Raw genomic sequence first — 241,782 nt, 5'->3', positions numbered from 1 at the left:
AATAATCTTGTAAAATAGACAGAATACAAGTAACATAGTTAGTAACATTAATGAGGTAATAAGTAAACATTTAAGCTAAGAAATTCCATTAGGTATCTCCCCAGGTCATCTGACCTAGTCTGTTCTGCAAGCAATCGCTGTCATTAAGGGCAATGATATATTGGTATTGTACATAAAGTTTACCAAAGATACCTGCACGTACAAGGTGAGTGGTGGGTCATCCTGACGCCTTACAGGATTGAGAAAGGAATGTTATCTTCTAAGGAGTTACATGGTTGGCGTCAGAAGAAGAAAAATTTATCTTTATGGTTGAGCTGGTATTTCTGACATTGGAGAGATCTGGTTAACGAATAATGCAGACGCACACTGCACACTAGAGGGAAGAAAAGAGGCCCAAACAGGGAGAACTTTTTTTTTTTTTTTACTAGACCAGCAGGGAATTCCCAAGCAGAGAACATTTTCACGTTTAAATTTTTCTTGTTTGCCTTAAAATAGGAACTTTATTTCATCAAAGCTCAAGGCTGAACATTCTGGTGCCCATTTATTGTGTATCACTGGAACACATTAGGGCTTAAAGGACAGAGGGCTGTGCCTCTTGTTGAGAATTCAACAAGAGATGTAAACTCTCTGGAAAGCCATGAAAAACAAAAGAAAAGTAGGGAAACTTTTTGAGGGTAGATAAAATAAAAATATGGAAACATGCAGGTTAAGAACAATTTTTTTTACGGGCAAAATCTATATAACATAAAATTTACCACTTTAACCATTTTTAAGTGTATGGTTCAGTGGCATTAAGTAAACTCACATTATGTAACTATCACCACTACTAGTCTCTAGAACTTTTAAAGCATCCCATACTGAAACTCTGTATCCATTAAGCAACAAGTCCCCATTCCCCCTTCCCCCCAGCCGCTGGCAACACTGTTCTGATCAGGAGATAAAACTACATTTTATCCCCATGAATTTGACTGCTCTACGCACCTCATACAAGCAGAATGATTAAATATTTTTCCTTCTGTGTCTGGCTTATTTCACTCAGCATAATGTCGTCACGTTTAACGCATAGCATGTACCAGAATTTCGTTCCTTCTTAAGGCTGAATAGTATTCAGATGCAGTTTTGCACATATTTTAGTGCCATTAAAAAATACACTTAAATTTAGAAATATACTATACTATGACTATCATCTGGCTTTCCCACAAAATTAACATGGGAAAGCTATGGACAACTGGGGACATAGGCATTTGTTTTTCACCTTTGGAGAAAACAAAACGTACGCATCCCCAAAATGGTTCCTTCTAGCTCTTGAAGTCCGGAGACTTTCAAAACCCGCCGCTTCATGGCCTACAAAGAACTACAACTCCCGGTAGCTCTAGGGCCCGGCCCTTCGCCCCGCCCTGCTGGCTCCAGAGACTGCGTTTCCCAGAAATCCGAGGCCGGGGTCGGAGCTGGCACTCCCCGGGCGCTCCCTGGCGGCGCACTTCGGCGGGGTTTCAGTTCCCGGCGGCCCTCGCGGCAGGTTCCGGCCGTAAGGGCAGTTCGTGATGGCGGGAGCTGGTTCCGCCGCTGTGTCCGGGGCAGGAACCCCCGTGGCGGGGCCTGCAGGCCGCGACCTCTTCGCCGAGGGGCTCCTCGAGTTCCTGCGACCGGCTGTGCAGCAGCTTGACTCTCACGTCCACGCCGTCAGGTGCCCTAGAGGGAAGGTTGGGGCGGGGCCTCTCCTCGATTTGGTTTTGTAGGGGCGGGGCCAAGAAAGGGCGGAGACAAGACGAGTTCGGCGTTCGGATGGGACTAAGAATTTGGGGAAACTGATTGGAGGCGGGGCAGACCGGCGGAGGGCCTGCCGGTGGGGGCAGAGGCTGGCTTTTCTGAGCACTTAGGAAACACATAGGGGAGTAGGTTTTTGAGTTCCATTAACTGTCTGACCGTGTAGGCCTTGTACCTCTTTGCAGAGAGAGCCAAGTAGAGCTCCGGGAACAAATTGACAACCTAGCTACCGGTGAGTAAGCATCCCTGTATACCCGGGATCCTACAACTCACTACAGGACCTTATGTTTTGCCAACCTCTGGGGCTGGGTTTCTGTCAGTTGCTTCCAGGGCTGCCGATGGACTCCTCTTTTCTTAAGTTTCTAGTGACTGCCCATGTGGCACAAGAGTGCTTTCCATAGCATTTACTAACTTACTTGTTCCAAGAATGAGAAGGCCATTAGGTGTTTAGTTGCATCTTCCTTCCATTTTCCAGAACTGTGCCGTATCAATGAGGATCAGAAAGTGGCCCTGGATCTCGACCCCTATGTGAAGAAGCTCCTTAATGCCCGGCGACGAGTCGTCTTGGTTAATAACATCCTACAGAATGCCCAGGTAAAGGAATTTCCTACCAACAGTAACTCTTTGTTCTTCTAAGTCCTTAAGGTATTCTCCGATTTTCAAGGGGTGTCATGAAGTCCCCAACACAACGAAAGTCACCGTAATTTTTAGTCTTTTGGGGGAAAAGGAGTTGTCAACTATTGCCAGCCAGAATAGAACTTACTGTTCTTATTCTTAACCCCCAGTTGCTCTCATTTATGTTCTTACATACCTTAGAAGACTTAACGTTGAGATGAAGCAAGCCTAAGATATTTTCCAGCCTAGTTGACAGCAAGCTGTAAATCCTTTTCACAGGGCAGTTAATTTGATTCCAAATCTTGTTTTGTAGGAACGGCTGAGGCGGCTAAACCACAGTGTTGCCAAGGAAACAGCCCGAAGGAGGGCAATGCTGGATTCAGGAGTTTACCCCCCTGGTTCCCCAAGCAAGTAACAGGCCAGAAGATGGGCCCATGGCCACAGAATAGCACAAATACCATTCCCCGGCTGCCTGTTTCCTCCAGGACTCCCTGTAGGTGTTGGGACATCAAAAGGGCAGCCCTGTGGTTTGTTTGAAGCACTTCAGTCTTACCCATTTATGTGGGGCCCAAAGAAACCTGTGTAGAGTAGGACTCAGGATCCCAAAGGATTTATTATGGCTTTTGCTTCCAAGAATGAGCTGAGGCCTCTACATTTTTTTTTTTTAAGCTCCATACTCAAGGCCCACCTCCTCTATCATCTCCTCATTAACCTCATTAACAAGGGAGGGGCTTCCTCTTTTACATGCGAGGTTGTTGGACCTGGGCAGAATGTCCTCTACCTGTGACTTCCAATATTCCTTTGTTTACACTAGAAAGGGCAGAGTCAAGGTGAATGACCCACCTACCCTCTTTTGTTGACTGCACTGGCTTGACTACTGTAGCAGTGTTACTAGAACCATTTAATTCAATAAATGCTTAAATGCTATTCCAGTTTACTCTGGTATATGGAAAGGTTCCAAGAGTCTTCTGCATTAATTCAAATATAGCTTCAAATTGAGATCTAGTGTTCACAATGAAAAGACTCAAGTATCATTTTCAATGAAGAGTACAGAAAGCAAAAGGAAGCAAAACAGCTTGCCAGATGCCAAGGAAAAACAAGACCAAGAGCCCTACTAGGAAGTACTTTAATCTTTTTTCTTAGTAAAAAAAAAATTGCAAACACTAACAGTTCACAACATTTCAACAACAAAGTACTGGTTGAGAGAGGTTTCCAGGAGTTCGGGATTCTAGAGTATTAGGAATAAAAGTTGGTATCCTGCTTCACTATAGATGGATGGCACAGGTCATAAATGGGAGACTTCTGGCTACTAAGCCAGTTTCAGAACGCAGTGGAATGACAATTCCTTCTATAGTGTCTTTTTAGTCTTCCTTCCTGTCTCCCCTATCCCTCAGAAATGCCACCACATAAAGCCCAGCAGCAGTTAGCTTAGGCTCCAGTCTTCTCCTTGGGTAAGAAAGGGGGTGAAGAGATAGGGAGGTCATTCCTGAGTCTCCATGCTTTCCTCTTCCTCTCCTTGAGGTGGCTCTTCTGTATTCTCTTCCTCTTCCTCTCCTTCCTTCTTCTCTGGTGGCTTCTCATAAGCCTTTTCTGAAGGTGTCACTATCACTCCATCCCAGGTAGATATTTCAGAAGCAAGATCTAGAAGAGAAAAAAGGCGACTTCAGACAAGTAGCCCAACATACAAGTCATGATCCACACAGTGGAAACAGTAAGACATGAGTAGTGTAGATCTTTCTTTGTAGATCACAGAGTACTGTAAAGAACCCCTGTCCCACAGTGGTCACTCACAGCTGGCATCACCCTCCTGGCCAAGGATCTTCCTAAAGCCACCATGTGAGAGGATTCGGACCAGAGTCTGAGCTGTGTAGCAGACCATATCCTGAGGGAGAGCAAAGTAAGGGTAAATTAGCAATGAAAATCAAAATACCTTATTTGACTAACATTCTCATGAAAAGTGAGATAAAAACAAGTTTTAATTTCAAGACCAAAGTCTGTGAGAACCCCCAAATCCCTGACCACTAAAAACCACATTCCCTTTGCCTTCTGACCAGATATTCAAGAGTGGGGCACAACAGACCATTTCAGAGCTGTCCCAATACCTGCTGTTCCAGAGTCATGACTGTGTGTACTCTGAAGTTGCCACTCTCACAGGGGTCAGTGATACCCACCGACCCTGGCAGGAAGAGTCCTGCAGCCAGAATCTGCAAGCATCGTCTGAAACATGGAGAGGTATTAGAAGAACACACAAGACAGCTTACATCCAGCCCCAAACCCAAAGCAGCATGCTATACCTGTATGCCACATTTAGGGCCAAAGGCTGTCTGGTGGGGTTGTTCATCACAGCATAGTGCCCCTAGAAGAAAATGAATCTGGTAGGTGCCCCATAAAGTGGCAATTCTATCTTCAAACAAATTAAAACTTTAAACCATCATGAAGAAAACTGGTTAATGTCTAGCTAAAATTTTAACGTTGAGAAGCAGTTCTGAAATGACTGCTCATTCAGTAATTTCTCTCCATTACCACATTAATGAAATGACAGCAGTAATGAGAAAAACAAAGGTGCAGTAATAACTACTCATTTAACTGAATACTCCAAAAGCCCAAAGAAATAATAAACATTGAATCTTTATTGGATTACTTGTCCACTAATGAGATTTCTTTTTTTTCCTTTCCCTTCTCCGCCCCTCCCCCCCATTTCTTTTTAATCTGTACCAAATTTCATATTCTGGTAGGTTTCAGAGTAACTACTGTAACATAGGGAGGATCAGGAATTCCAATTGCCCTTCATTACTTACAAGTAGGTCAAGTATCCAGGGAGTGAGGGGCTCAAAGCCAGGAAAACGAATCCTCAGGTCCTTCAGCAGTCTGATGAGAACTTTAACTCTGAAGGTAAGAGGGACCAAGGATTGAAAGTAATAACAGATCATGAAACAAACTAGTGAATATAACAAAAAGGAAAGAGACTCACAGATATAGAGAACAAACTAGTGGTTACCAGTGGGGAGAGGGAAGGGGGGAGGGGCAAAATAGGAATAGGGGATTAAGAGGTACAAACTATTATGTATAAAATAAGCTACAAGAATATACTGTACAACATGGGGGATATAGCCAATATTTTATAATAACTATAGATGGAGTATAACCTTTAAAAATTGTGAATTACTATGTCGTATACCTGTAACATAATACTGTACATCAACTATAGCTAAAAAAAAAAATAAAGTAATAAGATTATTTACTTCCACGCCTAAGGTACAGAGATGAAGCTATTTCCAGAACTATACATTCCCTTCTTTCCCTCAACCTAAGTTTGCTTACTTAAGGTAAAAATCAAAACCCAGACAGAAGATCACAGCCAAAAATGTTCTGTGAGAGGAAGTATTGGTGTGGGGGGGGTGGTGGTATCCTGCTGTTCAATGTAGTTAGAAGGATTAGGATATATCTTCACTCAAACAGGGAGGGACTCACGTGGACTGAGAAGCATTTTCCTCAAACCAGCGGGCATGTCGGATGGCTGCTAAGGCACTCTGCAACACCTTGATATCCACTAGAAGACAAGCATGACATCCACCAAGATGAAACATTCCCATTATTGAGCAAGCAATTCAATCCCACTGCCATAGTCCAAGAACGTGGAAGGACGACAGGATAACATAGTAATTCCTTAAACCACCCCCGTGTTCCCCAGATCAGCAAGTCATCTGTCCAAAAATCACTATTCCTCCCCCAAACCAAATCTGGAAGCATGCAAGAGCCCCAATTTTCTCCGAAAGCCTACCCCCCTCCATAAATATTTCCTCAGTCCTTTTTCTTAAATCCTCAAACTGCTTTCTTGGCCATGCTGGCTCTGACAATTTCACTAGCAAGCTGGTAAAACTGTTTCCAAATTACAGAGAAAGACAGCAAAGTTTGGGGGTAAACTTAGTTTGTTGCTATTCCACATGTGACCTTTGGGGACCTAAATAAACTCAATAGCACTTTATACCATATTTTGAATTTCTCCAAATTTAACAGCAACGGAATAAAAGAACTAACAGTGGAGTTCTGGGTCCAGTTTTCGGAGATTGGGTGGCACTGTTGTAATGAGAATCTTCACTGTAGCATCAGAAGAACTGATTTCAAAGCCAGTTTCATTGGTCAGCATGGTCAAAACTGCAAACAGAAAAATCAAAAGCTGTAACTCATATCTCCATTAAATGACCAAAGGTAAATCCAGGATGAGGGTGGGGGAACAGATAAGAGTTTTTTAAATTTATTTACTTATTTATCTTTTTGGCCGCACTGTGCGGCATGTGGGATCTTAGTTCCCCAACCAAGGATGGAACCCATTCCCCCTTGCATTGGGAGCTCAGTGTCTTAACCATTAGACCACCAGGGAAGTCCCCTAGATAGATTTTTAAAAACAGCAACAGTCCAGAATCAGAACTGAGAATACAGAGTTTAAAAGTAAGGGACATCAACTGGATTTTGAACGCTGGCGAACTCTGCTCAAAACTTCCCCAACCTAAAACTCTGCATTCGCTCTTCCTTCTAGCCTGACCTGACTTTGTTAAAATGAACTTATAATCATAGACCTGGCTCCTGTGACCATTAAATTACATGTTCAGCAACAAACTCAAACCTTCAGAAGGATCCTGTGCCCTTAGGCTCTCCACGACCTTGTTCCCTAGTGCAGCAACGGCTTCCACTAGATTGAGACAACAGGAGATAATGAAGATTACAATTATTTATGTAGATTTTCTATACATCTGTGCACTCTGATTTCTGCTGGAGCAAGGACAAGCAGCTGAATGAACACTTTTACAAGGGGAAGCTAACACCTGGACAGAGAAATCGGAAGGCTCAGGGAACAGGACACCTCCTCCTATATACACACACCTTTTTCCACAGCAGGGTTTCTTGTCAGTGGGACTAATGCCATATTGGCCTGGATAATTCTTTGTTTGGGGTTGGGAGGTAGGGTCTGTCTTGTGTACTGTAGAATGCTTAGCAGCAACCCTGGCCTCTACCCAAAAACGTTAGCCCCAGAACATCTCCAGACACTGCCAAATATCCCCTGGGGAGCAAAATCACCCCCAGTTGAGAAACACTGCCCTATAGTAACTGGCCATATTTTTTCAGATACAACACACATTAAAAAACTAAATTTCCCATTTGTCTTCCAAACAGCCTTTCTCACAAGAAATTTGGGCTTTAAAGATCCCTATGCCTCAAATCCAACTGCTATGTTCTGCTCCTAAGGCCAGAGAGAGGCACACTCACATGTTGGCAAAATCTTTAGGATCACCACCAGGTCAGCCACATTGTGTCCTGTAGTCATCGTTCCCTTTTTATACGATCCGACTTGTCGGACTTCTTCAATTTGCTGTTGGAAAAGGGATTTCAAAAAGAAAACTCAGAAGTGAGAAGACTGCCTAGTATCCCTTAGAACTCAGTTACAACACAGCTTATTACCCGGATTTGGAAGTAGCAGAGTTCAAATCATATCCCAAAATAAGCACATGAAAAGCCTGGTTCATCATGGTTAGCTGACAGTAACGATATAAGTCTGGTCCCCAAGATCAGCACTACAAAGGAATTCCACTGTACTTTCCTATTTTAAGAGTGGCTTTGAATAGGCACCTGAAGAATTAAGAGACAGGAGCCAAGGAAAGTTCCACAAGGCTCCCCTTTCCTAGGACTAAATCATCAAAAACTCACCACTTCAAATGTCCCTGGAGCCACAATCAAATTGTCAATCACATTGTTAATTTTTGTCACCAGAGAAAGGATAGAGGCCTGAAAGACAGCAGAAACAAAAATACCCTCAGGTGAAACACTGTAAGCAACTTCTCATCAAGCTTGACTATTTCCCCCTAATCCCTTCAATAGGAGATGAAGCAATACCTGCACGGGCTCTGAGAACATCCTGACCCTTCCAGCCTTGAATACTTTTTGATCCCAAAGATAGATTCCCCAGTAAAAATATGAATGCACATGTAATTTGTTTATATATTCACCTGGCTCTCTCCCTCTACCCATAAAGAGAAATAAGGAGAACGATTAAACTTTCTGTGGAGTTTAGGCTGTGATAACTGTAACCTCACCAGTAGTTATTTACTTCTGTAGCTTCCTTTGAGGAATCTCAGGAAGGAAGCCAAAATATACCTGTTCAGCAGAGTTAGGAGCAAGGTCCTGATTCCTCTTCAGCAAGGCCTCACTGAAGGAAGTTTCATCAGGCGCTGGCTTGACCCGGGGAAAGGCCATTTCACACTAAACCAGAAATAAACAACTACATACTACTTACCAAAAATAATATACAATAGAGATTTTCTTTCTGTTGCCACAACACAAAAAAATTGAAAACAGAAAATTCTACAACACTTATTTTTACTCCTTAAGATGTTCAAACAAGGCTAGAAGCTGGAGGGAATATCCATAATTTAAGCTCTTACTGCCGTTACACTAACAGATAAGCCAGAGATACCATTAACTGTTCAGAACAAAGATTATAACCATGTTACTGCCCACTGTGGCCGAGGAACTGTCTTCCCCATCCAGCTTACACTGTTTATGTATGTAAAGCAACACACGGCTGACTCAAACCCACCCCCAACTCCACTCACTGATCCCTTTTTCTGCTCCAACTACCACCTGACTTCATTAATAGGGAGATGCTGGGCTCAACTACAAGTGAACAGTGGCCAAGGTACTCACCAAATAGAAATCAAATGGGATATGTGGCACAAAGGGCCTGAACCTAAAATACGGAAAACAATTCAAATTACTCACCACAGAAATCAAACTGACTTCGCATAATGGGGCCAAACTCATTTACCAGGAGAGCATGCAAAGAATGCTTCTAACCCACAGCTGGATCTCACAAAGGCAGGTAAGATTAGTCCACTCCAAACTCCTATTTAGATGACTGAAATGGAAACTAACGGCTGCAGAGATGCTAAAAACTGGCACTCACCCTCCTCCTGGGCCTCCTCTGGAACCAAAGCGCCCGCCACGACCGCGGCCTCTGTCACCCCTAGAAATGCATGAATAGATTTTAACTTTGTTTTGACCTCGTTGAAGCAATCTCCACCATACCGGCCACAGGATTTCGAGTTAGCCTACCTCCATCGCTCTGCACTTCCCTTTGGAAGCCAAGCGATCCCATTCCCACTTACACTTCTCCCCCCCCCATTCCAAGTGCCCAGCCTCACCCCCCATGACCTCCGCCTTCTGGATAAATTAATCACATCAAACCTCACATTAAATACTGACAGGGCTCAGTGAACCCTACAAGAAATGCCCCATAATTGCTGAGACACTCCAACCCTAAGACTTCAGAGACTAACGTGACTGCTCATTTATTCGTTCACGTGGTAAAAGCATCAGGCATATCCGATATGTCAAGCACTTGGCACTGAGGATGCATGAGGCACGTTCCAGCCTTCTCAGTCTAGATGGCGGGGTGGGGGGGAGTGCTCCTCCTGGGACCTGAGGACACCCCCTCATCTGAACACCCCAGAGACCGAAGTGTCGAACCTGCCTACCCACTCCTGGGCCCCACCCCCATCCCCGGCCCGAGTTTCCCCGCCTCCTCGGCCCCCGACCTCCGCCACTCTCCCAGCCCCGGAGCTCTCAGGTTTCCGTGCAGCCCCTAGAAACATGGCCCTTTCAAGTCCTCCGACTCCTTTCAGCCCAACTTCCCACAGTTTTCGGTCGAATACCCGAAACCTCTCTAGAGTAGCCCACAGCCCTTACCTCATGGCGTCCTAGAGCCCGAACAATGGAGGCCACACCAACCACCCCTTTCCTCCGAGGGGCAGACAACTGGAGAGGCACCCTGCCGGCGTGTCCTAACAAACTCCGGCGCGATTGGCTCCCGCCGTACTCCGCCGCTTGTGCCTATTGGTTTACTTTGGTAAACCGGTTTATGAACCAATGAAAAGCGCCTACTGTGTCAGGAACTAGCCAATAAGAACGGACTTGACAGTAACGACTTTTGCAGACACTAAGGGGCGCTGTGTAAGGAAATCAGGATGGGTAGCGTTCAGAGAACTTTCTGTACACTTCATGGAAAAGCATTTTCCGAATCAGCAGAGTGGCGCAGCGGAAGCGTGCTGGGCCCATAACCCAGAGGTCGATGGATCGAAACCATCCTCTGCTATTTTTTTATCCCTAGGAGTTTAAATTTCTTCAATAAATGTAACCGCCATACTCCTACATTTTCCTCTCTCAAAAATGCAGGCTTTGGAAGCTGTTTTTGCCGTCAGCAAGCGAAATGGAACAGGAAGGGACTTTAGGTGACTGTGAACACTACACGTCTGGATGTGGTTCACAGAGGCTAGAAACTTGAGACAGGAGAAGCGGATTTGAGTATGTATATTGATTGAATCAGAGGGGGAAAATCCTGATAGTGAGGGACTAGCAGGGAAACTGAGACAGCCTTTGGAAGGAGAGCTCAGAAAAAGAGCGCAAGGGAAGTGACAGGAGAGAAGGACCAGACCCCCTGCCATTTGCCCAGTTTCCCCTCATTTCTCTTTTCCTCACTCTACAACCTCCCTGGCGGCTTTCACCCTTATACGAAGTTTCACAGCCACAAATATGGATATACTATGGTTGCATTTACATCAAGCATATTACTATGTGCTTTTCGTCCTTCTATAATCCTGTTTCTCCCCCTTCTTGCCTTGTTTTGCATTGATTACTATTTATTATTCCTTCCCTGCCTCTGTCAATTGGAAGTTACACACTCTTTTTCTACTCTTTTAGTGGTTACCCTAAAAATTACGACGTGCCTCCTTGAACTGGCAAGCTCTAATTTTATGTAATACTTTCACCCTCCTTGTGAAAAATGAAGGAATAATTTAATTCCATTTACCACCGTCACTCCCTCCAGAACTATATATATTGTTGTGTAACTTTTTTAAGTACTATATTGATACTAATATACTAATTGTAGTATTATTTACTACAGCAAAATGCACAGATCTTAAGTCTACAGATCGATTAATTTTGAGTAATGTATTCTGCCCATAACACAGATTAACATAAAGAACATTTTTATCACCTCAAAAAATTCACTCATACCCCTTTGCCCTTCCCTTAGAGACAATCACTATTCCAATTTCTATTATCATAGATTAGTTTCGTCTGTTCTTCCCATAAATGGACTCACATCCTATGTACTCTTTTTTGTCTAGCTTCTTTTGCTTGACACATTTCAAGATTCTTCCATGTTTTTGCATTTATCAGCAATTTGTTCCTTTTTATTTATGAGTAGCATGCCATTGCATAAATATTCCACAGTTTGTTTACCCACTCTCCTGTTGATGAATTCAGGACCTCCAACTGGCTGAGACACAGGTGAGCACATCTGGGCTGTTTCCAGTTTGGAGCCATTATGTATAAAGCAGCTATGACCATTTTTGTACAAGGTTCTTGGGGTGAGATGCAATTGTTCCTCTTGGGTAAGTGTAGGTGTATACGTTTACAGAATTTAAATTCCGTATATATGTTCAATCCCACAAGACATTAATGCTTATTAATTAAAGCAGTGGTCATTGAGATTTGCCATTTTTAATGCTCTTTATTCCTTCCTGTATCCCCAACACTCATCTGGAATAATATTCCTTCCGCTTGAGAATTAGTGCCCTTCTGCTGGTGGCTAACTTTCTTGGTTTTGGTTTTTCTGAATACATCTTTATTTCACCTTTGTCTTTGAAGGACATTTTCTCTAGCTATGTAATTCTAAATTGGAAGTCATTTTCTTTCAGCACATTTACGATATTATTTTATTATTTTATGGTTTCCATTTTTGCTGTGAAAAAAAGTTGTTAATCAAATGGTTGCTCCTCTGAAGGTAACCAACCCTCTTTTTTCTGCCTATTTTTAAGATTTTATATTTGGTTTAATTTCCTGCAGTTTCACTCTGATGGCTCCAGGTATGGACTTTTTTTTTTTTTTTTTTTTTTAATCTTGAGATTTGTTGAACTTCTTGAATCTGTGGCTTGATGTATTTCATTTATTTTTTAAGTTTCTCAGCCATTATCTCTTTAAATATTGCTTCTACCCTATTATTTCCCCCCCTCCTGGGCTCCAAATAAAGGTATGTCAGACTTTCTCATGGTATCCTTTATATCTCCAACCCCCTCTTTTATATTTTTCATTCCTTTGTATCCATGCTTCATTCTGAGTGGTTTCTTCTGTCCTTTCTTCCAATTCATTACTTACTCCTCAGTTGAGTCTAACTTGCTCTTAAACCCATGAATTGGTTCTTAATTTTGGCTTTTGACTACTTCAGGTCTGGATTTTCTGTTTACTTCTGGTTTATCCTACTCCTAGGTTTCCCCTAGGAGTGCAGCCTTTCAGGATCCTAACCCTAAATATGAAGGTGGTTTACCTAAGTAATCACCTTTGGGGACATTTGGACTCCAAATTTTGTCTCACTTGCCCCACACAGCCTATTTTCTGCCACCAATTTTGGATCAGCAAATGACTCTAGGGTAAAAGCTCTCCTACTGCTGGTCTCCTGCTTTCCTGTCCTTCCATGCTCTCACTGTCTTCTTAGTTCGTTTATTTTAAAAAGCATTTCATCTAACATTTTTAGTTGTCTGCAGCTCAGCTTGAGGATTGGACAAATTATTTAAGCCACCATTGTTGAAAGAGAAGCTCAATTACTAAGTTGGATTTCTAGTCTAGTTCTCCTGAGCTCCAGTTCCACTAATCCAATGGCCTATTGGACACCTCCACTTGGATATCTACAGGCACTTCAAAAGCAATAAACTAAAATTGTTATCTTCCCCCTGAAACCTTTCAGCTTCTTTTAGCTTCTCAACTAATGAGTCAATGTCACCTAGACTTCAGTTATTTGTATGCTTTTCCTGAATTCCAGTTGATTCTACTTAAAAAGCATCTCCCTATAGTGAACAAGACCGTATTATACATTTAAAAATTTGTTAAGAGGGTAGATCTCATGTTAGGTGTTCTTAACACACACACACACACACACACACACACAAAAGGACACAAGGAAATGTTTGGAGGTGATGGAAATGTTTATTACCTTGGTGTTGTGGTGATGTGTTTCACGGGCATATGCATATGTCCAAACTCATCAAATTGTATACATTAAATATGTACAGCTTACGGTATATCAGTCATACCTCAATAAAACTTTAAAAAATTTTTTCCAATCTCCTATCTACCTCTACAGCCTCTGGAGGCCTCGTTATAGAACAAAGACATTATGCCTGTCCCACAAAAGCTTGCATGATCTGCCCTCTGCTACCTTTTCTTGCCTCTCCTCCTCAGTCATTCTTACACCCATAAACCTTACATCCTAGATCAGGGTTGAAAACATGCACTGCTAATGCAGCCAGTAACACAAATGAGTGAACAGGGTGAATAGGAACCGTGATGAGCTAGACTCATCTCAAAGAAGTAATGGATACTTGGTTCCAGATTATTGTTCATGGAGAGATGCAGGACCTAGATTACCAGCTCTCCAATATTTCAAGACAAGTCAGAATTCCAAATATTCATGTGCCATCTGCTGATTTTAAAATGTGGGCAATTAAATTATATATATATATATAATATACATATATAATATATAACGTATATATATTTGAGAGAGAGAATACATGCTAGACAAAACATGCCTGCCGTCTGAAGTTGGTCCATGGGCTACTGTTTGCTCTAGACCATAAGAATATTCAAAATTCTCCTAAATATGTAGGAAACAGACTTCAGTATTCTGCCATCTCTGCACAGAATACCTTTCTCATCCTCCTACCCTTGTTGAATTATTTCTCGTTGGAGATTTTCCTGGCCCTAATGCAAGCAAAATAGCCCTTATCTGGGCCTCTTAGCAATTTACCTATCTCTCTGTTGTAGTATTTAACTATATTACATTATGGCTATTTGTCCCAAATAGAGCTCCTCAAAGGTATGGACCATATATATATATGATATATATGAGATACATATATATATACACACACACACAAATATATATAGTCTTTATCTTTATGCCTTCAGCGGGTGCTTAACACGTACTAGGTCCTCTGGAAATCTGCAGTACGGAAGAAGTTTCCTGATCTTTGGTCTTGCCTAGGTACAGGCTTGCAGAGGTTGGCAGCGCAATACGGTCAACGACTTCTGCTGGCCATTAGAGGGCAGACTGATTCCACAGCTCTGCGGCCCCCAGCCCAGCCGTCAAGGGCCCCAAAATACTCTCCCCAATTTACCCCTCCGCTTGTCATTTCCAACACTGTCTCCCACCGCCCCGACAAATCCCATTTTAATCATCCTCCTCAAGACAAACACACACTCACACGCCGGCAGGGACCCTGAGAACACACCTCTTCGCTCCTCCAGCCACTCGCAAGCTCTCCTTCCCCGTTCCTACAGCCTTAGGGGGACTAAAGAGTTAACTCCGCCCTTCTACCTGGTCCTTTTTCTCCGCTAATCCGCTCAATCTGGAAACTGGGGGGGGCGGGGGGGGCGGGGGGGGAGTCCTAGATGGACTGGTTACGGGGACCCTGGATTCGCCTACTTTAACGGCTTTTCCAGAAACCGTCACCCTCCCGCACCACCCCGACACACATCCAAACACTCACACTTTTTCCTGCCAAGATCCCAAACCAGCACCTCTTTCTCTCTTCCCCAGACGGAACCAGGTAGGAGGGGAGGGAAAGGTGGGGCGCAAGAGGCCCCCTGTTGCTCCCACACACTTCTCTATTCAGTTCTCCTTCCCGACCCCGCAACGGAGCCCCTTCTACCGGTGCCGCTTCTCGGAGGAGGAAGAAGTTTGGCCGCCGAGAAGCGCGAAGAGGGTCTAAAGGAAAGTGCGCGAGCTGAGGGGCTCGGAAGAGCCCGCGACTTCGGGGCGGGGAGGAAGGAGTTAAAGATCCAGGATTGGTTCTACGGTCACGGAGTCTGGGAGGGGAAGCGGCCGGGAGGGAGGGTTCGGAGCTTGGCTTGGGTCCTCCCCAGTCCCCCCCGGACTGCCGGAGACTTGGGCCGGCCGGACGCCCCTTCTGGCACACTCCCTGGGCCAGGCGCTCACGCACACATACAAACACTCACACTCCCCTTTCCCTCCCTGGCGCCCTCTCCCATCCTTCTCCACGGAGCGCTCGCTCGCGCTCTCGTTTTCTCTCTCCTAACACACACACACACACACACACACACACACACACGCTCTCGCTCACACTCGCGTCCTCTCGGCCCCCGCGCTCTCCTCGCACCCACCTGCTCTGCAGCGCCCTGGGCGCACCCCTCGGTCGCGCGCCCCTGGCGCTCCTGGCGCAGACTGTCACAGCTAGAGGGGGCAGCGTGCCCCGGGGTGAGCGCCCCCGCCCCGCTCGTCCTCCCTCCCACAGGGGCGCTCCTGGTGCCCAGGACGGGCCACTGAGCCGGAGGGGACGCAGGAGGCCATGGTGGGAGCGCTTGTCCGCCTCGGTGCCCGCTGAGGCCATGCCGCGCCCCGGCTGCCCCTCCGGCGCCCGCCTGCGCCTGCTTCTCCTCCTGCCGCCGCTGCTGCTGCTCCCGGGCGGCTACGCGGGCGACCTGACGGTGGCCGTGGTGCTGCCTCTGGCCAACACCTCGTACCCGTGGTCGTGGGCGCGCGTGGGACCGGCGGTGGAGCTGGCCCTGGCCCGGGTGAAGGCGCGGCCGGACCTGCTGCCGGGCTGGACAGTCCGCACGGTGCTGGGCAGCAGCGAGAGCGCGCTGGGCGTCTGCTCCGACACCGCCGCGCCCCTGGCCGCCGTGGACCTCAAGTGGGAGCACAACCCCGCGGTGTTCCTGGGCCCCGGCTGCGTGTACGCCGCCGCCCCCGTGGGCCGCTTCACTGCGCACTGGCGGGTGCCGCTGCTGACCGCCGGCGCCCCGGCGGTGGGGTTCGGGGCCAAGGACGAGTACGCGCTGACCACCCGCGCCGGGCCCAGCCATGCCAAGCTGGGCGACTTCGTGGCGGCTCTGCACCGACGGCTGGGCTGGGAGCGCCAGGCGCTAGTGCTCTACGCCTACCAGCCCCGCGACGACCAGCCCTGCTTCTTCGTGGTGGAGGGGCTGTACATGCAGGTCCGCGACCGCCTCAACATCACGGTGGACCACCTGGAGTTCGCCGAGGGCGACCGCGACCACTACACCATGCTGCTGCGCACCGTGCGACGCAAAGGCCGAGGTGAGACGGGCACACCCGTCCGGCCGCTTTGCCTCCGGGCCTTCCCCGGCACATCCTCTCTCTTCTCCGGGCCAGACTTCTCCTCCCCGCGGCTCCTCATTCCTGTCTCAGCCTCCTCCGCCCTTTCCACCTCCGAGTTTCTATTTCCCTCTTTTTCTCCATTACCACCCCCCCCTCCAGTTCCTAGGCTCTCCTCTCTTCTCACCTCCCCACTCCCTCACCTCCTTCCCACCGGTTCCTCCGGAGTTAACCGGAGGGAGAAAATGCCTCCGGCCACCATGACACTTAGTAGGGCCCCAGCTTAGTTCCTATCTCTCATCTCTCCCCCATTTTCCTTCTCTTCCCAACAGGTTTCTCCCTTCCTCCAGCTTCTCCTCTCGGTGCTCCCACACGCCCTCTCCTCTTCCAGTCTCCTCTCCAGCTGGCCCTTCTCTGCTCTCACCCCCTCCTGACCTCACCTTGCCCACCTTTGGCTCCACTATTCCCTCTCTCCCTATCTGGGCTCCTTCCTCCTCCCCCTCCCACTGCCTCCTCCCTCCCTTCATCTTCCTCAGGCCACAGCCCAGACTGAGCCAGGAGTTCCACTTAACTACCTCGGGGTCTCTGAATTTCCTCCCCTGGGTGCCCCAGCTTCAGTTCCCCCTCCACTCCCTGACACTTAGGCTTTTCTCTCTCTCTCTGACCCCCCTTCCTCCCCAGTTGTCTACATCTGCAGCTCCCCAGATACCTTCAGAACCCTGATGCTTCTGGCCCTGGAAGCTGGCCTGAGCGGGGAGGACTATGTTTTCTTCCATCTGGACCTCTTTGGGCAAAGCCTGCAGGGAGCACACGGCCTTGCTCCCCACAGGCCCTGGGAGAGAGGGGATGGGCAGGATGTCAGCGCCCACCAGGCCTTTCAGGTGAGTGTTCAGCTTGGAAGCCCAGGCTGTGGGGCTCTGGGCTGGTGGCACATTGTTTCTGGGTCCTGGGTCCCTCAGGGTCTGAAAGGATTCCAGAAAAGAGGTTCTTGATGCTCAGAGGGAGTTAGGTGACAAAGGGCAGGGGGCTGGGGCAAGGGGTATATAGAGGGCCAGGGGACTTCAGAACCACGAGGCTAAAAAGATGAGAGAATGCCCTTGAGGTGGGATAATGTTCACATCTCACAGACCATCTGGACTTGGAAAAGCCATCCCAGTTCATCCCCTGCTTTGAAGCAGGCAGCACCTCACGCAGGACATAGGGTCCAATTTGACCTTGAGCAAGCAGAGATGCAGCTCTGGGAGGTGGGCACCCAGGGTACTGGGAGGACTGGAGTCAGCACCCAGCTCTCCCCTCTCCACTGACCCCTTCCTCAGGCTGCCAAAATCATTACATATAAAGAGCCGGATAATCCTGAGTACTTGGAATTCCTACAGAAGCTAAAACACTTGGCCCATGAGCAGTTCAACTTCACCATGGAGGATGGCCTGGTAGGAGGGGTTCCTGGGACCCTGCAGCGTGGACCTCCAGCCCCCAGTTCACGGCCCTCTGCCAGTCGCCGCCCTGCTCTCTCAGCCATCCCTGTATTCCCAGGTCTCCCCTTCTTTCCCTTCCCACTGTTCCCGTATCTCTCCTGATGATGGAGGGGGGCATTGACAAGTTGTTCAACCTCTGAAACTCAAATCCTTATCAGTAAAATGAGGATGCTACGTCCTGCCCTATCTGCCTAGCAGGATTCAGAAGCAGTGATATACGCGGAGGCGTCTTACAAGTAGTAAAATCTCTGTGCTGTGAGCGTGTTTTCTCCCATCCTCTTCCAAGCTCCCAGTGCCTCCCATTCCCCACCCCACAGCGCCCCACTCTGTGCCCTTCACACGTCCCACCCCAGCCCAGCTCTGCCTGCCCCTGCAGGTGAACACCATCCCAGCGTCCTTCCACGACGGGCTCCTGCTGTATGTCCAGGCAGTGTCGGAGACTCTAGCACATGGGGGAACTGTCACCGATGGGGAGGGCATCACTCAGCGGATGTGGAACCGAAGCTTCCAAGGTCAGGCACTGGAGGTGGCAGGAATGGGCTACCTTGGGGTGCCCCAGGCAGGAAGCAGTGAGAAGCCCCTAGCCCTGCAGTGCAGGTAGTCACTTGCCCGCACCAGTCTCTTCCTCTCTTCTACCTCTCTTCTTCTTTAGGCTCTTTTCCCCGTGTCCTTAGTGCCATCAAGAAGTCTTCTTAAGTGCCCAACCCCAACCATTCCTGCTGCTGAAATGTCTGTCTGTCTCTTTTATTCCATATATATATATACACATATTTGGAAGGCAAGACAGAGAAGATCAAAAGATCAACAGACAGAGATGAGGTGTGGGACCAATGAATTTCCACCCTGTCAAAACACAACCATCTTCCTCCATACCCCCAGGTGTGACAGGATACCTGAAAATGGACAGCAATGGAGATCGGGAGACCGACTTCTCCCTCTGGGATATGGATCCTGACACTGGCGCCTTCAGGGTAAGGCTGTGCCCCAGAAGACAGTGCCAACTGGGAATGACATTTCACCCTCCCACCGCCCTGGATAAAAGAGATCCAGCCAATCTGGAGGAGCAACCAGAATGATAGGGACTCACAGGTGTTATCCTTGGGGAACCCCATGTCTGAGGAGGGAGCACAGTCCTGCCCTCAGGAAACTCCATGTCTCCAAAGGTAGGCAGGATCCCCTCCCAGCAGAGACAGACTGACTCAGGGCCAAGATGAATGCACATCATACTGCTCTATAAGTGCAACAGGAACAGGAAGGGATTGAGACCACAGGCACCAAGGAGCAGATCATCCAGGGAAGGCTTCCTGGAGGAGGGGGTACCTGGATTAGGCCTGGGAATGTGGACTGAGAACACTGCATTTTCCTATTTCCTGTGTGCTTCAATCCAAGATTATAAACTCCCTGAGTGTAGGGCTGTGATTCCATACAGTTTTCTTTATAAAGCCCTTAAGTCATTTTCAAATTTGTCCACTCTGATAACATGGGGCATAGGTATGAGGCTCTCTGTATCCAGTCACGGCAGGGACTCGTTGAATAGTTGACAGTGCAGACACAGTCCCTGGCAGCAGAGATGGGGTAGGTGGGGGGCAGGATTTCTCCCTTGGACAGGAGGCCTCACCAAGGGCCCTTGCCCACCCACCACTCCTGCCCTCCCATAGGTTGTTCTGAACTTCAATGGAACCTCCCAAGAGCTGGTGACCGTGTCAGGGTGCAAACTGAACTGGCCTCTGGGGTATCCACCTCCTGATGTCCCCAAATGTGGTTTTGACAATGAGGACCCAGCCTGCAACCAAGGTGACTGCCCCTTGCCTTCCAAGCCTCCATTATGGAGATGTTGCATCCTTCCTGCTCAGGGAGTCAAATACGTGCTCCTCTCCCACACTGAGGGGTTCCTGGAGAGACTCCTCCTGCCTTTTTCTTCCCTTCATCCATCATCCCAGTTCACTGATTGAATATTTTTTTTAAACTTTTTACTTTATTTCATTATTATATTAATTTTATTTATTTATTTATTGGCTGTGTTGGGTCTTCATTGCTGTGCACGGGCTTTGTCTAGTTGTGGCGAGCGGGGGCTACTCTTTGTTGCGGTGCGCGGACTTCTCATTGCGGTGGCTTCTCTTGTTGCGGAGCACGGGCTCTAGAGCGCAGGCTCAGTAGTTGTGGCACACGGGCTTAATTGCTCCACTGCACGTGGGATCTTCCTGGACAGGGATCAAACCCGTGTCCCCCGCATTGGCAGGCGGATTCTTAACCACTGTGCCACCAGGGAAGTCCCTGATTGAATATTAAAAGCTTCTTCAGGGAATTCCCTGGTGGTCCAGTGGTTCGGACTCCACGCTTCCACTTCAGGGGGCCTGGGTTCAATCCCTGGTCAGGGAACTAAGATCCCACATGCCTGTGTGGTACAGCCAAAAAAATTTAAAAATAAAAAAAATAAAGGTTCTTCCTCCTGCTGTCCAATGTCTAACCCAAATCTCTCTTGCTGCAACTTGGACTCTCCCGTACAGACCACTTTTCCACCCTGGAGGTGCTGGCTTTGGTGGGCAGCCTCTCCCTGCTCAGCATTCTGATCGTCTCCTTCTTCATATACAGGTAAGCCTTGGAATGAGGGTGGTGATTGAGGCTGGGAGGCTTAAAGAACCAATAGCAGAGGAGGTGGCAGGGACCCAGAGGGAAGAGGGAGGGGTAAAGGGACAGCACAGCAAGGCCCAGGGAGATGGGGGAGAAAAGAGACTAAAAAGCCTCAGGACACCTGGAAGAGAGAAGGAGGAGGGGACAGAGGTGGAGTGTCCAGGGAGGATCTGGGAGATCCAAGAAGGAGCAGATCTGTTGGGGGCATCATAGGGTGTGGATTCCGGCCTGAGGCTCGTTTATCCTCCCTTCCTGCTTGTACAGACCAGATGGGAAGCAGTGGTCCAACACCTGTGGGGTTGGGCCTATATTAGTTGAGCAGGGATGAAGGCTCTGCTGTGTACCAAGTGCTGAACCCAGAGTGGAGGAGAGAGAGAAGGAAGCCCCACTCCTGCCTTCCAGTGGGAGGCTGACAGGAAAATGCAGGAAAAGTTAAAGACAGAGGGAAGCAAGGAGGGAGAGAAGGAAATCAATGCTGGCCAAGCATATACTATGTGCCAGGCACTTCCACACACAGTTTTTCTTTTCATTCTTATAACAATGCTTTGAAATAAATGTCGAGGTCCCCAATTTCCAAATGAGGACATTTAGACATGAACCTGAGACTCAGAGAAGTGGAGTGACTACCCCAAGGTCCCCAGTGAGGCAGAATTTCACCCAAGCCTCCTGACTCTCAGCCAAGAGGATGTAATTGCCCCACCCATCTCTTAGCAACTGCAGTGGTCCCAGGGCTCTGAGGAGAGGCTGCTGAGCGCCCCCCAACCCTGGGTCAGGGGCTCAGACATGGACTTAGGTGCACATTTCATGCCTCAGGAAGATGCAGCTGGAGAAGGAACTGGCCTCAGAGCTGTGGCGGGTGCGTTGGGAGGACCTGCAGCCCAGTAGCCTAGAGAGGCACCTCCGGAGTGCAGGCAGCCGGCTGACCCTGAGTGGGGTAAGAACTCCGGTACTGGGGGAAGGGGGCAGAGTTGGGAATGGGCGTGTGGGTAGTGCCTGATGGGTAGGGTAGAGAGCAGGCTTCTAGTCCCAGCCCTGCCTTCACTTGCTGTATGACCTTGGGCAAGTCACATTCCCTCTCTGAGACTACCACAGGTAATGATTACATCTACAGAGCTCCCTCACAGGGCTCTTTCAAAAGTCAGAGATAGCATATGTGAAAATAAATTTTACTTTATTTTTTTATTTGTTTGTTTTTTTGTATAATCATCTGAAAGTTTCTGCATACTTATTTTTTTAAATTGGGGTATAGTTGTTTTACAACGTTGTGTTAGTTTCTACTGTACAGAGAAGTAGTAGAGTTCCCTGTGCTATACAGCAGGTTCTTATTAGTTACCTATTTTATACATATTAGTGTATATATGTCAATCCCAATCTCCCAGTTCATCTCACCCCCCATGCCCCACCCCCCTGAAAATACATTTTAAAAAAGTAAATAAATGAGGAAAGGATTTTATGATGTGGAATGAGAGGCAGGGCAACACAAAGATAAGGCAGGGTAGTGAAGACCAGAGCTCAAGCAACCAGGATGGAGAGCCGGGTCCATGGGCTGACCACCCCTCCTGCACTCCGTCCCTTCAGAGAGGCTCCAATTACGGCTCCCTGCTGACCACAGAGGGCCAGTTCCAAATCTTTGCCAAGACAGCGTATTATAAGGTGGGTCTGGGGAAAGACCACTGGTCCTCAGGACTGGGGCAGGGCTTTCCTGTGATGGAGGACTGGAGACGGTCTTAGCACAGGGGTGGGCTGTCAGGGCTGGGCCATCTCCTTACAGTGACAATCTCCATTCCTCACTCAGGGCAACCTCGTGGCTGTGAAACGTGTGAACCGTAAACGCATTGAGCTGACGCGGGAAGTCCTGTTTGAGCTGAAGCATGTAATGTGGGGAGGGAGGCAATGGCCTGGGGAAGAATCTAGGGACACAGGGGAGGTTGGCCAACAGAATGGGTATGGAGGGACTGCAGGGTATCCTAGGAAGGGATGGGCACTGTAGCCCTGGGATGGGCCCCTGCGTGTTGTGGGTAGGAGTAGGGGAATCATAGATGGGAGAAGGGCTGGAGATTTTGTAGGGGCTCCATTGGATGGGCTTAGGAAGCAGAGGGAGTAGGGAGCAGGTTCTGGGGAAGGGTTCTTTAGAACAGGAGTAGGAATCACCAGGGAAGGTCCTAGAATGTCTGCAGAGAATGCATAGGGACTTAAGGAGAGTGAGGGGTCCCCAAGGGTGGGGGCAACTTGGCAAGGAGTGAGGTCTCTGTCAGGCTCTGATGCTGGCTCTCACCTGCAGATGCGGGATGTGCAGAATGAACACCTGACCAGGTTTGTGGGGGCCTGCACTGACCCCCCCAACATCTGTATCCTCACAGAGTACTGTCCCCGTGGGAGCTTGCAGGTGAGGCGACAAGGGAGTGTCAGGACAACTAGGTCTAGCCCTGGGTCTGCCCCTGACTCAACATAAGGCCCTGGGCAAGCCTCTCCTTCTTTCTGACCTTTATTTTCCCCATCTGCAAAATGGGAGTGGGGGGAGGGTGGTGGCACGAGAGTAGATCCAAAGCTTTGTCCCGTTCTGCCAGTTTATGTCAGCGGAACCCCTGCACTCCTCCTCCTGGGGGCATGTGCAGGGTACAGGGCTGACTCTCACTGCCCAGCAGGACATCCTGGAGAATGAGAGCATCACCCTGGACTGGATGTTCCGGTACTCGCTCACCCATGACATCGTCAAGGTAGGCCCAAAAGGGCCCACTGGTGTGGGGGGAGGGGCCAGGCAGTCTTCTCCCCTGGCTGTGGTTGGTTGGAGGTCTCACTCATGCCCAAGACCCCTGCCTCCCCAAATGTCCCAGGGTATGCTGTTCCTGCACAATGGGGCCATTTGCTCCCATGGGAACCTCAAGTCATCCAACTGCGTGGTAGACGGGCGCTTCGTGCTCAAGATCACTGACTACGGGCTGGAGAGCTTCAGGGACCCGGAGCCCGAGCAAGGATACACCCTCTATGCCAGTGAGCCCCGACCTGACTCTGACCCCTAACACCACCCCCAGCACAGCCCAGTGGGGAGGCTGATGCCTGGCCTGTGATGGGCTCGGGCCCACCTTTCCTGACTCCCTGCTCAATTCATCATCAGTAGAAAGCGGAGTCAGGGCTTCCCTGGTGGCGCAGTGGTTAAGAATCTGCCTGCCAATGCAGGGGACACGGGTTCGAGCCTTGGTCTGGGAAGATCCCACATGCCACGGAGCAACTAAGCCCGTGAGCCACAACTACTGAGCAGCCTGCGCGTCTGGAGCCTGTGCTCCGCAACAGGAGAGGCCGCAACAGTGAGAGGCCTGCGCACCGCGATGAAGAGTGGCCCCCGCTCGCCGCAACTGGAGAAAGCCCTCGCACAGAAACGAAGACCCAGCACAGCCAAAAATAAATAAATTAATTAATTAATTAAAAAAAAAAAAAAGAAAGTGGAGTCAGACAAAATGGTCTCAAGGCCCCTTCTAGCCCTAGCACCCCCTGTGATGTCTCCAGATCAGTCCCAGTCACATCCTCTGGGACCTTGTTTCCCCTCATCCCTTAGCTTTGGGGCCCTTCACCCTGTGACTCCTGACCTCTGACCTGCAGAAAAGTTGTGGACAGCCCCTGAGCTCCTGCGAATGGCCTCACCCCCTGCCCGGGGCTCCCAGGCTGGTGACGTGTACAGCTTTGGGATCATCCTTCAGGAGATTGCCCTGAGGAGTGGTGTCTTCCATGTGGAAGGTTTGGACCTCAGTCCCAAAGGTGAGAGGACCATGCTTTCCCCTAATGCTGCCACACTCAACTAACCCCAGCTCCAGAGAGAGGGAACCCTGGACATGCCACCGCCCTTTGCTCCACTGCTGCCAGTCACCCTGAGCATGACTAGCCCAGTTCCCTGCAGGACTCCCCTGCCCCGTGCCTTGGTCCTGGACCTCCCCACCCCGTTTCTCAACAGGCCCCGGGCTGAACCTACCCCTCGGCCTCTCTTCCTCCACCACACAGAGATCATCGAACGTGTGACTCGGGGCGAGCAGCCCCCCTTCCGGCCCTCCCTGGCCCTGCAGAGTCACCTGGAGGAACTGGGGCAGCTGATGCAGCGCTGCTGGGCCGAGGACCCGCAGGAGCGGCCACCCTTCCAACAGATCCGCCTGATGCTGCGCAAATTTAACAGGTCGCTGGCATTAGTCCTGGATCCTCCCAGCCTCCTCTACCCCCCACAGCGACTGCGTGCCTCACACTTAAGTCTTATCCCTGTGGTGGCAGAGCCCACGCACAGCCCCCTATACACAGGCTGCTCCAGCCCGCCACAGCCTCGCAGCCCCCTCTGTGAATACTGTAGGACCCAGCTGGTCCCACAGTCCCCTACCTCTCATACCCTGCTCCTCCACTGGCCCCTACTCCATCAGCCTTCAGTGGCCGCAGAGTAAATGGCCTCCCACCTCCTCCCTACACCTCTCTGTCCTCCGTGGGAGCTCCCACCCGGCCCTTTGATCCCCTTTCCCAGTGTGCCCCTGGGGGCCGGTTCCTCCAGGCACACCCCTCTGCCAGCCTGTGTGCCCTCACTCTGTTCTCAACTGGTCCCTGTCCCTTTCTGCCTCTTCTACCTCCTTCTAAGCCCCTTGTGTTCAACAAAGATGTTCAAAATAGCCAATACGTCTGAAGCTTGATACTTGACCCTGGGGTCTCAGGGATGAATTGTACTTTCCTCCGACCCTTTTCCCCTGCCACCCCCATCCTGCTGTGCCCCCCAACCCTGACTCTCGCCAGGGACCCCACTGCAGTGGGCTGACATTAAGCCTGGGTAGGGTGAGAGCCTGGGGGAGGCGCTTCAGGGTAGGGCATGCTGCTCCTCTCTCACCGCCACCCCGTCCGCCACCCCTGTCCCCAGAGAGAACAGCAGCAACATCCTGGATAACCTGCTGTCGCGCATGGAACAGTACGCCAACAACCTGGAAGAGCTGGTGGAGGAGCGGACCCAGGCCTACCTGGAGGAGAAGCGCAAGGCGGAGGCCCTGCTCTACCAGATTCTGCCTCAGTGAGTGCCCGTGCTTGGTGCTCCCACCACCCCTGTCCCAGCCCCACCTCCCCTTCTGATCCTGCACCTGTCCCTGACCCCCCAGCTCAGTGGCTGAGCAGCTGAAGCGCGGGGAGACGGTCCAGGCCGAAGCCTTTGACAGCGTCACTATCTACTTCAGCGACATTGTGGGTTTCACGGCCCTGTCGGCGGAGAGCACGCCCATGCAGGTAAGTCAGGCACAGCCCCAGGTGGCAGAGCAGCCGGGTGTGCTTGGCTTGGCACCTCCATCCCATAGGCCTGCCTTCTGGTTCCGCTTTTCCCACCCGAGCCCAGGTGGGGTCCCTTACTCCCCACCCCTTTTGGCTTCTCTTTTCTTCCAGGTGGTGACCCTGCTCAACGACCTGTACACTTGCTTTGATGCTGTCATAGACAACTTTGATGTCTACAAGGTGAGTAAAGATGGGAGGGGACAGACAGATGGATGTGGAGGGCAGAATGACAGTCTTAAGCGAGAAGACCAAGAGACGTGGACAAAGACAGTGTCAGAGGGAGACCCAGGAACAGGCAGAAAAACCGCACGGGGGACGGGGGATGAACGAACACAGTGGCTGGTAGATGGAGGGTGGGGACAGGAAGGCGGTGCCCACAGTGTGGGGGCCGCACCAGGAGGAGAAAGTTCCAGTCCTCAGGTCCGGCACCCTCTCGCGGCCCGCACAGGTGGAGACCATTGGTGACGCCTACATGGTGGTGTCCGGGCTCCCAGTGCGGAACGGGAGGCTGCACGCCCGCGAGGTGGCCCGCATGGCCCTGGCGCTGCTGGACGCGGTGCGCTCCTTCCGCATCCGCCACCGGCCCCAGGAGCAGCTGCGCTTGCGCATCGGCATCCACACAGGTGAGGCCGCCGGAGGGGCGGGGAGGGGGTTCCCAAAGGCTGGAGCTGCAGGTGAGAGACGAGCCGGCCGCGTCGCCACCGCTCCCCGTGCACGCGTACACCCACACCTCTGGGCTCCCACCGACCGCAGATCCCACCTGCTGCCTCTCCTGGAGCGCCCTAGCCCCGTCCTATGGCCACCCTCCGTTCCTCCCACCTACTTCCCTAAACTGATGGGCTTCCCTCACTGATGGGCTTCCGCTTCCTCCAGGACCCGTGTGTGCAGGTGTGGTAGGGCTGAAGATGCCCCGTTACTGTCTTTTTGGGGACACAGTCAACACGGCCTCAAGAATGGAGTCTAATGGGGAAGGTATGCTGGGTCCCCGAGGCGGGACAGGGAGGGCAGGGTGGCTGTGGCTGAGAAAGGCTCTCCTGGCAGCGGGTGCCTATCCAATCCATGTTCTCTCTCCTCCCAGGCTCCCTTTTCATAAGGGTTCAACCTGGCCAGATCACCTTGAATCTAATCGGAGACTCAGGTCCCAGCTGCGCCCTCTTGGCAAATGATTGAAAAGTCTTTCCAGGCCAATGTCCAGAAGTTCCCAGCTGGGAACTACCATTAGGGCCCTCTTGGGTGTGGTAAAGAGGGCTCCAGAGCAGCCCACTTGGGTGTGAATCTCAGCTCTACAACTGACTCAGCTGTGTCAGTTTGCTACACCTCCCTGAGCCTCTGTTTTCCTCACCTGGAAAACGAGAATTAAATATCTAAGCACACCTCAGAAGAGTTACATGAGAAAGTCATATAACACGACTAGCAGATAATTGTCATTCAACTTTTCTGAGCCTTAGCTGTTTATCTTTTTTTTTTAATTAATTAATTAATTTATTTATGGCTGCGTTGGGTCTTCGTTGCTGTGCACAGGCTTTGTCTAGTTGTGGCGAGTGGAGGCTAGTCTTCGTTGCGGTGCGCGGGCTTCTCATTCTGGTGGCTTCTCTTGTTGCAGAGCAGGGACTCTAGGTGTGTGGGCTTCAGTAGTTGTGGCACACGGGCTCAGTAGTTGTGGTTCGCGGCCTTTAGAGGGCAGGCTCAGTAGTTGTGGCGCACAGGCTTCGTTGCTCCGCGGCATGTGGGATCTTCCCAGACCAGGGCTCGAACCCGTGACCCCTGCACTGGCGGGCAGATTCTTAATCACTGAGCCACCAGGGAAGTCCCTGTTTATCTTTAAAATGATGCCTGTCTCAGTGTTCTAAAAAACATAGCCCAACCCCTGGAACACAGTAGGTACCTGATAAATGCTTGCTCCCACCTCTTCCCTTGGGCTTGCTTCCTGTTGATCTTCTGCCTCCTGCTGTAGTCAACACAATTCAATTCAGTAAATATTTATTGAGCAACTACTGAGTACCAGGCCCTGGAATACTAAGACGACCCAGACCAAAGTTTGCTAGGGAGTCCACGTGGACCCCAGCTAAGCCTCGTGGTGGGCAAAGGGCTACGTGGGAGCCCAGAGGGGTTCTGGTTCAGCAGATATTCCCTGGGCACTGTGTTGAGGCCGTCGAAGTGGGAGAAAGCTTCCCACTGAGGTTCAGTCCTCAAGGAGCACATTCTCAGAAATCGTTTAACAGCAGAAAAGGGCCTCTGCGATGCAGACCCCAGGAGTCGTAGGGGCGAGTTCAGAGGGAGGTCAAAGAAGGGCTGTGAGGAACAGCAGTCAGGAGTCAGGAGTCTGGGCAGACCTCAGCAGATTTGGGCAGGTCTCCTCCCCGAGGCCTGGGCTCCCTCAGCCCTGAAATAAGGGTGTTGAGTTAAGAAACGATGATAGCAAACACTTGTATAGTGCCTCCTAAGTGCCAGACTCTTTTAAAATACGTAATGAATAATGTTAAATTTAATCCTCACTAGAAGGCTTTGAGATGGGTCCTGTTGCTATCAGCATTTTGTAGACTAGGAAACTGAGGCACAGATAGTTTATACTACTTCCCCAAGCAAGTGTCCAAGCTGGGATTCATACTAGGCAGAGCAGGCTCCAATGTCTGACCTCCTGACCACTACACTGTACTGTCTGTCTAGAGCCTGGTGATGCTCTGGCGTGCTGTCCGATAGAACTTTCTGCAGTAATGGAAATGTTCTATAAGCTGTGCTGTCCAATATGGTAGCCTCTGAGGCATTGCATTTTTCACTATATTTCAATTACAGTTTAAATAGCCACATGTGACTAGTGGCTTTCATGGTGGACAACACAGTTCTAGAGTTCTTAGGGAGAGGCCCGTGTGGTCAGACACTACATGGAGGGGGTGGGACTTTGAATTAGGAGGCTTTCTGGGCCAAAGGAAGCAGGGAGAGCATCTTTCTAGCTCCACAGTCCCTGATCTCCTGCTCCCATCTCTTGCATCTCTCATCTCCCTTCTCCTACCCAGCCCTGAAGATCCACTTGTCTTCTGAGACCACGGCTGTCCTGGAGGAGTTTGGTGGTTTCGAGCTGGAGCTTCGAGGGGATGTAGAAATGAAGGTAGAAAAGGAAGTCCCTACCCTTACCACCCCTTAGGGTCCCCGAAGGGCTTACCCTCCCCCAGGCCCCTTCTCAAGCAGCCAACCCCACTCCCAACATTTGGGAAAGTGGATGAGTCACTCCCCACCCCAAACTCCTCTTTTTCCCTCCAGGGCAAAGGCAAAGTTCGGACCTACTGGCTACTGGGGGAGCGGGGGAGTAGCACCCGAGGCTGACCTGGCTCTCCTCCTGGCCTTCCACACCTCCCTTCCCTGTGCCAGAGGTGAGAGAGAGGTGCCAGGCCTCAGCCTCGCCTGCAGTATCCCCACCATTGCCAAAGAAGTAGTTTGAACAGCTCAGATGTGCAGACACCAGTGGAGACACCAGACATTACCTCTGAAAGTGGACTGGTATTGAGGGAGAACTTGGAGCTCACAGGACCAGACCAGAACTCACAGCCATGCCCAGGGACACACACACACACACACACACACACACACACGTAGGCACACGCACCTGCTCTCCACCCTGACTCAGGCCAGGCCAGGCTGGGATATGGATTCCTGGATCCTCCTGCCCCTCCCTGTGCCCTCTTCCCTCAACCTTGCTACACTGTGACTTTTATGGGGAGGAGGAAAAGGAAAAGGGATTATAGGTGAATCTAGGGGCTGGGGGGAGTCCACATCTGGGCCTAGCCCAGATGGGCCACAAACACCCCCCCTGTCCCCCACCACCCAACCTAGGATGCAATGCACAGGGGAGAAAGGGAAGGACAGAGGGCTGTGGGCTTGTATGCCTTGCTTCTCCTGTGAGTGGAGACCATTAAAATCTTTATTCCAGTGACAGTGTCTTTTCTTGAGGGAGAGCGGGTTGCCAGAAAACACAGCCATATTCTCCATCCTGTGCTTCAAATAAAGTGTTTCTCAAGTCGGACTGCAGTATCTGAAAAAGGCTGCAGTGCCCCTTCCGTTTTGAGGAGCCAGTGTAACAGCCTACGAATTACCCCAGCAGTGCTGATGCTGTTGGTTTCAGGACCCATTTACTCCCTTAAAAGCTACTGAGGGCCCCAAAGAGCTTTTGTTTATGTGGGTCATATCTATCAGTATATTCTGTATTAGCAATTAAAACAAGTCTTTGTTAACTCATTTAAAATAACTATAATAAACCCATCACATGTTCATTTTTTACAGCTTTATCAAAGACAGTCTTAAGAGAAACTGGCTTTTTTTGAAGACTACAGTGAGTAGTTTGGTGCTACTGCCTTGATTTATGCTAAGACACCAGCAGTTTTAACCCCACTGTTTTTGCACCATCAGTGCAAATATCAACACAGTCAATAAGGCAAATAATATAATTAGTAGGAGTGTGAAAATCTTGCGTGTGTGTGTGCGTGTGTGTGTGCGTGTGTGTGTGTGGCTTGAGGGATCTTAGTTCCCCGACCAGGGATTGAACCCGGGGCCCCTGGCAGTGAAAGCACCGAGTCCTAACCACTGGGAATGCCCATGAACGTCATTTTGACCTCATCCATCCCCTGAAAGGATCTTGGAGACCCACAGACTCTGTGGACTACACTTTGAGAACTGCTCTATTACCCAATGCCCAGCATACAGTAGGAATATAAGGAGTGTGGACTGAATGGCGAGTCCTGGCATCTGCCCCAGGAGGCCTGGGAGCCAAGAAGGAGGGGTGAGGTGGGAACATATGGATCCCTTTTTACCTCAGTTGAAATGTGGGAATTGTCCACCTGCCCATCCATCCCCATACCAGTGTAGACAAATGTGAGTGATAGTTTACAACATGACTCTCAGCTGGGCTAAGGGCCCTCCTTTCCCTGCTCTAGCCACCCACCCCACCCCCTTCCTGATCAGGCAGGCAGGAATGTGAATGCGGGGGAGAGGTGGCTGCAGCTTCACCTCCCCCATGGGGAAAGAAAGTGCCAGACATTTCTTCAGTACCATCCATCAAGTGCAGACAGGCCCCTCCTCCGACCTCCCCAAGCCTCTTACTGGAGTCCACGCCCAGCGCCCAGCGGGACTGGAGGTCGGTGTGGGCTATGGAGAGCTTGGACGTCTGCCTTCAGGACAGTGCGCCCTGATACACAAATGGTGGTCTGGAGGTGAAGAAAGGATAAATTGTTCTCCCTTTGTCTAATGACCCTTCTTGATGTCCTGTGCTCCCTGCCCACCCTTTTTGGCCTCAGTCAGATTTGATTTATTGGGAGAAGGAGCTAACACAGTCAAGTCCGCACCCTCCTCAGCTGGGGATGAATAGCTCTGGGAAGGCCTAACAGAAGGGTGGTTGCCTTGGTAACCACAGCACATCCACCTTCCTGGTGGGCCCTGGTGGCCATGTTGACTCCCAAGCCCCCATTCCTCCTCGCAGGTAGTGGCAGTCCCAGAAGAGAGTAGAAATACTAGAGAACTGTGGGACCTAAGAAGTCAGATCAGGGACTTCCCTGGTGGCGCAATGGTTAAGAATCCGCCTGCCAATGCAGGGGACATGGGTTCCAGCCCTGGTCCAGGAAGATCCCACATGCCGCAGAGCAACTAAGCCCGTGCGCCACAAATACTGAGCCTGCGCTCTAGAGCCCACAAGCCACAACTACTGAGCCCGCGTGCCACAACTACTGAAGCCTGTGCACCTAAAGTCCGTGCTCCACAACAAGAGAAGCCACCGCAATGAGAAGCCCACGCACCGCAACAAAGAGTAGCCCCCCCTCGCCTCAAGTAGAGAAAGCCCGCGCACAGCAATGAAGACCCAATGCAGCCAAAAATAAATTTTAAAATAATAATTTAAAAAAAAAAGAAGTCAGATCAGGCTGGAGGCTGGGATATCTAGAGAGACTGGGGTTTGGGGAGGGGAGACTGTAAGAGATGAGGTGGGGAAGGAGGGGCGGGGAGCTGATTGACTGAGGAGCCCCAGTAAGACAATTGTAGGAAATTGCCGGTCAGATCCTTCCGGGGCAGCCTGGCTCCACTGCGAGCACTTGGAGGGGAGGGGGCTGGGGGAGTGGGCGTGAGGAGAAGCCCAAGGAGTCGATGACTTCAGCAGCTCAAGAACTTTCACTGGAACTGAGGAGATTTCCTTCCGGAGGAAGGCCCCCGAAGCCAGGAAGGACTGGGAAAGCCATTACTGAGGGGAGGTGCGGGGGGCCGGAGTGGGGGGCGGCGTTCTGAGGGTAGCAGTAGCGCCCCTCCTGCTAGCCAGGGAGACGGATTTGCGCCAGAACCTCCGCCCACGTGGGAGGGGCTGTCTAGCCTCACTGAGTGTCCCAGGCTGTCCTGCTGCGTAGGTCTGGGAGGGTGGGGGGCAACAGGGTTTCCCTGGAGCATGATAAGAATAATAACAACAGTAATCATTGGCATTCGATTGTGCCTTGCAGTTGACAAAGGCTTTCACATATATTATCTCATCAGCCCACATGACACCCTTGGAAGGGAAGGGCAGGGAGTGCAGCTGAGGTAGGAGGGCCCAGCTGTGGTCCAGCTGTGGGTAGGAGGGCCCACTGTAGAGAGTGTGCAGAGGGAACCAGCCCTGTGCAAGGCTGGGACCCAGAAAAAAAAAAAAAAAAAAAAAGCTGATAGAAGAAGACAAATATCCTCCCCCTACACCCTCTTTTCTCTATATCAAAGAGCTTGGGTAATTTATTTATCATAATAGTACATTTAGTGATAATATTTTTTAATGATTTATACCTTTCAGGACAGATCCATGGAATCTAATTAGCAGTGGAGGCCAGTTTTGCAGCCTGAAAGTCATTTTTTCATTAATTGCAAGAGCTGTAAAAATACAAAAATAAGTAAATTAACCATAAAAAAAACCCCTAATGCTGTCCAGGGAGATTTAATCTCATTGAGCTGGAACGCAAGAAAAATTCCAGGTGAGGTGTTTACCATCAAGATGCTGATGAATTTGGATACTGGTGAGGAGGATGAGGCCATAGGAAGAGAGGAGATGCGGGGGCAGGAACCCTGGTAGTGCTAACCCCAGGTTTAGTGAGAGGGACCAGATAGGGAAAAAACCCACCCACCCAGTTCCCTATCACACATATTGTACCAGTGAGTGGGTGGGTGGGTTGGTTGCCCTTTAAGAACCTTTCCATAGCGAAGATTCCATAACCAAATACATCTGTTAATCACTGTGGTACCCCTTCTGGACTTGATGCAGCCATCCCACTGTTACTCTCTGCCTTTGGCTTTGAAATGTGGACTGTATATGGCATACCTTGGCTGTTGATAATGTCCTATGATCAGGTTGGCTTATGTTGTCTCAGCCCACCAAACTCCCAGCAGGCCAGAACCAGGCCAAAATACCACATAGATCTCAGTATTCAGAACTGGAGTAATTTCAAACGTCTATCAAGTGAGAGGCAGTGTGATGCTGGGTAAGAGGCTAACTCTGGATTCAAACCCAGCTCTGCCACCTATAATCCGTGTAGCTTTGGGCAAATTTCTCAACTTCTCTAAGCCTCAGTTTTCTGCTCTAACACGGGAATGGTCATAATAAGACCTACCCCACAGGATTGCCTGGAGGATTATAAGAGGTTTTTCTCATTACATCCTTAGAACACTGAAGGGCAGGTAGTAAGAACTAGTAGTTTACTAGTGTTATTAAGAGTCTACATTATGCAAACCATAATGCTAGATGTAAGGAGTTCCTGATGTCCAGGGAACAGTTGGAAGCAAAATGCAGCCCATGATTAGACCCCTCAATGAGAGGTAAGATCTAAAAATCTTAGAAGAAAAACTAGAGATTATGCACTCCAACCGCTTATCCAGGGCTGAAATCCTTTTAAAAACATCTGTGTAACTTCCATGTTCTATTGGAAAACTTTCAGGGACTTGGAACTAAGACCATTCTATTTTTGAACAGCTGTAATTAGAATGTTCTTCCTGATATAAGAAGATGGAGATATTTCTATCATCAGAATTGCTTTTGAGGAAATCATCTTTGTTTATGGACAAGGAAGCATGCTCATGCTCCTTCAACAGCCACCTAAGGAAGGGACATCTTGTTGGATGAAGGGTCCTTTGTTTTGCTGAGCCTGGAGCTGAGTTTTTATATAAATTGTGAAGCTCAGGACGAGCTTGTCTGATAAATCCACTTGTGTGACGGTTGAAAGAAGAAGCAAGGGTAGAGGTATTCCAGTAGCTGAATTGAGACTTTGCAGACCACCTATAGCTAATAGAGACTTTAAAAAAAAAGACTAGTGTGATGGGAATTCCCTGACAGTCCAGTGGTTAGGACTTGGCTTCCCTGGTCGGTCGGAGAACTAGGATCCCACAAGCACCACCAAAAATACCCCAAAAAATGTGACTTTATTGTTTTCTAGAAAGGACACACACTTCTATAAAGAGGTACAGAGAAGAAATTTAAATTCTGCCATTGAAATAGTTACTGTTAACATTTGATGAACATCATTCCAATGTGAATTAAAAATTGTTTGATATTGGGTATTTAGTACAAATTCCCTTTATGTTTATGGAAAGGCCAATCTGCCTCTTATTACCTCTTCCACTGGCCCTACCACTGCCATTCCTAGCTGTGTAAAAGTCTCCTCTCTCTTCCAACAACAGCCAACCCCTCCACCGCTTCCCCCCATCTCCCCGACCCCCACCCCCGCCCCATATTGGAGCCTTAGCCATATAACATCACTAGTTTCTTTAGAGATTCCTCTAAGATCTGACTGCAAACTCTGTACCATTCTGGGTGAGCTCCTGTGGGTTCACCCTGGTCCGTCAACCTCCCTTTGACAGCCTGCCTCCCTGTCAGGAGCAGAATCATCCAGGTGCAGTCTGAGGAGTGCAGAGATCAGGCAGCTCTCACCTCCTTGCCTCTGTCACACAATGGGCTATTATGGAACTTGTGGTCACACATACCTCTCCCTTCCCCCACCTCCACAGTTTTTCTCACATTGCTGCTGTTAATCCAAGTCTCTCCCACCTTGTACTCTGTTAAATTTTAAAGTGAAAAATACCTATTTTACTAAAGATTTCATATAAGAGATGAAGAAGAGGAGGGTTATGTCACTGAGAGCACAGTGTTTCTACCTAGATACTCATTAGACAGGCTTACTGTCTCCTCAGACCCCCTCTCCAGCTGGCCCCCAGCCAGGATGGATCCAGCTTTTGTGGGGCTTGAAGTTTATGCAATCTGGTGGGTCCTCTTTAAGAAAGAGAATACAGGGCTTCCCTGGTGGTGCAGTGGTTAAGAATCTGCCTGCCAATGCAGGGGACACGGGTTCGAGCCCTGGTCTGGGAAGATCCCACGTGCCGCGGAGCAACTAAACCCGTGCGCCACAACTACTGAGCCTGCTCTCTAGAGCCTGTGAGCCACAACTACCGAGTCTGTGTGCTGCAACTACTGAAGCCCGCGCGCCTAGAGCCCTGCAACAAGAGAAGCCACCGCAATAAGCCCGTGCACCGCAACGAAGAGTAGCCCCGACTCACCGCAACTAGAGAAAGCCCGCGCACAGCAACGAAGACCCAACGCAGCCAAAAAAATAAATCAATAAAATAAATAAATTAAAAATAAAAAAGAGACAATACAAAATTAGGTATGAAATATTTAATTAGAATGTGAAGATAAATTACAACAAATTACAAATTTAAAATTTCGAAAAGCTGACAAACATCCAAACATACCAAAACCTAGAAAAATAACAATATCTTTTTTTTCCATTATGCTTTATTACAAGATATTGAATATAGTTCCCTGTGCTATACAGTAGAACCTTGTTGTTTATCTATTTTATATATAGTAGTTTGCATCTGCTAATCCCAAACTCCTAATTTATCCCTCCCCCACTCCCTTTTCCCTTTGGTAACCATAAGTTTGTTTTCTATGTCTGTGAGTCTGTTTCTGTTTCATAAATATGTTCATTTGTGTCATATTTTATTTATTTACTTGTAATAAATTTATTTATTTTTTGGCTGTGGTGGGTCTTCATTGCTGCACGCGGGCTTCTCATTGCAGTGGCTTCTCTTTGTTGCGGAGCACGGGGTCTAGGCACGCGGACTTCAGAAGTTGTGGCTCGCGGGCTCTAGAGCACAGGCTCATAGTTGTGGCGCATGGGCTTATTTGCCCTGCAGCATGTGGGATCTTCCCAGACCAGGGCTCGAACCCATGTTCCCTGCATTGGCAGGTGGATTCTTAACAACTGCACCACCAGGGAAGTCCATGTGTCATATTTTAGATCCACATATAAGAGATATCATATGGTATTTGTCTTTTTCTGACTTTCTTCACTTAATATGATAATCTCTAGGTCCATCATGTTGCTACAAATGGCATTATTTCATTCTTTTTTATGGCTGGGTAGTATTCCATTGCATATACGTACCACATCTTCTTTATCCATTCATCTGTCAATGGACATTTAGGTTGCTGCCATGTCTTGGCTATTGTAAATAGTGCTGCTATGAACATTGGGGTGCATGTATCTTTTTGAATTATAGTTTCCTCTGGATATATGCCCAGAAGTGGGATTGCTGGATCATGTGGCAACCCTGTTTTTAGTCTTTTAAGGAAACTCCATACTGTTTTTCATAGTGGCTGCCCCTATTTACATTCCTACCCACAGTGTAGGAGGGTTCCCTTTTCTCCACACCCTCTCTAGCATTTGTTATTTGTAGACTTTTTAATGATGGCCATTCTGACCAGTATGAGGTGGTACCTCACTGTAGTTTTGATTTGCATTTCTCTAATAATTAGTGATGTCGAGCATCTTTTCATGTGCCTATTGGCTATCTGTATGTCTTCTTTGGAGAAATGTCTGTTTAGGTCTTCTGCCCATTTTTTGATTGGGTTGTTTGTTTTTCTTGGAAAAATAACAATATCTTTATTAACTGCCTGACACGTCTATAATATTATTTCCTTCTTTTCTTGTTGCATATTCTTTGATTGGCTTTTCATATGACAATTTTTTTTTTTTTTTTTGGCTGTGTTGGGTCTTCGTTTCTGTGCGTGGGCTTCCTCTAGTGGCAGCAAGCGGGGGCCACTCTTCATCGTGGTGCGCGGGCCTCTCACTGTCGCGGCCTCTCTTGTTGTGGAGCACAGGCTCCAGACGCACAGGCTCAGTAGTTGTGGCTCACGGGCCCAGTTGCTCCACGGCATGTGGGATCTTCCCAGACCAGGGCTCGAACCCGTGTCCCCTGCATTGGCAGGCGGATTCTCAACCACTGCACCACCAGGGAAGCCCGACAATGATTTTTGTGATATCATTCTCTATGGAGGGAATAGAAAGATAATTCAGTCCTTCCTCTCTCAAAGTTAAGTGAAATTTTTTTTTATTATCAATAAGTGGGATACAGAAAGCATGTAACTTCATATACAAACTTGCTGTTTATAATACTGCTGCAGGTTTATGCCCTACATCAGAAGTTCTGATGAAAAATTATATTTTGCACAATTTTCATCAAAAAGTGAAAAAAATATGTTTATAATTATATACTAGATAACTGAGTATATTCCTGATGGGAGAGAACTTCTGTTTTGACTAGGTATCAAGGAAAGTTGAATTCTCCCTTTACAATTTTACACATCTGGTGACTAGAAGAATTTTCCATAGACTAGTTTCTGGCTTTCTGTGTATTTCAAATCTTGTTTCTTCTCTACTAGCCATGTGCTTCCAGAGCTCAGCATAAAGGATATGTTCACATCCTATGTTCATATAGTCTCTGGCCCTGTACCTGTCATAATGCTGGATGAGCCTGCTTAGTCCATGGTAGAGTACTCCCGAAAGCTATTCCTACGTGGAAATGGTTAGCAATAACTGTGTATGAAAGTGACTGCAAACTATGGAAATATATCCCACTGAACTCGAACGCAATGTATTTCCAACTAAACCTCACCTTAGCCAGATCACCAAAACGCCTCTCATACTACACAACAGAAGGCGAAGCTTGCAGAGGTGCCAGAGTGGAAAAAGAGTGGTGTTAGCAAATTATGGCTAAAATATCTCCCTTTTGCAAATTTTACAAACGCACGTGAGCCCATTGCTAGACACTCTCCCAGGGTCTTGGAAGCAGTCAGTGCAAGTGAGTAGCTCAGAAGCCTAAGCTTCATTAGTCCATATTAAATCTGCCTCTTCTATCTCCAGCCGTTCCCTATACCACCTCTAAAATTCCCCAGGATCCAGTCCCCAGGGGATCACCAACCCCCCCCCCCCAAATGAGATATAATCAACATATTATATTAGTTTCAGGTGTACAACATAATGTTTCAGTATGTGTATAGATTGCAAAATAATCACCACAGTAAGTCTAGTTAACATCCAACACCACACAGAGTTACAATTTTTTTTTCTTGTGATGAGAACTTTTAAGAAATGCTCTCTTAACAACTTTCAGATATACAATACAGTATCATTTACTGTAGTCACCCTGCTGTGCATTACATCCCCATGAGTTATTTATTTTTGTAACTGGAAGTTCGTACTTTGTGGCCATTTCGCCACCCCACCCCCGACCACCAATCTGTTCTCTGTATCTATGAGTTCAATTTTTGTTATTGTTGTTGTTTGTTTGTTTTAGAGCCCACATATAAGTGAGGCTGTACAGTATTTGTCTTTCTCTGATTTATTTCACTTAGCATAATGCCCTTGAGGTCCATCCATGTTATCCTAAATGGCAAGATTTCCTTCTTTTACGGCTGAATAATATTCCATTGAATATACATACCACATTTTCTTTATCCATTCATCTAATGGAAACTTGGGTTGCTTCCATCTTGGCTATTGTAAATGATGCTGCAATGCACTTGGGGGTGCATATGTCTTTTCGAGTTGTTTTCCTTTCGTTCAGGTCAATATCCAGAAGTAGAATTGCTGGCATACATGGTAGTTTCTTTTCTTTTTTTTTTTTTTATTATTTATTTTTCGCTGCGTTGGGTCTTCATTGCTGCAGGCGGGCTTTCTCTAGTTGCGGCGAGTGGGGGCTACTCTTAGTTGCTGTGCACAGACTTCTCATTGCGGTGGCTTCTCTTGTTGTGGACCAGTTGCGGTGCGTGAGCTCAGTAGTTGCAGCATGCAGGCTTCAGTAGTTGTGGCACGCAGGCTCAGTAGTTGTGGCTCGCGTGCTCTAGAGCGCAGGCGCAGTAGTAGAGCACATGGGTTTAGTTGCTCCGCGGCATGTGAGATCTTCCCGGACCAGGGATCGAACCCGTGTCCCCCTGCATTGGCAGGCGGATGCTTAACCACTGCACCACCAGGGAAGTCCTATGGTAGTTTCTTTTAAATTAAACTAGTTGAATTTTAAAATCAGCAATTACACAGTTGAAAAATAAAATATGTATATAAAGATACACAATGAAAAGTTTCTCTTGCATCTGCCCCATTGTCATCTATATCCACGTAAATATAAGTAAGCACTTTTATTAATTTCTTTTTGTCCTTACCAAGTTTCTTTACATGAGCGTGAGCACACATAAGTATATATTATGTTTTCCTCTTTCTTACACAAATGGTAGCATCTTGCTTAGCTCACTTAATGACATATTTTTGAACTCTTTCCATATCAGCTTGGAAAGAGCTTCCTTCTTCTTTTTGAGCTGCATAGTATTAATTTTGTGGATATGTCATAATCTATTAACCTAGTTGATGGACATTGACATGTTTTCAATCTTTTGCTATTATATATAATGTTGTTATGTTTAATCAGATACCTATGCCTAATGTGTAATCTCATATCTTTGTCGTGTTCCATGCAGTATATCTGCAAGATAAACTCCTGGAAGTGGGATTGCTGAGTCAAAGAGTATATGTGTTTGTAGTTCTTATATCTATTTCAAATTGTCCCCATATAGGGTTTACCAATATGTACACCCACCAACAAAACATGAGTGTGACTAATTCCCTAAAACTTTGACAACTGTTTTCAAACTTTTGGGATTTTTGCCAACCTGACAGATGAAAATTAGTGTCTCAATTTCATTTCATTTGCTCTGTTTTTAAAAATTGAGGTAAAACGTATATATAGTAAAATGTACAGCTCAATAAATTTTTACATATGTATGCCATCACCCAAATAAACCACATAACCATCACCCAAATGAAGATCTGATTGTTCCTAGTACCTCAGAAGTCGCCTTCATTACCTTTCCCGATCAGTACCTCCTCCAACCCTCACCTCCTCAGAGTCAGTCATTATTCTTATTAATATTGGCATAGATAACTTTAAGTATTCTTGAACTTCATATGCGTGAAATGACACAATATATACTTAGTGTACCTAGTGTGTCTGGGTTCTTTTTTTTTTTTCTTTAAGACTTTTTTTTTAGTTAATTAATTAATTTATTAATTTATTTATTTTTGGCTGCGTTGGGTCTTCGTTGCTGCGCGCAGGCTTTCTCTAGTTGCGGTGAGCGGGGGCTATTCTTCGCTGCGGTGCGCGGGCTTCTCATTGCGGTGGCTTCTCTTGTTGCGGAGGACGGGCTCTAGGCGCACGGGCTTCAGTAGTTGGCGGCACGCAGGCTCAGACTTTTTAAAGAACAGTCTAATGTCCCAGCAAAACTGAGGGGAAGGTACAGAGGTTACCCATACACCCCCTGCCCCACACGTGTATAGCCTCCCCCTTTATCAACATCCCACACCAGATTGGTACATTTCTTACAACTGATGAACCTACATTGACACATTATTACCATCCAAAGTCGACAGTTTACCTCAGGGTTCACTCTTGGTGTTGTACATTCTATGGGTTTGAACAAATGTATAATGACATGTATCCATCACTATATCATACAGAGTATTTTCACTGCCCTAAAAATTCTCAGTGCTCTCCTTATTCATCCCTCCACCCACCACCCACCCCCTGGCAACCAGATCTTTTTATTGTCTGCACAGTTTTGCCTTTTCCAGAACGTCATAAAGTTGGAGTCATACAGTATGCAGCCTTTTCAGATTGACTTCTTTCACTTAGTAATGTGCATTTAAGGCTCCTCCATGTCCTTTCATGGCTTGATACATGACTTCTTTTTGGTGCTGTGTCTGGATTCTTTCAGTCAACATTATGTCTGTGAGATGAATCCAGTGTTATGAGAGTAATGGAGTTTGTTCTTTTTTACCACTATATATTATTCCACTGTATTAATATATCTATAATTATTTATCCTTTTTATTGTTTTTCTTTTTTTTAATTTTAAAAAAATTTCTGTTTTTTGGCTGCATTGGGTCTTAGTTGTGGCATGCGGGATCTTCACTGAGGCATGTGGGATCTTTCATTGTAGAGTGTGGGCTCTGTAGTTTGTGGCACACCGGCTTAGCTGCCCCACGGCATGTGGGATCTTAGTTCCCTGACCAGGGATGGAACCTGCGCCCCCTGCGTTGGAAGGCAGATTCTTTACCACTGGACCACCAGTGAAGTCCTTATTTTTTCTTTTTTTTTTTTTTTGATTGAAGCATAGTTGATTTACAATGTTGTGTTACTTAAGGTGTGATTTCAGCAAAGTGATTCATGTATCTATGAATATATATTATATATATATATATTATTCCTTTCTGTATCCTTTCTATTGTTGATGGACTTTTGGATTGTTTCTAGTTTTTTTTAAAAAGACTATTTTTTAAGAGTAGTTTTAGGTTCACAATTGTTTCTAGTTTTTTACTGTAATAAATAATGCTACTGGCCACACCACTTGGCATGTGGAACTTCCCTGATCAGGGATCTAACCCGCGCCCCCCTGCAGTGGAAGCGGGGAGTCTTAACCACTGGACCACCAGGGAAGTCCTATGAACTTTCTTATACATGCCTTTTAGTGGACACATACACTAATTTCTCTTGGCTGTAAACTTAGAGTGGAACTACTATGTCCTGGGACAGGCAACTGTTTAACTTTGGTAGATACTGTTCAACGGTTTACTAAAGTAATTAGACTAATTTCCACACCATCCAGCAGTGTATGATAGTGCCAATCACTGGACATCCTCACCAACACTTGGTATTGTCAGTCTTTTCATTCTCGTAAGTGTTTAGTGGTATTTCATAAGTTTCTTTTTGAAATTTTAAAAAATTGAAGTAATTTTTAATTTACAGAACTGTTGCAAGAAGGGTACAAAGAACTTCTGTACACCCTTCAACTAGATTTACCCATTAACATTTTACCACATTTTCTTTATCATTCTCTGTCTCTCCCTTTCTATCTACCTATCTGTATACATCTATATATCTATATCTATAACATAAAGGGTTAGGATTTTATATATATAAGTATAAATATACATATTAATATATTATTTTATGTATGTATAAATTATATATGACATTCTCTTACATAACCAGTATTTATTTGTCGAAATCAGGAAATGTACTTCTATCTAGTCTATAGCATGTATTCAAATTTTTCCAATTGTTCCAATAATGTACATTATAGAAAACATTTTTTTTTTCAGTCCAAGATCCAGTCCAGGATCACACATTACATATAGTTGTCATGTCTTGGTATTTTTTAATCTAGAAGAGTCCTTCAGTCTTAGGTCTAAATGACCTTAACATTTTGGACAGACCAGTTATGTTTTAGAATGTCTCTCAATTTGGGTTTCTCTGATTCTTGCTTAAATCATTATTACTATAATTTTTGTCAAATGGTGATTTTTTTCATTGTAGTTTTTTAAAATTATTTTTTACTGTGGTAAAATACATGCAACACAAAATTTGCCATTTTAACCATTTTTAAGTGTGTAAGTCAGTGACATTAATTACATTCACAATGTTGTATAACCATCAACATTATTCCCAAAATGTATTCATCACCTCAAAAAGAAAGTCTATAACCACTAAACAATGATTTCCCATTCCCACCTCCCCTAACCCCTGGTAACCTCTAATCTACTTTCTATTTTTATGAATTTGTCTATTGTAGACATTTCATATAAGTGGAATCATGCAATAGTTATCCTTTCCTGTCTGGATTATTTCACTTAGCATATTGTTTTTAAGGTTCATCCATGTTGTAACATGCATTTGATTTGTATTTCCCTTATTACTAATGATGTTGACCATCTTTGCATGTGCTTATTGGCCAATTGTATATCTTCTTTGGGCAAACATCTATTCAAGTCCTCTGCCCATTTTCTAATTGGGTGGTTTGTGTTTTTGTTTTTGAGTTTTAGGAGTTCTTTATATATTCTGGATATTAAACCCTCATATGACATGAAAATATTTTCTCCCTTTCTATGGGTTGTCTTTTAACTTTCTCGATAATATCCTTTGATGTACAAAAGTTTTAAATTTTAATGAAGTCCAGTTTATTTCTTTTTACTTTTGTTGTTCACACTTTTGGTATTATATCTAAGAATCCATTGCCAAATCCAATGTCATAATGCTTTTATCCTATGTTTTCTTCTAAGAGATTTATAGTTTTAGCTCTTATATTTAAGTTGCTGATCCATTTTTAGTTAATTTTTGTATTTGGTGTGAGGTGGGTATCCAATTTCATTCTTTTGCATGTGGAAATCCAGTTGTCCCATCACTATCTGTTGAAGAGACTGTTCTTTCCCCATTGTATGAACTTGGCACCCTTGTCAAAAATTGACTAGCTATAAATTTATTATCTTATTTCTGGACTCTCAATTCTATTCTATTGATCTATAAGTCTATATTCATACCAATATAACACTGTTTTCATTACTGTAGCTTATTGTAGTAAATTTTAAAATTGGGAAGTGTGAGTCCCTTGACTTTGCTCTTTCTTTTTCAAGATTATTTTGGCTATTCAGAGCCCCTTGCAATTCCTTGTGAATTTATAGATTGGCTTTCCATTTCTGCAAAAAAGGTTGTTGGAATTTTGATAGAGATTGCATTAAATCTGTAGATCAGTTGCTTTGTATAGCACTGACAGCTTAATATTATCTTCTTACCCACGAACATGGGATGCCTTCCATTCGTTTAGGTCTTCCTTAATTTCTTTCAGCAGTAGTTTGAAGTTTTCAGTGTACAACTCTTTTACACCCTTGTTTAAATTTATTCCTAAGTAATTTATTCTTTTGAAGCTATTATAAATATTATATAAATATTATAGATATTATAAATGGAATTGCCTTTTTTTTTTTTTTGCCACACCGTGTGGCTTGGAGGACCCAGCAGTGAAAACTCAGAGTCCTAACCACTGGACCACCAGGGAATTCCCATAATTGCCTTTTTTTTTTTTTTTTCCTTTCTTAAAGCCTTTACTTTTCAGACATGACAGAAAAATCTTACAGGTACACATGGAAAAGTAATACATGATCACAGTTGAAAGTGAAGACAATCTAGTCAGAAAGCTTTACTCCTGTCAGCTAATGTTGAAGCTGAAGTTCCGAGTATGACATGCTGCAGGGCTGAAAGGAATGGTAATTAGTATTCTTCTCCTTCTTCCTCTCCCTCTCCTTCAACAGCACCCACACCAACCTCCTCATAATCCTTCTCAAGGGCAGCCATATCCTCACGGACCTCAGAAAACTCTCCTTCTTCCATGCCCTCACCCACGTACCAGTGAACAAAGGCACGCTTGGCATACATCAGGTCAAACTTGTGGTCCAGGCGAGCGCAGGCCTCAGCGATGGCTGTGGTGTTGCTCAGCATGCACACAGCTCACTGTACTTTGGCCAGGTCTCCACCAGGTACCACAGTGGGAGACTGGTAATTAATGCCAACTTTGAAGCCAGTGGGGCACCAGTCCACAAACTGGATGCTGCACTTGGTCTTGATGGTGGCAATGGCAGCATTGACATCTTTGGGAACCATGTCACCACGGTACAACAGGCAGCAAGCCATGTATTTACCATGGTGAGGGTTGCATTTCACCATCTGGTTGGCTGATTCAAAGCAAACACTGGTGATCTCTGCTACAGAAAGCTGTTCATGGTAGGCTTTCTCAGCAGAGATGACAGGGGCATATGTGGCCAGAGGGAAGTGGATGCAGGGATAGGGCACCTGGTTGGTCTGGAATTCTGTCAGATCAACATTCAGGGCTCCATCAAATCTCAGGGAAGCAGTGATGGAGGACACCATCTGGCTAATAAGGCGGTTAAGATTCGTGTAGGTTGGGCACTCAGTATCGAGGTTTCTCCGACAGATGTCATAGATGGCCTCATTGTCTACCATGAAGGCACAGTCAGAGTGCTCCAGGGTGGTGTGGGTGGTGAGGATGGAGTTGTAGGGCTCAACTACAGCTGTGGAAACCTGGAGGGCTGGGTAAATGGAGAACTCCAGTTTGGACTTCTTGCCATAATCGACAGAGAGACGTTCCATCAGCAGGGAGGTGAACCCAGAACCAGTTCCCCCACCAAAGCTGTGGAAAACCAAGAAGCCCTGAAGACCTGTGCACTGGTCAGCCAGTTTCCGAATTCGGTCCAAGATGAGGTCAATGATCTCCTGGCCAATGGTGTAGTGACCTCGGGCATTGTTATTGGCAGCATCTTCCTTGCCTGTGATGAGCTGCTCAGGGTGGAAGAGCTGGCGGCAGGTGCCAGTGCGAACTTCATCAATGACCATGGGTTTCAGGTCTACAAACACTGCCCTGGGCACATGCTTGCCAGCGCCTGTCTCACTGAAGAAGGTGTTGAAGGAGTCATCTCCTCCCCCAGTAGTCTTGTCACTTGGCATCTGGCCATCGGGCTGAATGCCGTGTTCCAGGCAGTAGAGCTCCCAGCAGGCATTGCCGATCTGGACACCAGCCTGGCCAACGTGGATGGAGATGCACTCATGCATGGTGGCTACGGGTCAGCAGGTGCAGGCCACAGGAGTAGACACCGGGTCCCGGTTACCCTCCTCGACAAGCTAAGAGGCGAGGTAAGTAACGCACTGAGGCGGGGGCGGTGCGGGAGCCACTTAAGTAGCGGTCCGGGGAGGGGAGGGGCTGGCGGGCACAGTTGGTGCCATGGCCGCAGGCCCCTTCCCCCGGCCCAGCGCACCCTCCATAATTGCCTTTTTAATTTCCTTTTCGGACTGTTCACTGCTGTTGCACAGAAACACAGCTGGTTTTTGTGTGCTGATCTTGTACCCTACAACTTTGCTGAATTCATTTATTAGCTCTAGGGTCTCTCTTATGGATTCTTTGGGGGTTTTCTCTATATAGGATTGTCATCTGTGCATAGATATTTAACATTACTTCTTCCTTTTCAATTTGGATGTCTTTTATTTCTTTTCCTTTTCTATTTGCTCTGGCTAGAATTTCCAGTATCACATTGTAGTTTTAATTAGTATTATTGCCCTAATGACTGTTGATGTTGACAACCTTTTCATATGTCTGTTAACCATTTGGATGTCCTTCTTTGTGAAATGCCAGCTTACGTCTTTTGTCCATTTTTCAAATGAGTTGTCTGTCTTTTATATATCTATATCTATCTGTCTGTCTACCTATCTATCTATCATCTATCTATCTATCATCTATCTATCTATCATCTATCTATCTCTCATCTTGTGATACCAGTCTTTTGTCAGATATGTGCATTACATATATTTTCTCCCAGTCCATGGCTTGTCTTTTATTCTTTTAATGATGTCTTTTAATGGACAGTTCTTAATTTTAATGAAGTACAATTCATCCATCCTTCCATTATGATTTCTGTGTCTATTAAGAAATCTTTGCCTGTCCCACTTCACTAATTTTTTAATATTAATTTCAGGAACTCACATTTATCCCTGTTTGTTTTAAATCCTTTCTATTGGGTTGGCCAAAAGGCTCATTCCATTTTTTCTGTAAGATGGCTCTAGTAGCACTTAGTTGTCTTTAACTTCATTCGAAACAATTTTGTTAGATTGTATGTGACAGCTGTCATATCAGTGTGCATTTAAAAAAAGACTTATCAAAATTGGTGAATTTTTAGGTAGCCATTTTAATATTGAAGATGGAAGAAAAAAAGCAACATTTTCGGCATATTATGCTTTATTATTTCAAGAAAGGTAGAAACTCAACTGAAACGCAAAAAGATTTGTGCAGTGTATGGAGAAGGTGCTGTGACTGATTGAACGTGTCAAAAGTGGTTTGCAAAGTTTCGTGCTGGAGATTTCTCGCTGGACGATGCTCCACGATCGGGTAGACCAGTTGAAGTTGATAGCGATCAGATGGAGACATTAATTGACAACAGTCAACGTTATACCATGCGGGAGATAGCCGACATACTCAAAATATCCAAGTCAAGCCTTGAAAATCATTTGCACCATCTTGGTTATATTCATCACTTTGATGTTTGGGTTCAACATAAGTTAAGCGAAAAAAACCTTCTTGACCATATTTCCACATGCGATTCTCTACTTAAACGTAATGAAAACGTTCCGTTTTTAAAACAAATTGTGACAGGCGATGAAAAGTGGATACTGTACAAGAATGTGGAACAGAAAAGATCGTGGGGCAAGTGAAAGGAACCACCACCAACCACACCAAAGGCTGGTCTTCATCCAAAGAAGGTGATGGTGTGTATATGGTGGGATTGGAAGGGAGTCCTCCGTTATGAGCTCCTTCTGGAAGACCAAACGATTAATTCCAACAAGTACTGCTCCCAATTAGACCAACTGAAAGCAGGACTCGACAAAAAGTGTCCGGAATTAGCCAACAGAAAACGCATACTCTTCCATCAGGATAACACAAGACCGCATGTTTCTTTGATGACCAGGCAAAAACCGTTACAGCTTGGCTGGGAAGTTCTGATTCATCCACCGTATTCACCAGACATTGCACCTTCGGATTTCCATTTATTTCGGTCTTTACAAAATTCTCTTAGTGGAAAAAATTTCAATTCCCTGGAAGACTGTAAAAGGCACTTGGAACAGTTCTTTGCTCAAAAAGATAAAAAGTTTTGGGAAGATGGGATTATGAAGCTGCCTGAAAAATGGCAGAAGGTAGTGGAACAAAACGGGGAATACATTGTTCAATAAAGTTCTTGATGAAAAATGAAAAATGTGTCTTTTATTTTTACTTAAAAACCAAAAGCACTTTTTGGCTTTTAACCCAATAGAATAAGGCCTAGGCATGTAAATAAGCACATTTTTCACTATTAAATATCTTATGTTCAGTTCATTCTCTGATCTCATTAACAACTTTTCAGTGCAATCTGGCAATCCAGTCTATTAGCTAGTAGTCTCAACTTTATGTTTTTCTGTATATTTTATAAGCATGCCTTTTTAGTCTTTACCCAGATCCTTTCTTTAATTCATCATTCTGTCTGAGGTAGGGAGAAATCCTCCATTGTCACAACCCAAAAGCCTCTCAGGATTATTAGGCATTGGGTTGTTTTTCTCCCTGATGGAGGAACTTTTTGCAGCACTGTCTTTTTATTTTTATTTTTTCTTGATTCTAGGGCCTTATTATTTGATTCTTATTAATGATAACTATAGTTTCCCCTGCCTCCAAAAAAAACTTTCTATTTGCAATCTCAATTACCTTCAACACAGGTAATGCAATCTCAATTACCTTCAACACAGGTTTGGATTTTGACAAATGGAAGGTCTTTTGTTCTAGAAATCAACTAGGTAGGGGCAGGATCAGGGAAGAGCTCAGTTTCTTCAGAGGAGAGGAGGAGAATATTTTGAGGTTGTTAAATAGAATAAAGTAGATTTCCATGTCTTGATTTGGGGAAAAAAATTGCCAGGATATAAATGTTAATTGCGCAAGAAGCAAGAAATTGTAAAACATGATTTTATTTTTGTTAAAAACCAAATGAAAACAACCAAAGAAATAAACTGTGGATACGTGTTTATGCATGTTTGAAAAAGTAGGGAAAGATATACAACAAATTAGTGACACTGATGACTCAAGAGAAGTAAGACTGGAGGGGTGAAAAGGAAAAAAGAGAGTTCACTTCAACTTTAATGTTTGAATTGTTATGAGTTTTTATTACTGACAGTTTTTTTTTTAATTATAGGAATTTAAAGTCTTGGGAGACTATATTGATTAGGTAGGGATGAGTCAGATAGGTTTACTAAGGATTTGGGAAATTTAGAAAGTGGCTGAGAGGGTAGTTTAGTAAGATTAGAGAAGTGGCAGGATGTTGAATGGATTAGAATCCATTGTAACCTCTAAAGATATACCATATATATATATATATATATATATATATATATATATATAGGCTAGAGAGGAACAAATTCCAGAGATATTTCTCTTTTTTTTTTAATTTTTGGCTGCGTTAGGTCTTTGTTGCTGCATGCGGGCTTTATCTAGTTGCGTGGAGCCGGGGCTACTCTTCACTGAGGTGCGCGGGCTTATTGCGGTGGCTTCTCTTGGTGCAGAGCATGGGCTGTAGGCATGCGGGCTTCAGTAGTTGTGGCACGCAGGTTCAGTAGTTGTGCCTTGTGGGCTCTAGAGCGCAGGCTGGGTAGTTTTGGTGCACTGAGCTGCTCCGCGGGATGCGGGGTCTTCCCAGACCAGGGCTCGAACCCGCGTCCCCTGCATTGGCAGACAGATTCTTAACCACTGCACCACCAGGGAAGCCCCCAGAGGCATTTCTAAGAAAAAAAATCAAACAGCCTTTAGCGACTGAATATGGGAAGAAAATAATCAATGTCAAAAACAAGCTTCCAGACTGGGCTGCTGGGGGCAAATGCTGACACGAACACAGATAAGGCAGGAGGACAATATAGGGCTTCCAGAAGCCTTTCTAATAATGAATCCATGCACGATTCTAATGAATCAGTACACGATTCTAGTGCACAAGTGGGCCCATGAACTTTTTTTTTTTTTTTTTTTTTGTCAACGTCCGGCTGATAACTGCATTTGCATGAACGCATACACTGGCTTGTGTGACGTACTCTTAGCTCCGGGAGCTGGCTCCACACCATCCGATGACACTTGCTCTGGGACTGCTTAAGGGTTAGGGCTCCACTTCCTATGAATTGATAGTGAATGCACTATCAATTCGTAGCTACCCTTCGGGTTTCCCAAAGCTACCTAGGAACAGCGCCGGGTTCCCATACCCACCCTAATTTCCGAATAAGGGAGGAAAAGAGGGCGGAGACCAGCGCCGCGCACGCGCTTTAATACACGCAAGCGCAGCCTCTCTCCTTCCTGATAATCTCTCGCACCCACCCCACCTCCGGGTAGTCGTTCCGCCCCGCCCTCCGAGAGCAAACGAGGGATGCGATTGGGCACGCGGTTGTCCATCAGGCCGGTGTCTCTTCTGCTCAATACCATTGGCAGCCCGGGAAAAGGCGAGCGGGCTGACGTCGGCCTACTCCTTCGAGACTTTGCGCCACCGCGGAAGCCGCTATTGGCGGAGGCGAGGGACCGCGACTGCTCACTTCCGGCGCGGGCCTCCACGATTCCTCCCCCTCCCCCGCCGTCGCCTTTGGTCTTCCCACCCCCCGCCCTTCCACCATGGCCGCCTCTGTGTGGTGTAGGGAGAAGCTGGTCCTCCGTGTCCTCCTATAGCGCTTACTGCCTCACCCTCACTCCTGGGGGGCCGGAACCAAAGGAACCTCGCTCCCCAACCCTTGGGGCACCAGCCAGGAAGGTTTCCTACCCCATGCTTCAGGGGCAGGACTCCTCTTTCCCCCACCTCCTGAGACAGAAACTTAGGGTTTTCTCTGCTTCTCTTAGGATCAGAAGGCAGAAAGGGCTGCTCTTCCACTTCTTCAGGGACAGAAGCCTCTCCTACCCTTCCCGTAGGGGTGCAGACCCTTACCCCAGCATACTTAAGAGCTAACGGTGTTTCCTCAGCACTGCCACTCCAGAGGCAGGACCTGGAGGCCCGTCTGCCTTGCCTCCTGCACAGGAGCGGCCCTTCGGAGAGGAGGGAGGAGTGGAGAGGCCAGGGGACCTTTCCTTCCCCTCCCCCACTTGTCCCTCTTGCCCCCCAGTCCCTGGCAATCCCCAATTCCCCCTTTCTAGGACTTCCCATCCATCCACTCCCTGGCCTTTTCCCGTCTCCCGGCTGCAGCCATGGAGTTACAGAAGGGAAAGGGGGCGGCAGCAGCAGCAGCAGCAGCAGCAGCTGCTTCGGGAGCAGCGGGAGGTGGAGGAGGAGCGGGAGCAGGAGCCCCAGGAGGGGGGAGGCTGCTACTTTCAACCAGTTTGGATGCCAAGGATGAGTTAGAGGAGGTAGGTGTGGGGGGGTGGGGAAGGGAGTTAAGAAATGGGGTTGAGGAGGGAAACTGGAGCGAATACGGGGTGGGGGTGGGGGAGGAGGCCTTCACGTGTTTTCTAAGACAGCACAAACACTGCTGCAGACTTCCTGCTCGTGAAGGAGGAAGTGTGGGCCAACTTCCTGGACAGGTCGAAACAGCAACAGCAGCTACTAGTGTGAAAATGGGGGGGGGGGGGGGGCGCGGGTGTTGATCAGGAAGGGATACAGCATCCAGATCAACTGAATTTATTTTTGACATTCCTTTCCCATTACAGGCCACAGCTATTATTAATAGTTACCCTGTTTCATCTTAGGTCATATATTGAGTTGAGAAGTAATGTATGTGTGTGTAGGTATCTGGGGGGCTGATAGGAGCTTGCAGTAGACCGTGGACCCTCCTGTTAGATAGTATTGACTTCATGTAGACACCGTCAATTGCCAGTGATGTTAACTGGGCATTTAGAATGAGTGAGGACTTAAGGAAAAGGGAGTTGTGTTTTGTTAGGTAGTGGGGTGAGGTGCGGGGTGAATGGGACCTAGGGGACTCTCCTTCAGAACCAGATAGCACACACACAAAGGAGAGAACACATAGATGCTGAGAAAGAGGGTAGGGTGAGGCGATGCAGTGGGCCTGAATGGGGATTTTAGACTACTGAATAATTGACCTGACCCTCCCCGACTTGTTCCTCTTGCCCTGTCCCTGACAATCCGGAGTTGATCATTTATCCCTTTCCACTGCTATACATGAAAAGACATACTTAGGAATATGAGACCCAGAAGTGGGACATGATTACTGGACTGTTTGTAAGACCTAATGCATTCAACCTAGTGGTTATCCAGGGACAGGATGAGTAAATTATTAGGCTCTGGCTCTTCACTGGCCATTTCCCTGCTTCTAACTTTGTCACTGCTCTTTATCAGATGTTAGAGGGTGGTCAAGCAGCTAGGTGGAGTTCATAGTTTAAATTTGAAAAAAATGTTGGTGCAGGTACAAGATGGTGGAACATACATGCAAAAATGAGCTTTGTGAATCAAGGAGCGGCTGGATAGCAACTTTGTGAATTATCCATCGCAAGTGTCTGTTCACAGACTAGCTGGCTTCCCATCATGCTTCTCCCCCATAATTCTATGTGCATTTAGATGAATCAAAGTTTGTTTTCTGCTGTTGTTTTTTTTGTTTTCTGCTGTTGTTTTTATCAGCTAAGGTAGATATAATTAGGAACATAAACAATACTTCTAAAAGTAGTGTATTCCCAAAATAAATACAAGTGACTTTGCCAGGATTGCCTGGCAATTTAAATTATCTGCTTTTTTAGAAATGGCCACTGTAATTGTCAAAGTATTTATTGAGCCCTGTGTTCTAGCACTGAAACTCTAGAATTGTAGCAAGAAAGTCATTGACTACCTTTGATCCCTACACCAGTTGGGTGGAGGGGAAGAGACCCCAAGGGTGGTGGAACTCTGTTTATTCCCCACCCTGATTGCTGGAAAGGTCGTCCTGCTCTAATTTGTACCACAGCATCCTGTTCTTCTGAGTAGTGACATGTTTGCTAGTAAGCGAAATGATATGGCAGAAGGGGACCACAAAAATCAGGAAGCATTTATTTTCTTGCTTTTTTGGACTGTCTTGAGAGTGAACTTTCAACTGTTTCCAGAGAGAAGGGAGAGGGAGGGTCTCCTTTTTTTCCTGATATCCTTTGTGGTGTAGGTGTTTCCCAGAATGTGTCGGCCTCCCCTCTTTCCTTCTTTGCCCTTTGTTCTTTGCATTTGAATTTTCCAACAAGCCTTGCCACTGCTTTTAACCCCATGTATGTGGTTCCCACTAGACCAGAGTGTCTCTAAGGTCAAGACTTATTGGTTTCTTCCTCTGGGTCTCCGCACAGATCTCTGCACACAGAAGTTATCAAAACCTGGTGTCAACTGATCTCTGCTTGTTCTGGCTTGGTTATTTTCCAGCATAGGCCCACCTATTGCCCAGGAACACAGAGGCAGTAGCTTCCTGACCAGATATATACTTACTCTGTGCTGAGTCTGATAGGAAAATAGAATGAGGAAGACCCAAGGCCTGCCTTCCAGAGCTTATCGTCTAAAGACTGAGTTAACACACTCACAAGAAAGGTAAAAACAAAAACCCCGCGAGGGTAGTGAAGAGACTGGAGTCATTACAGCTGGGTGTGATGAGGAAAGGCCCTTAGAGGCCTGGAGTATAAAGCACTGGTGAAGAGCATCCCAGGCAGGGACTGTGCCTCTTCTACCCAAGGGAGCATTTGTTGTATCCTTTCTTCTCTTTGGCCCTGTTCTTCTCTTTGAATGGGGAATTCTTGCCCATCTCCATCCAGATTTGAGGAATGAGATGAAAATAGTGCCAAAGATTGGAGGTGTTTAGAACATGTAGCTCCTAGTTTCACAAGGCTTCAAAGCTCCCGGTTACTCCTCTGTGGCGAATGACCCTGTCCACTTTGAAATCAGGCTAAAAGCAGGAGCTGTGGCCCAAACAAGTTAGAACTTCCTCTTAAGCTATGGACAGGTCTCAGGGTTGCATTTGGTTAGAGGTATGTCCCTTCCAGGTTTTCTCCAAGGAGTAATTCACGTCCGGTCTGTGAAGATTCTCCAGGGAATGGGCTTTGAGTCACCTCTAATTTTTTTCCCCTTAAATCCTCATTTCATATAAAAGTGACTCTTGGTTGTAGAATACTTGGAACCCAGTTCGTTCAGTAGTTCTTTACTAATGTGGGTCCTTGGGGATTTTGTAGGTCAGATCATATCTTCTTTTCCTTAAGCCTTTGGATTTTAGTCCCTCAAGGCCACTGACTTCCCATAAAGGGGCAGTATTTAATATACAGTTTTTTTTTTTAATTAATTAGTTTATTTTTAGCTGCATGGGTCTTCTTTGCTGCGTGCGGGCTTTCTCTAGTTGCGGCGAGCGGGGGCTACTCTTCGTTGCGGTGCGCGGGCTTCTCATTGCAGTGGCTTCTCTTGTTGTGGAGCATGGGCTCTAGACGTGCGGGCTTCAGTAGTTGTGGCTCGTGGGCTCTAGAGCGCAGGCTCAGTAGTTGTGGCTCGAGGGCTTAGTTGCTCCGCGGCATGTGGGATCTTCCTAGACCAGGGCTCGAACCTGTGTCCCCTGCATTGGTAGGCAGATTCTTAACCACTGCGCCACCAGGGAAGCCCAATATACAGTTTTTAACAAACTGTGTATTCACCTGGCCGAGGGAGGGGAAACTGAGAGGTTAGAACAATCCTCAGACTTCAGTCTCCAGCTTCAGGTGTATACTTGCAAACTAGAAGACCTCCCCGCTTTCCACCCCCACTCCATCTACTGCTGCTGTCATGGAAACCATGGTCAGGTAGTTTTAGTACTAGAAAAATTATTTTAGAAGCTCCTAGAGATGGTAAATATTTACTCAGCTCTCTGAGGTGCTGTTGTGAAGGGCTTACTCTGAACAGAGTCATTCTGCCAGCAATTGTTGGCAGCTGCGTGTGTGATTCCATCTTTACTAAGGGCCTCTGGAGACTGGGGGGAAGAGGGGTACTGCTACTTGATTGTAGGGATCTGGCTTCCTGCAGCCCTCTTTGAGGGCATGTGGTCCTTCAATCATTCTGAATGATTTGTAATTAGTTCTCCCATCTCTGTTTGGAAAAGTAGTTTCTGTAGTTCAGGAAGAGCAGCATCTTTTATATACTTCTATTGCCTAGGAAGGACTGACCCTCACATTTCTTTCCTCATTGCTTTTATCCACGCCTCCAAATTCTGGACTCTCCCACTTTCTACATCCTTAGCTGGGCCTCCCTGTTCCAAGAGGCCACTTTTATTTCTTGACTGGGCAATGACCCATAGAATTGACTCAGGCCTCTGAGTGGAGCTTAGAATATCGAGGAGAGGCCTAGAGAAACCTGGTTTAGTCCAAGGTCTCTGTGTTACATCATAGCTAGAAACTAGGCCACCCCATTGGGCTGTGTATCCAGCTTTGTGTGAGGACCTTGGTGCAGGGTCCATCCGTCAGACCTCCTCCCCTCTCCCGTTACTCTTCTCTCATAGAAGGCAAAAGTAGGAGAGGAAGCTTTGCAGCCTGGTCAGGGACTTACCCATGTCCTGTAGTAGGAGGGCTCGGTTTTCAGGGATCTTTGAGGACGTGCCATTAGAAGTAGTGGCAGGGGGCGTTGGGGGGGGTGGTCTGGTCCTCATGGACTTAGTTGTGTGATCGCTGAGCTTTTTCACAGATGGAATAGTCTAATTCAACTGAGGCTACCTGCTAGGTGCTTTCACGTATGTTATCTTGTTTAATCCTCAGAGCAACCTTGTGATATAGGCTTTGTCTCCATTTTTCAGGTAAGAAAACCAGGGTATTATAAGTAAAGGATTAAATAAGTCTTGGTAAGTTAAGTAACTCACCTAAGATTAGCCTAAGGCTTGCCAGTGGTGGAGGAATCCTTCTCTTCCTTGCTTGTCAGTTGGCTCCTCAGCCAGCTGCTCTTTTGACTTCCCTTGCATCTCTGTTGATTCAACAGATATTTCTTCCTTTTAGTAGGAAGTAATATCTAGGGTTTTAGGATGCTGTGCTGCTGCTTGCTCACCGTCTTCCTCCACTCTGAAACTGTTTGTTAAGCCAGGCCGGATAAGCAAGGCCTCCCAGAGCTCCCAGCAAGAACACCCTGGATTTAGCAACTGGAGGAACTGGTCCTCCAGTCATTGATAACTATCTTAGGAGGAGAGGGATAAGATTTAAAAAGAGAAAATACAACCTGAGGTTTTTTTCTTCCCTCCCCCTATCTTATAGGAGCTGGGCTAGGTAATGATGGATCTCAGAGTTTGTGGGAGAGGTGGGTTGTGAGATTTACAACTCAGTTTTCCTGTGATCTCACAGCTCCTTGTCACAAGTACGCAGGTGCTGTTGATTAAGGCTAAGCACGCTTATCTGACCTAATTTGGAGGATAGTCAGACCTGATGCTGGGTAGTGACGTTGTCAAACCTGGGTGGCTTTGGGCCTAATTTAGGTTGAATTTTTGTGGCTATGGGAGCTCCTTGTCTTAACACTCAGTTCTACTTTGCTCTTGGGTAGGGACGGACGTAGGCAAACTCAGGATGATGGTCAAAGGAGAAACGTGGTGGTCTTTCATTCCTAGACCTCTTTCCTGTTGTCCTTATTTGTCGGTTCTTGACAATGTGGTAGTTCTCAACAAGATGTTTTGTGATGACCTTTAGGATTGGGGGAGGTAAATTGTCTGCCTTTGTCCCTGTTTTGCTAGCATCATTATCACTGGGAATTGGGAAGTGGTTTTCTTAAACAGTTTTGGGGTTAATCCTCAAGATAAAATTTTAAAAGACTCAGGAAGTAGTTTAGGTGGTAATAATGGAGAGGCTCACTGACTTAAATGAGATACATTTTGTCAATATTTTCTCAATGTTTAGTATTAAATGCTTTGAAACAGGATCAGTGACTTAAGATCTCCTTGGAAGGTTGAGCACATGCTGTCTTAGAGTTAGCCTTTGTAATTAAGAATGGTCCTTGGATGGACTTTAATGCAGCTCTCCCCACCTTTGTTTGACTAGAGACCCAGGAAGGTTTTAGTTTGGCCTTTTGTTCTTCATTAGTCCTTTTCTTTCCTACACTCATTTTTTTTTTACAAGTTTGTTTTTATCTTTTTGGAGCGACATTTCAAACATAAAAAAATAGAATAGTATAATTGCCCTGGAGCCATCACTCTGCTTCAGTACTTATCACTACATGGCAATCTTGTTTTATCTCCCTTTAGTCGCCTCTGGATTATTTTGAAGCAAATCCAAGCTGTATCATTTCATCTGTAGGTATTTCATATATATGTCTATGAGAGATGGACTTTTTTCTTTTTAACATAGCCACAATATCATACCTAAAAATATTGACAGTAATTCCTCAATGTAATAATATACTCATTGTTCAAACTGACTCTCTCATAAATTCTTTTTTTTTTTTTAAAGGTTTTTTCCTTAAGTTCCTCAGGTGCTTTATTGGGTTTTTTTGGGGTTTTTTTGCCCTGTGGCATGGCTTGCGGGATCTTAGTTCCCCAACCAGGGATTGAACCTGGGCCCACAACAGTGAAAATACAGAGTCCTAACCACTGGACCACCAGGGAATTCCCATAAATTCTTTTTATAATTGGTTTTTCAGATCAGTAATCAAACAAGGATCACCCATTTGTTACATTCAGTTGATATATCCCTTTAATTTTTTAATAACTAAAATAATTTCAAGTGTAGAGAAAAATTGTAAGACATAGAACTCTCATATACTCTTCACCCAGATTCACCAATTGTTAACATTTGCTGCATTTGGTTTTTCATTATCTCTCTATATACATATTATTATTTTAACGTTTTGAGAGTAAGTTGCAGCTGCAATGCCACTTAAGATATAAATATTTCCGGGAGTATTTCCTAAGAACAAGGATCCTCTGTTACATAATCCCTGTTTTATTATCTAAGTCGGAACATTTAACATCGATACATTACTCTTATAGTACATATTCATATTTTACCAGTTGTCCCAATAATGTCCATTATAGCAGTCCAGGATCACACATTGCATTTACTATCTCTTTAATTCTTAGTCCTATCTCTGTCCTTCACCTTAAACACTTTGACAGGCCAGTTATTTTATAAATCTCTCTCAATTTGGGTTGTCGAAATTTCTTCATGATTAGACTGAGATTATTCATTTTGGGCAAGAAAACCATAGAAGTGATGTTTAGCCTTTTCAGCGCACCATATCAGAGGCACGTATGTCAGCTGTCAGTTTGTCTTGTTATTTGGGATATTAACCCTGATCACTTGGTTAAGGTGGTATCCTTCAGGATTTCCTACAGTTATTTTCCCTTTGTAATTAGTAAGTATTTCGAACCTATGTAAATATTCTCTTGTGAAAGTTTTGCCTCTGATTTAGCATTAATTGATGATATTTGCCTGAATCAATTATTATTCCTGTCATTCCTTCTGCATTTTTAGTTGGCATTCCACTGTAAGGAAGAGCTTTCCCTTCTTTATTTATCATGTATGTACATATCTATCTATCAGCACGGACTCATGGATTCTTATTTTATTCAAGGGGTTGAAATCTTAAGGCTCTTTTTTTTTTTTTGACCACGCCTCGTGGTTTGTGGGATCTTAGTTCCCCTACCAGGGATCGAACCCAGGCCCCGGCAGTGAAAGCACAGAATCCTAACCACTGGACTGCCAGGGAATTCCCTTAAGCTTCTTTTAATACATGGGGTTCTCCCTCCCTGCTTTTTTCCTTGCAATTTAAATGTTAAAGAAATCAGGAAGCCTGTCATGATTTATACATTCTGGACTTTGCTGATTATATCCTCATGGTGACTTGACTTGTAAACTGGTAGTTAGGTCTAGAGACGTGATGAGATTTAAATTTTTAAAAAACTTTATTGGGGGCCAGAAATACATCACAGGTGGTGGTATGGAGCACTCTGAATTTTTTCTCACCCCTTCACAGAGGTTGGAAAGATGTATGAGCATTGTGACATCGATGACTACTGGTGTCTCAGAGAGAGAGGCCAATGACGCCCTCAATGCCTACGTGAGTATAATACTCTCCCCGTACCCATTTCTGCTTCTTTGAAAGCTTTCAGACATGATCAAAAAGATGGAAAGAAAAAAAAAAAAGATGGAAAGACTTCAGTGGTTAAGAACTAGGGGGTTGAAGTTAATGTCTTGGTTTCCTGAACCAGGCTTCCCAACTCCTCTCTTTCTTTCTTTTATTTATTTATTTACTTTTTATACAGCAGGTTCTTATTAGTTATCTATTTTATACATATTAGTGTATATATGTCAATCCCAATCTCCCAGTTCATCCCACCACCACCCCCCTCTCCTCTCTTTCTTAATGTGGGAACCCCATCTGTTGGAGTGTTAGGTGTCTTTGAATAACAACTTTAAAAAATAACTCATAGTTCTGTGGTGGCTTTTTTCTTTGTAAATCTCACATATTTGATCTTTTACATTTCTTAATGAGTCTGTGAGGTTGAAAGGATTTAAAGTAATACATGTAAAGGATTTAGAGTAGTTTCTGGCACATAGTGAATGTTCAGTAAATATTTCTTACTTATTAGTAGTAATTATTCTTATTATGTCTTCACCTTACAAATATCAGAGGTTCAATGATTTGCCCAAGGTCTTGACTTGGTAGGTGCACTTGTTAATCCATGAATGACTGTTTGCAGCTCCCTCTCTACTAAAGGCTGTTAAGGTCTGGTAAAGGTGTGGAGTAGGGTTTTTTTATTTTCTCATTTTAAACACTCTTTTTATTTTCTGCCTCTATCCTTCATCAAGCCTTGGAGAAAGCAGTATAGGTCCATCCTTTCCCTCCACCTCTCTCCTAAAACAGATGCCCCATCACTTTTAGGAGAAGGAAATCATCAGATTTAAGAGTTGATGATTCTCCTTTGCAGGTCACTCAAGAGTCCCAAATTTTCTGGGAGCAGCTGTGCTCAAGAACTTTCCTCCTGTGAGTGACAACTAGTTTTTTCTTTCCTCATATCCCAGGTATGCAAAGGCCCCCCCCAGCACGAGGAAATCTGCCTGGGCCTCTTCACGCTTGTCCTCACCGAACCTGCCCAAGCCCAGAAGGTAAGACTCCCTTCTCTGGACCCACACTCCCTTCTCAGATATGATCTGAGAATATGGTGGAACTTATGGTTTAACTGGAATAGTACCACACCCTTTGACCAGGGCTAGATCATCTTGTTCTCCAAATATAGTTGCAACTCCCTTTTCACTCAGTAAATTGGTCACTCTGACTAAAGTCCTTTCTCTTTTTCCAGATTCTGAAGCTAAAAGGCAAGAAAAGGCAGTTGTGAGAGTGAAAAAGCATTTAAAGAGTTTTAAATTGTAGACTTAGGGACTTCCCCGGCGGTCCAGTGGTTGAGACTGCGCCTTCCAATGCAGGGGTTGTGGGTTCAATCCCTGGGCGGGGAGCTGAGATTCCACATGCCTGACAGCCATAAAACCAAAACATAAAACAGAAGCAATATTGTAACAAATTCAATAAAGACTTAAAAAAAAAAAATTGTAGATTTATGAGTCAAGGCTAAAAGAGTTGGGATTTAATCCAGAGAAGAGCACAAATATAAGCAAGTCCGTTGAGAGTTCTTATCCAGAAGAGCGTGACTTGTAGTTTGCAGGTTTTATCAGTGCAGGTGAACAGAAACCAGGTTTAACATTGCAGCAAGTAGGATTTAAATTATACAGCTTGGGAGTTCCCTAGTGGCCTAGTGGTTAGGATTCCGGGCTTTCACTGCCGTGGCCCAGGTTCCTGAAAGCCACGCAGCGCAGCCAATAGATAAAAGATAGGTAGATAGATAGATAAATAAATAAATAAATAAGACAGCTTAATGTTAGGTGAGGCAGTAATAATGTAGTGATTAAGAGTACACTGGAGTCAGACTTCGTGAGGAATACTATATGAAAATTAGTCTGGGATTCTTCACAAATAGAGGAGTCTCCTTTATGTAGAATGGTTTAAGAGAAGTCCTTCCTTGAGGCGCGGGACTGAGCAGGATGATCTCTTTGGATTCCATTCTTTCTATAATAAAGGAGTAAAATCCTGTCTTTTGCCTCTCTAGATTTCCACTTTCTTTGTCCTTGAGTCTTTTTAATGTATTTTTATTTATTTATTTATTTATTTAATTTATTTTGGCTGTGTTGGGTCTTCGTTGCTGTGCGAGGGCTTTCTCTAGTTGCGGCAAGCGGGGACCACTCTTCATCGCGATGCGCGGGCCTCTCGCTATCGCGGCCTCTCTTGTTGCGGAGCACAGGCTCCAGATGCGCAGGCTCAGTAGTTGTGGCTCACGGGCCTAGTTGCTCTGTGGCATGTGGGATCTTCCCAGACCAGGGCTCAAACCCGTGTCCCCTGCATTGGCAGGCAGATTCTCAACCGCTGCGCCACCAGGGAAGCCCTGTCCTTGAGTCTTGCATGATGGTTTAGAAACATATGTCTGGTATCTGGCGTTAACTGCATGACACTAACAGAGAAGAGCTTGGAGAGGGGGAATTCACTGTTCTCCTTGCCCCTTCCGTGAACAAAACGAGTGTGGAAGGAAACAAACATGCTCTGTGTTCAGCATTGTGTTCGGCTCTATCCAGACACATTTCATTTATTTATTTGTTTTTTCTTGGCGCTGTCTGGTCTTCGTTGCGGCACACGGGATCTTCGTTGTGGTGCGCGGGCTTCTCTCTAGTTGTGGCATGCGGGTTTTCTCTTCTCTAGTTGAGGCGCGCCAGCTCAGTACTTGTGGCGCGCAGGCTTAGTTGCCCTGCGGCATGTGGGATCTTAGCTCCCCGACCGGGGATCGAACCTGCGTCCCCTGCATTGGAAGGCGGATTCTTTTTTTTTAATATCTTTATTGGAGTATAATTGCTTTACAATGTTGTGTTAGTTTCTGCTGCACAACAAAGTGAATCAGCTATATGTATACATATATCCCCATATCCCCTACCTCTTGCGCCTCCGTCCCACCCTCCCTATCCCACCCTCTAGGTTGTCACAAAGCATCGAGCTGATCTCCCTGTGATATGCAGCAGCTTCCCACTAGCCATCCATTTTACATTTGGTAGTGTATATATGTCAGTGCTACTCTCTCACTTTGCCCCACCTTCCCCTTCCCTCCTGGAAGGTGGATTCTTTTTTTTTTTAATTAATTTATTTTATTTATTTATTTTGGCTGCATTGGGTCTTGGTTGCTGCGTGCGGGCTTTCTCTAGTTGCGGCGAGCGGGGGCTACTCTTTGTTGCGGTGCGTGGACTTCTCATTGCGGTTGCTTCTCTTGTTGTGGAGCACGGGCTCTAGGCGCGTGGGCTTCAGAAGTTGTGGCACGTGGGCTCAGTAGTTGTGGCTCGCAGGCTCTAGAGCACAGGCTCAGTAGTTGTGGCGCACGGGCTTAGTTGCTCCGCAACATGTGGGATCTTCCCGGACCAGGGCTCGAACCCGTGTTCCCTGCCCTGGCAGGCGGATTCTTAACCACTGCGCCACCAGGGAAATCCCGGAAGGTGGATTCTTTATCACTGGACCACCAGAGAAGTCCCAGACACATTTCATTTAATCCTCTCAAAAAGCCATGTGAAACTGGTGGCTTTGTTCTCTTCCCCCAAACCACTCCCAGTGTACCTGTAAGAAACCTGGAGGTCAGACACGTTGTTTGTTCAAGGAAAACCAAGGGAAAATCATTCCCGGGACAAGGACAGATGCCCATGGTCCCCTGGCCTAGCTGTTTGAATTAACCTCAGGGGAAGGACTTACGGGCATGGCAACCTGATGTATTTGTACTCCTGATGCCAACTGGAGCAGGATCTGGAGTGAGGGTGGGTGGTAGGGCAGCAAGTATTCACAAGTTGGTGAATGGCCTTGGTTTCCCAGGCCATTTCTGGGCTGGGACATTGTTGAGTTAAATTGGCATTTCAGGGACTTCCCTGGTGGTTCAGTGGTTAAGACTTCGCCTTCCAATGCAGGGGGTGCAGGTTCGATCCCTGGTCGGGGAGTGGAGAGCCCTCATGCCTCGTGGAAGCAATATTGTAACAAATTCAATAAAGACTTTAAAAATGGTTCACATCAAAAACATCTTTAAAAAAAAAATTTGGCATTTCATTTTCATACTGAATTTATCATCGAGATCCTTGAAGACAAATGAATGTCTCCAATCTGGTGTTGTTAACCAGTAATGTGATCCAGCCCAGCCCCTCTATTTTAAAGAAAGTGTTGGCAAAGATGGGGGTGAAGGGTTGGGGTTAAGGTTTAGTTCTCTCTCATGTGGGTTTTTATACATACAATTAAAATCTTATTTAGTCATCTCAATGCAAATTCATCTTGCCCGCTGGTTTTATTTGTGTTTCGAGTGAGATCTGAATCAGCTAGGGTACATCAGTAAACTTCAGTGAAGGGGGCAGGGCCCTGGGGTATTTCTAGCTCTTTGCCTGACCTGGCAGTGAGAGGCCACAGGGCTATGCGTTATAAATGCTTATTATGTCATGAATTTGGCCATCCACACATGACAAGGGACTAGAGCACCTTGTCTTCTTTTTGCTCTATGACAGCCCCATGAGGGTGGCCCAGGCCCTCACATTGGTTCTCATAGTTGGTTGATAGCTGCACCAGGATTATGTGCACATGCTGGAGGTTTCCAAGTACATCCGCTACCTGGGAGCCTCCTAGGCTGACAGGCCCCCAGGTCAGGCCTTTTCAGACAAAGGGGGTGGAGATGGGAATTAGGAGGATACAGTTTTAGGCAAGTGAGGAACTATCAGGTAGTGACTCATTCAGAGGCCTTGAGCCAGGTCAGAGTATGGTGGAAGAATCTGTGACCTCTTACTGCTTTAATCCTTCTCCCTAAAAGGGTGATTATCTTACAAAATGATTTCTGTACTGCAGAAGTTTTAGGTAGGAGTTACTGATGAGGACTGATCCTAATGCACTGTTTTAGGCTTCAGCTTAAAACAAGGGGAGTGTTTCCTAAGGGTTTATTTGGAGTTAATTCTGTCACTGGAACAGAAACCTCAGGGTGGGTTGGAGATTCTGCTGTTCCTACATCTCCATGGGCTGAGAGGTGGGAGGTGGGGATGCCGGAGAAGGTGGTGGTGGAAACTGAGTCTTGAACACATCAGAAACCTGCTCTGGGAAGGCATGAGCTGAGCAGCCTCTGTCAGTGCTGGCAGGCAGGTTCGAAGAGTTAGGACCAGCTCTCTGGGACTTCTTAGTAGGTGGAGCTAACACAAGAACTTAGTTAAGGAGAGAGCAGTCAGGTATTGGTGGAGAGTGGAACATGCATGGCGTGGATTTTGTTCCAGTTCTACCTTCTTAACTTGCGTTGGCAGCTCTTGGTTTATATTCTTTGAGTTTATTTCCTATTTGATGTCTGAACTGAATAGCTGGGAGCAGGCCTGGCTGGGGGACTGCAGTGTGGTGGGAGGCTAAGTTGGAGGCCTTAGCTTCTATGCAGCCTCTCGCAGTCAGTAGATACAGGTGATAGGAAAGGATTTAACATCGATGCCAAGTTCCCTCTTCATCAAAGGTCAAGTCCAGGCCCTGGCAGTTCTTGGTTCAGGTGCTTCTCTCAGCAGGCAGCTCCAGAAAGAAAGCTGGGGGCTATGAGGGCCTAGGCTGGAATATCACTACTCCCAAGACAGGACAGATACGCTACCTCAGCACCATTCTGTCACCTCTCCTTTCTTTTGAGACCCTCTGTTTCCCACTGAGTTTTTTTCCCCATCTGCTTATCTTCCAAGCCAGGCAGCAAACTGGCATTGGAAAGACAACTGCAGCATCAGGAACATGATACTCCTGGTACCCAGCTGCCATGTGTTACCAGCAGGTGTGGTTGATAAGGTCCCAGATGGAGCATGGAATTAGGCAGACAGAATCTGCTTGCTTCATCTGACCCTGTGTCTCCTGAGGGGCTGTCCTCCTTCCCTGTCCTGGGTCTCTTCTGCATTTCTGGGATTTCTGCTTTTGTTTTGAACAGACAGGGCTCCTCTCTGTTCTCCTCTCTGCTCCTCCACTACTAATTAGTAGTGTCTCTATCTTTGGCCTGACATAGGTTTCCCATTTGCCTCTGCTTCCCTCAATCCTCTGCCCATTCTGTGACTCACTCCTCCAGGGGAGGCTCCAGGGCTGAACCACATTTACTGACCAGCACACTGGCAGTAGGTCACTGGGTTCTCTTACCTCTTTCTTGTTCCCTTGCTTGTACTTTTGATCTCCCAGCCCTCACTCTGCAGATGCATTCAGAGGATAATCAAATTCTCCTTTGGATATGAAAAGTTTATGGCACATGGGGGAATCTCTAAGTGTTCTTATTTTTATCAGATAGATTGTTTTGACTTAAGGGCAATAGAGGAAGTGGAAGTAGCAATAGCTAATCTCTTAGGAGTCCCTAGACACACCAAGGCCAGGGAGCAGGGGTCTTGAGGAGTATCAGTACTTCTCTTTTGAATGCTTAGGATGAACGAGTTTAGAAATGTAGTAGTCACAAAGCCACTCTAAACACTTACCTCCATCCCCAGCAGCCTCGTTTCCTTTTAGTTATTTCTGACGGTGGTATGGGGTGGTTAAGAGCATGGAGTCTAGAGTTGCAGTGCTGGGACTTGAATCTTCCTTTTATCTCTAATGTGACCTAGGGCAAATTACTTTAACCTCTCTGTGCCTGTTTCCTCATCTGTAAAAACAGAGATGATAATAAATAGGGTGATTATGTGATTCAAATGCAATAAATAGACTATAAAGTTTGTGCACAACGCCAATGCATGTTCCCTATTATAATTGCTATTATTGTTGATGCTGTCCTTGCTACTGGCCTTCTGAGGTTGTGGGATACTGCCTATCTAAATTTTACCCTTTGTGCTGAGACCCTGACAGCATAGAACTCAGCAGGCTAAGGAGATTGCTAATGAGGTCCCCTAAGATGGTCCTCCAGGAGTCTGGTCTCTTTAGAGAGACAGACTGAGAAAAGCTCTAGCGGGAAGAGAAACAAGAGCTCTCAGAGGAAATTGGCATGTCTTCCCTCACCTCCCCCAGAGTTGGGTGTGCTTAAGGACCCCTCCTTTTTCAATACTTGGCAGAAGCAAAGGGCAGCCCAGAGAAAAGAAGAAAGGTGTTTAGTTAAGGAAGTTCAGTTTGGTTCTGCCCTTTCTTTCCGGGGTCCTGGTCCCTGGAGCCTCTTTCCTTAATATTCCTAGCCTTTTGCTTCATCTGGCTGTGTCAATACAAGTCTAAAAATCTCTTTAAGATCCTTTCCAAGCTATTCAACCAAACCCATTCTGCAGTGACCTTTTACTGGCAGATGAAAAGCAGATGGCTTCCACCTGGTTTTGCTCAGCTGGTGGCATCAAACAGTGTGATGCTTCCTAAGAAGGGAGGTAGGGGACAGGGAGCCTTTCTTAGCAGGCTTTTCTGCCTTATTAGAGTAGGTCAGTCCTTTTTCCCCACCCTGTGTGACGGAGCAAGGGGTAGGCTTGGGGTGGAAGGATGGCATCCAGAGTGGAAAGTCTTTGCGTTGGTGGTATAGTGGTGAACATAGCTGCCTTCCAGAGTGGAAAGTCTTTCATTGCCACTCATATCTCATTGGTGGTATTTAAGTTGGAGAGGGCAGGGGGCCCACTATGAGTGGGATCAGGAGCCTATCCTCAGCTTGCTGGCTGCTCACAAACCTCACTTCTCACAGTGTTACCGGGACTTGGCTCTGGTGAGTCGTGACGGCATGAATATTGTCCTGAATAAAATCAACCAGATACTTATGGAGAAGTACTTGAAGTTGCAGGATACCTGCCGTACTCAGGTAAGGCCAGAAAGAAAAGAGAGATCCAGCTCAGAGACATAACAGAATGGATCCTCTCCTAAGGGGAAGGGAAGGAGGAATCGGGGGTAACATACTACTACCTTTGTACACCTAAATTCTAATGTGATTGGATTAGCCCCTTTCTCAAATTCACAGGCCTTTCTCTTCATCTGTCTTTTCCTCTCTCCTTTAGTTGGTGTGGTTGGTACGGGAACTAGTGAAGAGTGGGGTTCTGGGAGCCGATGGTGTTTGCATGACATTCATGAAGCAGATTGCCGGTGAGTTGGATGGCAAGAACGTAAAGAAGAAAGGAGAGCAGCCCGGAGCATAAATCCAGGCAATGGAGAATGATTAAGTACCTAAGGGACTTGATTCCTGGATTGCTTAGACTCTTTCCTTTTGACCCAGGCATCTTCTGGCCACGTATGTTGCAGAAAGAAATTGAAAAATTACTGGGGGCCTTTTGAAGCAATAAGTCTTGCCTCCTTTTCCTTCCTGCCAAACTCGAGTCCTGGTATAAAATAGGTGGCCTATTGTAACCAGTCCTCACTCTGGGGTTTCACGGCATATTGGATCAGAAAGAATCTGGAAAGAATGGGGAGAGAAGTAAGGGCAAAATAATTGGTTCTCATCACACTGTACTTTCAGAAACCCAGGCATCTTCTCTGGCACCACCTCAATGTTCTGAACACTTGGGGCCAGTTTGAGGGACGAACTGTGTCACAGAACAGACCCTGACATTTAGGTTTTGTTATCTTCTTGGCATCAGTGACATCTGTCTGAGCCACTGAATATCCAAGAGGCCTGCCCCTGCTACTTCTATTCCCAAAATTACATGTGTTTGTTTAAAAATGACCCTGCCTCTCTATCTCACCATTGCCCCTTGGTTCTTTGCTTCCTCTTCAGGATTTTGTACAACACCGATGCTCCTGTTGTGATGTGTATAAACCTTAATCTATGTGATGTGTGACTCTGTGAACATGGAATTTTTAAATTAGGACCTGGGGCAAGGCATAGCATTGTTGTGCTGGCTGTTTTTATCCACTCTCCTGGTACTTTCTTCCCTGTTTGGCTTCTCCCAAATAGGGAGTCCCCACTTCTCATCCTAAGACTTTGGTCTGGCATTACTGAATGTTTAATTCAGCCCCAGGAAGTTTCATAGCAAGCACTCAAGACTGTGATACCTGGAAGCAAGAAACCCTTGGCCTGTCATGAGCCTGACACAGGATTGGGGACATCCAGTGGCTGGACTGCAGCTCTTGCTAGCCACCTGCACTTCTCAGGCCCTGTCTGAAATGCCATCCTTTCTTTCCAAGCATGGGCTTTTCATATCTCCTTCCCAGACATTCCCTTTCAGGGGTCAAACTATTCCCATTCCAACCCCCTGTCTATGGAAAAGTAGCAGTTCTGGTTTCTGGAAAAATCCCAAACCTTCCCTTCCCTTCTCTCTGGAGTCAAAGGGGGAAACTTTAAAGCGTGACAGAACAGAAGACAGTTTTTCCAGCACTCAGAACATCAGTGATGGGATAACAGTTAGGGATGGACCAGTAGGATGGTGAAGAAGTGTACTGGATTAGCTGAGTCACTAATCAGAGCCATTCTGATTCTCTGTTTTCTCCCCCTTTGATCAGGTGGGGATGTTACGGCAAAAAATATCTGGTTGGCAGAGAGTGTTCTGGATATCCTGATGGAGCAGAGGTAGAGTCTATTGTGAAGGGTGGGGCAAGAGCCAGATATGGCCTCAGTGGGTGTGAGTGTGGGAAATGGGGATGCAAGGGTTGTGTGAGGACTGTTAGTGGCCCAAGAACACCTTAGGTTAGAGGGGATGAGGTGGGGGAGGGAGAGACCAGTGTATTGGTGGCAAGTGAAGGAATTAATGCCATGGTATGGCCCAGGGATGAAGGAGTGGGAAAGAAGGTCTTTGCTAAAATCTCTCGGAGCCCAGGAAAAACTCGTTTCATCTGATAAGGGTTTATTTTTGATCCAGACCTCCATGGAATGTTTATCTTTGGGGGGAGGTGGGGGAGAATGAGCTCAGCAGAGTAGGGCCAGCCAGCCACCGAGGCCTGGCAGGTACCCTTTTCTCCCTTCCAAGACTATCCATCCTACCCATGCCCCCCTTTTGTTGAAGTGGCACAGGAGTGAGGAGGTCACTGAGACCAGTGGTACAGAGGGCACGAGGGGGCATGTTGGGCTTTCCAGCTGATTCTTTCCCTTCCCCGTCAAAGTAAAGGACCAGAAAATATGAGGGCTGTTCCATATATGAACTTGTTTGGGGGTGAGGCCTACCTCTGAGTCCTGTGGCCTCAGTCTTCCTGTTGCTTGATTTCAGAGTCTATTTCTGGGAGAGGACAGCAGAGTAGTCACGTGATTGAGAGGGCTGATAGCCTCCATATTTCCGATGGTTTAGAAGAATGGACCTCCTCCCTTATTCACACTTGTGAAAGAGGTGGCTGTGTTCTGTGCTCTGCCGGAGCTTGAAAGCTGTGCCAGGTCTGCCGTGCAGTGCCACCTAGTGCCCTGGGCCTGGATGCGCAGCTGCAGGTGCGGCTGGCGGCACTTCTTCCGTCTTTGGTACCAGCACACAGCACATGAGATCCTAGTGGTTTCTTACCAGGTCTCCGCTTCTCTTAGGTCGCTGTGCCTTCCTAACATCCTGGGTCAGAGGGTTTCACTTTCATCTCTCTTTCTGTTCATTACCCCATCCCAGGATTCAGATACATTCATCACCTCTACTAGCAAATCTTCCTAAAAAGTGATTTTTCTCATTTTGTCCCTGGTGCCAGATACCTCCTGTTCCCATACCTTAAAGCAGAATTCCGCTCATTTGGGCAATTAGAGTGCAGTCTTAGTGTACAGGTGTCAGATAACTGCCCTACCTTTTCTCCTGCCCTCCAAAAAACTCACATCCTTTGATGCAAGTGAGTCCCTAGAAGTTTAAAACTGTCCTCTTCCACACCTTCCCTCTCACTCCTTCCCAAGTGTTTCTAGGGCTGTGGAATTAAAAGATAGCAGGTGCGGGAGGGAGACCCATCCCTGTGTCCTTGGCTGCTGCTTTCATTCTGTGAAAGGAAAAGGCCAGAGTCTCTTAATTAGGTGGCTTGAGCACTTTTCCGGAATCAGGATGTTGCCTGCTTGGATTAATTAAACTCCCTGTCTTCTTCCTCTGGTTGCCTGCCTTCCAGCAGGGGTGCCAAAGCCTTACAAACTACTTGCTTGGGGGAGACAGCTCCCCAGTTTTGGTGCTTTGAGCCAGCATTGGAGTCTTTGGAATCTCCCCACTGTGTCTTAACACCCCTTTTCAAGCAGCAGGGAATGCACAATTCTTTCATTCCCCCCTTTCCTCAGGGAACGTCTAAAACTCCCGGGAAAATAGGTTTGCTATCCAAAATCTCGTTCGTCTTTTCAGATTATGATTTAAGGCAGGTGACTCATTGACTGGGAGTGGGATCAGTGGCCAGAGAGCAAGCCAGGGAAGGTTTGTGACCTGGTGGGCTGCTAATGACAAGCTGACACAGTGTGTTCTGAAATCTTCAGGGTCCTGAAAGGGTCTTGGTAATCCCCAGAGTCCTTGGGCCACACTTTACGAACTACTGACTGAGGGACACTTCCAAACCTTTTTCTTCGTGGTCTGAGCCAGGTAGAAGCTCTGGCTTATCTCTGTCCCTTGTACCTCGACAGTGCTTGGCACACAATAGGCACTCAGTTAATGTTTGAGTGACGGAGTCAACAAACAAAATTATTTTATTGGAAGCTAAGTTCTTATGTGGTAAAGAGAGATTGCTTTTATTTAGCACTTACCTTTATTGGGCACTTGGTAGAGTGGGAGGAAGTTGTCCCTACCTTAGCCAGTTAATAGTCCAAGATAGATAATGACAGCAGGAGCGGGCAATTAAGGAACCAAAAACTTACTCCCAGTGCTAATCATCACACATCTGTGAGGCACTGCAGCCAAGTGTGGGGGTGAATTGGGAGGGTCTAGACGGAGTACAGGTGCCAGTGTCTTCCCTCCCTGCAGGGAATGGGTATTGAAGAGCAGCATCCTCATTGCCATGGCTGTTTACACATACCTTCGCCTCATCGTCGACCACCATGGGACCGCCCAGCTGCAGGCCCTGCGGCAGAAGGAGGTGGACTTCTGCATCTCACTGCTTCGGGAGCGGGTGAGGACAAAAACAGTGTGGGGAAGTGAAACCCTGGATGGGACACCTCTTTCTGTTCTTTGTGGTGACCTGGGGCCAGAGATGTTGTGTTGGAGAGATGGAGGTGGTTCAAGGTCGGTTGTTTTTTCATCACTGTAAGACAGATGAGGATAGAAGGGTGGAGAAATTAGTGTGGAGTAACCCTGGTTCCTAGAATGCTGCCGGTTACGCTGGCATCCTAGGGATTTTCCTGGTCAGCTTCATGAACACTGTTGCACAGCACACCACAGACAGAAGCTATCTTGTGTTCCCACTGTTATGTTGTCTCCCCCACCTACCCACCTGGGTAATTGCCATGATCATGTGGGATTGTGAATTGTCCACTGTCAGATCTCCCAAGAGAGACAGATGCTAGAGTTAAGCTGTCTAATGCAGTAGCTGCTAGCCACATGTGGCAATATAAATTAAAATGAATTGAAATTAGGGCCTTCCCTGGCGGTCCAGTGGTTAAGACTTTGTTCTCCCAATGCAGGGGGCGTAGTTCAATCCCTGGTCAGGGAACTAAGATCCCGCATGCCACACAGCGTGGCCTAAAAAAAAAAATTAATTGAAATAAGATAATAATTTTAAATTCAGTTCCTTAGTTGAATTAGCCACATTTCAAGTGCTCATTAGCCACCTGTGGCTAATGGGTATCCTTTTGGACAGCACAGATAGAGATCATTTCCGTTACCATAGAATGTTCTGTTGGACCAGGCAAGTTCTGGGGTAAGATGTCTGGGGCTCAACTTGCCAGCCCTAGCCTTTTTGAGTCTTAGTATCCCTTGACCTGGAGTGAAACAATTCTCGGAGGACAGGGCAACGGATTAATGTGAAAACCAGCAGGGCTTCCGCAGTTTCCAGTAACCTCTCATCCTTGATATCAGTCCCCCACTTCAGCTGTCTTCCCCTGAACAGCTTGGAGCCAACCCTTGGTTCCAGAAAAAATCGTATAACCCCTTCGACCCTCTTTCCTCCCCTCCCTAGAACATGTTGTTCCTTCCTCCCTGCAACAGGTAAACAATCCATGTTTCTATTCTCTTTCCTGTTTCCTGCCATCCACCCCATCTAGTTCATGGAATGTTTGATGATTGGCCGAGACCTCGTAAGACTACTTCAGAATGTTGCCAGGATACCAGAATTTGAACTGCTTTGGAAAGATATTATCCATAACCCTCAGGCCTTGAGTCCTCAGTTCACAGGTAAGCAAGGGTTGGGGCAGCCTGTCCTTGAGAGGTGGCGTCAAGAGGGCAGAGGTTGGTGGACAGGAGAACGTTGGCAGTCAGATTGAGGAAGCTTGGGACTGGGCAGTCTCTGCCAAGCACAGCTGGGTGTAGGAACGGCAGGACACACAGAACAGTTCAGGTGCTTCCCTCCCAGACAGCCCCTACTTGGCAGGCTCCAGCTGTCATTTAAGAGAAAGTGAGACACAGAACTGTGATCCTCCTCCTCCTCCTGTCCCGACAGCTCTTTGGCTCAAGAGGGGAGCTGATGACCAGTTGCCAGCTTTGCTGAGTCTGTCAGGGGTGTCAGAGGTCAGCTTGTGAGACTGAGTCAGCAGAGGGGCTGGAATTTGTCCTGTAAGCGAAGGCTCCTCCCCAGGAGCAGTCATGCCTCTGAATTCCAAGGATCCAGCTTGGCCAAAATCCTCTTTGGGGGAGGAAAAGAGTCTCTGTGTGCCTCTGCCAGCAAGGCCCTTTACATTTCCCTTCCCCTTCCCAGGGTCCTCATGGTCTAAACAGTGACTGTGCAGCTTTGCTCCCCACCCCGCGTCCAACACGCACGTGTGTGCGCGTACATGTGCACACATGACATGAGTGCAGTAGTCAGGAAAGGAGAAGAAAGCCCTGGTTTTACCTTACGTTGTACTGCTCTTATATTGAACATGTATTGAGTTGTTTTGAGTGCCTACTGTGTGCTAGGCTCATGTATGTTAACTCATTTAATCCTCAGGACACCCCTGTAAGATGGATATTTTACTTTCCATGTTTACAGGTAAAGAAAATGAGGTTCAAGGAGATTAAGTAATTTGCCCAAGGCCACACAGCTAGTAAGTGTCAGAGGCAGGATTTGGATCCAGGTCTGTCTGACTCCAGAGCTCGTGCTTATGCCACAACCCACATTGATCCCAGGACCCAGTGATGGGACCGTCAGGAGCAGGAAGAGAGGCTAGGGTTCCCCATATTTTCCCCTAACTTTCCCACATGTTGCCAACTGGAATAATATGAGTAGGGGGCTCTGGATGGCCAGTAGAAGAAAAGAATGAATAGATCTTGGTCCTGGGGATGGTGGTTGGTTAGAGCAGATCATTCAGGTGCTGGTTAGAACCCCAACTTATACCTGTGCTCGACCTCTTGGTCATGTCTTAGAATTTCCCCATGAGCAAGACCACTAGCCGTCAGTACCTGGCTCAGGTTGCCCACCTGCTTTCTATTCCTTCTGGTCCTCAGTCTTCTCTTTTCTCTTCCCTTGCACACTTGGTTCAGGTATCCTACAGCTTCTTCAGTCAAGAACATCTCGAAAATTCCTAGCATGTCGTTTAACCCCAGACATGGAGACTAAGCTCCTCTTCATGACATCCCGGGTAAGCTAACCTACTGCAGCAGGAAGAGAAGCTGCAGGTGCTGGCCTAGGCTTCTTCCTTCAGGCTGTAGATGTCTTACCATTGGTTACTGCCGGGTGGAGGGGTGGTCAAGTGTGTGATTGGGCATGGAGCTAAGAACTGGGGATATAGTGTTGAGTAAGACGTACAATTCCAGTTCTTGTGAAGCTTTCAGTCTATCTAAAGCGGTCATTAAACCAATACTTGTATACAAATAATGTAATTTACAAGTGTGAAATGTGCTATAAAAGGGTAGAGTGAGAGTGCTCATTCTGGGAAATTAAACTCACAGTTCCTCTGGGTGAACCATGACCTCTCAGGAAGAGAGCTACGGCCTTTTGGTTTCCAAACATGGCTGAATTATGGCAGCATTGCTTGAGGAGCATGTTAAGAATACATCTTCCTGGATCTTACTCTCCCAGAGAATCTACTTGTGGAATCTGTATTTGTAACAGACTTTCCAGGCAGCAGTGCCTCTGCAGCCAGTCTGGTGTTAGGGAACCACTGCTCTAGCCAACTTGCGGTTTCCCAAGTCATCCAGGAGAACTGTCTAGATCTGGGCTGTCGCATGTGGTAGCCACTAGCCACATGTTGCAATTTAAATTAGTTAAAATTAAATAAAATTTAAAATTCAATACCTCAGTTGGAGTAGCTACATTTTAAGTGCTCAATCGCCACCATCTAGAAAGTTGTATTGCAGAAAGTTCTATTGGACGGTGTTGGTTTAGTGTTTTTTTGCTTTTTTTTTTTTTAAACTTTCTGCCCTCTATTTTGGTTGAATTGGGAATAGAAGAGGAAATCTAGATCTTTCCCCTTAGGGTTGCTATTTGTATCCACTTAGAGTCTGTTTAGGGGAAGGACTTGATGCAAGAAGGTTTGGAGAGTCTGTATGCTTTGGATAATGATCCTGTTAGGTCATTCAGCCTCAGGAAGCTTTCAGTCAGTGCTGAGGAGACAACATTTTTTTTTTAAATCAAGGAAGATTTAAATCAGGATGTCTTCCCAAAGGCAGGGAGACTTGAGAGACAATACGAATTAATGAATAAGTTGTGGGAAGAAATTGAGGTCTAGGTCAAGCCTAGAGTTGAATGGTGCTCATTTCCCTCTGTCCAGAGACCCCACCCTCCCTTCCCAGTTTTTCTTTCTAACGTCCCCTTCCCCCAGGTGCGGTTTGGTCAACAAAAGCGATACCAGGATTGGTTCCAGCGCCAGTACCTGTCAACCCCAGACAGTCAGTCTCTGCGCTGTGACCTCATTCGCTACATCTGTGGGGTTGTCCACCCTTCTAATGAAGTGCTGAGTTCAGATATCTTGCCCCGATGGGCCATCATTGGCTGGCTCCTGACAACATGCACGGTGAGGGGCTGGGCGTGGGGTGGAGGCTGTTGGATGGTGAAGGGCCCCTCTTTTCCCTTGTGTCTCACACTTCCATGCTTCTTCCTGACCCTCTGGGCCACCCGACCGCTAAGGACCCTTCTTTCGCTCTCTTCCTCCTGAGTGTCTCAGCCGTTGCCCCGCCTCCCTTAGTGTCTCTAGAAGTTTACTTACACTTTTTATTTCCCATGTGGGTTTAGGGTTGAACAGGTTCATCTACACCTTTACTGCCAATCTCCAAGCCTGGGTTTCTGAGGCAGCCCTGTCTTTCCTATCAGCTTCCAGAAACCACATGTGATTATTCCTCTGAATTGTTCCTGACTCAGATTCAGGTCCTGTGTTCCTTAGACCCTCACTTCCATGCCTTTTGGCATCAGCTCTGGATACTTCCCTTCTCCAAACATAGTGAATCCGCAGTGGAGCCATTTCCTTCCCAGCGTTTCCTCCCTGTGCCCGGGGTGGGAAACTTGTTCTCTGGCATCTAGCTGCCCTCTGACCTCTTCTGACAGAGTTCCCCCTCCCCCGTCTGACCGGGTCCTTGGAATGTGCTGATTCAGATATAACAACAAGCTATGCCTAAGGGTCTTTCCTTCAGGAATGTGCCTGGGGAGCTCAGCACAGGCAGCCGAGGGGCTAGTCTGAGTGTCTCAGCTCAGGGGTGATCAGGGGACCGCCCCCCCAGGCCCAGCTGTTCTCCCTGTGGGATCAAGGATGTGTTCCCCTGAATGCGTGAGAACCCAGGCCGTTGGTTGGTGAGACCACAGGGTACTCATACTCATTTACAGATTTGGGTGCCTTCAATCCTGCGGGAGTTCCACCCTGTCTCACTAGAAACTGAATTTCATGGATGGAGCAGTCACGTGGGCCCTGGAATCTGCCTTGGGCTTCTGCAGGAAAGGGAGCTGGTTGATGAAACTAGCCCTCTTTTTTCCTCTTTTTTTTCCAGTCAAATGTCGCTGCCTCTAATGCCAAGCTGGCTTTGTTTTATGACTGGCTGTTCTTTAGCCCAGACAAGGACAGCATTATGAACATAGGTATGTGACCGGGACCAGGCAGCGCCACTCCCCATCCCCCAGGCCCTGCTGCCTTGTCTCAGTGATAGCGGCCATAAATCTCAGGGCGGCGTGGTATGGAGGCAGCTTATCTGGGAGCAGTTCCGTTGTTCCTCATCACTGCTCCCTTGACCTAAAAGGAAAATTGCTTTGATGAGGCTAAGCGATCATTCCACCCCCTTCGCCCCATAGCCTTAGGCTTGGGCTTGAGTGGGGAGGGCCCAGGCCGAGGAAAAGGCTGTGCTATCTCCTGCTCCTCTTCTCCTACTGCCTCCCTCCTCCAAGCTGAATGCTAGGGACAAGAAGGGAGATGAGGGCTATGAGCTGTTTTGGGGGTTGTCTGCTTTGGGGTCTGCTCAGCAGGACGAGGGGGGCGGGGATAGACATAGCTTTCTCTGGAGCCATTCATATATATTGATACCTCATTTTATGGAGCTGGAAATAGACTGTCTGATGTGGGGGGACCCTTTAATTCCACATTCTCCAGAGCCAGCCATCCTGGTCATGCATCACTCTATGAAGCCCCACCCAGCCATCACTGCCACACTCCTGGACTTTATGTGCCGTGTAAGTGCCATAGCCCTTTTTTTCTCCCCACGCTGCCTGAGCAGAGTTAAGTGTGTGTCCCTTCTAACCTTGTTGGTCAGTGCATAGGTCTTCCCAGTGCCCCTTGACTGTGGGAGCAGAAGTGGGTCATGGCCGTGGGTCCTATCTCCCAAGTTAGTGAATGCTGCTTTTCCTCATTCCCACTGTCTCCAGTTGAATCTTTCCATGTCTCCACTGGGTTTCTCAGCTTCAAGGATCATGACTTAAGGTAAAATCTGGTCTCCTTGAGGAGCAGCCAGGTTGAGTAAGAGTTTCCCATTTTAGCAGCACAGGACAGTCAGGAACATTCCAGTCCTTTCTGCAGCCATACTTCCCAGTGTCTCCTGATTAAAACCAAAGCAGCTTTTTAGATCTAGTTCAGCAGAACACTCTGGATGGAAAGTCCTGTGCTCATTCGCTGCTCCTCTTCTTCCCTTCCAGATCATTCCCAACTTCTATCCACCATTGGAGGGCCATGTGCGGCAGGGTGTCTTTTCCTCCCTCAATCACATTGTGGAGAAACGGGTCCTGGCGTAAGGACTTTATGTGTCTGTGGGGCAGGGAAATGGGTTGTTCTCTCATTTTTCACTAGGTCGGGCACATCCAGATATTGCTGTACCACTGCTGACCCTTTCCCTCAAGAGGTATAAAAAGTACTGGCTCCACCGCAGACTGCTAGACATATGTCCTCTTGACTCTTAGAGGAATTTCTCTCTTGCAGAGGGCTTCAAATGCCTTCCCTGTGCCCTGGTGACCCTTCCCAAGGATCTGAGTACGGCCCAATTGTACCAGTTGGGCTTAAACCTATTTGCTTAACTCCATGTTGCGTTAGAAGTGAGGAGCTCTGATATTGACCTTCATTCATGTTCCCCATTAGGCATTTGGCTCCCCTATTTGACAACCCTAAATTGGATAAGGAGCTGCGGGCCATGCTGAGGGAGAAGTTTCCTGAGTTCTGCAGTTCTCCCAGCCCACCTGTGGAAGGTACAGACCCATCCATTCCATCACCTGTTTCAAAAGAGGGATGGAGACATCCAGGGTGCTCAGACTAGAACCCTTGTTTAGGATGTCATCCCTGTGCAGTGCTCTACCCTGTGACACTGTCCCATTCAATTTTTCTTTCCCTAGTTTTTTCTTTTATTCATTTTTGTGTCATCTTCCTTGGTTCTCCCTCTCCATCTAATCTTATCTGCTTTTCACTGAGCTCTCTTAACTCCTATTTTTTTCTCTTTCTAACCTCTCCTCAGTAGGTAGAAGGCCTTCATGGAATGTGCATTTATCTCACTTAAGCTTTGCCCATCTCTTCTCTCTTCCCAGCCCCAGGTCCTGGCCTCTGATGAGAGGTTGTCATATTGGGTCTCACATCTTGCTTCCAGTTCCACACACACACACACACACACACACACACACACACACACACACACACCCTCCCCCCCCCCTTCCTTTTTTGTTTTGGGGTAAGGGCTTAAGCCAGGCAGAGCTTCCCAACTTAGTTTTAAATTAAAGAGCACTTGGGACTGTGCCTGGTCTTATCTACTCGCTGATCCTCAGCTGAGCATAGAGGAGGCAGGTTCTATGCTGCTCTCATTCCTAGCAAAATCCCCACCAAAAGCCCTGGAGGGTTGAGGACAAGACGCCTGTCCTTCCGGAATTCATATTCCATTTAGGTTATGAACTCCTTATCCTCCCACTTGTCCTTTAGTCTCCCTTTCCCAGGAGCATGGGACAGAGGAGGCCATCAAATGCCTTGTCTTTCTTTACTCCCAAGTCAAAATTGAGGAGCCAGTTTCCATGGAGATGGACAACCACATGTCAGACAAGGATGAGAGTTGCTATGACAACGCAGAGGCAGCCTTTAGTGACGATGAGGAGGATCTCAACAGCAAAGGTGAGGCTGGCAGCAAAGGTAGTTCAGGCTTGTGTCACTCCCGAGAGGACTAGTTGGCAGGAGCAGCCTCTCTGCGGTCTCTCTGTCATCTTTGCCTCTCTGAGTTAGTTTTGTTAACAGGATTCCTGGATGAGACTCCAAGGTGCAGAACCCTGCACTTGGCACTGCAGCAGGAGGGTAAAAAGGAGAAGTGGTCCCTGCCCTCTCTTGCTTCCTGAGGCTAGAACACACATACGCTCAGGGAAGTGCTTCAGGCACTCACAGCTCTGAGTGAACGGTGCACACGAGGCGCATGTCAGGAGGGCCACACTGTTCAGGGGGCTGTCTCTGCTTCATGTCTGGGCCAAGTGACTTCTTTCCTAAATCACTCTCTTCAGGAAAGAAGAGAGAGTTTCGCTTCCACCCGATCAAGGAGACAGTGGTGGAAGAGCCAGTCGATATCACCCCTTACCTTGACCAGCTGGATGAGTCCCTGAGGGACAAAGTGCTCCAGCTTCAGAAGGGCAGGTGGGTGCCAGCCCTGCTCTCAACCTCCGGAGGTCCAGCCCTGGGCTTCTTCCTGGAGCTTAGTGGGGTGGCAGAGCGGTGGGTTTGGAGGGGACGTGGTGCGGGTGTGTGGAGAGGTGGTTGAAGCTGCATGGGAGATGCCTTCTGCAGTTTTGGTTGGGGGGTGTGGGCTGGGAGGGGGCAGCCATGTTCCCCAGCATCCCGGGCTCTCACTCCAAGGTTCTGAGTAGAAGAGCCTCTGGGACCCGAAGCAGGACTCTGGGGATTTCCCTTGTCTTTGGCCTCTGCCTAGAGAGCAGCAGATTCTGCCCTGAGGCCTCCTCAGCCACAGCCCTGATTCCCACAGAGCTCCTTTGTTTTGTCTCTGTGCACGGGAGTGTGCTTGAGCACGCTGTTCTGGGTGTGTGTCCTGCCCTCTGCTATCATTTACGTCCCTGAGATTTCCTCTCCCTTCTGCACTGCAGTGATACAGAGGCCCAGTGTGAGGTCATGCAGGAAATCGTGGACCAGGTCCTGGAGGTGAGGAGGAACCCACCCCCTTAGGGAGGAAGCAGCCCAGCCTGCCCAGCTGAAAGCCCCGCAGGCATCTGACTGCCTCCTTCCCCTGCTCTAGATGGATCCCCCTCTGATAGGGGAGGGGCCGGCTGATCCTGGAGGGAGAAAGCTCTGGGTAGTGGGGGCAGTGAGGCTTGGGCCTGGGTGGTGATAGTCCCTCCTTGTCTTACCACCCAGGAAGACTTTGACTCGGAGCAGCTGTCTGTCCTCGCTTCCTGCCTACAGGAGCTCTTCAAGGGCCACTTCCGAGGGGAGGTGCTGCCCGAGGAGATCACTGAGGAGTAAGGCTCATCTTTCCTGACTACTCCCCCACCCCACCCCCACCCCCCGGCCTCAGGGAGCTAGAAGGATGACCCAAGTCCTAGAGGCACCTTGCTGAGGACTTGGGAAAAATAATCTCTTCACTTGTTTTTATTCTCACACATACTGATTCATTTAAACGAGGATTTATTTTTGCCTGCCGAACAGCGAGCGTACTGGGGCAGTGGACTGGCACCCCTCGTGTGCGTCCTGCCCCTGCGGCTGCACCCAGCAGCCCCAGCCTTTGCTGCTTCAGGTGGGATCGGACCCTTGCCTGCAACCTCCCTGAAGGGCAAGAATCTCACTTGCAAAGACAACAACCAGATTGTGGCTCAGTGTTAGGAACCTGACTTCTCTGTGAGCAAAGCCTCTGGGGCAGCGGGAAGTTTAACGTTGGTTAGGAAAGGAGCAGGCTGGCATCTAGCCTCAAGCTGGTTCTCCATAATATCTGCCTGCAAGCCACCCTTCCTCCCCTCACATGGACTCTCATATATCACCCTCCTCTTGTAGGTCCCTGGAGGAATCTGTGGGGAAGCCTCTCTACCTAATATTTAGGTAAGCCTCTCTACCTCATGTTTAGGTCCAGCTGTAGGAGATGCTGCTCTGCCATCCATCCTCCCTATCAGCACGCTTATGCTTCTGTCCTGGGGTAATGGGACTCCCTCTCCAGGAGGAGGGGTATGCAGTGGGCACAGATAGCCATGCCCCCTGAAGTGCCATAGGAGAGTCTCCCCTAGGTAAAGCTGTCCTCTGTACTCCCATCTCCCACTCCAGGAACCTATGCCAGATGCAGGAAGACAACAGCAGCTTCTCTCTGCTTCTGGACCTTCTCTCTGAGCTGTATCAGAAGCAGCCCAAGATTGGCTACCACCTGCTTTACTACCTAAGGGCCAGGTGGGTGTGGTCCCCACGTTTAAGAAGGTGCCGGGAAGCATCCTGGAGAGCCTCTGTCCTACCATACCTGATTCCCCGTCCCCCTTTGCTGTCATCACCAGGGCCTTCTGTGTGTGTGTGTTAATGACAGCTTTAACGTGTATAATTCAGTGGTTTTTAGTATATTGATAAAGATGCACAACTGTTACTACTGTCTAATTTAGAACGTTGTCATCACCACAAGAAGAAACCCCATACCCATTAGCAGTCACTTTCCCATTCTCCCTTTCACCCAGCCCATGCAACACTGATCTGCTTTTCTGTCTCTATAGATTTACTTATTCTGGATAGTTCATATAAATAGAATCATACAGTGTTTGATTTTTCATGACTGGCTTTTTTCGCTTAGCCTAACGTTTTCAAGGTTTATCCCTGTTGTAGCGTGTATCCGTACTTCATTCCTTCTTACGGCTAAATAATCCACTGTATGGATATACCACAATTTATTTACCCATTCAGTTGTTGATGGACATTTGGGTTGTTTCCACTTTTTTGTCTGTTGTGAATAGAGCTGCTGTGAACATTCATGTACAACTTTTTGCATGGACAGATGTCTTCACTTTTCCTGAGTATATAGAATTGCTGAGTCCAATGGTAACTCTATTTTTAAATTTGTGAGAAACTGCCAAACTGTCTTCCAAAGTGACACAACCGTTTTATGTTCCCACCAGCAGTGTGTGAGAGTTCTAATTTCTCCACATGCACCCCAACACTTGTTGGCTTTTGACTATAGCCAGCCTAATGGGTGTGAAGTGGTATCTCACCATTGTTTTGATTTGCATTTCCCTGATGGCTAATGATGTTGAGTATCTTTTCATGTGCTTATTGGCCATTTGCATATTTTCTTTGGAAAAATTTCTGTTTGAATCTCTATTTTTTAATTGGGTATTTGTCTTTTTCTTGTGGATTTTTAAGAGTTCTTCAAATATTCTGGATACATGTCCCTTATCAGATATATGGTTTGCAAATATTTTCTCCCATTCCATGGGTTGTCTGTTCAGTTCCTTGATGGTATCCTTTGAAACAGAAAAGTTTTAAATGTTGATCAAGTCCACTTTATTTTTTCTTTTGTCACTTGTGCTTTACTCCTATGTTTTTTTCTAAGAGTTGTGTAGTTTCAGTTCTTACATTTAGGCCTGTGACCCATTTTGAGTTAAGTTTTTTGTATATGGTGTGAGGTAGGGGTCTCGGGGTCTCTATGTGTTATTGCCCTCATTGCTCAGAGTCCGAAGAGCAGGAGAGAAAGCTTTCTCTAACCTGACTTGAGCCCTCTCTCTCTTGTTCTTTACTCTCACCAGATAGTAGCTTCTTCACTAATTGTGGTCTGGGCCCTGTCTGGAACACTGGGGAAAGATGGGGAGAAAGAACAGTGTCTCCTAATTCCCATAAGTCATCAAGTCCTTGGGGGGAAGGCAGGGGGGCGCCATGAGACAGATTAGCCTAGGGCATCTTGGGCAGCCAAGGGATTCTAGAGTGAGGGTCTACTTAGGAGATGTTTGAGACTGGGGGCTGGGGTCAGGCTGCTGGCTGAGGCCCAACTGGTCTTGCAGCAAAGCTGCCGCAGGGAAGATGAACCTGTACGAGTCATTTGCCCAGGCCACCCAGCTGGGCGACCTGCACACCTGCTTAATGATGGACATGAAGGCCTGCCAGGAGGACGACGTGCGACTGCTGTGCCACCTCACACCCTCCATCTACACAGAGGTCAGCACCTCTATCCGTATCCATGGGGATGGGGCAGCAGTGCCGGCGGGCTCTCGGGAGACTGCATTATCTCATGGCACACAACCCTGACCCTCCTCTCCCCATCCCTGCTGGCCTCAGTAGGCCCTTTCCTCCCACACCACAGCCGTCCCCTCCTTCTACCTCTCTCTATCAACTTGAAAAATGTCTAAAACCCCTAGAATTCTTGTGGTGTGAGTTGGGGTCTGGAATTATACACTTGTCTCCTCTGCTTTGGCCCCATCCTCTGGACCCAGGACAGGGCCCCCGACCAGATCCATGTTCACGTATCCAAAGCCCTCTCGCCGTCTGATGGCTCACCCTCCGATCTCTCTAATGGTTCTCAAAGACCGGGGCCTCTGTAGTGGAGACTCACCTTTCATTTCCCTGGTTCACGAAGAGTCTCCTCTAGGAATTGGGACATAGGAGGAGGTATCAGCTCTTCCTCCTCTTGGTGAAAGTTACCAGGAACAGGGAAATCAGGGCATAACAGGAGGAAGAGTGAGTCAGCCAAAAACTGGAGGGAGGAGGGGTGCAGATGCCCAGCTCCCCCCCTGGTGAACTGGCCTCTCCAGAAGGGACCCTGCCTACCCCATACCCTGCACACTCCCCAAATATACACACTCTCTACACCTTCTTGTCTTTGGCAAGGGTCAGTATAGACTGGATTTCTTTGCTGCCAGAGATGCAAATGCTATTTCTGTCACCACTCCACACAGAGCTAACTAACCACCATGTCCAGTCCCTTTCAGCTCTAGCTTTGTCTCTAGATGGCTCCCCATTCCTTTCCTTACACACACACACACACACACACACGCACTGTGTGCACACACAGATTTAAAAACTTGGGTTCTTTAAGGATTAAATTCCCAGCTTCATAACTATTGGATCTTTGTTTAGGGATTTATATTAGGACCCCATGTCTGGCTAGCCCAGCATCCCCTGAGCATGTGGTAGGGAGAGGCGAAGAATTATGAGGTGAAAGCTGAGGGGTGCATTTTGGACTTTTGCCCTACTTTCCCTCTTTTTCCTTCAGTTTCCAGATGAGACCTTGCGGAGTGGGGAGCTGCTGAACATGATTGTGGCTGTTATTGACTCAGCACAGGTGAACATAGAGCTGTCATCCCGAGAGGCCTGGGGGCAGGCCTGGGGAAACGGGGTTCTGCCTCCCCCTAGGCCTGCAGACAGGGAGCCTGTGTTCTCAGGCACCCTGCTCCTGGCTGCAGCTGTGTGCACCTTAGGCCCTGGGGGCTGGGAAGGAAAGCGGAGCCCCTGGGAGGCGAGCTGGGGCCATGCCAGTCCTGCTGGAGTTCCCCTTATTCTCCATATTTTTGGGCACTCCCGTTCTTCAGGGATGCCGAGGGGATTGCGTTTTTAAGCTCTCAGTCGGTCTTCCCCTTGGCTCAGAATGAAAATGGTCAGACGATCTCTATTTGACCTTTCTATCATGCATAGGTCCCTACGAGGCTGTAGCTTGGCCTGTGTCCCTTCTCAGGCCTCAACTGGGGTCCCGTTTCTGCTCCTTCTCTCCACTCATTTGCCCCCTTCATAAAAGGGGAAGCGTAGCACTCAAGAGCCTTTCCTCCTTTGCTTTTCTCCTACCCACACCTGTAATCCCGCCCCCCATGGCCCTTCCCTCAGCACAGGCTGGGATGGCTCAGAGGCCCAGACTACATCCAAGTAGAGGAGCTGCCTGTTCTCCCTCTGCCATCAGGACACAAGGGGTAGTTTTTCTTAACTATTTTTGCTCCGAATAGGCCTGTGTTTATCACTGAAGCCAGTTGCTCCTTTGCCAGTCCCCTTCATCCTTCAAAGCCCCTGGCATCCGTCATGTGCCATTTCCTCCCCATTCCTTTAAGACTAGGTTTTCACTTCCTCTGGTTTTTTCCCTGAATGAGCTCTCCTGCTTCTGCTTCCATACTAGCTTCCTGGCCTCTTTTAGAACCAATGGGTTCTGCTTTCTTCCTCCTCCCCCTTAGCTCCAGGAGCTGGTCTGCCATGTGATGATGGGGAACCTGGTCATGTTTCGAAAAGACTCTGTCCTCAATATACTCAGTAAGTGAGCACGCAAAGCCCTGAGGTGCCCAGGGAGAAGAGAGAGGGGTGGCAGCCCTGTGTATTTTCTAGTAACAGGAAAGCTGGTTCTGGGGTTGAGAATGAGATAGAACGTCATTCCACCCTGCCGTGTGGCCTCAGACAATGTCTGTCTGGATCTGTTTTTTGCTCCGTAAAAGTCCCTTGGCCCTCCAGCCTCAAGGCTGATGGGAATACAGAAGCTGTATGAAGACTTTGGAACTATGCTTTGTGTGAAAGGGAGAGTTTCTGTAGTCTTAGGATCACTGTCTCCACCCCTATACCATCCCTGCTAGCCCTGTCTCTGTGTGTGTGTGTGTGTGTGTGTGTGTGTGTGTGTGTGTGTGTGTGTGTGTGTGTGTGTGTGTGTGTGTGTGTGAGAGAGAGAGAGAGAGAGAGAGAGAGAGAGATTGAGAATATGAATGAGGGTATCTCTTCTCTGTCTCCTCAGTCCAGAGCCTGGACTGGGAAACCTTTGAGCAGTACTGTGCCTGGCAGCTCTTCCTGGCCCACAACATCCCCCTGGAGACCATAATCCCCATCCTGCAGCACCTCAAGTACAAAGGTGAGTCGGGTTGTGGGTGTGGAACACGGCAGGGAGAGGGCACTCCCAGTCCAGCTGCTGCAAGGCTTAGGCCTCTGGGCTTCTTTCTAGATGAGCCCAGATCCACCGTTCCCCTTCCCACCAAAGTGCCAAGTGCGAAAAGGCAGGCTCCCTGTCAGTCACGTCTGCTCTTTAGCTGTATCCTGCAGGCCTCCTCTGAGCCAGGTGCTAGACTGGGGCTTAGGTGGCTCGGGATTTTAGAGGAGTGGGTTAAGGGATTGTTCTTCCTGGTTTCTTGTTGAAGATTATCTTTGCTCCTTGCAGTGGCTGTTGGTTGGGGGTGGGAGAGGTGCCAGGATTTCTTGCTGGAATTTTGCATTCCTCTGAACAGCCTCTACCCTCCCCCACAGAGCACCCAGAGGCCCTGTCCTGCCTACTGCTTCAACTCCGAAGAGAGAAGTGAGTTACACCCTCGGGGGCTCTTTAGTCCTCAATCTCAACATACCAAGAGATGCTGCCATGTAAAGGGCTCCTGTCCTGCTCCTTTGGCTGTGTTTTTTCCTATTGTTGACATCTGCTTATTCTACCCTTCCCCCAAAGTGATTTACAAATAAGCAGCTCCCTTGGGATCTGGGCTTCCTCTCGACTTTACCCCCCTGCCCACCAGGAGCTGCCCTCAGAGGTGGGGACCGGACATCCCTGTTTCCTGCTGCCACAGCAGTTCTAATCCCCGGTGGCTCCTGACCCCCTCCCCCATGCTCCTGAGGCCACCATACGGCTAATCCAAGAGGAGGAAGGGTCAGAGTATAGGGGTCAGACACCATCCTCTCGCTCAACCTGCGGAGAGCAGAGCCAGCTGGACCCCCGTGCTCCCTGCCAGGGGTGCGGCGGAGAGGGCGAGAAGGCAGAGGCCCCTCCCTCCATCACAGGCACTTTTCCAAAAGCCCCAGATAAATGGGGCCACAGCTGTATATCTTTTCCTTCCTACCTTCTTGCCTTCCTTCCACCTTTTCTCCTCTCTTGGCTGGGAGAGTAGAAATGGTCCAGTGCTTCCTAAAGGAGGCAGGAAGGTTGGAGGGCTGCGTGGGGGCTGTGGCTTCCCGCCGCCTCCCCTGTACCTTCCTCGGGCTAGACACCAGTGTGGCCCACCCACCTAGTGGGGCAGGGGTTGAGGAGCACGCACACACCACACGCTTGTCCTCCTGCCTCCCTGGCCCACTTCCTGAGTGTCCTGGGCAAAGTGCGGGAGACTTAGTGGGCCTCCCTGCCAACACATGCACACGCACACACTCACCTTCTACTGTCACAGAAACTGAAGAGTCTCACTTCTTGTCTCCTGGCTTCCGCAGAGGATGAAACTAGGCATTCCTTGGCCCAAAGAGAAGAAGGAGAGGGATGTGAGAGTAGGAAGCTACTGCAAGTTGGGGGTGGCGCAGGGATGGGGAGGCCGAGGTTTGGGGGAAAAGCCGGTGGGAGAGCCTCAGGGGTTCCTGTGGCCAGCTGTGTCAGCAGGGCGCTCCGCTCCCCTTGCCCCCCAGGCCCAGCGAGGAGATGGTGAAGATGGTGCTGAGCCGGCCCTGCCACCCCGACGACCAGTTCACCACCAGCATCCTGAGGCACTGGTGCATGAAGCACGACGAGCTGCTGGCTGAGCACATCAAGTCCCTGCTCATCAAGAACAACAGCCTCCCGCGCAAGAGGCAGAGGTGGGACCCTCCATGCCAGGGCTGCCCGCTGTCCACAGGCCGGCACCAGGGCCGTCCAGTTTGGTCCCTGCCTGGCTTGTGGGCGACATCTAGTGGTGTGAAGCTACCTGGCGTGCAGGACCACTGTGGCCCCTTCCCCTCCTTTCCTAGTGCCCTGTCTTTGGTCCCTGTTCCAGGCACACCTCCCTTACCCTGCCCGGCCCTCCCAGCCCTCCTATCCCCTTCTCTGTATAGGCTGCTTCTGCCTTAAGGAGGGACCTCAGCGGGGGAGGGTGTCTCATTCACCTGGAGCCATCACCCCAAGCTCAGACTCTGGCTCTTGTGACTTCCCTGCAGCCTGAGGAGTTCCAGCAGCAAGCTGGCCCAGCTGACTCTGGAGCAGATCCTAGAGCACTTGGACAACCTGCGTCTCAACCTGACCAACACCAAGCAGAACTGTATGCTTTCCTGCCCTCTCCGAGTGCATGGCACTGCCCTGGCTCACACCACCCGTGGATCCGAGTGGGGCAGCTCTCAGACACCTCACTGTTCCTCCTTCCCTGTTCTCCCTCTAGTTTTCAGCCAGACCCCCATTCTGCAGGCTCTGCAGCACGTCCAGGCCAGCTGTGACGAAGCACACAAGATGAAGTGAGGCTCCTTGCACTTTGGGCCTTGGGAAGTAGTGGGAGAAGGCCTGGGTGAGGGTGGCCTGCTGGGGACACAAACTTAGTGACCAGCAAGACCATGGAGTTGAGAACAAATGGAGACCCTGGCATGGGGGCAGAGAAAAGGGTGGGAGGATGGCCATGGGGCCAGGACCCCCACCCTCTGAGAGCCTGTTCTCTCCCTCAGGTTCAGCGATCTCTTCTCCCTGGCCGAGGAATATGAGGACTCTTCCACCAAGCCACCCAAGAGCCGGCGAAAAGCAGCTCTGTCCAGCCCCCGAAGTCGAAAGAATGCCACACAGCCCCCCAATGCTGAGGAAGAGTCAGGCTCCAGCAGTGCCTCGGTGAGACCCCTGGCCGTGCAAGCCATGCACAGGAGGAAAAGGAGAGTTGGGGTACAGGTAGAGTTGGGGCCAGCCGCTGCCCAGGCTAGTGATTCCCTCCCCTCCATCTCTTCCAGGAGGAAGAAGACACAAAACCAAAGCCCACCAAGCGGAAACGGAAGGGGTCCTCTGCAGTGGGGTCTGACAGTGACTGAGGCCCTGTGTTCCCCATTCCACCCCCAGTTGGACTGCCCTCCCCTCCTTGGTGAATCAGGTTAATAGGGGCTGGGGAGATCGTAGGGGAAACACCCTGTCCCCATCCCAGAGCTCACCCTGGGAGAAGGACGAGCTGCCTCCTTCAGCACAGCCTGAGAAGCTGCCGTGCAGCCCCCAGTCCCTCCTCCCTCCTCTCTGGGGCCTCCAGCCGCATCACACTGCTGCTCTCACTGATACTGGGGTTCCCACTGAAACCAGAGGCTGTACAAAACCTGGACTGTGGTGGAAGTCTTCAGCCTCCTGCCCCCTCCCCCAGCTTCCCCCAAAACTATTTCAGTAGAGAAGAGAAATGGCAGAGGGGCAGCTGGCCAGAGAGGCTAGGATGAGAGTGAAAACTATGTGGGTGCCCCTTCCAACTTCCCCCTTCAGGTCTTGATTTGCTCTGAACAGGCATTTTATAGTTGCCCTCCATACACTAGTATGAAGTGGGCATTTAATCTGTGACATGGTCAAGTCGCCTTTTCCTCTCCATGGGCCAGATGCCACAAGTGTTCGGGAAGGAACCTGAGAGGGAGGCCACAGCCCCACCTGGAGGCTTGTGCTGGCCTGAAGCTGGCACCTCAAGTCGGGCCAGAGCCCAGGGAGTCCCAGAGACATGTTCCACAGAACTGTCAAATGGTCACATTTCCTTGATTCTGTCTGTCTTTTCTTTCTTTCTTTTTTTTTGGCAGAGATAATCGCATTTTAAAAGTTGTTTTTAAATGACAATAAAACAAGCCAGAACCTCTTTTGTGCCGGAGTTGCTGCCCCCACTTACCCTGTGCACGTACAGGTGGTCTTGATTTAATGGGCACCCCCCCCCCTTCACAGCTTCCCCTTCTCTCTTCCTGCCCACCCCCTTCTTTGTCTGGAGCAGAAGGCTTGGCTTTACCCCCCCATCCTTCTTGCTGCTACGCCCCCATCCTTGCTGCCACTGGCTGTGCAGGCCAGGCACTGACCTGTCCAGGCAGAAATTGATGCTGGCACCACCTCCCAAAAGGCTGTTTGTCTTTACCCATCTCTCAAGAAACCAGAGGCTTCCAAAAGCTGGTATTTGTCATACTCTGGTGCTTACCAACTACTGGAGGACTAAATGCTTGGGGGTGAGGGAGAGAGTTCAGATACCTGGGGAAAAAGAACTCTCTTCCACAGTCTGGCCACTTGCCCATCCATGTGTACCAGCAGAAAAGAGCTCCTTGGCTATGCTTTTGTTCCCCTGCTGCCCTGGGAGGTTGTGAGGGGCAGGCTGAGGAGAGAGGAGTGAAGTTTGGCCGACTGCAGACAGCTCCTCCTGTTCAGCCTGCAAATTTGTCTTTTACAGAATCCAGGTTCTCCCTTCCCTCAAAGCTGCTACTTCTTCCTTTAAACTGCTGGAGGCCTCCTTTTTTCCTTCCTCGCTCGTTCCCCAGTTTTCTCTGCCCCAATTAAAACTAGGATGGAAAGCATTAGCTGGCTGACCCCAGTTATTGTACCTTTGCCCAAAGGGAGGGGCTTCCGCCGTGGCCCCTCCAGAAATCTGGCTGTCTGGGCCTCCACCTTTCCCCTACTTCACTCTCGGCTCCCAACCCTCTGGGGTGGCTGCTGCTGGCGGCTGGAGGGAGGGCATGGCTCCGGCTTTCGTGCCGGGACGTGCAGCACCATGTGGGCAAGGGGCCGAGTTCTTCAGTCTCTTTTGGGAGAGCAGTGCCACCCTCCTGTCACGGGTGAAAATGGGAAGAAAGGGAAAGATGGACTTGGATCCTAGTGCCCTGGCTCTCTGGCCGGGGGTCCAAAGTCCAGCCAGATGTCTAGACCTCCCTTGAGGAGAAAACCTAAAACGGACCCGATCCTGGGATTGAGGGAAGGCGTGAGCACCGCCCAGGACCTGGTAGGGTGCGGGCTGCGAGTCGTCCGGGAGGGAGCGCGCCTAGGGCGGAGCGTAGCTGTGGGGAGGGCCGGGCGTGCGGGGCCGCCCCCGAGTAGCACTCCTCCCGGGCCTCTGCTCTCCGCTCGTGGGGAGGCGGGGCGGGGGGGGGCGCTGGGTGGGAAGAGGCGTGTGCCAGCGCGCGCGCTCCCGGGAAGGAGAGGTCTAAGCACTAGAACCAGCGGCCCCAGGTTTTCAGAAGGGAGTATCTGGGCAGTCTGCGAGCGGCTGGGGCCAGACGGGGCCGAATCGAGGAAGCGGGCACGATGGCCGCCCTCCTGCTGCTACCCCTGCTGCTGCTGCTGCCGCTGCTGCTACTGCCGCTGCTGCTGCTGAAGCTGCGCCTATGGCCGCAGTTGCGCTGGCTCGCGGCAGACTTGGCCTTCACGGTGCGCGCCCTACGCTGCAAACGGGCCCTTCGAGCGCGCGCCCTGGCCGCGGCTGCCGCCGACCCGGAAGGTCCCGAGGGGGGCTGCAGCCTGGCCTGGCGCCTGGCGCAGCTGGCCCGGCAGCGCCCCGCGCACACCTTTCTCATTCACGGCGCGCAGCGCTTTAGCTACGCGGAGGCCGAGCGCCAGAGCAACCGAGCTGCGCGCGCCTTTTTGCGCGCGCGAGGCTGGGACTGGGGACCCGGCGGCGGCGACAGCGGCGCGGGGGGCGCCGGGGAAGGCGAGCGGGCGGTGCACGGCATACGAGACGCGGCGGCCGGAAGCGGAGCGGCGCGGCCCGTGCGTGAAGGGGATGGCGCGACCCCTCTGGCACCTGGGGCCACCGTGGCGCTGTTGCTCCCCGCCTGCCCAGAGTTCCTGTGGCTCTGGTTCGGGCTGGCCAAGGCCGGCCTGCGTGCGGCCTTTGTGCCCACCGCTCTGCGCCGGGGTCCCCTACTGCACTGTCTCCGCAGCTGCGGCGCCCGCGCGCTCGTGCTGGCGCCAGGTAAGGCTGGACCGCTCGACCGACGGGGGCGGGGCCAGCCACAGAAAGGGGCGTGTCGGAGGGGCGCAAAGAAGGAGTGGGCTGGGAAGGAGGCCGCACTGTCTCCCTGGGGTTCGGAAAGGGTGAGGAGCCGAGTCTCTGGGTTCGCGAAGGGATAAAGCTGGGTCTCTGGTTTCCCAAGGATTTCCAAAGACTTGGGCTACAGGTCCCAGACCCATGATGGCACGTCCGTACCGTACTCTTCAGCCTCACTCGGGAGCTCTGCGAGGTGGGGGTGGGGGAACAAATGGGGTGAAGTGTGGGGAAGGCTTCTGGTAGCGGTAGAGCGGTGGAGCTATGCTTTCCCGCCCCATCCAGAGTTCCTGGAGTCCCTGGAGCCTGACCTGCCGGCCGTGAGAGCCATGGGGCTCCACCTGTGGGCTGCGGGCTCTGAAACCCATCCTGCTGGAATCACCGATTTTCTGGCTGAGGCCTCGGCTGAAGTGGATGGGCCAGTGCCCGGGTACCTGTCTGCCCCCCAGAACATAATGGACACGTGCCTGTATATCTTCACCTCTGGCACCACAGGTGAGGGCTGGACACGATATTTACCTCCCAGAAACTAAGGACAAGGAAGGCAGGGGCCTGAGAACAGGAACTGTGACCTCCTCAGCTCATAGGCCACTCCTCCAAAGCCCCCAGAGAGGAGGCTGATCCCAGCGGCCGTATTTCCTGTCTCGCCAACCCTTCCACCCCTCTTCATTCTCCACCTCCCCGAACTTACCACATTTCTAGGACGGCCTGGCCTGCCTTCTTCTTAGTTTCAGCCTTGCCTCTGCCGCTTTCTGTGGGAAACCCAACAGGGGCAAAGGGGGAGACAAGGCTTGGAGCTCAGACCCTTCCCCTGATCTCCCCCTCCCCCATCCCCCAGGCCTCCCCAAGGCTGCTCGGATCAGTCATCTGAAGGTCCTGCAATGCCAAGGATTCTACCAGCTGTGTGGCGCCCACCAGCAGGATGTGATCTACCTCGCCCTCCCACTCTACCACATGTCTGGCTCCCTGTTGGGCATCGTGGGATGCTTGGGCATTGGTCAGTCTCCCCCACCCCAACCCCCATTCAGCCCTCTGGCAGATGTTTATGCCAGCAAACATTTATTAAGTACCTACTGTGGTGTGCTCACCTGGGGATGCTTCCTGAGTCCTTCAGGGTAGAGAATCTAGAGGAAGGAGGCAGGGCCTCCTCTCCAGGAACTCCTGGTTCAATGGAGAAGCGTCACCTGCACAGACCTACAGGCTGAGCAACTAGGGCGGCCATGCAGTTCACAGAACTCCGGGCGCCAGGGGAGGGGAGGGCCGTGAGTGTCAGCCCAGGAAGAGGCAAATGGAGAAGAGGGTTGGGACTTGGGGGCAGGGTTCGGACGATGGACTGCTTGGGGATGGGAAGTAGGGAGAGGGCATTAACCTCTCCAAATCACAGGTGGGAAAGGATGAGGGCCAACTTGGCCTTTGGAAAGTGTGAATGTCACAGCCTGGCCTTTCCGGGGAACTACAGTACAGTGAAGGCTGATGCCTGAGAAGGAGGGGGTCACGACTCCTCACCCCCCACCCCCCAGCTCTTAACCTCACCTCCTTCCTTCCTCCTCGCCCTTTCTGATTCTGGCAGGGGCCACAGTGGTGCTGAAGTCCAAGTTCTCAGCTGGTCAGTTCTGGGAGGACTGCCAGCAGCACGGGGTGACGGTGTTCCAGTACATCGGGGAATTATGCCGATACCTCGTCAACCAGCCCCTGGTGCGTGGGCACAGATCCTGGGCAGAGCCACGAAGGCAGGGAGATGGGCAGTTGGCAGGGGACACTGAAACGGTTGTCTGGGAGTTGGAGGGAGAGGAAGCAAGAAGAATGGAAGGGGAGGGTAAGGAGCCTGGGCTGGTAGGATTCTGGTGCTTAGGGCACCTCAAGGAGGTCACAGTGGAAGTGGTACAAGGAGAGAGGGAAACAGGGCTGCACCTGGGGGAGCTGGCATCTTGGTGTTGAAGCTCCTGCCCCTCTCCCCACTTGTCTCAGAACAAGGCAGAACATGGACATAAGGTCCGGCTGGTGGTGGGCAGCGGGCTGCGGCCAGACACCTGGGAGCGCTTTGTGCGGCGCTTCGGGCCCCTGCAGGTGCTGGAGACATATGGACTGACAGAGGGCAACGTGGCCACTTTCAACTACACAGGACAGCGGGGTGCTGTGGGGCGCGCCTCCTGGCTTTACAAGGTGAGTTACAGGAGGAAACTGGAGAACCTGTGGAACGTCGGGGGGCTGCTGGGGAGGGGGCTCGTGCAACTGAAATGACCCAGTGCCTGGGTCTCCCTTCCCCCAGCATTTCTTCCCCTTCTCTTTGATTCGCTATGATGTCACCACAGGGGAGCCGATTCGGAACACCCAGGGGCTCTGTGTGGCCACATCTCCAGGTTTGTGTCCAGGCAGGGTGGGTAGGGGTGGTGGAGCTGGCTGGCAGAGGAGGATTGGACTTGGAGAGTGTGGTGGGCGGCAGCCCCCCCTGACCCCAGTGACTCTACCAGGTGAGCCAGGGCTGCTGGTGGCCCCCGTGAACCAGCAGTCACCATTCCTGGGCTATGCTGGGGGGCCAGAGCTGGCCCAGGGAAAGCTGCTGAAGGATGTCTTCCAGCCTGGGGATGTTTTCTTCAACACTGGGGACCTGTTGGTTTGCGATGACCAAGGCTTTCTTCGCTTCCACGATCGTACTGGAGACACCTTCAGGTATCTGCCCCTAACTTTCTGATTTCTCTCCGGGGCATCCCATCTCTGTGACCCAGACCCTCTAAACCTCCACTCCCTAATCTGCCCCAACCCAGCTTCTCACCTAACCTCTCATCTCCAACCTCCTAAACACGTCTTCCCCAAGACCTTCTGGCACCTCGCCCTCATCCCTGACCTCTTTCTCTCCCCACCAAGCTCATTAGGCCCTGACCCCTGACTCCCAGTTTCCAATTTCTGCTCTCTGGCAGGTGGAAGGGGGAGAATGTGGCCACGACCGAGGTGGCTGAGGCCTTGGAGGCCCTGGATTTTCTTCAGGAGGTGAACGTCTACGGAGTCACTGTGCCAGGTGCCCAGCCATGGGGCGGGGGGGACCCGGCCCACCACCCTGAAGTGGTATTACTTGGGCGCAGGGAGCATGCGGCCTCATGGTGGTCAGCTACCACGGCTGACCCTGCCCCCCATACCCACCAGGGCACGAAGGCAGGGCTGGGATGGCAGCCCTGGTTCTGCGTCCCCCCCACTCTTTGGACCTTGTGCAGCTCTACGTCCATGTTTCTGAGAACTTGCCACCTTATGCCCGGCCTCGATTCCTAAGGCTTCAGGTAACCAGCCGCTCCTGCCCTGACCCTTTACCTCACCCCGTATATCTGCAGCAGTCAGTGGCTCCCAAACCCCACAAAGGGACCCCCACGTAATACATTCTGTGAAGAGAAAGAACAGTTCCATCCCAGACACATGCTTTTCACCCCCTTCATCCTCCAGGCCTGGCCCCTTCTCTTCCATTTCACCCCCTCCCCTAAACCCTGACCTCATCCCCCTTTCCCCCAGACCTGCCCCTTAACGAAACTCAGGAGATTCCCCCGAGCCACTGGGGCAGAATACCCCTTCCTTCAGCCCCCTTTGACCCCTCCCCCTCCCCAGGAGTCACTGGCCACCACAGAGACCTTCAAGCAGCAGAAGGTTCGGATGGCAAAGGAGGGCTTTGACCCAAGCGCGTTGTCCGACCCCCTCTACATTCTGGACCAGGCTGGGGGCGCCTACCTGCCGCTCACACCTGCCCGGTACAGTGCCCTCCTGGCCGGGGACCTTCGCATCTGAGAGCCTCCACACCAGTGCGCCTGAGGGAGGGACTTTGTGGGGTGGGGTTATTGCAGGTGTATCAGCCGCTGTCAGGGATCTCTTCTATACCAGGTTTGTAATCTTTATTTTGTAATAAATGTGGCCAGAGCCCATTTGGCTCTGTCTTTCTCATCTACAATATTCGCTTCCCTGTCTGTCTGTGGAACTGCTTTCCCCTCAGACATTTTCTCCTGCCCGGAGCCACAGGCGCTCCTGCCCTGACCATGTGGCCTGAGCTCAGTGTCTGGACCTCAGTGTTTTTCCTCTCAGGTGACCCCGTGTGATCCTTGTCCTTGGAAAACCCCTGATGACTGATGTCTGTCTGTGCTTGTGGATATCCTGTCCCAGTTTCACTCCCTGAGTGCAGGGCCCCCACTGCTCTCTCTGGGGAGCCGGAGGACCCAAGGGATTGGTTCAAATGGCCGAAGTGGACAGAGGCACAAATGCTACCCCTGTGGGCAGCCAAAACATCTCCACAGACTCACGTGTGGTTGGGGCCTGGGGAAGGGTCTCAACCGGGCAAAACAGAGGTTTGATTTTGGGTTAAAGGAACCTCCCTCTCCCCTCACTGGCTGGCTTTGATAAGCCAGCCAGTGAGGGGGAAGGGTGCGGCCACTCAGCCCCCCAACTCAAATGTTCCCGATTTTACCCACGCTTAGTCCTATATTCCCAGAAGTAGCAGCCCAGGGTGGGGCCCCTCAGGTTCTGGGGAGACTTTGACTGAGGCCCCTCTTGGAGCAGGGCTCAGAGTGCATGTATGCACGTGGTGGCGAGGGATGGGGGAATCAAAAGGAAAAAGGCCTATCCTTGGCCCCTAAATGAGGCGTCAAAAAAGTTAATCATCAGGGAGTTCCCTGGTGGTCTAGTGGTTAGGATTTGCGCTTTCACTGCTGTGGCCTGGGTTCAATCCCTGGTTGGGGAACTGAGATCCCGAAAGCTGCGTGGCCAAAAAGAAAAAGAAAAAAATTTTTTAAATAAATAAATAAAACTATGATTCAAGATAGGTAAAAAAAAAAAAAAGTTAATCATCTGAAAGCTTTCAATGCTGAAACTGCTGCTTGTCTTAGAACTAAAACCCCCTCCCCCTGTTTTAAGCTGTGGGTCCTCAAAAAATTCTACTATGTTCCCTTGGGTTATCTTTCCCCTTCCAACCCCTCTCCCCAACCTGAGAAGTCTAGGGACGCACCCCATCACCAATTTTGGGTCCTTATGGCTAACCCTCCTGTTTCAAAACATACACCTTGTCCCACCCTCCACCAACAAACGCAGTTCAGAGTCACCAACAGACTAGAGGCACACACAATCCCTGTTTCATTTGGTCGAAATCGGTGCTGTACAATATGGTAGCCGCCAGCTGCATGTGCCCAGTGAGCGCTTGAAATGTGGCTGGTCTGCAGCGAGATGTGCCGTGAGTGTGAAATGCACATCGGGTTTTAAAGACTTAGCACCAAAAATAAAATAAATTTCAGGGAATTCCCTGGCGGTCCAGTGGTTAGGACTCGGCACTTTCACTGCTGGGGCCCAGGTTCTCAATCCCTGGTTGGGGAACTAAGTTCCCGCAAGCCACTCAGCCAAGAAATAAAAGATAAAATATTTCATTAATAATTGTTTATATTGCTTACATGTTGAAATACTATTTTGGACGTATTGGGTTAAATAAAATATATTAAGATGAATATCACTTGTTTATTATTACTTTTGTAAATTTGGCTACTAGAAAATGTAGAATTACATATCAGCCACATTATATTTCTACTGAATAGCACTGGCCTAAATCCTGTCCCCATGTCTCCCTCTGCAAACACACAAATACTGAGTGTAATATATCAGCTGTCCCTGTATGATGCCTGCTTTTGTGCAGCTGCACTTTAGCAAGGACAGTGAGAGGAGGGGCTTCTGTTCCAATGGGCCGATCCAGGTGGCTGGGCCTGGCACGCTGCCCTCCAGACAGAGTCGCAGCTCTTTGAACCAGCTTTGTCACAGAGGCTATACAACTAGTGCTAGAAATTGAGAGCTGCAAGAACACACAGTCTGGATCCAAAAGAATTAGGTTTTCTGTTTACCACAATTAAAAATAAAGTAAAATGCACTTTAAAAGAATTAAGTTTTCCTACCCCCCCCAAAAAAAAGTCCAGTGAAATAAAATAAAATGGAATTATGAGAAATTTGCCAAGATCAAATAGGTTGGTCCTCAGGTGGTGAGTTCCCTTTCTGATGAGTCTTGTCCCTGAGACGTTGGACGCTGGAGTGGGAGGGTGGTGGAATCAGAGAACTGACTCACCCCATCCTCAGACCAAGGCAATGGTCTCGGCTTTGCGTCTGTGGATTCCCCGGGCTACTTAGGCCACGTGTCCTTGACAAATACCGGGAACCTGTAAAAGGGCACTGACGTAGGCAAACCACGCTGTCTTTTTTACAGCCGGTGGCTAAGAATGGTTTTTATATTTTTACATGGCTGAAGAAATCAAGACTATTTCATGACATGTATGGGATTCAGACTTCAGAGTCCATGAGTAGTTCTATTGGAACAGGCCACGGGCATTCCTTTATATACTGTCTATGGCTGCTTCTGTACTACAGAAACAGAGTTGAGTAGTTGTGACAGAGACCATATGGCCTGAAAAGCATAAAATATTTACCATGTGGCCCTTGACAGAAAGACTGCCCACCCCTGTTCTAGGGCCTCGTCCCTACCCCGCCACTGGGCTGCAGTTTTCCCCGCGCGCAGGGACAGGGAGTGTCAGGAGGGGCCGCCCGGCGATGCTTGGTGACCGCTCCTTGTAGGGCTTGGCGGAAAGCTCCCAAGACTGGGCGCTGCCTGAACCGATTATGCGGGGAAAGGCAGTAACGCGCCCCCACTCCTGCTCATTCCCGAGCGCCCACGCGCTGGCAGGCTCCAGGTGGCGGCTAAGCACACTCGCGGAAACCGAACCTGGGCAGCAAGCAGGGATTGGCGCCGGCGGACTCGCCGCAGCCCACGTCCCCGCGCGAGAGGGAGGCGGGGCAGGCCGGGGAATGGGAGGAGTCATCCTGCATGGGCGGGGCGAGCCCCTCCGCGCCTTCCGACGCAGAAAGGCGCCTGCGCACTGCCGCCGCTCCGAGCTCCCGGTAAAATTAAGACTAGAGGGGCAGGGTCAAGGGAACTAAAGTTCTCCTCTTCGGGCCTCTAGGGAATAAATGCGGAAACTTTTTTTTTTTAATTGAGCTATAATGCAAGTGCCATAAAATTCACCCTTTTAAAGAGTAAAGTTGTATTCATAGGTTTGTGCAACCATAGCCACTGTCTAATTTAGAACATTTTCATCACCCCCAAAGAAATCCCTACCCATTAGCATTCCTCCGTCACCCAGTTCCTGGCAACCACCAGTCTGCATTCTGTCTCTATGGATTTATCTATTCTGAACATTTCATATAAACGGAGTCATATATGCGACCTTTTGTGTACCTAGTGGCTTTCACTTAGCGTAATATTTTCGAGGTAGGGTCATCCCCGTTGTGGCGTGTATCAGTACTTCTTTCCTTCTTATGGCCTAATAATATTCTCTTGGATGTATATACCACAATTTGTTTATCCATTCATCAGTTGATGAAATTTGGGCTGTTTCCACTTTTTGGCTATTTGAACAGTACTGCTATAAACATTTGTGTACAAGTCTTTGTGTGGACAAAATATTTTCAATTCTTTTGTGTGTATACCTAGAAATGGAATTGCTGGGTCTTATAGAAACTCTGTGTTTGACTTTGAGAGGAACTACCAAACTATTTTCCACAGTGGCTGCACAATTTTACATTCCCACCAGCAATGTATGAGGGTTCCAATTTTTCTACATTTTTAAAAAAAATATTTATTTACTTATTTATTTTGGCTGTGCCGGGTCTCAGCTGCGGCATGCGGACTCTCAGTTGCGGCATGCATGTGGGATCCAGTTCCCCGACCAGGGATGGAACCCGGGCCCCCTGCATTGGGAGCGCGGAGTCCCACTCACTGGACCACCAGGGAAGTCCCTCTACATCTTCACTAACACTTTTTATTGTCTTTTGACTGTAGCAGTCACGGTGGGTGTGATATGGTATCTTATTGTGGTTTTGATTTGCATTTCCCTGACGACTAATAATGTTGAACATCTTTTCATGTGCTTATTGGCCATTTGAATATTTTCTTTGGAGAAATGTCTTTCCAAATTATTTCTTTGTTTTTTAATTGTGTTATTTGCCTTTTTACTGTTGAGTTGTGAGAGGGTTTTGTTTTGTTTTGGTTTTTGGTTTTGTTTTGTTTTTTTAATATACTGGACTCAAATTCCCTATCTGATATATGGTTTGCAAATATTTTCTCTCATTCTGTGGTTTGTTTTTTTGCTTCCTTGATGGTGTCCTTTGAAACACAAAGATTTTAAATTTTGATGAAGTACAGTTTGTCTATTTTTTAATACAGGGAGAATATTGCAAGAGTTAGTTTTTCCCTAAGGACAAAAAAAGATGCAAAGATATGTTACATTTCATTTGGTAGCGTACATGTTAGTAGAATTGGTGTTATTTGAAACTAAGGCATATTGTATAATAATAAACGTTAGGAGTCACTGTTTCCAGAGAAAGAGAAAAGAAGATATAAGTATAAAATAAAATAAGTGAAGTAAAAATCTTATAATGTCACTGAAAAAGCCTAGAAGCAACGGACAGTTTGACAACAGTGAGATCTCCCAGCATCCAGGTCCTTGGAGGAAAGGTTGGTTCCAGGTCGGCAGGAAATACTCAGGATGAGCATTGGGGCATCTTGTGCTGGAAAGCAAAGATATCAAGAAATGGGGTAACAGCAAAAGGACACCGAGCTCCCATTGCCTAAGATAGGGCAATCTGAACTGTCAAAAAGATTAATGAAGGCCCTTGAAACATTGAACATACAAAATGTAGCCATTCAGAGTGATACTAAAAGGGGCTAGGAGGATAAAGGGCTAGAGGGGGAGAGAAACACGTTGGGTAGAGCACCAACTCCTTACTCTGAATACTGGCAATTAAAGGAAAGAACTAAGCATTTGTCCCTCCTTTCCTGCATGAATTGTACTTCAGGGTTACCAAATTGTCCTAGTTGTTGAGGGAAAGTTCTTTACAAAAGAACTCCAGTTAATGAGTGAGAAAGGTATTATAGAACTGGAAACTTACCATTTTGCAACCCCTAATGAAATTGAGGCAGGAAATTATCATCAATGAATAAAACTATCAGATGAAAGGCTGATGGGGAATTTTACAAGGGAGCGATCAGGATGTCACCACCTGAAGCCACCACTCAATCTTATTTATTTATTTATTCATTCATTCATTCTTGGCTGCGTTGGGTCTTCGCTGCTGCGTGTGGGCTCTCTCCAGTTGTGGCGAGCGGGGGGCCACTCCTCGTTGCAGTGCACGTGCTTCTCATTGCGGTGGCTTCTCTCATTGCAGAGCATGGGCTCCAGGCACGTGGGCTTCAGTAGTTGTGGCTCGCAGGCTCTAGAGCACAGGCTCAGTAGTTGTGGCGCACAGGCTTAGTTGCTCTGCGGCATGTGGGATCTTCCCGGACCAGGGCTCAAACCTGTGTTCCCTGCACTGGCAGGCAGATTCCCATCCACTGCGCCACCAGGGAAGTCCCACCACCACTCAATCTTAGAATCACTAAAAGTGGAACCACGAGGCATTGCTTGCCTCCTGAAGAGATGCAGTATGCAGCACACAGCACCGCCTATAAGGTTTTCTTTCTTAAAAGTGGAGCCTGAAGCTAACCAAGCCTCTAGGGCCAACATCCATTTACAGAGGAACATATATAATAACACCAAAGAAATCAAACAGATCCAGAATACAGGTACTTCTACTGGAAATTTTAAACAGTCTCTTCAACAACTCAAGGATATATGAGAGAGGCGGAGTGGGGGCAGGGCTTGCCTCAATTAGATCCTTAAGACATAACCAAATGTAGCGTAGCGTATGGACCTTGTTCCGACTGAAAAAAAAAGAGTAAAAAGACATTTTTGAAACAATTGGGGAAATTTTATTATGGACTAGTTATTAGGTGATATTAAGAAATTATTGTTACTATAATAGGGAAGAAACTGTATTCTATTACAAGTTAACCACTAAAGGGATGTTGCCTATAAGCTTAGATTATACATAATGGCCCATCTCTGGGCACCCTGCCTTCCAGGAAAAGAGAATTAAGCTAAAATACCTTTGATTAGCTCACAGAAAACATCCTGACCAGGCCCACCTGGGAATGGCTTCAAGAAGAGAGAAATTAACACATCCTGGAACCAGGACCTTACTCCCTCCCCTATTAGTATAAAAGAATCCTGAATTCTAATTCGGGGAAGGTGGTTTTTTGGGAAGTTAACCCGCCATCTGCTCGGTCTGCCGGCTTTCCGAATAAAGTCGCTGTTACTTGTCCCAGCAACACATCTCTCAATTGATTGGCCTGTCATTCGGCAAGCAGTATGAGCTTGGACTTGGTAAAAAATTTTGGTGAAACCATCTAGGACCCTTGCTGCTAGTGGCCAGCCAACCCAGTTGGGGAATTTTCGGGTAAGGCCCTAGCAGCTACCAGGACCACTTGTCCTGAGGATCTTCCCCACAAAGTTCCCCAAAATGGCACTGGCTGCCCCAGCACTTGGCAGTTGGAGCAAAGAATCAACATCTGGGAGACGACGGGCTCAATAAAGTAGGGTAAGTCGCTTGCTCTGGTGTGCAGCTGGAACTTGATTACCTCTGTTTGGGGCTTCTTTTCTCTGGAATAAGCCAGTTTGTTTTGTATTCGAGTGGGGTACCCTGTTAGAGGAAATAATTGCTGGTTTTTTTACCCAATTTGGAACCGGTTCGTTTGTTTCTTTGGATGCTAGCACGTGTGTGTGCCATTTGGTTTTTTTTGTTTTTTGGTTTTTGGCTGCATTGGGTCTTCGTTGCTGAGCACAGGCTTTCTCTAGTTGTGGCACACGGGCTTAGTTGCTCCGTGGCATGTGGGATCTTCCTGGAACAGGGCTTGAACCCGTGTCCCCTGCATTGGCAGGCGGATTCTTAACAACTGCGCCACCACGGAAGTCCTGCCACTTGGGTTTTGTTTGTCTTGTATTTCTGTCTTTAAAAATTGGGGAATGTTTCAACTATCTGTAAAGAAAGTCCTCTGGGGCGCATTTTGGATAAGTGACCTGATGACAGCTATGAAGCCATGACTGAGAGGAAGATGATATTTTATTGCAACAATGTAGCCGTAGTACCTGTTAGCATCTCCACAAGGGGTTTAGGCAGGTTTACCTTGGGACCCTGTGCACCATGTACCGTCACCTTTGCTGTGTTAATTACGTTGTTTGTGGTCTCCTGTGTTGTTGGTCTGGATCGGACAGCTCTCCGAGGCATCACATTACATGGGGGTTGAGTTGATGGTTCTTGTGATATGTAAAACCCCAAGACCAAACTTGAGGGTTTATTTAGGGTTTTCTGTTCTTTGGGGTTTTCATTTCATTTTGTTTTGGTACCATTTCTCCACTTACAGACTGATGTCAGTGGAGGAAAGGACATTCCCAAGGAGAAGAGAAAGGTTCCACTTGGTTTCTAAAATCACCAAAAGCCCCACCCCAGAACCCAGTCCGGCTGGTGGATGCCAAGGCAAAAGGTATCCTTCTAATGGTTAGAGATGATCGATTGCTATTTATGGTTTTACGGTGGCCTTTGAATGGCTCTATACCTATTCTGTGACGAAGTGGGGAAGAATAATGAAATCTTCTTTGTGCAAGCATTTGTGCTGTTATATCAGGGTGAGAAAAAGTTAGACAGTTGTCACTTTATGGTAAAAGAAACCCAAGGGAAAATCTGTCATACAGGAAGAAAAGAAAGGGAATGAGGGTGAGGGTATGTTGCTCCAACCTCCGGCCAAGCTGGCTGTCCCAGTGGCTCCAGCTGTTATGCCAATATGTCCACCCCTTCCACCACCTCCCATTCCTATCCAGCCCCAATTCCCAACGCTGGGGCTCAGGAAGCGGTCAGACTGTCTCCCCCTCCTTACAGGGTTCAATTAGAAAATCCTGTGTTTAGTTCCTGGGGCACAGGGACCTGGTTTGGTATCGCCATCTAAGACCCGACCGGGCACCCAATTTGGGCCAAGAGCCACTCCCAGGGCTTCCCTGGTGGCGCAGTGGTTGAGAATCTGCCTGCCAATGCAGAGGACACGGGTTCGAGCCCTGGTCTGGGAAGATCCCACATGCCACGGAGCAACTGGGCCCGTGAGCCACAATTACTGAGCCTGCGCGTCTGGAGCCTGTGCGTCTGGAGCCTGTGCTCCGCAACAAGACAGGCGGCGATAATGAGAGGCCCGCGCACCGCGATGAAGAGTGGCCCCCACTTGCCGCAACTAGAGAAAGCCCTCGCACAGAAACGAAGACCCAACACAGCCAAAAATAAATAAATAAATAAACAAAAATGCGTTTGAACTTAAAAAAAAAAAAAAAGAGCCACTCCCAGAGCAGGACAATTTCCCTTACGCAGTTATTTAGGGGATCTAAATGCAAATGGCCAGCCGGCTATGTTTCTATGGGCTTTCTCCACCTCAGACTTGTCTAATTGGTGACCCTTCTTATAGGGAGGATCCTCTAGATGAAAGGAGAATGGTCACTGGTATGGCCAGGAAAGAAGCGTACCAGCTCCACCTAACAGACCCAAATGGTACACCTGAAGCCCACTCGGCAGTACCCACAGGTGAACCAAATTGGGACCCCAATGAGGGAGGAATGCCCTTATTATAGCACTACCATAAATGCATCTTGGCAGGACTTTGAAAGGGGAACCAAAGCAAAGGAGTTTGAACAAAATTCAAGAAATTCAGCAAAAAACAAATGAATAGTTACCAGCTCTACAGACGTTACACTGTTGCAGATCCTGAGGCCCCTGAAAATACTAGAATGGTAAATTTATCCCTTTCTGGGCAAAGCACCTCAGATATCAGGAGAAAGTTGCAAAAGTTAGGTGGTGCATTTTTTTTTTTCTATTTTTTGGCGGTGTGGCCATGTGGGATCTTAGTTCCCTGACCGGGGATCAAACCCATGCCCCCTGCAGTGGAAGCGCAGTGTCTTAACCACTAGACCACTAGGGAAGTCCCTAGATGGGTTCATTCCCAATGTACCTTCTCAGTCGGTAGCATCAACAGGGAACAATGACAGAAGAAAGAAGATGCAAAATGTAACACCACTTTTCTGACAGCAGCATTGGATTCCTGGAAGGCGAGTAACCCAAAGAGAGGTGAGCCACCACTGGGGAAGGAACAATATGCTTACTGTAAGGAGGAAGGACATTGGAAAAAAGATTGCCCTAGGCTAAAACATAAGAAAAACAATAAAAAAACTGGAGCCTCTCATATTGTTAGGGAATCATTGACCAAAGCTGCCTGCCTTGGTCAGGCACGATGGATGATAACAACTTGTATCAGTTGTTATTATACATGAGATGTATGATAACAACTTGTCTCACAATAGGAGGTTCCGATAAGGAACATGATGCTGCCCCCAAAAACTAACTGGGAGAATTCGGTAGGGGCCAAAAGTAGGGGAGAGATGCCAGTCCATAATATTGTCCTACCAACGTCCCAGGATCCTTCTCGCTGGAATCCATCTTGACTGAGAGATGCGTGCCGCACGAGGAAGGACCCTGAGTCAGGCCAAATATGGGCCAAGCAAGATGAATGGCCAGAGACAACCTGGAGACTAACCCCATCACCATAACACCCGAGACTGCAAGCCACGTGGCAGAGCAGTCCTCCTGGGTTCCCTTGCCCTGCTGCTCTCCGCCCCAGCGCCCCTTCCCAATAAAGTCTCTTGCTTTGTCAGCACATGTGTCTCCTCGGACAATTCATTTCCGAGTGTTAGACAAGCACCCACTCTCAGACCGTGGAAGGGGGTCCCCCTTCCTGCAGCAATAAGGTGGAAAGAGAGGAACATCCTGATTTAATGAAGTGGCCCAGGGGCTCCCTTGGACTTGAGGCACCGTTGAACTTGAGGCACCCAATTCCAATTTCACCACAGGAACCCCAGGTAAAATTGACAGTGGGGAATGAGCTGATTGACTTTTATCAGAAAGTACAAGTACAACATACTCTGTGGTGAGTGCCAAAGCGGCACAGAAAACCTCTCAATCCATCCCAGTCACTGGAGTCTCCTGAGAAGTACAAAATCGTTTGTTCTTACAACCTCTAGAAGGCCACCGAGGGGACCTCACCTTGATGTCCCTCACCATGTAAAAGGCAACTGGTTAGCTGGCCAAGCTGCAAAGAAGGCAGCAAAGTAAGGTGGTTATCGAGCCATGATAGGATCACTTCTCCCACAGATTGACTTGTCATAATACCAGCTGGTGTATTCAGAAAAGGACAAAGAGAGGACCAAAGAGTAGGGTTTCATTCTGATCACACCTCACCTGGCTGGAAATGTAGCGCACAAGGAACTGTTTTGATCCCTCAGGCACTCTTGGACACTGTGCTGCAGCACGTTCCTAATGGTACCCATTATGGGAGAGATGCCACCTTACAGTGGAGTCAAAACTACGCAATGGGGCCTAACCTACAAAAGACCATTCAGCGAGTCACTCAGAATTGCATGATTCGTGCTAAAAATAACCCAAAGACTGCTGTTAGACCTCCCCAGACAGGGACCCAACACAGACAAACCTGCCCCACCAAGGACTGGCCAGTAGACTTGACTGCTTTGAGCTGCAGAAAACGTCAGATACCTGCTAGTGTTTAGACCCTGTCTCAGGATGGGTGGAAGCATATCCCATCTGGACAAAAAAAAAAAAAAAAAAAGCCTCCAAAGTGGTTAAAGCTCTCCTTAAGGAAATTATCTCCTGATTTGGATTAAATCATTACCATTAACTGGAAACTACATTCTTCCTGGAGACCACAATCAATAAGAAAAACCGAGAAAATGAATCCTGCCTTAAAAAGGAGCATTGCTAAAATATGTCAAGAGACTAATTTAACTTGGGATAAGGTCTTGCCAGTTGCCCTGCTACAGATCAGAGTGGCTCCCAGAAGCAAGCTTAAATTAAGCCCCTTTGAAATATTGTATGGTAGGCCATTCCAGGTGTCTGCTTGGGCAGAAGAATGTATAAATGCTCTGAAAGACCTAGCAGCTGTCAATTATGTTAAAGCTTCGGGCACTATACTAACCTCTGATCATGAGTTTACCTCCAACAGCTCTGCCTGTCCAACTGAAGCAGCCTTACATCCTTTCCAACCCAGAGGAGACTTGAGTCCTGCTTAAAACTTGGAGAGAACAAGGGCCTGAACATCAGCTGCTTGCAAGGTGGACAGGACCACATGTTGTATTACTTACCATGCACTCGTCTGTGGGATTAACTGGGGTAAAGCCATGGATTCATCACTCTCGGATTAAAGCAGCACCACTGTCATCAAAAAACAACCCAGCTCCTAAGAGGCCTGGAGAGCAATGGGTCTGTGAACTCTTAGAAGGCTTAAGGTTGCTCTTTAAAAAAAAAAAAAAAAAAAAGTATTGAGACTGTAACTTCATTGTAGCTGGAGAAGGGTCAACCTACTTGTTTAATCTTGCCCAAATGAATAGCACAGGAATCTTGTATAATTATGGCACAGTCAGAAAGTTAAAATTAATAGATATGTACGGGCAACTGGAACCAAAACTCCAAGTCCGACTACAAATTAGACAACAAAGGGCTAAGGGGTTTCATCAGGTTCATATAGTTGTCGATAAAAGAAGGAAAGAGGAATGTACTACTGACTAAACGATTCTAATTTCCATTCCATAATCACCTCTTTGTAGGCACAGTTCAGCAGGACTAGAGCGGTCTTCATCCCTTTTCACACAGGACTGTGGAATGGGTCATTGACAGTGGGGCATTATAATAGGAAAGGACCTTATAATATCAATAGAATACAAAGTTAATCACTAAAGGGATGTTGCCTATAAACTTAAATTATACATAATGGGAACCCTGCATCCCAGGTAATGAACCTTAAGGTAAAATACCTTTGTTTAGCTCACATTCCCACCTGGGAATGGCTGCAGGAAGAAATTGACATATCCCCTCCGGGGTCTGGCTGGAACTAGGACTTTCCCCCTCCCCTTTTAGTATAGAACTCTAACTAGGAAGATGGTTCTTTGGGGTGCTAGTCTGCCACCTTCTCAGTCGGCGGCCTTCCTGAATGAAGTCGCTACTCCTTGTCCCAACATCTCATCCACTTGCTGCGGGGCAGGCCAATCAATCCAGAGCAGGAGCTTGAACTTGGTAACATTGCTTTTATTAGATATGATAATGACATTACAGCTACGGAAAAAAATGTGTTTTTAAAAAGATGCACATAAGTATGTATATAGGTGTGGAATGAGATGATGTCCAGGATTTATTTGAAAATGCTTCAGCAAAGAAAGGGAAGACTGAGGGAAGATGCACCCAGCAGAAGGAACAGAGTGCGAAGTGCCAGAGACTGGCAAGGACCAAGGCGAGGTGGGGGTGGGTGGGTAGCGGAGGGATTGCCAGGGATCAGGTCCTGCGGGGCTTCGGAAGAAACATCCCAGGGTGAGGACAGTACCCCCGAGGGCGTGGGGAGCTTAGTAGGAGAGGGACCGTTCGGGACGGGGCGGTGTCAGGGTACAGGCGCGGGCCATGGGCGGGAGCAGCCTCCCCAGGCTTTCCGCCCAGCTCTGCGCGGGAGAGAGAAGGATGTGGACCAGAGCCGAGGGAGGTCAGGCATGGCCTTGCAAGGCTGGCTGGCTCTCCTTTCATCTTCCCTTTACCCCGTGCTGACAGGGAGTGCCACCTGCTCTGGCTTTGGGCACCCAGCAGGGATCATGTGAAGTCCCTGTCCTGGTGGAGCTTACTCTCCAGCTGGCGAGATGCACAAGAAACCCACACAGAGGTGAAATGAGGAGTTGGGGTGACAGTGTTGGTGATAGAATATACAGGGATCCTGTAGAGTTCTCTATTTGCTGTATCAAATTACCACAGAAGTAATGGCTTCAAACAACACAAAGTTACTATCTTAGGGTTCTGTAGTTGGACTTCAGACTTGGGTCCCACCAGGCTAAGAGCAAGGTGTTCCCAGGGCTGCATTCCTACCTGGAGGCTCCAGGGGAGAGTCCTTTCCTGCCTTTTCCAGTTTCTAGCGGTCACCCACATTCTTTGCCTCTCTGTTCTCTTCCTCTCCAAAATGGGCGACAGCAGCTTGGCTCCCTCTCCCATCACATCACTCTGACCTTTCTCCCTCTGACTTCTGCCAGCCTCTTCCACTTCTAAGGACCCTTGTGATTACATGCACCCACCTGGCTCATCCAGGATAATCTCCTTCTTTGAAAGTCAGGTGACTAGTCACCTTAATTTCATCTTCAACCTTAACTCCCCTTTGGCATGTAATCAAACATATTCATAGGTTCAGGGATGAGGACATGGATCTCTTCAGGGCCATTATTCTGCCTGCCACAGACGGGGAGACAGATGGAGATAGAGAAAGATGGAGGAAGAAAAAAGGGTATGAAAAGAGATACAGATCCTGGGTGAGAGGATGGTTGTGGAGAGAGAGAGAAAAGAGACACCGTCCCAGGTGTGCTAGAGGAGCCCTCAGAAGGATTTCATCTGCTAGGCGCACCTTCCAGGGAAGTTGTTCCAGAAGAGCCTGCGGCTGTTCAGGGTTAGGCCAATTTTTAATTGTTAGGGAGGGAGGAAAAGAGGGCAGCTCTCAGCAATTCAATCCTGCCAGCATTTGCTGAGCATCAAGGCTATTCGGGAGACTTCCCTGGTGGTCCAGTGGTTAAGACTCTGGGCTCCCACTGCAGGGGGTGCCGGTTCGATCCCTGGTCGGGGAACTAAGATCCCGCATGCCACACAGTGTGGCCAAAAAGAAAAAGGCTATTCGGAGCCATATTCCTGGGATAGCACCTCTCAACCTGGGGCTCAGGGGGTGTATGCAAATGTAAGTCTCCTTGGCTGGGGGTTGGGGAAGCTTTCACCAAATTCTCAAAGGGTCCTGGGACCAATAAAGTTAACTCCTGTCTTGAGGAGTGCTTAGAATGTACCTTGCTGCAGCCACTTTGGAAAACAGCTTGACAGTTCCTCAAAGTGCAGAGTTACCATATGACCCAGAAATTCCATTCCTAGGTATGTACCTGAGAGAACTGAAAACACGTCTCCACACAAACTGTACATGAATGTTCACAGCAGCATTATTCATAATAACCAAAAAGTGGAAACGACCCAAATGTCCATCATCTGGTGAATGGATAAACAAAATGTGGTATATAGCCATACAATGGAATAGTGTTCAGCCATAAAAAGGAATGAAGTACTGATATGTGTTCACTACGTGGACAAACCTTGAAAACATCATGCTAAGTGAAAGAAGCCAGACACAAAAGACCATATGTAGTATGAGTGCACTTACAAGAGGTGTCCAGAATAGGCAAAGACAAAAAATAGCAGAAAGTAGACTGGTTGCCTGGCAGGCGCAGGGGTGAAGGAGGGGGCAGATGGGTAGTGAATGTTAATGGATACAGTGTTTCTTTTGGAGGTGATGAAAATGTTCTAAAATATAGATTGTGGTGATGGTTGTGCAACTCGGTAAATACCCTAAAGCCATTGAATTGTACAGATTAAATGGGTGATCTTTAAGGTATGTAAATTATCCCTCAAACTGTTCTTTTTTTTTTTTTAGGCAAACTCCTAAGGCCACCCCACTGCCTCTTTCTTTCTTTTTTTTAAAAATAAATTTATTTTATTTATTTATTTTTTTAGCTGTGTTGGGTCTTCGCTTCTGTGCGAGGGCTTCCTCTAGCTGTGGCGAGCGGGGGCCACTCCTCTTCGCGGTGCGTGGGCTTCTCACTGTCGCGGCCTCTCTTGTTGCGGAGCACAGGCTCCAGACGCGCAGGCTCAGCAGTTGTGGCTCACGGGCCCAGTTGCTCCGCGGCACATGGGATCTTCCCAGACCAGGGTTCGAACCCGTGTCTCCCGCATTGGCAGGCAGATTCTCAACCACTGCGCCACCAGGGAAGCCCCCTCAAACTGTTCTTAAAAAGGAGGAGGAGAAGGAGTGGCACTTGGCCCTTAAAGTATCAATACAAAGCATTTCACCTGATCATCACAACCCTGAAAGGCAGGTCTTGCCCTTCCTCCCATCTTACAGGGGGGCATATCTCAGAGGTGAGGGATACCAGTCCAAGGCAAGATGACTGGTTAATGACAGAGCTTGGACTTGAACCAAGTCCAAGTCCAAGAAGAACCAGGTCTTCTGTATTGGTCGTACTTTGTCCTGTGGGCCACTCTGGAGTGTGAATTAGGAGGTGACAGCGTAAGTGCAGCAGATAAGGAGACATCTTCTTAGTAGGTGCTGGAGAGGGGTTTTGACAGGAGGAAAACCAGATGGGGGGCAAGACCAAGCACTGCAAATGCTCACCTGAGCCACACTCTATCCTAAGCCTTTGCCTCACTTAATCCTCCCAGTCATGGGGGGGAGGTTGTTTCTATCACATCTACCCCCATTTTATCAATGAAGCTGACTCAGGTGAAGTTGCCTACAAAGGACACAGCTTGTAAGTGATTTGAACCACATCTTCCTGACCTCAGGGCCTGTGATCCTTTCCCTCTCCAGGCTGCACTGATTCAGGAGGCCACCCCAGGGAAGGGGTGAGAACCTGCATTGGAGGCTCCAGGACAGAGAGATGCAGGGCTGGGTGAGGAAGGCCCAGTGGGGAGGCTGCAGGCTCTCTTCCCACAAGGCAATCTCTTTTAGGGGTAGCCCAGGCTCAGTCACCCCCCAGGACTGCCGGTCTAGGAGGAGGGGCCTGAGCTGGGAGAGGCAGCGTTGGATGAGTTGATTCTGAATGCCTGTGCAAGAGGTGGGGAGCCAGAGAGGAGGCTGAACCTGTCGGGGATAAGGCTGAGGATGGGGGTTTGTTATGAAGAGATGAGGGGCACAGCCTGAACGGGCAAAGCCAAGGAGAAAGAGAGAGGGGAAGGGGACTCAGGGAGACTGGGTCAGGGGCCAGACTGGCTGGAGCTTCTGGGGGCAGAGGCCTGGATGCTTGTGTCCTTGTGTTCTGCCCCAACTAGATTGCCTACCTTGCTTTTTCTCCTCATCCTTTCTCACAGACAACCCCCCCCATCTTTCCAGAAACTTTGCTTTTGCGGGGGGAGGCTGCAGTTTAGAGGAGGGAGGTCCTACAGACATAGTTAGGTCTGAATGTCAGCACCTTCCTGAGTCCCAGGCTCCTCTGGAGAAAGGGCAGCCCCCCACTTTTCGCATGTTTAGATGGTCAGCCCGGCGAGGGGAGGGGCCCGGGTTTCTTTCTTCTCTTTAGGATGGGGCAGTGGAGGCTGGATCCCCACCTCCTGCCTTCTGGCCGCCTCCCCGGCCCGGACGGCCCCACTCCATTGTCCCAACAAGAATAGAGAGAACAGCTTTGGAAAGTGACACTGTGAATGGTGAGGGGGCTGCTGGGGCCCCAAACTAATAGGATGAGCTCCGTCATGCTGGGCCCGGCTCAGCGCCTGGGACGGCGACTCCTCTAGGAGAGTGGGGCTCTGCGCCCCTCCCTGGGACCCCCAAATCAGACCCCAGGCCTCCCCGTTCTGGCCCTGGATCCCCAGAGTCGGTCTTAGGGGAGCAGATGCCTCTCCCCACCCCCAGAACCTCACTCATTCATCAGTGTTTGAGAGGGAGTAAGGGGTGGGTCTAAGGCTGGGAGAAGATTCTAGAGGCTGGGAAAGGGGCGGGCTCGACCCCCCAGCTTTGCCCTCCTCTCACCGGCCCCCAGCCCTCCCCTGTCCCCGCCCCAGTTGTCTCAGTGTCTGGGTCCTGGCCCTGAGAGGAGGGGCAGTGGGGATGGGGGTGGGGAGGGGCTCAGGCTGAAGGCAGAGAGGGACCCGGCTCCGGGGGGAGACGGAGCAGGGACAGCAGCCTCCAGCCCGGCCCCTGCAGACCCAAGGCTCGCCGCAGCAGGGCCAGAGCCCCAACACTGTGCCCCCTGAATGTGTGGGGGGGATGCCCGCTGCCCGGGGCCCCCAGGCTGAAGACGGAAGGCCAGAGCTGCCTGGGGGGCAGCCAGGGCTGAGGGGGTCAGGCCTGTGGAGACACGGGGCCAGGGCTGCTGCTGCTCCAAGACTGGGGTACGGGGTTGGGGCCTGCCGGACATGCGGGGGAAGGAGCCTGAGGGCAGTGGGGGGCAGTGGGCGAAGGCCAGGGGGACAGGTGAACAGAAGGATAAGGCAGAAGACACGGGGGTGTGAGAGTTGGGGGGCAAAATGGGGGAGGGAGGCGCGGGGTGCCGAGCTGATAAGAGCAGAGGCGCTGGAACCTTGTAGGCAAGCAGGGAGGACAGGTATGTACCTGGGGGCAAGAGCTGTGTAGAGGGAGAGCCTGGGGGAGCAGACTTTGGCTACCGTCCTGGGGCTTCGCCAGGAAGGAAAGCGGGGGCTGTGCAGTTAGGAGGGGCTGTCGGGCAGAGGGTCTTGGAGAGGCAGGGATCAAGAGGTCTCCCCGCAGGTGTCCCGAGGCTGCCTGAGCCCTGGGCCTGGGGGCTCTGGCCCCTCCAAGGCTGCTGTCCGCCTCCGCCCTCCGCTGGGCAGGTCCCTGCTCAGCCTCGTAGGCTGAGTTACCATATCCACGCGTGTGCGTGTAGTCGGGGTCTATGCACGGGTTCGCAGCTCTGCTCATGCATTTCTGGGCCCGGGACATTGGTGTCTGTTGCGTATTTGCGACTTTGAGTCTGTAGGGACATCTCTGTGTGACCTGTGTTTGTATCCTCTGTGAGAGTGTCTGGGATGGAGACTGTGTCTGGGTTATGGGGTGGCCTGTGAGGTGGGGCTTTGCAGTCCAAGTGTGTGTGTCTGTGAGTGAGTATGTGAGCGTGCTCCTTCCCTCATTCAGCGGCGGGGGTCGCGGCGGTGGGAGGGGAGAGCCCAGGAGTCCTGGGAAGCTGACCCTGTGGGCAGACACGCAGATGGGCCGGCGGGGGAGAGAGGGGACGACCTCATTGTCCCCCGGGGAGCACAATGCCCACGCCTGGGCCCCTGACCTCGCCATTGTGCCCGCGCCGCCCCCTCCCCGTTGCCAGGGCCCAGCTGAAAGAGGCCATGGATCATGGCGGCCCTGCTCCTCAGACTGCAAGGCCTTCCTCCCCCTCCTCCCTTGCTGCCCCAAGGTGCTCCCAAACTAAAGTCCTGCCTCCTCACCCCTCGCCCAGGCCGAGAGGGGCTCAAAACTGAGGGGAGGTGGTGGGCCCCAGGAGGCCGCCGCGTCCTGGCCTCGCTGGCTGTCCCCGCAGGTCGCGCTGCAGGCTCTGAGCTGGCCTTCCTGCGGGAGCCGGGGGACGTGGTGGCCACGCGGGAGCGCCCACTGGTGCTGCCGTGCCGGGTGGAGGGTGAGCCGCCCGTGTCCATTTCCTGGCAGCGGGATGGGCTGGCCCTGGCCAACAACAGCAGTGCCATCCTGATGCCCGACGGCTCCCTGCATCTGGCCACCCTGCCCTCCGGCTGGAGCCTCCCCTCCCGCGCCCACGAGTACCACTGCGTGGCCCAGAACCACTTTGGGCGCCTGGTGAGCCGGCGGGCCCAGGTGCAGCTGGCAAGTAAGTGACTGGGCTGCTCCTGTGTGGGCAGGGGGGACGAGAATGCACAGGGGTACCCACAGACGGCACCCACAGGGCACAGAATTGCCCAGGGTGGGCCGGGGCAGTGCCGACTTGGCCATTAGACGCAGTATGCACAGTGCCTGGGGCACCAGAAGAAAAAATGAATATAATAATATATAATAATGCGTTGTTATTTTATAGTGCTGGATTATATTTGTCTTGATACCAGTGCAAATGTAAAACAGAATTTTAAATGTTATAGAGGAAGGCAAAGTGCTTATGGCCCAAAGAAATCACAGACATGAGACTGCAGGGGTGCAAGCGAGGCGGTCAGCAGGGAGTGGCAGCCGTGGGCACAGAAGGGGAGCTGGGGCTCTGGGACAGAGCTGCTGGCTGCAGAGCCGGGGGCCAGCTCCCTATGCTCAGGTGGTCCCCGTGCCCTAGGTCTGTCGCGCTTCCATCAACATCCAGAGTCCGTCGAGGCTGAGCCGGGTGGAGTCGCCCGCTTCCAGTGCCTGATCCGGGGAGTGCTGGAGCCTTCCGTTTCCTGGGAGCACAACGGCACGACCTTGAGTACTGCCAACCACCGGTGAGCAGCAGCGGGAAGTGGCGGAGTGGCAGGCTATGGGCCACTGCACAGCCACGGACCCCCGACTCCTGCATCCTCAGGGTGACGCTGCTGCCTCGTGGCATCCTCCACATCACCAGCGTGAGCCGGGCTGACGTGGGCACCTACCGCTGCGTGGCACACAATGTGGCCAATACCCGCCACAGCCAGGATGCCTGGCTGACCCTGAAGGGTAAGCAAGGACCAGGGGAATCAGAGTGGGCACTGGGCAGAGAGGAGGGTGTGGGAGCTGGCACCACTGGGAGTGGGTGTGGCTGATTTGGTTGTATGTGGCACAAATACTCTTGAGCGCCGGCTGTGTATGAGGACTGTGCCGGGTGTGGGAATATAGCAGTAAGCAGGCGGAACGGGCTCGGTTCATCACTGGCTTCCCAGAGCTGGCAACTGAGTAGAGAGGGAGGTGCTGTGGGAACCCAGGGCAGGGGCCTCTAACCCAGCCTTGGGCTGTGGGCAAGGGCTGCTCAGGGCCTCAAGAGAAAGCTATACCAAGCTGGCTGTTGAAGGGTGAGCGGAGAGAGGCAGTCCGAGGTCAGGAAGGTGGAGAGGGTGGCATTCCTGGCATTGCTTTGTGAAAAAGCACAAGGGTGAGAATAGCACAGTTCATGCAGACAGTTCCATGTTGCTGGACCAGAGAATGGGCAGAATTCAGGGTAACAAAAAATTGATGTAGGAAAGGTAGGTGAGGCCCATCATGAAAAGGAGTTTGGACTTGATCCAGAGAGCAGTGGGAGCCCTTTATGGGTTGAGTGTGGGCTCCTGTGTCTCGGCTGGGAGTGAATGGCTGCGTGCGCTTGTGTTTGTGAGTGGTGTGCTTAGATGTACATATGCGTGTGTGTGTGCACATTTGCATGTTTCCTCCTTGGGGTGAGGATGAAAATAGCTTTGTACCTGAGATGAAACACCCAGAACGACCCCAAATGCAGGCCATGTGGGGGTGGGAGAGTTTTGTGCCCAAAGTGAGGGTCACAGCAGAGCCCCTGAAGAGTTGGCACCTAACAGGAAACTGAGGTAAGACTGACGCCACAGCCTGAAGCCGAGATGCCACCGGGGATGTGAAGGGAAGGTGTGCGTGAATCATCCACTAGGGGGCCCCATAGTATAGCTAACCAGTGAACCTTGGGCAAGCATCAAGGCAAAATTTCACCAAAGGGTGCTTAGTTTTTAAACTGAAGACTGAAAGGGGAAGAGGGGGATCTGTTGTGTCTCTGCTCTGGAGCTGACTTAGAAACTGAAAGCAAAGGGTGGGGATCAGGGGCTCCTCCCTGAGAGCAGAGGGAAGCCCGGGTGAAGTTCTTCTGACTTCCCACTTCCTGTTCCCATCAAGCATCCGGGGCAGGAGGGCAGGGCGGGATGCCAGGCTTCCATGATGATCAGTACTCCTGGCCAAATGCCGGGCTACGGGCAGGCACGGGTCCTCCATCCTGCTGCATGTAGAGGCGGGGAAATGAATGTCCAAGAGAGCTTCAGGCAGCTGAGAAGAAGCTGGTGCCTGTTGGGCGCAGAGGATCAACCAGTAACTGAGGGTTCATGGGTTGCCTAAATATCAGGAAAGGAGCTGGGGTCAGTGTAGACTCTTCCCCAGGGACAGGAGCTGGGTACCGAAGCCCCAGCCATTCACTCCTAAAACACTTCCCTGGGGCAGGCCTTACCCTGGGCAGGCCTTACCCTGGGCAGGCGCCAGGGACACAGAATTTCCCTGGCTCTCGAGGAGCTCACAGCGGCAAGAGGGTTATGCTGTCAGCTGTCCAGTGCTTCCAAGATCCAGGTTTGTGTTCCGCCTCTGCCGGTCCCCCTGATGTTGAACAAGCTACTTAACCTCTCTGACGCTTGCTTTTCTCATCTGTAAACTTGGAGAAATAAAAAGCACTTCCCTCACAGGCTTGTAGTGAGGATTAAAGGGGACAATGCATTTGGGGCTCACAGTATAATGCCTGGCACGCGGAGAGGTTCAGCCAGGGATGTGTGAAGTGTCATTACATGGACCAGCTCTACCTCACTGAACGGTCTGACCAGGTGGAACATGGCCTCCTTGGCCAAGGCCAGGACATTCCAAGACAGTCCACAGCCTGAACTAGAGCTCATGGAAGGCAAACTGAGGAGTGCCTGGTACAAAGTAGACCCTCAGTATATGATGGTGGGATGAATGGATGAATGAATGGAGAATGGGTGAAATACTATTCTAGGCCTTGAGGCAGATTTGAAGATGTGGAAGAAGACTTTACACCAGTCCCTGAGAAACTTTCATTTTAGAGACAAAATTTTGTATGAGAAGTTTTATGTTTTTTGTTTTTTTCCGTGCGGCTTGTGGGATCCTAGTTCCCCAACCAGGGACCAAATCCAGGCCCCCTGCAGTGGAAGCACAGAGTCCCAACCATTGGACCACCAGGGAATTCCCGAGGAGTTCTTTTTTTTTTAATATTTACTTATTTATTTATTTGGTTGCTCCAGGTCTTAGCTGCAGCAGGCAGGCTCATGTGCGGCTCGTGGGCTCCTTTAGTTGTGGCATGCGAACTCTTGGTTGCGGCATGCATGTGGGATCTAGTTCCCTGACCAGGGATTGAACCCGGGCCCCCGGCATTGGGAGTGCAGAGTCTTAACCACAGCGCCACCAGGGAAGTCCCCAGAGGAGTTCTTAATAAGGGACATTTATGAAAAGGTTAAAGATATGTTGCAAAGTCTCATAAAATACAAAGTGGTAAAACAAGAATGGGGGTGACTGGATAAAGGAAAACAAAGGCCTGTTTCCCCTGTTGTTCACAGCTATTTGTTCCCAGTGTGAGAATAGCGCCTGGCATACGGCAGCCCCCCGGTGATGATTGGTTGAATAACCTAATAAAATGGGAGAGGGTGGCATAAAATGAAGACCCAAAGAGCAGTGTATTTCAAAAAACATTTGCATCCCTTCTGAGCAGTTGAGACCTGCTGACTTCTCAGGGGGGCCTGGCTTTCTTTCTGAGGGAGGGGTCTCCTGCCAGTTTTGTGGGTGACTTAGGGAAGGGGACTAGGCCCCTGGGTATCCCCCCAGGGTACCCCTCTACCTGGCCAGTTCATGTTCTGACACTGCTGCAGGCCCTCCAGGGGCACCCTGTAGCGGGGCATGCTTACACCCTCTCCTCTTTCCGCCCCTCCAGTTTAACTTGGGGCCTGCTTAGTACACCAGAGCTGCTTAGCCCTGATACAGGCAGACCTCAGAAGTATTGCAGGTTCCGTGCCAGACCACAGCGACTATCACAATAAAGTGAGTCACATGAATTTTTTGGTTTCCCAGTTCATATAAAAATCATGTTTACACTATACTGTATCCTATTAAATAGCACTGTCTAAATAAACAATGTACATACCTCATTTAAAAAATAGTTGATTGCTGAAATTGCTAACCATCATCTGATAATGCAGGATTGCCACAAACCTTCAATTTGTAAAACAAACCAAAAAAACGCACTATCTGTGAAGCGCAATAAAACGAGGTATACCTGTACTTACTGCCATAGGACCCTGGGCAAGTAATTTTCTTTATCTGTAAACCAGGAGTAAAATAGCAGCCGCTCTGGGGTCTGGTCACTTGAGGACTAGAAGGGTCCTCCGGGAGCAGAAGTGTGTCCTGGGCGCAGGGGGAGAGTGCTGCTGCCTGATCCCTCGATTTGCTATTTCCACCTCACAGTGGGATCCCCACGGCTGCTGCAGGAGCCCGAGATTCTGTCTGGGCCTCAGAACCTGACGCTCACGGTGCACCAAACGGCAGTGCTGGAATGCATCGCCACAGGCCACCCACGGCCACTGGTCTCCTAGAGCCACCTGGGTGTGAAGCCGCCCCGTCCCACCCCGCCTCCTGGAGCCCCCAGCACTTGGCACTTCCGCAGCTCTGACCCCTCGTCTCCCTGTAGATGGCCGCTCCATCGGCGTAGAGGGCATCCAAGTCCTGGGCACCGGGAACCTCATGATCTCCAATGTGTCGGTCCAGCACTCGGGCATCTACGTCTGTGCGGCCAATCGGCTGGGAACCCGGGTCCGACGCACAGCACAGGGCGTCCTGCTCGTGCAGGGTGAGCCCCAAGGGCCGGCCAGGGAGGGTCCTGGGGCGCCCCATCCCCCCATGGGAACCTGAATGGGGAGAGGGGCAGGGGCAGGAGGAAGGTGAGAGGCCGGGCCTCATGGCGCCCTCCACCTGCCATTGCCTGCCCAGCTCCGCCCGAGTTTGTCCAGTGGCCACAATCCTTGTCCAGGTCTCCAGGCAGCAGCGCCGTCTTCACCTGCGTGGCCCAGGGCGTCCCTGAGCCCCGGCTGGCCTGGTTGAAGAATGGGAAGGGGCTGAGTCCTGGGGATAACATTCGGCTCACCCACAACAACAGGTAGCTGAGATACCCCTGTCCCGCCCCCTCCACCCTGCCTGACTGCCAATGTATCCTCACCTGCCCCAGGCGTCCAGCCCCACCTCCTCACAACACTCTCTACCACCCACACAAACCCCCTGCATCCACCCCCACCCACAGGAGGCTCTGCCCTGCCTGCTCCATACAAGCAATGCCCACACACAGGTGGTGTGTCCTTCTGCTTCTGGGTAGGTCTGTGGGTCTCACCACCCAACCAGGGCAGGGGACTTGGCGGGAAGGAACCCCCCCGTGGCTACGTCTGTTTTTTCCTTAGCACACTGATGCTGGCGGGGATCTCAGCAGAGGACGAGGCCATCTACCAATGCGTGGCAGAGAACAGCACGGGCTCCAACCAGGCCAGTGCCCGCCTGGCTGTGACGGGGGACCCAGAGCCACCCCCTGCCCCCAGGTGTCTGCAGGCAACGGCTCTCTCCACCTCTGCCATTCTAGTGTCCTGGGAACCACCGCCCTCCAATGGGGACATCACTGGCTATGTGCTGCACCTCCGGCCCGTTGGAGGTGGGTGTGGGTGGGTGGATGGGAGTCCCTGACCCCAGCCCACTTCTCCCCTGACTGGGGGTGTCCCTGGGCAAGTTTCTTTCACTCTTAGTTACCCCCAGACCTGTCTGGACACTGGCCGGGCCTCTGGACCTGTGGTCCTCTGGTACTTCCTTCTGCTCGTCAGCCCCTTTCTCATCCTGGCTCTGACTTCTGCAGCCCCCTTCCCTGCTCTCCTTGGAGACCCAGCTGAGGCTTTGTGCCCACTTTGTGGGGGTGGGGGATGTTTGTAGTGAGGGAGAGGGATGCTGGTTGCCAAGCTGCTCTGCTTCTCAGAACCAGCTGGCCCGGAGCTCCAAGAGGCCGTGGGCAAAGGCACCTTTGAGCATGTCTTCTCCAGTCTGGAGCCTGACACGGTCTACTCTATCCACTTGCGGGCCTACTCAGCAGAGGGTGCCAGCCAGGACCCTGCCTCCATCCATGCTTCCACCATGGGCAGCAGTGAGTGACACCCTCTCCAGCCTTGTAGAGCCCCTGGCCTCAGGCGGACAGGGCTGCCAACCAGCTCATCTCATTTCTCTGCAGCCCCTGCTGCCCTTGGCTTCTCCACCAAAGTGCTCAACGCCACCTCTGTTCAGGCCTCCTGGGAGCTGCCATCCCAGCTGGGGCCCATCCAGGGCTTCAAAGTCTTTCACCGCAAGCTGCCCGCTGCCCATTTTGAGGGGCCCCTGCTCCTAGCTAGCACTGTCAGTTCCTTTCTCTACACAGATCTGGGTGAGGCCCTGAACCTTCTTGTGCCCCCTCCTCAGTGTGGTCTTGCCCCAGGCACTGAGCTTCCTGGCCCAGCCAGGCCCGTTCCCTTCACCATCTCCTGCTTCTTGCAGAGCCAGCCGCCATTAGACCAAGCTCCAGGCATTCAGTGGCAACGGGGATGGTAACAGCAGTGCCCGTGTTGTCTCTTTGCATGATGTGCCCCTAGCCGCCCCTGGTGAGTGGGGTCCAGTAGGAGGGTAGCAGGCCCGGGGTCAGAGCAGGCTCTTCCCATAGGACCTACGGCTGTCAGTCTTCAGGGAGGAGGAGGGGCCTGAGCTTTGCCTCCATCCTGGTCCTCTGACAGATGGCACTGTGTCCACAGAGTCCAAGGCTGGGTGCTCCTGCAGCCAGGATGAGAACAGCTCGCTGCCTGGGGTTGTGGTGGGCATCCACGTGGGTGGGCCTGGCTGCCCTCATCGTTTGCCTCCTTTGTCTCCTGCTGGGCTGGAGACATAGGTAAGGGCCAGGATGGCTATATGTGGAAAACTGCTAGGAAGACAGTCTGCACTATGGTGGCACAGGCCCAAAGAGCAAGAAAGGGCTTTTATCCATGACTAATCCGTCTTACAAATGAGGACACTGAGGCAGAGAGCGAGGGCCAGTTCTTCTCACAGCTGTGTGGTATCAGGAGTGGGAGGAGGCCTGGTGGGCTGCAGGAAGCAGGGCAGAGAGCCACTGGGGCTCCCGAGGCAGAGGACAGGTGGCAGAAGTGGGCCAGAGCCAGATCCCTGCCATCCTGTGCACGAGGAAGGGGCCCAGCCTCTCCCGCTGTGGAGTATGGAAAAGGCTGAAAGGCTGGGGCTGATGGATGCTAAGCCAGAGAGAAGCCCCAGACAGGTCAGGGTGCTGATCCTCCCTATCCGGGCAGCCTCTTCTGCAGACAGGGGTCCCAAGAGTGCTGGGCAGTGCCTCAGACTGCCTCAGACAGAGCTGGGGGCTGCAGAGGCCAGGCTCCGAGTGGAGGGAAGCCGGGGGAGAAGACTGAACTCATCACCCAGGTGAGGGGCATTCAGGTGAGGGGGACTGGGAAGGAGAAAGTAGTGTGCTTTGAGGCTCTGGGGCCGAAGCCTGATCACCGCCTTCCCTCTCAGGTGACCGTGGAGCAGCCGCCCTTACCCTAGGGCCCTCCAAGTTGGCTCCCTCCCAGATGCCACTAACTCCGGCCCCACCAAAGAATCTATGTCACCTTTCCCTGTCACCCCGGAGTCAAGAAAGAACCAAAGGTCCCTAGGCCCCTCTCCAGGGAGGGTCAGGTCTGACCATAGGGCGAGAGAAGAGGTTGTGAATTCTGTTTCTCCCTTCTCCTCAAGAAATGGGGAAATCTGTGTCTTCCCCAACACACCGAATAACTCAAACTAAACCATGCTCAGGTGGGAGTTCTCTCCAACCCATTAGTCCTCCCTCATAACACCATCGAATATATCCTCTTGATCCAAAAATGAACTACCCAAAGATATATAGCTTTAAAGCCCGCCCCCCCAAGAGGGGGACTCAGGGCAAGGGGCTCTGTCAGCAACTCCATCATCTTCCAACCCAAACCCCCAGTCTGAAATCTGTTTGTCTCCTCATGCCTAAGCTGGAGTCTGACCAGGGACAGGCAACCTGCATTCCTGCTGGTCTAAATAGGCAGGTGGGCAAAGGGGCTGCCAAGTTCCTTGCCCCCTTGTCCCAACAACAGAAGAGTTCTGAACATCTAAGCTCACACACGCTGCTTCTCTGAGCAACCAAATGCCCATCTCCCCCTTTCCAGATCCAAAGCATTGACCCCTTTTCAGGAGGCATGCCTCCTCATTTTTCTATTTTTGAAAGGAGATACTAGTTTGCGTTGAGGTTCTGTTGGCCTCGAGTCCCTTGTAGAATGAGCACAGACGCTGTGGAGCACCCCACACATCTATTCCCCTCAATTCTAGGTATCCAAAGAGCACCTCTTTCCCACTCCTCCCTCTGACCTATGGCCCTCCTGGCCCCCTTGTCCCTCCTCGTCCAGCTCTACCACAAACCTAAAACCAAACCCCAGGCTCTCCCTCAATCTGCCGCCCTCCAAGGCTGTCCAGTATTGTGCCAAAAAGGGGGTAGGGTCTTGGAGGAAGTAAAACCCAGGTCTTAGGGGGACCCCAAACACTGTCTCCTCTGTGCTCTTGTAGGATGATGCTCATACCAGTGACAAGACCTCCAGCAAGGCTGGGCCCTGCCCCTCCCCAACTGCACAAGGGGCATAAGCAGCTTTAACTAATAAATGTGGCAGGGGACCAAGAGGTTAAGAACAGCCCCAAACTTCAGGTCCCTGAGGAAGTAACATCCTCTCCTCTGGGTGGGCCTGGTCTAAGAGCTTTGTTGGAAATAAACCAAAATGGAAAAAATAAATCAGGATCTGGTTAATGTTCTGGATTGAAAGGAAAACCTGGGGAAGCGGGGGTGATGACATGGTAAAACAGAGCAGTTCCAGATCTTTCAGGGGATGTTGCACGGAGGCTGAGGAACTACGTATTCTGCAGTTTGCTAAGGAAAGAACAGTGTGAGCTGTTTTAAGGTCCCCACCTGGAGAAACCAGCATGCTACAAAGGATTGTTTTACTGGAGCCTAGAGCAGTGTGATGAGAAGGGCCAAGGACAGCTAGGGTACATCTCTCCTTAGGACAGGATGGAGGTCCAGCCTCTGGGTTAAATGCAGCCTCCTTACGGATACCTTTAGACCTTAAGTCATCAGGTAATTAAAGTGGGGTCAGTGGCTTCCAGAACACTAGATCTACACAAAGGTGAGGGGAAGAAGAAAACAGAAGTAAGTAGGGGCTTTAAATAATCAACACAATTGAAGAAAAGGCACAAACTAAAGGTACCCCATTGACTGGAGGGAGTATAAGTCATAGCTAATCTCCAGATTGCCCCTAAAATTCTCCCACCAAACTGCCCCCCCTGCCACCCCCATGACTAAAGCACAAGCCACAGGAAAGTTTAGAAACCATTCCTTTCTTTATTAAACATAGCTTGCAAGTGATAAATATTACAAAGTTTTTTTTCTTTTAATCCTTTCTCCAAAAATTAGCTTATTATTTGAATCTGTCACTGCTGAAATGCTCAGCAGCATCTGAAACAGACGGGAGTGTATTTGCCTTTTTGAAAACCAGTTTCTATTGGTCTTAGTTTTTTCATTTTAATTCCCAAACACAATGCAGAAAATTAGAATGAGTTTGTTTTTTGTTTTTTGTTTTTTTTTAAAAAAAGGAAACTTAAAGAGTTGTGCAAAAGGGTCTTGTTCCCCTCCCACCCACCCCATTCAGAGAAGGCCATTCCCCATCCCACCTCCCTGCTCCCCACCCCACCACCAATCTATCCTTCCACCTTCACCAGGGCTTCACCCACCATCCTATACCCTCTCCAGGCTTTACCAGCCAAGACCTAGAGTGTGGGAGTACTCAGCCCAGGCTGTGGGGAAATTGGGCCCCTGAAGGAGACAGCTGTTGAGACAGCTGCCTTTAGGGGGTTCAGATGAGATCTGAGGGAAGGAGACAAGATGTAGACTGTATCTGAGCTCTCCTACCAAGAAGTGAGTAAAGTTCTGCATCCTGTAGCTCAATAAGGGTGTGAGTGACCACCAACCTGGGGTATTCAATGGTCAACCACCCTTGAGGGCAGCTGCTTGTGAGGTGGGGCTTGGGGCCTGGTCCCTGCCCTTGGATGACTAGAGACATGAGGGCAAAGATGTCACAGGTTTAACTGATGTCCTAAACATCACTCTGCTGCCTTTCCTAAACCAAAAGGAACAGCAGGGGCCTGACAGCTCTCCAAGGGCACTGTCACACATTTACCCACTTCAACACTAGTAACTTTGGTTTCCTCCATGGGTTTTCAGCCCAACACTTTCCTCACCTCAAGTTTTGTAGGTGGGGAAGGAACCATTTTAAACTTGGTGGCCAGATGATCTCCCCCTGTCTGCCATCACTTCACAAATAAGAAAACTGAGACCCAGAAAATTAACTCTACCAAAGGTCACATAGCAAGTTAGTAGGAAAGCTTGGGACTAAACCCCAGGTCTCCAGACTGTGCCACCACCCACCTCCCTTTGTGTTGTGGTTCTCTTTACTCTCCACAGTCCGGACTAAGAGCCTTATTAGCTTTTGCAGTAACCCAGCCTCACCCCAATTTACAATGATGGATATGGCTCTCCCTAGGGGAGACTTGCTTAGGATGACTTGTTAAAATCATTTCTATCATCCCATGACAATCCACCCTCAAAGGCCCATGAAACTAGGTTCTTTTTTGGGGTTGGAGGAAATCCCTTGCATAAGAAAGCTTGACACTGAATTTTGTTATATAGGTATATTGTATATATGCTGATGCAGAGGAAAAAAAACAGTGCAAATACAATTACAATTCATAATAATACTTGGTTTCAATGCCCCCGGGAACTGCCCCATTCCTCGGCTACCTCCCAACCCCCAGCACTTCCCCACAGTATCAACCTAATGCTGGGGGGTAGGGAGGGTGGGCAGGTTAGGGTAGGGAGTGGGCTCTGCCAAGGCAGTGCTGGTGACCCGGAGGGACTACTCCAGGGTGGGGAGGCAAGGCACAAATTAGGGGTGGGTGGTGGGGGAGGTGGCATCTCTAAGGAGGGATGGGGTTGGAGCAGCTGCCAGTCTCAGTGTGCTGGGCCCGGCCCACTCCCCTACCCACCCTCCACAGCCCTGCCTCCCTACCCCCTCCCCTTCCCCAGAAACCCTTTTGCACGGATCATACACAAACGGGCACATTACAAAATGACATAACACAGTTTCACAATATCCATGGCTAGGGCTTTTTTTTCTCTTTTTCAGTTTTTTTTTTTTTTTCTACACAATGTACAATTCCTTTTAAATGGGTCAAGAAATAGCTTATATACACGAATGAGTCCTTGTTATAACATCTCGGCAGCAAATATCATAAGCTAATGAAGGTCTTGTTGGAGGGGAAGGGAGCCTAGGACTGGGGTGTGGGGTGTGGGGTGTGGAGAGAAGGTTATGCCTTCTGGAGAAGTGGGGAGAAAAGGGAGTGGCTGGGGAAAAGGAACAAAAGTAAAATATCAAGAAGCATCTTTACAAAGCAGTTCTATAGCTAATTCCTTTTAAAGGGGAAAGGAAAGGTAACCAAAGCAGGAAAACATTTATCTCTGTGTCTTAAAAAAAAAATTGTCTACCATACATACATCCAAAAAATGTGGAAAAAGTACTTATTCCAGGGATGAAAGAAGTCCAGATGCTGTGGTCAAATGACAAAAAAAAAAAAAAAAAAAAAAAGACAAATAAGGACCTCTGTCCCTCAGTTTTACCCAAGCCTTACTGCTTATCCACCCATATCAGGCTTCTAGAGAGTAAGCCACTGTCCATAAACTACTACTACTTTTAAAGCCTCTGGGGATGGAGGAAGCCAGGCAAAACTGGTGGGATCCTCACTCTAGTATCACCCTGAGCTTCAATGCTCCAGGGGTAAAATAACTCTGAACAGAGGGTCTTTCCTCCTATCTTTAGGGCATGAGGTTTAGTGTCTATGGAGCCCAAGGCCTGGGGATGGACAGCAACAACAGACTTGGAGGGACACAAGGCAATCAGTGATGAAAAAGTAGAGAAATGAGGAAAACAGAAGGATGGGGGAGAGGGAGGAAAGGGAGGAGGTGGAAGGCTAATACTTTACCATGATTAGGGGAACCTCACCCCTGTCACTAATCCCTGGGAAGGGTATGAAAATGGGGAGAAGAGAGGGTAAGAAATCAAACCTCAGCGATTGAGCAAAGGGTCACGGAGCTATACTAGTCAACAAGCAGCCTCTGTGTAACTGACCCTGAGGGGATAAAAACAGGGAAGACTCCATCCTCTCCCCTATCGCCTCAGCACCTTGGCAGGCACTCGACTACAGGCTTTCCTTCCCCATCATCCCCCATTCTCGACACATATTACTTCCAAACCCCATTCAAAGGTGGCCTGGCTCCCAGGGAAGGGACTCAGCTCAGGGCAGGGACACCCCCCAGCCAGACGGTATTGCACATTCTCTGTTCCTTACTTTTAATCTCAATTGACAAACTTGGGTACCTCGTACCTCTGAGCACCTCTGAGCACCTCTGAGCTGGGGGAGGGGAGACATAACAGAAATGGCACTTCATCATGGGGGGTGCGGGGTGGGGGGGAAGAAGCTAGACAGACATGCCACAAGGCAAGATGACTTGCAGGGAAAGTATTTTTTAAAGAGCTTCCAATTTCGTGGAAGAGGGAAAAGCAAAACCAAACGATTTATCCAGTGCTTTCAAAGCACAGAGGGCAAAAGAGAGATGTAAGAATATATCTTTATATATATATATATATAATTTTAAAATAATCCCAGACCCAGTTCCACTAACCCCCCTCCCTCTCCCACCACTTACAGTCAGGGGTTCCACATTCCCCAGAAAAATACTCGAAACGACCCCATCACTACCTGTTACTAGCGTCTAGCTTCCAGATCATTTCACCACTGGGGGAGCCCAGACACAGGCTGCATCTCTGCTCCTTTATTAAGTGCTCAATGAATTTGGGGGAAGGGAGGAAAGAAAAAAAGCCAGGAAGGCCCGTAGGGCCAGTATAATCACCCACAGTGGCTCTGGAGTATGGGGAGTAGAGGCCAGTGTGGGGGGAACTGAGCCTGATTCCAGCTCCTTCTCCCATCCCCTCCCCAAACTTTATGGGGAGGATGTGCAGTTTGTGTGTGTGTTAATTTTAAAAGTGCCTTCTTACTTTAAAAAATTATTTAATTTTAAAAATAAAAGTGGGGGAACTTCCCCAGGTGGCTTTCAAGGGTAAAATGTTAAACTCCTCTCTTCATACCTCTTTGCTGAGAGTATCCCTTCCTTGAACTCTGGCAGCTTCTACGGCTGGAGAGACAGGTGGGCATACACTATGAGGAGAGCAGAAACCTCTACCTTTAAGGGGCTTCCCTTACCTCAAAAACAGCCTGGTCCCCTCCCCCTTCCCCCACAGTATGGGCAAATGGGATGCTAATCTCCCCAATCCCCAGAACAGCAACATTGCACAATTCAATTCATTCTCTACATTAGTAGCACTTAAGAAAAAAATAAAAACAAACAAAAAAGCAAAATTTATAGAATTCTGGGGAGAAAAAAGACAACAACTACTTGTATAGCACAAGTCCAGGATTGGTTTTGACATGAATTGTCTGGCTTTGAGCAGCTGGCTCTGCAGTTAGTGCAGCAGGGTCAGGGCAGGGCTCCAATCTGTTAGGTGCCCTCACCCTCATCTCCTGGCCCTCAGAGGGTGAAGAGACAAATGGGAAAGTCGCAACTGTTGGGAGGGAAACCCCTCTTTCTTTCTTCCTCTATTTCCTCCCTTTGACATTTCACTCACTCATGTCCATCCAACGTCCAGGACACCCAGCAAAGTCAGGCTAGGAATAGCCACTCCTCTATATTACAGATGGGGCTGTGGTTACCAAGGGCAGATTAGGATTTAAAAAAAGAAAAGAAAAGAAAAGAAAGAGATGGGGATGGGGGAGAATTTTACAAAGAAAATAAGATGAAATAATTTGGGGCTAGTTGGCCTGGAATAGACTTCTGTGTCTCCACTGGGGTCAGGAGACCAATCTCATTCCCCCAGCATCCAGAAGGCCAGGACCCGGTCTCAGTCCTCCTTGGCTCAACATTATGTTCATTGTCACGCCCCTTTCTCCCCCTTCTTTATGGGTCAATTCTAGGGTGGTTAAGTTTTAAAGCTTCTCCTTCCAGGCTCTTTCCCCTCATTCTTAGAGCCCAACTTCAATACTCAACACTGCCTCCAGAACTGTGCAGCTCAGAGACATCCCACAGCGGTTGTACTATTCCTCCTTGTTTGATGCCACCACCTACCCCTGACCCTGGGGTTAAGTGCATTAAAAACTTCTGCCCCTAACACTCCCAGTCATGTCCTACTTGGCAGCTGGGGACCCTACTGCAATGCTCCTATCACTTAACTGAATGTCATTTGTGTTTACCAAAAAAAAAAAAAAGACGAAAGAAAAGAGGAAAAAAAAATATATTGGGGGGAAAATAAAAAGGTTTAACCGTCTACTGAACAAAGGGAGGACACACAACATCATTAAAAATGATAACAATAATTAAAGCATAAAAACAAACTTTAGAAACACACGTCAGAGGGCTTGGATTTCTCCCCAGGACCTCATTCTGACCTCTATCAGAGGCAAAGATCCACCTCACTGTTATAGAAAACTGAAGAGAGAAAGTGGCAGAAGAACAGATCGCAGCAGTGTGAAATAAAGGGGAGGTGGCGGGGCAGGGCGTGTGTTTTCTTGTTGATTTCTACTGTTTGTCTTCTGTTTTTCTGTTTTGTTTTCCGTGTATGGTAGGCACCAGTACAGGCACTGCATGCGACGGAAGTTGGGGGCAACGGGAGAGGAGAGGAGTAAAGGATACAAGGTTGGGGCAGTACAAGTGGAACAGGCGTTATTTCTGTCCACTGATGGACTGCGATATAGACCGGGGAGGGATCATGTCTAAAAGGTATTCCCGCTGTCGGTCTGCCAGACTGGGGGCTTTGTGTCCTCCAATACCAGTGTTCAAGTATGCAATGTTGACACCTAGACCCAGGAGACAAAAGTGGAGCGCAGGTATTAAAAGAGGAAATGACACCTTCTTCCGCACTACCCTGGGGCTGCAGTGGTGGAGATGCAGAGGAAACATTAGAAGCTGTCTACATCTTTGCAGACTCAGTTAAGCTTTATTTCAGTAGCAACTACCCACCCTGCTCCCAAGCTTTAGGAGAGGTCTTCCCAAAACTTCAATCCTACCAGGAATAATAAACATAGTCCTGATGGTATAGAAGAGTCAGAGAAAACCGTGGTGAGAGGAAAATAATCAAGACAAAGAGGGAATTACTGAATCTGCTTTGGTTTTGGGGCTGCTGACTGTAAAGAAGCATCCCTGGGTCATTCAAACTGGATCAGGACAGTTAACCCTGCTATTCTGGCCAAAAGAGATCAATAACCACATGCCCACTAAGAGGGTACACTAGACAGGACTGTGTCATTTTCACCACTAAAACCCTAGTGTACTGTGCCTAGCATGTAATATGGATTTAGCAAACCTTTGCCAAATAACAAGAGTGAAGGGAGTAGGGCCTAAAGAAAGAGCAGAAAACAAAAGAAAGAACAATTCACCTAAAGGGGCTGCTAAAGAATTGCATACTAATTAGTCAATCCCTGAGAAAAGTTCTCAGATCAACCCTTCTTACCTGGCATACCAAGGAGGCCACCTGGCACAGACAGCTGGGGTGCCTGTGCAAAGTTGGAAAGCATGGAACGGGCAGACGTGGGTATACCACGCTGGAGACTGCTTTGGGGCTGTGGAGCCTGCAATGATGAGGAGACAAGCGATCATAACTTTACCATGACGGAAGGTGTAAGGGGGAGGTAAGGATATGGGAGTACAGAAGAGCAGTATGATTTTCTGCAGAAGAAAGGACAAATTGAGATAAATGGCTGACAAAACCTCAAGAGAAATCCTCACCTGTCGAAGCGTATGATGTCTCATTATGGTCTCTTGTTTACTGACACTGGACACAGCTGGAGCCGTAGTGGGGGAGAGTGCTGCCTGCTGCTGTAATCGCTGTTCAATTTCCTGTTGGGAGTCATCAGGTCAAGTTGGGCAGGACAGCACCCAATTTCCTAACCAGAAAACCTAGAGGTCTTCTTATCTCTAATGTTGCCAGCTAGTTGGAGGGATATGGAAAAGGCAAAAGAGTTTGGTGGGGTAGGTGCACTAAGATCTCTGGGCACAAGTAACCTACATACTTCAATGATTAGGAATCCCTCTCTCCAAGAAAGCTGGCTCTCAGAAGTTGGCTGGAGAGATCTGGGTGGTGGCGATGAGCTGACTAATGTAATTAATTAAGGCTGATGAGTTACTAAGTTTTATTTTTTGACTCTTGTCTACCCATTTTCCAGGAGACCCATGATGCTACCCAAAGGGGTCTGATGGGCGGTGGGGTGGAAAAGAATCTGAGCTTCCCAACACATCTTCCCCACTCCAAGATATTCTCATTCTATTAATACTATATGAGAGTTCACACACACTAGCAACCACTAATCTTCATTGGGCTACTTTATAATCTACCCTTTCCTTTGTCATTTCTTTGTCAAATATGGACTGCAGATAATTACTTCTCTCAAAGAGATTTCTAGTACAAATATAAATCCCTCTCACCAAAATCCATTTGTTTAAGGAAATGAAATCAAGAATAGAGGAATTCTTTAGTACTACCAGGGAAAGCCAAGAGTCTCAAGCCTTTTGTCCCTTTCCCTTAAGCTCAGCCATACGTCATTATGCTCTTACCCAATCAGAAACAGTCAAATGGAAATGGAAAAGGCAGAATGGTAAGAAGGAAAAAAAGGGAACCCAGACCTCTAGGTTCTAGGAACTTAGATTCAGAAACCTAGATCACCTGGACTGTGGGGATCACAGAGACAACTCCTCTAAACTAGAAAGAACTGTCTTTTGGGAAAACCAAACCTGGACAGGTGGCTGGTGAGAAGTAGTCAGAATTCTTACCTGTTCCTGCTGTAGGGCTTTAACAAAAGCATTTTTCAGTCGGTTGGTGTGTTCTGCCTTTAGAGCCTTCTTCTGGTTGGAGGTCATACATTGCTCACATAGAATCTTACCATTCTTTTCTTGCTTCCAGTGAGGGGTGAAATCTGTGCGGCACTGGGCACAAACAAAGGGTTCAACCCGCAGAAGTGAGGCACAGCTTTTCCCTAGATGCCAACAAAAAGAATAATCAGTGGTTTCACATTTCCTCTGTATCTCCTCTGTTTCTCTTCATCAGATGATCTTTTTCCAGGAGTTTACTCTGCTGAATTAAGAAAGAGACTCTATAATTTATAAAATACTTTTATTTCATTTGATTGCAACATCACTTTAGGGAATTAGACAGTACCATCGCCATTTACAAATGAGGAAACTAAGTCTAAGAAACATAGCTCCAAATGACAAAGCTGGGACAAGAACCCAAGTTTTCTGATTTCCTATTACACCACACTGAGAAGAAAATGTGTGTCAATTCAGTCAAAGGGCTCCACCTAATTCAACCAGTACTTTTGCTTCTTAGCATCTCTTTACCTCAGACTACACTTATCCCTATCACATACATTCATAATTTTTACTTATCAGTGTCTGAATTATTCACTTTGTGATCTGTTTATAGCAAATACTGAGCCCTTTAGGCACTTTCCTCAGGTGTTCCCCTAAGTCCTTATGTTTAGAAATTCAGGCTTAATAACTTTTGTCAGAATAGACTGTGTGATGTTATTAATACTTTACAGTTCAGTGTTGGTTTACAGCTTTTACGTGGTCCTAGTTATCTTTATCAGTCTATTTTCTCAACTAAAAGCACTCAAACAGCAGGGACTGAATATAATAATGCAAGCACAATGCCACATAAACACTAACATTAAAAGTAAGTGTTCTAGTCTTCAAATTATGCATGCATCACGCTAGGCACATTTAAAAGAGCTAACGATATACTGCAAAAATCAGACAAGATATACAAAATACACAACAAAAATATTAAGTCTAAGATACACAGACACACAAAAAGCTTTTTGATACGCTGCTCCTAAACAGTGTCCGAATCAGAGACGGGAGGTGGTTTGGCAATAGTAAAGAGAGACTATTTAATATTACACAGTACCATGCAATACTCTGCCCATATCAACCAGGTTTGGCAACTTCTTGTTTAGATAAAAAGACTGACCAACAAACAGCCTTACCTTGGCTGTCGATGACACTCTGTACGACTTCTTCCAAGCCTACCATGTAGATGAACTCACTATTGGCTGCACTAGGCAGGAAATGAAGCAAGGGAGCAGGTGGTTTAGGGGGTGGAATCTCCAGGAGTGTCTTTTCCAGCTGTTTGCGAAGAGCCAATTTGGCTGCAGCCTGTGAGTTGGCAGCATCAGTCATGGCGCTGGGGCTAGGAAGTGGTGAGGACACCCTGTTCACGGTCCCTGGCTGAATATGGGAGGCAAGGTTCATATAGATGGCAGAGGATGTTGTACGCTGACAGGGAACAGAAGAACTTGACTGCTGAAATAGATTGAGTATAGGGGTCAGTGATGGTATGTAGGAGAAAGAACCAATTCTTACTTTCGTGGCAGAGGACACTATCTGATCCTAGTCTGAACTACTTAGTTTCCCCCAAACTCAGAAAAAGACGAGGCGTCCAACTTCTCCACTGAAAAAGGACTCTGGCACGTAAGAAAGGAGAATGATAGTGACTATGAACTAAAACTGCTGAGAGAGACTTCTCTGGTGGCACAATGGTTAAGACTCCACGCTCCCAATGCAGGCGGCCCCGGTTCGATCCCTGGTCAGGGAACTAGACCCCACATGCATGCTGCAACTAAGACCCAGTGCAACCAAATAAATAAATAAAAATAAAACTGCTAAGAGAAAAATAAAGATTTGGGATGCTTTGTCATACATCCTTTATGCTTCTTATTCCTTAGATCCCTCTATCTCTTTCTTCTAGGCAGATTTTAGCTTACTGCTGCTCTGCTGCATATAACCTTTCTTCTCTACTACTACATAATTCCTCAGCGTTTCCACTTTTGGGACCACTGTCAACCCACCAAAATTACCTTTGTTGTCCTAGAGTTTCTCAGTGTCCCAAAACTTAAAATCTATGGTCCTTTCAACAGGGAAAGCAAATAAAAGATTTCTCTGTTTCCCCATGAGGGCTCCCTCTTACCGGTTGGTAATTGATGGCGGGATTCATATTGGGTGTTGTGGTGCGTACAAGGCCGGGCTTAGGTGGGCCCCGCTGACCCTGTAGCTGGGCTGGGTTTGGCGCAATCACACGTTGAGACATTAACATGTGTGGGAGGGTGGTATTGGTCGCTGAACGGATAACACTGTGACCCTGAAGGGGAAGAAGAGGAAAAGATATAGTCATAGCGGTAAAACGCTTCACAAAATGCCAAAGAGAAAACACTGCTTATAATACATAGCTAAGTGGAAACACAGAAACATAGTCAGACTTGGTAATTTTGTCTAAGGATCTTTGGGGATAAATCTATCACCACCATAAAACCTGATTAGTGGTTAGGAATTCCCTGGCTTCTTTGGTATAAACCATTTAACCCTCTATGGAAAAGGGCTAAGCCGGAAACCTCTGGAGAAGACAGACTACGGTGGGAAGATTAGTTATTCATCCTTTTACTGCAGACTAAATCATGCCATTAAGGACCAACAGGACTATCTATGGTAATAACACCTCTATCAAGGCCAGGTTCTTCTATTATCTTCACAAAAGCACCAAAACAGAGATAGGATAACAGGGCCCCCTGAAACTAAGATCACCCTATGGGTCACATACCTGCAATGTCCTCAAATTCTGTTCAACCCCTTGGGCCCCAGGCCGGGAGGGAAGCTTGGAGAGGCCTTGCTGTCCCACATGGGCAGGAGATGGCTGAACAATAGATGCTGCATTCTGTACAACTGGAGTCTGGGAGAGAGAAGAGAAAATGAGACAGTGGAAAAGGCTAATAATCAGAGGTAGAAATTTGGTACACTTCTAGACTTTCAAAACTCCTTGTCAGTCTGAAGCTCCTGTTGACCAGAAGGGAAAATAAGAAAAACAGAATCACGGTTTTCTTGATTAAGGCCCAAGATTTTAAAAAAATCACTATTCCTAGAGACTAAAAACCATGGAACCAGAGAATGAGCCACCCAGCTGAATCTACCTGGGGTAGCCCATTCTCAAACCAGTTTTTCTTTGCTTTCTGCTAGTCCCTTCTTTCTCAGGCACAGTACCTTCTGGACGACATTCTCTTTCTGTAGCTGACTCTGTCTCAGTTTCTTTAACAGCACCAGTCGGGCTTCTTCCAATCTCAGCTCATCTCTCAGCTGCTTGATGAGCTGCTGCCGTTCCTCAATGCCTTTCCCCTGAGGAAACATGGAGACTATCAGCTATGGCAACAGTTACTCAGAGTCCTTTCCTGCAAGATGATCTCTTCTTTGAGGTCCCAAACCTCCACCTTCCACAAGAAGCACAAGGGGCAATGGAATTGTTATCTTTGTGTCCCTAGCACACAGTCTGGCACAGTGCCTGGTATTCAGTAGGTACTCAAAAACTGCTTACAGAATGAAAGAAGAGACCACATATAAATGCTAATTAACCAGATTCCTGGCAAAATAGAAGAACAGCCAAAGGGAGATATTGCTTTCCTTTAAAATAATGTTTCTCAATCTTTTAAAGCCATGTTTCCTCTAGAAATACATGAAAACTTAGGAATTCCTCCATATTCTGAGACCCAGGATAGAGTATAGAATGTATCCTTCTAGCTAAGAGTTTACTTTACATGACTTGAATTATGAAGTTTTCATTTTCCAAAGATAAATTATATTGAATATGCGTTTTCAAACTCTCTTCTCCACTTGATTCTAATAGTTCCCTCTAAAAGGGCACACCTTTGAGGTTGAGAATCACATGTGAAGAGTTTCACCAATGGGTAGTTTTTAGATCCAAAAAGTAAACACTAAAAAACCAGAAATGGGACTCTCAGGGAATTAAAGAGAATAGTAGAAGCAAGAAATGAAGAAAGGAATCTTTCTTTTCTTTACCTTAAACATCTCTAGGTTGGCTGCTTTGAGTCTTTCTTCCATTCGGGAGCTGGAACGGGGACTGGAAGCCTCATTATCAGACAAAACAATGATGTCTGGGGAAGGAGTTAGCCTTCCTCGGTCTGGCTCACTAGACAAGAGAAGAAAAATTAAGGCACTTCCAACAGTGAAAGTTCATAGAAAAGTTCAGAAAACTTTTCTACACTGACCAAAGAAATTCAAGGGAACTTAAGTCTGTCCTGATTCACCCAGGGAAAGACAGAGACACCCAAATCAAAGGATAAAGTAGACACCAAGATGTAAGTGATGACAAAACCTCAGCAAAAGTATTTTTCCCATCTAAATTCCTTACAGAAGATGCAGACAGAAAGACAATGACTGGCTTTAGGCATGGGAAAAAGAGATGAGTGTTTTTATCACACTGATTTTAATCAAAATTCCAAATGTTTTCCTTATATCTCAGTCTCCTTTTGGGTTGTCTTGTTAGTTACAGAGAAGGTCAAGAAGGAAATGGTTAGCTTCACAGGGGAAGAAAGACAAAGGCAGCAGAGCCTACTTGTCCACCCCAGATACAGATGACACATCGCTAAGGAGGCAACCCATGATACTGATAACATGGTCCTGCCTATCTGACGATTTACAAGAAAGGAGGTTACGTGACAACTCCACTGACAGTCTATCCTGTCAAGAGTTAAGGCCAAAAGAAGGTACTGTTGTCAATGGCTTGAGGGAATGGACAGTGCTAAGTATAAATGTCTACAGCCTTCTGGAGGACTGAAACTCCAGAATTAAATATATGAGACTTGCATCTACTTGCGAGTTCTACTTAGGAACTTCCCTCAGAAAGAAACTGTCTAGAAATGACTTTGGAATCTAAATCTTCCACACTGGCTATGCCTTATGGCCAATCCTATTTATTAGACAACTCTGGTTTTGGTCTTCCTGGGGCAAGCCTTAAGAGCATCTTGTCCCTCTAAAATCATGAGAAATGGCACTCACTGCGTAAGACCTGGATAACAAGAATCCTGCAAATTCTAATTGCCGTAGGTTCCCAAGTCAGCGACCAAATCCTCTAACTCTCCTCTGATTTCTTAACTCAGAGTTATCTTTGCTGACCCTACTTCTTTGAGATCTATAGTGTAGTCAGGAGTATGTAGGTCTAAAACAATGTGTTCTTAGATCTTATTTAAACAGGTAACTCAAACCTTTTAAAACCACAGACCTTTATAGTCCTGAGAGCCTCTGACCATTTCGCAGGGCCTCTTGTCTCAGGTACTGTTGGGACTTGGATGCCTTTTGAACAAGGCACCCTGGATGGTTGGGATAGGCATTCAATTCCTCAACAGGGTAAAACTGAGTTACTAAAACAACCAAATTTAGCTGAGGAAATAAAGTAGGGAGACAGTGATAATAATGACTATCTTGGGAACTATTAAGTTTGTCTGGATCACTCTATAACCACTGCTTACAGACACAGCAAGCTGAGAATGTAGGCTTACAGAAAAAGAAGTCACTAGAGGGAAAAAAGAATCTTCCATTCTCTAACCCCAAGTTCCTGGAGTAATGGTCAGGCCTAAATGAAGAGTTTGAATTTTTACTTATCATTTCTATATTCCTTCATGCCCCCCCTTCCCCATCCCTAACAAGAACATGGGTGAACAACTTTGAGGTCTGGTAGATTTCTACTTCTTCTACATGATTCCCCAATGCTTACATCGACAGTCAGAACTCTTTCCATCCTGGTCCTGGTTAGATACACACCTCACAGATTATTTCTAACCTACGGAATTCTTCCTTGCTCAAATGAGTGCCACCTCCTGCTTAAGGACTGTCCAGCAACAGGACAAGCAGAGACATTCCTACGTGGAGATTTTGGAATTGAGCGACATTTATGAGGAAGTTGTATCTGAGAAAACACTAAATGATATTTTATTCCCAGATATAATCAGACTCACATTAGATAGATAGCACAGGTAAGGCAAAGCCCAAGTCAAGTTTCATTCCTCAATTTTTTTTTTTTTAACTTTTGACCTGGAATTCTGGCCTCATTTATTAAGCTTTTCCGGGGACACAAATTATTTTGCTACTTTCCCAAACACATATACGATTTACAATATTTGGTGTTCTTAAGTATGAAACCCTACCAATTAGATAATATTAAAAGCCAGACTTGCTGCTGACATCATTTTGTGACTCAGACTGGCAGATTCCCAGAAACTATAAAACTCCTAATCCTTATCCAGGTAGTAAAAACAAAACCAGAAAGAAAACTGCCACGTCTCGACAGCATTCCAAAACATAAGCAGTGTTGGTTTCAGGCATATCTTATTTCACAGATATCATAACTTGCCCAACTGATGGCAAAAAAGATATTTAGGCAATTATGGCTATCACGTCAAGAGCCCTTCCTTCTTTCTGCTTTTAAATTCCAATTCCCTCCTCCTTTTTTATCCACATCAAATAAACCATTGTTCTCCATGCTGAGCAATCTATCAGTCTTGTTCATTCTTACAATAAGCTTGAGGCTAAGTGGAAATAGCTGTCAGTATATCTGGTCTGGTGAAAGGGAAGAAGGACGACAGGGCAGATAGGGCCTATTTTTTCACGCAGAATGGGGATCTAGATGGTTTCATCAAGCCTCTTTTCCTGGAGACCATTAAAAACAGTTCCCAGTTTCCAAAGAATCAAGTTTCAAAAGTTCATTCCTCTAATAAAATTAAACACACTGGTAGAGTTTTCAGGGTACTCTTTTCAATACAGAATTTATCTGTGATATACTGTAATTCCAACAGAACTGAGATCTTATCAAAATGTGTAACAATGTTTCTATGAAAAACACATTTTCAGTTCCAATGTGCATGTAAGGAATCCACCTAACATTTCTCCTCTTCATTGTCCCCAGTGAAGTAGGATTAGTCATCTGCCCCAGAAGGTTAAGGGTGATTATGGGGCAAGTGGGTTACTCAGGTGCATTATCTCATTCACCCACTTTCTTTTTTTCTAAAAGGATCTAAGGATTAATCTACTTTCATAATACTCTGCCGATACTATGTATAGCTCCCAAGAATTTTTCTCTTCTTCCACAACCACTAGAGAACTTACCTGAAGTTTCCTAAGGGTTTTAATGCTATTACCAAGACAATGTTCCCCTACTGGGTGTGGTTTAAAAAAACAATTCTGGGACAATACTAATAAGTAAACATTAAAAAGTAGAGAAAGAAACCCAAGTAAGATTGTAAACCATTCCTTCCTTTTTTCTTCTTTCTGCATCAGTCCAGCTTCTTAAGGATCCTGCTTTAGATCAGTCCTAGGACAAAGTCAGCAAGGTCAACTGGAGGGCAACTGAACAGTGAAGAGTAATTCTCATGTCTATCAGGTGTTTCTGAACCATGAATAAACTGAATGTTCTTAAAATTAGGGCTGTCTATACTATGATTCACTGTTCAGGTAGACTCTAACCTCAGCCAGTTCTAGGTACCTCTTTATATTGTGTTCTCCACAGTTCCAAGTACTCAACCTTGACCAAGACCTGTGAAAACATGTGCTTGTGTGCTGTGTGTATGTATGAGAAAGAGAGAAACAGCACAAGCATGAGTGTACTCATATAAGTGAACATGTATGCACATATGGGGCTTGGGGAATGTGGCACAAATGAAGTAAGAATGTAGAGGATTAGCACATAAAGTTCCTTGTTGACACAAGAAAAGACAGGCCCATGCTCTTTGATGTAATAAAAGCTGGGTCTCCATAATAAACACATCCCTAAAACTCTTGGGATGATCTGAAGAAAAGGCTGTTCTTCCCTCCTAAAATGGCCATAAGATTAGAGTGAAAGTGTATATTAACTCGCTTCTAATTGGGGTATCAACTCTTAGTGCCTCCTTTATCCAGAAATGGCCACTTTATCTTAAGGGTAATAATTTTTGGAGGCACCTAGTTTCATCTAGAAACAAGAGGAATTCACGGTCAAGCCAGATAGCACAGATACGTCTTCATTCAAGAAGCTTTAAGATGAAAAACACCCTCCTCTCATTGGAAGTCATTCCTTTTTCATAGGCTTAGTTTATGAGAAGACCCTATCTATGGAGGCAGCTGAACCAAGCCATACCTCCGTCTAGCACTCATATCCACAGGCTCATCATTGATGTTTTCTTTGCCTGGCCTTCCAGCAGTCCTGTTGTCTCCATGAGGCCTGAGATTCCCATTGAGCTTCTCTTCATAGCCCTTGACACCACTGCCATCCTGTTTGGTGGGTAACTCATGTGGCACTTCAAGATTTGCCAAATCCTTCCGTTTGAGCAGTGCCAACATTTTCAGACGTTCCATGGCCTCGTGCCCCTCCATTTTGAGTCGCTTAGCCAAAACATCATCTCGCTCATCAGCTGGGTCCAAGCTCCGCTTCAACAGATTCAGGCGAAGAGCATCCTCTGTCATTCTATCCATCCTATGGAAAGAAATATACAAGTGCTTTATCAGAATAAAGTCCCTTAAATAGTCCATAAGGAAAGAAGAATCATAGGTATATACATGGAAGGTCAAAGTTAAGTGAGCTAACATTCTACCCTATAACTTCCTAGATGATCTATATTAAAGGAGATTTCATTGCTCAACCTCAGCAGTGAAAGTAAACTTCAAACGCTTTCCAGTCACTGAGGTTCTTACTGTATAGATGCCTGAAACCAAACACCATACTCACCTGGATAGTCCATTAAGAGCCTACATCTCTCAAAAAAGTAAACATTCTTTTGTGACTGGCTTTCTGTGCATGCATGCTCAAAAGTCAGATGCTTTGGTTTTAATTCTCATACCAAATTCTTCTCCTAGAGAAGACTCTTTTATGAATGGGAAGTTCCTCAGGTCACCCATGCATATCTTTAATTGGCCTATGTTACTGATGGAGACCAAGGGCATCTAACAGGAAGCCTCAGTTGTCTGGATACAGCAAGGGTCAGAGGGGCCCATTGTTATTTGCCCTCAATTCTATATAAATTCAGTATCTTGGCGTTGTTTAATGAAGAACTCAGGCTGATAAAAGGTAATATTTTCTTTACTCATACAGCAAAGTTATTACAGACAAGCTAATTATCATTTGTCCTTCTCATTTTGATTTTTTACACTAACAAAATCTAGACACATAATTTCTCCAGCACTTTTAAATCCAGCGTTATCTTCCTGGTAGGAAAAAGCAATGTGACACTGGAAAGAAAAATTTTTGAGTCATCAAAACATAGGTTCAAACTGCTACTTTTACAAGGTCAAATATTTAATAAGTTACTTTACCGCCCCAAGTCTCAACTTCATCTGTAAAAGTGGGCACTTGGAAGAGGGCTCAACAAAATTTAATTCCTATACCCTCAGGATATGACTACCACACCTAAGATACAAGATCAGGCTTGATAATTCATAGATTCAAGTAGTAGGACAGAGAAGATTACCGATGTTAATTGGTGCTCTTGCAAAGAAAAATATGTATGCACTTGAGACATCTTCCTTCCTGTAGTGCAGAGTAAAATAAGAGCTATCTGATTTTCTTCTAGTTATAATGAGGAAAAACAGTAACCAACAAAAGAATTTCCAGCAAGAGGAAACAGACCTTTTGGAGACCAGAGAAAAGTCAGAACTCAGATCTCTGAATTTTCAGGTAATGTTTGTTAATTCTCTTTCTCTTTTTTAAAGAACAGCTTTGTTGAGATATAATTCACATATCATACAGTTCACCTATTTAAAGTGTATGATTAAGTGGTTTTCAGTATATCCACAGAGTTGTGCAACCATCACCACAATCAGTATTCGAACATTTTCATTATCTCCTCCTTAAAAAAACCCATACCCATTAGCAGTCACTCTCTTCCCCCTTCACCTCTATCCCCCACTGATTTACTTTCTGTCCCTAAATTTGCCTATTTTGGACTTTTTTTTTTTAAGAGCTCTTTATTGGAGTATAATTGCTTCACAATACTGTGTTAGTTTCTGTTGTACAACAAAGCGAATCAGCCATATGCATACACATGTTCCCATATCCCCTCCCTCTTGAGCCTCCCTCCCATCCTCCCTACGCCACCCCTCTCTAGGTCACTGCAAAGCACCGAGCTGACCTCCCTGTGCTATGCTGTTGCCTCCCACCAGCCAACTATTTTACATTCAGTAGTATACATACGTCGATGATACTCTCACTTCACCCCAGCTTCGCCCTCCCACCCCATGTCATCAAGTCCACTCTCTATGTCTACCTCTTTATTCCTGCCCTGCAACTAGGTTCATCAGTAACTTTTTTTTTTTTAAGATTCCATATATATGTGCTAGCATACAGTATTTGTTTTTCTCTTTCTGACTTACTTCACTCTGTACGACAGACTCTAGGTCCATCTACCTCACTACAAACAACTCAATTTGGTTTCTTTTTATGGCTGAGTAATATTCCATTGTATATATGCCACATCTTCTTTATCCATTCATCTGTCGATGGACACTTAGGTTGCTTCCATGTCCTGGCTATTGTAAATAGAGCTGCAATGAACATTGTGGTACGTGACTCTTTTTGAATTACCGTTTTCTCAGGGTATATGCCCAGGAGTGGGATTGCTGGGTCGTATGGTAGTTCTATTTTTAGTTTTTTAAGGAACCTCCATACTGTTTTCCATAGTGGTTGTATCAATTTACATTCCCACCAACAGTGTAGGAAGGTTCCCTTTTCACCACACCCTTTCCAGCATTTATTGTTTCTAGCTTTTTTGATAATGGCCATTCTGACCGGCGTGAGGTGATACCTCATTGTAGTTTTGACCTGCATTTCTCTAATAATTAGTGATGTTGAGTATCTCTTCATATGCCTATTGGCCATCTGTGTATGTCTTCCTTGGTGAAATATCTATTTAAGTCTTCCGCCCATTTTTTGGACTTTTTATATAAATGAAATCATACATTATGTGGTCTTTTGTGACTGACTTCTTTCACTTAGCATTATGGTTTTTTTTTTTTAACATCTTTATTGGAATATAATCGCTTTACAATGGTGTGTTAGTTTCTGCTTTATAACAAAGTGAATCAGCTATACATATACATATATCCCCATATCTCCTCCCTCTTGCATCTTCCTCCCACCCTCCCTATCCCACTAGCATTATGTTTTTAAGGTTCATTCATGTTGTAGCATATATCATTACCTCATATTTTTTATGGCCCAATGATATTCCATTGTATGAATATATAATATTTTGTTTATTCATTTATCAATTTATAGACATTTGGTTTGTTTCCCACTTTTTTTGGCCGCACCATGTGGCAGGTGGGATCCTAGTTCCCCAACCAGGGATCAAACCCATGCCCCCTGCAGTGGAAGCACAGTTTTTTGTTTTTGTTTTTGTTTTTTATGGCTGTGTTGGGTCTTCGTTTCTGTGCGAGGGCTTTCTCTAGTTGCGGCAAGTGCGGGCCACTCTTCATCGCGGTGCACGGGCTTCTCACTATCGCGGCCTCTCTTGTTGCGGAGCACAAGCTCCAGACGCGCAGGCTCAGTAGTTGTGGTTCATGGGCCCAGTTGCTCCGTGGCATGTGGGATCTTCCCAGACCAGGGCTCGAACCCGTGTTCCCCGCATTGGCAGGCAGATTCTCAACCACTGCGTCACCAGGGAAGCCCAGAAGCACAGTTTTAACCACTGGGCCCGCCAGGGTTATGAGGGTTCCAATTTCTCCATATCCTCTTAATTCTCTTTTAACAGCTATAGATATGAAATATATTATAGCATATATAAACATTCTTTAGCTGCAGGTTCCCCAAAGATTTCTTATTTTGACATGTGTTACTTCTGAAGTGGTTTACCTTTAAAAAATACCCCCAGATGGAGTGACTGGAAAGTTGAATGCTACAGAATATCAAAAGTTAAGCCCTGGGCTTCCCTGGCGGCGCAGTGGTTGAGAGTCTGCCTGCCAATGCAGGGGACACGGGTTCGAGCCCTGGTCTGGGAAGATCCCACATGCCGCAGAGCGGCTGGGCCCGTGGGCCACGGCTGCTTAGCCTGCATGTCTGGAGCCTGTGCTCCACAACAAGAGAGGCCGCGGTGGTGAGGGGCCCGCGCACCGCGATGAAGAGTGGCCCCCGCTTGCCACAACTAGAGAGAGCCCTCGCACAGAAACGAAGACCCAACACAGCCTAAATAAATAAATAAATAGAAACCCTTCTTAAAAAAAAAAAAAAAAAGTCTATCACTCAACTAATTATACACCTAGATGAAAAAAGTACTTCAGAAAAGTACACAGCAAAATATATGAGTGTATATTAACACAGTACAGTGTTCTAAGTTTTGAGATAAATTATATTTATGAGCACTGAAAGTATATGACAAAATGACACAATTCAACCACCTGGAGCTGAATGGAATTTGGGATGCCATCATTAGCTTGGCTTCTTCAACTGATAGTTCTACGAATAGCTGAAATCAGTTCAAAAAACTTCCCCTTTATTATAATGACATAAATGGGTACACTGGAAGTTGGGAAAAACCAGAACCAGATATTTGAATGTCTGAGGTAAGTAATCTTTCTCAATAGATGGCTTGAGAACTCTGACCAAAATTTCGTTGCCCACTCTTGACTTTACTGGCCCAACTTTATGTACTCACAGCCATGCCTGCTTCAAAATCCAATGAAATATGGATGAATCTTGAAAACAATCATACTAAGTAAAGTCAGCCAGACACTGACTTTACTTAGTCAGAAGGGCAAGTATTTTATGGTTCCACTTATATGAGGTACCTAAAATAGGCATATTCATAGAGAAAAAGCAGAATAGAGGCTATCAGTGGCTGGGGGTGGAGAGAAGGTAGTAAGGAGTTATTATTTAATGGGAACAATGTCTCTGGGATGAAGAAAAAGTTCTTAAATGGATAGTAGTGATGGCTGCACAACACTGTGAAAGTACTCAAGGCTGAACTGTACACTTTAAAATGTTTAAAATAGTAAATTTTATTTTATGTATATTTTGCCACAATAAAAAAAATCCAATGTAATAGAGACTGATTAAAAATGGGCAAAAGTGATCTTTTGGGGGTGATCTAAAACTTGATTGTAGTGACAGCCGCACAACTCTATCTATCTATCTATCTATCTACTTATTGTCTGCGCCACGAGTCATGTGGGATCTTAGTTCCCTGACCAGGGACTGAACCCATACCCTCTGCACTGGTAGCGAGGAGTCTTAACCACTGGACCACCAGGGAAGTCCCTGCACATTTACTTTAAAAAAAAAAAAAAATCACTGAATCATACACTTAAATTATACTCCAATAAAGTTGTAAAAATAATATTCAATGTAAGTTTGTCACACACAAATTCCTCTCCAAAAAGTTAAACAAAAATTCTGTAAAATGAATGTTGTATGTTGCCTTTTAATGCCTAATCCAACTTTTCTGTTTCTTCTGGGCTGCAAATAATAACAAATATTTGTTAAGTATCTACTTAAAAGTCAAACATGCTACTAGCTACTAGGCACTTTATTATGTATTCTTATTTAAATTACCTCAACAAGTTACTAAGTGATACTATTTCTACTTTAGAGGTGGGAAAAAGTGTCAAATCAAGTATCCCAAGACTGCAAAGCTTTGGATAGTGAATCTGGAATTCCAACGCAGGTCTAGCTCACTTCAAAAATCTATTATACATTTTACAGCTATTTCAAAAAAAAAAAAATCGATTACACAGTACATCTCGCTACTCAGAGAGAGAGAATCTTAAGAAGCAGTGTTGTGTATTCATGTATTTGCACATGCATCTAACACATCCATTCCCCCCCAGACATTACATATATACTATGTGCCAAGTTCAGGGTTAGGTACTAGGAGTAAAGGTGAAAAAAGACCAGGTCACTGTCCTTAACAATTTCATTCTGATAGGAGACAGATGTGCATATAACTAAAGTACTTAGATGTTACAAGAACTCATTTCCTCTGCCTTCCCTATATCCTGCTTTTCTTCCTCATAATGAAGAGAATTCAGTTCATCCAGAGGCAAAAGCTAGAAGCCTGGAAATCATCTTTGACTTTTTCAGACTCTTAAATCTAAGTCACCAAGTCCTATCAATTTTATTATCCTCCTCTGAATGAGAAAATATGTAACACTGGTGTGCTGCTATTGGCAGCCATCTTGTGACCATGAGGGAAGGCAGCTTGCAGATAAAGCAGACACTGTGCACAGTAGAATACTGAGAGGAGAGCTAATTACATAGCTGTGCCACCAGATCAAACTACTTTGAAGCTAGTCCTGTTACACAGACCAATAAACTCCTTTAATGTTTAAGCCAGTATGAACTGGGTTTTCTGTTACCTAAACTGAAAATATCCTAAAGAATAGATAACTCTGTCAGAAGTGCTGAAATGAAATCAAAGTGGAGATATCCAATAAACAGGTGGATACATGGCACACAAACAAGAGAGCCAGAGTTCAGGCCAGAGCTGGAGATAAATATTTGAACAGGTAAAGGAGGTAATTGAAGTAATATACAGGGATGAGTGAAACTGTCCAGAAAAAGAAATGAATATATACTCAGAAGGAAAAGAGCCAAGGATAGAACCTTGGGCAATACCTACATTTAAGGATTGGCTGGTCAGAGGAAACTAAGAGAGCTAGGGGAAAACTAGGAAAGCATGACATATCAACAAATTAAAGGAGAGTAGTTAATTGTGTCCAAAAATTACAGCAGAAAAATGTCCAGCTTTAAATTTACTGTTGACTGTTGTAAAAAACAAGAATGGCCAGATGGTGACAAAGCTTTAGATTCATGCTTGTCAAGTTTTTGACTCATTGTTAGCCCCAAATCAAAATACAGGTCTGCAGCGAAAACTTTTAGAAGATCCTGAGAGGGAAGAGGAGGGATAGAGGTGAGCAAAATGAATTAATATCTACTGAGTTGCCTTTTATTTACTAGGCAATGTACAAGGCCCTTTATATTTATTCCCTCATTTAATCACATTAGAGAAATATTAATTTACTTTTAGTGAATGAAACTTTACAGATACAGTTGAAGCACTCTGTGTCACTTTCCCACCAAACCATTCTCTACCCTCCCTTCTTCCCTTCCCAGAGAAAGGCATTATGATGGATTTGTTATCATTCTATTACATATATATGTAACCATAAATAGTACATAGTATAGTATTTATTTATTTGTTTGTTTGTTTAGGCCGCACCGCACCTAAACAATTCCCTAGTTCATGTATTTTTAAAAGTACCTCTTGGGACTTCCCTGGCCGTCCAGTGGCTAGGACTCCGCGCTCCCAGTGCAGGGGACCCGGGTTGATCCCTGGTCAGGGAACTAGATCCCACATGCTGCAGCTGGGATTCCACATGCCGCAGCTAAAAGATTCCCGCATGCTGAACTAATAAGACCCGGCACAGCCAAATAAATTAAAAAAAAAAAAAAAGTAGCTCTTGTATGTATCCTTTTTCATTTTGCTTTTCAATGTTTAATTTTTTTAATATTTAAAATTTATCCAAGTAAATACATGAAGCACTAGTTCATTTGTTTTAACTGCTGTGTAGAACTCCACAGCAAAAATATTTGATTTAGTAATCATTCTCCAATTCAACATTTAGGCACCAATATGTCGATGTTTAAACCAATGCTGTGATTTCTACTTCTGGCCAAGATTCTGTAACACAGGACAGATTTGCCCTCTCACCTGAAATAACAAAAAACCTCCAGACAAAATACATGAAACAAGGTTTTCAAGACACTGGACATCAGGCAACAAAGCATAGTGATCCCAGAGGGACAGGAAACAAATGAGGTGAGCTCTACAACTGCACTCGTTTATTGCCATAGGAGAGTTTCTTTCTTTTTTTAAAAAAAACCCTTTTATTTATTTTTTGGCCTCATGGCATGTGGGATCATAGTTCCCTGACCAGGAATGGAACCCGCACCCCCCGCAGTGGAAGCGCAGAGCCTTAACCACTGGACTGCCAGGGAACTCTGCCACAGGAGAGTTTCTAGGACATGATGTGGGGAGGGGGAAATGAGGCAGCGCCAGGCAGACTCCTGAGTTCAAGAGAGGAAGATGAGGGTGTAAGCGTACAGTGAGACAAAGGCAGCTGGATTTCAAAAAGGACAGAGTACCATAGAAGTAAGAACTGCAGAAAGATGGCTATCATACAAAAGACAGGTTAAGTATTTCAGCATGTAGAGAAACTGGAATCTTCACACACTGCTGGTAGGAATGTAAAATGGCACAATCACTTTGGAAAAGAGCTTGGCAGTTCCTCACAAAGTTAAACATAGAGTTACCATATAACCTAGCAATTCCATTGCTAGGTATATACCCAAGAGCACCAAAAACATTATCTCTACACAAAAACCTGTACACGAGTGCTCACAGCAGCATTATTCACAATAGCCAAAAAGTGGAAACAACCCAAATGTCCATTAACTGATGAACAGATAAACAAAATGTGGTATATCCATACAATGGATATAAAGTCGTTGTATATACATATACAATGTATAATAGCCATAAAAAGGAATGAAGTGCTGATGCTTGTTACAACATAGATGAACCCTGAAAACATTATGCTAAGTAAAGGAAGCCAGACACAAAAGGCCCTATATTGTATGATTCCATTTATATGAAAAGTCCAGAATAGGCAAATCTATGGAAACAGAAAAGCAGTTAGTGGTTGCCTAGGGCTGAGGAGAGGGGCAAAACAGGGAATGACTGCTAAAGGGTAGGCAGGTTCTTTTTGGAGTGATGAACACGTGCTAATCTTAGATTGTGGTAACAGTTGCACAACTCTGTGACTATACTAAAACCACTGAACTGTATATAAATGGGTGAATTTTATGGTATGTGAAATATATCTCAATAAAGATGTTAAAAAGTACAATGGATGATACTAAGAGCAGATTAGATATTACAGGAAAAAAAGACTACTGAACCAGAAGACATAGCAATAAATATTATCTAAAATCAAACAAAGATGGACTTCCCTGGCAGTCCAGAGGTTAAGACTTTGGTTCCAATGCAGTGGGTGCAGGTTCAATCCCTGGTCAGGGAGCTAAGATCTCACGGCCAAAAAACCAAAACATAAAAACAGAAGCAGTGACCACCTAGAGGGGTGGAATAGGGAGGGTGGGAGGGAGACGCAAGAGGGAGGAGATATGGGGATATATGTATATGTATAGCTGATTCACTTTGTTATAAAGCAGAAACTAACACACCATTGTAAGGCAATTATACTCCAATAAAGATGTTAAAAAAAAAAAGAAGCAATATTGTAACAAATTCAATAAAGACTAAAAATGGTCCACATCAAAAAAATCTTTAAAAATGAAATAAAATCAAAGATAGAAAAACAAGAAAAAATAATAAGAGTCTCAGGGGACGAGGGGACAACTTTAAGTAGCCTAGTATACAGATAATTGGAGTCCCTCAAAGAGAGGAGAGAGATAAAGTGCACAAAAAAAAATATATGAAGAAATAATGGCCAAAATGAGGACTTCCCTGGTGGCACAGTTATTAAGAATCCACCTGCCAATGCAGGGAACATCAGTTCCATCCCTGGTCCAGGAAGATCCCACATGCCGCAGAGCAACTAAGTTCATGCACCGCAACTACACATGCCACAGAGCAACTAAGTCCGTGCACCACAGCTACTGAAGCCTGCACGCCTAGAGCCTGTGCTCCACAACAAGAAAAGCCACTGCAATGAGAGGCCCGCCTACCGCAACAAAGAGTAGCTCCTGCTCACCACAACTAGAGAAAGCCCGCGCGCAGCGACTAAGACCCAACACAGCCAAAAGAAGAATAAAGAAAAGAAAAAACAGTCAAAATGAATAAATGATGAAAACTATAAACCTACAAATACAAGAACCTCAAAAAACCCGAAGCACAAGAAACATGATGAAAACTACACCAAGGGACATCATAATCAAATTGCTCGAAACTACTATAAAGGGACTTCCTTAGCGGTCCAGTGGTTAAGACTTTGCCTTCCAATGCAGGGGGTGCGGGTTCGATCCCTGGTCTGGGAGCTAAGATCCCACATGCCTCACGGCCAAAAAACCAAAACATAAAACAGAAGCAAAGAAGTTGTGGTACATATATACAATGGAATATTACTCAGCCATAAAAAGGAACGAAATTGAGTCATTTGTTGAGACGTGTTTGGATCTAGAGACTGTCATACAGAGTGAAGTAAGTCAGAAAGAGAAGAACAAATATCGTATATTAACGCATGTATGTGGAACCTAGAAAAATGGTACAGATGAACCGGTTTGCAGGGCAGAAGTTGAGACACAGATGTAGAGAACAAACATATGGACGCCAAGGGGGGAAAACTGCGGTGGGGTGGGGATGGTGGTGTGCTGAATTGGGCGATTGGGATTGATATATATACACTGATGTGTATAAAATTGATGACTAATAAGAACCTGCAGTATAAACAAACAAAAACAATTAAAAAAAAAACAGAAGCAATATTGTAACAAATTCAATAAAGACTTTTAAAAAAATGGTCCACATCAAAAAAAAAAAAAAAAAAAAACCAACTAAAAAAAAAACATGATCACATGTAAAGATAAGATCAGATTTCTTGCTGGAAACAATGCAAAAGAGAAGACAGCAACATCTTTAAAATACTGAAAGAAAAAAATCTGACAATCTAGAATACCATACCTGTCAAAAAAATATCTTTTAAAAACAAAGATGAAATAAAGACTTTTTCAGTCATTTTAAATTTCCTTTATCAATCTTCTCCTTTACAATTTATATTTATTTGTATCTTAAAAAGTTCCCCTAATTATGGCCTCAAAGCTTATTTTGTCTGAAAACTATATACATAGTTCTACTATAGGTAAAACAGATAAGCAACAAGGATTTACTGTATAGCACAGGAACTATATTCAGTATTTTATAATAAACTGTAATGCAAAATAATCTGAAAGTATATATGTAACTGAATCACTTTGCTGTACACCTGAAACACAATATTGTAAATCAACTATACTTCAATTTTTAGAAAAAGTGTTATTAACTACAGTCACCATGCTGTACGTTACACCTCCATGATTTATTTTATAGCTGGAAGTTTGTACCTTTTGACCACCGTCACCCATTTTTGCTCCATTCCCCCCACCCGCCCTGGCAACCACCAATCTGCCCTCTGTATCCATGAGTTGGGTTTTTTTGTTTTGTTTTGTTTTGTTTAGATTCAACATATGAATAAGATCATACAGTATTTGTCCTTCTCTGTTTCACTTATTTCACTTAGCATAATGCCCTCAAGGTCCATCCATGTTGTCACAAATAGAAAGATTTCCTTCTTTTTTATGACTAATCCATTTTGTGTGTGTGTTTGTGTGTACACATATGTATCACATTTTCTTTACCTATTCATCCACTGATGGACACTCAGGTTGCTTCCATGTCTTGGCTATTGTAAATAATGCCACAAAAAACATGAAGGTACATTATCTTTTCAAGTTAGTGTTTTTGTTTCCTTTAGATAAATATCCACAAATGGAGCTGTTGGATCATATGGTAGTTCTAGTTTTAATTTTTTTGAGGAACCTCCATACTGTTTTTCAAAATGGCTGCACCAATTTACATTACCACCAACAGTGCACAAGGATTCCCATTTCCCCATCCTTGCCAACACTAACTTCTTGTCTTTTTGATAACAGCCATTCTAACAAGTGTGAGGAGATAACTCACTGTTATTTTTTGGGTTTTTTTTTTGTTTTTAATTTATTTTTGGCTGTGTTGGGTCTTCGCTGCTGCGCATGGGCTTTCTCTAGTTGCGGCAAGCGGGGGCTACTCTCCGTTGCGGTGCGCGGGCTTCTCATTGCGGTGGCTTTTCTTGTTGCAGAGCACGGGCTCTAGGCTCGTGGGCTTCAGTAGTTGTGGCATGAGGGCTCAGTAGTTGTGGCTTGCGGGCTCTAGAGCGCAGGCTCAGTAGTTGTGGCACATGGGCTTAGTTGCTCCAAGGCATGTGGGATCTTCCCGGACCAGGGCTCGAACCAGTGTCCCCTGCATTGGCAGGCGGATTCTTAACCACTGCGTCACCAGCGAAACCCTCACTGTGGTTTTGATTTGCATCTCCCTGATGATTAGTGATGATGAACACCTTTTCATGTACCTGTTGGCCATCTGTATGTCTTTTTTTTTTGGCCGCATGTCTCAAGTTTCCCAACCAGGGACTGAACCCATGCCACAGCAGTGAAAGCCCAGAATCCTAACCATTAGGCCTCCAGGGAACTCCCCATCAGTATGTCTTCATGACCATTTATTCTTACTCTCCCCTTCACTAGTTTCTACTGATATTCCTAATTCTAACTGTATGCATGCCCTTGGGCTCAATCATGTACTTTTTCTTTATTTGCACCCACTCCCTACATAATCTCATATATTCCTATGGCTTTAAAGAGCAACTATATGCTAATTCCCAAATTTATATTCCTGAACCTCACCTCTCCTCTAAAATTCTCTTTATATATTCCACTGCCTAATTGTTATCTCCATTTGGATGTCTAACAGGCATTTTATGAACTTATGTCCAAAACTGAATTCCTGAACTCCTGGGATAAAAACTTTTTCTTCCCCTAGTGCTTCCCACCTCAGTAAACGACACCGCCATTCAACCAATTGCTTAAATCAAACTCTTTGGAGTCATTCTTGGTTTCTCTTTCTCACACCCTACATGCATTCCATCTGTAAATTCTGTCAGTACTCTTTTCCAAATATATTTCAAATCTGACATCTTATCACCACTGTCATGTTATTATTCTAGTCCAAGCTATTGTCATCTCCTGCCCAGACTATTGTAATTTTTTTAAACTCTGCTTCTGCTCTTGCCCTTCTCAGTCTATGTTCCACAGAGAAACCAGAGTGATCCTTCTAAAATTTAAGTGAGATCATATCACTCCTTTGCTCAAAATCCTTTAATGGCATCTGTAGTGGTTTACAAACACTGTCACCCCAAATTCTTTGAAATTCCTCATATCAAGAGGTGGTGGTGGCGGGGGGGGAATCTGTGTCCCCATCCCTTGAATCTGGGTGGGTTTATGACTGCTTCAACCTGTAGAGTATAGCAGAAGCGATGCTGGGTGACTTCTGCCACTGGGTTATAAAAAGCAACGCAGCTTTTGCCTTATCCTCTGGAACACTGAAGTCTGGAGACCTGAACTGCTTTCTAAGAGCTACAACTACCCTGAGGCTGCCATGGTGTGAAGAAGCAAAGCCTCAGGGAGAAGTCACATGTAGACACTTCAGCTGGCAGGCCTACTCTTCAAGTCATCTCAGCCCAGGCACCAGACATGTAAGTGAATGAACCCTCAGATGATTCCAGCCCCCCAGTAATACATCTTCCCCACTTCTGCATCTTCCCAGCTACAGCACCATTCACTAGAGCAGAAACAAGCAATCATCACTGTGCCCAATCTGAATGAATTACTGACCCACAGAATCCAAGAGCATAATAAAAACAGCTGTTTTAAGTTACTAAGTTTTGGGGTAACTAACTTGTTGCACAGCAATAGTAACCAGAACAGCACTGCAAGTCTTCATCATAGCCTATAAGGCCCAACATAATCTGGCCCACTACCATTTGACTTTATATCTCCCAATACTCTCCCATCACTCCCTTTGCAGTCAGTTTAGTCTCCATGATCTCCCCTGATAGCCATGTGGCTTGTTCCCTTATTTCCTTCGTATCTCAGAGAGCCTTTTCCTACTGCATCTATTGGGAAAACAAACAAACAACAAAAACACAGCACCTTTCATCATTACTCTGTCACCCCCTTATAAAACTTTATTCTTCTTCTTGGTAATTACGACTGCCTGGCCTATTATGTTTATATATGTTGGTCTGTTTCCCACCCACTAAAATATAAGCTCCTTGAGACAGTTTTTTCAGTGCCTGTCCCATAATATGTACTAGATAAATACCTGCTGAATAGAAGACCATAATCTGCACTTTTTAAGATATTCTATTTAGTTCTTTTTTCAAATCTGTCTCCCCCAAAGCACTTTTTCTTATCTTCTCAAATCTTTGTATTTAATAAATACATTTATTTAATGGACTATAGCCAATGGCTCTATTATCTGAAGTTTTCAATTCCTGCTGCTTGTTGTATCTGTGACTCTTGTTCATGGTAAATGAATTGTTTCCTTGTGCTTTTTGTCTTTTTTTTAAGAGCACCTTGTCTTCATTGGGACTTTATCTGCAGGAATCCTGTGTGGTTTGGATTGTGGACCTGTTCTTCCAGAGCAGTTTTTCATGTGCTTCTGCCACTTACTGCAAGGATATAAAGCATTCTGAATAATTTTTTATATTTATTTCTCAGCTTGGGGATCTCAGACAAAAATAATTTAAATCCATATGAGAGTAGCCTCATACTTAAGTTTTCAGGGGAGATTCCCACCCACCCCTAGTCAGAGCCTAAGCTGAGACCGAAAAGTTTTCTTGTTTCCTTGAACTAGGGGATGGAATTTTTTATGGTCACCTCCCTTCCCTGAACATGAGCCTTTAAGGATCTTGGCTTTATAAGGGGATTCTCATCTCTACCTCTGTTCCATACAGGCCTAAACTTTGTCTCTTGGACCCCTCATGAGCATTAAGACCAAGTCTTTTAGGGACTTCCCTGATGGTCCAGTGGTTAAGACTCTGCACTTCCACTGCAGGGGCCCCCGGTCGGGAACTAATATCCTGCATGCCTCGCGGTGCAGCGAAGAAAAAAAAAAGACCGAGTCTTTTGGTTACTGAAACTAGAAAAGCCCCCAGAACTGCCACAGCTTTAAGTCACATGCACACTGCTCATTTTCAGTTCCGTTTCATTCGTGTGGTTCCTGAGAATTTTCCTTACTTCTTTCAGGCTCAGCTATGTATTTAAAAAAAAAAAAAGTTTGTTTTACAATATTTTATCCAGCATCACTAGGTGGTGTTTTGCAATGGAATTGCAAACGGTTTTAGTTATATGGTCTGCTATACTCCAGAGTCAAAACGATGGTCTGGAAGTTCAAAATTTATTTTCATAATAACTAGCTCAGTATCCTTTCAGAGCAGATAGGTCACCCAGCTTAAAATAAACAAAACAACACCAAAGACTACTAACTGCAAAGGGGAAAACACACCTTAACAATAGAGAGATCTTGCTATCACCTTAACCCAGGGATCAAACTTGGCAGTGAAAACAGTGAGACAATCAGATATTATGTGCCTCCTGATGTGATGCAGTATGAAGTACACAGCATCTCCCATGAAGTATTTTTGCCAAAAACATATAAACTTTACACTGAAGTCCAGTTTACAGGACAGAGAGTCTGAGAACAAGCTAAATGATACCATATGGAAACAATCTGACAAATCTACAATGAAGAACATGTTGCAAATAGACTAGTCTGGTCTCTTAAAAAGTTGATATTAAAAGGGGGGGGGCGGCACTGCAGACTGTTCTAAATTAAGAGACACTTAGAGATATACCAAATGCAAGGTATGATACTTGACTGGATCTTGGTTTAAAAAGAAAATCTACAAAAGATATTATGAGGAACAACTGGGGAAATTTCAAATGGACTGGGTATTAGATAATATTAGAGAATTACTATTAATCTTGTTAGGTGTGATAATGGTATTGTGGTTGAATAGAAAATTGTCCTTCTTGTTTGGGGAAGTAAATTACCACAAACTTAGTGGTTTAAACAGTACAAATTTATTATCCTACAGTCTGGAAGTCGGAAGTCTGAAATGGGTCTCACTGGACCAAATTCAGGGCATCAGCCGGGACTCTTAATTTCTCCTGGAGTCTCTAGAGGAGTATCTATTTTTGTGCCTTTTCCAGCTAGAGACCACCTGCTTTCCTTGGCTCGTGGCCATTTCCCCATCTTCAAAGCCATCAATGTTGGGCCCACTCCTCATGTTGCCATCTTTCTCTCTTTTGCCTTTTTCCATTTTAAGGACCTATGGGATTACAATGGGCCCACCTGGATAATCCAGAATAATATCCATATTTTAAGGTTAGCTGATTAGCAACCTTAATGCCATCTGCTGTCTTAATTCCCCTTTGCCATGAAACTGAACATATTCATTGGTTCTGGGATTAGGCTATAGACATCTTGGGGGAACGGGCATTATTCTGCCTAACACTTCAATCTTAAGTATTTAGAGGTAATGTCTAAAACTTTGAAATGATTCAGCAAAAATATGTATATGTTACTACCTATCAATGAGGCAAAACATTCATTGTTGACTCAAGATAGTAGTTACATAGCTGTTCATTGTACTATTCTTTACATTTTTTCTACATATTTAAACATTTTCAAATTTTTAAAAAATTGAAAAGTTTAAAGACTGTTTTAATTAAAAAAAAAAAAAAGATAAGCAGAACAGAACAGACTCCTTTTTCAAAAGGAGGCCTTTAACCTGGCTACAGGGAACAGTAATGTGGATATATTTAATACGGACAGTGTGTGACATTCAATAGAGCAGCACTATTAAGGTGAAGTGCATGTAGACTTCCTGATACTGTGGATATGGTTACCAGCTGGGTTTGTTAGGGATTAAGTTGCTCTTTACATGCAGATGACAGGGTCCCACCTGAAAAGTGAGATCATTCTGAGTTAGTTATCACGGTCCTACTAACTGCCTTGGAAAAAAGACACATCAGATGAGAAATCTGGACTCCTTATGTCTTGCTTTTGTATTTAAAAAGGAATAAACAGTAGCTTTATAATTTTTTTATAAATATAACTTTAAAAAAATATATATATATACATAGCTCTGGCTTGCCTTTGTTACAGTGTCCTTTCATAGAACAAAGATTCCCTTTTCAACTGTAGGCACTAATAAAACTTGTTGCACGTGATAAAATTTTCATGTTAATAAAATATGTAAAGATTAATCACCAAGTCCACTATATTCATGTATTCAAGTCCAAAAAGGACTTGAATAAAAGGTAAAAAGGAAAAAAAGTGATAGAGGGAGAATTCAGACTACAGAAGTCTATGGGGTTCAGAATGGGATAATCCTAGTAAATAAATCCTTATGACAATTATAAACAGGAAGTGCTGAAACATCACCCCTTCTTACATTTTAAGAAGAGGCAATTCCTGGTTTGCTTTCTGCCACTGGGAGGCATCAATCAGCTACAGGTCTACCAAGACCTGTTCACTCCCATGTAATATTTTAAATAACTCCAAATCAGACAATCCAACAACACAGAAAGAAGGCTGGAGGAAATGAGAACCTCCATCTCAATGAAGGGATCAAGTGAAGATTTTTCTGAAATCATTCAAACAGTTCTGAAGCACCTAGTGTGTACACAGTAGTAAGAAATATAAGTAATTAGAGGATGAATTCAAGGATCATACAGTAGTTGAGAAATCTGGAGATGTGTTTACCCTCAGAGAAGAACTGACCTAGTAATAAGACTGCTATGATGTGGATGACTTCAAGAATAGAATCTAAGTCTCAGACTAGATAGCTGACTTCTTCCCCCTTCCTGCAAGATTCTTCTTGCTTCTGCCACATGAGTTACACAAATGTGAGGAGGTATCCTTTCCTCTATCAATCTTATTCTTTCTCTTGTATTCCATATTTATAATAGATACCATCATTCCCTTAATCAAGTTAGAAACTCTAAAGTCATGTGAGATGACTCCTTCCTACTTCATTCATTCAATTAATTTTTTCATAGATTCTAATATACATAATTTCCTCTATTTTAACCTCTGATATCAGGGCGTATCTTATAATCAATGGCATCTAACAACTGACAGTATTTCTTTTTCCTTATTGGTTCATAAAATATTGACACATCTTAAAACCAATGGCATCTTCACGTTTGCAGCAACAAGGATGGACCTAGAGATAGTAAGTTAGAGAAAGACAAATACCATATGGTATCACTTACATGTGGAATCTAAAGTATGACACAAATGAACTTATTTACAAAACAGAAACAGACTCACAGACATAGAAAACTTATGGTTAACAAAGGGGAAAGGGGGTGGGGGAGGGAGAGATTAGGAGTTTGGGATTAGCAGATACAAACTATTATATATAAAATAGACAGGGGCTTCCCTGGTGGCGCAGTGGTTAAGGATCCACCTGCCTATGCAGGGGACACGGGTTCGAGCCCTGGTCCGGGAAGATCCCACATGCCTTGGAGCAACTAAGCCCGTGCGCCACAACTACTGAGCCCGACTGCCACAACTGAGCCCGTGTACCTACAGCCTGTGTTCTGCAACAAGAGAAGCCACCACAATGAGAAGCCCGTGCACCGCAACGAAGAGTAGCCCCTGCTCGCTGCAACTAGAGAAAAGCCATGCGCAGCAATGAAGACCCAACACAACCAAAAATAAATAAAATTAGTAAGTTTTTTAAAATAAATTAATTAAATAAAATAGATAAACAACAAGGTCCTACTGTATAGCACAGGGAACTATATTCAATATCCTATAATAAACCATAATGGAAAATAATATGAAAAATACATATATATGTATAACTGAATCACTCTGCTGTATACCAGAAAGTAACACAACATTGTAAATCAACTACAGTTCAATTTAAAAACAAATATCAAAGGCATCTTAGAGTCCATGAAATACAATATTTATGAAATGCCTAATATTTATTATTAGCATTTTTCTAGGCACTCATGGACTTAACATTCTAGTGGGGAAAAGAAACAATAAACAAATAATACGGGCAGGTAAAGCAGTGATAAGTACCTTGAAAATAGTTAAGCATGAAAAGGGGACAGAGCGTCAGATCAGGGGAAGAGACTATTCTTAAAAGCACAGTTGGGGGACTTCCCTGGTGGTCCAGTGGTTAAGAATCCGCCTTCCAGTGCAGGGGAGTCGGGTTCGATCTCTGGTCGGGGAACTAAGATCCCATATGCCTCAGGGCAACTAAGCCTGTGCGCTCTAGAGCCCGAGCGCCACTAGAAAGCCTTCGTGCTACAACGACTGAGCCTGCGCGCCACAACCAGAGAGAAGCCCCCGTGCCAAAACAAAGAGCTGGTGCACCGCAACGAAAGATCCTGCATGCCTCCATAAAGATCCCGCGTGCTGCAACTAAGACCCAATGCAGCCAAAAAAAAAAAAAAAAGCATAGTTGGGAAAGTCCTATCTAAAAAGATAACATTTGAGCTAAATCCTGACTTAAGTGGAAAGTGAGCTATGCATGTATCTGGGAGAGAATATAACTGGTAGAGAAAAAAGCAAGAATGCTGCTTGAGACAGAATGGTGCTTAGTATTATGCTAGAAACAGTAAAAAGGTAAAGATGAAGTGCCATATCCAAGAGGGAGAGTGGCAAGAAAAGAGGTAGGAGAGGTAATCCTGGGGCCAAACCAAGTATCAGGATATACCTTGAAAGAAGAGCCAACAGAAATGTTGGTGTACTGGATGTGAAGTATGAGAAAGCAAGCAGTCAAGGATGACTCCAGGGCTTTATCATGAATGATGATGCCTTTTATGAAAATGGTGAATAACGGCATGTTTAGAGTGAAAAACGAAAAGTGTAATTCTAACATGTTAAGTTTGAAATGCCTATTAGACACAATCTAGAGTTAAGAGGAAATGTTTGGCTGAAGATACATATTCAGGAGTCATAAACATACAGACAGAATTTAAAGTCACGGGGGTAGACAAAATCATTTAAGGAGTGAATGTAAACAGAGAGGAGGTATGAGGGCTGAGCTCTGGGGTACTCCAACATTTATAAATTGAAGAAAATACCTAGCAAATAAGATTGAAGAGTGGTCTGTGAGGTAGGAAGAAAACAGGAGAGCGTGGTGTCCTGGAAGCCAAGTGCCTTTTCCCTCCACAAGTCTAAATATCTCTAAAAGATCTAATTGTCTCTGGAGTCTCTCCATTCTTTCCAACTTTCCTGCCATTCGTTAATTCAGAATATCATCTTTTCTCTCTTAATCTATGGCAAATATTTTAAAAGATCTTGTGGTCTCAGTATCTAAGGTGTCCCCCGCTTCATCTTTCATATAGCCAGTAAAGTGATCTTTAAAAAAAAAAACAAAAAAAAAACTAATCTTATCATCCCATCCTTAATATCAAAGACTTCCCATTATCTACAACACTAGCACACAGGTCCCTACATCATCTCGCCCCAATTTACCTTTGCAACCTTAACTTCTACTACTCCTGCCCTCAAGTATTTCATGCGCTAGGCACACCTACATATTCTTTCATGCTTCCAAGCTTTTCTGTGTGCTATTTTCTTTCCCTAGTAGATCATCCAACTCTTACTTTAAGACTACATAAAGACATTTATGAATAGGGTGAAATATGTCCTAGTTTGCATGGGACAGTCCCAATTTATACCTGGTGTCCCCTCCTGATGATTAACAATATTCCTTTCACCTTTAACAGTGTCTCAAATTAGATGGTCATCCTATCTATGAAAACTTCCCCGTTCCCCTAGGCAGTTTTTTCTTCCCATGTGTTCTCAAACCATTTTGAACATGTCAGTACCTGTCTCATTACTGAATTACTTGTCCTTTTCCCTTAAAAAAAACTGTGAGCTCCCAGAGGTCAGGAACCTTATGTATTTTTCATTTTCTTATCTCTTGCACCTAACCTGTTCACAAAAGGCAGTCAAAAATTCCTGGTTTAAAGGGACTCTATCTTCTGCAAACACTCTGAGAACAGGAGGTAGTCAGAGGAGAGAAAGGGTATGGTATTGGGCAGCAAGCCTGAGACTGGGAGCCAGTTGGGAGAAGGGGTAATCTGCTCCAGGATTAAGAGCACAGGACCCATACACGAGGAGGATAAGAAGCTTCAATTCAAAAGAGGGCCTGCCTCCAAAATGTTTCCAATCTATTAGAGAAATATGTTACGTACTTTCAAAAAGTTTTTATCTCAGGCGTTACAAAGAAACATTCCAAAATTACATATTTAAAAAATATAAGTATGCTACTGGAGTTCAGAAAAAGACTGCACAAGTCTAGGAAAATGTTTATGAAGCTGGAATTTTATCAGCTCAGCATACTGCCAACCTTATGTGGCAAATATATAACTGAATAGTAAGCTCCTTGTAGTATCTCTATATCCCTAGTTGCTGAAAAAGTCCCTGAACAATAATAAATGTTCAATAAATGTTTCTGATGATTAATGTAACTTACATTAGTTTTTTTAGTTTGCAATGTACTTTTACATACATTACACTTTATATGAAGATAACATCCCTATAAGATAGGCAGAGTAGTAAAACTGTCTCAGTTTTATAGATGAAGAAATCAGGCTTCCTGGGATTTGTAGAAGAGACTAGGTTTCTATTTTGCCAGTTAACACAAACTCATCCTCATTTTCTGAAGAGCAATGCTACTCAAAGTGTGGTCCACAGACTGGTGCTGGTCCATGAACTGTTTGTTACCACTCTGCAATAAGATAAGCATACAGGTTGCGAGTAAGCATTTAGAAACTTTTATTTTAATTTGACAGAGTAATTTTATGCCCGTTGAATCTAACAATAAAAAATACTGGGCTTGTATTTGGATATCGTTTTTTATCCCCCTTTTCCAGTAATTCATCTCACTATATGTACAAAAGTATTGGTCCATGCTATATTAGAAAACCAAACAAAAAAATTTTTTTTAATTAATTAATTTATTTATTTTTGGCAGCGTTGGGTCTTCGTTGCTACGTGCGGGCTTTCTTTAGTTGCAGCAAGCGGGGGCTACTCTTCTATGTGGTGCGTGGGCTTCTCGATGCGGTGGCTTCTCTTGCTGCGGAGCACAGGCTCTAGGCGCGCGGGCTTCAGTAGTTGTGGCTCGCGGCCTCTAGAGCGCAGGCTCAGTAGTTGTGGCGCACAGGCTTAGCTGGTCTGCGGCAGGTGGATCTTCCAAGACCAGGGATAGAACCCGTGTCCCCGGCATTGGCAGGCGGATTCTTAACCACTGCGCCACCAGGGAAGTCCCAAAATTTGGTTTTTTTGAAGGTTTGGAGAAGTATCACTAAAGAGGGCAATGTAGACCAATGTGTCACTCATGGATGGAACTCAAAAAATTTAATTTTGTCATTTTTCTTTTACTTTAAACCCATGTTTCTCTAAGTATCATTTTAGACCCTACATCAGAATTACTTCAGATATGTGTTTAAAATGTATCCTCCCAGGGCCATTTCAAAGTAATGAACTGGAATTGCTCAGTGAGGAGCCAAGGAATCTGCATTTTATCATGTTTTCCTGGTGATTATTATCACTCTATATAGTTTAAGAATGACTGCCCTAAACTTTCACAAAAGAAACAGGGAAGTAAGTAATCTAGGGAGTATATAATTAAATAAAGGAATAGGAGTTAGCCACATTTTTCCAACCTCCTTCAGAACTTATCTATTAACACTCCATTTTTCTTTGGGCAAAGTAGAGAAAATGTAAGCTTTCCTTAGGAACATTATAAAAATAATACTTAAAAGAAGAAAACAAAAAAAAAATTTTTTTTCATGTTTTCTACCAGGGCACTAATAATAATGGGCGGTAGGAAAGAAGAGTTTTGAACAGTTGTGATCTTTCACACTGCTCTGAAAAACATGATCTCTTAGGTACATTTCATGCACACATACTCAGGAGAGCCTCTTCTCAGATAAATCATTTTTTGAGTGATATATTCATCACACAAATCTGAAAACAGTTGGGGGAAAGTGCACTTCAACAGGAAGAGAATTAACATCTTGTGTACTGGGAGCAAAGGGGCAGGGGATATAGGAGAAAGGAAATAACATTTGAGCGAGGCTAAATATCAAAACTGTGGGCTAAGAAACACAGAAACAACACTTCATTTAACTCTCAAAACATTCCTATGAAGTCCGCATTATCCCCATCCTATGAATGAAGTAATTGAGACTTAGAAAGACTAAATAAACCTGTCTGGGGCTTCCCTGGTGGCACAGTGGTTAAGAATCCGCCTGCCAATGCAGGGGACACGGGTTGGAGCCCTGGTCTGGGAAGATCCCACATGCCACAGAGCAACTAAGCCCATGCACCACAACTACTGAGCCTGCACTCTAGAGCCCGCAAGCCACAACTACTGAGCCTGTGTGCCACAACTACTGAAGCCCGCGCGCCTAGAGCCCGTGCTCCACAACAAGAGAAGCCACCGCAATGAGAAGCCTGCGCACCGCAACGAAGAGTAGCCCTTGCTTGCTGCAACTGTAACACTCTGTTCCATCAGTAAAGATTTTTATTCAATTATTGTCTGCCATAGGTACAACATATGAAAGTAGTAGCACACACACCAACTAAATATTTACCATATACACACTCTAATAATCAGACTAGTAAAACCAGAGGTATTTGAATTCAGTGGACTGTGAGGGTAACCACATTTTTGCACTTTGAGGAAACAAGAGCTGGGAGGTGGTCATGAAAGGGAAACAGCAGTGATTTGTAAGCTTTAGGAGAGTCTTACAGAAGTTTTTGCCTTCACAAAAGTTTCTCCAGAATATCCCTCAAGGATATTCATAGCTCTGTATACTAAATTACTCATAACAGAGAAGGCAGAATGTTATAAGGAGCAGCCTAGCCAGATATTTATTCCACAAAGAGTAGGTCTAATAAAGTTTCTGTAATGAAAATTCTTGTACTTTAAAGGGATAAACATAACCATACCAATAAATTCTATCTCAATGGAGCTTCAGAGATTAGTAGGCTCATGCCCACTACTTGCAAATGTAAGCTGAATGAACGGCCATTTGACTTCCACCAAACTGGAAGCAAATTGTACTTCCAGGTCCTGGCAAAGATCACAGAGCAATGGTTCTGTTCTGCACATCTCCAAACTACCCTAATGCAAACCAGATAGCTGAGCTCCTTCCAGGCTATCTAATGCTTCCTACTGCCAATTATTCCCAACAATTAACTCCACACTTTCCTAGGATGGAACCTCTCTATTTTAGTTCCCTAAAGGAACTTAAACACATACAAACCAAACTGCAAAACGAATTCCTCAAATGGGGGTAAAAGCCCCTAAGGAAAAACAAAGTGGCTACAGAATATGTTAGATGCTACAAAGAGTAAAATTATCTCTGAATGTACCATTTTATTGGATCATCTTAGAAGTTGCTTCCATACAGTCCTAGAGGTAACAATCTCTGGAATTCAACATTTGATGCAACAGAAAAGATTGTGGACAAGGGCTTGAGAAGAGTATGCATCAATGTGAATACCTGAGCTCTATTAACTACTTCTCATTAAAAGGAGGTTTCGATAACAGGGAACCAAGAGAGACCACCCTGATCTCTGTATAAGACAAAAAGACACAGGACAGATCATACCCTAAAGTGTTTATTATACTACAATATATCTAGCAATATTATCAACCATAGGTTAGAAATAAACCTGACACAACTATAGAAGACACTGGCAGATTACTACAAATATCACTAAAGCTGTTACAAAACATCAAGCCTGCAAAGAAGGAAGCTGGGATCCAAAGAAATCACATTTCACTTTTATCAACTTTCTTCTGAGTCAAGACTTACCTCTACAAATTAAAGGTGCAAAAATTACATGTATGACACAGTTAAAACTTGTCTTAAGCCACTCTTAGGTAGAATATCACGAGTCCTACTTAAATTGATCTACACTGAAAACAAAGGCACATTAACCCTTTCACCCAAATCCTGATTTATTTTTCTGATACAGTATGCATTTGGTTATTGTCTTCCTTCTTCCTCTACTAACTTATAAACACTATGGAGTGAAGGATTTGTCTACTTTATTCACTGCTATATCCCCAGTTCTGAGATAAGTTCCTGGCACTTAAAAAAAAAAATCACTCAATGATTACCTGTTAAGTGAATAACTGAATCCTTCATTTGCATGCTACTTGGGTAGTGGACAATGGAGCAAATGAGACTGAGCAAATGCTACATAATTTTAACTTCAACAGCAGAGCTGATTCATTTCTGCTACTTCAGGATTATTCAGCTTTCTTACTAGAAGGAAACTTTTGATGATTATTCTCTATATAAACATCTTCCCATTTCTAAAGCAAGAAGCCTCAACCCCCATACAATATCCCCACCCTATTCTAGGTGGTCAGCTAAGTTTTGGCTCCCCATTTTTCATTTGGGTTTGTAGGTCAAGGAGGCAAGGGGCTATACCATGCAACTGCCACCCCCTGGGGTCACATTAGAGAAAATTATGTATCAGATAAACATATATGGGTAATTAACACCAAGGCACCAAGAGCCCCTAAAATTATTTCTGTGGCTATGATTTAGAATGGGAAAATAACAACACAGAGCATCATCAACAGAGAAGGACCTTAAGACCCTTACAGCAGGAGAGAACAGCTTCTCAGCTGGCTTCTTGCTGAATCAATTTATCATATAAATCTGATAAGCCTTCTTGCAGTATAATACCTTCCACTATTACTTACTACCTGGCCCCCTCTACTCTGCCCTCCTAACCAAGTTACTCTGTCCCAATCTTCCAAAAGACAGTTTCACTTTTATATATACATATACTACTCTCCTAGACTTTCCCCTGCCACACTTCTAAGTAAATTTCTGTTCTTTATGATAAAACATATTGCCTAGTTAATTAGTCCTATCCAAGTATTTATTTTTCCAATGTCTTGATACTGTTGCTCACTGCCCATCAAAATCAATCCCCCCCTCCTTCCATAGTAACGGAAATACTGGCTACCTAGTTGTTCAGCTCACTACATTTCCTAACCTCCCTTGGTGATTGTTAGGCTAAATTCTTGCCTTGCCGATGGAATAAAGAGGAAGTGATGTGTGCCGCTTTCAGCCCAAGAACTATAAAAAGTAGGCAAACTCTTTCATGCTTTTTCCCCTTCCTGCTGGCTGCAACACAGTTTCAAGCCTGCAGACAAGGACAATACCCTAGAAGTTGATCCCCCTGATAGTGGTATCAGCATCTCTTAGGAATTTGTTGGATATACAAACTCTCGAGCCCCATTCCAAACCCATGAATCAGAAATTCTGGGGAAAGAGACTAGGGACTGTGTTTTATGTTTTAACAAGCATTCCAGGTGACTCTGATGCACGCTAAAGTATAAGAACCACTGTTCTAGGGATCAGCAGGAAAATTAGTATAAAAGAACCTGAGTTCCTGAATTACCACACAAAACAACAGAGCATCAGGAACCAATCACCTTGGGCAATTACATGAAAGAAATACGTTCTATCTTGTTTGCACCCTTGAGTTTTTGGATCTTTGTTGCAGCTCTTAGGCATACTCTCCCAGTTCTCAAAACTTTTTGGTCTCAGGATCCCTTTAAGAGGACACTCCTAAAAATTAAGACTCCAAAGAGATTTTTTGCTTGTACGCTATAGCTATCAATAGTCACCATATTAGAAATTAAAACAGAATTTTAAAAACATTAGTTCATTAGGACTTCCCTGGTGGTGCAGTGGTTAAGAATCCGCCTGCCAATGCAGGGGACATGGGTTCAAGCCCTGGTCCAGGAAGATCTCACATGCCGCGGAGCAACTAATCCCGCGCGCCGCAACTACTGAAGCTCACGCGCCTAGAGCCTGTGCTCCACAACAAGAGAAGCCACCGCAATGAGAAGCCCGCGCACCGCAAGAAGAGTAGCCCCCACTCGCTGCAACTAGAGAAAGCCCGCGCGCAGCAACGGAGACCCAATGCAGACAAAAAAAAAATTTAAAAAAACAAAAAAGACAGCTGGATTCCCATAACTGCTGCTGCATTCAATCTGCTGTGATATGTTGTTTTAGTTGAAGTATATATGTATGGAGAAAAAAATTTTTTTTAATATTTATTTATTACTTATTTATCTGCATCAGGTCTTAGCTGAGGTACGCGGGATCTATGCTGCTGCATGTGGCATCTTTAATTGCAGCATGCGAACTTCTTAGTTGCGGCATGTGGGATCTAGTTCCCTGACCAGGGATCAAACCCGGGCCCCCTGCATTGGGAGTGTGCAGTCTTAGCCACTGGACCACCAGGGAAGTCCCCCAAAAAAATCTGGTCTTAAACAGATGAGTAGTTAGAAAAAGAAGGGCATTTTTTTAAAATTTAGATTTAAAGTCTTTAATGAACTCATTATTTAAAGAAACTTTTTCAGCTTTGAAATTTTAAACTTACAGAAAGTTGCAACAATAGTTCAGAGAAGCCCTACATACTCTTCATCCTGTTCTCCCTAATGTTAACATCTTTTTAAAAAATTATTTTTAAAATTGAAGTATTTTAAAATTAAATTTTAACTGAAGTATAGTTGTAGTGTTATCTTACATAACCACAGTATAACATTACTGAAACCAAGAAATGAATATTGGTTTTTCTAAAATTTCTGTTTATTTTTGGCTGCGTTGGGTCTTCGTTGCTGTGCACGGGCTTTCTCTAGTTGCAGCAAGCAGGGGCTACTCTTGTTGCAGTGCGCAGGCTTCTCACTGCGGTGGCTTCTCTTGTTGCGGAGCACGGACTCTAGGCGCGCGGGCTTCAGTAGTTGTGGCGCACAGGCTTGGTAGTTGTGCTTCACGGGCTCTAGAGTGCAGGCTCAGTAGTTGTGGCGCATGGGCTTAGCTGCTCCGCAGCATGTGGGATTTTCCTGGACCAGGGATCAAACTCGTGTCCCCTGCATTGGCAGGCGGATTCCCAACCACTGTGCCACTAGAGAAGTCCCCTGAATTGCTGATACAATACTATTAGCTACTCTACAGGCCTTATGCACATTTCACTAGTTTTCCTACTAATATCCTTTTCAGACCCAGGATACAATCCACAATCCCACATAGTATTTAGTTGTCATGTCTCTTTGGTCTCCTCTAACATGTGGCAGTTTATTAGTCTTTCTTTACCTTCACATTTTTGAAGAGTACTGGCCAGTTCTTTTGTAAAATATATCTCAATTTGGGTTTGCCTGATGTTTTCACATGATTAGACTGAGCCTATGTATTTTTGGCAATGTCACAAAAGTGATGTTGTGGCCTTCTCAGTGTATCATATCAGGAAGTACATAATGTCAATATGTTGAACTATGGGTGATGTTAACTTTAATCACTTGACTGAGGTGGTGTCTGCCAGGTTTCTCCACTGAAAAGTTATTATGGGGAGATACTGGAAGGTTATGCTAAATCCCATTTTGCATCAAACTTCTACCCACTAATTTTAACATCTATAGATAATTCTTCTTTGTTTTTAATATTTATTTATTTTTTAGCTGTGTTGGGTCTTAGCTGTGGCACGCAGGATCTTTCGTTGAGGTGCGGGCTCTTCACTTCATTGCGGTGCACAGCCTTCTCGCTAATTGTGGTGTGCAGACTTAGTTGCCCCTCGGCATGTGGGATCTTAGTTCCCTGACCAGGGGTTGAACGGGCACCCCCTGCATTGCAAGACAGATTCTTAACCACTGGACCACCAGGGAAGTCCTTACAGGTAATTCTTGCCTGCAACAATTATTACTGTAGCATTTGCCTAATGTTTCCATCATTCTTACATATTTTGAATTTTACTGGAATAAATAGCTGTCCCCTCTTCCCCATTTATTTATTCAAGTATTTATTTATAGCAGTATGGACTTGTGGATATTTATTTTATCCCATGGGTTATAGTTCATTACTATCATTACTTATTTTATTCTTCAAACTGTCCCAGACTTGGTCATTGGAAGCTCCTTCAAGTTGACTCTCCATCTTTATTTTTTTTTTAGCATTTCATTACTTTCTGGTTACACGTGATATTTCAGATTCATGTGAATTTTTTCTCTGCCCTAGTCATTTCTCCAAGGAGCTCTGGTTCCTTTTATTGGATACTGGCATCTAGAAACCAAGAACTGGTGTCATATGTGCTTGCTGCGCTACCGTGGTGTCCTCTCAGAACAAGAAATATATGTATGTGCGTACAAACACATGTCCATGTCTATATCTGTATATGTGTATGTGTGCAAAAACATGTATACAGATTAAAACTCGTGAGTTCATACTGATAACAGAGAGGGGTATTCTAATACTCCTTTCAATTGGTCAGAATTGTGGACACCTTCATCTTTGATATACTCAAAGCTCAACACACGTGGGCAAAGGACTTGAATAGATATTTATCCAAAAAATATACTAATGGCCAAAAAGCACACGCAAAGATGCTCAACATCATTAGTCATTAGAGAAATACAAACCAAAACCACAATGAGATATCAATTCATACCTCCCAGGATGACTATAATCAAAAAGACAGAAAATAAGTGTTGGTGAGAACATGGAGAAAGTGTAATTCTAGTATATTGCTGGCAGGAATGTAAAGTGGGACATCTGCTTTGGAAAATGGTTTGGTAGTTCCTCAGAAAGTTAGAATTATCAAAAACATAGAATCATCATATGGCCCAGGAATTCCATTCATAGGTAAATAACTAAAAGAATGGAAAACAGGTATTCGGGACTTCCCTGGTGGCGCAGTGGTTAAGAATCCGCCTGCCAATGCAGGGGACACAGGTTCGACCCCTGGTCCGGGAAGATCTCACATGCCGCAGAGCAACTAAGCCCATGCGCCACCAACTACTGAGCCTGTACTCTAGAGCCCGCGAGCCACAACTATTGAGCCCACACACCACAACTACTGAAGCCCATGCGCCAAGAGCCCATGCTCCACAACAAGAGAAGCCACCGCAATGAGAAGCCCACACACCACAACGAAGAGTAGCGCCCCCGTCCTCCACTCACCACAACTAGAGAAAGTCTGTGGGCAGCAACGAAGACCCAACGCACCCAAAAATAAACAAATAAAAAATAAATTAAAAAAAAAAAAGAAAACAGGTATTCAAACAAAAACCTGTACAAAATGTTCGTAGCAGTACTACTTACAATAGCAAAAAAGGTGGAAACCACCCCAACGTTCACATGAATGTGAACTGATGAATGGATAAGCAAAATATGGTATATTCTTATAGTGGATATTATTCAGGCATAAAAATGAATGAAGTACTGATACATGCTACAACATGGATGAACCTCAAAAACATGCTAAGTGAAAGAACAGACGAATAAAGGTCACATACTGGATGGTTCCATTTATATGAAATATCCAGAATAGATATATCCATGGAGACAGAAACCAGACTAGTGGTTGCAAGGCGCTGGGAAATGGAGAAACGGGAAGCGACTGCTTAATGGGTACAGGTTTCCTTTTGGGGTGATGAAAATGTTCTGAAATTTGATTTAGGTAGTGGTTGCAAAACGCTGTGAATGTACTAAATGCCACCGAATTATACAACTTAAAATAGTTAATTCTGTTACATGAATTTTACCTCAATTAAAAAAAAAAACAACACAGTAGTTTCTAAAGGTTAGTTGCAACGTCAAATCTGAAACCTTATCAATAAACTTCATACTGTTACTTTAAAATCCATTGTCTACCTTATACTCTGAATGGCTCTTTTACCCAAGCATGATTTTTTTACATCATGCATTGATCACCTGGAAAATTCTGGTCCACTAGGTCATGTAGATTTCAAATGCTGATACAGTTCATTATAAAATATATATTTTTAAAAATCACATTTGTCGATACCACCACTAATCTCATCAGAAAAGTATTGATATTTAAGTCCTGGAAGCTGTCAAACTCATGGTTTAATTTTTATTCGAATTTTATCACTGGGCACAAATATAGTCAGTTGCTTTCCTTGAAAAATTTTAAGAATATGTCTGCCAAATACCCAAATCTAAAGATCATAGTTCACTGATAATTCTTTTTTTTTTTTTTTTTTTTTAATTTTGTAGGCTGTGCCGTGCGGCATGTGGGATCTTAGTTCCCCGACCAGGGATCAAACCCGTGCCCCCTACATTGGGGGCACAGTCTTAACCATTGGACCACCAGGGAAGTCCCTGATTATTCTTTCATCAAGTAACAAGTAAAATCAATGTTCTATGAAGAAAGCAGCTAGGTAGCTTGTAACTTGATTACACTTTTCCTTGAGTCCTTGAGACAACCACTGTAGCTCAACATGTAGCAAAAGTGCTTTATAAGTACTTCTCATTTTATCACACAAAATATTCAAAACCCATGTTCTGAAAGGCCAAGATTAAATAAAATTCATTTTTACTGCTTCATCAAGAACATCCTTAAGTGAAACTAGATTTTTTTTTTTAACCTGCAAGTTTAAACTGCATGGCAATGAAGAATACAATGACTACTAGTACAGTTTGGTGCCACCGCTTTGATTCATACTAAGGCATCAGAGCAGTTTTACTCACCACTGTTTTTGGATCATCAGTGCAAATGCCAACAAAGGGAAAAAGGCAAAATAATGCCTTTGTATTACTATGAAATAGCTTTCATCGCAAGACTCCCTGAAAGGGTCTCAGGGATCCACAAGAGTCCATAGATCACACTTCTACTTTTTTGTGTTAGTTTCTACTTTATAACAAAGTGAATCAGCTATACATATACATATATCCCCGTATCTCTTCCCTCTTGCGTCTCCCTCCCCCCCTATCCCGCCCCTCTAGGTGGTCACAAAGCACCAAGCTGATCTCCCTGTGCTATGTGGCTGCTTCCCACTAGCTACTGATTTTACATTTAGTAGTGTATTTATGTCCATGCCACTCTCTTTGTCCCAGCTTACCCTTCCCCCTCCCCGTGTCCTCAGTCCATTCTCTAGTAGGTCTGTGTCTTTATTCCCGTCCTGCCCCTAGGTTCTTCAAAACCGTTTTTTTTTTTTAGATTCCATGTATATGTGTTAGCATATGGTATTTGTTTTTCTCTTTCTGACTTACTTCACTGTATGACAGACTCTAGGTCCACCCACCTCACTACAAATAACTCAATTTCGTTTCTTTTTATGGCTGAGTAATATTCCATTGTATATATGTGCCACATCTTCTTTATCCATTCATCCGATGATGGACATTTAGGTTGCTTCCATGTCCTGGCTATTGTAAACAGAGCTGCAATGAACATTGTGGTACATGACTCTTTTTGAATTATGGTTTTCTCAGGGTATATGCCCAGTAGTGGGATTGCTGGGTCGTATGGTAGTTCTATTTTTAGTTTTTTAAGGAACCTCCATACTGTTCTCCATAGTGGCTGTATCAATTTACATTCCCACCAACAGGGCAAGAGGGTTCCCTTTTCTCCACACCCTCTCCAGCATTTACTGTTTGTAGATTGTTTGATGATGGCCATTCTGACTGGTGTGAGGTGATACCTCACTGTACTTCTGATTTGCATTTCTCTTAATGATTAGTGATGTTGAGCATCCTTTCATGTGTTTGTTGGCAATCTGTATATCTTCTTTGGAGAAATGTCTATTTAGGTCTTCTGCCCATTTTTGGATTGGGTTGTTGGTTTTTTTGATATTCAGCTGCAGGAGCTGCTTGTAAATTTTGGAGATTAATCCTTTGTCACTTGCTTCATTTGCAAATATTTTCTCCCATTCTGAGGGTTGTCTTTTCGTCTTGTTTATGGTTTCCTTTGCTGTGCAAAAGCTTTTAAGTTTCATTAGGTCCCATTTGTTTATTTTTGTTTTTATTTCCATTTCTCTAGAAGGTGGGTCAAAAAGGTAGATCACACTTCTAATACACTTGTTAGAGTAACCTACCAATTCATACTATTTTGCAGGTTTAATGCAAACTCCTTGGCAGCAAATCTCTCCTTTGTACTTCCCTTATTACCCACTACTATGAAATGCCCCAATAGACCATGTAAGCACTGTTATTGCCTAACCAACTCCAAATGGTACTTTCTTTCACCTAACTCGTATCAGCTACGTTAACGGACCTCTTCCCACTATTCCCCAGGCTAAAGAATCCCATTCCTAAAAGCCTGAAATGATTAATTCCTTCTGGTCCATTTAAATCTAGTCTATTTTAATTACTTCCCTTTTGATTTCTAGAACTTGCTTTCTGGTTCACTTTTCTTGAAAAAAAAAAAAAAAAGGACTCTTGATCTAGAACAGGAGTCTGCAAACTTTTTCTGTAAAGGGTCAGACAGTAAATATTTTACACTTTGTGGGCTAACTTCTCAACTCCGCTGTTGTAAGCAAAAGGCTGTGTTCTAGTAAAACTTTATTTATAAAACCAGGCAGTAGCTGTAGTTTCTGACTCCTGATCTAGACTCTTCCAACATATACGTCAATCAACCCAGTGTAACTCAAAAGATGCCAAAAGTTTAAAAAGGATATAGTTACAGACTGGCTAAAGAAACTAATAGGAACACTGAAAACAGTATACACAAACCCAATAGATAGGAATATTAGTAATAGCTGCTAACACTCACTGAGGTCTTATTATTTGCTAAGCACTGTGCTAAAGTGCTTCACAATGCATTACTTCATTTAAGCCCTTTAAAGGAGGGCTTTAATAATTTAAATAATTCTCCTTTTACAGAAGAGAAAACAGAAACAGATAAGGTCTCATAGTTTTTAAGTAGCTAAGCCTGACTCAAACACAGGTCTTTCTTACTGCACGGCCCATGTTCCTAATCATCAGACTATGCTATCTGTCTATATTGTCATTTTTAAAAAAATAATCCTTTTTTTAATTTTTAAAATAGATTTTATTTATTATTTATTTATTTATTTATGGCCGTGTTGGGTCTTCATTGCCGGGCTTTCTCTAGTTGTGGTGTGTGGGCTTCTCATTGCGGTGGCTTCTCTCACTGCAGAGCACAGGCTCTAGGCGCGCGGGCTTCAGTATTTGTGGCTCGCGGGCTCTAGAGCGCAGCCTCAGTAGTTGTGGCGCATGGGATTAGTTGCTCCGCGGCATGTGGGATCTTCCCGGACCAGGGCTCGAACCCATGTCCCCTGCGTTGGCAGGCGGATTCTTAACCACTGTGCCACCAGGGAAGCCCCCCATTTTTAGTTTTTTAATCCAAACTGCTAAGGCAGTAATTCTAAATAAAAACAGACAGTCACTGTTTTAACAGTCTCTTCTATTTCATTGAGTTTACTGCACAAACCTTGGCTCACGTCCTTGAATGGAAGAGCCTAGGTGACCTTGCCTTAGATGACACACTGTTTTGTTTAATAATACACACCAAGGATCATAAAGGCTCCTATGCTTAAATGAGACAAGTTAGGATGTGCTGCCTAAAAAGCTCATGAATAGGAGGTAAGCAGCCCTCTCCCACTATCACCTTATAATAAATCAGCACAAATATAACATTATCTTATTATACTAATACATTTTATAATAATATATATTATAAAGAATAATTATAATAAATCAGCAGAAAAGTTCTAATATATATCAAAGGAAAGCTGCCAGACATTATTTAAAATATTAGAATGGGGAGATCAGCTTGGTGCTTTGTGACCACCTAGAGGGGTGGGATAGGGAGGGTGGGAGGGAGACGCAAGAGGGAGGAGATATGGGGATGTATGTATATGTATAGCTGATTCACTTTGCTATAAAGCAGAAACTAACACACCATTGTAAAGCAATTATACTTCAATAAAGATGCTAAAAAAAAAAATAAAACATTAGAATGAAGGAGACAGAGGTGGTCAAAGGACATATTTTTCACACATCCTTCAAAACTACTCTTCAGTCACTCCTAAACAGTAACTAGGGCCTATGGGAATTAAGAAAAAAAAAAAATCTGTCCATTGATAGAATGTGCTAACTTATGCCTCACTGATTTTAACTACCTAACCATAGATTATCGTTACTAATCTGCTTCCAGGTACAAAGAGAAAAGTTAAAAGTAAAAGACTGCAAAAGATTTTTGAAACCTATCAGTCGAATACGCAAGCATCCTATAGACAGAATTAAAACATAATAATACTATACATACGCACCTGTAAAACGGCTGGTTCCCATGGAGGACATTACAAATAATATTGGGTTGGCCAAAAAGTGCCTTCGGTTTTTAAGTGAAAATAAAAGACACATTTTTCATTTTCACCAAGAACTTTATTGAACAACGTATTCACCCTTTTGTTCCACTACCTTCTGCCATTTTTTTAAATAAATTTATTTATTTATTTATTTATTTATTTATTGGCTGTGCTGGGTCTTTGTTTCTGTGCGAGGGCTTTCTCTAGTTGCGGCAAGCGGGGACCACTCTTCATCGCGGTGCGCGGGCCTCTCACTGTCACGGCCTCTCTTGCTGCGGAGCACAGGCTCCAGACGCGCAGGCTCAGTAGTTGTGGCTCACGGGCCCAGTTGCTCCGCGACATGTGGGATCTTCCCAGACCAGGGCTTGAACCCATGTCCCCTGCATTGGCAGGCAGATTCTCAACCACTGCGCCACCAGGGAAGCCCCCTTCTGCCATCCTTCAGGCAACTTCATAATTCTATCTTCCCCCAAAACTTTTTTTTTTTTTTTTTTTTTTTGGCTGCATTGGGTCTTCGTTGCTGCGCGCGGGGGCTACTCTTCATTGCGGTGCGTGGGTTCCTCATTGCGGTGGCTTCTCTTTTTGCAGAGCACAGGCTCTAGGCACGGGCTTCAGTAGTTGTGGCTTGTGGGCTCAGTAGTTGTGGCTCGCAGGCTCTAGAGCGCTAGCTCAGTAGTTGTGGCGCACGGGCTTACTTGCTCTGCGGCATGTGAGATCTTCCTGGACCAGGAAACGAACCCGTGTCCCCTGCATTGGCAGGCAGATTCTTAACCACTGTGCCACCAAGGAAGTCCCCCAAAACTTTTCATCTTTTTGAGCAAAGAACTGTTCCAGGTGCCTTTTACAGTCTTCCAGGGAACTGAAATTTTTTCCAATAACAGAATTTTGTAGGGACTTCCCTGGTGGCGCAGTGGTTAAGAATCCGTCTGCTGGGCTTCCCTGGTGTCACAGTGGTTGAGAATCTGCCTGCCAATGCAGGGGACACGCGTTCGAGCCCTGGTCTGGGAAGATCCCACATGCCGCGGAGCAACTAGGCCTGTGAGCCACAACTACTGAGCCTGCGCGTCTGGAGCCTGTGCTCCGCAACAAGAGAGGCCGAGATAGTGAGAGGCCCGCGCACCGCGATGAAGAGTGGCCCCCGCTTGCCGCAGCTAGAGGAAGCCCTCGCACAGAAACGAAGACCCAACACAGCCAATAAATAAATAAATAAATAAATAATATTTTAAAAGGTGCTAATAATTTAAAAAAAAAAAAAAAGAAGAAGGTTTTTTTTCACTTAACTTACGTGGAACCCAAACACCAAAGCAATTAACATAACCAAGCTGGTGCAAATGACTTTCAACGCTTGATTTGGATATTTTGAGTATGTGGGCTATCTCCCGCGTGGTATAACGTTGATTGTTCTCAATTAATATCTCGATTTGACCGCTATCAACTTCAACTGGTCTATCCGACCGTGGAGCATCGTCCAGCGAGAAGTCTCCAGTACGAAACTTCGCAAACCATTTTTGACACATTCGATCAGTCACAGCACCTTCTCCATACACTGCAGAAATCTATTTTTGCATTTCAGTTGCATTTTTCCCTTTCTTGAAATAATAAAGCATAATATACTGAAAATGTTGCTTTTTTCTTCCATTTTCAATATTAAAATAGCTACACAAAAATTCACCAATTTTGATATCTTTTTTTAAATGCACGCTGATATGACAGCTGTCACATACAATCTAACAAAACTGTTTTGAATGAAGATGAAGACAACTAAGTGCTACTAGAGCCATCTTACGGAAAAAACCGAACAAACCTTTTGGCCAACCCAATAGTATAAGAGGATAATATCAACTCAAAAAGGTAATTATTACTTCCAAGAACTAGGGAATCACACAGCTTGGAATGAATCTTTATGTAGCCTTTAGGTTTGAGCTAGGCTGGTCTCTGTTGCTGTTTTGTCTTTAGTATTCAACTGACAGGGAAAAAAATCTCCCTTAATCAAAATGGACATTTGGAAGAGTGAGCTCCAGCTACTTGTGGTAGGGAAGTAACTGGGGGCAGCCTAGGGAATAAGCAGGCCAGCCACTCTTCTAAGTCCCAACCAGCAACCCTTAAAGAAAGTACAACCTCATATGCACCTCCTCACACTTGCATCAACACTCACATATCAAAGAGAAAAATATACACAGTATATTCAAAGATTGTTGCTTGTGAAAACATGGCAAGAACACAAATTCATGGGCTATAACACAAAGAATCAAAAAGACTGAATTAAGGAACTTCCTCTAGACTGCAACGTGACAAACCTTATTATAGGATAAACTACTTCAAAAGTTCTCTCTTACTCTAAAGTCTCCCTACCCACTTACTGCACATCAGCGTCATTACTCCAAACAGACAGGAGCAAAAATAAACTTACATAAAATGACTGTAACAGTATGACCTTCTTTTATTCCCTAACACACTTTATTTCACATTTCCACTTAACACAAGAGCTGTTTCATATATACGTTAACACACCTAAGAAGCACATAAAGAGAAATTAAGAAACTAGGAAAAAAGGCACCATGGTAAATTAGTGGTAAATTGAAATACAATTTCTAAATGAGCTCTTAATGACCAATTAAAGATACAATCACTCCAACTGAATCCCAAAATTGTAACACTTGCAATGTCTGGAAGCTTAGATCTTTCATTTTTCCTTTCTTTCACATGCTGTTTGACCTTCCCTTTGAACAATCCTAACTCTGCAGCAGATGGCAGGGGGAGACTACTGCATTTTTGTAATACATGAAATAAAACAAAAACAAGAAATAAAGAGAAAAGAGAGGGAGGACTCAAAGGAGTAGCTAATAGATAGTATTTGCTCTATTACCTGGCCTTTTCCTTCTCCTTAAGAGCACCGCCCCCAGGACTTCCCTGGTGGTGCAGTGGTTAAGAATCCACCTGCCAATGCAGGGGACACAGGTTTGATCCCTGGTCCGGGAAGATCCCATATGCCGCGGAGCAACTGGGCCCGTGAGCCACAACTACTGAGCCTGCACGCCACAACTACTGAAGCCCGCGCGCCTAGAGCCTGTGCTCCGCAACTAGAGTAGCCACTGCAATGAGAAGCCCGCGCACCGCAACGAAGAGTAGCCCCCACTTGCTGCAACCAGAGAAAGCCCGTGCGCAGCTATGAAGACCCAACACCGCCAAAAATAAATAAATAAATAAATTTCTAAAAGGAAAAAAAAAAGAGCACCTCCCCCCTCACCCCGTACCCTTGGCAATACTGAATGATTAGAAACAGTCTGGAAAACAAGAAAAAAGTAACAAATTATAGCTGTTAAATTCAGGAGGCATTTCTCTTCTAGTCACCCCTCTTCCTCAAGCACACACACCTCCAAATCGGGGCAGGAAGAAGAGACTCGGAACAAACTGCTTCACCTCTCAGAAGAGTTATTACTACACTTCACTAGGAACAAGGTCACTACCACCTGGACAGAGAAGCCCTGTCTCATTTTGCCACAACAGAAATATGTGTTTTTTTGTTTTTGTTTTTTTCAATAAAGACAGGAAGGGAAAAAATGTGTGTATGTACATACATCAAAAGGGTATTTTTCTTGCTCTAAGCCTTCCCCTGTTCCTTGTCCATCAGCACAAGTAAGCAGAGATGACGCAGACTTCCTTATATAATAGCCTGTGATTTCCTAGACTGCAGGCTTTTCCCTTTGTGTTCTGTATACACTTACACATGCGAGTGCGCGCACATTCTCATTGCTTTGCAGCCCCTGGCACGATGCCAGCACTCAGTCAGCTGGTTGACTCCATTCACAGAGCAGCGTCGGAGCTGACATGGGAAGGGGGGGTGGGTAGTGAGGATAAGGGGGAGCTAGAACCACCATTGCTACAGACAAAAGAAATTTAAAAAAAGAAAAAGAAGACCTTAGCATAACATTCCTCTCACAGCTTCAGCTTGAAGAAAACTAGAATCCAGAGACCATTATAGCAAAAGGATGAAGTAGAAGGGTTGAGGATCCAAACCAAAAGGAGCTTTGTATGAGAAACAATTATCCTGCAACAAATTTTTAAAAGCAACAGTACTTATTACTTCAATCCCATCAGAAACCTCAGCGTATCACCTTCTACACATAGTGAGGAAAACGTTGTGAAGAATTGAGTTTCTGCTTTTAGAAAAAGAAAAAAGGGCGGGGGGGGGCGGGCAAGACAGTTAAACGTACTTACAGGTATACATTTTTCTGCTCCCTCCTTTAGCTGCCAGGAAAGCTGGAGACAAGAAAGGGGAGGAAACAGAAAAAGGAGGAAAAAAAGGAATAAGAGATGGGTTTAGGTTTGTTTGTTTGTTTTGTTTTGTTTTTTAGGAGGGGTTCCCTTTCTCTCTTCTATCGTAAGAGAAGCTCTTTCTATAGCACAGGGGAGGCCCCATACGTGCCAGCCCCCCTGGGGGACCTGCACAAACCCGGTCTCCAAGCGGGCACTGCCCTGCCAATCACATGGCGTACTGTTATATTAAACAAAAGAAACAGGGGGATGCTTACTTTTACCCATGATGCCTAGCGGGGGCAGGAGCGGGGTGGGGGGGATAAAAACCAGTTGTAGCCGGTTTATAACCTCAGGACACGGAATTATCTCTTCATTTTTAAAAGTCATTTGTGGTACAAAAGTCAGTTAGTCTCCCCACCCTAACTATCACCCCCATTATTCTGGCCTAGTGCCAAACTTTGCCTTCATTCATGAGAGCTAGTTTCCTCTCAAATCATGAAGCTTTAACTGTTTAGTTTCCAAAGCCAACATCCAAGACAGGAAATCACAGCATCAATACCAAACCCCAAATTACCAAAAAACGAAGACATATTGCCAACCAAGCTCCTTTTCTTTATCCCTTATTGCTAGTGCTAGGGAACAGACACTGATAAGACACTAAATAAATTCACTAAAGATTTTTTTCCTGAAGCTGTCTCACAGGTAGATAGCTCATTTAGCCCTATCAATTCACACCACTCAGGGCAGTTGAATCCACATCTAACAAAAATCATATAGCAAGGTTTCACAGCGAAGTAGTCACAACAGTATATGCAAACTATAAAAATGGCTTAGGTCCTTGTAATGTATATTTTACAACAATTTCTCCTAATTAACATTTTTTTTGTTTTAGGACAGATGTCTCCAATCACTTTATAAGGAGTTTTTATTTCTCAAGAGTACTGATTAGGGGTCAGAAAGCAGTGGGAAAGAAATCCAAGCCAACCAAAGAGGAGGTAAGGCAGTGGTAACTGTTTTGGCGATCTACTAGCTGGAGGACCTTTACTCTAGGATCTCCGCAAGAAAATAATTCTTTATAAACAGTAACAGGGAATAATGGGGGCAGGGGAGAGATTTCCTTACTTTTCAATTGATATCTCTTATCAATATATCACCCAAATACCTGCCTCATTTGGGCCTCTGAAACTCAAATCATAACTGTACTTACTCCATCAGAATCTCTCACAAGGGACTTCCTTGGTGGTCCAGTGGGTAAGACTCCGTGCTCCCAATGCAGGGGGCCCGGGTTCGATCCCTGGTCAGGGAACTAGATCCCGCATGCATGCCGCAACTAAGAAGTCCGCATGCCGCGACTAAAAAAAAAAAAAAAAAAAATCCCGCATGCCGCAACTACGACAAATAAATAAACATGTTTAAAATGCCTTAAAAAAAAGAATCTCCTACAAAACTCTTGTTTTGTCCAAATATTAAAGCTTCTGGAGTCTAGAGAATAGAGAAAAATAATTGACACCCTACTCAAAGATATTAATTTGTAAATGATATTAATTTGTAAATAAAGTTTTCCTAAGCAATCTAATATTAATTTCAATTTTCAGAAAAGGAATACTGAGCTATATCTGAAATAGGTAGTATTGATCACTGGCATAAGGCATTCAATAATTTACAAACTACAAAGGAAAACCCTACATCTACATCTACACCAAGCTAAATTTCAAGTGGTTGATGTTGTACCATCTCAGTCACAATAAGCTGTACTTAATAGGAGCCCATCAGAGGTCTCCAGATCTAGATACTATCATTTTAGGAGATAAAGGAAAACATGATGTCTGTGATAAATGGGGGAAAGAAAATAATCAATTTTCCTCTTAACACATTTCCACAAGAGACCAACTATGAATTTCAAACTGAAGTTCACTAGTTCCATGTTTAATCAGGGTAGGGAAGACTGTCCATCTTTTAACAATCATTCAGAGGTCATGCCCATTTAAATCCATACATTTGACTGCATTTAAACATTGGTCAGCCCGTGTGCCACAACTAGAGAGCCCGCGTGCTGCAACGAAAGATCCCGCATGCCCCAGTGAAGATCCTGCATGCCGCCACAACTAAGACCTGACGCACCCAAATAAATAAATAAATATTAAAATAAATAAATTTTTAAAAAAACTCTGGTTATCAGTGTTCAAGATAACATAAAAGGCTTAGATACAGTTAAGCTGTCGGGAGTGATTACCTTTAGCAAAGAGTTAATTCTCCCAACATTATACAGGTTAAGACAGTATACTATGTTTACTACAGTGCCTGCCTTTATATTAAACTGATTAGTAGTCCAGAGGTACCAGAGATGCTCTCAAACCAACAGGTATTTTTCTTCAGAATCCTCAAAAATTAAGAACTATCTGGTAGCCAGTGACCCTGCTCTTTTCAGCTAAATCATCATCATCCAAAACCAAAGGTATTTAATTGTGTAAGCTGAAAACTTTAAATTTAGAAATACTCCTTGGTAAATGTTATCCAAGTTGTGATGCTCTGAAGAATATCAAATTCTTTAAGAAAAAGAAACGATCTAACATTCACTGAGCATTTAATACGCTAAATATTTATTTAAACCACACAACAAACCAGAAAAGTGAGGTCCTTTCCCCGTTTTATAGATATGGAAACTAACTTGGTAAAATTAAGAAATTTGAATGAAGTCACTCATTCAGCTAACTCATTCAGTAGATGCTGGCTCCAATGTCCACACTTGGTCCACTACAGCATGATGACTTGAGCATTTCTTGGCCAAAACTCAAGAGCCCAGTTGACTATGTTTGCTGTGCCAATCTCCATTCTATGCCACTGAACTAAAGAAAATATCAGCCAAATACAACTGAAGTAAAAAATACAAACTCTTTGATTTCTACTCCTAGAAGACTTCATCCAGGACTTCTTTTGAAAGGCTAATAAGCATATACAATCTAGATATGTACAAAAGACATCTGATAGATAAATGTCTGGAAAGGTCAAATCATAAAGGGTAATAATCATCGTGAGGAAAGAGGTGATTATCTATCTGGACTCAGGAAACAGGATTCAAATTAATTATAACTAAAAGCTGGAAGGTACTCCTAAAAGACAAATATGAACTTCAGAGAATCAAATACTTTTTTAAAAACCTCAGCAATATCAGAAACAAATTTGCAAAAACTATACAGTTGCCCATCTCTGCTCTTTACAAATTTTATAAGTAATTTGCTAAATTTTTTGTGCCAGTTTTGATATATATCCTTGGGCTCAGAGAACAAATGGATCAAAATTAGAACCACTGCTAAGGTTAAAAAATAAGATCTATTTTTTCTTTTTTTCCCCCCGCCCACCATAAAAATCTATTTTTTTAAAAAAGCCAACTTAAAAATTTTAACATACACCTAAGATTATTTTGTATAAAATTCACAAGCTATTTACTGGTGTCAAAAGCAAACAAAAAAACAAAACAAACAAAAAAACCCCCAAAACCAAGCTAAAGTTAAAAAACCCAAGCTAAAAACCCAAGCTGCATAGCTGTAAGTCCTCTCCTGCAAACTCCTTATAGTTTGTTTTCAGTAGGTCTAGTCTATTTGGAGAAATCAGCTCATGATTTTGAAATTACTATTACAGTAACAATCAGATCAAAGAAGAGCAGAACCCCATTCGTATGATCAATAAGCTTCCATTTTTTCATTAAGTGTAGATAAGCTCAACTAATCAAAATGAGAAGTTAATTCTTAAGGCATGGGAGTTCTCTACATATTTAGAAATAGTACGTGCAATCAAGCAGTACTACAAAGAAAACCATTTTGCTGTCCCAAGCTTGATGCACAAATTGGGAATTACTTCCAGAATAATGCACTGATTTAGTCTTTAAAAACAGGTGATTTATGCTCATTAGGTAAAACAGAATAATTCCTATTTTAATGGGGAAAAAAATCAGTCTTCAATTACTTCAGAGTTATAAATTAGTGATTGATTGATGATACTGAAGTGTCTACCACTAATTGGGAGGATGTATTTATTAAAAATTTGGTTAAAGCAAATAAAAACTAACTACGCTGATACAGCAGAATATGGATTGGGTCTTACACAGGTACTAAAGAAAATGAGAACAAGACTTCCTGTTCTGAGATAGTATTTAAATTAAGGAGTACTGTTTTTTTTCAAAGTAGTATTCCTCAATGTGTTCAGTCCTGGGTTTATAGAAAATAAAATTGTTGTAGAGGGAACTTGCTGGTGGTCCAGTGTTTAGGACTGGGTGCTTTCACTGCCAGGTCCCAGGTTCAATCCCTGGTCGGGGAACTAAGATCCTGCAAGCCACGTGGTGCGGCCATAAAAAAAAAAAAATTGTTGTAGAGGCGACAAAGATCTCTACTGTTCAAGTATTGCAAATAATAAAAAGTTACTGTTATACCCTACTCTCAATGACTTAATCAGCATAGAGAAGAAGCAAATTACATCAACCATTTCATCTCTCATGAGACATAAAATGTTCCTAGACCAGTCTTTTCTATGAGGGTGGTTTACCCTCCCAAGGGCACTGGGGAATTTCACTGTCTATCGCTAGGAAAAAGAAACATGAAAATCATCTAGAGCATTAAGTTAGTATTTAACACCTACAAAATAATAATTCTCTTCCAAAAGACAAAGCAACTCCAGCGGGGATCCACAAGGTATCTAACTAGTATAGTCTCAGGGACTTCCCTGATGGCGCAGTGGTTAAGAATCCACCTGCCAATGCAGGGGACACAGGTTTGAGGCCTGATCCAGGAAGATCCCACGTGCCGTGGAGCAACTAAGCCCGTGCGCCACAACTATTGAGACTGCACTCTAGAGTCCACAAGCCACAACTACTGAGCCTGCATGCCACAACTACTAAAGCCCACGCGCCTAGAGCCCATGCTCCGCAACAGAAGCCACCTCAACGAGAAGCCACCTCAATGAGAAGCCCGCGCACCACAACGAAGAGTAGCCCCCGCTCACCGCAACTAGACAAAGCCCACGCGCAGCAACAAAGACCCAATGCAGCCATAAATAAATAAACATATTTATTTAATTTTTTAAATAAATAAATAACTAGTATAGTCTCAAATCCCTAACTTATTCTCATCCTTGTATGAGCAGCATGCTATTGATTCCTAGGGACCAGGCCTGAGAACATCTCATTTCTTAATACTTGACTGCTGTTTTCATTCTCTCCTATCTGTACCTTCCCTGTACCTTTATAGGGGTACCAAGTTCTTTTCAGACAAGTCACATTTAAATGTTCATACAGATCTGACAATAAAAATGCAACTCAAGGGACTTCCCTGGCAGTCCAGTGGTTAAGACTCCATGCTTCCACTGCAGGGGGCATGGGTTCCATCCCTGGTCAGGGAACTAAGATTCCGCATGCCATGTGGCACGGCCTAAAAACTAAAATAAACAAACGGACGAACAAAAAACAAAAATTTCAACCCAAACATCCTAAACACCTGTCATCAACTAAGTGCCACAGAGAAAAGTCATGTTTTCGTAGTCAAATTAACATTTTGTCATAGATTTTCTAAGCACATGGATTCTTCTTGACCTGGCTTCTTCCTGTTACTAGGTATCCACCAGTGTCTCTCCCTCTCTAGCTTTCAAAGGGTAGAGCTCCTAGTCTATGAGCAGCTTTGCTTAAAGCTTCAGATATTTTACTCTGCATTAAGCTTCTCATCTTTCGCTTCTGTTGTAAAGACTGGTCTTAGCTTTATCACTAAATCACAAACAATGCCTATAATATATATATTATATATACACGCACACACGCGTGCGCGCACACACACACGTGCGCACACACACACACACAGAGTTACCCTCTGTATGCTCATGTTCCACTCAATCTCCGACTTTAAAAGAGACTCCAGGGTCTTCCCTGGTGGTCCAGCGGTTAAGACTGCGCTCCCAATGCAGGGGGCCTGGGTTCAGTCCCTGGTCGTGGAACTAGATCCCTGCATGCTGCAACTAAGAGCCCACCTGCCGCAACTAAAAGATCCTGCATGCCACAATGAAGATCCCTCGTGCCACAACGAAGACCTGGCGCAGCCAAATAAACATTAAAAAAAAAAAGAGCCTCCAACAAGGAAGAATCTAAGATAAAATAAATTATCACAGGGCTTCCCTGGTGGCGCAGTGGTTGAGGGTCTGCCTGCCAATGCAGGGGACACGGGTTCGAGCCCTGGTCTGGGAAGATCCCACATGCCACGGAGCAACTGGGCCCGAGAGCCACAATTACTGAGCCTGCGCGTCTGGAGCCTGTGCTCCGCAACAGGAGAGGCCGCGATAGTGAGAGGCCCGCGCACCGCGATGAAGAGTGGCCCCCACTTGCCACAACTAGAGAAATCCCTCGCACAGAAACAAAGACCCAACACAACCATAAATCAATAAATAAATTTAAAAAAATAATAAATTATCACAGCTACACGACTTCCATAAACTTTAAAAATCTATCCTCCACTTTAATAATTACCACACTGAATTCCTCTGCTCAACAGGCTATGCTAGAACTAGATCTACCTATCCATTAATGATCTGATCAGAGATGGAGAAATCGCTTTGGAGTCTAACCTACTGTCCTGACTGGGCAAGTTCAGAATTCACTTCAATCTGTGACAATCTTGGTACACCTATGAGACAACCAGTTACTAGAATTTCAGGACAACCACCTCATATCACACTAACGAGGTAAATGGAGGCCAACATAAAAGGAAAGATCTGGAAAGAGAAAAGTGGTAAATGTCTGATTGTCAAATTTAAATATCTTCAAAATATGTTCTCTGTATTTTCAACATTAAAATTAACCTCAGTAATAGTAACACTTTGGGCCAGATAATTCTTTGTTCTAGGGTCTGTCCTGTGCACTGTAGGATGCTTACTCTGGCCTCTACATACTAGACACCAGTAGTAGTACCACCACCACCAGTTTTGAGAATGAAATATGTCCCCATACACAGCCAAATGTCCTGTAGGGGGCAAAATCCTTCCCAGTTAAGGACCATTACATTAGAGTGAACACCACCAACATGATTTTACTCTCAAAGAGGTCTGTGGCTTGTATTACCAACAACCTCAACCCTGCAATTTAACACAAATACTACCAGAGGAAATAAGAAAAGTAAGAATAGTGTCAAATACCTTTAGGGGTGGGGAAGGATAATGACTAGGAGGGAGCATGAAAAAGGCTCCTGGGTGGAGGTAATCTTCTGTATCTCTATCTAGGTGGTCACCTTATAAAACATTTTCTGTATTTATACTATACCTCAATTTAAAAAAAAAAGTTTAACAAAAAACACAACAAAACAAAACAGAGGGACGACTTCCCTGGTGGCGCAGTGGTTAAGAATACGCCTTCCAATGCAGGGGACACAGGTCTGATCCCTGGTCTGGGAAGATCCCACATGCCGTGGAGCAACTAAGCCCGTGCACCACAACTACTGAACCTGCACTCTAGAGCCCGCGAGCCACAACTACTGAGCCTGCGTGCTGCAACTACTGAAGCCCGCATGCTCTAGAGCCTGCGTGCTGCAACTACTGAAGCCAGCGTGCAACAAAGAATTATCTGGCCCAAAGTGTCACTATTACTGAGGTTGTTAATTTTAATGTTGAAAATATAGAGAACATATTTTGAACATATTTTAAAGAGCCTGTGCTCCATAACAAGAGAGGCCACCGCAATGAGAAGCCCGCACATCGCAACGAAGAGTAGCCCCCGCTCACCACAACTAGAGAAAGCCCACACGCAGCAATGAAGAACCAACGCAGCCAAAAAAAAATAATAAAATAAAAAAATTTTTTAAAAAACTGATAGGCAAGAAGCTTGATAGCATTTCCTTGCTTCAACGCTGCTAGAAATCAGGTGCAAAAGGTACAGAACCAAGACATCTGAGGAGCAGGGAGATGAGTACCTAAATATTTCTTGATGATGCAATGATTTACTCCTGAATTCAAGAGAGTTGACAGTATTCAGGTCCTTCCTTTAGGCACACAGCTCCAATTACTCATTCTTTTTTACCTACAAAGCTTTCTAAGATTGATAATCACATCTGAGATTAGGGTCATATATATCCTGTTCACTGAGACTTTCATACCTTTGACTTTGGAAGTTAAGAATGGCCCTTCCAAAACCCCTCTAACTAGAAAATCTCTAAGTAGCATTAAAGAGGTCTGCATGAGATCAGGTATGAAATATATTGGCTCCTAACACTAAGACAGTTGCTTATCCCCAAGCAAAAACCCCACTCAAACAAGAACTGGATTCTCTACTCCAACAAGTAGGGCAGATAAAGGGGATAATCTGAAACAAAAAGGAAAGTAGGAGGGATCATAAAAACTGAACAGCTTGTGAGCCTGTAAGAGTGGACAGGAATATTTTCAGACCAAGAAAGCAATTCCTAATACTGACTGAAATATTAAGTACAGAGAAGTTTAGAAGATCTTCCTATATCCTACTTGTACATCCATAAATTTCTTAGAAAAAAAAATGTCATCAGACTAGATATTTTATGCTTCATTGCTTTTTATATCCAAGGCAACGGTATTAAGATCCCTTTTTGAAGGGTCTTTTAAAGAAGAAAAATTCATTAACCAAACATTTCCAGTTGAATAAAAAATACTGTAGCTATGGCTTTGAAAACTAAAACAATATCGCTTAAAACACTTTTTATAAGGAAGAAAAGATGAAGAGCACTGATTTTACTTTTCCGTTTCTTCTAATACAATGAGAGCAGAACAGTCTTATGTAACCTGGGGAGAACGTGAACAAGACAGTTACCTCAAATAGGATTACTTGACTTTTGGCGCTGAACGTCTCAGACTACCCAATGGTGTGCAAGGGAAAGATTAATGTTTCTCAGGGAAATAAGTCATGATGTTTTTACAAATAATCAAAATTACATCATGTTGCCCTGAAGCGGAAGTATCTGCATAAGAAAAATTTCTTCTGTAGGGACCTAGCACTATGTCTTTAAAAAACACCAACTATATTGCAATGGATTCAAAACACCACTACTGTTATATAGGTTAAGTTCCCAAAACTAAACACTTGGCCAAAGTTTAATACACCTAAAAGTAAAAGAAGGATTACTGAAAGAGATGTCCCTACTTCAATGACTTTGCATGTTTGCATATTCAAATATTACATTCCTTTAAAATGCTGCTGCTCTACTGAAAACTGTCGGAAATAATAAACAATAAGCTACCAAAACACCAATCCCAAATCACAAAGCTCTGGTAGATATTTAAAACTGTCAAATATCCAAGGTTAAATGAGAATCAGGAACTTTAATAACAAGCAAGTTAAGGAGTGATTCAAAGGGGGAAAATATATTAGATTTAGACTTATTCAAGAAGGTGAGACTACTACTGGGCAACCTTTTTTTTTAATTTTTAAATATTTATTTATCTATTTATTTATTTAGGCTGTGCTAGGTCTTAGCTGCAGCACGTGGGGTTGCAGCATGCGGGGTTATTTGTTGTGCCACGCGGGCTCTTTAGTTGCGGCATGCGGACCTCTTAGTTGCAGCATGCAAACTCTTAGTTGCAGCACACGTGTGGGATCTAGTTCCCTAACAAGGGCCCCCTGCACTGGGAGCACCGAGTCTTACCCACTGGACCACCAGGGAAGTCCCTGGGCAACCATTTTTAAAACTTCCATGAAAGTCAATATCTGGCTGACTTTTCTTTGATTAGGATGTTCTTTCAAAAAACACAATCTGGGTATAACTACCTCCAACTTATTACAAGTATTCACCAAATAGCAGCTCATCTGCCCAGTTATATCACCATTATGCTAGGAAAAGAATTCATCTATACCCCAGATTGGCCTTTTTCTGTAGAGGGCCAGACAGTAAATATTTTAGGCTTTGAGGGCCTTATCTTTGTTGTGACTATTAACTCTGATACTGTAGCAGTGTGAAAGCTGTCACTGACAATATGTAATAAATAAGTGTGGTTATTTCCAATGAAACTTTATTTATGGAGACCAAAATCAGAATTCTGTATAATTTTCACATATCATGAAGTATCTTTCTTTTGATTTTGTTCAACCATTTAAAACCATAAAAAGCATTCATAACTCTTAGCTCATGGACTGGACAAAAACAAGCAGCAAGCAAAATCTGGTCCGGCCCTTAGTTTTGCTGACTCCTGATCTATACCTCTCATTTACTTTTTTTTTTTTAATAAATTTATTTATTTTACTTTCGGCTGTGTTGGGTCTTTGTTGCTGTGCACGGGCTCTCTCTAGTTGCGGCGAGCGGGGGGCTACTCCTCATTGCAGTGTGCAGGCTTCTCAATGCGGTGGCTTCTCTTGTTGTGGAGCACTGGCTCTAGGTGCACGGGCTTCAGCGATTGGGGCACGTGGGCTCAGTAGTTGTGGCTCGTGGGGTCTAGAGCACAGGCTCAGTGGTTGTGGTGCACGGGCTTAGTTGCTCCGCGGCACGTGGGATCTTCCCAGACCAGGGCTCGAACCTGTGTCCCCTGCATTGGCAGGCGGATTCTTAACCACTGCACCACCAGAGAAGTCCCCCTCTCATTTATTTTTTTTTTCAATTTATTTATTTTTGGCTGCATCGGGTCTTCGTTGCTGCACATGGGCTTTCTCTAGTTTCGGTGAGTGGGGGCTACTCTTTGTTGCGGTGCGCGGGCTTCTCATTGCGGTGGCTTCTCTTGTTGCGGAGCACGGGCTCTAGTCACAACTACTGAGCCTGCACTCTAGAGCCCGTGAGCCACAACTACTGAAGCCTGTGCACCTAGAGCCCGTGCTGCACAACAAGAGAAGCCACCGCAATGAGAACCCCACACATCGCAACGAAGAGTAGCCCCTACTCACCGCAACTAGAGAAAGCCCACACGCAGCAACGAAGACCCAACACAGCCAAAAATAAATAAATAAATAAATTTATTTTAAAAAAAAATTAGAACCCCGTTCACAGTTGCCTTCATTTAGACTTACACTACAAACAGGGAGTACTGATGATAAGACATCTGAAGCTTCCAGTTTCTGTTCCTCTTCATTTCCCAAAACCAGTGTCAAGCAATAAGGAAGATAAAGATCAGCAGTGGATCTAAATCTTTTGGTCAACAGAAGGAAATATTATAGTAATCCAAAACTTAATAGAACTGATATTAACAGGCCTAGAAGACAAGTTTTGCTCCTTGGAAATAAAATGACAGACTTCCTGAGTAGGAATTAAACAAGACATCACCACCAACAATAATAAATTAATGAAACAGTCTCCAATGCTCTTTTAATTCCAAAGGAGATGGTAACTTTGAACACATCTCATACCCTTGAATTAGTCAAATTTCCTGTCACTGCTTAAGGATGTGTACGAAAACTAAGTTTGTTTCATTTTACTGCTGCCAGTAGGCCATGAATGTGGGATAAAATAAAGAATGTATGTAGGGTCATGGTACCACCAAAGGTAACGCCCTACTCTGGGCAAGTGAAGGCCTACTAATAAGTTCTAAGTTCACTAAACAAAATTTAAATCTACTGAATAAAACGAATCACCTTCACCCTAAAAGCAGAGAAATGCGATGAGGAAGAAGACAAATAACTGAACAATGAGCAGAAAACTAGTTGGAAAGGAAATGAGTCGTATAAGGCATTTGGTCTTATTTGTCTTAACATCCCCATTCCCTAAAAACCATATAACCCTGTTGACTTAGCAGTGTTTGGCTTTCTGCCTCTGCCTACTGGGAGTTTAACAAGAACTCCAGTAAGGAGTTTCCACGAGAGCAGTCAGCTGGGAACTGTATATGCTCCTTATTCCTGAAGTTGTCCTGATTTTAAAAGATTGTGGTGACAAGAAATCACCTTGTCGAAACTTTTACATTTAGACTGACAATTGAGAGGTTTGAAGGACATTTCCAGAAAGTAAAATTTGCTTCTAAAATGCGTACTCCTCTTCCCAACAACTGGCTACAGTTACATGGCCAATAATCAAAATCCAAAGATATATGCATTTAAGGAAGGAAATTCTAATAAGGTACAAAAGTGCTTCCAAAGGCACTTGAAGACAGTACTCATCATTGTCCAGCCACACTACTTCCCTCAAATTTAGATTTAAATTGAGTTGTTTTAGAAACTCTCATAGCCTGTTGGTGTGAATATATTAAATATAAATACAAATTATTGGAAGATAATTTAGTATCTAACAAAATTTTAAATGTGCATGCCCTTTGGTCTAGTAATTATATTTCTAGGAATTTTACCTACAGATATACTAAAATGTATAAAGATGTATGTAAGACGTTTCACTGGAACCCTGATTATGACAGTATACCCACACACTGGAAACACCCTAAATGTTCCTCAGAGGGGATAGATTAAGTACAAATTAAAGTATATCCATACAATGAAATATTGCACAGCCACTAAAACAATGACAAACATTGTTTAATACACACACACACATATGAAGAGCACAGCATAATGCTCAAGAATTTGAGTGTAACAGTCAAACTTCCTGATTTTGTGTCCCAGCTCTTTTACTGACCAGGTATGTGACCTTAGGCAAATCACTTAAGCTCTCTGCGCCTCAGTTTTTTTTTAATCTGTAAAATGGGAATGATGACAGCATCTACCTTTAGAGTATTGTGAGGATTAAACAAGTTAATGTGAAGTGCTTAAAATAGTGCCTGCACATAGAAAAGCCCAGTAAATGTTAGTTATTATTAAAAACATATCCAAGGGAATTCCCTGGCGGTCCAGTGGTTAGGACTTGGAGCTTTCAGTGCCGTGGGCATGGGTTCGATCCCTGGTCGGGGAACTAAGATCCTGCAAGCCACACAGTGCAGCCAAAACAAACAAAAACAAAAACAAAATAACCACATATCCAAGGTATTAAATGGACATGGGCAAACAATTACAATGGCTAAAACTAAAGCAACAGAAGTTGGGATAGACAAAGATAGATGGAATGAAGAGAGGTTTTGAAAACAGAATTTTCAGGATTTGGTAAGCTTAACTCACACTCAGACCCAAGTTGTAAAAGGTGCTGATATGTTGTTCCTCCTACGTTGTTACTTAATTTATAAATACATTGTATCTAGTATTGCAGTTATTTTAATACCTGTCTTCTCTTCTGTACTATGTATCCTCTTGAGGACTGAGACTGTATCATTTATCTTTACATACTCTACAACACCTATGTGTATGTCTTTTACATAATAGGTGTACAATAAACACCTACTACCTATGAATGTTCATATGAATATATGAATGGTCAGGCTTTTTCAGTTCCCCACAACCAGCTGATTTAAGTGGTTACAAAGTAAACAGAGCTCCATGGAAAAGAGACCCAAGTTTTCTCTTCATCTGAGTGATTAACTGTCATTTTCCTAAACCAAACCAGTCTAGGATAGAGAAAACCACCTGGGGTCTATACTCCAGGAATTGGAAAAATAACCCTGTTATCACTGATCAGAGCCTAGGATTTTCTGACATAATTTGGGATTTAGGACTACTGATGAAATTACAAAAGAGACTTTATGAACTACGTAATCAGCATTCCTAAAATAAGTTTAATAACCTAGCAGTACTCAAATTATGTTTACTCAATGCTGACTAAGAGAATAATAGCAATGAAAGTTATTAAAGAGCAAGACTTGCAGGCAATAGGAAAGGTATACAGCCATAAAGTCGAATATTCTTTCCCAACAAAGTTCTGGTATCCATGAAAAGATTTTCACCCTTAAAATTTTCATTTAAAGAATAAGTAAATTCTCTACATATAGATTTGAAAAAAATCTCCTATATTATTAAATGAAAAAAAGCAAGACGTGGAAAACTATGCCATCTTTTGTGTAAAAAGAAAAACTAAAAATAAATTCACATTTGCTTGCATATATATAAAAAACTCTGAAATGATAGAAAAGAAAGGAATAACAATGATGTGGGGCTTAAAACTAAGCAGGTGAGAAACAATGATGAAAAACTTTTCACTATGTATCTTGATTTTTTTTTTTTAATTTGAACCAAACTTTTAACAATAAATAAAATGTTCCAACCATAACAAATTCATTTACAAGAACGAAAGCTATTTGGAGTAACCTTGTTTCTAATACCGTAGAGAAAAATACTGTGATCCAAGGAGCTAGGTGAAATTAAAACTCTCCATGATAGGAATCAGCTGCCATATTATAGTAACAGCATCCCATTCAGTTTAGTTTTATACTGTTTGGCCCAAAATAAAAAAGGATGTGAACAGAAAAACCCAGTCTAAAATTCATATGGCATCTCAAGGGATCCCAAATAGCCAAAACAATCTTGAAAAAGAAGAGGAGTCAGAGGACTTACACCTCCTGATTTCAAAATTTACTACAAAGCTAGAGTAACTGAAACAGTGTGGTACTGGCATACAGACAGACATACAGACGAATGGAACAGAACAGAGACTCCAGAAATAAAGCCTTGCATATATGGTCAAATGATTATCAACAAGGGTGTCAAGACCATTCAATGGAGAAGGGACTGTCTTTTCAACAAATGGTGCTGGAAAAACTGGATATCCACATGCCAAAGAATAAAACTGGACCCTTACCTTAGAGCATATAAAAACATTAACTCAAAATGGATCAAAGACCTAAACGTAAGAACTAAAAATATAAAACTCTTAGAAGGAAACAAAGGAGGAAAAAGCTTCATGACGCTGGAGTTGGCAAAAATTTCTTAATACAACACAAAAAACAGGCAACAAAAGAAAAAGTAAACTGGATCTCATCAAAATTAAAAATTTGGGGGACTTCCCTGGTGGTCCAGTGGTTAAGACTGCATGCTCCCAATGCAGGGGGCCCAGGTTCGATCCCTGGTGAGGGAACTAGATCCCGCATGCCGCAACTGAAAGATTCCGCATGCCGCAACTAAGACCCGGTGCAGCCAAATAAATAAATAAATAATTTTTTAAAAAATTAAAACTTTTTGTGCATCAAAGGACATTATCAACAGAGTAAAAAAATAACCCACAAAATGGGAGAAAACATTTGCAAACCATATATCTGATACAGGATTAATATCTAGTATAAAGAACTCCTACCACTCAACAACAAGAAAACAAACAACCCAATTAAAAAATGGGCAAGGCCTTGAATAGACACTTCTCCACAGAAGATATATGAATGACCAATAAGCACATAAAAAGATGCTCAAAATCACTAATCATTAGAGAAATGCAAATCAAAACAATGAGATACCACTCCATAGCAATTAGGATGGCTTTTATAAAAACAAAAATTAAAAAAAAAAGAAAGAAAGTAGCAAGTGTTGGTAATAAGAACGTAGAGAAATTGGAATCCTCGTACATTGCTGATGGGAATGTAAATGATATAGTCACTATAGAAAACAGTACGACAGTTCCTCAAAAAATTAAACATAGAATTGCCATATGATCCAGCAATTCCAATTCTGGGTATATACCCAAAAGAATTGAAAGCAGGGACTAAGATGTCTGTACACTCATGTTCACAGCAGCATCATTCACAATAGCCAAAAGGTGGAAACAACTGAAATGTCCGTTGACAAATAAACAAAACGTGGTAAAGTGTGTGTATATATATACACACATACATGTATGTGTGTGTGTATATATATATATAATGGAACATTATTCAGCCTTAAAAAGGAATGAAATTCTGACACATGGTACAAAATGGATGAACCTTGAAGGCATTATGCTAAAACAAAATGAGCCAGACACAAAAGGACAAATATTGTATGATTCTACTTACATGAAGTCCTTAGAGTAGTCAAATTTACAGAGACAGAAAGTAGAATAGTGGTTGCCAGGGGCTAAGGGGAGGAATAACAGGGAATTATTTTTTAATGGGTACAGAGTTACTATTTGCCAGGCAGAGAGAAGTTAAAGGTCTTACAACTAGTAAGCAGCAAAGTAGAAATCTGAACCTAGGACTCTCCAACTGCAGAGCTATACTTTTAAAAGTGACCAAAACTTATTCTAAATTAACCAAAGAAGGAAAGATTTCAACTAATTATGTAAAAATACCCCCAAGATTAGTACCAATACTAGACTATTTTCTCATATCCAGACACCAGAATTAAGTGTATGCACAACACTGAGAATGGTTAGTTCTGAAGGAGAACAAGAGCGAGTGCAAAGTTTTTCAGAATAACCAGCAAAACCTAATGCGACACTCTAGGCAACACATGAAGATGTGCTAAGCACCCCCAGTAACAACAAAATTAAAATGACCACTTTCAAAGGCTTATTCAGATAATTCTTAAAGCTATAAAACAATGAGTAAAAATCTCACTGTTCTCCTCCAATACACCTCTGTACCATAAAAGTGCCCCTTATACAGTCATCTTCACACTCTCAACCAAACTGAATCTAGAAGACAGCAAAGAAGTCACACATAACTAGAGACACTTCTAAGTTTTATTTTTTGATACAACTTTATCATATTGTATTTTACTCCCTCCTGTGAATATTATCAGGTATTCAGCCAGCCAGAATAGAAGGTTTAATCTGGAAATAGAAACTGCTCAGATTCTAACCTTGGTTATACTCTTCTGTGACATCTACCACTCTGTCTTTGACAAAACTGGGAACCTACAATTTAATACCAGATATATATCAAGGCTTCCGTAGTATGAATGCAACAATCAAAACAGTTCATTACAGATGGTACTCCTTCGTGTATAGTAATTCATTAAATCTCAAAGAAATTTTTACACCACTATTTAAGCTAGAGACATCTTATTCCCTTGAACCCTCAAGGCTTTTCAAAGTTGCACTTGCCATTTTTAAGATGTTTCTGTCCACTGCAAGCAGAGCTGTAAAAGATCCTTTTCCAGTCACCCATATTCCTTGAAAGCTTTCAGTTTAATATTAATGCATTATACAGAACTCAACTGGGAAACAGCTCTCCAAGCAGAAGGTGAAGAGTTAAAAATGCAGGCTAATGAAAACTTAAGACTGAATCCTAGTGCAATAAGAGACCCATATTCTGGCCTTCCCTGGTGGCGCAGTGGTTCAGAATCTGCCTGCCAATGCAGGGGACACTGGTTGGAGACCTGGTCCGGGAAGATCCCACATGCCACAGAGCAACTAAGCCCGTGCGCCACAACTACTGAGCCTGCGCTCTAGAGCCCGCAAGCCACAACTACGGAAGCCCGCGTGCCTAGAGCCCGTGCTCCGCAACGAGAGAAGCCACTGAAATGAGAAGCCCGCACACTGCAGCGAAGAGTAGCCCCCGCTCGCTGCAACTAGAGAAAGCCCGCGCACAGCAACGAAGACCCAACACAGCCAAAATTAATAAATAAATTAAATAAATAAATTTATATATTAAAAAAAGAGAGACCCATATTCTAGTTTCCATTCACTTGGCAGAAAATATCTGGATTTAATATACTCTTAAGAAAGCAAAACTCTCAAATTCACAATGCACTCAGACAAGGAACTCAGCAAGCATTCTTTACTAACTGAATTATAAAATGAGAAAAGAAGAGCATTCGAGTAACATAATAATTATTCATGGACACTACTACATGAGAAGAGTGTCATGCTACTCACATCAGATTTCCATAGAATCTAATATAGGGTCTTCTAGCCAACCTGTCCAGAGCAGTAACAATACACATGACCAACTGCTTCAATCCATTTGATAGCAACAATCAATCTAGCCATATAAATGTTATAAAGAGTGGTTAGAAAAGTGCCCCTCCCTCCAAAATATGTTATCCTATTGGGGAAATATTTTCAACATTTTTCACTGGTAGCTCAACCTATTTAGTGGTGAACACCATTCAGGTAACCTTTATGCCTTTAAACAACACAGGACAAATTTCTCAAAGTTTTGTTTTAATTTCAAGACTAATGTATCATCTTTAAAGGACTGAAAAAAATCAAAGATATTGTTCCTTCTTGCCTCTGATCCCCAGGTCTGTCTGCATGATTCACAGAAGAGAAAGAATGGGGGGCTTTACAGATTTCTTAGTGTGATACTACCATCTTTACAGAAAGGAAGGGTTTCTTGCTTCTGGCTCAAGGGATTCTGCTCACTCACAAAGCTGAAACCTTACTCTCCTGCTTCCTAGAACATTAGATGAAAGAAGGTGGGGGCAGCAGCTCAGTAACAGTTATCCTCCTGAGAACTCATTGAAGGTGAGGGCCAAGCTGGATGAGCTGTGCCATTTGCCTTAGAAGATTCATAAGGAAAAAAACTGCAGCCTCCGAACCAGTGAAGTTTCTAAAATATATGTAGTCTAATGCCACCATACTAGTTCTCTGAAAAACCAGCACACAAAAGCAGTCAATTCCCTCATTCAAGAGTGACAACCCTTAAAAAAAAACAAAACAACCCATGAAGAACTACAGGGAAGCAGAATATCAAGGTGCAGTACTGTCTTCTCGAAGAGATGCTCTTTCATGGTCAAATAATTTCCAGAAGCTTTGCATCCTTTAGCCTTTCTTTTACCACTCCTAATACACAGTGTATATTTAGACACGCAAGGCTCTGGGACATTATGTTGTAAAGAAATCTGCCTTAACTTAACACAGAATTTTTCAAAACCCTATTTGACCACATTATATTTTCATATAAGACCTATTAATATTGAGGAAAACTATCTTTCTTTTGTTTGTTTTGTTTTTGTAAAGGCAAAACAAAACTATGAGAAGCGTTAGGAGAATGGTAAGATCACAACTTTTGGAGTCAGGCAGAGTTGTTCAAATACTGGATTCACCACTTTCATTAATTTTTGAGACTCTAGCAAAATGACAACCTCCCTGGGAATTGAGTTTTCTCATCTGTAAAATGATCATAATATCTCCCTCACAGAGTTACTGTAAGAATTTAAATAGCATAAAGCCTTACACAAAGAAAGTGCTCAACAAATGAGTTTATATTTACATTTTTAAAATTCCCTTCAGGGACTTCCCTGGTGGCACGGTGGTTAAGAATCTGCCTGCCAATGCAGGGGACACGGTTCGAGCCCTGGTCCAGGAAGATCTCACATGCCATGGAGCAAGTAAGCCCATGAGCCACAACTACTGAGCCTGAGCTCTAGAGCCCACGAGCCACAACTACTGAGCCCGTGTGCCACAACTGCTGAAGCCGGCACGCCTAGGGCCCGTGCTCTGCAACAAGAGAAGCCACCGCAATGAGAAGCCCGTGCACTGCAATGAACAGTAGCCCCCGCTCGCTGCAACTAGAGAAAGCCCCCGTGCAACAAACACCCAACGCAGCCAAAAATAAATTTAATTAATTAATTAATTAAATAATAAAAATTCCCTTCGAGTTCCAAAAGTTGCAAAAATGCAATTTTTTAAAATCTGAGGGAAAAATGACAGAATCCATGACTGAAATACTCCCTGAGAAGTGTAATTTCTCAGGATTTTGCAAATTTTTTAATCCACTGGACTACTGACAAAGCCTTTAAATTTGCCACATTTAAGATGATACAGGGGGACTTGCCTGGTGGCACAGTGCATAAGACTCTGCGCTCCCAATGCAGGATGCCCGGGTTCAATCTCTGGTCAGGGAACTAGATCCCACATGCATGCCACAACTGAGAGTTCGAGTGCCACAACTAAGGAGCTGGCGAGCCACAACTAAGGAGACCGCCTGCCGCAACCAGGACCCGGTGCAACCAAATAAATAGTATTTAAAAAAAAAAAAAGAATGATATACAGGAACACACTACCTACTGATAAAAATGGATATGAACAAACACATGTTGTAGAAAAGTATTTATGGTTTCAGTGATAAAAAGGGCCTTACATGAATATAAACAAGAAAAAATGAGTTGTGAGAAAAGCTCAGCTTGTGTCAGCACATAATAACTAACAACTGTACAGTGTTTTAGCTTATAAAACATCTTTACATGCATAATCTCATTTGACTGACAAAGAGACCTAGTGAAACAGATAAAGCAGCTACTGATCCTCATTTCTACGCTGAGAAAACTATGGTTTGGAGACTTCAAGTGACTCAACCAAGGTCACACAGATGATAAATAGAACCAAGACTCCAAAGTTGTTCTTCTGCTCCCAGAACATAACAAATAGGGTATCTTCTAAATGTACACAGCATTTTCTCAACCCACAAAATTATTCATATTTTAAAACACTTTTTGGGTGACAGGCACCATGCCAGGCACTGGAGACACAAAAGCAAAAAGACATGGTATCTCTTTATTTCAGAATGTTGTCAGACCATTGTGGGGAAACAAGCAATATTTATAAATTAGAGTGAGATCAAAGAAGAAAGTTTATCTAAGTCTCTTTGGGCAAGTAAAGGAAGGCTTCCCAGAGACAGCAGCATTTGAGATGAAATTTGGAAGCTGAACTGGGAACTAAAAGAACTGTATTTGCAGGACTTCCCTGGTGGCACAGTGGTTGGGAGTTCGCCTGCCAATGCAGGGGGCACAGGTTTGAGCCCTGGTCCGGGAAGATCCCACATGCCACAGAGCAACTAAGCCCATGCACCACAGCTGCTGAGCCTGCTCTCTAGAGCGTGCAAGCCACAACTACTGAGCCCGTGTGCCAAGAGCCCGTGCTCTGCAACAAGAGAAGCCACCACAATGAGCAACCCACACACCGCAACGAAGAGTAGCCCCCGCTCACCGCAACTAGAGAAAGCCCGCACACAGCAATGAAGACCCAACGCAGCCAAAAATAAATTAATTAATAAATTAAAAAAAAAAAAAAAAGAACTGTATTTGCTCATGTATAAACTGTAAAGGGAGGAAAGTAAGGCTGGATAGAAAAACAAAGGTCAAGATTTACAAAGGGGCTTTGATATTATGCAGAGTACCTTTAAATGATTGGAAACTATTGAATACCTTTGAGAAGGGGAAGTAGAATAATCAGATCTCCATTAGACTATTTTGAAGAGAATATGATTGAGAGTTTAAAAGGAAACAAGACTAAAAACAAACAGAACTGTAAGAGATCATGGCAATATTCCAAGTAAGAGTTGCTGTGGTCCTGAATTAGGAGACCCGCAATGGAGATACAGAAAAAAGATATAGATTCAGAAATATTTGGAAAGTAATGGATAAGGGAGAGAGAGAGAATTGACAATGATGCTCTCATTTCTGGCTTAGGTGACTCAATGAATCACAAAAGGGGAACAGATGATGAAAATGTTGAGCTTGAGGTACCAATGGAATACAGAGATGGATACGTCTAGCACAAAGTAGACAACTGGAAACAGAGCGCTGGAGTTTAGGAAATGTGATAATATATGTGAATATATATGAAGACTTTTTTCCATAGTCAAGTGTTATTTACCATTTCAATGGGAAGGCAATCATTTTACCATTATTTGTATAATGCTTCAAAGTTCAAAGAACATTTTAATATCCCGTATCATGCTTACCACATTTCATAGTTTTGTTATAAACAAATATGAGGTTAGGAAAAATTATTATTCCTATTTGATCAAGAAATAGTTATTGAGTATTAACTATATGCCAAACACTGCACTAGGCATTAAACAAAACACCAAAGTAAATCCATGCCTTCATAGACCTTCCATCATACCAGGGGAATCAATAAGCAATAAATGTAACAAATAAGTACGTTAGAAAGCTGTAAGTGCTATATGAAAAAGAAAGAACAGAGAAGGATTACCAGTGAGGGGTGGAAGTTGAAGGTGAAATTTTAAATAGGGGCAGGATAAAGTCTCATTGAAAAAGTGCCTTTTAACAAAGGCTTGACTGAAGAAGGTAAGAAAATTAGTCATTTGTAATATCTCTGTGGGAAAAACTAGCTATTTCCCACTAGAGGGAATAACTAGTGCAAAGGTCCTGAGATAAAGAGTGTGGCTGATGCACTTAAGGAACAAGTCAATGTGGCTGGAATGGAGTGAGCAAAAGGGAGGATGACAGGAGATCAAAAAGAGAAGAGTAGGGAGAGGCAGATCACGTAAGACCTTAGAGCCCACTGTAAAGACTGGCTTTTACTGTGCAAGAAACGGGAGTTCAAAAATTTGGAGGCGGGCTTCCCTGGTGGCGCAGTGGTTGAGAATCTGCCTGCCAATGCAGAGGACACGGGTTCGAGCCCTGGTCTGGGAAGATCCCACATGCCGCGGAGCAACTGGGCCCGTGAGCCACAACTACTGAGCCCGCGCGTCTGGAGCCTGTGCTCCGCAACAAGAGAGGCCGCGACAGTGAGAGGCCCACGCACCGCGATGAAGAGTGGCCCCCGCTCGCCACAACTAAAGAAAGCCCTCGCACAGAAACGAAGACCCAACACAGCCAAAAATAAATAAATAAATAAATAAATAAATAAATAAAATTTGGAGGCTTGGGAATTCTCTGGCGGTCCGGTGGTTAGGACTCCGTGCTTTCACTGCTGAGGGCCTGGGTTCGATCCCACAAGCCACGCGGCCAAAAAAAAAAAAAAAAAATTTAGGAGGCCTACCCAAAATCCTGTATCTAATAAATGGTAAAGCTAGGATTTGACCCGGGATTTCTAGACTCTCTACGCTTGTGTTCTGCTATTCCAATTTGCCACTTATTAGCCCACAAACTCCCTCCAAGGAAGTGTGAATTTCAATATCCTCAAAAAGCTAACTTTATAAGTACCTTCTAGGTTAGAGATGCACAACCTCTCCAATTAACACTTCTAATCCCTCACAACCATAATGAGAATTTACTAATCTTAAAGTCTAATCTAAATCCTAATATTCCAGCCTATTTTTTGGGAGATTACAAACTCCACCTTCCCCGTAAATGAGACAAGATCAAGAAAGCTTTATTAGGAGGCTTAAAGCATGACTTTCAGGTTCAAGTAACGATAACCTGAATTACTTTTAAAAATGTATACTAGCCAGATGTGAAAAAAAAACAAGAGAATGGCTCAGGAATGCCAAAGTATTGTCATTTTCCTTAATAGTTTTAATAACAATTAAGTTCACATGTAGTCAAAGAAGCTTCTACAATTATGATGACTCTTTGAGGTCTGGGATTTGACCATTTCATACCTCAAAATTAACAAAATATGTGTCCTCATTCATCTGTTGATTTTGGTACTACAACCCAGAACTCTTGATAGCGTCTTGCCTGTTGATGGCAACTTACGGCAAAGACCAGAGGATTCTGAGGGAGACATCAAACATTACTGAGTAACCATCTAGAAGTATATCAAACTGGTTAAGCCCTTAATGACCCTAGGTCACTCCTTTCCTACCGAATAAACTCAACCTGTATAGGGATATTTCATATATCCATAAAAGAAAAGGTAAGAGATGGAACATGAAGAGGGAGCATTTCAAATCGAATCTACTCTTCAGAGGCTTTCATCACTACTACGCAAATATAGGAGGCTCTCTGCTTCATGGACTCTGGAGCCACCAAAATCCCCAACCAGTACCTACAGAAAAAACATCACAGGGATTACTGAAAATAAAACAAACTATATGGCTAATAGAAGCTTTCCCCCCCAAAGCCAGTTCTTTTCAACAGTAACTGAACTTCCTTATGTATCCTTTCCCAGGCTTAGCCGATGCAAGAGAACTGCAACTTTGTGTGGCACTGCCTGATAGGCTGGATTTTTCCTGAGCAAGAGGTAAACAGCTTTATGCCAGGACTAGATTTATAGTCAATCTGTCTTTTTTTTTCTTCCCCTCTAAACTGTCTCAGAAAATGCCTGGCTATTGTGCCTTAACATGTAATGAAGCAGAGCTTTAAGTACTGCAAGTGGTCTGGAGAAGAAAGTCCTTCAGTTCCAGTATGGCTCAAATCATGATTTCTCTAGCAATTGTTTTAATCAACCAAAGCTGATTTGGCTTTTCTCAATGAACTAAATGAGCATCCTGAGCTGAGTGCAGAGGGGCTACTTGTCAGCATGACTCCCAATGAGGTGGCTAACATGGAATATGCTCCTGAGTCTAGAAACCAGGACAGCACAGCTGCTGTTCCCCTAAATATGAACCTTCAGCTTGATGGGTGGGGGAGGTAAGGAAGGAAGGAAGAATCAGTAAATTGAAACAAGAGGGACATCCCTGGTGGTGCAATGGTTAAGAATTCGCCTGCCAATGCAGGGAACACGGGCTCGAGCCCTGGTCCGGGAAGATCCCACATGCCTCGGAGCAACTACACCCGTGCACCACAACTACTGAGCCTGCACTCTAGAGCCCACGTGCCACAACTACTGAAGCCCATGCGCCTAGAGCCTGTGCTCCGCAACAAGAGAAGCCACCGCAATGAGAAGCCTGCGCACTGCAACAAAGAGTAGCCCCGGCTCTCTGCAACTAGAGAAAGCCCGCACACAGCAAGGAAGACCCAACGCAGCCAAAAATAAATAAATTAAATTAAATTAAAATAACAACAGGCCTAGTTTACATACAACATACAAGATAACGCTTAATCCAGAGGTCCCAGCAGAAGATTAGGATACTATTATTGACACACTGACTCTTCCACACTGCTGTTCTCTAAACAAAACCCAACCTGGAGATCTGGCCAGGCCCAGCCGGAAAAAAAAAAAAAAAAAAAGGTGGGGGCGGTGGGTGGTAAGGAGAGACATTAGTCCAAAAAAGGGGAGGCAGGCAGCACACAGACTTTTGAATGTACTTTAAGACTATGAAATTCAGAACAGAATTCTCACGTTTCCCTTCCCCACCACCCTACGGCCTTACGCTAAACACAGCAGTAAAAGTTACTGCCATAACTTACATCTGAAGTCCTGATCAGGGAACCTGGTTAACGTTGTTCCTAGACAAGTATTTGAATGTAGCCTCTATTCAGACCCTACTGGGACTGCCTCTAAACAGGAAGTTAACAGACATCACACATAGGCAGGGAAGGCAAACCACAGTGTCATAAAGATGGATGCTGCTGTCAGCTACTCATCACTCTCACCTCATCGAAAGTGTTCTCAAGTCAGGAATAGGCAGGACAAAAGTCCATAAGCCTCACCTCTTCTCAAACTGGGTCACTCAGCCTAAAGGTCCAGCCTTCTGATTCCTGCTAATTAATACTTATCTACTTCATTCCTTACCATGATGACTACCACTGCCACTAGACTAAAAAACTATATTCCTCTCAAAACGGAACACAGTACTACCAAATGAGTACTCCCATTAACTCGTTATTTATACAGCCCATCTGCTTAAAAAGCCCAAGGAAAGACTATTCTTGACACAGCCCATTCCAAAACAGTCAGAGACTGAATATCAGTCACAAAAAAGCAGCACCATTTCCAACAGGTGTGGGCCTTCCCTCAAAATATATTGAGCCTGTCCGTAGCACCACCTTTACCAGCTCCAGCAGTAGCCTCTTTCCCAACCAAGCACCAACAGAAATGCTACTCCAGGACAATACTCTACTGAGACTGCTCCAAGACCAAAAATATGAATCCAAATGGTTATCTCAAGGAAGAGTTTAAGTCAGTGTATCAAAGAAGGAGCAGTAAAGTTAGCACTAAACTCCCAAACAGGATAATCTCCAACATACAGACAACAACATATAGACAGCACACTGCTGCAAGAAAACAATCAGAAGTCATCTGTACTGGGACGGAGACTGGATGGCTGGAGGACACAGGTGAGAGAGAGAGAGAGACTTCTTTTCACTTTGTATCACATGCATGCACTGTCTTTTTAAAAAATAATTTTGAGAGAAAAATGTTTTAAAAACTCAAAAGCATCAGCTCTTCTCCCACCATAGATCTGTTAAACCGGCTTTTACTCCAGCTGCTGCAAGTTCAAATCTCTCTTTCAGTCTGGCCTGAAAGCACTGCTCTTTTCCTTTGCTGAAACACACTACGTTAAGCATCTCCCAGCTCCTTCACACGCACACAAAAGCCCTCTAAATAATCATTTATCAGAAATGAGAAAACTGGTTCTCGGAAGGCTACCTGATTCTCCAGATGACAGCAGCAGAAGAGGCTGATAGCTAGCTCAGTTAGCATCCACATGCCACCCACCCACCATCAATGCCTCCATCTCCACTTCAGTGCCAGCCCTATGAACTAACACCTTGTGTGTGGAGGGAAGTTGATGCTAGGGAAGAATCCAAAGAGACTACCATACCTTTATGAAGGGGGAAAGTGCCTGGGCCGGCGAATGGCACCGAAAGCTCTGCACTCATAGGAGTGGCTAGCTCCTTAGTGTAATTGAGAGCTGGGAGGCAAAAAGTACTCTAAGTCCGGATTTGGTTTAGGAAAAGGTAAGTTCTAGTTCCATCGACCCTCAGGCACTGAACTGGGATACAGATCCAGTGGGTCCCAGAAGCCCAGCTGAAGAAAGGGGTAGTTTAGTCCCTAGAGAAGACAAGTACCCACACAGGCTTAGACAATTCCCTTCTAAGGGAGGACGAGGGAACGGTGGACGATGAAATAAAGGAGTAAGGTTCTGCGTTCCAGATCCCTTCGCCTAAAGAAAGGTAATCATCCCGTGCTTCCTTCACCCTTAAGGATCCCCCATTTGTCCCAACCGCCAGCAAACACAAGACTGAGAGCAGGGAGCGGCCCCCGCACCCTGAGGGCACCACTGGGGGTGGAGAGAGTTAAGGGGGGGCGCGCTAGAGAGGAAGGAGGGGAGCATGGCGGGCCTGAGGCAGTGAGTGAAAGCGGGGAAGGCGGGGGAAACGGGGCGCGAGGGAGGGGAGAAAGAGTAAAAGGAGAAGAAATGAAGGGACACGAGCTGGGGGCGCGCGAGGCCGAAGTGAAAGACCGGGGCGCGCGCGCGGAGCGGGGGGAAGGGATGAGGTGAAGGGGGAGCGCGAGGCGGGGGCGCGCGGTGCCGGGGTGGGGGGAGGGGGACGCAAGGCGGGGGCGCGCGGGCGGGCGTCGGCTCGCGGGCGCTTCCCCTCCCCCCGCCCCTCCACCTTTCCCTTCCCCCACCTCCGCCACCACCGCCTCCTCCCAGCCTCCCTCCCTTCCTCGCTCCTCACCGCCCCCGGGCGGGCGGGCGGCCAGGCTGGCCTAGGCCAAAGCTCCTCACCTGGCGGTGGCGGTGTAACTCCCGGCTAGCTCGCCTCCTCAGGCGGCGGCGGCGGCGTAGAAAAAGGAAGAGGCGACGGCACAGTAGGTTCCGGACCCCGCTGACGGGACCGGGGGCGGGGGTGGGAGAGGGGGGCGGGCCGGACCCGGGCGGGCGGGCGGAGCAGACACTGCGGTACAGACGGGGGCAGCGGCGGCGGCGGCGGCTGCACCGGCGGCGGCGGCACCACACAAACAAGGACGCTGATTGGGCAGCTGCCAAGCGCCTCGACTCCGCCTTCCCCACACGCCACGACGCCCATTGGGCGACCTGAGCCGGCCTCCCCGCCCTCCTCTTCTCGACCACACCAATAGGAGACGGGATGCCGGGGCTACACCCCACCCTTGAAGAGTGAGTGGCTGGAGAAGTGATGATTGGCGTACTTAAGATCCAATCGTAAATGGAGGAGGGGGATGGTCTAGCGGGGGCGCGTTAATGGGTACCTCGGCCAGTCCCAGACACATCCGGGTCTTCAGCAGCCCATTAAGTGTCGGGGGTCAAAAAATCGCTTCAGGCTGCAACTTTACCTTAGAGACGTTTTGGTCCCCAGGCAGCCGCCGTACCCCAGTATCCCAAAACCGGGATTCCCCTTTGGCCTGCTCTCATTCTTCCAATTCTAAAGATGGAGACTGGCGAACGGCGCTGGGCTCTGTGTTGGGTGGTGTTTCATCGCGACAGAATCCAGAAATTTCACGATAGAAGTAGCTTGAGGCGTTCGGGCCTTGCAGTCTATTTGGGGCGTGGCCTGTCTCCGTCTGCCAAAGGCCTTGAGCTTCCTGGTCTTCATTGTATCCCAGCACGGCCCTGTCGTGACTGAACCACGACAGGAGAAAAAAAGGCAGCTAGCCAAATTGCTGAGAAATTACGCCGTGCAGAGCCCTCGCAGCTCCTTCTCTCGGGATTTCTTGGTCTGGTCAGGTTCACAGTGAGGGAAACAGCTTCCCACTCCACCGACTCCAACTAACTCAAGGCCCAACTTCTGCTAGCCTCCCTACTTCCCCAAAGCAGTTAGGCCCACCTAAACTCTCAGCGTTTCTCGAGCACTTACCACAAGTATTGTTCTTGAGCATCTGAGGATAGGGACCAAGTATCAGACTCAGTGTGTTGAAGGAATAATAATAGCTAACGTTTTGGGAAAAGAGACTGAGGCACTGTTCTATATGTGCATCCTTATTTATTCTTTTAAGATCTATGCGTGGGTTATTTTATTTATTCCTCATAACTCTGTGGGGTAGATGCTGTTATCCCCATTTTACAGATGAGGAAAATGAGGTACAGATCAAATGACTTGCCCAAAGTTACACATGGTAAGTGGCATAGCTGAAATTTGAATCCAGGTAGATCAAGAAACAGGTTCAGAGAGGCTAAGGAACTTGAAAAGGTCAGACAGCTAATTAGTGACTAAGCAGTGGTTTGAACCCAGAAATAACTGGTTCCAGAAGCACTAGAATGTGTTTTTCGAATCATTTAGAAGTCATGCTGTGCAATAGAAATGAAACTAATGAAGGACATGTCCACAAAAATACAGGTGGGCCCCTGAACACACACACGTGCAGAGGCATGCCCCAATTCTAAAGTGGGTAAAACACCTTCTCTTCCCAAGAACATGGTCTCTGGAGTCCAACTGTCTGGGTTTGGATCTCTTACCAGTTGTGTGATTTGGGTGCAAGTTACTTAACCTCTAGTCTCTATGCCCTAGTTTCCCTATCTTTAACATGGGAATGCTTGATGAGTACCTAGTTCATAGGGTAATGGTGAGGATTATAAAATATACATTTTAAATATTCAGAGGGGTACTTCCCTGGTGGCGCAGGGTAAGACTCCACGCTCCCAATGCAGGGGGCCTGGGTTCGATCCCTGGTCAGGGAACTAGATCCCACGTGCATGCTGCAACTAAGAGTTCGCATGCCACAACTAAGGAGCCCGCGAGTCGCAACTAAGGAGCCCATGTGCTGCAACTAAGGAGCTCGCCTGCTGCAACTAAGACCTGCAAATAAATAAATATTTTTAAAAACAAAAGCTCAGGATAGTGCTAAGCACATAGTAAGTACTCGGTAAACATAATATTAACTATTATGAGAATTTTCCTCACTTTTCCAACAATTCCACCCTCTTAGTTCAAAATTCAGCTTCGATTGGTATTCTACCTGTAGTACCTGTCTTATACCACACTGAAAATTATGTCATTTTAATTCCTTCACTGGCTTGGTTATTTCACACACGATACAAGACCTATTATGTGACTAGACACTCTTCTATGTGCTGGGGATATACAGTAAATAGGACAAAGTCACTGCCCTCATGGAAGGTACAGCCCTCTTTCCCTAACCTGCTGCTTTGTCCATTATCAGTCCAGTGCACTCTCTGCTGTCTGAAGGGCCATTCTTCAAGGGCTGCAAGGATATGAGAAACACAATGGTGGAAGATACCAGCCTGAGGAAGATACTAGTGAGGCCTGAGAAAATGCCTTTCAGCAAAATTAAAATCAGGCCGTGGAGGGGGAACTTTCAATCTGGAGCGATCAAGCTCCAAGAAAGACAGATAAGCAAGGCCACTGGTGTAGCGGACATGACTTTGCCCTATGCAGGCTCTGTTTGTTCGTTTTCTTTTGGGGGCTAACATTTATTGAGTGTGCTTAGCACTTTATGTAGATTATATAATTAATCTTTGAACAACCTCCCCAATTTGCAGATGAGGAAAAACTGAGGCACAGCAGTTAAGTAACTTGTCTGATGTAATAAAATTAGTAAGTGCCAGAGACAAGATTTAACTAAAATTTGTCATACTCGAACCTACACGCTCTAAAGTCAGGGAAGAGAAATGGGGCCAGGTAATTTGGACTTATCCTGCCCCTCATACAGCTCCCTAAGCCACAGGACAGAGATGTCAGATGCTGTGGTGAGTACTTTGCTATTGGAATCCCCAGACACTCGCGCGGTTAAAGAATTCTGTAGTTCCACCCATCTGACTATAGGCCTGTTGAAAAATGAGAAGCACAAGCTGGGAGGCAGAGTCATCATTATCATTTGTGAAGCAAGGGGCACTCTAGACCAGGAAGACTGTATGCTCTATTAAGGTAGGGACTGAGCCCCAAAATTCTCTCTATAATTCCAGACGGTTCAGTGCACAGCTGGGCATGCTACACTCAACAGAAACTTATGTTTTCAGGAAGGAAGTCACTCAACTTTGCAGAAGGTTGTTGGGGATGATACAGGGAAAGTTTGATTCTAGGGAGTGAGGTCTGATCAGAACCTGGGGTGACATGAGGGTTCCCCTCTGAAGAAGGCATCTCCTAGTCCCTGGCAAAAACAGATGGCATTTCCTAAGCCCCTCCTTTGCAGCTCCTTTAGGACACTGCTCAAGTTAGGATGGGGACGCATCCTCTGGCTTGAAGGTCCCAGAATTCAGTAGTAGTATGGCTCTCTTCATCCACCGATATCCACCCCCAGGAATTTGCACTAGAGGCTCATGTAAGTTATTTCCTCCATTGACACTCCTGCCCTCCTTCCCCAAGATATTTCTGTTTTGTTGGCTAATTCCCTTTAGTAATTGGTTTTGCAGCTCTGTTAGGAGTGTCTCCTGTGTTTATTTCATTATATAGGAAAGAAAGGGAGAAATCCGAGTGGACCAAAAGGATTAGAAAAATGATACCTGGATGCCTGACGCCCACACGCAGTGAGCCCCTTAATCCTTGCCCCTGTCTTCCTGGTGCTGTCCCCAGGCTGAGACCCTGGTTGGAAGAGTACTGCCTTCAGCTAGAGCAACTAAGGAGGCCTAGAATGAGTTCCAGGGCTCCCAGGATGCGTGAGAGCTGCCCTGTGGAGGTACTAGAGAAGTTGGGAGGGGGAAGCTGTGGGGAGAGGAAAGAAGGCAGAGATGAGCTCAGGGCCCCCAGAGAATGGAGTCTTTGTGTGGGGTACAGATGAGGGACAAGGGGGTGATTGTGTGGGAGGGCCGGAAGTACCACACAGACTGGCACCACCATAGCCAGCACCGGATTCACCCCTCTCCTGCTCCAAGAACTCCCCGTGCCCCAAGGGACCAGTACCAGACCTGGTCAGGGAAAGCAGTGTGTGCCTGAAGGCAGCAAGGGACGAAAGAGTGGAAAGGAGGATGTGCAGCCAGGAGAAAAAGTGAGGTATCCCCCACCATTATCCCAGACTCAGAGAACAGGAGGCAGAAGAAAAAAGACAGAAGCAGCTTTTACTATATTACATCCAACAAAACTTCGCAAGGAACAATCCTTATTGCACAGTCAGGGCCCTGGGTGGGTGAAGCATTCCCCAGGGTGGAGTGCACAGGCAGGATCAGGGCTAGAGGGGCACCAGTTTTTCCTAAGGGGAGCCTGGGACTCCTCTAGCTCCCACCTCCTAACTTTCAAGGAGCTACAAACCACTGGACCATGCGGCCCCATTTCCCTTCTCTTTCTCACTGTGCATAAGAACCTCATAAGCAAGGGGGCTGTGGCTCCAGAATAAATAACTTAAAATAAAATACAAACACTAAGGTAGAAAGGCATGGAGAGCCTTGGGCTCCTTCGGCAATTCTAGGGAAGAGGGACCATCATTGGTGGGGAATGACATCCCTCCCTCCCATTCAGGGCAAAGGCTCAGTAGCTCTGTATCTTTCTAGCTGTTTTTTAAAACAAAAACTTATAAAATGACCAGGGCAGTGCAGATCTGTGGGTACCCTGGAGAGGAGTTCCTGGTATAGGATGAGGCGGAACAGAGATGTGCCAGCTCCCCCCAGGCCTCCTCCAACATCAACATGAGCACAGAGGGCAGGTTGGAGATAGGGGAATTGTGACTTTTGGTAACAGTGGGTCCCTCTTCCTGCTGCCCCCATTCAGAGCCTACAGCTGGGCATGCTTCCCAGCCTATTCCCAACTCCTCTATGAAAGCAACAGGGAAGCAGGTTATCTCTAGAATCCATTCTCCCTCACCTCCTCAGCCCAGGCTGGAGAAGGAAGTTTAAGGGTCCCTAGCATTCCAGAGGTGCTCCAAAATATTTTCGGCAGTCAATGGCCTTTGGGGTGGGCATCTGTGCCCGCCGCTGCCTCAGTTCCTCCTTGCCCATGCTGCTGGCCAGCTTGTTAAAGGCGGACTTGTACTTCTTGTCGAAGGCCACTAGGAAAGAGGGTGGAGGTAGGTCAGTATATTAGGATTCCAAGCTTCCACACCTGGCCCCAGATCCCTAAACTCCTCAGCCCCCTGCCTGCTCCCTCACCTATGTCCACGTGGTCCTTGCCCAGAGCAGCCAATGTCAGGAATAAGATCTCACGGTAGATGCCCCTGGAGTGGAGACAAAAGGGTGTAAGTGAGATAAAGGGGGTATGGAGCCCGGGACAGACCAGGGACCTCTCAGATAGGAACACGATACCTCTGTAGGTGCAGGCCAGTGGGAGGGGGCCCTAGAGTTTCCAGCAGGAGCCCTATAGCCTTGTGCACCTCATTGAGACCGACATGGCGCAGCACGGACTCCAGCAATGCTAGACTAAGGGATGCAGGTACTGGGCCTGGCCATACCACCCGCTGGGGGATCTGGCCTGGGTGAAAAAAAAGAAGGTAGCCAGGATTATTGAGCACTCTAAGTCTGGGACCTTTCCCTTCCCATCCTAGGCCAAATACCAGACTCACTGTGGACCCTCCAGAGCACATAGAGAGGTGGGCAGCTATTGGGGTCAGGGGTCAGGACATCCCACAGCAGCCGCACCTGCACAGATGCTGGATCAGGCATTATCCAAGGAGATGGGGCCTGCAGGGAGCCAAGATAAAGGAGAGAGGCTCATGGAGTGGGAGGCAGGGGACAGGAAATGGACAGACGTTATTCCAAGAGACAGGGACATTACAGGACATAGTCAAAGAGAAGAGAGAAAACTCTTATTCCCCATGGGAATGCAAGCTCTATGAGAGCAAGGACTCTGTTTTGTAATCTGCTACATCCCTAGTGCCTAAAACTCTGCCTGGAACCTAAAAGGTGCTCAATAAATATTGGTGCAATGAATAGAGCAATAAATAGATGAACATTAACAAATTATTTTCTGGGTACCAGGCACTACACTAGGTACCTTAACAACAGCCCTGTTTGTGGGGGTGGGGGGCGGCGCTTATGCCATTTTACAGATGAGAAATTGTAGCTCAGAGTAGTGAAGTGAAAGGGCCAGGAATCAAACCAGGTACAACCAACTCCAAAGCCTGTGCGCTTTCTATAGCACTGAAGACACAGAGGACTGAGAAACAGAGCTGGGAGATGAGGAAGCAGGGACCATATCAGGGAACTGACCTGGGGAGGTGGGGAGCCATCACAGGAGGCCAGCACCAGGCATGGCAGAATACTGGGCAGGCGTAGCCGCTGGAAATACCACAGAAGGTTCCAGAAGATGATGGGGTGAGCAGCAGGCAGCTCAGGCAACGCCAGCACCTCACTGCCCTCGTTCTCTACCAGCGACTCCAGTTCCTTACGCAGCACCAGGGGGCTCAGATACGCCCATGCCCCACTCTCGACACGCCGGGAGGTACCCTGTCAGGCACAAAGCGAGAGGGCAGTGGAGGGCATGTACCACGGCCCCATCCTCAGAGCCACAATTCCCACTGGGCCACCATGTCCAACAGCTTCTGGGACGTCCCTTGCCCTCAATGCCTACCTCTCCCCAGCACCACTGGGGCCACCCACAGGGCAACACACACACACACACACACACACATACACACACACACACACACACACACACACACACACACTGCTCGTGCCCCTTTGGCCCAGCCCTTACCCCCACGTGTCCGTTGCAGAGCTGGGGCTCATCCAGGGCAAGGCAGAGCCTGCGGTCACTGAGCACAGGGCCTGGGCCCCCAGGGATAGGAGCATCTTTGCTGCCACTGGCACCAGCAGAGGCAGGCTTGGGGCTGGGAGCACTGCAGCGAGATAGCAGGAGGAGGGTCAGCCCTCGGACCTCCACCTCCCTGCCCCACCCACAGCACTCGCCCTGCTTTGGGCACCTGGGTCGGGAATCAAAGGTCTGGACACTGAGTAGGGGCACAAAGGGGCAGGTGCAGAAGGGACAAGTTGTGTTGAGGTTGGAGTCGTCAGGTGCCCAGCCAGCCATGATCTCCTCATCATACACCAGGGAATCACAGGCGCGGCACAAGGAACAGCTAGACAGCAGAATCTGCAAGCAAGAAGACCCCAGGAAGCAGGCCCCTTTTGGCCTCTAGGCTCAGGAGCCCGTGCTCCTTCCCCAGCCTCTCTCATCTTCACATCCCAGCCCAGGCTCCTCCCACCTCCTCCCCAACCCCTGCCTTTGACAGAGTGAATGGGTGTGGTGTATGTGTGTGTTCAAGCACATCTGCGTGGGAGGGGTTATCCTCACTTCCAGGGAAGGTGGCTGGAAGGATCCAGGGGTGTCACTGAGGCGCTCTGAGGAATGGCGAAGGCTCACGCTGCTGAGAGAAGATTCTGAGAGGTCCCACTCACTGCCCAGAGAGGCTGAGCTCTGCCATCACATGAGAAAGCATAGTTAGCCACACCCATGCTCCTCTTCACCCAGGATGCTGGCTTCAGCCACCCCTCAGGGCCCTCTCTGGGCACTCCTGGTTAGCAGCTCCTCCCCAGGCCTCCTGGTGCTCAAGTGTCTGGACCCTCCCCTCACTGGCTACCTCGGATGCAGTGGATCCAGGGCGCTCCCGGGGGCGCAGAAGGCTGTCCATGGGGCTGCGGCGGGCTGGGGGAGGCAGGTCAGGGGGCAGCTCAGGTGGGGGAACACGAGAGGCAGGGGAGCGGCGGGAAGGAGTGAGCAGCTGTTGGAGGCGGGCACCCAGCCCTCTTCGGGGGGTGCTGGCCTCATCCTGACGCCAGCCATCCTTGGGTACCCGCCCACTTGGCCCTTGCAGGGTTTCAGTGGACTGGGTACTCAGGGCTGAGCCTGTGTCCCCTGGGCTGCCTCCAGGTGCCGGCTCCTCCCCGGTCAGGCTCAGGTCTGAGAGGCTTCCATCGTGCCAGGGCACAGGTGATCCCCGGGGTTCCAGTACCCCCAAGGCCTCTATCACTACAGGGCAGAAAAGAATCAGGGAAGATGGAGTCCAGCTCCTCCTCCAGGAACTGAGTGAACACAATTCCTGGCTGTACAGACTCTGGCACCACTGCCCCCACCACGGTGACAGTCCAGGCAAGATTCCCTCAGCATCTACGGTGCCTACCACAAAGCACCACCCGTCCATCCTGGCTCTGGCCTTCCCCTCTTTCACTGGCAAATGGTCAGGGAAGCTGACGGGGCTGAGGGTTGGGGTGTGGGACAAGGGCACTCACTGTGGGCCACGCCAGCCTCCACAGTGGGCTGTGCCCCTCGGGCACTACCCAGGCTGCCACTCTTCACCAGGCGCCCCGTAGGCGAGGCAGGGTCCCTCAGGCTTCGCCCAGCCCAGGTAGTCTGGCGCTGAAGGGGGCGGGTAGGGGAGGGGCGCTCCAGATAGGGCTCTGTAAAAGACAGAGAGGGGGTTGAAAGGCAGCCAGCTAGAAACCCAGCCCCCAGTTCCAAAACAGAGCTCCTTACGTGGACCTGGATTTATAGGGCTCCTCCCAGGCAGAACTTCATCTCTTTTGTTACCAGCCAAGTATAGTTTATCCGCTCTGAGAATACCCAGTGCCAGCCACTAGACCAGCCCCAGCTCTCCATGCCTATCCCCCTGCCCGTGTCACCAGCCCCTACCCACCTGTCTGGGAGCCGCCTGCCTCTTGTGCTGCCGTCTCTGCCTCCTCCTCCTGCTTCTGATGCTGCCACCGCTGCCGCCGTTCTCTCAAGGGCTGGCGGAACTGAGCAGCCCCCAGGACCACGTTCCGGAGCTTGGCCCAGCGCAGGCGCCCACCCGGTGTACCAGACGGCCACTTGCTTTCCAGCACGGCCTGCCAAGCACAGTGCCCATGAAGATGGCCTACTTCCATACCCTGGCCTCAGCCTGACGCCAACTGCCTGACCTGGAGCCCCAGGGACCACCTTCTCCTCCAGACATCCTGCCTAGGACTGTCCTGCCAGTGGCTCAGCCAGGAACAAGAGCCCAGAAGAGACAGTTGGCAGCTGCCACCCTGAGGGGTTCTAGAGGAAGCCAGAAGCAGTGGCAACAACGTGGATCCAGACTCTGCTGTTTATAAACTATGGGCTTTGAAGAAATCGGTTCATTTTTTTGGTCATTAGTTTCCTCATCTAAAAAACAGGAAATATAGGTTAGTATCATGGTTAAGGGCCCGAATTCAGGAAACATCGGCATGCCTGTGTGCATCCCCTAACTCTCTAACTTACTCACTGTGGTCCCTCGGACAAGTTATTAAGCCCCTGCAACCTCATGGCCTCATCTGTAAGATGGGGACAATAATCATTCCACTTCATGGGGCTGTGGTAAAGATAAAATGATTTGATGTGGAAAATGTATTTGGAACAGTGCCTGGCATATTGGCTCCCACTATTAGCTATCATCGGGAGGTAGCAGTACTCGCCCAACCTCCTTGTCAGGAGTATTGTGGGTGAAAATCAAAGCAGCCAAGTATGAGAAAACCGTCTGTAGGTGCTAAGGCACTAGAGGAGCACAATGGGTGACAATGGTGACAGGACCTTGTTGGATTGTATGGGCCCAATCTCCAAGGAGAGGGGAGAGCAGCAGGTGTCAGGGAGCAGCATCCTCCCCGCACACATACCTGGCACAGGCTGCCATCCCCCCCTCACCCCAAATTAGGTACCTTGTTATAGTAGCCGTAGGTGATGGTGTTGGGCACGATGCCTGCCCGCCGCATGTCCAGCATGACCCGCACGGACAACACGGGCTGCCCATAGTGTGAGCAGAGCTGCATCAACACCCGATAACACACCTGGGCCAGGAGACGCACAGGATGAGAGCGGACTCACTCCCAACCCAAATCCTCAAGTCTCAGCGAGCACCCTTCTCCAGCCTCCCCAATTCTCACAGACTTCACTGGCCCCTGGCAGCTCCCGGGCTTGCCTCAGAGCCACCTACCCTTCCTGCTGACGCTGCCACCCTGCGGTCTCTACTGCTACACCCTGAACATGCTCATTAATTCAGTGAATGTGATGGAGCACCCGCCCAGCTCTCAACTTGTGCCCATGCTCCCCATCTGCTTTCCATGGTCACCAAGTTTCCCTCTCACAGCCCCCATGCCTGCACAAGCCCCTGGGACTGGGCGCGGGTGCCCACCTCGTCAGGCAGCACCACCTTGCGGCTCTCCATCTGGCGCAGCACCTGGTAAGCCGTTTGCAGTGCCCGCACCCTGGAGGGCGCCAACCGCACATAGGCAGGCAGACACAGGAACCACAGCCCATAGCAGTGGCCCAGCAGGCACCGGGCCCAGAGCTCAGGCACAGCTGCTGACTTTTGCGCCATCCGCTGTGCGATCTTCATCTCCTAGGTAGGGCAGGGGACACACCTGGGTGAGTATGATGCCAGGGCAGGGCAGATCTTAAAATAGTGTGGGAGAAGCAGCACCCTCCCTGAGGAAGGGTCTGTGCGCTGACGAGGCGGGAGGGATGCTGCACACACAGCCCAGGATCCCCAAGCAGAGATGCCTAGCTTGAGCATGGGCAGGTGCCCTGGAAGAGGCAGCAAGCCCCTGGTTTCCCAGAGTGCTCAGAAAATGAAGATGAGGATGATGACAGTGGTAACAATAGCTAATATTTCATGTGCCTTTTATGTGCCAGACATAATTGAAACCTTCCAACAACCTTATGGGGTAAATACCATTATACCCATTTTACAGATGAAGAAACTGAAGCAGCAGCCCTTGGCCTGAACCAGATGCCTCTGGGGGGCCCACCTGCGGGTTACCTGTTTGGTACGGCGAGGGGCAGGACTGCTGGGGGCACTACGGGATGGACCTGGCACAGGCAGAGCCCCAGGTTGCTCTTGAGGAGACTCAAACAGCTCAGCCTGTAGTTCGGGGAACCCATCGTAGCTGGAGGGGCAGAGAGAGGCAACATCAGGAGCAGTCGGCACTAAGTCAGCCTATGGGGCCTCACAACAAGTGAGGGGACAAGAGGCTCTCACCAGTACTGGGGGGTAGATTCACTGCCCTCTGGCACCGGCGGCTCCTCGGGAGGTGTGATAAAGACAGTGAGCTCACTTCCCGACAGCTCCTCCAGCTCCACCAAGGGTGTTGGCTCAGGCTTCTCCTGCTCTGGGTGGACCTGGAGCAGGACGGTAAGAGAATGAGCATCTCCCAGGAAAGCATAGCCACAGGGAAGGAGGTAGTGGGTCCAGATTCCACCAAGGGTGTTGGCTCAGGCTTCTCCTGCTCTGGGTGGACCTGGAGCAGGACGGTAAGAGAATGAGCATCTCCCAGGAAAGCATAGCCACAGGGAAGGAGGTAGTGGGTCCAGATTCCACCAAGGCCCTGGAGACAGAGCTGGGGGATGGAGTGAGGAATGGGAAGACGGTATGTCTATGAGGTCGGTCACGTATGCTGCATAGGCTGTGCCCTGTATAACTCCAGGGGCACCATCCCTGCCACAGAGGAGATGTAGAGTGTTTATACCTGGGATAACAGAGACTGCCAAGAGGAGAGCAGAGGGCAAAGGGCATGAAGAGAAGGGATAATGCCCAATACCTTGTCAACACAAGAGTCAAAGAATTCCAGGGCAGCATGCCGAGCAGAGCCAAAAGAACATTCCTCAATGAACTGCGAGAACATCTGTGTGTGCAGCAGCTGGGAGTACAGCTTGTGGCTGGAGCGTTCCCGGGATTTGAGGAAGCCTGACGGGTGAGAATGGGGCAGAGAGGAAGGTTACCAGGGGTCCGTACCACAAGCACCCCCTTCCGAACCCTTTTCTTGGCTCCCTGCCAACTTGGCATCCAAGGCCATCAAAGCCATCCCCTCTTTGGCCCCTCTGGCACCACTACACCACACGCCAAGCCGACCAGCTCAGCTACCCCAGCACCACAGTCCCATGGAATCCCTCCCTTTTATCTGTTGGCACCTAGGACCTCAAACTGGGGAGTCTCCAAGGGAAGAGAGTTTCGCCCATGGGGGTGGCTCACCACAGGCGTCACTGTGTCCCCACCAAGCCCAGGGCTTCCCAGAGGGCAGGACCACAGCTGGTTCATCTTTGTACCCTTATCCCCTCTCCAAGCCCAGAAGAGCATACAGCTCAAAGCTGGTGCCCACAAAAACGTGTGCTGAGTGAAGGAACAAGAAACTGTGTGATTCCCCGTCCCCCCGGGCTTCCCCATGGGGCCCAGCCCCTGGCCACCCCTCCCGTGACACCCTCCCCAAGCAGAGACAGGCCCCCTTTACCCTGCAGGAAGAAGAGGTTGTCGACATCACGAGACCCCTCAGAGGGGGCCTGGGTGAGCGGGCGCAGGAAGTCCCGGTAGCCCTTGAGCAGGCAGGCCATGAAGCGGAGGAAGGCTCCCTGGACCTCGCGCTCCAGCCGGGCCCGGCGGCCGCACACTGCCTCATAGTCTGTCAGCAGGAATTCCAGGGAGGCCTCCTCCTCGGGTCCAGTATATGCTGGGGACCAGGGCAGCCTGAGAATCAGGGCCAGCACCCGTAGGGCTTGCCTCAACCCTGCTCTTCACACAGAAGTCACTGTTGCTACCCCACCACCGGCAGGTCCTAACAGACCTGGTACCAATAGTAACTAAAAAGTTACCTTCAGGGACTTCCCTGGTGGCGCAGTGGTTAAGAATCCGCCTGCCAATGCAGGGGACAAGGGTTCGAGCCCTGGTCCGGGAAGATCCCACATGCCGCGGAGCAACTAAGCCCATGCACCACAGCTGCTGAGCCTGCGCTCTAGAGCCCGCGAGCCACAACTACTGAAGCCCACGCACCTAGACCCCGTGCTTAGCAACAAAGAGAAGCCACCACAATGAGAAGCCCGCGCACTGCAACGAAGAGTAGCCCCCGCTCGCTGCAACTAGAAAAAAGCCCGCACGCAGCAATGAAGACCCAATGCAGCCAAAAATAAATAAGTTAATTAATTAATTTTTAAAAAAAGGAATTTACAAAAAAAAAAGTTACCTTCAGGTAACAGTTTCAAGCCTCCCCAATGACAAGCTCAACCTCCCTGACATATTCAGGAATATTAATGTGACATGCGCTTCCCTCTTGCTTAAACTGGAATTTGAATTCCTCTCACTTCCACCAAATGAAAGCCTAACTCCTCTAACCTCCTCAAGTAAGGTCAGCTCTCCACAGGCCTCCCCAGACTGAAGGTGTAAGGTCAATGACAGTTTCCAGCCTCCCACCCCCACCCACGCTCCTCACTCTGATCCAGCTGCTGGTACAGGTTTGTCAGTGTAGCCAGCAGAACCTTGTAGGGTCTGCGGGGCAGGATCCGAGGGGAGAGGGGCTTCTTTTCCTCAGTCCTGTGAGATAAACAGAGGAAGAAAGGGTGATGGGGCTCCTCGCCAGCCTCCTCCACGTTTTGCCTGAGGCTCCTTTTGAGCAGGTACACTGCATACACCAGCCCTCTCCTGCCCCCCACCTCGAAACCCCCTGGACAAGACCCAACCCTCTTACTGGAAGAGTGTGTTGGTATCAAGATCAACACAGATGACATCCGCAGGCGGGTCATGCAGATCGAAGTAACTGGAGTGGATACCCACGATGAAGGGCACGGGGGCGCTCAGCACATCTGCCAGCACTAGCGGGCACAGCGGAATGTAGGGGCACTGCCAGTGCAGCGGGAAGATCATCTAAAGCGTCAGGGAGCGAGGACCAGTGAGCAGGGCGTAGGGGCAGCAGGAGAGGGGGCCTTGGCCCTGGGGGGTGGTGCCTGTTGAGAGAAGCTGTGGGAGTTGGGCTCCAAAGAAGAGCTCCTGACGGAAGCTGTATGTCCTGTAGGTCGTGCCCAAGGGTAAAAGGCTGAGGAACCCTCCCCAAGAAAAGAAAAGTAAGGAGAATCTAGGTAGGGACTGGGGCACCAGAAAGAACACTCTAGGCAAGGCAGTCTGGGCAGGGTAGCACTCACAGAGACGAGGGCCTCGCAGACGCTGGTGAGCAGGTCCGGCCGCAGTGAGTGGACTAGTAGTTTGTGCTCCGTGAGCACAGCCAGCAGCAGCGTGATAGCCAGCTCAGGGCCCAGGCTCTGCAGCAGCTGCAGGAAGCTGGCACCACTGTGGGCAATGCCAAGGTGGGAGAAGAGTCAGCAGGAGGCCTTTCCCTAGTCACTGGGCACAGACACCACCTGGGCCCAGCCTGCACAGACCTCAACACCTGTGCCCACCTGCCTGGCACCTACCATGTCCTTGGTCATCAAAGCCCCCCCCAACCTGGGCACATACCTGAGGGGCAGGGGTGAGGATACAGGCTGGCAGAGGAGCAGGTTGTCATAGGGAGACATCTGGGAGACAGAAGAGCCACAGGTCAGGATGGTGAAGACTAGCCCCTGGCAATTCTCCTCCTCCCATCCAGCCCCAGCCTCAGCCCCAGCTCTCACCTGCACCAGGATGCGGGGTCTCTGTGGGGAAGGGAAGGGGACATTGTGAATGAAGTGGGAGATGTGCCTGGGGGAGAGAGGGGTCCAGTCAGAGGCAGACTCCCAGTCTACTTCATTCAGCCACATTTGCTCTTCTCCTTCACCTGTCCACAAGAACCTTACTCCTCCCTGAGATCCACCTCGAGACCGGTGTGAGCCATCAGAGCCTCCATTATGTACAGCATTTGTGCAAATCAGAAAAGAGATTCCCTCTGGGCCTGCAGAGCACCTGGCCAGGACTTAGCTAGCAAGTGTAGCCTGGATTTCAGGCCCCACTCAGCCCCTCAGCCAGGGGCACTTTTGCGATGGACCAACTCTCCAGCCACACACTACAGCCCCATCCCCACTCCTCTGCCCACCCAGCTCCCCCACCCCAGCCTAATCTCGTCCATCTCTCCTGGCCTCCCGATCCACTCATAACCCTTCCCAGTGTCGGGGAAGTCTCGTGCTCACGCTTCCAGGGGCAGGCGGTGGGGGCCTGAGACGGAGTAGCGGTAGAGGAAGGTGAGGAAGGCGCGGAAGGCAGGGAAGGCAGGCCAGCGGGACAGCACAGCGATGGCACGGCGGCTGCGCACAGCTCGGCCCCCCAGTGCCCGGCCCCGCTCCACGGCGCTCAGCAGGCCCAGGGCCCGCGCTTGCCGCTCCGAGAGCCTGGTCCTCGGGAATGCCTCGTAGAACTGCAAGGCAGCACCGTACACCTGGCAGGGGCAGAGGGGCAGTCAGGCGGGCCCTGTGGAGCCCGGACCCCTGACCGCACTCTGCACACCCACCTTATCACCAGCTGCACCCGTGAGCACAAAGGTGGAGAAGACGGGCACGGGGTACTTGGTCTGGGCAGGCCAGCACTCGATAGTGGCCCCCATGGGCAGGCAGAAGACGGGCACTGACTCAGGCAGCGGGAACGCCTCATTGTCTTCCTCTGGGTAGCGGCCCAGCAGCTCTGCACCCCCGGCAGAGTGGGGGGTACCCAAAAGGAGTAGGGTCCATCAGACTCCAGGGGAGGGAAGCAGGGGATCCCAGAGAAGGGCCAAGCGGCAAAGGGGAAGTGAGTTCTGTGGACACTGAAGGTACCAGCCAAGAGGCACCAGGGCAGAGGGACACAGAGGGTCAAGGGGTTGGAGAGACACAGGGGCTACTCACCTGCCTCATACACCAGCGTGTTGGCCTTGGCCAGGCCCACCTTGTAGCACAGGTACACTGCTGGGCCCCACTGCCCCAGAAATAGCAAGAGACAAGCAGACACACAGCTAACAAAAGTTTCTGGGGTTCATTTTCTCCACCACCCCTACGTGGGCTTTGTCTTTATAACTCCCACTAATCCCAGTCCCCCAAGACGAGAGTCACGCCTCTGGGCCCCGCCCCGCCATTAGACGCCTTGGTCCTAGGATACCCTTTGTGCCCACACCGTCACACAGAGATGGTGCAGGTCTCAGCTCCTGGCTCAGGGCCCCACTCACCATGCCAGGGTTGAGGTTGCGGGGCAATCGGCAGTAAGTATGAGGCGTGCACTCGCCCTTGCTGGGCAGCACCAGGCAGAGGTCAGTGATGCCCAGGGCATGCAACCCTGCCCCCTCTGCTGCCCGCCGGTAAGTGAGGTAGGTGCGGGGGTGCCCAGGGCCTGGAGGGGCCAGGTTGGCTGAGTGGCTGTAGGGTGTCGTAGCTAGTACTTGGAAGCCAGGCTTGGGACGTTCCTTCCCCTCATACAACACCCTTGGCACAGAGAACAGAGAGAGATGTCAAAAGTCCAATACAGAGGAGAAAGACCCCAGTCCTGCTAGATCTGCCTACCTAGTCTTACCTACTCAGCCTAGTCAAACCCTAACACCAGGGCCCACTTCTTGCTGAACTCTGCCCTCCAAAATCCTGTGCCCCTCTTCTGCCCTTGGCTCTACTTCTTGATCAGTAACAACTCCTCAAACCTTCCATGGTTCTCAAGCTCATTAATAAATACTAAGAATAAAAGCTACCATTTATTGACTCTGTGCTAAGTCCCTTATATGGATTATCTCGTTTAATCTTCTCAACCACCCTATGAGGAGGTATTATTTTCCCCAATTTACAGATGAGGGAAAAGGCCCAGAGGGGCTCAATAACCTGCCTAAGGTCACATAGCTGGCAAGTAGCAGCACTAGTATATGCACCCAAATCTGTGTGAGAACTAAGTACGCACAACTTCAGGCCCTTCTCCCTGGCCTCTAGCCCACTCTCTTCCCATTCCCATTGCACATCCCTCATCCCATACCCCTACCTCTCCCTGCCTCACCCCAGATCTCCTCCCAGCCTCCCTTGGTGCCAGCATGGGTAGGTGCACACACCCCAGCTCAACGAGGGGGGGCCTGTCACGCCCCCTCCGGTAGCAGATGACTGGTTGAGTTCCACCCAGGAGCCCAGCACTGAGTTCCAAGGGGTGGCCCCCAGCAGAAGCCTGGATGCATGTGTAGCCCTGGGGCACCTCCTCGCCCAGGGCCCTAGCGATGACTGCCACATCTGTGATGGGCTCAGCTGGCCGGGGAGGGCGAAGGGGCCCACTGGGTTCAGGAACCCATGTTTCCTCAGGGATGGGTGCTCCGTTCCCTGCAAGCCCAGCTATCACGAAGTAATCCACCAGCCGGGGGGGCCGCTCCTCCGCCATGGCCCCCCCCTCACTCACTGCATCTGGAATGGCCAAGTGGGAGAGAGATGAAGCAAGGAAGGCTGGTGTTGCCATGGCAACCAGCGAGTCCCCCTCTTGCTTCCCTCCTCTTCCTAGTCCTTTCAAGGAAAAGCAGGATCAGTGGTCAGCCAATCCTAAACTCTCCCGCCTGTGACATCACCAGGCCCTCACAGCCCACCACAGCTCCTTAAAGAGACCAGGACCCTCCCTCTTGGTGGTACCAGCCCTCTTCCCAAAGAACCCAAACTCCACTCCACCGCACACAGCTAACCTGGGCTCTGACATCATAGTTTCTGTATCCCTTTTAAAGACCCCACCCCTCTTCACTCCCTAACATAACAGAGATCACAATCTTTTCTGTAATGGCCTGCAATGACATCATTCCTTCTGGCCATGACATCATGCCAACTTTACAGTCTTTTTATGGGTTTCTGGCCTTCCTACTCTAGTTGACATTCTAAGAACCTCATGAGCCAGCTAATGTTCTTAAAGAGCCCACGTCTAGGTTTTTGTGAGGACTCCACAAAACCCAAGCTTTAAGCATCTTTTCGCCAGACTCAAGTGTCCTTTTTTCCTAACTTAGCTCCACTATCTGACAAAAAAACCAGTGCCCTCCAACCTCCAGGATCCTTAGGTATCCCCAGTTAAGTCCAAAGCAGCAGTGGGAGACAGTCCCAGCAATCCCCAAGCCCTCCTCCATGGAGCCCAGAGACAGAAACAGGCCCACAACGGGTCTTCAGTAACTCTTCTCACCTGCCTTCATGGCCCAACCCCAGGGAGTAGGAGCCCCAAGGGTCCCAGGGTGCCCCAGGGTGCAGAAGCTGGGAAAGAGCTTGGTGGGTGGCTTGCAGCTGAGGACCGAAGGCGTGGGAGCCGCTTCAGAGGGGAAGGGAGGTGACTTCCTGAAACAGTGGAGGGGAAGCTGCAGCTCAGCGGAAGCCAGCCTATGGGTGTGAGAGAGTGTGTGTGTGTGTGTGTGTGTGTGTGTGTGTGTGTGCGCGCGCGCGCGCGCGCGCGCTGGGGGGGGGGGTGGGTACCGTTGAAGGTGCCAACACAGCATCATTCCAAGTTGGAACCTTAGACTAAAGGACCCGGAGCAAGGCAGAGGAGGCTCAGACTGGATCCAGGATGTACAATCCTACCTAACCTCCCACCCTTGCCAAGAGAAGAGGGGGCAAAGGAATCTCAGTAGCCAAGCTGGCTCTCCTTAACCTGGCCTCTGGCCACACACACACATACACACACCAACTCCAGCTTAATTTAGTCTCCACATCTGCGAGGTGAAGCCAGGAGTTAGCGTCAGCCTCCTGATTTAGCTCTGGGACACAGCCCCATGCCTCGTCCCGTGCTGGCGAATGGGAGCCCTATGCTCTATGCCCAAGGCAGCAGGCGGGAGCCATGAGGTTGAGACCAGCAGAAGAGCGAGTGGCCCCCATCGGCAGGACCTCCGCACCCGGGCCTCTCCTCACCGGGCCAGGGAAGAGTCCTGCAGAAGGCAGCCCTTTCTCCCTGGGGAACGCAAGGGGCAGGGGCGCCACTCCGGGTCGCAACGCCCACAAGCCGGGCGGCGGGAAGTTCGTGTTGGGGCAAAGGGCGCGCCGAGCGGGAGGAGACGGAGGAAGGAGCAGGAGGGCAGAGAGAGGAGCGGCCGCGCAGGCGGCCGGAGACGTGACGGCAGCAGCGCCGACCGCCGCGTGACCCAAGCGGAGGGAGGGGTGCTCGAGCTCTAGGACCCGCGGGAGCAGGAGGGGTGCAGGGCGCCGGGGCACTGCTAGCTAACTCCGGGCTGCACCCTCCCCTCCACTTTCGCTTCCCCAGGAGAGAGGAACCGGAACCAGATGTGCAGCGCCGGAGAACAGCTGGGGGAGAGCCCCCGCCCCGCCGGCGCTCCCTCCCTTCCCTCCCCGCCCGCCGCCCCGCCCGGTCCAGCCCCTACCTGCCTGCCCCGCGACTCCCCCGCCGGCCGGCCCGCGGGCGGGTGGCTCGGAAGGTGGGTTGGCGGGCCGGCGGGCGGCGCGGCTACCCGGCCCCGGACATGTCGCACCCGACTCGGGCGCCGCTCCCGCCGGGGCGACGAGTGAAGGAAGAAGAAGCGGCCGAGGGCGCCGGGGCGCGGGGCGCCGTGGAGGGAGATCCGGGCGATCCCAGCGTCCCCGCCGCGCTGCGCCACTTGGGGACTGTGCTGCCGCGCCGATCGCTCGCGCCGCACGGCCCTTCCGGCTCCCACTGCGCTGGGGGACGGGTGCTCCTCCGCGCGCCCCGCTTTCTCTGCTCCCCCCACCCCCCCTCCCCCCTCCCGGACCGCGGGCGCCGCGGCTCCCCCCCACCCCCAACCTCCCGGGCCGGCGGCCGTGACCCTGGCAGCGCCTGCCCAGCGCCCGACCGCCTGCAGCGCGACCCCTGGCGGCTGGGAGGGCCCCTTGCACCCAGGCGGCTTCCCACCGACAACCATTGCCGCAGGACACTGACCCCTGAAGTCTGAGGCGCGCTCCCGTCCCACCCTCGGTCCTACTCAGATGTGGCTTTCCTGCCTGCGTGAAGGCCCTGAAAGCCTAGTTTGCGGAGACCCAGGTGGCTGCCCCTACTTCCAGGTTTAGGGCACACTGCATTCCCTTCCAGCCTAAGCCAGAAGCTCTCAGTTCTCTTTTCTGAAAATGACAACAGTTTTGGAAAGAGGAAGAGGAGAGGCCAGGACTGTAGGGTGTGGGAGAGCAGAAGAGGTGGGGGTAATGGAGAAGGGGCACTACTCTTCTGTGCTGCATGGGGGAGAGAATAGAGGGCAGAAGCTCAGATGGTCAGAGGGCTAGCAACCCAAGCCAGAAAGAGGAAACCTCTTCAGAACAGGTTAGCACTCAAGCATCTGAATGAATGAGTGGAGAAGAGTGGGGAGGGTGAAGTGAATTCATGCATTGTGAGGGGGCAGGAATGAGACCTAGGAGCATGGGGTCAGAGGCTGGCCAGGTACCACAGCTAACTTCCAGGTCCTCTGGGCTTAAAGGGCCATAAAGAAGAGGGAGCCAACCTGAGACCTACCTGGCGTCAGTAGTTTTTAAATCCTCTCTCCTTGGGAGCCTTAGCACTGAGGCCAGCTACCCCCAGGAAAACTGGGATCATTCTACCAGAAAAATCCAGAGCTGAGAGCGCAGCCAGCATTCACCTCTTCATCTCCTGACTCACTGCCAGGCCTCAGGGTTGAGAAAGCAGTAACTTGTCTGGCCAGTCAGAGCCCCTGTCCCCTGATGCTGCAGCAAGGCCCTGGACAGATGAGAGGGCGCATGTGCTGCCCCAGGGGCCTATGCCCAGCCTGCACCCCTATGTCCAATGCTGAGTACAAATTCTGAGGCTTCAGGGCCCCTCCACAAAACCACATGGTGTTGAAAAAACACAAAAAGCATACAGATGAGAGGGCCCGTGCCCCAAGAACTCCCTCGATCCCGACCTACATCCCAAACAGTAGCCAACGACACCAACAGTTTGATATGATTTTTTTATTAACATAATATATTTAATAAAAAATAATATCCACTCTGGCTCTCTCCTCCATTGCAAGGGGAAGAGTGGTGAGGAGGGGCTGGCACTGCCCACCCCAGGCATCCGGACAAGCCCTGCCTCCAGGGCTCCCCTCTACCCCCTGCTTTCCAACAGGCTCTGACCTCCAGACAGACGGTTCAAAGTTACAAGTGCTTTAAGCCCTCCCTTGAGCTCCCCCAAGCCCCATCCCTTGTGCAGAATTCAGGGGCCACCTGGACAAACCCCTTGCCTTTTCTCATTCTTGGGATCCTCCGTTCATGTTAGAAAGAGGATCTGGGGGCAGAGAGTAAAGTCCCTACTGGCCAGGGGGAAGGGAGGAAAGGGACAGTGATGGGGGACAGGGCCGAGAAGAGGGATGTCGATGAGGTGCCCTCACTGCAACCGGTCACTGCGGAACGAGTCCTCCACAGCAGGGTCAGGCAGCAGGGCACAGGGGTCGCTCAGCATGTTGAGCCCCTCCAGGCCCAGCGGCTCCATGCGCAGCTCCTCCTCCAGCCCCAGCCCCAGCTCCAGCCCAGCTGCTGACACCTCAAAACCAGGCACTCCAGCCAAGGCCGCTGAAATCTCCTTAGAGAAACCGGGGGAAGGGTCTCCTGTGTGGGCAGAAGAGACGAGTGAGGACCCTATGCCTTGCGAACTCTTCCAAGACCCCCTCAGTCTCCTGCTGCGCCACCAAATGTACCACGCCCTCCTTCCATCCCCCATCACCACCCACACCTCTTACCTGTGAGGATGATGTTAGGCCCTGAGCCATGGCGGGAACAGTGGGTTAAGTTCTGGTGGTTGAGGGCATGGGGGTCCTGGGGACCACTCACTGGCCCCTCACCCCCTAAAAATCCAGGCCCTTCGGAAAAGCCAGGAGGATCCAGCGCCAGGCTGGTTGATGGGTTCTCCATGCTGAACTGCTCCAGCTATGGGCACACAGACAGGCCTTGAGAAAGTGGGCTTCAGAACAGGGTGGTCCTGCCTGCCTTTGCCTAGCTCTGCTAACACATCCTCTTTGCCCAGTAATCTTCATACACCTCCCCCTACCCCACCCCGCTTCCCACCTCCACCATGGGAACAAAAGCAGAGACAGCGGGAGACGGCCACAAGCACAGCGAGAGAAGTGAGCACGGGGCCCAAAGTAGGTGTGGGCACCGTACCTAGTGGGACAGAGCATGCGCGTGCCAGGAAGACAACGGGTCAAAGCAGTAGTCATCAAAGAGCAAGCTGCGCGGAGGTAGCTGGGGGAGAGGGGCAGGAGTCGGGGTCAAATGCAGGAAGAGAGGAGCCCCAAGCTGGGGGTACTGTGTTACCTGGGGGCAGGTAAGAAGGCTCTCCCCCACCTAGACCTCCCAGTTCAAAATGCCCCCCTCGATACCACTCAGGCTCTTTTGGCCCACTCCCAGCCCCTCCCCTGCTTCTGAGCTAGGGGCCCGGGTACTCACGTTCCCCAGGCTGAAGTCACTCATCGGCCGGTGGTAAGACTGTTGCCCATGCCCACTGGGGCTGGGTGGGTACAGTGTCCCATAGTGCAGCTGCCTGCCTGAGGGCTGCCCACCGGAAGGCTGCACTGAGCAGGCCTGAGAGGGCAGCCCCGGCTGCTGCAGAGGCTTTGGGGTGGGTGGCTGGGTGGGCAGAACCAAACTTGGGGGGCTGTACGGGTATGGAGGCAGCCGCTGGTCACTGGGCAGCTTACTGGTGTCCAGGGCGACGCCCTGAAGAAAAGCGAGGAGAAAGGGGGAAGCTTACCCCTCAATGTGCCCCCTGAGAGGAGCTCTTTGTCAGGGCTTCCCACCCTTTTAAGCTGCGACCATTGTCAACACAAACCCAAAATCGTTCCATTGGGCATCGCTGGGGTACAACTACTCTCAAAAATGCATCTCAGGATGAAAGTGACTGAGAGCGGTTAACACAAGGATAATTTTGAATCCACTCCAGGAGTCAACTATTCCTAAACCTTGGTACTTTAACTACCGCTAGTAATCAACTACTTGTGACACACCTCACAAGTGACTGATCACACAACAGTGACCTTGAGAATGGCTGTTCTAAAGCCTTGAAGAGGCCAGAGGGACTGTGAAAGGAAGGAGGGAAAAAGGAGGGAAGGAGGGAAGTTAGGCTTACTCCAAGTTCCCAGAGAGCAGAGCCCTTGCTGGCCTGACCTCAGTCTTTCCTACAGAAAAGGGGACCTGCATAAAGATGGAACATAGAACACACATTCCAGGGAGGAACAACAGAGAAAGAAAGGGAAAGTAGGGCAGAGGAGAGAGGAAGAAGAGCATTAGGGTGAAAGAAGGGGAGCAGACAGAACAGAAAAGGGGAGAAGTATGGGGAGGGAGGGAAGAGCTAAGAATGTTAACATTGAGGAAAAAACCCTAAACAAAAATTTTTAGTAATGGTCCCAACTCTTCCCTAACATGCTGTGTAAACTTGGAAAAGTCACTTTCCGTCTGGGCCCCAGCCTCCTCATCTGTAAGATGAAGGGACTGGGCTCCATCCTCTGACAGTCTCTGACTCTATGAAATCTATGAAAGAAGGAGAGGAGATGGGAGAGGGGATGGGACAGGATGGAGGCAGGAGAAAAAAGACAGACAAGGAAAGAAGGATAGGAACAAAAAAGAGAGAAAAGGGAAAGGACAAGCTATCATTTGTCGAGCGTGCACCTGGGCTAGGCATGGTGCTGCGTACTTTCCGTATGTGATTTCCTTTGATCCTTACATTGCTGTCCTGGTTTTATAGATGAGGATGCTGAGGCTCAAAGAAGTTAAATAACTGTCCAAGGAGACTGCTAGTAAGAGGTGGGGCCAGGATTTGAAATCAGAAAACTTAACCCCAGGGTTTGCATTCTTAAGCCAAGAGGAAACAAGGTGGATAAGAGTGGGGCAGGCAGAGGACAGAGGAATGGAAGGGGATGGATAACACCAGGAATACAGGAGTTAAGAAGAAGAGGTATTTGAGGAAAGCAGGGTGGGAGGGAGAGAACTTGGCAGGAGAAGGAAGGGAAGGGAGACAGACATGTAGGGAAGGGAGCCACGCATACCTGAGTGATGGAAGACAAGGTGGGTGACATTGTTGGCGAAAACTGTTTGGGCAGTTGCTGTTGGGACCTTCTGGCGTCGACTGGGCCCACGGGCAAACTCAGGGGACTGAGGGGCACACGGCGGTGGCGGGGGGAGGCCCCAGGGGTAGAAGCTGGGTAAGGGGGGGCACCCAGCACCGGAGATGAAGCAGAAGAGGAGGAAGAGGAGGAGGAGAGGGCCGGGGCGCTGAGTGAGGGGTGACCCAGGGAGGTGGTGGGCAGTGCATGGCGGGCCAAGGAGGAGGCAGGCAGTGAGGGGTGACTGTGGGAGCCCTGGAGCTGGGGCTGAGGATTGCTCAGGGAAGCCTGGAGGTTGGGATTGCTTAGGGAAGACTGCAAGGATGGGTGGCTGAGAGGTGAATGAAGTCCTGTAGGCACAGACAAAAAACCAGAGATGCCAACATTACTGATGGGAACTGGGCCCCTTTCTGCCCAGAACGGGTAGCAGTGGCCAGACTATGGAAGTGGCAACACAATGTCCTCCCTACTCTGTCCCTGACAGTCAGGATGGCATTGCCCGCTTGGGGGTTGCTCTCCATCTTCTTTCTAGGAAAAGCCACACCTACCAGTTCTCACTGGCAGAAAACTGCTGTGACGGAATCCTGGGGTACACAGGTGAAGGGCTGGTGTGGGCAGTCACAGGAGAATCCCAAGGTGCTCCAGCCTCCCACCCCTTCGTCCCTCCAGCTAGGCAGCACCCCAGGGACACACAGCCAAGACAGCCACTCACCTGGTGCATCATAGCCTGGGCCCAGGCCCAGGCCCCCGCTGATGCCCAGGTGGGTCATGGTGTGGGTCAAATTGGAGGTACTGTTGCCCCCACTCAGGCTGGGGTAGACTGTCTCCTCTGGGTCCAGGGGGGTGGGCAGCGGTGGGGGAAAGTGCAGGTTGGTGAGGTCAGGTAGGGAGCCTCCCGTGTTCATGGCAGGTGGGAGGACAGGCACAGTGGCAGGCTGGTCAGGAGATGGAAAGATGCTGGGGAAGGAGAGGAAAAGATATAAATGGGGGTAGGGGGCAGTAGTCAGGGAAGAGCAGAGATCAGCCTTCCACATTTCCCTTTGCTTCCCTCCTCCACCCGCTCAGCCGACCTCAGAGAGATACGTACTTAATTCCAGGGACTTCACAGGACCGAGGTCGGGAGGAGGATGAGGACAGCTGAGGAGAGAAGGAAGAAGGTGGCAAATGAGGACAGAGCTCAGTGGAGGACCCTGAATACCCACCCCATGGAAAGAAGAGGGACAGTGGGCCACGCCTACCTTCTTAGCATCCCATGGTTTCAGCAAATGCTTGTCATCTGGCAAGTTCTCCTCAATAGCAGGGACTTGAAAGAGAAAGACTGGTGATGAGAGGGTTGAAGAAGGAGGCAGGACAGGAAGCAGACGCAGGTGGAAGGGCTCCCACTCCCTGGCCCTGAACAAAGCTCCCAACACCAGCCCAGAGATTCTCTGGCATTCAGTACCCACACGTACCAAATGTGGTGAGGAACACATACCTTTGGAGTCCATTTCGCCATCCAGAAAACCTGCAAAGGATACGGTGGAGCTGGCTGCAGTGCCCACTTGCCTACCTGCTTCAAACAAAAGCTCCACGGCTACTCCCTCCCCTGGGACATGGCCACTTACCTCCACGGCGGCTGGGCAGGACGCTGGGGGGTGCAGGGCCTGGATAAGTGTCCTGAGGGCTGGGGTTCATCACACTTGTGTGAAGGGCAGAGTCAGAGCTTGTCCTGTGAGGGGAAAAGAGATGAGCTGGCACCTGTGACAGTCTTCCTGGTCCTCATGCCCTGCTCAGTAGGGGAAAACACTAGCTGGGCTGGGACAGGGTGGGGTGAGGGAGCAGGGCCCCAGAAACTACAGATAAGAAGAGATGTGGCCTAAAGAAGGCAAGGGCCATCACCTGTTAAGTGCAGATGGTAGTCGAAACAACTGCCCCTTCTCTGCAGGGAAATTGCCCCAGGGCATTGTCCTGGGATGGAAAAACAAAGTGATGAGGAGGAAGGCTAGCAATGGACCAGAGGGCAGGCATGGGGGTTGGAAAGTGTGGGGCAGCCAAGAGGGCTGGGCACCCAGGATCATCATGCCTCTTTCTTTCTGGTTCTGCTGATATCTGTGATCCATGAACCCTCTCCGCAAACAACCTAGGAGATCTGGAAATAACTCCTCTCTGCCAGGACAAGCTGAATAGGAATCTTGGAGCCCAGCAACTGTGCTGGGTATGAGTCTTAGGGATGAGATGGACAGGGGAAGAGTTCAGAAACCTGAATGCCAGAACACTGCACCCGGCACCCACTCTTGACAGGAGGCAGCCATTTTCACCTGCCACCCTACCATTCTCCCCTCCCCCCCCACACACCCCAGCTGCCATTAGTCCTGCTCTGGCTGGACTGGGAGGCTTGGCCACACGTGTCAACATGGCCCAGACTGGACTCTGACCCACCTACTCCACCTGCCCCCACCCCTCCCAGCCCTGCCGTTACGGGAGGAGGTACTGCTGAAAGCCTGGCCCAGCGGGCCCAGACCCAACCCCAGCTCCCGCCAAAGACAAGTCAGAGAGTGGGCAGGAGATCCTGCCCGCCCTGGACACTGACCTCCGCCAGCTGGACTCCGGGGGAGGAGATAAGTAGGCAGGACTATAGGGAGAGCTGTCAACGTGAAGAGCACCAGTTAAGGGAAAAAGTGAGGAGGGGGTGGATGCGAGAGAGACCAGATGAGAGAAAAATAACGGAAGGCAGCAGGTGAGTTGTTTCAAGAAACAAACACCTTTCTCCTCCTCTACAAGGGGCAACAATAGGGGCAAAGAATGGAAGAGAAAAAGGGAATCAGGCCTAGAGAAGCTGGAAAATAGAGGCGAATATCTAGGCAGGGCTTGGGGCAGACAGGTCTGTGGAGGTCTCTGAGACTGAAAGCTAAGAACAGAAATGTGAGCAGGAGGGAAGCAAAATCCCTGTAGCATGAGACATATCAGGGAGCCCTGCCTCTAGCAGCCAAGAGCAAGCTGAAGTGAGGACGGTCAGTGCCAGCCAGAGATGGAGGGGACAGTCTCAGGAGGGGCAGCTCCCTGTCACAGGAGCCAGTGCTGAAACACGCGCCAAATGTCACTTTTCAGGGAACCTGGGTAAAGGAGAGCTCCCGCAGGATGGCACTGGACAACACTTCAGGTCCCTTTTCCTACCATGAGCTCCTGAGGAACCCCACCCCACTGCCCTCCAGACTCCACAGCCCCTCAGTGAAGGATATGTGGCGGGGGTAGCGGCGAAGTGGGGACACCATTCTTCGGGGATCTCGCTGCACCCGTTCCACCAGCCCGTGGTGCCGAGTGCTCCGGGATGAATCCAAAGGGGAGTGGAGGGGGCTCTGCCAAAAGAGACAGGCAAGTCAACAGAGGGAGCTGCATGAGAGCCTGCGCTCCCCCAACTAGTGTCCACTCACCTGGAACTCAGCCAGGCCACAGCCAATCTGATTCACGTTGGGCAGAGAGCCACCATAATGGGAGCTCCTTGTGTATGCCAGTCGCAGTTTTTGGGCCTGTAACTGAGACATGCAGGACAAATGGGAATGTCAGGGAGGGTCCTGAGCACTGTTCCTGTGGCCACCCTTGCCATCCCTGTCTCCAGGACATGCTACTATTGCTGCTGCTTTTAAGAGATCTGCCAGAAGAAAAGCCAGTACTGGGGAGAAGGTCCACTGAGACCTGGTGCAAACAATCTGCCCTAGCTCTTCCTCAGGCTGCCCCCATCAATGCTATCACTAATGCCTGGCATCACCCTGCCAGGTGGAGCCTGATACTCTGCTCAGGGCCTGTCCTAGTCGGCATCAGTCTAAACAGAGTCCCTGAGGGGTTGCCAGGAGCCCCTAGGCTAGTCACATGGGTTAACTCCTGGGGAAGGGTGCCTATTAGGCACCTCTGCTTTCCCTTCCAGATGCGTCCAGGACTAATTGGAAGACAAGGGAAGGGCCACAGGTGGATGCCATAGAGCCATAACTGCCAGCCTCTTTCCTCCCCACTCTGGAGGGCAGGCACAAGCTTCTGGGCTCTGCCATTTGCCCAGCCTCAGGAAGGCTACACAAAGCCAGTACCTCCCAAACTAGAACAACTAAGGAATGATGGCTCTTCTAACTGGAAAAACAGTGGCAAAACAAAGAAGCATTCTTCTACCTAGTCCTAAAGCCCCTGAATTGGTAGGGGAGCCTGGAGAATGGGGTTGAGAAAAGCAGTAGCCCACTCCAGCCTGGGCCAGAGCCGTCTCCTTGGCCTCATCCTCACTTTGGGGAGATACGTCTGGCACTGGAGTAAGACACCACAACCCTCAGCCTGGCATGGTTTTAGTCTGCCTAAAGGTCTCATGTCCCTCTGTGAGAGGTGAGCACCTACTTCTAAGACTCAGCTACTGCCACCCCAGCCAAATAAGGAGACCCAGGGCAGCTGATGAGTGGTTAAGATTCTAGGAGCTTCCAGGGGTCACACTGTTGTGCATAGGCCAACAACAGAATTGACTTTCTGTTCCAAGAGGTCAGTCCAGTGAGTTTAGAGGGCACTATGCTGACCTTTGGGCCACTTCAAGACTGCTACTAATATACATGATAACCCCAGCTTCCAGGAGTATAGGTCCCAAAAGCCACATCTGCCTCAAATGAGACCTCCCAGCTGGCCAGATAACAGGCTGAGCTCCAGGTCTCTGATCCCTAGCTTTAGACTCTTGGGTCCCCAGGCCCTGGACATGTATGCCCACTAGATTTTTTTATGTGCAGAAGAAAAGTTAACCAACAGGGGCAAGGTGAGTGTAGGGGACCTTTTGACAGACCAAGGCACCACAAAGAAAGAAGGCCCAGTTTTGAGCTTTTGTTTGTACCTATAAGCCCTAAGATCCCACCACTCCTCCGCTGTCAGATGGAGGTCAGCCTCTGGCCCACCTTCCTGGCTCTGCCCCCACTTTGATCAAAAGCTCCTAAAGGGGGGACAGTCCACAGTTAGATCATGATCCTCACGGCGGTTAGAGGGGGTTATGCACACACACACACACACAATTTGCTTCTCCACCTAACTTTCTCTGTTTTGACTCCCAAAAACTAGGACACATGGTCTCTAGAGACTCAAAAGAGTAAAAAACACAAAAAAGACTAACAGAGTCAAGGGAGACACACACAAAAATACAACCGGAGTTACAGTCATAGGCAGGTTCAATCAAAGGCAGTCAGACGAGCAGAAAGAACTTTGAAATGTGGTATTTATGTTTGGCCATCCATCACCCCTTAAATTCCTTCTAGCTCCCTGCCATAAGGGATCACTGCAATATCCTCACCTGCTGTTTTGAGAATAATGTGTCCCTAAATTAGGACTGCATACCAGCTAGGCAAACTCCCACCCCTCTCTCTCTCTGACATCCAGCCCTGGGAAGCAAGAAACCAAGATCAGGGGGCTTCAGAAGCAACGCCGCCAGGATTCCTTCTTTCTGGAACTTCCCAGGAATGAATATTCCCTACACACAGAAGACCCTCCAAGGCACCCCATAACTGACCCACAAAACAGTCGTCTCTCTAGAAAGTTCAGCTAACCATCAGGTTCCACATAACCTACAGCCAACCGGTTACCCCCTTTCGAGATCCAAAGCCCTATCTCTCCTCCAAGGCGGCCAGGGTAAAATATCACCAGTCTGTGAGCAATGGACCTCACCTTCATTCACGTCAGGAAACCACAAGAAGTATTTGAAAAAGGAAGCAAAGGGACGGGACGCAGGAGGGGACTTCCTGCCCCACTATACCCAGCGCTGCCGTTCAAACCACTCAAGGGGCCCTTTCCCGGAGATACTAACTGCCGAGAGCAGCACAACAGGGCAGAGGGACCAGAAGAGAGGAGATCACCAACTGAGAGCAGCCAGACTAGGGCAAGCAGGCCATCCCCCAACCCCATAACCCAACACAGAAGATGCTTCAGCAGAGTCCCTGAGAGAACTCAGAGATGCACAAGGACCACCCACCTCCTACCTCTGCCGGGCTTCGGGGACCATCTCCTCTCTCTGTCCACTCCTGCCTCACTTTCTCAGTTCCCATTCGTTCCCAAACCCTCCAGCCTCTCTGGAGTTTCGACCTCCTCCCGCAAAACCCGTCTTCCTGCCCCCCGGCCCTCCACCCGTGCCTCCCAGACGGCGGCGCCCGCTACCCCTGCCGCGTTCCGCCTCTTTCGCTGCGGCTCCCGCCCCCGCCCCGCCTCTCGGCTCCCCACTCGAGAAGTGCTCTGCTCCGCTCCCGCTTGCCGGCGCGGCCCCTCACCCGGGTGGAGCCGATGTCCATCATCACCTCCTCGAAGGCCGCCGTCTCCTCGGCCTGACGCTGCTTCTGCAGCGCGATCTTCTCACTAAACTTGCGCGGATTGGAAGCTGAGGCCGTGGCCGAGCCGGGCCCGTTCGCCCCCGACGTCGCCATCTTCCTCCCCCGTCCCTCCCCGCCACCCTCCCAATACAAGCCACGGCCTCCGCCGCGGGCCCCGGCCCGGCTCTTCCAGCCGTAGCCGCCGCCGCCACCGCCGCCGCCGCCTCAGCGAGCACCGCGAACCCGGCCCCAGCCTAGCCCTGACCTGCTGCGCGCGGGGCCCGCCGGGAATTATAGTTTGTTTACGTGACTCCTTCGCAGCCCCAGTCACGCAATACGGGAGAGGAAACGGACACCATTTCCCAGCTGCCCTGTTGACTCCGGGAACTGGGGACTTTGCTCCTCCCCCGCGGCTCCTCCCTGCGCGGGGCAAACTGGGAAAAGTAGTTCTGCATTGGTCCCGAGCCTACAAACGCGAAGGGGCGAGGGATTAAAGGGAGGAAAGGAAAAGGGAGGAAAGGGAAGGGGTGGAGACAGGGAAGGAAGAAGCAAGAGACAAGAGGAAAAATTTGGTCATCTCCAGGGAAGGGAACTAGAGGGACCTGAATGAAAACAGTGAGATCAGGGATATTCAAACAGCCCTAAACATCTGGGACTCAGGCCCTCTCAGACTTGCCATGTGCCCACCCCTTTCCCAAGACAAATGAATCAGATACCGTACAGATGTGTAGAAACTTGTTTTATTTGGGTAACATGTCCCAAAACAGGTCAGTTAGTAAAATAGATTCTAGAGAATATGGCCCTATGCACAGCCCTCCCGCCCCAAAAAATAACCCTGGGGTCGAGCCTTCCCCTTCCCCCTTGGGATCCTCTGGTATAAAAAAAGTTTTGGCATCTCAGTGTTTATCATCTAGGCACGGGGCACCATGTCCATTTTCAGTATTCCTAGGGTGCAGCAGTAGTGGGGGACGGTAGCTCTGCCAACCTGCCCCCCACCCCACCTCAGCAAACATTTCTGTCCCACACCACAATCTGGGACCAAAACAAAGAGCAAGCAGACCCCTTCCACTGAGGTGCTGGGCAGGGCTCAGTGCCATCACTTGTGCTTTGAGAAAGAGGGAGGGGATTTATTTGGCACTTTAAAAATACAAGAGTGACCAGGACTGGAGAAGCCAGAGAAGGTACCAAAACTGGCAGGAAGATGCCATTTGGCACTAGTCCCCTGGGAGAAGGGAAGAGGACGATAGATATGAAAGTAGGAGCTAAGAAAAGTTGGAGGGGTCCACTCCAAGTGACAGAGGGCTGAAATGGGCTAGAACCAACAGGACTGCTGACTCTGGGCCTATGCCCTCTCTATACCTCTATCCCACAGCAGCTGGGTACCCACCTCCAGCCTCCCAACTATCAGCTTGTCCCTATGTGTAGTGTCTGATCCCTGATACCAGCACTCAGTGTCTTCCCCAATACTAATGTCCCTTGATCATGTCTCTAGTGACTTGACCATCTTTTGTCCCTTGGGCCTGGGGGCCAGGCTCTTGTCTGACCACTTCCCTCTCATTGGCCAAATAGTCCCAAAGGCTCCATCCTTACCTCCCAGAGAACTCTTTGGTCCTCAGTACCTCCCTTCCCCACTCCTTCCTATTCCCCACACACTGGGAGAGGGGGAGGAAGGTAAAGGGCACGTGATACCCAACCTCCCGTGCGTATCTTGGAGCCCCCTAGACTTGGATAAAGAGCAGGCCAGTGAGCAGGGCAAAGCCTGCTAGGAGCAGAATGACCTTGAGGATTCTCTGCTCAGAAGTGGCCAGCTCCTGGGGCAGGATTTCCAGGAAGGTGATATAAAGAAAGGTGCCAGCCGCCATGCCCTCCAGCACAGACTGGGCCAGCTGGTGCAGTGGCCCTGCTGACTCTGCCAGAGCTGCACCCAGTCCAATGCCCAGGGGTGTCATGCATGAGAAGAGGATCCCACAGCCAGCCACCACCTGTGCTCGCAGGTGGCTCTGCAGCAGCCGCAGGGATAAGCTGACTGCCAGGATACCCTTGTGGAGCAGCAAAGCCAGGCACAACTCCATGGCCCGAGCCCGGTCTCGCTGCAGCCCCACTGCCAGCCCCTCAAACACTGAATGCAGGGCCAGGGAGAAGACCAGTACACAGGCACGCAGGGCTGAGGGGGCTGCCGGGGCTCCACCTGCCTGTGGGACCTCTGGTCTGTCATGCCAGTGCTGCAGCCCACCATTCGCTGTTCCCAGCAAAGCCCTCATCTCCTCTCGAGGTGGTGGCCCCGACTGTTCCTTGTAAGCCAGCGTGATCTGCTCCATCACCAGGACCAGGAAGAAGCCCATGGCCAGGATGAACTCTTGTAGGGGGAACTGGAGCTGTGGGCAAAGGGGACAACGTGGACTTCAGGAGACAGGCCAAGAATGGGAAGGAAGAGTCAGATGCAGAGTTTAGTGGAGTCCCAGTTACACAGACCTGGGGTCCCACACACAGAGCCACTCTCAGTTACACAAAAATATAGTCACTTGGTGCCACAGACACAGAATGACACACAACCGTACAGATTATGGTGTCACTCCCAGTGTTACACGTAGATCATGGTTTCTCAACTTTAGTACTATTAACATTTTGGATTGGATAATTCTTTGATGTAGAGGGCTGTCCTGTGCACTGTAGGATGTTTAGCAGCATCCCTAGCCTATACCCAATAGATGCCAGTAGCAAGCCCTCCCTCCCTGAGTTGGGACAACCAAAAATGTCTCCACACATTACCAAATGTTTCCTGGGGAGGTGGGGGGTGAGGGTGGAAGGATGACAGGGGTGGGCAAAACCACCCCCAGCTGAAAGTCACTGAGGTAGATGGACACAAAGTGTCACATGTAGGCCACACATTGGCCCACTTTCCCAAATGTTCACACACAGAGCCACATACTGTCACAGGGACAATCAGGCTTACACACAGTCACACAGAGACACAAGTCACTCAGTCACAGACAGTTACATTCCGTGTTACTTCCTCAGTTCCTCCAACTGTCTCAGTTTTTCCAATAAGACTGTCCTATGTCTTGGACTTGATCTTCCCCACACCCTACTTCCTTGGGTTATATAGCCTTTTGGTCAACAACACCGGGTCCCTGGGAATTGCCTCCTACCTGTCCCAGGCCTGTAGGGACCTCTATCTCCAGCCCTTCAGGAAAGGGTGAAGGGTAAAGATGATTCTTGGAGGGCTATTAACTTCCTGGAGGCTGAAACTAGAGAAACCTACAGATAGGTCACACATCTGGTAATAGGGTTCCTCACACTGTCACAAAGGGTATGTAGGGGTCACATAGGGACTGAGGGGGTGAGAACCTACAGAAAGAGTTATGCTCTATGACTAAAAATCACAGCTCATGGGGTCACATGCCAAGAGCCTTCCATACAGTCGTGGAGTGACACACGGACAGAGCCATACAAACACCTCTCCTAGAAGCATGTGATTGAACACCCACATACACAGGGTCACATGCAGATGACCGGGGCTCACCGTCACATGCAGGGCCGCCAGGGCCTCATCTATGGCAGCCAGGTAGTCAGGCAGCAGGTCCAGGAGACATGTGGCCAGAAAGACACCACCCGCAAAGCAGCTTACCAGGCTCAGGGCTTTTTGGCGGGAGGCTGGGCAGGAGTGGAGCATAGAAGGGAATGAGCAAATGAGCCCCACTACCCAACCTAAGCAACAGTCGCTCTTGCCGTCCCCTCTTAGGTCACCTTCCTTAACCCCAGAGCCTTCCCTCCCCCAAGCATCCATGGCAGCAGGGAAAAGGAGAGGCTTACCTGAGGCTTCAGGGTTAGCGCCGGGCCGGCGCAGCACACAGATGGGCACTAGGCTGCAGATGAGAGTGAGCACCAGCAACAGCACCAGGGCCCCCAACTTCACCTCCAGTCCCACGGGCACTGGGGGCTCCGAGGCTGCTGCCTCGGGGCGCCACACCAGGAGCTCTGGCTCTCCCCAGGGCCCCATGGTGGCTGTGGTAGCTCCAATGACTCTCAGACCTAGGAAGACAGGGTGAGTGGGGTAGTGGGGCCAAGGAAAAGGGGAAGGCTGGTCAGCAGAATGCAGCTCCCTCACCCCAGCCACTCTGTGACCTTCCCTATCCCAGTGTGACTCATCCACTCCTGTATTGGGAATATCCCTCTTACCCCTCAGACTTTATCCCTTTCAAGTGACTTCTTCAAGTGACTTATTCAGGGACCTAGCAAGGGGGAAACTGAGGCATGAGGACTGTGTGGATATCTCATTACCCTTTCACGCGGAGCTCCCAGAAAACTAGAGAGCTGGGGTCCTCTAAGCAAAGGAGAGGTCAAGCCTCCTTTCCAGGAAGGAATGGATGAAGCGAAGAGGGTTCAGGGAGAGATGTCATGGGTAGCTTCCTGGACCACCTGAACAGGGAGAGCTGGGGTGCTCTCCCGCTCCCATTTCCCCAGCGCCATCCCCCCGAGAGCAGAGAGCGACCGTTTCAGACCACAGGCTGGTATGTCGGGGCAAACGACCAAAGAGGGGCCCTAGGCGTCTGGGGTCCCGGGACGGGCTGACCCAACAACTGAGGGCGGTGTCTGGAAGTCCGGGCTCCGGGAGGCGGGGTCTGAGGCCGCCAGCGTGCCGGGAAGCTGAAGAAGAATGTGAGAGCCCGGACTCCGGCTCGTAGGCCCCGAGAAGCCTGGGCGGCCGACCCGGATCCCGCTCTCTGGGATCCCGCACTCACCTCTCGAGGGTCTCACTACAAGGCATCCGCTCTGTTCCGGCCTCCAGTCGGGAATTCCCGCCCCCTCCCCATCGTTTACCCCTCCCCCCGCAGCCGCGGCGTACCGACCCCCCCCAGTGGCCAATGACAGCGCCCAGAGGGCGGGGCCAGACTGGGAGTGACGTGAGCTAGGAGCAATCAGAGACCAGCAGCCAGAGCCCGGCTGAGGCGAAGACAAGCGGGGCGGGGCAAGGGAAGGGAATTAGGAGAGCACCCACGGGCTGAGGGGCTGAGGGGCTGAGGGCCTGGGGCGCTGTGGTGGACGTCTGACCGGCGAACGTGGCCGGTCAACGAAGCCTTCGATCCTTTGAAGATTCTAAAAGAGGAAGCTAGAAACCCCGCGGTCAAGGCTGGTGCTCCATACCCAACCCCCGCATTCCCAAGTCTTCCGCCTCCCACATCTCTGAGGATATCTGCCTGGTCTTGGGCCGAAGTCTTCTTATCTCTCTTAGAAGATTCTAAGATCCCCTTCTGTGCACCTGGGCACCAAAGGGAAAGCATTCCCTTCTTAGGACTGACTTCCTTGCTTGACTCCCTCGCCAGCACCCACAAGGAAGAAAAAAGACAAGGAAGAATTGGAAAAGGGGAATAGCAAAGTGAGGGTATTTCTTGAAAATCAACCCTTCTTGAACTACCAATGGCCGGAGCTGACTTCCCTGCAGCCTTCTGCCTGAAAGTGGGTAAAAAAGTGGTGGGACCCTCCTCAGAGGTTGCTGAAACCCCACTCAGTGAGGAGCTTCTCTCGGCACACTCCAGTTTATCACCCTTACCGTGCCTCGAGGCATCTGGCCAGGGTTCTCTCCAATCGCATCTGGAACTCTCCAACTTCTCTCCCTCCAGCCCTGTTGGCCTCCTTTCTGTTTTCTGTTCCTTGAATGAACCAAGGTATTTTCTACTCTGGACCTTCACTGCTTCCTTAGCCTGGATTCTCTTGGCCCACATCACTGTGCTATCGGAATCCTCTTCTAGTCTCATGGGAGGGTAGGGTACAAAGGAGGAAAATAAAGGGGGGTCAGTCTATTTTTTTTTTTGCAAATGTGAAAAGGCCTCACCTAAAGAAGGGACAAGGTGATGCCTCTGAGAAGGCTCTGGAAATGCAGGCCAGCAACTTCCTTAAGAAAAGGGAATATCAGGACTTCTTGGTGGAGGGGGTCTAGGAGAAAAGAATCATACAGGATTCTAAGATCAGGATGTAAGTGAAATGTGGTGTTGGTGTCCTGTCACTTAATGAAAGTATCGTTGCTGTTCCAAGCTCTTCATTAAAAGATAAAAATTACTGGGACTTCCCTGGTGGTCCAGTGGGTAAGACTCCATGTTCCCAATACAGGGGGCCCAGGTTCGATCCCTGGTTGGGGAACTAAGATCCCACATGCTGCGGGGCAACTAAGCCCGCGTGCCACAACTACTGAGCCCACACGCTCTGGAGCCCACGCGCTGCAACTAGAGAAGCCCATGCGCCACAACAAAAGATCCCGCCTGCCACAACTAAGACCCGACACAGCCAAATTAAAAAAAAAAAAAAAGTCCGTATATCGCAACTAAGAAGCCCACATGCCACAACTATAAGCCCACATGACCCAGCAAAGATCCCATGTGCCGCAACTAAGACACAGCTCAGCCAAAATAAATAAATATTTTAAAATAAAAAAGATAAAAATTACTATTAGGGAAAACAGATTATTCAAGGGAATATTATGCATGCACTGGTTTGTCTGTTGCAAATTATGCTTTCAAGATTATTGTTAATTAGTAAATTAACAAGGAATCATGGACTGGGAGTCAGGACACTTGGGTTCTAGTCCCAGCTCTACCTTAATTTGATGTGTGATCTTAGGCAAGTCATTTTCCCTCTCAGGAGCGTGACAAATCAGGTGGAAGAGGGAAGTTAGACTAGCAGATGATGCCAGAGGTTCCATCCAGTTCTAACAACAGAGGCTGAGTGCAGTCAGCCCTCCCTAGTCACAGATGCGGAACTGCCACCGCGAATACAGAGGACTGCTTGTACTACATCATTTTACTTAAGGGACTTGAACATTTGAGGACTTTGGTGTCCGAGGGGGATCTTGGAACCTATCCCCCACGGATAAGCGGGGACGACTGTATATCTTCCACTTAATCATTTCTACACATGCAGCCTGCAGGAAGCCCTTTGAAAACTTTCTTCCTCTAGGAAAGATCTCAGCAAGGACAGCTCTGCTTTCCTTAGAGCTCTGCATGAATCTAGGAAGCCTGCTTTGTCTCCTCACTACTTGAGCAAGATGCGGGGAGATGAGCAGGAAAGCCAGAGTGGGAAAATTTGAGAAAGCCCCAGCAAGGTAGCTTCGTATAGTGCAAAGAATATGGGCTCAGGCATCCAAATCTTGGTTCAGCTACTTACAAAGTGTGAATGAAAAATGTTGCCTGCCATATGAGTAAACAAAGGATGTTGCAGCCATCAAGCCACTACAGGCGCCTCGTAAGCCCAGAGAGAACTCAGGATGGATAGGAACGGGCTGCCCTGCTGCCAAGCCCTCAGCCACTGCAGCCATCCCCAAAGGTGTGCCCTGAGGGACTTGGGATGGGATAGAACAGGAAACTGGCCCTAGAGAGCTAAGGTGCAAATCAAAGGAATAATTTCAGTGAGCCCAGGCTCTTACATTTTCCCATACATAGAGTGCTAAATTAATTAACTTGAGATATCTGGTTTTCTTTAATTAATAATAATCCTTTGATGTTCCTAATACCTGGTCTTTGTTGCAAAAACTCCTGTATATCCTGGTTCCTCCCTTACCTCTTTGGAGCAGTCCCTCAGAGCTGTCTGAGAGGCTGCCTCCCAGGCTTGAAGTCCTCAGAAAGACTGCCAAATAAAATTCTCAACTTTTAGGTTGTGCAATGTTTTTCAGTCAACAAGAGTAATCTTGAGAAAGTTACTTAACTTCTCTCTGCCAGCTGTGAGTTGTTATGAGAATTATATGAGTAACATGAAAATACCTGACCATATATCAGTTACTCAATAAATATTAGATCCTGTTCTTGTCTTTACCCTCAGCCCATTTAAATTTTCACGGGAAGAATACCAGTTTGAACTCTGGAACCACAACCCAAATTTTTGTGCTTTATTCACTCAGCT

At 47.2% G+C, this 241,782-nt stretch overlaps 10 protein-coding genes, 1 non-coding gene and 1 pseudogene across 25 annotated transcripts; 6 read left to right on the top strand and 6 right to left on the bottom strand.

Moving 5' to 3' along the window:
- Nucleotides 1-1,480: 1,480 nt before the first annotated feature.
- Nucleotides 1,481-3,309, top strand: SNAPIN (SNAP associated protein). Its single transcript, XM_061183457.1, has 4 exons — nucleotides 1,481-1,687; nucleotides 1,953-1,999; nucleotides 2,243-2,361; nucleotides 2,696-3,309. The coding sequence occupies exons 1-4, from the start codon at nucleotides 1,545-1,547 to the stop codon at nucleotides 2,795-2,797; spliced, it is 411 nt and encodes a 136-aa protein (XP_061039440.1). The 5' UTR covers nucleotides 1,481-1,544; the 3' UTR covers nucleotides 2,798-3,309.
- A 183-nt stretch (nucleotides 3,310-3,492) lies between these two features.
- ILF2 (interleukin enhancer binding factor 2) lies at nucleotides 3,493-10,220 on the bottom strand. Its single transcript, XM_061183456.1, has 14 exons — nucleotides 10,123-10,220; nucleotides 9,341-9,400; nucleotides 9,082-9,124; nucleotides 8,533-8,637; nucleotides 8,086-8,163; nucleotides 7,648-7,750; nucleotides 7,007-7,072; nucleotides 6,421-6,537; nucleotides 5,854-5,932; nucleotides 5,181-5,268; nucleotides 4,677-4,738; nucleotides 4,485-4,599; nucleotides 4,174-4,264; nucleotides 3,493-4,023 (listed from the first exon to the last, which is right to left on the bottom strand). The coding sequence occupies exons 1-14, from the start codon at nucleotides 10,125-10,127 to the stop codon at nucleotides 3,863-3,865; spliced, it is 1,173 nt and encodes a 390-aa protein (XP_061039439.1). The 5' UTR covers nucleotides 10,128-10,220; the 3' UTR covers nucleotides 3,493-3,862.
- A 236-nt stretch (nucleotides 10,221-10,456) lies between these two features.
- TRNAM-CAU (transfer RNA methionine (anticodon CAU)) lies at nucleotides 10,457-10,528 on the top strand. Its single transcript has one exon. It is a non-coding gene; the product is annotated as a tRNA-Met (tRNA).
- Nucleotides 10,529-15,350: 4,822 nt separating this feature from the next.
- NPR1 (natriuretic peptide receptor 1) lies at nucleotides 15,351-29,884 on the top strand. The gene is made up of 22 exons (XM_061183455.1): nucleotides 15,351-16,555; nucleotides 17,255-17,454; nucleotides 17,890-18,003; nucleotides 18,425-18,560; nucleotides 18,928-19,019; nucleotides 19,707-19,842; nucleotides 20,556-20,640; nucleotides 21,493-21,613; nucleotides 22,258-22,332; nucleotides 22,475-22,552; nucleotides 22,961-23,065; nucleotides 23,325-23,396; nucleotides 23,514-23,670; nucleotides 24,277-24,432; nucleotides 24,673-24,841; nucleotides 25,559-25,705; nucleotides 25,791-25,914; nucleotides 26,068-26,136; nucleotides 26,405-26,579; nucleotides 26,830-26,928; nucleotides 28,971-29,062; nucleotides 29,215-29,884. The coding sequence occupies exons 1-22, from the start codon at nucleotides 15,844-15,846 to the stop codon at nucleotides 29,275-29,277; spliced, it is 3,177 nt and encodes a 1,058-aa protein (XP_061039438.1). The 5' UTR covers nucleotides 15,351-15,843; the 3' UTR covers nucleotides 29,278-29,884.
- A 14,463-nt stretch (nucleotides 29,885-44,347) lies between these two features.
- Nucleotides 44,348-45,726, bottom strand: LOC133088151 (tubulin alpha-1B chain-like; annotated as a pseudogene).
- A 4,603-nt stretch (nucleotides 45,727-50,329) lies between these two features.
- INTS3 (integrator complex subunit 3) lies at nucleotides 50,330-89,079 on the top strand. Of its 2 annotated transcripts, XM_061183454.1 has the most exons (30): nucleotides 50,330-51,052; nucleotides 58,563-58,646; nucleotides 59,612-59,695; nucleotides 66,277-66,390; nucleotides 66,584-66,668; nucleotides 68,022-68,088; nucleotides 70,409-70,553; nucleotides 71,644-71,773; nucleotides 73,058-73,155; nucleotides 74,338-74,529; nucleotides 75,494-75,581; nucleotides 76,087-76,166; nucleotides 76,626-76,717; nucleotides 77,062-77,168; nucleotides 77,953-78,072; nucleotides 78,450-78,579; nucleotides 79,044-79,098; nucleotides 79,312-79,415; nucleotides 79,945-79,989; nucleotides 80,209-80,328; nucleotides 81,918-82,071; nucleotides 83,126-83,194; nucleotides 84,069-84,144; nucleotides 84,614-84,727; nucleotides 85,117-85,165; nucleotides 86,245-86,412; nucleotides 86,749-86,849; nucleotides 86,967-87,039; nucleotides 87,244-87,400; nucleotides 87,517-89,079. In XM_061183454.1, the coding sequence occupies exons 1-30, from the start codon at nucleotides 50,894-50,896 to the stop codon at nucleotides 87,592-87,594; spliced, it is 3,138 nt and encodes a 1,045-aa protein (XP_061039437.1). In that variant the 5' UTR covers nucleotides 50,330-50,893; the 3' UTR covers nucleotides 87,595-89,079. The 2 variants fall into 2 exon arrangements, with proteins under 2 accessions (XP_061039437.1, XP_061039436.1); XM_061183453.1 differs by having other exon boundaries at nucleotides 86,749-87,039.
- Nucleotides 89,080-89,694: 615 nt separating this feature from the next.
- SLC27A3 (solute carrier family 27 member 3) lies at nucleotides 89,695-94,434 on the top strand. The gene is made up of 10 exons (XM_061185962.1): nucleotides 89,695-90,470; nucleotides 90,828-91,037; nucleotides 91,381-91,539; nucleotides 92,113-92,237; nucleotides 92,511-92,705; nucleotides 92,812-92,902; nucleotides 93,014-93,212; nucleotides 93,461-93,558; nucleotides 93,684-93,814; nucleotides 94,134-94,434. The coding sequence occupies exons 1-10, from the start codon at nucleotides 89,804-89,806 to the stop codon at nucleotides 94,308-94,310; spliced, it is 2,052 nt and encodes a 683-aa protein (XP_061041945.1). The 5' UTR covers nucleotides 89,695-89,803; the 3' UTR covers nucleotides 94,311-94,434.
- A 17,997-nt stretch (nucleotides 94,435-112,431) lies between these two features.
- Nucleotides 112,432-120,351, top strand: LOC133087058 (immunoglobulin superfamily DCC subclass member 3-like). Its single transcript, XM_061183820.1, is given in 14 exon segments — nucleotides 112,432-112,918; nucleotides 113,366-113,510; nucleotides 113,591-113,721; nucleotides 115,138-115,144; nucleotides 115,647-115,662; nucleotides 117,234-117,348; nucleotides 117,434-117,592; nucleotides 117,733-117,898; nucleotides 118,194-118,438; nucleotides 118,754-118,918; nucleotides 119,003-119,191; nucleotides 119,535-119,623; nucleotides 119,859-120,005; nucleotides 120,322-120,351. Coding segments are annotated over 14 exon segments (2,091 nt in total).
- A 2,203-nt stretch (nucleotides 120,352-122,554) lies between these two features.
- GATAD2B (GATA zinc finger domain containing 2B) lies at nucleotides 122,555-204,045 on the bottom strand. Of its 4 annotated transcripts, none has more exons than XM_061183450.1 (11): nucleotides 203,828-204,045; nucleotides 137,967-138,302; nucleotides 133,859-133,988; nucleotides 133,049-133,180; nucleotides 132,612-132,740; nucleotides 131,985-132,155; nucleotides 131,005-131,320; nucleotides 129,788-129,990; nucleotides 128,747-128,857; nucleotides 128,472-128,589; nucleotides 122,555-127,818 (listed from the first exon to the last, which is right to left on the bottom strand). In XM_061183450.1, exons 2-11 carry the CDS (start codon nucleotides 138,299-138,301, stop codon nucleotides 127,685-127,687), a joined length of 1,779 nt encoding a protein of 592 aa, XP_061039433.1. In that variant the 5' UTR covers nucleotide 138,302; nucleotides 203,828-204,045; the 3' UTR covers nucleotides 122,555-127,684. The 4 variants fall into 4 exon arrangements, with proteins under 4 accessions (XP_061039433.1, XP_061039431.1, XP_061039432.1 ...); XM_061183448.1 differs by lacking the exon at nucleotides 203,828-204,045 and adding an exon at nucleotides 178,086-178,158; XM_061183449.1 differs by lacking the exon at nucleotides 203,828-204,045 and adding an exon at nucleotides 178,086-178,158 and having other exon boundaries at nucleotides 131,005-131,317.
- Nucleotides 204,046-208,049: 4,004 nt separating this feature from the next.
- Nucleotides 208,050-223,253, bottom strand: DENND4B (DENN domain containing 4B). 9 transcript variants are annotated; one of them, XM_061183439.1, is made up of 29 exons: nucleotides 222,929-223,253; nucleotides 221,746-221,894; nucleotides 220,655-220,994; nucleotides 219,797-220,049; nucleotides 219,480-219,549; nucleotides 219,110-219,279; nucleotides 218,793-219,037; nucleotides 218,301-218,367; nucleotides 218,146-218,204; nucleotides 217,833-217,977; nucleotides 217,382-217,557; nucleotides 217,127-217,227; nucleotides 216,155-216,370; nucleotides 215,468-215,613; nucleotides 214,909-215,048; nucleotides 214,690-214,816; nucleotides 214,063-214,269; nucleotides 213,590-213,718; nucleotides 212,572-212,761; nucleotides 212,168-212,335; nucleotides 211,516-211,907; nucleotides 211,233-211,355; nucleotides 210,862-211,031; nucleotides 210,636-210,777; nucleotides 210,149-210,385; nucleotides 209,503-209,620; nucleotides 209,246-209,411; nucleotides 209,093-209,157; nucleotides 208,050-208,992 (listed from the first exon to the last, which is right to left on the bottom strand). In XM_061183439.1, the coding sequence occupies exons 2-29, from the start codon at nucleotides 221,753-221,755 to the stop codon at nucleotides 208,847-208,849; spliced, it is 4,518 nt and encodes a 1,505-aa protein (XP_061039422.1). In that variant the 5' UTR covers nucleotides 221,756-221,894; nucleotides 222,929-223,253; the 3' UTR covers nucleotides 208,050-208,846. The 9 variants fall into 9 exon arrangements, with proteins under 9 accessions (XP_061039422.1, XP_061039423.1, XP_061039427.1 ...); XM_061183440.1 differs by having other exon boundaries at nucleotides 211,519-211,907; XM_061183444.1 differs by having other exon boundaries at nucleotides 221,746-221,936; nucleotides 222,929-223,004.
- A 1,212-nt stretch (nucleotides 223,254-224,465) lies between these two features.
- On the bottom strand, nucleotides 224,466-234,248 carry CRTC2 (CREB regulated transcription coactivator 2). Of its 2 annotated transcripts, XM_061183436.1 has the most exons (14): nucleotides 233,854-234,247; nucleotides 231,016-231,117; nucleotides 230,827-230,940; nucleotides 230,175-230,239; nucleotides 229,484-229,552; nucleotides 229,210-229,313; nucleotides 229,080-229,109; nucleotides 228,844-228,908; nucleotides 228,693-228,742; nucleotides 228,318-228,562; nucleotides 227,549-227,955; nucleotides 225,954-226,223; nucleotides 225,248-225,434; nucleotides 224,466-225,116 (listed from the first exon to the last, which is right to left on the bottom strand). In XM_061183436.1, the coding sequence occupies exons 1-14, from the start codon at nucleotides 234,004-234,006 to the stop codon at nucleotides 224,896-224,898; spliced, it is 2,082 nt and encodes a 693-aa protein (XP_061039419.1). In that variant the 5' UTR covers nucleotides 234,007-234,247; the 3' UTR covers nucleotides 224,466-224,895. The 2 variants fall into 2 exon arrangements, with proteins under 2 accessions (XP_061039419.1, XP_061039420.1); XM_061183437.1 differs by lacking the exon at nucleotides 229,484-229,552 and having other exon boundaries at nucleotides 233,854-234,248.
- Nucleotides 234,249-234,616: 368 nt separating this feature from the next.
- Nucleotides 234,617-238,697, bottom strand: SLC39A1 (solute carrier family 39 member 1). 2 transcript variants are annotated; one of them, XM_061185961.1, is made up of 4 exons: nucleotides 238,635-238,697; nucleotides 237,706-237,924; nucleotides 237,416-237,546; nucleotides 234,617-236,267 (listed from the first exon to the last, which is right to left on the bottom strand). In XM_061185961.1, exons 2-4 carry the CDS (start codon nucleotides 237,890-237,892, stop codon nucleotides 235,611-235,613), a joined length of 975 nt encoding a protein of 324 aa, XP_061041944.1. In that variant the 5' UTR covers nucleotides 237,893-237,924; nucleotides 238,635-238,697; the 3' UTR covers nucleotides 234,617-235,610. The 2 variants fall into 2 exon arrangements, with proteins under 2 accessions (XP_061041944.1, XP_061041943.1); XM_061185960.1 differs by lacking the exon at nucleotides 238,635-238,697 and adding an exon at nucleotides 238,072-238,096.
- Between the last annotated feature and the right edge of the window lie 3,085 nt (nucleotides 238,698-241,782).

Source organism: Eubalaena glacialis, chromosome 3 (genome assembly GCF_028564815.1).
Source record: "Eubalaena glacialis isolate mEubGla1 chromosome 3, mEubGla1.1.hap2.+ XY, whole genome shotgun sequence".
Taxonomy (NCBI): Eukaryota; Metazoa; Chordata; class Mammalia; order Artiodactyla; family Balaenidae; genus Eubalaena; species Eubalaena glacialis.
Note: the sequence above shows the minus strand (reverse complement) of the source record. Positions and strands in the feature narration are given on the sequence as shown.

Coding starts and splice junctions, on each gene's coding strand:
- NPR1 (XM_061183455.1), top strand. CDS start 15,844: ATGCCGCGCCCCGGCTGCCCCTCCGGCGCCCGCCTGCGCCTGCTTCTC. Junction 19,020..19,706: donor CTGACACTGGCGCCTTCAGG/GTAAGGCTGTGC, acceptor GCCCTCCCATAG/GTTGTTCTGAACTTCAATGG. Junction 23,397..23,513: donor TCACCCATGACATCGTCAAG/GTAGGCCCAAAA, acceptor CAAATGTCCCAG/GGTATGCTGTTCCTGCACAA.
- SLC39A1 (XM_061185961.1), bottom strand. CDS start 237,892: ATGGGGCCCTGGGGAGAGCCAGAGCTCCTGGTGTGGCGCCCCGAGGCA. Junction 237,547..237,705: donor CGCTAACCCTGAAGCCTCAG/GTAAGCCTCTCC, acceptor ACTCCTGCCCAG/CCTCCCGCCAAAAAGCCCTG. Junction 236,268..237,415: donor TGGCGGCCCTGCATGTGACG/GTGAGCCCCGGT, acceptor CTTTGCCCACAG/CTCCAGTTCCCCCTACAAGA.
- DENND4B (XM_061183439.1), bottom strand. Junction 215,614..216,154: donor CAACCTCTTCTTCCTGCAGG/GTAAAGGGGGCC, acceptor CTCACCCGTCAG/GCTTCCTCAAATCCCGGGAA. Junction 211,356..211,515: donor GATCCACTGCATCCGAGGTA/GCCAGTGAGGGG, acceptor ATGTGATGGCAG/AGCTCAGCCTCTCTGGGCAG.
- GATAD2B (XM_061183448.1), bottom strand. Junction 128,590..128,746: donor GACATCATACGCTTCGACAG/GTGAGGATTTCT, acceptor TCATCATTGCAG/GCTCCACAGCCCCAAAGCAG. Junction 127,819..128,471: donor TGGCCTCCTTGGTATGCCAG/GTAAGAAGGGTT, acceptor TCCTGGGTCTAG/GTGTCAACATTGCATACTTG.
- ILF2 (XM_061183456.1), bottom strand. Junction 7,073..7,647: donor CCTAAAGATTTTGCCAACAT/GTGAGTGTGCCT, acceptor GTCTCAATCTAG/TGGAAGCCGTTGCTGCACTA. Junction 6,538..7,006: donor GGCACAGGATCCTTCTGAAG/GTTTGAGTTTGT, acceptor TTCTGTTTGCAG/TTTTGACCATGCTGACCAAT.
- SLC27A3 (XM_061185962.1), top strand. CDS start 89,804: ATGGCCGCCCTCCTGCTGCTACCCCTGCTGCTGCTGCTGCCGCTGCTG. Junction 90,471..90,827: donor CGCGCTCGTGCTGGCGCCAG/GTAAGGCTGGAC, acceptor CGCCCCATCCAG/AGTTCCTGGAGTCCCTGGAG. Junction 93,559..93,683: donor CTACGGAGTCACTGTGCCAG/GTGCCCAGCCAT, acceptor CATACCCACCAG/GGCACGAAGGCAGGGCTGGG.
- CRTC2 (XM_061183436.1), bottom strand. CDS start 234,006: ATGGCGACGTCGGGGGCGAACGGGCCCGGCTCGGCCACGGCCTCAGCT. Junction 231,118..233,853: donor TGGACATCGGCTCCACCCGG/GTGAGGGGCCGC, acceptor TGCATGTCTCAG/TTACAGGCCCAAAAACTGCG. Junction 228,909..229,079: donor TGGCGAAATGGACTCCAAAG/GTATGTGTTCCT, acceptor TTCTCTTTCAAG/TCCCTGCTATTGAGGAGAAC.
- SNAPIN (XM_061183457.1), top strand. CDS start 1,545: ATGGCGGGAGCTGGTTCCGCCGCTGTGTCCGGGGCAGGAACCCCCGTG. Junction 1,688..1,952: donor TCTCACGTCCACGCCGTCAG/GTGCCCTAGAGG, acceptor ACCTCTTTGCAG/AGAGAGCCAAGTAGAGCTCC. Junction 2,362..2,695: donor ACATCCTACAGAATGCCCAG/GTAAAGGAATTT, acceptor CTTGTTTTGTAG/GAACGGCTGAGGCGGCTAAA.
- INTS3 (XM_061183453.1), top strand. CDS start 50,894: ATGGAGTTACAGAAGGGAAAGGGGGCGGCAGCAGCAGCAGCAGCAGCA. Junction 78,073..78,449: donor GGAGGATCTCAACAGCAAAG/GTGAGGCTGGCA, acceptor CACTCTCTTCAG/GAAAGAAGAGAGAGTTTCGC. Junction 87,401..87,516: donor CAGGCTCCAGCAGTGCCTCG/GTGAGACCCCTG, acceptor CATCTCTTCCAG/GAGGAAGAAGACACAAAACC.